This window comes from Zootoca vivipara, chromosome 2 (assembly GCF_963506605.1).
Source record: "Zootoca vivipara chromosome 2, rZooViv1.1, whole genome shotgun sequence".
NCBI classification, from domain to species: Eukaryota; Metazoa; Chordata; class Lepidosauria; order Squamata; family Lacertidae; genus Zootoca; species Zootoca vivipara.
In genome coordinates, this window is record NC_083277.1 from 26,805,497 (window position 1) to 27,093,854 (window position 288,358).

At 43.6% G+C, this 288,358-nt stretch overlaps 1 protein-coding gene across 1 annotated transcript; it reads right to left on the bottom strand.

Annotated features, from left to right (window-relative positions):
- Positions 1 to 17,175: 17,175 nt before the first annotated feature.
- On the bottom strand, positions 17,176 to 241,561 carry SUCLG2 (succinate-CoA ligase GDP-forming subunit beta). Its single transcript, XM_035106696.2, has 11 exons — positions 241,439 to 241,561; positions 184,878 to 185,019; positions 121,913 to 122,012; positions 121,725 to 121,815; positions 116,116 to 116,268; positions 112,251 to 112,340; positions 104,152 to 104,248; positions 97,732 to 97,893; positions 93,399 to 93,541; positions 32,019 to 32,139; positions 17,176 to 18,529 (listed from the first exon to the last, which is right to left on the bottom strand). Exons 1-11 carry the CDS (start codon positions 241,523 to 241,525, stop codon positions 18,414 to 18,416), a joined length of 1,302 nt encoding a protein of 433 aa, XP_034962587.1. The 5' UTR covers positions 241,526 to 241,561; the 3' UTR covers positions 17,176 to 18,413.
- Between the last annotated feature and the right edge of the window lie 46,797 nt (positions 241,562 to 288,358).

Genomic DNA, 288,358 nt, shown 5'->3' on the forward strand with positions numbered 1-288,358 from the left:
GCTTCATTTTACTCGAGTTTGAAACCTCAGTCAGTGCCGGAGACACTAGAACATGAGTAATGCTCTGTCTGAGGAACTGGAATGTTCCGGAGGCCCTAAGCCCCTTTGTCAAGTGTGTGCATTTTTAAAAAAATAATAATATAAAGAACAGAGGCGATGAGAAATAGGCCTGGTTTATTGTTGCATTCAGGGAATAGTTCCTTCTCCACACACACCCCTCTCTTTTTCTATATACAAGTCACCACCACAGAATGTCCACGGGTAATTTATTTCCAGGCTCCAGCCAATATTAAGTTTGGTTCTGCATCACAGAAGCGTGGAATTTGGAGGGCTTCTCTTAGGCCATCTGCTCAAATCTCCTCTGGACGTAGGGCAAAGTAACACAGTAAGACAAAGTTGTTAAATTGTTATACTGTGGAAAACTATATGCAGGTGCTGTCTGCAATCTTACTTATTTATTTCTATCAAGTATTTATGTGCTGCTCTCTCGTAAAGTGTACGATGATAGGTGCACAATAAAATACAAAACCCATTACTTTCTAGTTCTTCTTTGGCTAGTACCCTTAAAGTGATTATAAGAAGGTTATGAGAACTCAGGCTTTACATTTTTTTCAGCTCCATTTGCAGCCTTCTGCGTAAACATTTGCAAGACCGCATTGCACACAGTGTTATGCAGCTTTGAGTATTTGTCTAATTGGGCACATCCTACCCATTGTTTCAAAACAGATACAGTTGTGAGAATTTAGAAATTGCATTCCATTTGAACTGAAACGAAACACTGTGCTTAAATATGGGGAACGTTTAAGCATTATTAGGGTTCAGGGTATTTTACTGGAGCAGGCATGACACAAACACTGTTTTCTTAAAAAGAGAAAAAGAAAAAAAACTTGGCACTGGTGGGGTGGAAGGAATCTCTACAGCCCCTCAATGCAAATTTTGTATACTTGCATGTAATTATTTTTGCATGCTTTGTTCTGAATTCCCTATTGAGGGAATTTGAGGATTTTTTTTATAGAATTTGGAGAATTATTTCAGGGAATAATGTGGTAAGAGCAAATCGCAATAGGAATCCTGCATTTAAGAGAACTTGGCGGAAGAAGCTTGCAGTCACCGTCACCCAACCCACCCTTCTTTTGCAGGTCTTGCTCTTGGCTTGTCAGCCACCATAAGGACTAGAAACATGGTTATTATTATAGAACTGCTAGATATATTCAGTGGTGACAAGCAAGGGCCATCATATAAACATTTAAATGGTTACTTATTAGTGGCAGAAAGAATATTGATAGCTAGAAACTGGAAAGAAGTGAAGAGTTTAAATGTACAAAAATGGTATAACAAGGCAACCCCGTATCGAGAAGTTTTTCATATGTGATGGTCTGTTGTGTCTTTGTGTATTTGTTGGAAGCTGCCCAGAGTGGCTGGGGCAACACAGATGGATGGGTACACAAAACAAATTGTTGTAGTGGTTGTTAATGTAATTCAGGATCTGAAAACCAATGCAAAAACATGTGTAGCTAGCGGGCAACAAACCTGAGACTTTCAGGGCAGACTGTCGCCATTCATCCGGCACACAAGCATGGACAAAATGTACTTGCTTAAACTCCTTAATACATATGGCTGTATTCACTGTTTCCTTCATATTGATATTAGCAATTTCCAGTCTCTCGCCACTTCAGTGATTGTATGAACTTACTACTATTGTCTACATCTGAACCATGCCTTTGGGTTGGGGGAAAGGGGAAGGGAAAGTGAGGATATTCGGTTTGTAATTTTTTTCCTTTTCCTTTTTCCTAAGCTAGAAACACAGTTTTTTTAAAAAAAATGAGCATTTTTTTTTTAAAAAAACTGTGGTATTATGCCATTGCTGGTTGAACCCCAAAAATGTGGTCAGGTGACATCATTGTTTGGCTCCCACAGCTCCTGTACAGTGGAAGAAATGGCCCAGTCAATATGCAGCACATATGGTTAACGTATTTTAAGTGAATGATTGACCTGCCATTCTTGAGCATCAGAAGCAGAGATCCAGGTAACCCGCCAGTTCATAATAGGATGCGACATAATACAATTAGGTCTCATTCAATTCTATCTTTGAATACTCTCAGCATGCATTAAAGTTCATAGACATCAATGAAGAATATAGTTGAAAGATCCAGGAAAAACAGGGTTCTTGTCTGCCTTTTTATTAGCAACTAGAAGGAAGAATTCTGTTGACTGCAGCTTCTCCTATCAGAGCACTGGAGTAAATGAACCCTCCTTTATGTGACTTAAAGGAAAGTCCATTTATGTGTGGGAAACTGTTGAGCATATATCCCACATGTTGTCTCTGAACAGAGGGCACCAGAAGGCATGACCCATGGTCTAGGATGATGGGAACTGTAGCCCAACAACATCAGGCGGGTACCATATTGGCTACCCCTTCATTCACAATGTTCTTCTTAAAGCTAACAATGATGCCATGAATGGATGAGTAGCCAGTGTGTTGTCCTAGATTTTAGCTGATTCACATTTTTTCTTGCAAACTGCTGGGGAAACGGCATGATAAACACTTGTTCGCCTATGCTGCACCATTAGGTCACTTTGAAGATGCTCAAACTCAGGACAAAAGGGAGAAATGTGTTAAAAGGAAGGCACATTTGGCAAACCCTCACTGTGATCAACTCACACCCGGAAACCTATGTCCCCACTGTGGAAGGACGTGTGGATCCAAAATTGGCCTCCACAGTCATAGACTCACTGTTAAGACTGTGTTCATGGAAGACAATCTTATTTGGCTACAAGCGATTGCCGAAGAAGAAGAAGAAGAAGAAGAAGAAGAAGAAGAAGAAGAAGAAGAAGAAGAAGAAGAAGAAGAAGAGATCAGTTGGTTATTCCTCTACGTAAATGACTACAGATACAAATATTGCAATGTTTGCAAAATAATTGGAAATCAACACTAATGTGCACTGGCACAACTCAAAAGTTTGAGCTTATATAATTTATTGTGCCTGATGTCAAAAATGATCATGCAGTGGGCCCTTTTTGGATATTAAAGCTGAATCCAACAGCTTTACATATGAAGATCTGATTGGCGTTTATTATGGAGGAAAACTGGCTGGCTGAAAAGAATGATAAAACGATGGATGAAAATGGGGAAAGCAGTGGAATGGATCCCATTCTAAATATAGCTTCGGGCTGAACAGAAATCTTAAAGAGTCCAGTCAAGTAGAAATATGCAAGAAAGGAACCCCAACACTTCCCCTATAACAAATCAAGGGTGACTAAAACTTGCTTTACCCGAGCAGTCCATCTAGAGCTGCCAACTGACCAGAAAAAAAGGCCTGGCCTGCTCCTGTGCCTTTAACAGTAGCTTCATATGCCAAAATGAGCAGATGAAACCTAGTATGGTATGGATATGAGCATCATCACATGCAAAGGTATGTTGTTAAGGCTACAAAGGAGCAGGGGGCTCACACAGACCAACTACATCTACTGGGAGTGGTCTTCCCCAGAACTACTATCCTCTAGCTGGAGATGAAGGGAATTGAAAAGCATGTAGTCTTCCACTGGGCAGTCCCTTCATAGAATTGAAGAGTTGGAAGGGACCCAAAGGGTCGTCTAGTTCAATCACAGCTTCCTTCTAAGCTTTCTCCAACCAGCAACAGTTTTGTCTCTAGTTCTGCTAGTTGTGTGTTGAATGGACTTTTCCGTCTCAGCCAACAAGTCCATGCTACATTCAGACATCAGTAGCCCACTCCTGGAGGCTTGGCAATGCTAGACCAGTTGCACTTGATGTCTTGAGCATTCAAATGCAGTGAGAAAGTACCCTGGAGTTTCTGTTTACAAGGAAGAAAGTTTCTTTGAAGTTCATTTAATGGCGATCAATCAAGGCACAATATATTTTCAAAGGAAGCCTTCCTCATCATTCAGGGTATTTCCTCCCTAAAAAAAAAAAAGAGAGAGCAGTGGAATAATAAATGGCTATTTCCGACCCGGTTTCTATTTGAGGCATGCCTTGTTGAGCAGCATTGCTCCCCCTTCTCAGCAATTCTCGCTCCACAGCACCAGTTTTATTTGCTGGGCCCTCCGAACAATGCTCTATCCATCCATGTCATGCATATAATATCAAATTTATTACAGCAGCTCCTCAGCATATTTTCAGCCGAGGCTTCATTCTTCTCGCACTTTCTGCAAATGAACAACAGTTTTAGTTACAAATGTTTCCCGGCGAGATGGCGGACCTGACGGTAGAATGAAACGCAGTGCATTTCTTCCCGACGTCTGACCCCCGTACAACCAATCATTATGACACACTGCTGAGAAATGCCATTCCCGCCCTGCACCTGATGTATTTCCACTCTAAAGCGAACAGTCGTGGAAACTGAGAGCTGCTGAGCCCTTGATTAGCACTTGAGCAGAGCCAACGTATATATCTCTGCATCACTCTTAAGGACGGGAGAATTAAAGTCCCATGTGACCAGGAATCAAGGAGAGGCTGCAAGTGGAGCGGATGATGGATCAGGAATCATCTCCCACTTAGGGACATTGAAATGCCATCATTCACAGAGACTGGGCTGTCCTGAACATGCTTCGACTGTGTTCTTGGCACCACTAGATTCTGACTGTGATATACATTGGTACATTGAGCTAACCAATAGTCTGAAAAAAATCTCTTCCCTCCTGAGGGGGAGGAGATGTTGTGGGCCCACGAGGACTTCACGTGGGGGGGGGAATGGTTAGCATTCCCCCCAGCCCATTGGTCAGCTCCCCGCCGCGGCGCACCCTCGGCACATCCAATCTGGGTGCCCGGGGGGCGTGGCTCGCGCATTTAAGCAAGCGTGCAGCGGGGATCGGCCTCTTTCCCTGGACCCGGCTCGGGGTATCGCCACACAACTCTCCCTTGTGGAAGAAGCTCCTTCCATGCTTGATGAGGAACCTCTTCATGTCATCCATAGAAGTCCTGTGCATCACAACGGATTCTAGGGCATAGTCTGGGATGTGCACAATTTGCACAAGGTAACTGAACAAGCTGAGCCTCATGCCACACAGTGGGTACTGAAAGCATGGTCTAGAACATGCCCAACATGCATCTGAAGCTATGAATTTCACAGGCATATCAGGAAGCTCTTTATGATAGAAGGTTGTCAGGAAGCCACGCAGTCAGATGGGTGGCATATAAATAATAAAATCACCACTACTACTATCTTCTAACTCACAGATGGGGAACCTTTCTCCATTCTAGGGCCACATGGCTGTGGTGGGTGGGTGCAGAGGCAAAAATAGGTGGAGCAATGGATATATAAGTTACCTTTATATAGTACTATAGTGTCTACACACACTCACACATCCCTTTTGATACTCCATCCAGTCTAGTCAGAGGCATGATCAGCGTTCAAGGATAGATTCCAGCCAAGCAACAACAGCCCTAAGGGGTGTGCTAGGGAGGGGTGTAGCCTGGGGAGGGAGTTGTTTATTTTCATTGTATTGAGTTATTTGTACGCTGCTTAGGGATGGTTTAGCAGTATAAAAATTGTCGAAATAAAACAAAAATTAGAGTGGATTAAAGAGCAACATGTGGCACCCAGGCCCAAGGTTCCCATGTAGTGTAGTGGTTAAGAGCGGTAGACTCATAATCTGGGGAACCGGGTTCACGTCTCTGCTCCTCCACATGCAGCTGCTGGGTGACCTTGGGATAGTCACACTTCTCTGAAGTCTCTCAGCCCCACCCACCTCACAGAGTGTCTGTTGTGGGGGAGGAAGGGAAAGGAGAATGTTAGCTGCTTTGAGACTCCTTCGGGTAGTGATAAAGCGGGATATCAAATCCAAACTACTACTCTTCTTCTTCTTCTTCTTCTTCTTCTTCTTCTTCTTCTTCTTCTTCTTCTTCTTCTTCTTCTTCTTCTTCTTCTTCTTCTTCTTCTTCTTCTTCTTCTTCCTTAACAGTGCTGACAGACTTCCAAGCAGAGCTTTTTCCCCCCAACCGAACTCACCAGAACTCTGTTCTGGCACTTCTCAGGCGGGTACCATTGCCATTCTAAAAGAATGAGGTGAGTTCCGGCACTTCTTTTTCTTGAAAAATAGCACCTCTTCCAAGGATCCTCAAGCTGTCGCCAAAGCATGGTTTGGAAGCCACTTACATTAACTGGGCAATGCCACAATTTGTACACTTATACAGGGCAAAAAATGCTGCCCACATACAATATACAACTTAAGCTTAAGCTTGCCTTGCACCAGCACAACAAAAAAGACTCAATTTACTCAGTGAGCAATCTAACAAATACATACAAAAGGCCTTGTAACTTTTGTTAAGCTTCACTGCATTTCTTTCCCACACAAAACTATCACGCTAGGTCAAAAACAACAACACACCAATCTGGGATTTTTTTTTATTTTTTTTGCTGGCTTTATTATTCTTATTATTATTTTTTGCCAGTGTTACACTCATAAGATTTTATGCTTCGCTGCTCTAATCATTTGCTCCAAACCAGTATTTCTTATAAAGTGCCTCAGATTCAGAGAAAGACATTAAGGTGATTATTAGCCCTAAATGAACCGAGGAAAATATCTTTCTGACTAGCCTGCACGTTGACTTGCTTTGCGTTGCACTCCGAAACAGGATAATACCCAGAGGGTTGTTTTGTTTTTTTAACACTTTGCATTTCAAGAAACCAGGGACTGAACTTGGAATGGTGGAAGTCTGAAATACTTCAGCTTGAACAATGCCCAGTTTGAAAAAGTCTCAGTGGGCCAGGTCCCGACTTCTCCAAATTCAGGTCTAAGCTATTCTCTAAAGTACTTCTTCGCACAGCTCTTTGTTATGGAACTTGCTCCCACAGGAATCCTTTGAAGACAGAGGTCCTCTGGCTGAGTCGGGATGGCATGGGGATGAGGGACAAACTCCCTTCTCTTGCGGGGCCCCAATTAGTGTCATTGCCTTCCGTTAAGAGCTTGGGTGTAATCCTTGACACCTCCCTTTCTATGGAGGCGCAGGTTACTACAACAGCTAAGGCGACATTTTTTTACCTTCGCCGCATTAAGCAGCAGTTGGTCCCTTACCTTTCCCGCCCCGACCTAGCCACAGTGATCCATGCGACGGTCACCTCCAGGCTTGACTACTGTAATTCGCTCTACGCAGGGCTGCCCTTGAAGCTGTCCCAGAAACTCCAGCGGGTGCAGAATGCTGCAGCGAGGCTCCTCACGGGGTCCCTGCCATGGGAGCATATTCACCCAGTGCTTTTCCAGCTGCACTGGCTCCCGGTGGAGCACAGGGTCAGATTTAAGGTGCTGGTTTTGACCTTTAAAGCCCTTTATGGCCTAGGACCCTCGTACTTACGGGACCGTCTCTCCCGGTATGCCCCGCGGAGGACCTTAAGGTCCATAAACAGTAATACCTTAGAGATCCCGGGCCTGAAGGAAATCAGATTAGCCTCTACTAGAACCAGGGCCTTCTCAACACTGGCCCCGACCTGGTGGAACACTCTGTCTCCTGAGACCAGGGCCCTGCGGGACCTGATTTCCTTCCGCAGGGCCTGTAAGACAGAGTTGTTCCGCCTGGCATTTGGCCTGGAGCCAACTTGATTGCCTCCCCCATTTTCCCTTTCTTTTTCCCTTTTATATGAGGCTGCATTTTTAATTTTTAATTTAATTTCGATGTATGTAGTCTTGTTGAGTTGTATTTTAATCAGTTGTTTTATATTTGGTGCTCTGAGCCTGGCTTTGGCTGGGGAGGGCAGAGTATAAATAAAATAAAATAAAAATAAATAAAAATGTATTATTATTATTATTATTATTATAGGAGACAGTGATGGCTGCCAACCTGTATGGCTTTAAAAGAGGACTGGACAGATTCATGGAGGAGAAGGCTACCAATGCCTACTAGCCATGATGGGTATGCTGGAGGAGGGGAGAGTGCTGGTGTGCTTGGTTCCTGCTTGAATGTTTCCCATAGGCATTTGGTTGGCCACTACGAGAACAGGATATTGGACTAGATCAGGCTTCCTCAACCTTGGCCCTCCAGATGTTTTTGGCCTACAACTCCCATCATCCCTAGCTGGCAGTACCAGTGGTCAGGGATGATGGGAACTGTAGTCTCAAAACATCTGGAGGGCCAAGGTTGAGGAAGCCTGGACTAGGTGCTCTCCTTATGCCTTTGGACTCCAACTTCCATGAACCCTAGCCAGAATGGTCATTGGTAAAGGATGATGAGACTTCTAGTCCCACAGTATCTGGAGGGAACCACACTGGCCGTCCTGCCCCATGGTTTCATTTGGACATAACCCCAATCCATGGTTTAGTTTAGGGACCATGATGGTCCATGGGAATCTCTACCACCTGGCAGTTGCCTAATTTTTGTTAATATTGGAGATGACACTTCGTTTTTGTTTTAAAAAGAAAGCACAGAGAGATGGTTTAAATGCAACCCTAGTTTTCAGGGGCATCTAAATTAGGTACTACACTTGGATCTTAGCCAAAAGGCCGAGAAGCGTGAAGCTGAGGCTCCAATACTTTGGCCACCTCATGAGAAGAGAAGACTCCCTGGAAAAGACCCTGATGTTGGGAAAGATTGATGGCACAAGGAGAAGGGGACGACAGAGGACGAGATGGTTGGACAGTGTTCTCGAAGCTACCAACATGAGTCTGACCAAACTGCGGGAGGCAGTGGAAGACAGGAGTGCTTGGCATGCTCTGGTCCATGGGGTCACGAAGAGTCAGACACGACTAAACGACTAAACAACAACAACAACAACAAATTAGGTAAGTTGCGGTTTACATCAAAAAGAGGACAAACCATTCTAGGAAGCTTTTAAAAGTGAGAACTACCACGAATATTTTAGCTCCTCCTGTGCTCATGCAATGACTGTGTGTGTTTGTTTTTAAAGAAAATTCTAAAATGTCTCCAAAATTACTGAGGCACATCGGAGATATGAAGCTAACCCCCCCCCCAAAAAAAATGGATGAAAAAGAATATGTTCTTAGTGAACACTGAATATTTGAGAGCATCCAGGATTCATATCAAGTTACCACCTTTCCTTCCAGGGAACTTAAAAGATCCTGTAAAAAATTCATTGCTTCCTCAAAATGCTTATGCAGCTAATGCACAAGCTCCTCTTGCCTGTTCTTTCCATTCCCTGGCCCAGTCAGCCCACGTTTCCTGCCCTATATTCCCCTGGGATGTTGCAACAACACTCAACATTTTTTTTAATGAGTTGCAATCCTGCTTTACAAGTCCCATCCTATTACAATGACTGGCCCAAGAAACAAATGTCACAGAACACAGAGCTGCATTTTCTGTGGAGAGAAGCAGTCCAAACAAAGAGGTTCTAACCACAGGTCATCGAAATCGAAACAAAATATGCAAGCTACGTTCTTTTATATACATTTACCCTCTGCTTGGCAGGTTTCCTCCTCAGAGAGTGAAGAAACAGAGAAGAGTTACGGAGATGCCTGTCTCTTCTCTCCAGGGATCCTGTGGGCCTGTATGGCTGAAAATACCATCTCTCTGGATGGCTGAAAATACCATCTCTCTGGTTCCCACGGGGTAATTTACGAGGCTGTAAATGGGAGTATGCAGCCTCCCGAAGTCTTCCCGGGGGTGGGGGGTGGGTATGGGAAGATGCAGTCTCATCCGCAGATGCCCACCACCAGCTTCGACTTTGGAAGGAAGGAGGGGCTGGGGGCACTGGATGGAAAGCCCCCATGGGAGCCTGGATCTCCCAGGACGCCAATTCTACGAGCGAAAACAGGCTCCATGACAAGAGAAAGAATGGATATAAGTCGTGGACATGCTTCAGACAAGGAAAGAAGATTTATTCTGCTAAGCTCAGCCACTGAGAAAACAAAAGATAACAGAGGAATGTACCCAGGAGCAAGAAATGGTATGTGACGAACCTGAAGGGGGGAGCGAGAACTTTATAACTCTGCTTTACTGTGCCTTAAAATTTACTTAACAAAACTCCCCCCTGAAGAACCGTAAACAACATTTATAAAGCAAGCGAGATCGGAGAGTGGGAAATTTATTGAATTAATATGGTTTCTTAAATATATAAACTGTGTGACTTGAAAATATAAATAATCAAAGTATGTATTCTTGGATTCACTTGGAATGTGTTTAAAGATTCCTTAAAACATGGACATCAAAGAGAAGCAATCTCATTAGCGGCTGGAAACTTGTCAAGAAACTTCTGAGTTATGACGCAGTTATAATTTAGATTCCGCCATACTGGAGATAAAGCCGGCTACAAAATTAGTCAAAGGGGGAGAGAGCCATAAATAAGACATTAGATGTGTGTTTATAGTTCTGACCTGACAAAATCTCCCCTGAAAAGGCTATATTGAGTAGTGATTGGGATCGATCTGGAGAAATCATCACAGAGGCTTAAAGATTTGATTTATGGGGACTGCTCGAAGATGGCGGCTGCTGGCTGTGAGAAGGATCTTTGGATTTCTGGACGGACTTGGCAAGATACCAGCATGCGAAGAGACAGTGCTAATTTGCAGAGGAATCATAGGCATAAATTCACACAGAAACATAAACAGTTTGGTCAAACTTGCTTGCTCAAATAACTCAGGGGCTTGAAAGAAGATAGAAGGATTTTAATAGATTATTGGATAAGATCTGGACTATATTGATTAGAAAGGCAGTGACTATAAGAGGACTAGGCTTTCTGAGTCTGAAGCATGGGAAGTCAAATTTAAATTTGTATAATTTGGCAGAAGATTTGGATTGTTTAATTGATATTTGTATAATTTGAAAATGGATTAGATATTTAAATTGGAAAATCTAATAAAAATGTTTATATATAAAAAAAGAGAGACCAACTAAGTTTGTTCTTCGTATAAGCTTTTGTGTGCATGCACAGTTCTTCAGATACCTTCAGATACCTTGCGGTCCTGCAGTCCCATTAGCCCAAGCCAGCTTGGCCAATAGCCAGGGATGATGGACGTTGTAGTCCGGCAACATCTGGAAGAATGCAGGTCCCCAGTCTTTGAGATAGCAGCATGCTCTTACCATGAACATATAAAGCTGCCTTAAACTGAATAAGACCTTTGGTCTATCCAGCTCAGTATTGTCTAGACTAGCCTTGGGTCCTAAGGTGTTGCTGGACTACAGTTCCCATCATCCCTAGCTAGCAGGACCAGTGGTCAGGGATGATGAGAGTTATAGTCCAACAACAGCAGGGACCCAAGGTTGAGAAAGACCGGTCTAGACTCACAGCAGCCTTCCAAGTTTCAGATGGGGATGACATGGATTAAATCTGAGGTCCTCTGCATGCCAAAGTGATGCTCTATCACTGAGCCACGGCCCTTCTCTACAGAATTCAATTTTATTTTTATTATTTATATGCCTCCCATCTGACTGGGTTGTCCCAGCTACTCTGGGCGGCTTCCAGCAAAATATAAAAACACAATAACATCGAAAAATTCCCTATTCAGGGAAGCACTCTTTGCAGAAGCTGATGCTTTTGCGTGAGTGTATGTGGCTGGGGCAACCTAGCCATTTGGGCAGGATATAAGTAATAAAATTATTATTATATAACAAAATTGTTATGTGGAGCCACTGAGCGCTGCATCTCAAAGAAACCAACTGGCCACCTTTCCCCATCACAGACACCTTAGGGGAACAACACTGTAGAAATATAGCTGTTGGTTCACAAAAAGAGCAGACCCGTACAAGAGTGGCCCGGACAGAAGTTTAATGAAGACCTGGTACAGACCGTGGGCAATTGCATGAAGACTGACATCATCATCATCATCATCATCATCATCATCATCATCATCATCATCTATTATTTATACCCCGCCCATCTGGCTGGGTTTCCCCAGCCACTCTGGGTGGCTTCCAGCAGAATATTAAAATACAATGATTCATCAAATGTTAAGAGCTTCCCTAAACAGGGTTTGCCTTCAGATGTCTTCTAAAAGTCAGATAGTTGTTTATTTCCTTGACACCACTACTGAGAACCCCCCCCCCCCAGACCATCCAGATTGGATGGCCTAAGAATGACGTGGCCGAGGACCATCCAATGGCGCAGGGGCTATCCCGCCCCGTGCGCATGGGATGGTTTGCTCCTAGCCAGCAACATCATCTCCCCGGGAACAGGAAATGGCTTTGTAACCAGGTTTTTGTTTTTGTTTTTTTGTTTAAACCCGATGCGAAAGCAGTAGCTTGGGGAAACAATGGCTGTTTAATAGGTGCAAAAGTGCAAGAAAGAGTGTCGGGCAGAGGTTCCTTGTGATCCCACCCACTCATACTGCAAAAATCCAGCACAGCATTAACAGAGGCATCTTCCACCAAAGTTGCACTTTTACCGCGCATTCATGGGCTACTGGTCGGAGGTCCCACAGAACTAGTCATTGCAATAAATATTTGCAGAGGTCAGCTGCATCACCCCACTGTTAGGATTCATTCCCCGTCTGCAGTCATAGGGTTATTGTGTATCATATGACTGTATGTGTTTTCATTCCCACAGAGTGGAAGTGACGTAGACAGGATGTTTACGTGGGACTGTTGTTCCTTTGCTCTTTCTCTTTACTGTCATGTGATGCCAGAGAGAGGGAGCCATGATGTAGAGCTCCCAGTTTGTTTATATGTAAATAAAGCAGTTTAGCCTTATTTACTGACTTGTGTGTTGTTCATCACGTTTGTGAGAGCAATCGCATATTTGGCCTGTGGGACCAGTCTAACAGCTGGCCCCCGGGACGGCCGAATTATTGACACCCACCCTCTGCCCAACCTTTTCCCCATAATGATGTATCGTAACTCCTTGGTTTCTTTTTTAAAAAATGTTCTTATTTATTGTTGCTCGATTCCTAACAGAATTTGTTCCATGAAACCAGTCTGGTTTCTATTCCTTTTTCTTTTTACAAGAGATAATTTGTTACCAGTTTCAAGCAGCCTAATTTGTATGTCATAATAAACTCCAGAAGCTTCACTCTATTAGCTAGAGAGAGTAATACTGAAATATATTGCTTGAGAAAAAGGAGACCCAATGCTTCTTGGCTAGAATTTATCAGAGCAGATGCATCCCTTCTATTGGGCACAATTTGCTTCAATTATTCTTAATGCTTAACGGCAGAATAATTGGGACAAATATTGATGTATATTCTAATAAAAACACTTCCATCAAATGCTTTAATTGCTGGATCCCGTAACTACGGCATTTCGCTTTACCTATTGACATTTGACAAGACTGAAATATGAACCCATCACGTTCATATAAATCTCCAAGCTTGGTTTCGACAGGCATAAACACTTATGCCAACGGAAACACATCTCCAGCTGAAAATAGGCTGCAGGACTAGAGCCATAGCCCTTGGTGGGAGAACTGTAGCTCACTGGGACAGCTCCTGCTTAGCATGCAAAAGGACCAGCTTCAATCCCTGGCATCTCCAGGGAAAGACTGAGGGCCTGTTTGGATGTAACAGTCCTGAGTTCCTAAACCAGGTGTAGAAACTGAATGGGTCTCTTTATCCAGACCTTGGAATATCCCATAGGTCGCATCATTAACTGAACATCCTTAGCTTCCTCAGCTGTTTTGCCTGGCTAGCATGTGATCTTGAATTGTGATTATGGTGTGTGTGAGAGAGAGAGGCCTCTGAATTTTGGAATTTCACATTCATTACCTACCCCACTTTTGTCTCTAGTCATGCCCACCACCAGCAGGTGACTCCAAGAAGGTCCTCGAGCTGAAAGTGTTTCCTCAACCCTGCCCTAGAGGCTTGCTAGTTTAGGAAGCCAGAATGGATTGTCAAGCTCAGGGGTCAGCAAACTTTTTCATCAGGGGGCCGGTCCACTGTCCCTCAGACCTTGTGGGGGGCCGGACTATATTTTGAAAAATATATATGAATGAATTCCTATGCCCCACAAATAACCCAGAGATGCATTTTAAATAAAAGGACACATTCTACTCATGTAAAAACATGCTGATTCCCAGACCATCCGTGGGCAGGATTTAGAAAGCGATTGGGCCGCATCCGGCCCCCGGGCCTTAGTTTGGGAACCCCTGGTCAAGCTGATGTACTCCTCTTAATTCTATTGAAATACACACACACACACACACACACACACACACACACTGCTTCCTTGCAATGATAAGCTGAAAGGCCCACATGCACAGAACAGCTAAAGAAATTCGAACGTGCTCCGAGAAAAAGGCAGCAAAATGGAAGCCTTTTTCACAGGCGAAGGAATTGGACAGATTTCAGAAAAGCACTGGCCATGAGCATGTGATGTCCCTCCTTAAATACAGAGAGCTCCTTGTTTGCTCCCAGATTTTGCACAAACTTATGATTATCTTCCACGCCCCTGTCCCTAGCAGCTTGCAAGCTGAAATTTGACACAGGGTGACAAATGGAAGGGAGGGTAAACAGGGGAATGTGCATTCAGCTCAGGATGATGTGTTTCAGTAGGAAACGTATTCTGAAGCCTCAGCAGAAGACCTGAGATTTGAGAGGACACCTGGAAGGTTTTCAGGGAGCTTGTTCCAGGAATAAGGGGGAGCAAGGGAAAAAGAATGGAGCTAAGCAGCAGGAGACCCAAGCACTCTGCCTTCAAACTACCATGCTGAAGGATGCAAGACTGGCGCCAACATTGTACTCTTTCCAGCACCAGATTAAGGCATTTTCATTCGCTTTTCAGATTTGCTGTATCGTTTTAGCTTGATGAATAGCTTCCGGTCCTTACTTTTCAGACGTTGCTATATTTTGATTTTTGTTCATTAATATTGTGTTGGTGTTTTTATGTTTATGTACCCTGGCCATGTTTGGATTCTTGAAATATTACTGTATTTTGTAATTAAACTATAGGAGTTTACTATAGTAATCATTAAAATAATTTAAAATAATTTGAAAAAAGGTTGGTGTTGATGGAAGAGGTAAGAGGCGTTTGGGGGTGTCAGGAGCTGCCGGAGCTTGGATTGGGGCCCTTCATGTGTGGCTGCCCCATGTGGCGAGTCCTTGAACTGCATGCTGTAGCTGCTACCAAGGAAGCTTCGTCTCTTCAGAGCCAGGATTGTCCATCCGGTCAGAACAGGGAGACTTCCTGTTAAGCAACAAGGTTTTCCGAACCCCTGGTGTGCTCCTGTGTCCTTTGGCCCTGAATTCTGGCCGACTCCTTGATCGTGTATTGCCACAGGGAAACAGTGAAGAGTCTTAGAAGTATCCAAAATTGGCTGGTTTGGTTGTATTGGCCAACAACTCATTGTGTCCATTAAAACAGAAGATCTGTTGTCATCCTGGTTTCCTCCAGATGTTTTGGACCATAACTCCCATTAGCCTCAATCAGCATGACTGTGCTGGCTGCAACTGAAGGGAGTTATGCTCCAAAACATCTGGAGGGAACCAGGTTGGCCAAGGCTGTGATGGAAAGATCACATCTCTTTTTCCTGCTTGTGGAATTTGCAGGAGGAAGTCTGTCTTAACATGGAGCATCCGCCGAGCCTTGCTGTCCCAGAAGTGTTTACAGATGCTTTGTCACTGTCAGCCTTCCTCGCCATGACCTGCTTTTTTTCTGGAAGCGTCAGTTTACAAAATGTAAAGAGGTCTGCCTCAAACTCCCATCATGTCATCTCCCTCAACAGCAGCTCATTCGCAGAGTAACCTACTTCTGTCACCGACTGGCCCCATTAGTTTTCAGAACAAATTAGTCTTGATTTCAATAGGAATTTAGTGTCAGATTATCAGTCTACTTTCCGACACTGTTCCTCTACATCTGCCCTAGGGGGAAACGTTGGCTCCACTCCCTCCCTCCCTCCCTCCCCGTAAAATCTGGAGGAACAAACTGGCTATAGTCCAACAGAGTCAAGCGCGCTATTAATGGCAGGTACACTTTTTAGCTATGCAGGTAATGCATCCTGCAGCAGGGCATTGGTCCAGGACTAGAGAACCAGTTAAGGTAACAGGGCTGCTCTGCATTTGCAATTTTAAAGGGAATCCTTTAATGCTTGGCGGAAATGAAGAAGGATTGGAAGCTGCCTTATGCCGAGTCAGATCACATGTCAGGGTTGGAGTCAGGCATAGGTCAGCAACAAAAACAATAGATCACCTGCAGTTAAATCTTTATTTGAAGGAACCAGCCATAGCTCAGGCCTAGTGTTCTCAGCAATTCTTTCCAGGTCTTGCCCCGATGAAGCAGTTGCGAGGACTGAAGGTCGCCGCCTTCCCAGTGTCCCAGTGTGGTGTAGTGGTTAAGAGCGGTAGACTTGTAATCTGGTGAACCGGGTTCGCTTCCCCGCTCCTCCACATGCAGCTGCTTGGGTGACCTTGGGCTAGTCACACTTCTCTGAAGTCTCTCAGCCTCACTCACCTCACAGAGTGTTTGTTGTGGGGGAGGAAGGGAAAGGAGAATGTTAGCCACTTTGAGACTCCTTTGGGTAGTGATAAAGCGGGATATCAAATCCAAACTCCTCCTCCTTCCTTCCTCCTCCTTCCTTCCTTCCTTCCTTCCTTCCTTCCTTCCTTCCTTCCTTCCTTCCTTCCTTCCTTCCTTCCTTCCTTCCTTCCTTCCTCCCTCCCTCCTCCTCCTCCTCCTCCTCCTCCTCCTCCTCCTCCTCCTCCTCCTCCTCCTCCTCCTCCTCCTCCTCCTCCTCCTCCTCCTCCTCCTCCTCCTCCTCCTCCTCCTCCTCCTTCTTCTTCTTCTTCTTCTTCTTCTTCTTCTTCTTCTTCTTCTTCTTCTTCTTCTTCTTCTTCTTCTTCTTCTTCTTCTTCCACCTGGAGTCCTCCTCTCCAGGGTCCTTCCCATGCAGTCTCATGCTATGTCTGTGCATCTTGTTAGTATGGGCCCAACACAGCTTTGGAATTGGCAGTTTGCCTACTACTTCATGAGAATCTTGTACAAAATACCAAAACAAACCCACAGCATTAATTGGAACTAATGAGATATTAACAATGAAAAATTTATTAGATAATTTTCATTTAAATTAGTTTCAACAGTCTTTCCTGAATATTAAACAAAAAATTCAGCACATGAATTTCTGGTTTAAGTTAGTTAGACAATGTGGCGTTTCCTGATTGTAGAGCTTGTGTAAATTACCAGCATCGAAAACAAAGTAGATTTCAACAGTGAACATTCCAGTTTTGTTTTGTTTTTTTAAAAACAAATCTTTCCATTGTGAAATAAGCATAATGGTTATTGAAGCAGTTCAACAGCTTCTGCACCTTTTTTGCATACATACTTTCCACAAATCAAAGGCACGATAAAGCCAATGTTAAGTACTTAAAAGTCCAATTTATTGCAAAATGAAAATGAAGCACATGATTAATACCTTCTTTGCAATTAACAGAACTGGAAAGTTCTTATCTCAAGCCAGATTATGCCCTAATAATTCTCATTACGGTTTATATATTTTTTCACATTCTTTTTAATGACGGCAGGTTCCCTGACAGCTCATACTAGGCAGGTTTGACTAATCTCAGTGGGATAACAGTATAAATGTTTGAAGAAATGTCACCCCCACCCCACAAAAAGATCTTCAGCACGCTATGTCGATTCTCCAACAACAATGCACATTGATTAGGAAGGTCACAGTCAGTATTAAGTGGACACACAGTTATCAATATAACATGGCACTATGCTTTGCAGTCACCCTTCACTGCTTAAAAGTATTCACACGAGAAACTCATCCATTCACGGTATGATATATCAGTATGATTTCACACAGCTACATTTTTGAGTTTTCTTCTGATGTGAGGTATACAGTGGATTTCAAAGCACAAACATTCAATTTTAAGGCATGTGTGAAACAGGTACACATCTTCTAAGTGAAAAATCCAATTCCTGTTATTTTGGCTCAAATGACATAATATAAGCGTAACCATTTCTCTACCTTTTCCCTAATCAGAAAAGCTATTTTTTTTAAAAAATGGCCAAGATTCAGAAAGCTTACACCCTGAAGGCTACTGGGCATATCCCAATTTGGAGTCTTTTTTTTGTCTTTTAAAAATTCAATTGGCAAGTCTTATCACAAATGGCATTTGTGAAACTTTCAAAAGTGTCTTGCCATGATGGAAGGCTGCTATTTTTGAGAAACAAAATTCCCATTGTGTGCTTCCTTGGATCCTGGCCATGATGACCAATAAAGACCGAACCAATCTCTACTATCCCTCCAGGACATTAAAGATGTACCAAAATACCTTACAAAAATTACAAGTCACTAACAATGGCATATTATATGAGGAAGAAACCAGAGTGGAAATAGATAGTGGTTACTCATCATATGTGCTCACGGACCATTGTGAAATATCACTGAACAACAGGAGCTCTGTGTGAAGTTCCAAACTAATTTTTTTTACACACCAAAAAAACTCGTAATTTATTATGGATAGGTTAGGCTGACCAAATAGAGTTTTACTCCTGGCTGGTTAAAAGAATCCTAAATATACATTTGAGACAACCTGGGGAATGTTGTGTGTTATATAAAGTCCTTTGCTGGAAGTGTCTTCTATTTCTTCGTCACACTGGCCACTGCCTTCTTGGCAGCATCTTCAAGGTCACTTGCGGCGGTGATTGGGAGCCCACTTTCAGTCAGGATGCGCTTGGCTTCATGAACATTTGTCCCTGGTGGGAGAAAGAGGAGGGGAAAAGTTAACTTCCGGTTTTTGCCTTCTAGGTTTCGCAAGTCCAGAAGAAGGAGACCGAATGGAGATCCTATTTTACATCTAATGAACATTTTGATGTGAAATCACAACACACAGACACACAGACACACACACACACACACACACACACACACACACCTCAGCAGGTTTCCACTAGTATTCATGACTGCACAGATAATCTCAAAACACAAAGACAGGGTCTGTTAAGGCTTCAAGAGTCACAGAATACAACTTCAAGGACACTCTTCTGAAACTTGGAAAGTCCCTGCCAGTGTATACAATACTGAGTGAGGGGTAGAATAATAGAATCATAGAGTTGGAAGCGACCCGAAGAGTCATCTAGTCCTACCCCCTGCAATGCAGGAAACTCAGCTAAAGCATCCATGACAGATGGCCATCCAAGATCCGCTTAAAAGCCTTCAAGGAAGGAGAGTCCACAACCTCCTGAGGGAGACTATCAAACAGTTCATACTGCCAGAAAGTTTCTCCTGCTGTTTAGCTGGAATCTCCAATGGCCTGATTTGGTATAAGGTAGTTTTCTATGTTCTCGTAGAACCTTTTTGATTGGAGATGCCAAAGGTTGAACCTTGGACCTTTGGTATGCAAAGTATATGTTCTACTGCTGAGTAAAAGGTCCTCCTGGAAGCCTGCTGTATCTTCAGAACAGGCCAATAGGTGCTCAGCAGTAAATTGTTTAGGTTAGGGGCAGGGAACTTTTGACCCTTTAGACATTGCTAAGCTATTACTCCCATCAGCCCTAGCAAGCATGGTCAATGAGCAGAGATGTTGGGAGTTGTAGTCAACAACATATGGAGGGCTAAATTTTTCCCTACATCTGATTTAGATTAAGGTCGCTGCAATGCAATGCATGTTCCTTGGAAAAACGGAACACTCTTTTGAGCCTAAGGTTGCAATCCTGTGCACATTTACCTGGGAGTAAGCTTCATTTAGCAGACAGTGGGACTTAATTCTGAGTAAATATGCACAGGACGGAATAGTAAGAGCCACATTAGCTGATGCACACTTCATGTTCAGTCAACAGCAGCCCTGCATCCCCTTTGAAAAAGAAAATGCCATAAATTAAGAGAGACATTTCAGGGAAGTGTGCGTTACACTCTGTCAAGCTCCTATAAAAGGCACATGCATAACTAAATGAGAGTAGATTAATTAAAAGAGATGACTGATTGCTGCTCACATCCTGTAGCTCTTTGCTCATTAATGCTGAAAAAAAGATAGGCGCAGTTGAAATGTTCTGGCAGAGCGATCACACAAATCCCAGCTTTCCCAGAAGCCTCCTATGCGCTCTGGGCACCTCCTGACAATGATGGCACCTTTCACAGGGTAGGAGAAAGGGCAATGCACAAGACAAAAAGGTCTGTCAGAAATTGAGACAGGCGCTCCCCACCTCCAAGCTCTGGAGGCTTTAATAAGCACAGGCACTGAATGTCAATAAGGAAGATCAATACAAAAATGACAAGTGCCGTCTCAGAACCATCCTGCGAGTGGAGACCTCATTTGGGCCTTGGGTGAAATATCCACATGTATATGTTGGGACTAAAGCTAGAAAGAGGACAGTCACCTTTATGTTTCATTCCTGGAGCAGTAAAGCATTGCAATAAATCAACGGGAAGGCGATCAGTGTCTGGCAGTATAACGTGGAACAGATATATTTCCCCCATGTAAGTCAGGATGGCAGGAACATAGAAAGCTGTTTTAGGCAAGCCTATCGTCTGCATTGATTGGAAGAGGCTCTCCAGGGTTTTGGACTGGGGACATTCCCAGCCATTCCTGGAGATGCCAGAGGTAGAACCAGGGAATTGAACTTCTGAATGCTCTACCAGTGATCGACAGCTCTTCTAGTTAAGTAGGGCTGGCTGGTTAAGTCTTATGCAACAAGTGCAAAAAGTGTGGTCCATTTTTAAAAAAGCTTCAAAGCGGCTCAATAAATATGCACCAATGAAGTGTTATGCCCTACAGGAGCTTGTCTACTACTATGCATTTATATTAGAGATGGGGAATGTGATCTTCCAGAAGCTGATGGACCACAATTCCCATCATCCCTGCTGGATAGGGCTGGTGGGAGTTGGAGTCAAACTGTCAGCATGGTCAATGGTTAGAGATGATGTAGTACAGAATATCTGGGGGGGGGGTATCATGTTAGGGGAAGGCTGGTTGGCTTATTTTTATTCAGAGCGGATTCTCAAGAAGTTCAATTCTCTGTGAGACTTCAATTTCTACACTGGAACACAAAATAAGCAGAGGCTTATGCCCGTTTGTTAAGTAACTACATTTCAATTGGATGAAATGAGTTTCACATACCAGGAATATTAGTAGGTGGCTTAAATCACCATTAACCAGAGAGCTGCAGAATTATCTTAATTGTGGCGGATGGAAAAAATTCTTGCAAAATCTTTCCCTCAAATTGCATGTGAGTGAGAACATCGATCTTTAGGTTTAAGAGCCAATGGTTTCACAGTCCCAACAGCAGGTAAAATCTCTCCATCTCAATTGCAGGAAGGCCAGTTCAATAGCGTTTACTAAGCTTCGAACTGTAAGTAACAAAACCACCGAAGACCACTTACACTAGTCATTTACCACCCACTGTGATAGGTTTAGCCTGTTTCTTTGTTCAAAGTATCACCAAACTTGCAATACTTCTTGTTATAGTAATGTACTAAATGCACCTTTGCACTGAATATACCCATGAAAAGATTATCTTGATTCAACTCATTTACCTCTAATCAAAACTGCTTGATTGTGATGCAGGGAGGGAAACTGAAAAAGCAATGCCAGTAGGACAAAGCCACTTTTCCCTTAGAGTCAAAGTGGCGAATGTGGAGTCGGCATACTTTTTCCAAGAACAGGACGGAGCAGAGGAACTTCCTATCATACAGTAGTCATGGCTTGACTCTACCTGGCAAAAATTTGTCATCAGAGAACAAAACCGGGGTCCATCTGTATAATTCAGCTGATTTCACTGCTGTGCTCTTCTGTCTTGTTGAATGGTTAAGCCATTAAATGACCCGTGAATGACCCGTGGCCCTCCAGATTCTAACTCAACACATACCTCTTTGGCAAAGCATCATTTCCCTTCCTAGGGTCAGATAGGTCTAGAAGGCTATGCAATGTTTACACAGCATAGGAAGAAAGCATGGAGGTTACAAAATGCAGGCACACAAAGACCAAGGCTAATGCATTCTATCTAAAAGATATTGGGACAGTTAGTGCAGAATCTAAACCTATATCTATTTTTCTATCAAATATCACAATGTTTGCATCATTGTTGAACTCTTAACTGCCATCAGCCTCGGCCAGCATGACCAATGAGAAGAGATGATGGGCCAGTGCTGTCAACTGTCCCCCTTTTTTGCGGGAAATTCCCTTATTCAGCGCCCTTACTTTCATATCCGGGAGTTGACAGCCCCATAGGATTCCTTATCTTCAAATCCGGGGGTTGAGAGCTATGTGATGGGCACTGTTGTGCAAAAAGCAACTGGAAGACCACAGGTTCCCAATCACGATGTTTAAATAGTCTAGCACAATGTGCATAAGCCTGCCCTCTCCTTGAGGACGGCATGCTCCGCCCACCCTTTCTTCCTATGTGACTGCTTTTAGTTAACAGAAACTTCCCATGCTGCCCAAACTGAGAATTGTGGTTAATAATAACTATGGTTTGTTTAAAGAAGCCAGTTTTCATAAACAGCGTTTCAAAATGACATGTTTGAGACTAACCGGTTAGTGTTAACCGCAGTTTGTTACACCTGGTGGCAAGATAAACCATGGGCAAGGAAAGAGGAAAGCTTCTGAATTTCTCCTCTGGAGGAGAGGCTGAGAGGGAGTATGCAAGCCCAGAGGAGGCCATTTGGGACTGTGCATGAGCAGGGAATTATCCTTATGATTAATTGCTGCAAAACACTCAAGAGTTATTAATGGACTTATCTGACATTTAAAAGAGTGGGACAGCTCCAGCTTGAACAAAACTCTTGAATGTGTAGTGAGGCCCCGTGGAGTCTTAAAATGCAATCAGACGACTTCAGGCCAGCTCTAGTTAAAAGGGACTTCCAATGCAACATTTTAAAGGAAAAGTGAACTTTGGCACGCAGTGCCAGCAATCTGGAGAGGTATACATAAAAACCTTACGGTAAGTTTTACTTTGATTATGCACCAAGTGTGCTGAAAAACACAGGAATAAGGTCACAGAAACTTCTTCCAAGGAAGAGCTTATCTGGGCCGCTTTTTGTTGATAATTGGCAATCTCTGAAAAACTATCACTTGGCAGTGCTCGGAGCTTCCTTCTGCCCTGTTTTCTTTCTGCACACATAATGTAGTCCCAATGCAGCTTCCAAAAGACAAACACAGTTTTGACCTTAACTCCCTCTTCCTTTGCCACTAGAATGTAATTAATGTCATCTCAATATTTAACAATTTGTGCTGCTTCAGCCCTTTTAATCGGAGATAATCCTAAATGAGAGCAGAAGGATGTTAGTCATTCTGGGGACTACTGCTTATGCTCATGAATATGCCAGGACGTTTCCACAGAATGTGAAGATAAATTATAATCAGGTCACATCAGGACGAGAATAGGGAATTTTTAAACGGGATAAGAGGCTGAACCAATTTAAGCTTCCAAATTGCATCAAGATCATTTTAATTTGTGTGTGTGTGTGCCAAATTCTTTTTATACTTTCATAGAGGGGTTTTAAGATTTTATTTTCCTGCTCTTGATATCCCCTTTGCCAACTTTTGTATCAACGATACAGAATCCCTAAAATGGCAGTCACCCTAAAATGGTAAAGAAAGAATAAGAATTTGTAAAGATAGTTTTTTTTGTTGTATTTGCATTGTTTTTGTGTGTAGAGGTATTTTTTTGTTTGTTATATTATATGGTGCTGGAGGAGACTCTTGAGAGTCCCATGGACTGCAAGAAGATCAAACCTATCCATTCTTAAGGAAATCAGCCCTGAGTGCTCACTGGAAGGACAGATCCTGAAGTTGAGGCTCCAATACTTTGGCCACCTCATGAGAAGAGAAGAATCCTTGGAAAAGACCCTGATGTTGGGAAAGATTGAGGCCACAAGGAGAAGGGGACGACAGAGGACAAGATGGTTGGACAGTGTTCTCAAAGCTACCAACATGAGTCTGACCAAACTGCGGGAGGCAGTGGAAGACAGGAGTGCCTGGTGTGTTATGGTCCTTGGGGTCACGAAGAGTCGGGCACGATGAAACGACTAAACAACAACAACAACAACAACAACAACAACAAGTGCTTAGAAATTCAACAAAAAAATTGGGGGGGGGGGGGGAGAGAAACAATACAGAATCCCTCCTGCAGTATATTGACTTTCAGTGTCTTCAGTTCACATAAAATCTTAGGTGAACTTTTCATTCACCAGGTAAAGTGGTTTATTTGCGCAAAGGAGCCATGAACGAGTAGCTTTTAGGTCTCCGGTACACTAATTTCTCTAACTTCTCATGTATGAGTAGTACTCAGAACACTGAAAATCGCAGAGGCCATTGCAGCTGAGAATTATTAAACTCCCCTGCTCCTTTTAGGGAATGAACGATATGCTCTGAGAGAAAAAGATTCCGCAAATACATTCAACGTATTGTGTGAAATGTCCTCCCGCATTCCACCAAGATATTGAAGCACGTTTTGAAATGAAATTGTTGAAAAACCTGGAGTATCACAGATCAGAGTTGGAAAGCGGCTCAAAAGCCAAATTGTCCAACCCCCTATCAAAGCAGGAAATACAGCTTCCCCGACAGGTGACCACCCAGCCTCTGCCAATAAACCTCTAAGAGCCTATCACCTTCTGAGGCAACTTGTTCCGTTGCTAAATAGCTTTCCCCATCAGTTTCCCCTAATGCTTAGTCAAAATCTCCCTTCTTCTAAATTGAACCCATCCTTTTAAGGTTCTGATAGCACTGGGTTTGTCTCATGACATGTGGCGGTGTTGTGCTAAAATAGTGGTCAGCACACTCCACCTTGAGCAATTATTTGCTGATGCTAAGCAGGCCTCAAAACTGAGGTGCATGGCTGCAGATGGTTGCTGGAGCTGTCTTCAGGGAAATGTCACTGAGAGATCACTCTGAGGTTATCACTCTGGTGTATTACAGGCTTGGCACTTTTGAAACATCGAGCCGGGACATCTAAAGCCGTACTGCTCCCTCTTTACTTGTCAGCCTTCCCTAAACCAAATTCCTTGTTCATTTTGCCACATCAAAATGCTTAAGGGAATGTTAATGAGATCGTCCTAAAAGAAAGCTAATTATACTAGCAGCTTTCTTCTAATGACACCCCTTAGCTGTTAACCATAAAGGATTATTTCTGCTACACAGATGAGATATTTCTAAAACATGTGGGAGAGCAATATGAGCAGGGCAAGAGACACCCGGGCTTGTATCCAACTAAATCATTGCATGAGCGAAACAGCATTGTGCAATGGAAAACCACCTGCACCCACCCCAAATCTGCTCCGAGATTTTACTTAACCTTTTTTCCATAGCAGATTTGAGTGCGGGACAGGGTGCCTGCAGGAGAAATAAAGGGAGGGGAGTTCTGTTTTGTTATCCAACTACTTAGTTGGCTAAATGGCAGTTGTGACCCAGGCATGCAAGTATATCTCAAAAGTTGCCAAGGGACAGCAAACTCATGTCCAAATGGCTCAGTCGATACAGCATGAGACTCTTAATCACAGAGTCAGGGGTTTGTGCCCCACACTGGGCGAAAGATTCCTGCATTGCAGGGGGTTGGACTAGATGACCCTCATGGCCCCTTCCAACTCTACAATTCTATGATTCCTTTGCCCTTCGTTCTTTGGAACAGGATTATACATGTCTTTCCCAATGGGGAATCTGGTTGGCCACTGTGAGAACAGAGTGCTGAACTAGCAGGGCTCTTTAGTATGTCTTGTTCTAGCTGTATGCGGAAATCATTTGCAAAATGCACAGTGACTTCAATAGTGGTCTCCTAGTGCAGGCGAAACTCTTGGAAGTTCTGCATCTACAGAGCAGGCAAGGAGGCCAATATGGATAGTATCTCAATAGAAGCAGAAGGGATATTTACTGGAGCTGAAATTCATGACGACACAAAACTGGCAGGGTAAGTAGGTGCAGTAGTAGTTAAAGTATTAGAACTTGGGCCACAAGGCTTCTTCAGAAAACATTTAGATTTCCATAAAGCCATTCAAAAATGAGTGAAAAGGGAAAGTAGTAAAGATTCTCACTAATGGCAAGGAATAATCAGCAGTTTGTTTTATCCGAACCATTATTATTATTTTTAAAAAATATCCTCTCTGGTGTTTTGGTTTTCATTTTTTTTTTAAACTCAAAAGTTACATGCAGCTCTACAAAGGACGGTAAACAGAATTGATGTGAGTAAAAGTTTCCATGCAAAAATAATAATAATAAAAAATAGACAAAGTCGGGTGTTCTCATGACGAATATAAACGGGTATGAGTAGTTCATACGGTATCAGTCGCACAAAGCAAACACTTGAATTAAACTGTCTTGTGGAAAAGAAAGGAAACAGGCAAATGATGTACAGGCAATAGATATACTATGAGCAAAATTAACTATGCACAGCACGGTGAGGTTTATTTAAAATCAGAGGAGACATTTCAAGGATGTCAATAAACAGAAACGTAAGCTAAAAGCGTTCCATGACCTAAAACGGGTGGAAGCAACCAATTGTTTGCGCCCCCTTTCCTGCCACAAAGCACGGGAATTTGATAAACCTTGCTTATTTTGAGAAATGAATGAGAATATCACCAGAAAGCGCAGCAAATACTGAAATATTTAAAACCTAGAAAGCTCAAGAAATAGGCTTTTTCGGGGGGGGGAGCTTCCCCCTCTAAACTAAACCAGCATTAACCTCCTGCCACTGGATGGTGTTAGAGAACTGTAAACAGGTTTCCAACGCAAAGCTATCAAAATAATCTGCACTTCGCTTGCACGAAAGCAAGTTTGAAAGAGAAAAGGCATGGGATTGGAAGAGAGATTTATACTGCCTTACTCCAGTCACACCAGATAATAGGGAAGATTTTAGCTCTTGCAAAATGATGAACCATTTTATTAAATACACTGAGGAGCTGGGCACCAAACAAATTTGGGCCACTGATGGCCTGAAAAATATACATCTGTTTCCCCACATTATTTATTTATTATTTTTATTTATTAATTTTACTTTTAGAAGGCACAGTAGTGTTACTTTTAGATGCATACTTGCATCTGAAGATGAACAATATGGCAAGTTTCAGATAAGTGTCCTGAATTATAAGTACAGGTAGGTAGCCGTGTTGGTCTGAGTCGAAGCAAAATAAAAAAATTCCTTCAGTAGCACCTTAAAGACCAACTAAGTTTATATTTTGGTATGAGCTTACGTGTGCATGCACACTTCTTCAGATACACACTTCTTCAGGTATCTGAAGAAGTGTGCATGCACACGTAAGCTCATACCAAAATATAAACTTAGTTGGTCTTTAAGGTGCTACTGAAGGAATTTTACTGAATTATAAGAATAGGTTGCCAAACATTTATTGCAGATCCATGGAGAGATAAAAGAAAGAAAGAAAATAAAAACATGTCAAATTTTCATGCAAGATGCTGCACAGGGTAAAACAGTTATACAAAAAGAGGGGGAGAAGCACAAGATCGGCAGTGCAGATCCATATACACTTAGGTTCCGCTATGCAAACCTAATTCGTTCCTGAGAAATGGTTCGTAGGGCAAGCATTTGCATAGCGAGTCGAGCATTTCCATTATTTCCTATGGGGAAAATTCTAATGCGTTCCCAACCAAGGAAGTTTAATTCCCAAATGATTTTAAAAAGCCCAGCAAAACCATAAACAGCAGCATTATTATAAGGAGAGACCACACTCACATTCCTGCTCAGAGAATTGTTCAGGATGCTGAAGAATTGCTTCCTGATTTGTATGAATGCAGGTCCCATCGTTTAGACCAGGGGTGGTCAACCTTTTTTGTACCTACTGCCCACTAATGCATCTTTCTTGATGGTAAAATTTCCTGACCGCCCACCAGTGCTTGTGCCGGCTTGTGCCGTAGAACCCCCTACCGCCCACCTAGAACCCTGCAACGCCCAATAGTGGGAGATAGGGACCAGGTTAACAACCCCTGGTTTAGACATTTGTACAAATCCTTAAGTTCTTAACTCGAGGTACTATTTCTGGGTTAGTGGAGTCTGTAACCCGAAGTGTCTGAAACCCGAGGTACCACTGTACTGTTTTGAGCACTGTGGCATTGGGAAGTAGTCAAGAGTCTTACATAGGCATTCACACAATTAGTATCGTATACGGAAGTGGGCATGCATTGTTTAGCTCCGCCCCCTCCACTGCATCCGCATTACATAGCCCTGCGGTGGGAATCCCATTCAGTGCCTAGAGACAGGCAGCCAAGTCACGTACCGTATTTTTCCGTGTATACCACGCCCCCATGTATAACACGAGCCCTATTTTGGGGGACTCAAACTGAAGAAAATGGGGAGAGATTGCTCAGAGCTGTTCAGCTTTTTTTTTTTTGGCGAAGGATTGACCAGAGTTGTTCAGCTTTTTGGGGGGAGGGGGGGTTGGACCAGATTTGTTGAGCTTTTTTTGGGGGGGGGGGTATTGCCGAAAATTGCTCGCCCGTCTGAGCAGCGCTGCCACCCATTCTCCACAAAAAACTGCCTATCAGCTGTTCCTTCCCCGCCAAAAATCAGAAAACGCCACCAGCCCTATTACCGTGGCAAAAGCTAATAGACGCCAGACCTTGTCGTAGTCACCAAAGACACCACAGACCAACCAATCCCACATCAACCAAGTATAAGACAAATTGCTAAACGTGATTTTTTTTTGGGGGGGGGAACCTTGTCCAAATAACAGAAAATAACGGTATCCATAGTAGTGACCACAGGAGGAATGACTGCTGGGAGGAGTGTAGAGAGAAGAAACGCCATGGCGCGTCTGCAGCAGCACAACCAGATGCCTTCATCTGCCCCAGCTGCAACAAAACATGTCTCTCCTGTATCGGTCTCTACAGCCACAGCAGGCACTGCAACCTTCCAATGGTTTGACTTCACACTCCTCCACTGACAGACAGATGCCCATAACAAAAAACATAGCCCTGCTACCCTCCGTGTACTGGGAGGGGAAGTGTCTGCAGCAGGGCTCTGGCTGTACTTGTGGTGGATCCCCAAGGGATTCAGGAAACCTCCCTCTCAAGATCCTAAATTGTGCAAGGAACCTCTGTAAGCACAACAGGCTCCCCACCTCACATGTTTGTCTTTGCAAGGCGGGGAAAGTGGCAGGGCTAGGCAGGGGCGTGCGATGGGGCTTGATCCTCATTACGCCTCGTGGTGTGCGCTGCACACCTGAACAGGGCTAAAGAGCTGCTTGCCTAGCAATTACTCCTGGGATTCGCCATCTCTATATCCGGCTGCCATGAAGCCACATACAAATCTATGCCTTACTTGATGCAGTGGGACAGTTAGTAATGTCCCTCGGCTTGTTTTCACTAGAGCTCCCCTACTCGTACGCCACGCTCCATCTTTTGTAGCATGTATCCGAGTCCAAAAGGTATACCTTCACCGTTAAGCATTATTACTCAAAAAGGTGCCTCTTAAATCAGGCTTCCTCAACCTCGGCCCTCCAGATGTTTTGAGACTACAATTCCCATCACCCCTGACCACTGGTCCTGCTAGCTAGGGATCATGGGAGTTGTAGGCCAAAAACATCTGGAGGGCCGAGGTTGAGGAAGCCTGTCTTAAATCAATAACAAAATTTTGATGTGGAACAGCAGGGAAACGCGGTCAAAGGCATTTTCACCATGCTTGATTCAACCATTTATTCTGGAGCTGAACATCTGTGTTTGTCGGATGTCGAATTTTAACTGCCTTGTAGTGTGTTCTGTGGGAATCTGGTATCTACGTACTGTAATAGGTGGATGTTCATCTTCTGCATATGTTACACCAATGCATGATGTAAGTGAGGCAGAAATGGAGGTGGGATGACAATGATCCTGGTGTGCCATATGCACTGAGTTTATGTGAATTGGTCCCTAATCATCATCATCATTTATTATTTACACCCCGCCCATCTGGCTGGGTTTCCCCAGCCACTCTGGGTGGCTTCCAACAAAACATTAAAATACAATAACCCCTTCCTCTGCACCTATAGTTATGTCTGTCAAAAATCCCAATAACTAAAGAGATTGTGGTTTGTTTATTCATTCAGTGGTGTGTTGAAGAGATGGGAGCCCTGATGTCTCCCTCGCTATGTTGAGTTTCCTATTCATTTAATCCAAGGGAACAGGTGTGTCCCTGCATAAAAGTACACCTGCAATCAGAACTACTCCTCCCACTAAAACGAATGAAGATATATGAATTTTGTGTGTTGTGTGTGTGTACACAAGTATGGAACCCCAGCCTGGAGACCAGACTTACAGAAAGCTGGTAACAGTGGGTTGTATCCAGTGCCAGTCCTACTCAGGGTGGACCCACCAAAGTTAATGGATATGGCTAACTTAGGCTCATTAATTTCAATGGGTCTACTCTGTGTAGAACTTAAGTCAGATACAACCGAGAGCAGGCACCCCCAAACTGCGGCCCTCCAGATGATCCCTAGCCAACAGGACCAGTGGTCGGGGAAGATGGGAATTGTAGTCCAAAACATCTGGAGGGCTGAAGTTTGGGGATGCCTGACCCAGAGCGTCTTGACTGAGGAAAAATCCTGTATCATTTTGCAATTGTGTCTACTTTGTGTGAGCAGTGCCTCTCTGGCTTTAATCCTGCACTTTTAACTATTTGCTATAAAAACCCTGTTAACAAAAAATTGCTAACAAGGAGCTGCTCTTTCCCAGCACAAATGACTACTTCAAGTTAAAATGCAAAATACACGGTTCTTCCAGGCACCCTGGCTCCTAAAAAAAGAAAGAAATGGCTTTTCTGCTGGAAAATTCATATTCTCTCTCTCTCTCTCTCTCTCTCTGCAAGAAAATACATTTAATTATAAAGTTACCATTTTCAAACAGGAGAATAATCCTTTCTTTATCCACTGGTAAAACAGCTGGTAATTATTATATAGCTGGGAACAAAGATTTGTCCATAAAATCCAGCTAAATCAAGACAGATCTGACTGATTAAAACTTTACTCATCCAGACATTTGTAATACATTGCATGTGGGCAAATAGTCTTTAAAGTCCAGGGCACAAATCTGTAAAGATTTATGGGAATAATCATGAACCTCCAGTTAGGGGGAAATGTGCCTAATGGAAAACGCAAAACATACTAGGTCCCTCTTCACCATCTTATGAAGCTGTATTTTATTGTATCTGTGGACTCCAGTCTCCCCATAAAAAAATAAGGAATTAATAATTTTAATTAATTTTAATCTCATTCCAAGCGGTGGGAAGTTCAAAGAAGAGCAGATAATACGATTAAGGGTCCGTGATGGAGGATCAGCTACAAGGGAAGATTAAAGAAACTAGATCTACATGCATCTCAGCCAATGATTACGAAACTTGAGGGTGGATGTTTTGTGTCACACGATTTTGGCCTACAAGTATAGTGCTGTTAAAATGCAGATTGTAACAAAACTCTGCTTCCAGTGATCCAAAAACCCCAAAATAAAAATGAAATATAGAAGGAGTAAAACATCGGAGATCTTTAAATGTGGGACATCTTTGCTCAATGAAAGGGATGTTCTGGAAGACACCGAGGACCTTTTTCACAAGTTGTAGCGATGGCCACCAAGATGGCTTTAAAAGAAGATTAGTCAAATGAATGAAGGATAAGGTTATCAATGGCTAAAAGGCTATGATGGCTGCGCTCCACCTCTACTGTCAGAGGTGCTGTTAGCCAGAGGACAGAGCCCTGAATGCCATTTGCTGGGAATCACAAGTGGGGGAGAGGGCTGCTGCACTCTGGTCCTGCTTGTGGGCTTTCCATAGGCATCTGGTTGGCCACTGTGAGAACAGGATGCTGGACTAGACAGGGTTTTTGTCTGATGCAACAGGACTCCTCTTAAATTTCTCACCCACATCTGCTCTAGGATGCACTCTACAGGACGAACACAAAATTGAACAGGTTATGTACTGTTCTCTCTCTCTCTCTCTCTCTCTCTCTCTCTCTCTCTCTGTGTGTGTGTGTGTGTGTGTGTGTGTGTGTGTGTCTTTTCTTCTGAATCAAACTGAGACCCTGAGGTTTCTGAATGTTGCTCCTTTCTGAACCACTGAATTAGAGTCAGAACTGAATGTGTGGTATAATACTAATAATAATAATAATAATAATAATAATAATAATAATAATAATAATAATAATACCCAGCCCATCTGGCTGGGTTTCCCCAGCCACTCTGGGTGGCTTCCAACAGAACATTAAAATACAATAATCTATAAAATAATAATAATAAAAAGGTCAACGGATGCAAAGGAATGTTATAGATTTCAAACTTACCTTCAAGTCTGACCACTAGAGGCACTTTCAGTTCAAGCTCTCGGCAGGCTTTGGTGATGCCGTTGGCTATAATGGCACAGTTGACAATCCCACCAAAAATATTGACCAGAATTGCTTCAACCTGGGGGAAGAAAAAGAAACATACTGTCAAATTTGTTAAAACATGTGCCTTTTAAAATGGAGGCATAAGGCAGTAGCAGTAGATGCAGCTACTACTAGAAGTGGATGGATATGACCTGAGCCAGTGGAAGCCTGTGAGATTCAACATATAGTCTGCTGGAAAAGTTAATGTAGATTCCTCAATATTATGCAGTAATGGGTGAACTCCCCACAGTCTGAATTGGATTGGCTTAGACAGAAGTTCGATTGCTTTCTCAAAAGTCAGAAGCTTATTTTTTGAGCCAATTTAGACTTCAGAAGTTGTCCTCACCCTTTGTCCTATTTGCCACCAAACTGGCCTTGGGAAAAACTACAGTTCTCAAAAGCTACTTTTGCTTTTGGAGAAAAAAGATAGATCACTTCCTCTTCTCTTCTCTTTCCCTATTGCAGGGATGGGGAACCTATGTCCCTCCAGATGTTGCTGGACTACAAATTCCATTATCCCTGACCACTGGCCATTTTGGCTGGGACTGATGGGATTTGGAGTCCAACATTACTGCAGGGGACATAGGTTAGCCACTCCTGCTTGAAGGAATGTAAACAGAACACAGCTCTATAAAAAAATTCCTTCAGTAGCACCTTAAAGACCAACTAAGTTTATATTTTGGTATGAGCTTTCGTGTGCATGCACACTTCTTCAGATACACTAGAAACAGAAGTGTCAGACCCTATATATATACAGAGGGTGGTGGGGGTGGGTGGGAATGGGAGATGGGCTGATGGGAGTGGTAAACCTGTAGATGGGTGTTAATGGCTGCTGATGGCTGCAATTAGTCCTGGGCTGAGGTGCTAAAGAAAGCTTGATCATGCATAATGAGATAAGAATCCGATATCTCTATTCATCCCAGGTGCTTCCATGGTTTTAAGCTTGGTAATGATTTCCAATTCAGCAACTTCCCTTTCCAGTCTGTTCCTGAAATTTCTCTGTAATAAAACAGCTGCTTTGAGATCTTGTATAGAATGTCCTGGGAGATTGAAGTGTTCTCCTACTGGTTTTTCAGTCTTATGGTTCCTGATGTCAGATTTATGTCCATTTATCCTTTGGCGTAGGGTTTGGCCTGTTTGTCCAATATAGAGAGCTGAAGGGCACCGTTGGCATTTGATGGCATACACAATGTTAGAAGATGAGCAATTAAATAGTCCTGAGATGGTATGTTGGATGTTGTTGGGGCCAGTAATGATGTTGTCCGGGTGTATGTGGCAGCAAAGTTGGCATCTGGGTTTATTGCAGGCTCTGGTACCAGTGTCCATGTTAAGTCTGGTGGTTGTATTATTGTGGGTGAGGAGTTGTTTAAGATTGGGTGGCTGTCTGTAGGCAATGAAAGGTCTTCCTCCCAGAGCTTGAGAAAGGGAGCTGTCATTGTCCAGGAGAGGCTGTAGATCTCTGATGATGCGTTGTACTGTTTTAACTTGGGAGCTGTATGTGATGACTAGTGGTGTTCTGTTATTTTCTTTTTTGGGTCTGTCTTGCAGCAGGTTCTCCCTAGGTATCAGTCTGGCTCTGTTGATCTGTTGTTTAACTTCATCAGGTGGATATTTTAGTTCTAAAAAGGTTTGCTGTAGATCTCTTAGGTGAGATTCTCTGTCTGTAGAGTTGGAACAGATACGGTTGTAACGTAGGGCCTGGCTGTATACGATGGATTGTTTGGTATGTTTGGGATGGTAGCTAGAAGCATGTAGATATGTTTGTCGGTCAGTTGGTTTTCTGTATAAGGTGGTGTCTATACGTCCATCCTGTATTTTTATAGTAGTGTCCAAAAAATGTATTTCTTGCATAGATTGGTTCATTGTTAGGTTGATGGTGGGGTGAAAGTCATTGAATGTCTGGTGGAAGGTTTCCAGGGTCTGTTGTCCATGTGTCCAGATAATAAAAATATCGTCAATGTATCGTAGGTACAAGAGAGGTTTGAGTGGGTAGGAGTCTAGGAAACGATGTTCTAAATCTGCCATGAAGATGTTGGCATACTGTGGGGCCATGCGGGTGCCCATGGCTGTGCCGCTGATCTGGAGGAACAGGTCATCACCAAATTTGAAGTGGTTGTGGGTAAGGACAAAGTGGCAGAGTTTGGTAGCAAAGTCCGCTGTGGTTTTATCTGAAATGGTGTTCCTTATGGCTTGTAAACCATCATTGTGTGGGATGTTGGTGTATAGAGATTCCACATCCATAGTGGCTAGTATAGTATTGTTAGGAAGATTGTTCAAAGATTGTATTTTCCTCAGAAAATCTGTGGTGTCACGTACGTAGCTGGGAGCACTGATAGCATATGGTTTCAGAACAGAGTCCATATAGCCGGAAACACCCACTGTAATGGTGCTCTGTTACACTGTTACAGCTCTGTTACACTGCATAGGGGAAGGCAGCGATTACTTTCCAGGTCCTATTGAGAGGCAAGCTTTAACAAGCACCTGACTTTTTTTTTCTGAGTGTGGCTTGTAAGAACTGGTCTGGCATCTCTAACTGGAAGGGAAGTGGGGAGGGCTATTGAGAGTTGGGCAGGCAAGCCAGGAATTCTTTTTTGCGAAAATGCAAAACTTTCCCAAAGGTTTTGCCATCTACTGCTTATTGTGATTGCTTTGTGGAATGAGATTGCGCAAGTGTCATGGACAACTGCTGGATAATGTATGCCACGATTAGTGAGCAGCAGCGATGTCCCCTGCAATGGCTCTATTTTGTAAACTCCCCCCCCCTTTAAAAATGCTTATTCTTCTTCAATTCTTTTGAGGTGTTAACACTATAATTTTAATGCGGAAGATCACGTCCAGTTGTTAGACGGGGGATTCAGGAAGATAAGCTTTCAAAACAAATACCCACAGTTATATGAACTTTTTGCTTGTTAATCATATTAATATAATGATGTTAATAATATTATTATTGAATAGAAGTCATCTACGCTGCCTGCTCCATGCACATTGAGTCAGGTTTCAGAGATGTGGTTATGCCAATCCAAGAAAGCTATCCTTTCTCACTCTATAATGTGCGACAAAATATACCATGATAGCCAGAAAATGGGAAATTGCAATGGTATTCTGCAAAGTGTAACATGTGACCAGGGCATGCTCTGAGTGCTTCTGATGAAAGGGCCATCAACAGACAAGCTAGTTCCTACTCCTTAAAAGCGACAGGAAAATGTCCACAAAGGAACTCAACAGCAGGAGAGCTCTTGCTATTTATGGGATACCTCTCCAACATTGCATGGGGCTTATCAACAATTCAGGCCAGAAATTCCACATCAGCCATTCATGAAGGCACAGCATGTTTCTTAAAAATAAACTTTGCTTTTGGTTGGCCTGGCTCATACTTTTTAAACCTTGTGATCTGTAACAGCTCCAGGTGTGGACACTGATATGACTAAATAAACATGTGAGATCTGGGTAGCTGATAAGCAATGTTTGTGGCAAAAAGATTTAAAAAAACCCAGTACAGTGGGACCTCGGTTTTCGAACATGATCTGTTCCGGAAGATCGATCCGACTTCTGAAACGTTCGAAAACTGAAAACTGAAAGCGGAAGCCTCAATACAATAGGGAAACTCAAAACGGAAGCCGTGTAGCATTAGGCTTCCGAAAATTGTTCGAAAACCAGAGCAGGCAGTTCTGGGTTTTCGGCGTTTGGGAGCTGAAACATACGGTAACAGAGGCGTTTGACAACTGAGGTTCCACTTTACATTACTTGAATGTACCAGACTTTTTCTTCTCTTTAGTCAATTGCCTGAATAATCTGAACCACAGTATTTAGCAAGTGGATTTTTGCTGAAATCACTGGGGCATATTCCATATTCAAAACAGAGGAGGCTCAGAGAGGTAAAGTACTTGTTCTGACATGATAAACAGGGCAAGAAAATCCTTTACAACCAACAAGGAGAGGTAAGTAATAGGGAGTTCATCACAACAGATTAATAGTTAAGTCCCACCGGGAAATGGGCTGTCCATCAACTCGGAGGAATCAAAATTTCTGGCATGTAACTTACAATCAAATTGCCCTATGGAAATTCCCTTCCCATTTGACTTCAGGTCATTATTTTACTTGGACACATGCGCATAAAAACTTTCCTTGCAACCTATCTGCACATCTCTATGGAACCTGCCTTAATTAACTCCACACATTCAATTTTACAGCAAAGTTTATGTGCACCTGGGAACTATGTAGATCAAGTGAGTTCAGCATGGCACCACAAGTTCCTTGCTGTGACATAAGTCAGTGTTTCTCAACCTTTTTTGGGCCAAGGCACACCTGTTCCATGAAAAAAAATCACGCGGCACACCACCATTAAAAGACGGGGCAAATCCTGGGGGTTGGGAATGGGTGGGGGACTGAGGAATAGGGAAGGTGGGGAGACAGGGGGGAAAGGAAGTAGGTCGACCCACTGGCACCCCCCCCCAAAAAAAATGAGACTGAGAGAGGTCATTCCCACAACATTTACCTGCTTTGCCAGCCCTGGATGAGGTTGGTGTACTTGCTGAGAGAGCCCTCAAGCACTGCCTCCATAGTCCTGCCTGCCGCCAGCCCCCCGCTCCCTCCTGGGCTGGCCGCGGCTGAGTTGGGGCTGCTGCTGCTGCTGCCACCACCGCCGCCTCCCTCCGGCCTCCCCGCTGGTGTAGCCGCCTCCGCCGCTGCTCCTTGGCGGCCCGAGAGCCCTCCCCGGTTGGCGGAGGACGGCGAGGAGCCCGCCGAGGTGGGGCGGCTGCTGCTGTGGCTGCTGCTGTTACTGCCGCCGCTGGACGGGGCTGCTGCTGCTCCGGAGTCCCCGCCGCCCTGCCGCCGCTGCCTTCTCCATGGAGCGCGCGGGGAGAGCGCAAGGAGGCGGCCTCGGCTGCCGACGGCGGGCTGGGAAATAACTGACTCATACGCAAGGAGGGAGAGAGGAAGGGCCGGAGAGAGAGACCCGAGGGGCAGCCTCCGCCTCCTCCTCCTTCTCCCGGGATTGCGGAAAGCAGCGGCGTCGGCGGCGCTTTGTGTCCGGCGGTGGAGAGATCCGCCCCGCCCCTGGATGTTCCCGTTTCCAAGCCCGGCCCCTCAGCCCAGGCGCACGGCCATGAAGCACTGCCTCGCTCAGGGAGCGAGCGCGAGGAGATTCCCACCCAAGATGGGCGATGCGAGGAGGAGGAGGGGACAGAGAAACACCCTTCGTGCCCCCGCGCCCTCCAGACTGACCCGGCCGGCTTCCTTTCCGGCGGGTGAGTGTTGACCATTGGCGGCCGCCAGGCACCTGACAATGCAAATCGCCCTTCTCGCCGCGGCACACCAGCCAGCGTCTCGTGGCACACTAGTGTGCCGCGGAACAGCGGTTGAGAAACGCTGACATAAGTGAAAATTACCCAGTGTGCTTGGCGGCGCAAATAGCGTACTGCATGAGAGATGAAGAAATAGGCCCCTAGCTAATGTGATGGTGCACTTCTTATGTGGAATGTCTTTTAAGAAACACTTAAAATGACTGTAGCTCAGGGGTCAGCAAACTTTTCCAGCAGGGGGCCGGTCCACTGTTCCTCAGACCTTGTGGGGGGCCAGACTATATTCTTTGGGGGAAAATGAATGAATACCTGTGCCCCACAAATAACCCAGAGATGCATTTTAAATGAAAGCACACATTCTACTCATATAAAAACACACTGATTCCCGGGCGGGATTTAGAAGGTGATTGAGCCGGATCTGGCCCTTAATTTGCCTACCCATACTGTAGCTCCCATGAGGAAAACAGGAAGCTGAGGAGCCATTAGCAGGAGAAGAGCTACAGGCAGGAGCTTAGCTGCCAATATCCTGTTTTTCACGGGAACCCCCCCCAGATTTTAATCCGTTTCCTGCTGTTCTACTAAATGGAGAAAAATCCCGGAAATCCCCCTGATTTCCTACCTCCCAGGGAGACTTCATTTTGGGTGCTGCTCTGCCCATGTGTGGGCACTGGAAATAGGGCAGAGCGGCACCGGAAGTTGCTTCTACGCAAGCCCGGCGACCATCTTGGTGGTGGCTGCTGGTCCCGCATTTTTCAGCGGGAGACTTGGCAGGTATGGGCAGGAGAAGCCATGGGCTGCTGGGAACTGTGAATTGGTTTTCCTAGTGGAAAACAGGTGATTAGGGAAGACAAAGTTTTGTGGACCCAGGACCCATAAGGGAAGCGAAGCAAACCAAACCAATACACGTACAGGACGAGGATGGAGATGATTTTCACATATAAATAACAAGCCTAAAACCCCATGGCTATAGGTGTTCAGTAATGTATAATTGAAAGTTTAGGGCAGAGTATAATTATTTAAAGCATTTAGATGCCGCCCTTTGGCACGAATCCTGTGAGCAGAATTTCGCTCATAGGATACTCCTGCTGCCCGGACATGGGAGGCTCTTTTGTCAATTTACCTCACACAGTTCCCCTGTGCCCTGCAAAATCTGCTTTGAACAGTTATGGCACACAAGCTCTTCTACAAACAGGATGCAGCTCAGTCAGTCAGGAGAGCATGAGACTCTTAATCTCAGGGTCATGGGTTCAAGCTCCACATTGCAGGGGGTTGGACTAGATGATCCTCGTGGTCCCTACCAACTCTACAGTTCTATGATTCTTGATCAGGGTATATTACTGGGCAGTTTACAAAAATGAGAGCTGTAACATCAAGAATAAAAAAATAATGTGAAAAACTAATAAACAGTAAACCATTCATTCATAAACTTTACTGTGCTAGCCAAAGGCCATGGCATCGTTCACAGGGGGAACAAAAGGAAAAACGGCAATAACTATAAAAACATTTAAAAAACATTTAGCACTACCAGTGCAATAAACAACGGTCGAGTCTCCTAGAGATTATTTGTTGCATAAATAGCAGGGAAATCTCAGGTAAAATATGGCAGCTTAAATGTCCAAATCCCCTTTGCAGTTGACCGCTATTTTATCTAGCTTTTTTCTCCTGATCTTCTTAGCTGCCAACACATAAAAGGCTAATTTAGAAGTTACAAAGTCATAAGTATCGCTCAGCAGCCATTTCAACCCTTTTCACCCTGTTAATAGTGTATTCCATCCGTAAGCAGGGGTTTTGTAAATCGGTCTCTTGGATATATGTATAGAGGGCATTGCAATAAATAATGGTACAGATCTTCTACACAAGGTTGGCCACATATACAAAGTCTCTCCTCGTACTGTAATTTGCCGTACCGACCATCCAACATCATCGAGGGCATCAATTGGAATCGTAATAATAAACAGTAAACAGAAGACTAAACAAAGTATAATGGGTGGTATTCAGTGACGTTTGGCTCAAGGCTAGACCCACTGAAAAAGAATCAACCTAACTTAGTCATGTTCATTGATTTCAATGGGTCTACTCTGAGTAAAACGGAATACCCTTCAATGTAAATTTGCCTGGCAGCAGTAAAACAGAAGCTTCCCAGCATTAGAATGTTCATCTCAGTATTATATCTGTAAAACAATCCTTCCATGCCAGAAATGGATTCACTAAAACTCTTCAGTGCTCTCTCAGATCAGGACCATTGTTTAGGACAGGGGTCAGCAAACTTTTTCAGCAGGGGGCCGGTCCACTGAGCCTCAGACCTTGTGGGGGGCCGGACTAAATGAACAAATTCCTATGCCCCACAAATAACCCAGAGATGCCTTTTTAAATACAGTGGTACCTCGCAAGACAAATGCCCTGCAAGACGAATGCATCTTGCAATCTGATGGTGACTCGCAAGACGAATTTGTTTTGCAAAAAATTCGTCTTGCAAATCGCGGTTTCCCATAGGAATGCATTGAAATTTAATTAACGCGTTCCTATGGGCAAAATAAATAAATTTCAATGCATTCCTATGGGAAACCGCGATTTGCAAGACAATTTTTTCCCAAAACAAATTGACTCGCGGAACGAATTAAATTCGTCTTGCGAGGCACCACTGTAAAAGGACACATTCTACTCATGTAGAAACACCAGGCAGGCCCCACAAATAACCCTGAGATGCATTTTAAATAAAAGGACACATTCTACTCATGTAAAAACATGCTTATTTCCGGACCGTCCGTGGGCCAGATTTAGAAGGCGATTGGGCCGCATCCGGCCCTGGGGCCTTAGTTTGGGACCCCTGGTTTAGGATAAGCACATGCAGAATTAAGAGCACAAGGGAATGATAAACTTAGTGTCATTTTAATATGATCAGGATGGCACTGGTATCTTCTCATTAACTTCCTTTTCAGCTAATTTTTACTATATTCTTTTTGTGCTTCCCTTGCAGTCTAGAATAGTTTACATCTTGCTTTTACATTTCCCTGCTAAATACTGCATTGAATACCACACTTGATGGCATAGAAGGATTACCACAGCGAAGCTCCCCTAGTCAAGAAATAAGTGATTGGAGCCACATAAGACAAAAATGTGTGTGATGGGATTCATTAAGGATAAGAATGCACTATGAATAGCTGTCTCTGCTGATTTTGACCTTTCATTTAAAGGGAAGAAAAGACTTGCTTCTTAATCTCACATTTGAGATGGAAAAACCTGAAAACCTTTTATATAGCTTCTTCAGAAAATGAAAACAAATAATCCAGAGATAGATGGAGCTGAAGCTACCACTGTTGGGAACCACTTTAATTAGAAAAGATTCAATTCCTGGACCTTCGGCAACATAAACTAATCCCACCTTCCCATTTCTCCTCAGATAACATATTTCGCCTTGGAGTCGGACCATAATCCCTTTTACTCTGGCACAGTTGGAAGCAAAGAGACTTCACCAAGTCCATGGAAGAGCAATGAACAAAGGCGCAGGCTTTGCATATAGGCTTTCAAATATATAGAAGTTAAGAGGGCCTTCTTGGTGGCTGCTCCCAGACTTTGGAACTCCCCTAGAGAAACTAGACTGGCTCTCTCCTTGTTGTCCTTTCGTCGGCAGGTGAAGAATTTGTTGTTCCAACAGGCTTTTGGGAATTGACTGCTTTAATGGCTGGTGCCATGCTGCTTTTATTGTATTCATTGCTACCGTGTTTCTCCCAAAATAAGACACCGTCTTATATTTATTTTTCCTCAAAAAACACACGGTGGCTTATTTTCAGGGGATGTCTTTTTATTATTAAGTATGGTACAGTTCAACCTACAAGGTTAAACTGCCTATCACTATGGCTTATTTTTGGGGTATGGCTTATTTTTGGGGTATGGCTTATTTTTGGGGTATGGCTTATTTTCGGAGATTAAAACAGATTTTATAAATTCAGATAGTTTTAATTCTATCAATGTTTAATTGTTTCAAATGATTGTGTTTTTTTCTATATTTGTAGCAGCTCATATTTAATCTGCAAGCTGCCTTGCGTCAGGGGAAAAGGCAGGGTATAAATTAAAATAAAATAATAGTAATATTCTGAATGAGAAACTGTAATAGGCACACAGTTGCAGTTTTCAGCTATGTGTTTAACTTCTCTTTGTAAGAACCAGCAGAGCTTGCCAGGCATTGTGATGTCACAATGCTCTGCATTTCTCCATCTCCACTGCCCACGTCTCTGGTTGTGAGGGGCAACCAATGTGGACAAGTAAACTTCTATCATACACTACAGACAAAAGAGAGGAATGAAACGTGATTTCCAGCAGCAAATGCATGTTCAAAACCTTCTGGTTTAACTAACACGCCAGCAGAGATGTATTCAAACATCACATTATCTGATCATCCAAACCAGGCATCCCCAAACTTCGGCCCTCCAGATGTTTTGGGACTACAATTCCCATCATCCCTGACCACTGGTCCTGTTAGCTAGGGATCATGGGAGTTGTAGTCCCAAAACATCTGGAGGGCTGAGTTTGGGGATGCCTAATCCAAACCATGACTTGGAAGAGTGAGAGTAAGCTGTGCGCACACATGCTTTATCCTTCCCTTTCCTCCTCCCATTAACAGAAATCTTCCTGGTTTGTCAAAGTTTGCTACGATATCTGAACTGGCGAATTGGTTGGAGCAAATCTTCCAAGCCAACTCTCATGATGAACCAGGAAGTGTTCTATTGAGCTTGAGGAAAGGAGGGGGGGGGGAGAAGTGTGTGTGCGCACATAACTCAGTCGTGATACCGTGTTTCTCATATTATAAGACACGTCTTATATTTATTTTTTCCTCAAAAAAACACACTATGGCTTATTTTCAAGGGATGTCTTATTTTTTTCCTCCTCCTCCTGCCGCGGCCGGCATTACTGCTGCGCCTATCACTATGTCTTATTTTCGGGGTATGGCTTATATTCCTTGAATGCTTAAAAATCCTGCTATGGCTTATTTTATGGGGATGCCTTAAAATATGAGAAACAGGGTATTCTAAAATGCATCCACCGAACATGAGCTCTGTTGCTAACACAACTGAAAACCTCCTAACTTTTTCCCTCTAACGTGTTCCTAACATTGGGGGACTGGACCAGCTACATGACAGATCCACTTAAGAAAGCATGTTTACATCATTAAAGATAAGGAAGAGGATTTTATGCCCAATATAGACACTTAAATTCCTAATGCAGGCACTCTCATTTAAAAATCTGCCTTTTCAGTTATCAAGCTGAATTCTAATCAGCTCCATTGCCAGCCACATGAAGAAGAAGAAGAAGAAAAGTATTTAGGAAGAAAATTAAATTCAGCACTGGATAACCAATGTTATGTGTGCCTGGCTTTAATAATGACAACAATAATATAAATAAAATCAGCTAAATTAGAGAGGAGCCTGAATGAGTTCAATCAGTAGGAAACTGTATCAGGTGGAGAATTTAATCATGGGCTTTATTATAGTTTTATAAAAAAGCCAAAAGACCGGTTTAGACAGCCAAGAGATTCTGTTACAAACTCTGCTGAAAATTGGTGGACATTGTTTATAATTTCTTTGCTGCCCTAAATGGATTTTGCAGTTTTTAACATTCTGGCAATGCATTCTGATGAAGGGGCTCGTTCTGGTATTTTTGTGTTCACAGAAGAAGGAAGGAGACTGAAAATGTGCTCAGTGGGGGAAAAGAAAAAACCACCCACTGCATATTGCAAACAAGTCTTCATTAACATACCCAGCATCTGAGGACACAGAACATAAAATGTGCACAGAGAACAGAGTACCCTGCCTGCAGAAGAGAGCGATTTCCTCGAATGGCATATTAATGATTAACATTTCCACCTTGCTTCATGCCTTGCAAGGCAGAGCTTTATCTCTCAGGTAGCCTTTTAGTAGGAAGTATAGATGCAAGCATCTTTGTCCGGTAACTGTTTGCTTTTACTGACTCAGCAGACATGAAATATCCATCAAAGGGAAGCCACGGCCGATGGCAACAGCTAATGCTAATATGTAAAGACATCCACTGCTATGGCCAATGCGCAGCTCATCAATACGAAGGATTAATGTTGGGAAATAGGTGCTTCATGAGGACTGTCAGCATTTTACAACAGCCTCTCACAAGCTGCTCACAGAATCCTGTGCATCTCTGGTATCTGCAAGTCGAGAATGACGTTTAGCAGCCAGAACCCTAGGGGGTTAAGAGGATCAACTGTCACAGAGAGAAACACAACTACATTCAGATGTTTTGCCACCTGTTTGATTGTGAATGTACCGTTATTGGTCCCCTCAAGAAAGATATTCAGAATGGTCTCTGAAGGTCAACTAGGACAGTGTTTCCCAACCAGTGTGCCTCCAGATGTTTTGGGACTACAACTCCCATCATCCCTAGCTAGCAAGACCAGTGGTCAGGAATGATGGGAGTTGTAGTCCCAAAACATCTGGAAGCACACTGGTTGAGAAACACTGAACTAGGAAACCATCTCATAAGAGAATATATTATATATTCCGTTACCCCCTGATAAACAGCAAAATAAAATGAAAGGCCATTTCAACCTGTGAGCGGTTGAACAGGCAGCATATTATTATTCTAAAATAATAATATTTATTATTATTATTATTATTATTATTATTATTATTATTATTATTATTGATGCTATCCATAGGTAAACCTATAATAAAGTTCACCGGTGGCTCAAAACAAGAAAAAAATCAAGGGATAGCAGGGCCTTGCATCTGGTACAGGAGGAAAACCCTAGATTTGGAACCCGAATTAAAACTCACAGATTTTCTCAAAGCAGATGTCTACACCTAATGCTAGGTTCATATATGTATTAGGGGCTAAGTTCTGCTTGGATACACGAATGGTTTTAAACAACAACAACAGAAAAAGTAGTTTACTTATTTACAAATGATGTGCAGTCGGGGTTAACCAGCAAAAGAAGCAAATCTATGGATGACAACTCCAAATGATGGCAATATAGGTGATGGTGGTACCAGTTGTGTTTGTTTGTCCATGGGTCTTTCACGTGGGTGGGCTACAATTTCATCCTAAGGGGTGTGTGGGTGAAGGGAGCCAAACCTCTGCCTATCATCATCATATTAGTTAATTTGGTTCGTTAATTATCCACCCTTCACCCTAGGTTTCCATGCGACAGTAAAAACAGTATAAAACTAATTGCAATCATAACAAGAATAGATCCTAAAAACCTACATCCCAAGCGTCAAAGGCCAGGGTAAAGAGGTGTGTCTTCAGCATTGGCCAGAAGCTGTATAATGAAGGTGCCAGACACACCTCTGTGGGGAGTTCTACAACTTAGGGGCTGCCACAGAGAATGCCCTTTCCCAGGCCACCCCACTACCTCCTCTTGTTTCTGGGGGGCGATGGAACTAAGAAGAGAACCACCCACTCTGCTGATCTTAACAAGTATGAAGCTCTGTAGGGAAGGAGGCCGTCTTTCAGATAATTGAGGCACAAGTCATTTAGGGCTTTAAACACTAATGTAAGCACCTTGAATTGGGCCTGAAAACAAACTGGCAACCAATGCAGAGCTGTTTTTTTATAATTTGGTTGCTGCATTTTGGAACAGTAAAAGCTCTGAGACAGCCCCATTGCAATAATCCAGTCTGGAAGTTATCAGAGCATGGAATACAGTGGCCAAGTAATTTCTGTCCCAAAGGGACCATAGCTGGTGAGCCAGCCAACACTGGGCAAAGGTGTTCCTAGCTGGAAAAGGGTACTGGGGCCATCTGAGCTTCTAGGGGCAGGGCTAGATCCAGGAGCAACCTCAGGCCTGCTCCTTCTATGACAGGCCATCTCTCACCACCCAGACTTGAGAACTTGGGGCACATAAAACCTCTGTCTTTTCAGGATTCAGCTGCAATTTCTTGGCCTACATTTAGTCCACCACACCCCTTAAATACCCGTCTAACACCTCAACTGCCTCCCTCAACTCTTGGAACAGAGAGATGGAGCTGGGAGCAATAGCCCAAGTTTAAAGAGTCCATGGTCAGGGAAAGGAGCAATGGAGTAGTTCCATGGATTGCTACCCCACCAAGACAAGACAACACATGCTTATTTTCAACGCATTTGTGCCTTGTAAGAAAGAAAGGAGTACGGCAAGGTTGTATATTGTCTCCCTGCTTATTTAACTTATATGCAGAATTCATCATGCGAAAGGCTGGACTAGATGAATCCCAAGCCGGAATTAAGATTGCCGGAAAAAATATCAACAACCTCAGATATGCAGATGACACAACCTTGATAGCAGAAAGTGAGGAGGAATTAAAGAACCTTTTAATGAGGGTGAAAGAGGAGAGCGCAAAATATGGTCTGAAGCTCAACATCAAAAAAACCAAGATCATGGCCACTGGTCCCATCACCTCCTGGGAAATAGAAGGGGAAGAAATGGAGGCAGTGAGAGATTTTACTTTCTTTCGCTCCTTGATCACTGCAGATGGTGACAGCAGTCACGAAATTAAAAGACGCCTGCTTCTTGGGAGAAAAGCAATGACAAACCTAGACAGCATCTTAAAAAGCAGAGACATCACCTTGCCGACAAAGGTCTGTATAGTTAAAGCTATGGTTTTCCCAGTAGTGATGTATGTAAGTGAGAGCTGGACCACAAAGAAGGCTGATCGCCGAAGAATTGATGCTTTTGAATTATGGTGCTGGAGGAGACTCATGGACTGCAAGGAGATCAAACCTCATTGCCTATCTCAGTCTACCACTCCATTGCTGAGCCTGGGCATGGCTCTGGACATGTCAGGGAGCAAATGATGTCCAATGAGCAGTTGGAAGTCAGGAAGAGGGGAGAATACATCTCTGCTCACCCAAAGCTCCCTTTTAATATTAGAATCAGAGGCTCCCACCTCCTGCTTTAGACATTCACATGAGGCAAGGTGAACAACAAACATGGCTGCTGTTGCCATGTCTACAATGGCCCCTATACACACAGTCACTCTGAACTAGGCAAAATCTACTAAAGTATCTATGTGTTTCAAAAGGAAAACAAACAAACGAAAAGCCTTACCACACGCGAAGAACACATCTATAAATCTATATGCAGTCTAGCTGTTTGACGCAAGAATCTCACCTATCACAGGTATCCTTTGAATCCTACATCAGCAAAATGAATATTGCACACAGTGGCTAAAAGTATTTGTGCATGCCAGTATAGGAGTTTTCAAAATGGCTTCTCAAATATGGATCCTCTTAGAAAGCACTGGACAATACAATGGTGTGCATATTACACCTTCATAGCCTCGGCATACATTTATTATTAGCAGCACAGGACGAAGAGCAGAAATTGGTATCGCCGTGAGAAAAACAACCCCAGCTGCTTCTGGACCAGAATGCCAGAAACACTTATCAATTCATAAGGCAGCACAAATGTTGACTTAAAATGAGAGATTGCAAATGTACTTTCTGATACTTTTATAGGCACATGTTAATTCAAAATAAAGACCTCTCCAAAACACAATGGGTCTTTTCAATATAAAGTGGGGAAATAATTTTAAAAACAAGTCCCAGTCTCCCTTTCTCTCTCTCTCATACACACACCGAGTATGTAATTGAGGGGGCTAATTAACAGGAGTCCTTAGATCCCAAGAATCAAAGCTGCTGCTAATGTTCTCTTTATGAGATGCTTCTATTGAAGACAAATTAAATGTTATCTAATCTTGCAGCAGTAGGAAAACCTAATCTTCTGGGTTAGTTTTTCATCTGCTGCTGGTGTCAGATGTCTCCATCAGAAAACACCAGCACAGGGAGAGAGAGAGGAAAAATCTGTTATAAACAATATTCTAAAATTACTGATATCGCTGTCTGACCTTGCTGTAATCTGTTGCTCTGTAGCTTGATCCATTTATTTTAGCTGAAACAAGCAGCTCAGTAACTGTCAGTAAAGCCGTGTCTGCAGTGAATTAAAAGCTACATATTGGCAGAGAGCTTGCCTCAAGCCTGATGTGATTGAAATCTGACAAAACCTTTTTACACCTGCAGGTAGCTCAATGCATTTGTTGAACACTCCTCCTTCCCAAGGCAAACAAGCTCCGCTTAACCCTTTCACTGGCTGCAGTGGTACCCAAAATCCTGTTGTTAAAGAGAGCATTTCCCTTCCGATTATTTCACAAAGATGTTACTGTCACAGTTCTCCCAGGCACAGGAGAAGCCAATTTAACACGGGAACTAAGGAACGTTTTTGAGTATCTGGTTGTTGTTGCCATGACCTTTTGCATCAGCCATAGAAGGGCTAAAATCTGTGCGGAGGTCTCTTCGGCGACTCTGTTAGAAATAAGTCCCAGCGTCTCTTTGGGATGAACATGGAGAGATTTTAAGATAATGTAACTATAACAATTGCTTCAGACTTCCACTAGAGGACAGTAGAAATTCAGAATGGGAAGGGAAAATAAAAATGCAAGAAAGCAAAAGACCCAAAACCAGTAGTTTGTTTCAATACTTTGGGGTGTGGGTTTTTTCAAAATCCAAGGAAAGTAAACATGCAAGGTAATTTAATATGACCACCTCTCCCGTCAGCCTAAGGAGGAGAGTCAAATTTAACTAGCTAACTGGTGCGACTCTTTTAAGAACACAGGAAGTTGTCTTACACTGAATAGGACAATTGGTTCATCTAGTCTAGTATTGTCAACACTGATTGACAATGCCTCTCCATGGTTTCGGGCAAGGGTCTCTCCTGGCCCTTCCTGGAGTTGCCAGGGGTTGAAACATGGACCTTTTTCTGATGCTGAGCATGTGCTCTACCGCACAGCTGTGACCTTTCCCTCGTTCCCTTGTGATGCCTTCGATGAAGTATCCCTTTGAACTGGTTCTGTGGGCTGGGGGATGTTCTGCTCTTAGTTGCAGGACCATCAACAGGAGGCAGGACTAGGGGACTACTGCTAGGCCCCATCTCTACAAAATTAAGGAGTTCCACCCTGTTCTATTTGCTTTGTCATATCTATGTGAAACCGCTGGGCAAGATCATCGGGGGACTTGGGGCCAACAATAAGCAGGCGATATTCACATATTTCTCCTTGTCATCAGAATCAGGTGATGAGATGGATGTATTTAATCCAGCACCTGGTTTCAATAATGGGTTCAATGATGGCTAGTAAACTAAAGCTTAATTCTAGCAAAATGGGAGGTTCTGTGGGTGGATGGTTCCTGTGCCCGGGGAAATGGGGATCAATTTGTTTTGTAAGGGGGTGCACTCCATGTGAAAGTTCAGGTCTGTAGTGTGGATGTGCTCAGAACAACTGTGTGAGCTGGTTAGGTTGAGACAGTGACTGACCTAAAGTCATCCAGTGAACTTCGTGGCTGAGTGGGGAGTTGAACACTGACCTCCCAGGTTCAAAGCTAAGGGGCTGAGTGACTTCAATGTGTGGTGTAGTGGGAGAATCTGGGGAACCGGGTTCGCGTGTCCGCTCCTCCACATGCAGCTGCTGGGTGACCTTAGGCTAGTCACACTTCTTTGATGTCTCTCAGCCCCACTCACTTCACAGAGTGTTTGTTGTGGGGGAGGAAGGGAAAAGGAGATTGTTAGCCGCTTTGAGACTCCTAGGGTAGTGATAAAGCGGGATATCAAATCAAAACTCTTCTTCTTCGACCACTACACTAGAGTGGATTTCATAGGGTGCTGCCTTATGCCAAGTCAAACTATTGGCCTATTGAGCTGACTACTGTGCACCCTACACAGACTGGCGGCATCTCTGCATAGTTGCAAGCAGGGGACCTTCCAAGCCGTACTTGGGAGATTTCAGGAATAAAATCTGGGAATTTCTGGAAGTATGTGCTCTATCACTCGGCTGCAGCCATTCCTCTACAGGTGAGATTCATAAGGGAGATGGTTGTGTTTTAACTGATTTAAATAAAAAATAAAAAATCTTAAAGACGGCAGCAAGGAAAGAGAGTGGTGATGGGGAGATGTCTGAATACTAAGTTGGGTCTCGTTAGAAACCTGTAAGTCTCTCAACTCTCTCTGCCCTTATGATTGAAAATTTAACAACAAATACAGGAATGAAATGGCAAGGAGCCCCATTTTATCACGCTTGCCCCTACCGAAGTCATCATAATTCATTGTTTTCCCATTTCATGACTTTTTGAGGGGCTGGCTCAGTTTTCTTTTTCTTAGCTGAATTTAAACAATTCCAGGACGTTGCCAGGGCAGGGCAAATGAAAACCCATCTCTGTTATGTCTTGGCATCCACCGTCCAGGCAAATGAAGTGGAAAGATAACGCAAGCGAGTTGCTTCTGTCAAACGCGCCGCTTATTTCCAGGGTGGCTTGAAGAGAACCCATCAGATCCCATAGCAGGGATTAGCTGGCTTGGGCACTATGACTGCCTAGATTGGCTCTCAATCGGAATCAACTTGAAACGTTTTCTTCTTCCTTCCAGTTTGCCCTCCCTGTGCCCAAAGTGGTCATGTTATGTGGAGAGGCTCAGGAATTAATAGCTTGTTTTCCTACTTGGCCACAGTATCAGGGAAAAACCTCGTAATGAACTGACTAGCATGTGAGCCACAGTCCCCGCTCAGTGTGGTATAATCAGTATCCTACCGTATAATTGGTATAATCAGTGCAGTGATTAGAATGCTCAATATAATTGTGGCTGCTGGGACGCTGGTTGCAGGACTTCCAGCGATAGCAGCTGAAGGAGAGTTTCCTTCAGCCAAATTGCCCGAGGCTTCAGCTACTGTAGGGGGGGGGGAGGCTAAAGGGCTATCCTTCCTTGCCATCATAAAGTCCAGGACAGACATGGTGTGCGGCCAAGTGACACCTGTCAGCGCTGCTCATCACGTCAGCTTCAATCTCTGTTTTCTAGTAAGACACCCCAGGTACTGGCAGGGCTTAACGTGGTGCCTTGTTTACAGGACAGCTTTGGCTTGCATCATCGGAAAATAGATGGTAAATAAGATGCAGCAGCGCTAAATTCATTCCTGCACAGGGTGAATACCTAATGCCGTTTTATCGAGCGGACACCACTTCACATCTCAGGAAGCTATCTCAATTTGTGTTTATTTTTATGATGTATGAAAAATGGGAATTTCTTTTTTTCAAAAGGAAAAATAATAACAATAATGAAGCAGGACTCAAATTATTTATTATTTAAGCCAATGCAGCAACAACACGCTGCATGTTCCTCTGCAATTAGTCCGTGGCACTTTTAAAAATGAACCGAAAGCTCCAGTGACATATAACAAAACAAGAATTATGCAGTGATCTGAGAAGTAAAGCGGGTGGTGTGGAGGAGAAAGCAAGCGTAGGATTAATAATTTAAGCAATGTGACACAACAGGTTGTGTATTTCTCCGGCGTTTTACCAATGCGCTGTGACAGAGAGCGCGTTTCTGTACAACCTCATCATGTTCTACGTGGCGTTGCAAAGCTAAGGGGCTCAGCAACTTTAACCACTCGATAATCTTCTGAAATGACACAATCCCATGTATGTGTGAATGTTCTGAAGGCAAGAGAATGCCCAACGAAAACTGAACTAGAGGAGTTCTTCTGCCAAAAAAAGAATCTTATATAAGAAATAAGATCTATTTTAATCAACCGCAACCTTCCAAATTAGCAAGAGTTATGTATCACCATGACACAGAATGTAAATTTCTTCCAAGGAACTGAAAATTGCAGCTGCTTCTCTGAAGATGGCTCTGTGAGTTAGGTTCAGGAAAGCGTAAATCTAGGCCTCAGTGACTGGCTCTCTCAGCGGAAGGTTTTGGCCTACTCAGCTTGGATTTTGGCTGAAGGGCTTCAGCAACTCTGTGAGGGTTATAGTCCAAAGTGTGGCCAATGCTGCCTGTACTTATGCCACATACTAAAGCAATAAAACACCACTTTAAACAGTCATGGCTTCCCCAAAAGAATCCTGGGAGCTGTCAATTGCTATGGGTGTTAAAGAGTCATTAGGAGACCCCAGTTTCCCCTCACAGAGCAACCATTCTCAGGAACTGAGCGTTAAGCCATTCAGGGAACTGTAGCTCTGTGAGGGGACTAAGATAGGCACCCCCAAACTCGGCCCTCCAGCTGTTTTGGGACTACAGTTTCCATCATCCCTGATCACTGGTGCTGTTAGCTAGGGATGGTGGGAGCTGTAGTCCCAAAACGGCTGGAGGGCCGAGTTCGGGGATGCCTGGGCTGGCGTGGGGGGTCTCCTAACAATTCTCAGCACCTTTAACAAACTACAGCTCAATAATATAGAGGTGGGGAGAGCCATACCTATTTAAAGTGGTGTTATAACAGTATATTATGTTATGCAGTAGGACCGAGAGGCTTGTGTGAAGGATTGAGGGCCGGTGGCTGGAAGGGGGAGGCAACTATGGTAATTATGATTAATCTTCACCCAAGTCGACCCTCACATCAAGGACTGCATGGATATTATTCTACAGAGTACTAGAGTCTGGTGTTGTCTATCTGTATAGTCTTGCTTCTCCCGAAACTGTGTGGGCTGAAAGTGGGGAGAGGTGTACAAGTAAGCCCCACCCACTGCATGCTAGCTCCAGTTCAGACCTTCCTGCATTGATGGGGGAAGGTTGGAAGGGAAATTCTGACTTGCAATCCTCTTTGTGGAAAAGACCCCTGTCTTACCAGGGTTCCCGATCTCAAGGTATCAAAGTGCAGGACACCCAAACTGAAGAGGGCTAATGTATAGGTTGGAAAGCAAAACCTGTTCTCTCCATACTCCTGCTGCGACCTTCTGAAAACCACACAGAATGTTGAATTTTTCTCCGTCTCTTTTGGGCTGACATTTATTGCTGTCTCTTATTATAGGCAGAGTTCCATATTTTCCTTAGGGCGCAGGGCAAGTGCTATACTTTAAAAGGACATACAACATACAACAAGGGAACAGCAAAATCTCACCCTGTAGTAACATCATGCCCTGCTAAACAGCATTCCCCAAATATATGCTGCCTTCACTTGCTGCACCTGTCAAAACATTTCCTTTTGATACCCACCCACCAGAATAAAAACAGACGAAGAAACTGTTAGTCACCAGCTAGGAGAGATTTGGGAATTTTCAGCATTTTGTCACCTGAGAAACATCTTTGGCATTTATTCCCTGTGCAGGAGGGGGGGGCGGGAAAGCAGCTTCTCAGTAATTCCTATCTAGGTCAAGTCACTTTTTAATTGATAGGCAGACGCTTCTGGAAATAAGGATTCTTAATAATAAGAGTAATAAACATATAAAAACACAGTGTCAGGAGTGGTGAATTGCATCTGTTATGTCAAATATTTACACCTGGCAAATAATTTAAAAAGGGTCTTTTGAGAACATAGTAATCAAAAAGGGTACTTTAATTGTGGCAATTTTTAAAAACGTATTTTGGATTTTGTTGGCTGAGGGTGCAATCCTAATGGTGGCAGTGGGAAAATTGAAGATGGACTAACCACAACATTTTCTCCTGCCCTGGAGGGTAGACTTGAACCCAATAGCTTCAAGTTACAAGAAAGGAGATTCCGACTAAACATATGGAGAAACTTTCTGACAGTTAGAGCTCTGTTTGACCGTGGAAGGGAGGTTGCGGACTCTCCTTCCTTGGAAGTTTGAAAGCAGAGGCTGGATGGCCATCTGTCATGGATGCTTTAGCTGAGATTTCTGCATTGCAGGGGGTTGGACTAGATGACTCTTGGGTCCCTTCCAACTCTATGATTTTGTGATTCAGCGGTCTGTTGGGCTCCCACAGAAGTGAAGTGCTATTACTTGTGCATAGCCACTGGGGAAGTTGTCTTTGGGGTGGGTTAGGGAGGTGAGCAGTTCTAACAGACTTGTCAGGGTTAATAGCTGTTCAAAATGGAGATCTGGGATGCAGATGCCATTTGGTGAATTAATTTTGCCTTTTGAATGCTAAATTGCAGTGAATGGGTCTTCTGGTTGCTTTTTGTTGGGATTCTAGCGCACGTGGGAGTATAGCGGGATCAGGAGACTCAGAAGGCATTGGGACAGGACACTAACTTTGTGTTGCAATTGTCCTCTTTGCAAGTTAAAAGTGGGGTTAAGGGGAAAGTGATGGGTGAGTAGCAAAGACAGTGCAAATTTCCGACAAGAGCATGTGCAAATAATTAAAGTACACACACTCCTAAGAAAAGCAGACAAAATGTTACTTCAGAGTAGGATAATAATGAAGCATCTTAGTATACCCAGTAAATATGGTCCCTTGCTCACTTCCACTTAGACTTAAAAGGTCTTAGGGAAGAACGTTTGTCCTTAATGTTATCTTCAGGGACTGCCAGGTTACTTGCTGAGTATATTAAAGGCCATCCATTGTGAGCAAAGTTTTGGGAAGATGAATGTTCATTTTTATCTTCTGCAGGATTATATAAAACTAATTTGATTTTTTTTAAAAAAAAAACCCTGAGTAACTGTGACAGTTTAAAAATTAATGATCAGTAATAACGCTCATACAACTGAAGTGCTAACTTCGGAATTCAGATTATAGGATGAACTAGATGGCTCACAGGCTCGGTAATGAGTTTGAAGTCCTTTTATCACTGCCAATTTGAAGCTATAATATTTGTAAATTTGCTGGGCAGCTTTAAAACAAATCACATTTCAGATTTAATGCTCTAGTCCGAATCTGAAGCAAGCATAAAAATGAAGGTGTCCGCATTTACATGTGCTATGTACCTGGTATATTAGCCCAAACAAAGCGGGCATGCAACAAAGGAACATGGATCCAGAGATCAGATGTGGGTAAGGTATGCCCATCTGCATAGCAAGAAGGACTGAGACACATATCCTAACCTGCAATGCATGGCTCCAATAAAGATGCACATTACCATCATTATGTACTTGTGCCCCCCCATCAGTGCTTCTTTCCATGCATATCACTCAGCTTGTATGATTACAGAGGTTTCAAGAGCTGGATGCACATGACATGCAGATCTCTGGATATACATCTGAGACTTGCTCCATCCAACTCAGCAGACTTCTTTGCATGTACACAAAAGATAGCCTACTATAGTGTGCATCTCTCTTATACAGGACATTGCTCCAGAGAAGCAATGGATTCAAACTACAAGAAAGAAGATTCCACCTAAACATTAGGAAGAACTTCCTGACAGTAAGAGCTGTTCGACAGTGGAATTTGCTGCCAAGAAGTGTGGTGGAGTCTCCTTCTTTGGAGGGCTTTAAGCAGAGGCTTGACAGGCATATGTCAAGAATGCTTTGATGGTGTTTCCTGCTTGGCAGGGGGTTGGACTGGATGGCCCTTGTGGTCTCTTCCAACTCTATGATTCTATGATTTTATGCACTTTTGAGGGGTGAGAGCATTGCTTAATTGCATATTCTCCTATATACTACTAGCCAAGTTCAAGGCTTTTGTGGTAATACACAAAGCACTAAACAACTTGGTCCCCTTGATACATCAAGGTTGCCAAAGGGTGTGGTACACCACATGGATGTGGCAGAAGCGGATGGCAAGCCATGGTAGGAAGATTCAAGGACAATCTGAGAAACGTTTAAACATTTCAGTGTAGTGTAGTGTAGTACAGTACACACACACACACAACCAGAAATAGTATCCGTACCTCTCTTTAAGAGCACTGCCTATTCTTTTACAGTTCCCCACAACATACTGTTGTGAGCAGGGATTTTCAACTGGCAAATATGAAAGATCAGAGAAGAGAAAGGCTTATTTGCGCTGATGAGACGAGAGCTTGTTTGTCTTAAATTACTGTAGACCTAGTATAAAGGAGATAACCTGGCAAAAGCAAGCTCACACCTCTCGCCGAGTTTGTATGCATACTTAAGGTACATATTCAAGAGGCTCACTTATCATTATATTTTGGGAATGGTTCATATTCTTATATAGCTGCATTGTTTTCTACTTTCTGGACGTCCTATGATCATATTGAAGGGACCCAGGTGGCACTGTGGTTAAACCACTGAGCCTAGGGCTTGCTGATCAGAAGGTCGGCGGTTCGAATCCCTGTGACGGGGTGAGCTCCCGTTGCTTGGTCCCAGCTCCTGCCAACCTAGCAGTTCGAAAGCACGTCAAAATGCAAGTAGATAAATAGGAACCGCTACAGCGGGAAGGTAAACGGCGTTTCCATGTGCTGCTCTGGTTTGCCAGAAGCGGTTTTGTCATGCTGGCCACATGACCTGGAAGCTATACGCTGGAAGCTATAATACGAGATGAGCGCGCAACCCCAGAGTCGGTCACGACTGGACCTAATGGTCAGGGGTCCCTTTACCTTTTATGATCATATTATAAAGTAGCTGTGTTCTATGTTATAAATCAAGCAACGCTAGGAGTTGTTTCTTCTTGTTTTCCAACGTATTTCTTATCAATTAAAAATGCGGTGTGAGCAAATTTATCTTCTGAAATTTTAACCTAGAGAAAAAAGTTTAAGAACTATTGCCTTAACACTGCTGGTTGTTCCCTGTGTTACAGAGGCCCAACCAGGAGTCTTGCTGTTGGTTTCGCGCTGTGGAACACTCTTCCACCGGAGATTTGCTGCTCACTTCCAGGAATCTCTTAAAGACCGTTTTATACAGGCAGCCCTATTTGGTTGTTCATATTTTCCTCAGGATTAGTCAGCCATTGTAACAATTATTTTGCATTGCTTTCACAGCCTTTTGTGTTTTATTGCATTTGTATATATTGATGTGCAGTGCCTTGATATTTTATATGAGTTGGCAGTATAGAAATATGTATTTTTATACAAATAAATGAAACAGTTGACAAAACAAGCTTGCTTTTTTCTCAAGCAGCAAGTGGCGTTATCACAGTTTTGTTGCAGTTGTATAATCTGCCCAAAGCGTTTTGGGATCACTTGGATATAGAAAAACTAAGGGGCAGGTGACATGAAGACCAAGCTGGGAAAGATGAGAGGTTGCGACAACAACCTAAATTTCCCCAATGGTATAGTCTCTTCTTTGAAAAAAGAACAACAAAAGATCTAGATACCTAAAAGAACTGATAGTTTCCATCCTACATAGGGCTTTTCTAGAATTATGCCTACAGATTTGCCTTTTGCTACATTGGACGGTAGCTACAAAGAGATACCTGTCTCCTAACATATTTGCATCTGTAATTTGAAGCAGGCAGAGAATACAATCCTGTTGAGGTTTTTTCACTGTGTGAGTACGTGCATCTGGTCACATAGCAATTAAGAGCTGGCAACATGCCCAGAAGAGTGATTCAGCAATCTCCAGGGCTGGATAATTTGCCTAGTGATAGAGCCTTAGCAACAGCTTGGTGATTGGTGCAGTAACCCTATTAGACTAAGGGTGAATTTGTGGGGTTTTGTGGAGAGTTGGTGATGTGTTTCTGATGTGGTTATTGTGTTGTAGAGAGATAGAGAGAAGTACTGATCTATGTACTCTTTGTTGTTTTGTTCTTGTAAATAAAGCTGTATATAGTTACACAGTACCAGTGGAAGTGAGTTCCTGTGTTCCTGCAACTTGCTTTCATCTTGCAACCAAGAAGTTTCCGCTGTGCCTGCGCTACTCTGCTGAGTTCAACTGGTATAGTTGGCATTTACGCCAGGTTCAGCCTTGCCGGTCCTTAACAAATCCTTGGTGTCCTGGAATTCCCTTTATCTGATGGTCCAAAGGAACTATTCTTGAGAAATATTGGGTCTCGTTTCACAACCTGTTCTAATAAAGAAATTATCTGTTTTCTGTTAGAATATATTTACCAATTTGTGACATACAGCACTACATGCTTTAGCTGCAAGGAAGTGTCAGAAGATGGAAAGAACCAGTTAAGGAACCAGCTGTTTTCCTGAGAGTTTAAGGATTTATTCTCCTCAGTTATTTCAGAGTGGTTTTGTTCTTTTTATTATGCCGAGTAATGGTTTTTAGTGTAATTATACCATATTTTCACTTTTATCTTATTTTACCTTCAGTTCAATGCTTATGTGTCAAAACCATATTAGAAATTTATTTTTAAAGTGGCCAAGATCACTTCAAGGCTAGCACAATAAATGTGTCGATTTAAGCAAGCCTAGTGTCACTATTCTGCTCCCCCCCCCAAAAAAAAACTTCCAAGTAGTCAGGCCAACTGTGTGGCTGCAGGAAACCTGTTGAGAGGATGGCCCTGCTGCAACACAAACCACCAGAAGTGTCTCGCCAGGTAAGGTGGAACTGCTATGTTGGCTTCCCAGCAGATAGGTTGCTACTGTTTTGCTGCCGGATGAAGGGCGAGGGGGTTGGCAGGGTGTCCTGAGGTCCAGCCCCGAGGGCCTTCTGGCGGTTCCCTCGTTGCGAGAAGCCAAGTTGCAGGGAACTAGGCAGAGGGCCTTCTCGGTGGTGGCGCCCGCCCTGTGGAACGCCCTCCCAACAGATGTCAAAGAGGAAAACAACTACCAGACTTTTAGAAGACATCTGAAGGCAGCCCTGTTTAGGGAGGCTTTTAATGTTTAATCCATTATTGTATTTTATTTTTCTGTTGGAAGCCGCCCAGAGTGGCTGGGGAAGCCCAGCCAGATGGGCGGGGTATAAGTAATAAATTATTATTATTATTATTATTATTATTATTATTATTATTATTATTATTATTGCACCAGTACAGTCATACCTCGGTTTAAGTACGCCTCGGTTTGAGTATTTTCAGTTTAAGTACTCCGTGGACCCGTCTGGAAAGGATTAATCCACTTTCCATTACTTTCAATGGGAAAGTTCGCTTCAGGTTAAGTACGCTTCAGGTTGAGTACTCCATGGACCACCTGGAACGGATTAATCCACTTTCCATTACTTTCCATGGGAAAGTTGGCTTCAGATTAAGTACGCTTCAGGTTAAGTACAAACTTCCGGAACCAATTGTGTTTGTAAACCGAGGTACCACTGTAGTAGCACTGGATTACTATTATTCATAATAATGATAATACAATCTTATTACCTGCCCTTCACCTTAAGGTCCTGGGGGTGGGTTGTTGTTGTTGTTGTTATCATTATTTTGTATACTACCCTATACTCGCACATCTCAGGGCGGTTCAAAACAACATCAGTCTAAAGTTCAGTATTGACACCAATTTAAAACAAATTGCAAACACAGGAATAGAGCCTGTCCTGAAAATATATACAGTGGTACCTCGGGTTAAGAACTTAATTCGTTCTGGAGGTCCATTCTTAACCTGAAACTGTTCTTTACCTGAGATACCACTTTAGCTAATGGGGCCTCCCAGTGCCACCGCCGCACGATTTCTGTTCTCATCCTGTTCTTAACCTGAGGTACTCTTTCTGGGTTAGCGGACTCTCTAACCTGAAGCGTCTGTAACCTGAAGCACCTGTAATCCGAGGTACCACTGTGCAGCCAACTCAGTTTACACCAGGGTAATGTGTATGGTCAAAACACACTCTCTTTGCTCTCCCAAGGCCACGTGTACTCTCCCTGCACTTCCGAACGCTCGCCCAAGTCGAGTGCAATGGTGGGTGGGATAGCCGATGTTTTTAGGCCGCAAACCCAACCCCTTTATTTTCCTCCCCGCCCCCCCTCCAGCCAAGTGCATAAATCTGAATTCGCAGTCAAAGGCCAGGGTAAGGAGGCGTGTCACGATGCGACGGGAACCATGCCAACCTCCCTCCAACACCCCCCCCAACGGTGAGGCACATCTGCAAACCGCTCTCTGCTCGGTGGCGCCCTGAGAGAGCGCTCACACAGAAAGTGCAGACTTCCCTGCTACCCTTCGGTCTAATTAAAATGTTTAAGAACCATTTAATTACAACGTGCCAAACTATACAAATGCAAAGATCTTTTCTACAGAGACTAGTGAGATGAATTGAACGTTGGGTTGTTGTTGTTTTTTTAAAAAAAACAATTTTTTAATCAAATCTTTAGCGAGTACGCGACTTCCTTGTTTGTAAACAGCTATACTAATGCTAAACATATTTATTCATGACTTGACAAGAAATATAGCTCTGTAATTAATCATTTCCCTATCTAATTCAGACCGCATAGAGAAAAGCACAAGCAGAACTTGTAGCCCCTCTCCCATTGTGAAAGTCAGCTATATACAAATGAATAATTATCTGCATTATCAACTATCTACACATGTGTGCCTCTTTTCAGCAGGAACAATACCATACCCTTGATGCATGTTGCTAATCTCACCCGCATTCGCTCAGCCTTTGTTTTGTTTTAAACTAAGAAAATCCCCTCACATATTAAACGCTCTCTATCATGGGCTATTAAAATTATTGTTTTAGGTTATCTATTAATTGCAGGCTTCTCCATCTGTATTCACCGCTAAGAAGCTAACCCTTTATTAATTGAAAACTCTTTCAAATATCTGGCGGGGCAGAAATGTTAAAGGTCAAGGGTTAAGATGAATTCTTTGAGAGAGCTGCCGTAACTCCTTTAGCTTCTGAGGAAATTAACTTGCTTTGAAAATAATTTTTAAAAATGACTTGAGTTCTTACCGCACAGGCAAAAAGAAAAGAAAAAAATAGAAAAAAATAGCTGGGAATAAACAGAACAAATATTTAGTAGATTAGAGGACGTTATTAAAAGAAGAGTTTGATACTCAGTTTCAAAGTTCTTATGCGCTTTGAGATATTATCACTGGATGCTATATTGACAACATCCAATCCAAGAGGAGGAAGGAGTGGGGAGGTTGGAGGCACCAATTCTTCTTCCAAGTGCGAACTGGGAAGGCCCAACAGAGACTCCATTTCCTCAGGGTCATGTGAAAGAACATTGTTAAACAACAATTGATGACCTTCTTCTATGAGTGTCCTCTCATATTGTGTCACAGTGTGGTACGTTGGCTTGACAGCCACAGACAGAAAGTCTTTACAGAAAGTGAGGTTCAAAATCATCATCATCCTCACCATCATCATCCAGATTACGCCTCCCCCCATCCCCACACTATACAAGGAACGGAATTTTAAAAGGGAGTTTTCCTTACATCATAGAAACAATCCTTTACCAGCCAAAATGCTGGACTACGCCAAAATGGCAAAACTAACTGGGAGACTCAGGAACCAAGAAGACAAGAACTTTAAAAAAGAATGGGGAGATACACACACACACACACACACACACACACACACACACACACAACCTAGGAGACCTTTGTAAGCAAATCAAAACCTTAGCTGGACTCTAAAGAATCACTTGTAAAGTAACAAAGATAAGGGATAACTTGGAGATATGAAAATTGTGGAGAACGTACTGATATGTAGTTTTAAATACAGTGATGTCTCGCTAGACGAATGCCTCACACAGCGAAAATCTCGCAAGATGAAAGGGGTTTGCGATTTTTTTGGTGACTCGCAAGACAATTTTTTCTATGGCCGTGCTTCGCAAGACGACCTTTTTTAATTTTTTTTGTTTTGTTTTGGTTTCCTATGGGAAAACGTGCTCCGCAAGACAAAATTTTCGCAATACGAAGCGACTCGCGGAACGAATTAATTTTGTCTTGCGAGGCATCACTGTATTGTAATAAGGACCCATGTAGGGGATGGGGGGAGTCTTGAGATTCAGAGAATCTCACAAAATGATTACATAAACTGTTTGATTGCAAATTTGTATTGATAAAAGGAAATAAAAAAGATTTATTAAAAATAAAATAAACAATTCTCTCTCTGCTAAACAGCCATAAAATACTCAGGTTCAGAGCTGCAAGGAAGCCCACAACCAGCCCCCTAACATTATAAAGAACAGAAAGGGAAGGGTGCCAATTCTTTTCATTCCACTTCCTGAAAATCTCCAGTGTGGTGTAGTGGTTAAGAGAGGTAGACTCGTAATCTGGTGAACTGGGTTCAGTCCCCGCTCCTCCACATGCAGCTGCTGGGTGACCTTGGGCTAGTCACACTTCTCTGAAGTCTCTCAGCCCCACTCACCTCACAGAGTGTTTGTTGTGGGGGAGGAAGGGGAAAGCATTCCTCTTCAGGTGTGTGTGGGGGGGGCATGCTGCATTGTATTGCAGGCCTTACCTGCCATGTACAACACAGACAGCAACTGATTAATGGGCATCCGAATGCCACACAATTGCACAATCACGTATGGCACCGAACCTGGAAGTGACCCGAAAATGTCACTAAACAAGTCATTAAAAGGGTGGAATGGCGGTGGGACAGACCAGGGCATAACACACTTATGCATGCTCCTCCGATGTGCACGGGGGCCGGGAATGGAACCTCTGTGCAAAATGATTGTCGACTGTACACATCAATACCAACGAGTCCACACAATATTTGCTATTTGTGGTGGAAAATTCACATGCAGCCCTGAACACCCTGCATGCCGATACTCATCCCGGGGCGAAACAGCCCTAATCTCACCCAATGGCCATTTTTCTGACAAACAAGCAGGCTAAATAATAATATGTGAAAAGCAAGAAGTGTATTTGTGTCATAGAGGAGGCGGGGGGGGGGAGAGAAGAGCATCAGTTTAATTTTAGAGCTCCGTTGAATTCTGCAAAGGACGACAAAATTATTCTGGAATAACTGCAGATGATAATACATTCATTATCATTGTTTCACATTGTCATTTGTCTAAGTGTCTGCAACCGACAGATAGACCCATTTATAATCCCTTGCCCGTCAGAGACAGGAAAATTCTTTTGAATTAGCTCCTAAACTTGAGCTACCCAATCCAATTCTCTCCGCGAATGACTGGGCAACGGTTCAAAACTTTGCTTGGTGCTGGTGTGCATTATTCAGCCTCTTCAAAACAAACAAACAAACCAACAATCCCCAAATTAGTAAACAGAGACAAACTGATGGGATTTTTCCAAAACGTTTGCCCGACTACTAGCTTCAGTTTTGTTCTGAAGGAAACAAAACAAAAGAATATGCAAAAACACACACAAAATATAAAAGCCCCGATATAGCAGACCCCAGCAACACCTGCTTCTCCACCCCCTGGACTGTAGAGACCCGATACGGACACTCTAGACAAAACATCAACACGTTGCTGCCTGTCACGTTATTCTCCCCCTCTCTTTAAAGTAGGGATAGAATTATATTGGCATCCTAGTCTTGGTGGAAGGTGTGTGCCATTTCCCTGCTACTATTACTACTATGCCAGTGTGGCGTAATGGTTAGAGTGTTGGTCTAGGACCTGGGAGAGCAGGGTTTGAATCCTCACTCAGCCATCAAGCTCGCTGGGTAACCATGGAGCAGTCAAAAACTCTTAGCCTCACCTACCTCACAGGGTTGTTGTGAGGATGAAATGGGGAGAAGAACCTTGTATACCTAATAATAATAATAATAATAATAATAATAATAATAATATTTGTACCCTGCCCATCTGACTGGGTTGCCCCAGATAAAGGTGGTATATGAATGTACAGTGGTGCCTCGCTAGACGAATTTAATTCGTTCCACGGGTCAATTCCTATAACAAAAAATTCGTCTAGCGAATCCCATAGGAATGCATTGAATTTATTTATTTCTTTATTTTTTGCCCATAGGAACACATTAATTGAATTTCAATGCATTCCTATGGGAAACCATGATTCGCTAGACAAATTTTTCGTAAAACGAATTCGTCTAGCGAGGCAACCTCCGCTAGAAAAATCCTTTCGTTAAGCGAAAATTCCGTCTTACAGGGCGTTTGTTAAGCGAGGCACCACTGTAATAAACAAATAATAACAATAAATCTTTAGCAGACAGCTAAATCTCGCACGATCTGAATCTCGCACCTTCCAGCTGTCATGTAATTGCTATTTCATATTTTTTATAATCAGGACAGTTAGTGTGACATGTTTAACATCACATCGAGTTTGGACGTGAATGTGGTACTCCTTCGGACAATACACTACCCATTACACAGATTTCTACCGTGTTTCTCATATTTTAAGGCATCCCCAAAAAATAAGCCATGACAGGATTTCAAAGGGTTGGTGAAAAATAAGACATACCCCGAAAAAAAGCACTATCGCAAAGCCCCGACCGAGCGAGAGGCGAAGCCGCGGGACCCAGCAGGAGCTCCCTGCCTGCTTCTCCGAGCCGTAGCGCATCGGGGGACAGAGCCGAAGAACGGCGGGCGCTCCTTGCTGGGCTTGACAAGCCCGGGAAACAGCGCCCGCCGATCTTCGGCCCTGTGCTGTGTGACGGGCGGGGGTGGGGGGGAAGCGGAGATCGTTCTCCGCTCTCCCCCCACCCCCGCCTGTCACCGAAGATCGGCGGGCGCTGTTTGCTGGGCTTGACAAGCCCGGCAAACAGCGCCCGCCGATCTTCGGCCCTGTGCTGTGTGACGGGCGGGGTGGGGGGGGAAGCGGAGATCGTTCTCTGCTCTCCCCCCACCCCCGCCTGTCACCGAAGATCGGCGGGCGCTGTTTGCTGGGCTTGACAAGCCCGGCAAACAGTGCCCGCCGATCTTCGGCCCTGTGCTGTGTGACGGGCGGGGGGGGGGAAAGCGGAGATCGTTCTCCGCTCTCCCCCCACCCCCGCCTGTCACCGAAGATCGGCGGGCGCTGTTTGCTGGGCTTGACAAGCCCGGCAAACAGCGCCCGCCGATCTTCGGCCCTGTGCTGTGTGACGGGCGGGGTGGGGGGGGAAGCGGAGATCGTTCTCTGCTCTCCCCCCACCCCCGCCTGTCACCGAAGATCGGCGGGCGCTCCTTGCTGGGCTTGACAAGCCCGGCAAACAGCGCCCTCCGATCTTCGGACCTGTGCTGTGTGACAGGCGGGGTGGGGGGGAAGCGGAGATCGTTCTCTGCTCTCCCCCCACCCCCGCCTGTCACCGAAGATCGGCGGGCGCTCCTTGCTGGGCTTGAGAAGCCCGGCAAACAGCGCCCGCCGATCTTCGGCCCTGTGCTGTGTGACGGGCGGGGGGGGGAAGCGGAGATCGTTCTCCGCTCTCCCCCCACCCCCGCCTGTCACCGAAGATCGGCGGGCGCTGTTTGCTGGGCTTGACAAGCCCGGCAAACAGCGCCCGCCGATCTTCGGCCCTGTGCTGTGTGACGGGCGGGGGGGGAAAGCGGAGATCGTTCTCCGCTCTCCCCCCACCTCCGCCTGTCACCGAAGATCGGCGGGCGCTGTTTGCTGGGCTTGACAAGCCCGGCAAACAGCGCCCGCATGCACTTTATTAAAAAATAAGACATCCCTCGAAAATAAGCCATGTCGTGTTTTTTTGAGGAAAAAATTAATATAAGACATGTCTTATAATATGAGAAACACGGTAGTCCTTTCACCACGGCAGGATTACAGAATGTACTAATGGATTACTTAATCAGTTCCAACCTCAGCAGTGCAAGAGTGAACTTTATGTTTGACAGGTATGCGGGGCTGGCGCAGGAGGCCAGAAATGAGGACGCTGTATAGAAAGAGAGGGAATAGAAAACCATGAATGAATGCATTAACTAAGCGGGAGCCATGTTGTTTTGTGGAAATAGCAGCAAATGGAAGTGGACCGCCTGAAAATGTATTAACGACAGGCAGACGTTCTACAATTTGCCAGGTATACAAAAATGGCTTGTGATAAAGTTGCATAGTGAAAACTGCAGGTATGCTAAGTGGACCTGGTGAGCTAAACAGAAAACCTGGTCTAGACCTTTGTTTGCAGTTCTTTACAAATGCATTAGTAATGTCTTCAGCAAGACACAGAGGCAGAGAGGATAAGACTGTGAAGAGTAGAGCGGAGCAGGAAGCTTCTTAGGCATTTTTAGAAGGAAAGTCCACCCCATTTTAAAATGTTGGATGTTCCACCTCAGAGTGCGTAATACATGGCAACCTTAGGGCACCATGCCAATCACTGCAGTAATAAACAGAATGGCAGGTTTGGACCTAGAAAGATGAGTGCTATTGATAGGGATTTCGGCTCAGAAACCCAGAAGACAAAAGTCAGAGATTGATGTGCATTATAATGAGTGAAATAAGTATTTGATCCCTTTGCAAAAGATGACTTAGTACTTTGTGGCAATACCCTTGTTGGCAATTACAGAGGTCTGATGTTTCTTGTAGGTGGCCACCAGGTTTGCACACATCTCAGGAGGTATTTTGTCCCACTCCTCTTTGCAGATCCTCTCCAAGTCAGTAAGATTTCGAGGCTGATGATGTGTAGCTACTCAAACCTTCAGCTCCCTCCACAGATTTTTGATTGGATTACAGTCTGGAGACTGGCTAGGCCACTCCAGGACCTTAATGTGCTTCTTCTTGAGCCACTCCTTTGTTGCCTTGGCTGTGTGTTTTGGGTCATGCTGGAATACCCATCCTTGACTCATTTTCAATGCCCTAGCTGAGAGAAGGGGGTGCTCACCCAAGATTTGATGATACATGGTTCCGTCCATTGTCCCTTCGATGCGGTGAAGGTGTCCTGTCCCCTTAGCAGAAAAACACCCCCAAAGCATAATATGTCCCCCTCCATGTTTGACGATGGGGATGGTGTTCTGGGGTCGTAGACAGCATTCCTCCTCCTCCAAACACGGCGAGTTGAGTTGATGCCAAAGAGCTCAATTTTGGTCTCATCTGACCACAACACTTTCACCCACTTCTCCTCTGGGTCATTCAGATGTGCATTGGCAAACTGCAGATGGGCCTGTACATGTGCTGTCTTGAGCAAGGGGACCTTGCAGGCTCTGCAAGATCTCAGTCCTTCACGGCGTAGTGTGTTACCAACTGTTTTCATGGTGACTATGGTCCCAGCTGCCCTGAGATAATTGACAAGTTCCCCCCGTGTAGTTCTGGGCTGCTTCATCACCATTCTCATGATCATTGCAACTCCACGAGATGAGATTTTGCATAGAGCCCCAGACTGAGGGAGGTTGACAGTTATTTTGTGTTTCTTCCATTTGCGAATAATTGCACCAACTTTTGCCACCTTCTTACCAAGCTTCTTGGCAATAGTCTTGTAGCCCAGTCCAGCCTTGTGCAGGTCTACAATCTTGTCCCTGACGTACTTGGACAGCTCTTTGGTCTTGGCCATGGTGGCTACTTTGGAATCTGCTGGATTGATTGCTTCTGTCGACAGGTGTCTTTTGTACAGGTACTGTAATGAGCTGGGATTACAGGTACGACTTCTCCCTTACAGCAGGTGCTTCTAATCTCAGCTCATTACATACAGTGAAGATACCAGGTAGCCCGACATTTGGCTGGTTGATAGGGGATCAAATACTTATTTCACTCATTATAATGCACATCAATCTCTGACTTTTGTCTTCTGGGTTTCTGGGGTTTTTCCTGGTCATTTCTTTGTCAGAGGGCAAACGGGCAAATTTAGCTGGGGATCAAATACTTTTTTCCCTTCACTGTATGCTTTCTGTGAAGAGTTAATCTCTGACACAGCCCCATTTCTCTGGCTTCTCCACCTGATGTAATTGCCATAGTACCAATATTTTGAATGCTGATGCTTTTCATTTGGTAAGGGGGGGGTTGTCTTCAGAAATCCCGTGGTGTTATGCAGAAAACACACAGTTTCCCAAACGGGAGTGAAGAATTGAAGCCAGATTTAGCTGAACAGCAGCCTCTCCATAAGATGAACCAAGAATGCACACTCTAGCCTGGTGGGGACATCTGCGTTGGAGCATCATTTTTGGACATATTGTGTGGGCAGGGACTGTTAGGGTTTTGCTATTATAGTCAGGTCATGAAACGTATTCATGAAATGGTTGCTGTAACCATGTTGTCCCATCTGTGCTGAAATCTATTTCAGAGCACACAACATCTTAACCATGCCAGACACCCAAGAGCACGCTGTGAAATCTTACATTTGCAGGCAAAACCTGAAAGGAAGAGACGTAATTCTTCTGATTTGTTGGATAACTGTGTGGGACTTGCCATTACTGAAAGGCTCAGCTGCCTTGTTGCTCATTTCCCCTGTAATTCTACTCACCGAATCTAAAATCTTCTTTAGGAAGCATTATAGGAAATGTTTAAACACAGCATCTTTTGTGATGCTGTTCATTGTTCTCTCTCCCCCCCACCCCTGTTTTCAATTCCATTATGTGGTTGTCTGTGGAACTTTGCACAATCAGCTGCGACAGGAGAGTGTTTTGCACACACAAAAAATGTGTAACTGGCATATACCTGGGGCACTGTGGTAAGAAACAAGTCTTTCCAAAAGAGACGAGCTCTTAGAGATGCTCCTAACCCTGACAAAACAAACACAGCAGAATCCAAGGAATGTCCAGGCTTGACCTTGCCTGTGATGCTAATCTGGCCCATGGTGAGGAAATGTGTGGTTAAATGCTTCTCTCATTTGGGGATGGGAGGAACCTGCTGAATTCATGACATGCTAGCTCTCTCTATATGAAGGGAGCATTTTTCCTGATGGAGCAAACATGCCTGAACTAAACACCTCTAGCCTAAAGAGCTCTAGTCTAGATTCACCACAAAACACAGTTCATTATGTGAACTGGCGTGAACCGAGCCTGCCATACGGTTCAGAATAGGAGTCACCACTTCCACTAACAGCGAAGAGGGCGTGTGTCTAACCAATTAAACTTGACGGATGGATTACTTCAATTGAGGAGACATTTGCCTAATTGGTTCCATTTCAGTCTGTTTGCCGTGAACCTATAAAATGTCACTTTTACTTTGGATTTCCCCCCTCCTCCCTGCCCTACAATAAAGGTGAGGGGTTGCTTGAGGATAAAGTTGCAATTGGATTCCCCACAAATTAACGAGACACAATGGCAGATGTTCTGCCGTGGAAATCATCTTAGCTCCAGCAATTTCTCCTGAGTTATGCTAATCTCCATCAGCTGTGGAGCTAGTCCATGGTGTTTATTTCTTTTGTTGACTGAAACGCACCACTTTTTCATGTAATTCAGAAACTATGCACACACACGCAAACACACACACAGAGAAAGATAGAAAAGGAAGGGAAAACGCTGAAAAGAATGGCAGAACTTTAATCCGACAGATGAAGACAGCATATCCTGAAAATCAAAGCGGGTAGACGATTCCTTAGAATACACAGATGCCTGCATGGAACTGCTGATCTAGTCCGAGACACTGTTTGCCAAACTAAGAGACAATTAGGAGAGCTACGGCAACACAGGCAATGATGGTGCACTGAGAAGGAAACTGAAAAGGACATGGTAATTTCAAGGTCCATTAGAGACACGGAGGGTGGGAAGGAAATCAATGTTTGCCAAATAGAACGGGGCAAAATCGGTAGGAAAAGGAATTTTAATTTCAAGCTACTAAGCAGGTATTATGAATAATGCAATGCGAAAATAACCCATATATCTATATATATGTGTAATATTTGCATTTTAAGAACTGGGGGAAAGGTAGAGGGGCTTAAAATCCTCAGAAAATGAAAAGACAGGGCCAGGAGCACCAAAGCTAGTTGCTGCGCTCAAGCCTGGACTACTGTACCATTAAGAAAAGCCCTGCTGGATCTCACCGAAGGTCAATCCAGTTCTGTGAAGATTACGCGTTGATCAGCGTGCACTGATCTCCCATATGTAAAACTAATTCACACACAGGCTTCTTCCAAAACCCATCCTGTTTCTTACAGTGGCCAACCAAGTGCCTATGGGAAGCCCACAAGCAGGGCATAAGCTTAATAGCCCTCTCCTGCTGCTGTTCCTCAACGACTGGTATTCAGAAGCCGGCATGGTGCCTCTGATCCCGGAGGCCATCAAGACCAGGAGTGATTGACAGCCTTATTCCCCCAAGAATTCATTTAAGCAGTTTTGAAAGCCATCCAAGTTGCTGGCCATCACAGTGTCTTATGGTAGCAAATTCCACAGTTTTACGATGCACTGGGCGAATAAGTATTTCCTTTTGTTTGTCCTGAATCTCCTAACATTGAGTGGTACCATTGGATGACCACGGGTTCTAATATGAGACATGTAGGGAAACTTCCTCCAACAGCAGTCTCTCCTGGAAATCTTCAGGCCAGTTAACAAAGAAAGTACCAAAAGGAAGTACCCAGAACATTTGTGTACTTTTTTGTGTGTCCAGGGATGGAGGAGATCAGAATGTGGATTCTGGAGTTCCAGTTGAAGTCTCACCCCAAAAATAATCATTATTATGTGTGTATGCGCACGTGTCTTTTGGGGGAAGGCATAGCTGCCAAGTCTCCCGTATTCCCCGGGAAATCCCCGTTTTTCCAGCTCTTCCTAGCTTAAAAAAACCGATTTTTTTTCCTGGTTTATTCTGGCGTGGCAGCCATTTTGGAACTGGGGAAAGCAGCATCAAAAGTCACTTCTGAGCATGCTCCGCCCAGTTCCAAAATGGCGGCAGCGCTACTTCCGGTCTGCTACTTCCGGCCGGTCCCTTATTTCTCCGACAGCAACTTGGCAGGTATGGGGGAAGGTGTGCTATGGTATGCCCTATACTTTACTTGCAACAATGAAAGAACCTACGCAGAAGAAAACCATGACTAATGGTCTATAAACGAGAATATGAGAAACTATGGGGCGGCTATGGAGGAGTTGTGGTATGAAAACCAGTAAGGAGCTCAGTGTAGTTAGTTCAATTGCAAAGTAAAAATGGCTGCCTGGGTGGCTGCAGCATGCCCATCCCCCCTTAAAGGTCCATGAGTGGCACACAGCAGAGTGCTCAGCTACCACCCTGATATTTATTTTGCAATAACGAAGGTGAGCTGAATGCAAGCCACTCCTTGGAGACTGGTGATCAGTTGACTTTAATTGCCCTTAATTATACTTGAGCCATCAGCTCCTCCACGCTAGTCATTAATCCCTAAGAAATGTCTTAATGCCTGAATTGTTACTGCTTAGGCATCACACTTGTTTATTTCCCAGGCCTTAAATCTTAAAAAGTAATTTTTCCTCCTACTTTATAAGACTGCATTTCACTGCAGTTGACAAGCTGGGTAAGACCAAAGCGACTTGACCAAACCGCGGCCCCTACCTGCCTCTCAGCTTTCTCCTCCTTAGTCTCAGTGCTTCCCTTGTAGGCGGAGGATGGGGCCAAAAATAGAATTAGCTTGGCTCTAGCTGGCTCTCAGTCTTCTCCCCTCCTAGTCCAAATGAGCACAAGCCACCACTGACCATCGTATCTGGTTTGCTCATCAAAATGCCTACTGTTTTGTTGTGGTGGTTGCATGTAAGATGAGGCTAACCCACACACATACTGTACACACACACACACACACACACCTTTTCTGAAAAAGGAAAAACAAAATCACGCTACGTAGAATTAAACACGTATGTAATCACATTAATGGTCCTCCTACAAGCTGTGACAAGAGACCAAAAATAAAGGATATAGGCAGTTGGGGAGGAAGGAGAACCATAAGGTATTAGGCCAAATTCAATATTCAAGAAGTGGCCAAAAGAGGAGTACTGAATGAGACGCGGAAGGTCAATATCTGGTTCTGTTACTCACTTGACATGTGTCTGTAGAGAAATCATTAGGGTTTACATTTTCCAATTTAGCCTTTGATATTGAGTGACCTCCTTGGGCCTGATATTTCAGAGGGGAAAAGGAATGGAAGTGCCCATCGATTTCAGATAAAAATGGTGGGTGCCGAAATGCTTTTTTTTGGGGGGGGGGGAACCAAATGCACACAAAGATGCACAAGGGGCACAGACAGAGTAGGCAGCAATAGGCGCCCATCTCATGCGAGCGCAGCAGGCTGAGGTCAATAATGACAAGGAGGACTTGCTTCAGAGTCCCAAATCATCACTCCTACACAAAGGACTCTTGCAATAGGGTATGTAAGCAGCCCCTTGAGAAAAGTATAACACTGTTCCTAGACAAAAAGCATTGCTGTTAAGAGAAAGAGCAAGAATCTTTATAAGGCTAAGTAGGATGCCTCTTTGTGAATATGGCTCAGCTTGAGCTTGAGCTTAGCAGATTCAGGCAGGTTCATTTTGTTACCTGAAGGAGCGTCTCCACCCCCATCATTCTGCCTGAACACTGAGGTCCAGCGCCGAGGGCCTTCTGGCGGTTCCCTCGCTACGAGAAGCCAAGTTACAGGGAACCAGGCAGAGGGCCTTCTCGGTAGTGGCACCCACCCTGTGGAACGCCCTCCCATCAGAGGTCAAAGAGAACAACAATTACCAGACCTTTAGAAGGCATCTCAAGGCAGCCCTGTTTAGGGAAGCTTTAATGTTTGACGGATTTCTGTATTTTAATATTTTGTTGGAAGCCGCCCAGAGTGGCTGGGGGAACCCGGGCAGATGGGCGGGGTATAAATAAATTATTATTATTATTATTATTATTATTATTATTATTATTATTATTATTATTATTATTTCCATTGCTTTGACCCTTCCTCTTTCAAAGGCACACCTTCTCATCTACCCACACTGAGGGAAGTGGCCTTTTGGAGCAGGGATGGAGAAAGTCTTGTCTTCCAGGTGTTGCTGGACTCCAACTCCCATCAGCCATAGCAAGCGTGGCGTATCATAGGACGAACGGGAGTTGTAGTCCAGTAAGTTCTGAAAGGCCACAGGTCACTTTGTTATGGCTTGGGCATTTGCAATTTCTTCAAGCTTTCATGTAAAACAAAAGAAAGTTCCTAAACACCAGAGTCGAGAATAAAACGTTCAACAAGAAACCAGATACTGATCTCGAATATAACTTCTACTAGGAAAGTCAGGAACGGAGAGCTTGATCCTTGCAGTGGGTCAGATCCAGTGGGCCCAAGTTTGACAGATGGACAGGGTTGCCCACCTGACATCACAATGACATCAAAAGGAACAATCTGCAAAGCACAAGAAACAGCTGGCAGCCAGAGCTTGTCGAGAGCTGTGCTCTAGGCTTTGCAAGACCTGACAGTCAGTGTAGCTCCACCACAACACCCATTTCTTATGCACGAAGATGTCCATATTTGTTCATAAGGATAAATAGGTGCAACCTCTACAACCCTTCCCCCTCCCAATGTTTATGCAAGGAAGTTTTACTATTTGTCAAGACAATTCTGGGCAACACTTTGGAAGCTGAAAAGCAACTTGCGTGCACAGTAAAGTTTAATGGCAAATATCAAATTCACCCTGACCTTTAAAAATATTTACAAGAGGGAAAAATGGATTTATTTTTTAAGCCTAAGAGAGAGTAGCACTGTGATATAATTCGGGGAGGAAAGGGACACACACACACACACACACACACACACACACACACACACACACCCAACAAATCATCTGAACTGGATAATAGCTTCAAGGTAAAGTTTGCTTACACTTGTTGTGATAAAAATACGCGTATAAAACATGTGTGGAAAATTGGTTATGTGGCAGAGGGAAAATTATGGGAGAAGTATGAAGTGGAACAGCACAAGGCCCTAAAGAGATTTTATGAACAGAGCTCTTGGTATGACTTCTAAGCCCAAGGGTGTCCATACAGATGAAAACTATGTAGATTTTCTCTGCACAAGTAGCAACAATTTTATGCTTTCCTACATCTTCAAAATATTTTACAGATACTGTTTCTTCTGTGTCATTTTTCCTGCTGCGGCGGCTCCCCCCCTTTTTTTTACTCTCAGGGTTCCTTCCTCCCTTGCCATCTGAGACAAAGGTTTCCCTTCCTGAAAATATCTTATCTATGCTACAGTAAGTGTTCAAACCGCCAGATTGCTGGCAGCCATGAAAGAATGCTACTAGCCCTCATACACCTGGTGAATGCCCTGGAACGTCAAAGGGCAAACACGGCCAGGTGCAAAACTGGTACATGAAAGTGCATCACGGAAAGGACATTTCTGTCTGATGCTGGGGGTGGGTGGGTCTAATGCCCCCTGACTTTACCACCTGCAAGTGAAGGGCATGACTGGAGAATGGATTCAGGACACTTTTTTTAAAATTCCATAGCCCACTACAGAATTTCAGTGCCCATCCCTAATCCTCATGTTGCCTGCTTCTAATCAGTGGCGGAGCTCCAAGAACTTAGCTAGAGGTCCTCCGCTGGATAGAAGATATATAAACACGCAAGCATTTAAATGATTGTTTGCAATATGCAAACAATGCCACGCAGCACCCATATTATTTCACATCTTATCTAAGTCGGAGCTGATCCAGGAATCCCTTTGATACCGGGACATGATCTCAAAGCAGGTAAGTTCAATAAGCTGTGCGGTTATATTTTTTTTACTTCTTTTTGAGAGGGGTGGGGGCATCACTTTCACCGCATGTTTGAAGCAATTTCCTCGAGTGACAGGCTGTGTTTTGTCTTACTGAACATTTAACCTCTAGATTTGGACAGCACACATTTGGCTTAGCCACATTTCTTTAGGGAACACTGGAGTGGTTACTTCAAGTGACAGTTTTCTAATTATTCTGTCAAGCATCAATCTGTGAAGTTCTACATTCCTCAGAGCACTGACTGACTGGGCAATCAGCACCTTACTTATAGCCTAAGTATCATCTCCCCTGGAGTGCCTGCCCTGCCAAAGGCTTTGGGGGGGGGCCCTCCGAGCATACACACGGCAAAAGCTGAAAGTATCATAACATGCTGCTAGTGCATATTCGCACCCTAAAATCAGTAGCTTAAGATAGGCTGTTTTGCATCATGGCCCCTGGATGCAGACTGATGCGAGATTAACAGCAGCAAATGGACATCGCTAGCCAGGGGCTCCAGATGGATGCTCTTGGACACCACAGAAGACAGAATGCTGAAATAGATGGACCATAGTGTGTCTCAGCATAGCAAGTATGATTGATTATTTAATTTCTATACCACTTATTTAATACAGTGGTACCTCGGTTTATGAACACAATTGGTTCCGGAAGTCTGTTCATAAACTGAAGCGTTCATAAACTGAAGCGAACTTTCCCATTGAAAGTAATGGAAAGTGAATTAATCCGTTCCAGACGGTCTGCGGAGTAAGCGTTCATAAACTGAAGCAAACTTTCCCATTGAAAGTAATGGAAAGTGGATTAATCCGTTCCAGACGGGTCCGCGGAGTACTTAAACTGAAGCGTTCATAAACTGAAGCATGGGTGTAATTGGTTCCGGAAGTCTGTTCATAAACTGAAGCGTTCATAAACTGAAGCAAATTTTCCCATTGAAAGTAATGGAAAATGAATTAATCCGTTCCAGATGGGTCCGCGGCGTTCATAAACTGAAAATTCATAAACCGAGGTGTTCATAAACCGAGGTTCCACTGTAATAATAATAATAATAATAATAATAATAATAATAATTTCTTTATACCCCGCCCATCTGGCTGGGTTTCCCCAGCCACTCTGGGCAGCTTCCAACAAAACACAGTGGTACCTCGACTTACGAACGACTCGACAACCGAATTTTTCAACTTACGAATGGGGGTAATGGCCGCGCGCTTACGAATGTCTCAACATCCCCCCCAAAAAACCCGCGGCGGTTTTAGATTTTAGATAGGGTTGCTTCAACTTACGATTTTTTCCGTTTCCAATGCATTCCTATGGGAAATCGCGTTTCCAATGGCGTTTTTCGACTTACGAATTTTTTGACTTACGAAGGAACGGATTAAATTCGTAAACGGATTAAATTCGTAAGTCGTAAGTTTGGAACGGATTAAATTCGTAAGTCGAGGCACCACTGTATTAATATACAATCGTCCATCAAACATTAAAAGGTTCCCTAAACTGGGCTGCTTTCAGATGTCTTCTAAAAGTCTGATAGTTTTTGTTCTCTTTGACATCTGGTGGGAGGGCGGGTGCCACTACCAAGAAGGCCCTCTACCTGGTTCCCTGTAACTTGGCTTCTCGCAGTGAGGGAACTGCCAGAAGGCCCTCGGCGCTGGACCTCAGTGTCCGGGCAGAACGATGGGTGTGGAGACGCTCCTTCGGGTGTATGGGACAAAGGCCATTTAGGGCTTTAAAGGTCAGCACCAACACTTTGAATTGTGCTCGGAAACGTACTGGGAGTCAATGTAGGTCTTTCAAGACCAGTGTTATGTGGTCTTGGTGGCCACTCCCAGTCACCAGTCTAGCTGCTGCATTCTGGATTAGTTGTAGTTTCCGGGTCACCTTCAAAGGTAGCCCCACATAGAGCGCATTGCAGTAGTCCAAGCGAGAGATAACCAGAGCATGCACCACTCTGGCAAGACAGTCCGCGGGCAGATAGGGTCTCAGCCTGCGTACCAGATGGAGCTGGTAAACAGCTGCCCTGGACACAGAATTGACCTGCGCCTCCATGGACAGCTGTGAGTCCAAAATGACTCCCAGGCTGCGCACCTGGTCCTTCAGGAGCACAGTTACGCCATTCAGGACCAAGGAGTCCTCCACACCTGCCTGCCTCCTGTCCCCCAAAAACAGGACTTCTGTCTTGTCAGGATTCAACCTCAATCTGTTAGCTGCCATCCATCCTACAACTGCCTCCAGACACTCACACAGGACCTTCACCACCTTCACTGGTTCAGATTTGAAAGAGAGGTAGATATATTTAGCCTGCGTACAAAAAACTGAAGCAACAACAGACAACTTGAACAAAATATTATGAAAATACACAGCAACATATAAAAATGTTATACTAATACAAAGTTACACACACACACACACACACACACACACACACACACACACACAAGTTCACTTTCCTTCTGACACATTAATTTTCCTTCCTCTCTCTTAGCTTACAGGTTCTCACCCACAAACTCCCTGCTCACCCACAAAAGTCTCACAATGAGAAGAGTTTCTAGAAACCGCGGACATCACCCTAGTGTCTCATTCTAGCCTTGTTTTTTTATGGGCAGGCCCAAGGTGGATGGTACTTCCTCAGGCTATGCTAGAAGATGTTGCTTGGCTACTTTAATAGTCTTTAACTACTGACTATTCTGGCTGTAGCTGGTGGGAGTTGGGAGTCCAAGAAAGTGTGGGGAGCCACAGGTTCTCCCATCTTAGCTTACACAGAATGTACATAGTTACTGCTTTCTATATAATTTTGTACATCTGCTTATCTATAATTCTACTTTCGTCTCTCATGAGATCCTGGGCCTGCTTTTGTAACAGCAATCTTTCTATAGTGATAACTCATTTTGCAAAGTATGAGGTGAGTATTGACTGTGGCTCATCTGTGTAGAGCAGGGAAAATTTGGCTCATGGGTCTAATCAGGCCTGACAGGCCATTTTAGACAAGCCACCGTGCTTTTAGGTCCTGACAAGCAGCTGAGAGGGCTTTAAAATGCATCAGGAGTAGGAATGGGGAGATCCCTACTCGGCCATGAAGCCCACTGGGTAACCTTGGACCACTCACCAACGAGCAATCCACCCTCACGGCATTGTTGTGAGGATGAAATGGTGGCAAAAGGAGACGACATACACTGCCTTGAACCCATTGAAGGAAAGGCAGGATACAAAATGAAATCAACCAACCAAATCAATCAATCATAGGCTGTAGGTTTGAGGAGACCCACATCAGTCGCTTCTTCCAGAGCATCTAGTTAAAAATGGGGACAGTCAGAGCATCTTGTTGCTTGATGTGCCTGAGGCCTAAATCACAGTTAGGACAAGATGTATATTGGGAAGTATATTGGTTTGAAAACAAAATGGGTAATCAGTTGTAAACTGAGAGCAATCGTTTCATGGAAAAAATTATTCCGGAGATCCGCTTTATACTAGGAAATCAGGCTCTTCTCCTGATCTGGTGGTTTTGGTGCCAATATATATGGAGCCCTGCTCAACTGAGTACTTCTCCATCCCCCATTGTGTGGCAAACAATGCCTTTCTTCATAAGCATGTGTTAATTATTATTTTTTGTAAATAATTTTATTGAAAATTTTCACCCAATTTTAACATACAGTATTCAGAAAATTACATTTTACATTTTCAGTTTAAACCCCCCCCCCCACGACTTCCCCCAACTTCCCTTTCTGGTTTAGAGTATATTATTTCTGTTCTGCATATAATTTTATGTACCTTCCATGGTAAAATAAATTTATTTCCTAATGTATTCTTAACCTCTTATTCCCTATTTGTATTTACCATTTGTATTTGTTCATTGTAAGCGTATTACTCAAATCCTGCAAGTGAGTTCATTTCAATGAATTGCCATATATATCTTAAATCCTTTTAAAAGTCGTTATTGTTAATTATGTTATTAATTATTTGTTAACCACCTACAAAGAAGGGTTATATACAGGTGAAACTTACAGTGTAGATGGTTCGGGTTTAGTAATTTTTAAAAACTGTCATTAGTTCAAAGGACTTCTGTGACTCATGATAAAAACAAAATAGCCCGCTGCCAAATAAGGTTTTCTTCTAAGTAACACACAATACGAAAAAAGTATATAAGGCTATATGAAAGTTTTGATTAAAGGCAAATCTTTCACAATCCACAGAGCACATACTCAATCAGGGGCTGAAGAGGAAAACCTCTAGAGAGCTGGAGGAACTAAACAATCCTGGTAAGGTTTCTGTGACTTTCCAGCAAATAGTAATTTGCTCTTTTATATTTCTTCAATGAAAAGTCATGCATTGCAGTCCCAAAACCTTTAAATCAAATGATTTTCTGGGCATCAGGCATTCAAGTTTCATCACCTACTATAAAATATTGACTCTGCACATTTGTTCCCCTCCCTATACCCTCTCCACGACTTACTCTTAACAGTAATTGATTTCTTTTTTTCAAAGACTTGCCTCTGAAGAGGGCTGCAATAGCATCCAGAAGGCATAGCTTAATCGGGACTTAGTTTCAACAAAATTAACTTTGCTTAATAAAAATGTTATCAGTAAATAATAATAATACTCTCAAAACAAACAAACTTAGAAAACCCAATTAGTTAACAAGCTCCCTTTTTTTGGTTCAGAGAAATGATTATTTTAAGAAATCTATCATTGTTACATGTTTTCTGTCTTAATGTGCTTGCTTTAATGACGTACAATTGACATTACCTTGTCAACAAGAATAAAGCTTCACAAACTCTCATGCTTAATAAAACTCTCAGCTGGAGTTCATTTCTGAGCACAACTCAATCTGGCATGTGCTTGCAAACCAAATTAAAAGATTTTTCTTCTCCCCCTTTCAGCAACTATTTTACTTTTCTGTAAAACGACCTTTGGCTCGGTCCAATATGTTCGCAACATCGTGCAAATGCAAACGCCGTCCTTGGGACAAACGTGACCCGGTAGCCTTGCTGGTAAACTTATCAGGCTTGTTGATGCCATTTTTGTAACGGAGGTGGGAAGACACGGCACGGCCCATCTCCGCCACCGCACTCCCAAAGTCAGGCAGGGACGCTCTGTGTGGGTGGCCCGCAGCTCAATTCTAATTGAGGGGAAAGAATTGCACAATCAAGCCTTCACGCACACAGGCCTCAGCATGGATCGCGGAAAGGAGGGCTGTGTGCCTGCTTGGCCACCACTTCAATTGCTCTGCCACCCAAGTAATTGTCTGAAATGGCTTCTGCAGAGCCACCACCTTCCTCTCAGATAATGTGCCTTCCCTTTCCTGCGCAACAGGGATTTTGAAAATGCTCCGTAAATGTCTCCCGAACATCCGTTATCAAAATGCATAGGACCTGCATACAGTCATGCTTTTTACACAGTGACTATTCAGTTACCAAGGGGGGCGCAGGGAAGAAATGTGTTTTTACTCTCTTCTAAATGGTTATACCCCTGCCTTTCCTCAGCACGGTCTCACCGCACAGCAAAGGCTAATATATAAACTACAATTCAGATTAACAACAACACAGAGAAAATAAATAAATTCACACAAACATTGCCTGGTGGATTTGAGACCCGCCATGTCGCTCTTTTGTACATTAGCTTGCGTTTTTGTTACATTGCCAATTTCTGCTGGCCAATGCTCAGGGATGATGGGAATTATAGTTCAGCCACATCTGGAGAGCCACAGGCCCCCCCATCCCTGCTTTATATCTACAAGCCAGCCCCCCCCCCCAAAAAAAATCTCCAACTCCTGGCAGTAAGTCAGAACTTAAATGTGAAATTCCCTAAAAAAACATTCACCTATGTTTTCCTGCCACAGAAAATAAAGCTTCATCTCCCCCCCCCCCCCGGTTCGGTATTTACAGTGCAACCTATGCTTGGCTGTGCCATTTGATTCCAATATGTCTTTCTCAGACGTGTTTCTCTAGGGTTGTATCCTTAATCACTCTGAGCACCCTTCCCCAACCCGCTACCCTCCTAACAGCCACTTCTTACCACTTCTCTTGCTAGACAGGGCTGATGGTAGTTGAAGTCCAAAATCTCTAGAGGGCACCAGGCTGGGGAAGACTGACTTAGAGGCACACGGAATCTAATTTGATGCCACGACTTCATAGAGCACTTTTTAAATTTAATAAACAGAGAGATCTTTTGTTTGTTGGAGAACAGAGCACACAGCCTAACAAGTTTTCTTTTCTTTTCCCACAGAGTGAATAACAACTAATACAATGCTGTAATTAAAGCATCGTCCCTGAGTTGCTTCAGATGTCTTGGAAAGATGCATCCTATTGCCCGGGTTTCCCCTGACCCATAAAATTGGACTCTGCTATTGCTGAATTTCTCTTTTCGTAAAATACTGCTTTACTGGCTTTCATGTTGTATCTCTGTTTTTATGAAACTTCCTTCCTTCCTTTTATGCTTGTATCTCTGGATATGGGCTTAGAGATTTTTAAATAGAAAACGTTGCAGAAATGCTTTTAAACAGACAAACAAACAAGCTTTGTTAGAACAAAACTGTTGCCAGTACTGATATCCTTATGAAAAATGTAGAAAAGGGAAATGGATTTTCAAGTTACTACACAGTTCATATAACATGGCTCTGAAACGTTCCCCTAAATCAAATGCTCTCACTTCCCCTATGTAAGGCGAATGCGGTTCTCATCTTTCTCAACCCCCCCCCCCTTGCTCCTCTGTCATCCCCTTGCCATAAACATGTTTTGCTGTTCCTCAGTGGCAACCTTGCTGTGCACACTGCCACATACCGCAAGGGACGTTGGCTAAGGGCAAAATCAAATACATAAGAAGACCCCCATTGGATCAGGCCAAGGGACCCACCTAGTCCAGCATCCTGTTCTCACAGTGGCCAGCCAGTTGTTCATGGGAAACCCACAAGTAGGACCTGAGTGCAACAGCACTCTCCCTACTTCCCCTCCCCATTGCCCTTGGTGCCTAACACACGGGTGGCGCCGTGGTCTAAACCACTGAGCCTCTTGGGCTTGCTGATCAGAAGGTCGGCGGTTCGAATCCACGCAAATGAGTGAGCTCCTGTTGCTCTGTCCCAGCTTCTGCCAACCTAGCATTTCGAAAGCACACCTGTGCAAGTAGATAAATAGGTACTGCTGCGGCAGGAAGGTATACAGCATTTCCATGCACTCTGGTTTCCATCACAGTGTTCCGCTGTGCCATAAGCGGTTTAGTCATGCTGGCCACATGACCCTGAAAGCCGTCTGTGGACAAACACCAGCTCCCTCGGCCTGAAGCGAGACGAGTGTCGCAACCCCATAGTTGCCTTTGACTGGACTTAACCTTTCAGGGATCCTTTACCTTTAAAGGTAAAGGGACCCCTGACCATTAGGTCCAGTCATGACCGACTCTGGGGTTGCGACGCTCATTTCGCCTTATTGGCCGAGGGAGCCGGCATACAGCTTCCAGGTCATGTGGCCAGCATGACAAAGCCGCTTCTGGCGAACCAGAGCAGCGCACTGAAACGCCGTTTACCTTCCCACTGTAGGGGTACCTATTTATCTACTTGCACTTTGAGGTGCTTTCGAACTGCTAGGTTGGGTAGGAGCTGGGACCGAGCAACGGGAGCTCACCCCGTCGTGGGGATTCGAACCGCCGACCTTCTGATTGGCAAGCCCTGGGCTCTGTGGTTTAACCCACAGCGCCACCCTTTACCTTATAACAAAATACACACAGATTAAGGGAACTTCATTAATACAATTCCCGTTTTCACTGATGGTTTTTGTTCTATTTTTCTGCTGGAAAAATTGGGATTATTCATTCAATGGGAGCAACTGCCCATACTCCTCTCGCCTCACCGCCCATGGATGCCCTTGCCTGAAGATCATGTGCTACTGCTCCAAATTTTGTTAATTCAGAAAAGGACAGATTTCCTTCAGTCTAAGTAAAGACTAAAGAAAGTGGAAGAGGACGAAGACTGGATGATGATGATGATGATATTAAGTATTCGCACACAGAAAGTGTGTGAATGCAGAACAGCAATTCCACACTAAATTCCTTGTCTGGAAGCAAACCAAATTGTTTTAGAAGCCGAATCAGGCCCACAGGCCTGTATCCATGCTCTGTGGTTAAGCTGTTCATACCTATTTCAAAATGAAAGGGATTCAGCACCTGTAAAGAATTTTAATGGTTAATTAAGCCTTGCTGGCATCAAGCCTCATGTTAGCATGCTTCTGCTAGCGTAGGACTTTGTGGCTAAGTTTGACAATGCCTCCATTAACACACACACACACACCCACTCTAAGCAAACCATTACATCTCCATTCATCAAATAAAAAGGTATTAAATCACTTCTCCTTCCAATGGCTTGAAAAATGCCCACACAGCAAATGAAGGTTCTACCTTGTAATAAGGAAGGACAGTGCACTAAATCATGGCAGAAAACGTCTGCTCCCCAAAAAGGAGGGAGGGGTTGGGAAAGGAAAACACTGGAAAATTAAATGCACAAAATGCAACGATACAAAATGAAAACCGCTTGCCTGAACACCCAGTTAGTTGCCGGTAAAACAACCAATCGCAGACTAAGTGTTTTCTATTGTATATTAGTATTTTTATTGAGTGCCATCCGAATTAGGTGAGCAGAGTGCAGCTGAATGTAGCTATGGGCAGCCTGAGGAACGACCATCCACCTTGGGCCTCCTATAAAAAGCAAGGCTAGAGTGAGAGACTAGGGTGATGTTCGCTGTTTCCAGGAATTCTTCTCATTGAGAGACTTTTGTGGGCAAGAGTTTGTGGGGGAGTTTGTTTGGACCCTGGGTATTCAGATATGCCTTTGATGATTATGCTTAAAGCCTTGTGTGTGTGGGTGGGGGGCTGCAATCTATGGCACCTGAGAAAGGTCTTAGTAAATATTGCCTCAAAAATCCATAATGCACAAAAGACTGTTTCCTCTTCCTGCTCAGTTCCTGGCTCAATCTGTCTTAGAGTGAACCTGCACCCTTAAACATGGCTGTATTTCATTGTATTCCAGGGCTGAACAACCTCTTCCTCATACAGAAAGGAGGTACAAAAAGCTCACCTCACACCATTTTGTGTGATTCTATCCTTTTTCTGTCCTTTTGGATGTCGTAGCCATTTTGTGCTATGCCACATGTCCTTACCTTCCAAGTTCCGGACTGCAGAATCCGGGACCGGCAGCCATTTTACACCGGAAGTTGCGTCGATGTAACTTCCGGTGTTGCTTTGCCCTTCTATGGGCACCCAAAATGGCCGCCACCGGCTTCAAAAGTCGCTTGTACACATGTCAGGAAGTGTGCCGACGCAACTTCCGGTGTCGCTTCGCCCATCTATGGGCACCAAAATGGCCGCCGCCAACACCGGAAGTCACGTCTATGCACTTCCGGACATGCGTAGATGCGACTTTTGAAGCTGGCGGCGGCCATTTTTGGTGCCCATAGAAGGGCAAATCGGAAAGAAAAAAAATGGCCGCCGGCAGGAGAAAATAATGGAGAAAAACGGGAGACGAAGTGATACGGGGGACCACCGGGAAAAGGTAAGAAAAAATGGGTTTTCCCGGGGGAAACAGGAGACTTGGCAGCTATGCATGTCCACAGCAGCCACTTTGTGATATGCCACCCATCCCATGCCAGCCATTTTGTTACTGGCACCCACAACCCTTTCTCAAAATTTCCAGTGTGTCCACTGTCCTCAAAAGGTTGCCAATCCCTCATCTGTATCATCTCCATTTGAATTTATGAACCCTAGAACTATGTGGAATCACCCAGCCCAGGGATGGATGCTCTCTTGCATCTTAGACAGTGGAGATGCTAAGGGCTGCATGCAAGACATTATGCTCTACCCAGGGTGACCTCATGCCTAAGCACAAGTCCCTCCGCAGGCCAGGTGATGTGGGTCATAGTTTAATCTTATTAGCTCTATGCCCATGGGTAGGCAAACTAAGGCCCGGGGGCAAGATCCAGCCCAATCGCCTTCTCAATCCAGCCCTCGAACGGTCCGGGAACCAGTGTGTTTTTACAGGAGTACTGTAGAATGTGTGCTTTTATTTAAAATGCACCTCTGGGTTATTTGTGGGGCGTGCCTGGTATTTTTGCATGAGTAGAATGTGTGCTTTTATTTAAAATGCACCTCTGGGTTATTTGTGGGGCATAGGAATTTGTTCATCCCCCCCACCCCCCCCCAAAAATAGTCCGGCTCCCCACAAGGTCTGAGGGACAGTGGACCAGCACACTGTTGAAAAAGTTTGCTGACCCCTGCCTATGCCTTTTGAGCAATAAACTTTCTTTTCTTGGCCCCAACTCTCCTCTAGCTTCCCAGCAACTTCATACTGCATTCCTTGCATGGGGTGGGGGTGGGGTGGGGGTGGGGGAAGCAAGTCACAAATGAAAGACGTTTTCATGCTGCGCAGAGGAGAACTGGGCAATGAGGCGTGTAAAAGATGCATGGTTATTTGAATCGGAATGCAAAAGGCTTGTTAATGACCACAGAAAAATATGGTTGCTTCTCTATTACCTAATGACATGCAATCTGACATGTCATGGAGCTGTCGTCATCATGAACAAAACTGATTACATCCAAGAGGCCCACAGACAACTTTCCAATACTGCCTTTTACATGAAATTGGACTCAGACCCCACACAAGCATACAAAAAAGAACTGAACAAGATTATTAAGGAGCTACCCCTACACATCCAAGAACAGATCCTCACAAACACACCAGCGGAACCTCGGCCAGGAACTTTCTATCTTCTACCCAAAATACACAAACCAGGAAACCCAGGACGCCCCATCATCTCAGGTATTGGCACCATTACAGTGGGTGTTTCCGGCTATATGGACTCTGTTCTGAAACCATATGCTATCAGTGCTCCCAGCTACGTACGTGACACCACAGATTTTCTGAGGAAAATACAATATTTGAACAATCTTCCTAACAATACTATACTAGCCACTATGGATGTGGAATCTCTATATACCAACATCCCACACAATGATGGTTTACAAGCCATAAGGAACACCATTTCAGATAAAACCACAGCGGACTTTGCTACCAAACTCTGCCACTTTGTCCTTACCCACAACCACTTCAAATTTGGTGATGACCTGTTCCTCCAGATCAGCGGCACAGCCATGGGCACCCGCATGGCCCCACAGTATGCCAACATCTTCATGGCAGATTTAGAACAACGTTTCCTTAACTCCTACCCACTCAAACCTCTCCTGTACCTGCGATACATTGACGATATTTTTATTATCTGGACACATGGACAACAGACCCTGGAAACCTTCCACCAGACATTCAATGACTTTCACCCCACCATCAACCTAACAATGAACCAATCTATGCAAGAAATACATTTTTTGGACACTACTATAAAAATACAGGATGGACGTATAGACACCACCTTATACAGAAAACCAACTGACCGACAAACATATCTACATGCTTCTAGCTACCATCCCAAACATACCAAACAATCCATCGTATACAGCCAGGCCTTACGTTACAACCGCATCTGTTCCAACTCTACAGACAGAGAATCTCACCTAAGAGATCTACAGCAAACCTTTTTAGAACTAAAATATCCACCTGATGAAGTTAAACAACAGATCAACAGAGCCAGACAGATACCTAGAGAGAACCTGCTGCAAGACAGACCCAAAAAAGAAAATAACAGAACACCACTAGTCATCACATACAGCTCCCAAGCTAAAACAGTACAACGCATCATCAGAGATCTACAGCCTCTCCTGGACAATGACCGCTCCCTTTCTCAAGCTCTGGGAGGAAGACCTTTCATTGCCTACAGACAGCCACCCAATCTTAAACAACTCCTCACCCACAATAATACAACCACCAGACTTAACATGGACACTGGTACCAGAGCCTGCAATAAACCCAGATGCCAACTTTGCTGCCACATACACCCAGACAACACCATTACTGGCCCCAACAACATCCAACATACCATCTCAGGACTATTTAATTGCTCATCCTCTAACATTGTGTATGCCATCAAATGCCAACAGTGCCCTTCAGCTCTCTATATTGGACAAACAGGCCAAACCCTACGCCAAAGGATAAATGGACATAAATCTGACATCAGGAACCAGAAGACAGAAAAACCAGTAGGAGAACACTTCAATCTCCCAGGACATTCTATACAAGATCTCAAAGTAGCTGTCTTACTACAAAAGAATTTCAGAAATAGACTGGAAAGAGAAGTTGCTGAATTGCAACTTATCACCAAGCTCAAAACCATGGAGGGACCTGGTTTGAACAGAGATATCGGGTTCTTATCTCATTATACATGATAAGCGATCTTCAGCCATCTCAACCCTTGCTTTTTCATGCAAAACCATTTGCAGTCGTTTGCGGTCATCAACAGCTATCAGTCAGTCAATCACCCATTTCCACCACCCTTCTGAGTGATCCCCCCTCCCCATCCCCACCCCTCCCCACCCCTTCTCTACATAAGTGCCTGGAAACTTCCATTTCACTGTATCTGAAGAAGTGTGCATGCACACGAAAGCTCATACCAAAATAAAAACTTAGTTGGTCTTTAAGGTGCTACTGAAGGAATTTTTTTATGCAATCTGACAATTCAAATAAATCCACTCCTGACATTCTGCGTTACATTTAGAAGGGAAGGCCGTTGACATTTTGCTTCGTTCATTACCGTCTGCCAGCAATGGTATACTGGACAGCGGTGTGTGTGTGTGTGTGTGTGTGTGTGTGTGTGTGTGTGTGTGTTGCATCCACTTAAAACAAACAAATAATAGAAGCCTTTACAGAGTCATTGGGTGCCAGGAAGCATAATCCATAAAAAAGGCAAAGGCATTCTTCAGCCCAGCTACATTCAATGCAGCTCAAGTGCCTCAATGTGGACTGAAGTCTCATTGATTTGAATGGCACTCAGGCACTTTTATCTTATCTGGACTACGCCCAAGAAATGCAAAAGTCTTTTATGAGAGACTGATTTAAACGCAGCAGTAATGAAGGACCCTCTTTAAGGCTGCCTCGAATTGCCTTGAGCCAAGCAACTTGCTTGGCGCTGGCGGAAAAGGAACAGTAGTTGGAACTGCCATGAAGATTCACCCACACTGGGGAGGGGAGGAAAATATACTTTGGGACGAAGCTCTTTCTACTGCAGACGGTGCCAGAATGAGCTTCAGTCAGGAATTGGTACCGTTAATGTACATGCGAGATGCAGAGTCCATGGTTGGATCTATTTTTAACAGAGACTGGATTGGAATAGCAGCGCTAAAAGAGGTGGCGTTTAACCCTTCTTCAAATGCAATTCTCTTTACCACCCCACAAAACTGAGTGTCCAAAGTCATCATTGCAAGCAGCTTAATGTATTTTAATGGAAGCCAGAGGTTTTCTAAATGGGGTGGGGGCAGGTTCTTCCACCTCCTACATCAATTGCAACAGCATACTTATTTGTGGTGCTTAATAATGATAATAATAATAATAATAATATATTATTATTATTATTATTATTATTATTATTATTATTATTATTATTATTATTTGTACTCCATCCATCAGGCTGGATTTCCCCAGCCACTCTGGGCGGCTTCCAACAATGATTAAAATACATTAAAATTAATGTAATTAATTAATTAAGGAGGAAGAAAGTATATTTCTCCCTCCTCTATCTCCACTTTCTGTTTTTTTTGTTTCAATATTCATCTTAAATATAATTTATTTCCTCTTCCACCATTTGACCTCTGTTATGCTTGATAATCAGAAAAGCTGCCCGTTATGCTGCAGAACAGGCTGCAATTTTAGGGAAGGAAATCCAGAAGAATTGTTGCTTCAAAAGGAAAACAGCAGTGGTAAGAAAGCATTTTTTAAAAGGACAACTGGTATTATCTTTATAGCCGCGGCAGCTTCGAAAATAAGCAAATAGCAGAAATATTTAATGATACCTTCTTTTCAGGATTCTGATCACTGCCTGAGATGTTGAGAAAATGGAAAGCCAAAAGATCTCCAATTCACACACACACACACACACACACACACACACACACACACACACCATAATGGCATTGATGTTCCCCTGCCATTATTTTACCTTCGCTGCCTTAGACAGAAGTGATTCGTTGGACAGGAGTAAACAAGCTTAAGAAAAGTGACATGAATAAGAAATGCTTATTCCATATTCAGAAAACAACAGTCTGTGTTTGGACTGAGGCATGGCTGCAGAAGAAAACAAATTAAGCTTGTCATCAATTATTCCATTTATGGAAGCTAACAGCTGCCAATAGCCAACATTTTACAGTGTTGGAGAAATGTCAGTCAATATAATCTCCTCTGAATACGACAAGTAAAGAGTTATTAATAATCAGCTGGTTTGATTAAAGGTCTAATGTTATTATTGACCATATTCTAAATATTATAAGTAGAAGCTTCTGTTCCGTTAGCAAGAGATACCGCGCTATTCCTGCCTTTTCAAACCTACTTTCAAAATAACATTACCTCGTTTTAAAAAGAGACAATTTCAGAACCCACCTAGTCCTCATTTCTGTGGCCATATGATGCCATGGCAGTTTGGCTACCTATACTTTTCTACTGCTATCTATCTACTTATTTAACTCCCTACGCTGCTATGGTTTTTTTTTTAAGCACCACTTTAAATTTATTAATGTCATGTTTTAATTAATTTTTGTTTTGGTGGTTATTTTGTTAGCTGCCTTGGGTATTTTATACAGAAATGATTGATTTTCTTTTTTAAGCAAATAAAGAAGGAATAATCTAAAGCAGATTTTGGTCCAAGGGCAAAATTCTAACAATTAAGAATGCACAATTGACCACAGCCAAGCATTAGACACACTCAACATAACCTGAGTCAATCACTTGTCTCTAGCAGGTACTCCACTGATATATGAGTGTGAGTGTAGAAGAACAGCCCTTCTGGATCAGGTCAAAGGTCGCAGCTTGTCCAGTGTTTTGTTCTCACCATGGCCAACAAGATTCTGGGAAAGCCGGGAAGCAGGACCCGAGCTTACACCATGCCTACAGCGAGTGTGTTGCAGTCACATGCAAAGGTTTGTGTGATCCTTCTGCCTTATGGAAAGGAAACAAGTGTTCACACAGGTCAGTCCTAAGCAGAGCGGACAGCCTCCCCTGCTATGCTTACAGAGGAGTTGTGTGAGATCTGCATCTGAACTTGACCACAGAAGCATTAGTGACCTCGAATAAACTTCTTTTATTACTCAGTTTCTTGTTTATAGAAAACCATGCCCCTGAAACAGTAAGGGTTTGTTTCAACACGGTGGGCTTTCTGTATACTGATACCATTGCTCAAATAATCAGTCGGAAAGAGGAGAGCAACTTACAGAACCTAATTACAATGCAAGACATGCCTAGAAATACAGTGGTACCTCGCAAGACGAATGCCCTGCAAGACGCATTTGTCTTGCAAAAAATTCGTCTTGAGAATCGCGGTTTCCCATAGGAACGCATTGAAATTTAATTAATGCGTTGAAATTTAATTAATGCATTCCTATGGGCAAGAAAAGAAATTTCAATGCATTCCTATGGGAAACCGCGATTCGCAAGATGAATTTTTTGCAAAACAAATTGACTCGCGGAACGAATTAAATTCGTCTTGCAAGGCATCACTGTAACTGGATTCTGAAGTCTGATTGTCACAACAATGGCGGGGTATTATTTCCCCACCCCCACCATACCAGATATATAAAGATTTCAATTCTTGGATGCAATTAGCCACTCCCATTCAGTAATGGCCACTGAACATTTTATCATGGCAATGTCAACAATGCTTCCCAGAAGGGAATGCCTGAAAGTCTAATGGCAGCCCGTCTTGAACCTTGAAGGATAGGGGGAAGGATGAGAGAGGCGTGGCATCAGTGCTCCAATTGTGGCGAAGAACGTTTAGCCCAGGCACCCCAAACTGTGGCCCTCCAGATGTTTTGGGCTACAACTCCCATGATCCCTAGCTAACAGGACCAGTGGTCAGGGATGATGGGAATTGTAGTCCAAAACATCTGCAGGGCCGAAGTTTGGGGATGCCTGGTTTAGCCAAACCATGCTCTTCCTCTAGCTTTCTAAAAACAGCATCTAAGGAAGTCGTTACAAGTAAACTTCCCCACCCACACCTGCCCGTCTTGTAATCTGGACGCTGCACTATAAAGGTGAGGAGAGGTCTTGCGGCAACTGTGTTTTGAGACCTGAAGCAACTGGTGTCTGGAATGGTGCTCTGCTGCTGCCCTAATGACAGCAGCATCACTGTGGACTGGGACGGTGTGGGGCAGAGGCAAGATCAGGGTTGTGCAGGCATGCTGGCAGGGCTGATCGGGTGCTCCCACTGCTGCACAGCTCTGATCTTGCCTTCACCATGCCCCTGCCCCCATCCTAGTAAGTCATAGCAATTCTGCCATCAAGCAGAGCAGCAGCACCCCTCTGTGCTGTCCACTGCTGCCTTTAGGGGTGGAAAAGGCAGGTGCAAATATAAGAATAAGAATAGTTTTCACTGCACCATCAGTGTACATGGATGTGCATTATAGAGTGGAATAGTCCAGGTCCCTGCTGTGAAGAGCTTACAATCTAGAATTTCACAGAGGAGAAACAACAGAAGGAGGGAGGTTGGTAGAGACAAGGCTGAACAGGGAAGCAACATGCAGTTGTTTCAGTAACATGTGCCTAGGCTTAGTTGCACACTGAGTCACCGGAGGGCATGGGAGGCGCTAAAGGATAGTACCAAAGGCTTCATGGAAAAGGTGGACTTCGAGGAGGGATCTGAAAACAGGAAGAGGTGGCATCACACAGGTCTACGAGGAAGGAGGGGACCTTCAGGTGTTGGTGGAGCTGGAAAAGTGAAGACAGGGATGTAATAAAAGAGCAAAGGAAGTAGGGGAGGGCAAGTCCATGGAGGGTTCTGAAGGTAAGGACAGGGAGCTTGTGCTGGATCTGAGAGCAGATAGTATAGTGATTTGAGGAGTAGCTTGGCTACAGCATCTCAAGGCTACAGCATCTCAGGGAATGAATGTCCTGATGCTGTCTGTCCCAGTCTTGGCCAGCGGTGGAAGGCCAAACAGTTCTTTTCAGCAACATAAACACAATGTGATTTGAGGCAGATGAATGGGAAGCAATGCCGAAGAGACAAGAGGAAATGTAAGTGGAGCAGGCGGATTTTTAGAAAGGCTTTGCAAAAAAGCGTTCCTGTCTGTTACATTCCAACAAACAGTGCCCTGAAAACTTCCCCACACTATAGGAGTACTGATTATGAAAAAGAGGCAATCTGTAATTCTTCTTCTGAAACCATGCATAGCTGATGCATGTCTGCATTGAACAGGAGACAGATCGCTTGAAATATTTCGATGGAAATCCCAATTCGGCTCCGCCTGCAATATTCCTCATAACTTGCTGTGGAAAGGAAAAGGTGACGTGATCTCTCTGGTGTGCACAACTAAAGCAGTGGCACGAGGGGCAACGCTTAAGATCAGCCTCACTCTGCAGGGCTAAAGGGACAGGCAGCTTAGATGCGTTTGATTTAAAGGGAACTGCAGCATGAATATATTTTAAAAGCAACAACTCAGGAAGCAATAGCAATGGTATACAGAGGCATACAGTCAAAGCCAATGGGGTTAATATTTTTCCCTTTTTTGTTTTTTTTAAAAAAAGGATGGCAATAATTTCAGTCTGATTTGAAATCTACAGTGGACAAAGCCACAGGCTCCAATTGTACCTACCTGTCAAGGCCTGACATTCCTATTAGCAAGGCGCCCAAGGGCAGACACCGCTTTTAGCAGGGCACTTATTTTACAAAGGAAGGCAAAAGCCCATCTGTTCAGTGGGATGCTTTATATATATATATATATAAAATGAAAGTGAAAACTAAAAAGACATATTCTGAAAAGCAGCAGGACGCAAGCTGGAGGAAGAACCGAGAAAGTAAAAGTGGAAAGAGTGAAAGAGAACAAACATGGCGAGGGAGGGAGGGAGAGAAGCAAGCTCGAGGTGGCCAAATTCCCTCCGACTTACAGAACAGGAAGCATTTCTATCAGAGAGCCAAGTGGATAATATTAATTAAAAGAGATAACATGAAACAGAAAAAAACAAAAGGAGCAGATGAAAGGAAATCAGAATTATTAAACAAAATTGCGACGGATTAAAAAGAAAGAAAAAACACCAAATGGAATAGACACTATGATCAAATGCACCAGGCCCTTTGATTCATTTGCCATAGAAAATCTCTAGCAAAGCCAGGAATTGAAACTCGATGTTTCTGAGATGGTGATAATAGAATAATAGAATTGTAGAGCTGGAAGGGACCACGAGGGCCATCTAGTCCAACCCCCTGCAGTGGAGGAATCTTTTGCCCAACGTCGGGCTCAAACCCACAACCCTCATGTTCTACCAACCGAGCTGTTGTTTGGCGAACAGCGTACAAAAATCCAGTTGTGGTGTTGTTTCTTTGCCGCCACTCACATTTACCCCTTGAATCATGGCACGATGCCAGTCACTGCTACAGCAATGTGAATATGGGGGGAAATGTAGGCAGGGGTAATTATACTAGTCTTTCCTGCCCAACTGACTCAGTTCATGCCCCTTTTTACATACTCAGCTAAGAACAATGGAACTGCTTCTCACTGCACTGTGATTCCAGGCTGTTGGGAAATTTATAAATACCCCATCAAGACTCCTGTGCTTCTCTCCTTCACACCATTAGAATATCCACATAAGCGACCCAATAAAATGGCATTACACGACTGGCATGGTGAGCAAGTGTGAAAGCGGTCTGCATATATTCTGTATTCAGGTGCTCATTGTATCACAGTGGTGCAGGAACTCAGAATAATAGAATGGATGGGGCCCCAAGCTACATCTGGTACAACTCCCTGCAATGCAGGAATTGCAGCTAAATTCCTGGCAGATGGCCATCCAACCTCCAATGAAGGAGAGCCCACCACCTTCTGAGACAGCCCCACAGAAATGGCTCCCACACAACTAGGAATGCATAAAAGTGTGGCATTGGGAGATAAGACTTACTGGGCTTGCTAGCTTCAAAATGCAATGGCTGTGGTGGAAACGGCCAAATGCCTGCTAAGTTTTATGACATGATTTCCTCCTTACACTTTGCATACATACAATCAACATCCATCTATCTCAAAAGACAATGGAGTGCGCCTTCAGGGGTGAAGTCAAAGCACAGCGTTAGCAGCACTGAAGTGACCTCTCCAGGGCGCAAGCCTGGACAATGTCTAGGGAGGTTCCTGGGCTGCCCAGATGACAAGACCCTCCTCCCAGCCTGTGGTCGAAAGGAAAACAGAGCAATACGTTTGGCATCAGTTTGGCTGTAGGAGTTGCCGGAAGGAGGTGTACAAGGCACCACCCAACTATCTTAGGGACTTCACTCTGGATTTATGTAGGGTTTACTCCTTGGCCCTTTCTTCTCAAAAGATATCCTGCAAAGCAGTGGAGGGTGAGGATCAGAGCTGTCCTCCTCCTACATGGGCTACCTTCTCAGGTTGAAGAGCCCCATCTGCCCCTGATACAATCAATATATTTAAATATTTCAAATACAATAAAATTGTGGCTGGGTGAAAAAGGTGCTTGGTGTTACTTCCAAAGGAATCAGAACAACGGGACCACAGAAAGATTTTGTGCTAGACTGTGAACCTGAGCTGAAGGTTTACAGAAGGTGGTGAACCCACTCCCGGGATCAAGCTGTAGTTGTGAGCGGCCCAAGCACACATAACAACCGGGGGCCAGGAATGCAGATGCATGTCTCCAAAATCAAAAGGGGGTGTTGAGACAGATCAGCAGGGCTGGGAATAACTTTGTGCTAGGGGTGGGGCTGTACATCTGCATGCACAAACGGGAGATGCCTGCATGTGAAGCTACCAGCCCATGGAGCTATGGCATTTCCTCTCTGCCAGTTTGGAGCTCTGCCACTGAGCCATTAAGGCCCTTCTCTTGTAGCTGAACGGGACTGAGCCAAGGAGACTCGAACTGTCACAACTTCAGAGAATTGCTGCATTCGATGCTGCTCAGTGCATACCTTTTGGCTTTATGAAGACAAACATACGAGTGCATCGAGAAAGCGTCTGTGCGGAGTCAACAGGTTTTACCTTGGGATCAGCAGTGAGCAGTTTGAATGCTTGATATACTTGTGCTTCTTTCACGCCTCCACCAAGGTCCAGGAAGTTGGCAGGCTTTCCGCCATTGAGGGAAATGATATCGCATGTTGCCATAGCAAGCCCAGCGCCATTGACTGCAATTAAGAGAATCAGAGTTGCTCATTTTAAAATGACGAGATGCAGACTCCTATGGATGTCGTTTAAAAAGTGCCACTACCACTACCACTACCCAGAGAAGTTAGCATTTAAGAGCGGTAGAAAAACGCTGTAACTAATAATACAATAAATAGAGAAAGAGAGAGAGAGCAGGGAACAGTGTAAAAAAGATGGACCCTCAGGTTTAATGCACATGGACACAAAGAAGACATCAGCAATATTTGGTGCCTGGCATTCTTAGGCTGCTATTTATTGATTCAACCCCCCCCCCCCAGTGATTATGCAGAACCAAATGGACTAAGACACGTTTCACTATTGGGGGGGGGGCGTGTCAGAAAGAAAGGCCACACAGCAGCTTCCTGCTCTTTGCTGCAATTGCCATTTATCTCTGGAAATAGAGCAGCGCTATTTGCAAGTGTACTTGGTGCTTGCTCATTCACACGCACACACTCCTTAAAATATATGCATTCTTTAAGAAGAGTTAGGGAGCACTGTGGTACATGGAGTGTTGAAAAAGAGGAGCACGAAATGGGAGGTGCCTTAAAATGCTAGCTGAAGTTTATTTGTTTGTTTATTTTATTTTATTTATGTCCTCTCTTTCCCCCCAAGGAGCTCAAGGCGGCATATGTGGTTCTCCACCTCTTCATTTATTCCCCACAAACAACCCTGTGAGGTAGGCTAGGCTGAGAGGCAGCGGCCAGCCCAAGTTCACCCAGTGAGCTCCGTGGCTGAGCGAGGAATTGAACCCTGGTCTCCCAGGTCATAGTCCAAAGCTCTAACCACCACACCACACTGACTCTCTGGGATGTGATTTAAATCATACAGATCATCACCAAGCCTTAAATTCAAGTGGTTCAGGTGCCTATCAGTTTGAAAGCAAAATGGAACAACCCAAATTAAAGAAGTGGTTTCAACATACTTGAAGGACTCCTTACCATATCTTAAGTAAATACATTTGTAAATTAAAGGGTGCTTCCCCCCCTTTTTTTCTTTTTAAAGTGGGCCTTCCAGGACAGCAACACAACGAGAAAATAAATGCAAGATTGCACTGTCTGAAAAGGGAAGTTCTGGGTTTGCTAGGAATTCTATAAACGAAGTCCTTTCTATCTTGCTACCATTTGATTGTGGAGGGCAGGACAAACCTCTGCCACGATCACAGCTTTGCTAAAATACAGGATTTCTTCATTTTATGTCTGCGAAGGTCGCCATGTATGTGTCTGGCCATGCACCCCTGACTATAAATCTGATTATTATTATTGCTTGGAAATTAAACAAAGGGTCTGCTGGTTTCTCTTTAAGGTTTCCAGACTCAAAAGAGAGCAGGGCAATTAAAGGCACAGAAGTCCTGTCCTCTATTGAGTCTGGCAACCCTACCAGTGGGCCTGTTTGCTGTTGACTCTCCAACTACCATTCTCTGAGTGGTGATTTGCAGAGTCCTGGACTTTGGCTTCATGGTTGAACTCCAGCTGCACCACTAGGTTCAAGGCCCAAAGTAGTATGGTGGGGTGGGGGGGGGAAATGGGGTGCTAAGAAGTCCAAAACAGTGGCACAAGGTTCCTTTTCCAGGCTGGCTGAAGAGGAACAGTCCCTTCTAGAGTCAGGAGATATACTGCAACGTTTTGTTGCAGGCTCCCCACTGGTTTTGTATAAAGAGAGGAACCCTGACAGATGCTAGGAAGAAAACAGAAAGCAAACCTTGCTTGGGGACTGCATGTGACTTGCAGGCTAAAGTATGCCCATTCATAGGGTAATTTTAATAGATTAGTACTTAATAAATGAGGCATAATTTTAATTGTGCATAATACAATGATGTTTTCACAGTTTTATGTTCTGAACTTGCATATACTTTCCCAGGGAATTAGGAGCAAAAACCATGTTCTGAAACCAGCAGAAACCCCACGAAACGTCTCCTTCACTTACCACTGATCCCTTAATTCCCCTGGCAGTTTTATGGACCATGTCTAATTTCATTAACCTTGGCATAAAGCTAACATCCTGTTGGAAAATATTTAAAAACTCAGTTCTTCTTTTAACCAAACTCCCACTGGATATTCTTTTGATGACAATGCTTTAGATTTTATCTTCTTTTTTAATGGTTGACACCTCTGCTATGTTAAATGTTGCCTGTGTTGCAAATACATTAACTCATCTGGGTAAGAGAGAAGAAAATGCTTTGGCACGTTAAAATGATTGCTTCTTTACAAAGTAAGCTTTTTTTTAAAAAAAAATCCTTGAACAGGAGCCTACAATCCGGATGGGATGTTTTAGGCATATAGTTTGATTGTGCTATTGGTTTAATGAGCTACAAATCCTTTTAAAAATGTTAATTCCAGTTAGATTAAGACCTCAGTACCAAAGCTACAAATTTGTTCTACCACAATCTCTGAATCTCGCAATTGAGCATGGAGAGAAATCAATGTGCCATAAACTGTGAGGAGCAAAAAGCTACTTCTCTACATTTTTTTTAAAAAATTCCCATGAAGGCTTTAAAAAGTGTAAATTGGTACAGTGGTGCCTCGACTTACAAATTTAATCCGTTCCGAAGGCACCTTCGTAGGTCGAAAAAATTGTAAGTCGAAAAGCGCCATTGGAAACACGATTTCCCATAGGAATGCATTGGAAAGGGAAAAATGCGTAAGTTGAAGCAACCCCATCTAAAAATTCGCAAATCGAAAAAACCCTATCTAAAACCGCCGCGGTTTCCGTTCGGATGTCGAGAAATTCGTAAGCGTGCGGCCATTTGCCCCATTCCTAAGTCGAAAATTTTGGTTGCCGAGTCGTTCGTAAGTCGAGGTACCGCTGTATATCTATGGTAGCTTTTGTTACGTAAATGGCGCCACGGACCCCCTGGGTGAACAGACCACCAATTTGGGAACCACAGATCTAGAGGCTTATCTACCCCCACCACCAAATTGCTAATAGCAGCTTGGGGGAGAGAGGCAATTTAGATTGGGGAAAATGCATGGGAGGAGCCAGCTAAAGTCCACTCCCCATTCCCCTGATCCATTAATAGTCCCATATGGCTATTTCAATGTTTTGAAATACTGAAAGATTCTGATCACGGATTGCTTGAGTGACATCTAGTTGAGGTCTCAGCTATTCTAAAATCTTGCCCGGGTGGTGGGTGCGGAGCCTGGACTGGCATCCACCAGAACATAATGACTTGCTCCAGTGGATAGGTCTATGCATGTGCAGAAGAGCATGAACCATTAAAAAGGCCCCATTCATTGTCTGTAGCACATTTTCTTCTATGGCTTTCCATACCGGAAGCAATACAGAAAACACCGAATCTAAATTCAAATGATAGTTCTGGGTATGCAGTCAAAACATTCTGCCCAGATTCCTTGGGGCAGCAATTACTTTTTCTTCCGTTATTTAGAGTTCATTTCTATTCAAATGTTGACAACTTTTTGGATACATGGCTGACAATTCCAGTACTGTAATGCAGTTGTGGAGTAAGTAAAACACCCACCCACCATCATTTGGCATCTTTGATGTTCACAGAGTGCGCATATGCCAAGGATAATGACTGCATACAGCTTAAATGTGAAGAACAGCTCTGCTGCACATTTTTAATGTTACTAAATGGCCGCGTTTGGACGATCATATCGCAGCTTAATTAGCCAATCTATGAATGAGCCGTTGAATTCAACCTTTGAGCTGGCAAACAAACCAGGAAGTCTTCAGTTAACTATAGTTTCCTGTTTCGTCCAACCTGGGAGACTACGGTGAACAGCTTCAGAACAAGCCAGGATATTAAGTCAACTTCAACATCTGAAGCTCTTAACCATAGTTTCCTGGGAAAGCCAAGTTCACTGCAAACTTTCTATTTTGTTCTGAACCATGGGATGTAGATGCAGCCGTGAGGCTCATTCATACCATGGCTCATTAAGCTGAGATACGATTATTTGAATGCAGCCTCCATGGTTGTTAATGGTTATGTCAAACACATGGCTGGGAATCCAAAAGACAACTTTAGTTATCATCAAAGACCTGCATGCATGGCAGAACTGTTGACCGGTTTTCATTGGACTGCATACCTCCATGTCCTATTGCATGCTGGTTTTGAAACTCCCCCGGTTTCCAAATTATCCCCCCCCAATCTTTTAACACATAAGGTTTTTGAATTGAAGCGAGAAACTTATAGTATGAATGCATTTTTGCTTACCGAAACAGGCAATGTTTCCATCCAGGCCTATGTACTTCAAGTCATATTGGGCAGCTTCGTTTTCTATAGGCTCATTCTCAGATTTGTCATCCATGGCAAATATCTCTTTTTGCCTGAACTCAGCATTGTCATCAAAGTTTATCTTGGCATCAAAGCACACGACTGAATGAAAGGGAAAATGAAATCAATACATCAGAGCTATTGAGTGGTTAGTTCTAAATCTAAAATGGAGTTGCATAATTTTCAAGCACCACACTTTTCAGTATTGAGAGTGCACAGTCCTGATCTCTGCAAAATCAATGCCCCCCCCCCCTTGAAGGAATAATACAGAAGCAGGCCTCAGGGACTTAGAACAGCAGACATCAAAACTCAATTTGCCATAGGCCTACCAGGTGTCAAGAGTCTTAAACTAAGATGTGGAACGCCAGCATGGCGAAAACACACAATGAAAGTGAGGGCAGAAAATGGACACTCAACAGAGCAGTCTCCCATAAATGTTCTCAACAGACTGACGTAACAAAGTTCAGCAGCATGCGTTTAATTACAAATCTGTAACTGCTGTAGCTCTTACGCGTTATGTTAATAAAGCCTTTAAGCGATTGTTTTAATATATCCTGCACAGACAGGCAAATAAACACAGTCAGAGAAAAACAGGAGGATAAATTAGGGAGGAGGAGAACCACATATGCCTTCAGCTTTTTTTGGAGGAAAGGTGGGATATAAACAGATCTAAAAAAAGAGAGGAAATGCAACCTAAAATCAAACAGAAGTAATCAAACAAAAAAGCAGCTAAATATAAACAAGTTGCAATTTTAGAAGCAGATCACGCACACAAAGAGCCATGCGATTGCACTCTCCTTCCCGCTTCCGGCTCCAACCTTAACCAGGGTTTGCTCCTAACCGAGCTATGAAACCCTGATCCATGCCTGCACCGCCAGCAGGACTTTCCTGGCACACCTTTCTAACGTCACCATGGAAATCTCATTTCTGCAGAACTTTCACCATTAACAAGAGCAACATTGCAAAAACAGCAGGGAAACAAGCCCACCTATTAATATTTATAAAACATTTTCTGCCGTCAAAAGAATATTGTTACATACATGATAGATTATACAAATGCACTTTTTCCTTCTTCTGAACAAATTTCATAGAGAGCCCCGACACTTATATACTTGGAGTGCTTCCCCTCTGCTTTTGCTATTGACATGAAGCTGTCAGAGATGCGTGAATTCAACAAGGGGCAAGGAGAATGCTGGCAGTCCTTGGGGCCAGCTAGGACAGACATTTTAATCTCCGATTTAAGCAAGAACTGCAACAACACTTGCAGAGTTCTTCACAGTTCCTGTTCACCTACTCTAGAATGTACCTGCTTATACCCTGGTCCACCTGCAATATATATTTAAAGCAGCAGGGTTAGTGTCGGGAGACTCCTTACAGGGACCCTCCCCCAGTTATCCTGACCAGCACTTCGCCCAGGGACAGCGCTAGCAGAGGGTCAGGAGAAGGGAATTAGGAATGGAGCTGAGTGAAGTGGAGAGGAGAGGGGGCTCTCAGACGTGTCAGAGCCTAGGCACCGACACAGCTGGCCAGAGGAGGAAGGACAGCGCAGCGAGGTGTCGGAGCCTCTGCAACGCTCCAGCCAAAGGACGGGAGAAGGAATGCAGCCCCTTCTTGCACCCGAATTGAGGCATGCGCCCACACGCAGGGCTAGGGGGAGGCGCTTTGGGGTGCCCAGGCTTTTATGCTGGTCCAAGATGCGACGTAAGCCATTGCCGGGTTCTGAATCGGACTACGCAGTCATGTTTTCTGATATCTCTGCACTGTAAATAATATGCACAATAAAGCTCTTAAAGACAGAGCGGACTGCAGCATCTTTACTCGAGAGTAGCCACAACAATCCCCTGACAGTTAGGGTTATGGCTTCGCCCAAAGAATCCAGGGGGTGAGGGGATACATGTGGGCAGTGGCCACATTTATAGTACCATGACACCACTTTAAATAGGCATGGCTCCCCTGCCACAATATTATGGGAGTTGTAGATTGTTAAGGGTGCTAATATTTGTTAAAGGGTAAAGGGGCCCCTGACCACCAGGTCCAGTCGTGTCCGATTCTGGGGTTGCGGCGCTCATCTCGCTCTATAGGCCGAGGGAGCCGGCGTTTGTCCACAGACAGCTTCCGGGTGCTCACCTCATTGCAGGGATTCGAACCGCTGACCTTCTGATCAGCAAGCCCTAGACTCTGTGGTTTAACCCACAGCGCCACCTGCATCCCTTCGCTAAGATTTGTTAGGATTTGTTAGATTTGTCTCAGGGAACTCTGGCAACTGTTGCTCTGTGAAGGGAGAAGGGGTCTCTTAATAGGTCTTGGCACTCTTAACAAACTACTATTCCCAAGAGTCTTTGGAGGAAGTGACCGTTGTTTAAAGTGGTATGATACTGCCTTAAATACATAGTGCAGATGGGGCCTAAGGTGAAGTTCTCCTATTTCACCAACAGTTATTTTTGCATTCTTTGAAGACTACCAATTTCTTTTCAATGGAAAATATATATTAATTTAATCCAGGTTTTCATAAGGGGGGGGGCAGGAGGAGATACAAGAGGTAAACAAATTGCCTACTTGCTCCAAAGCAGCAGAACATTCTAATCCTATTCGTAACCACACTCATAGATTGAACGTGGATATACATTTGGATGCAAAACACCCAATGCCATTCCCAATATTAAAGCAGGATATTTATATGGGCTTCTGTCATCAGTCTTGAAATCACAGAACCGTAGAATTGGAAAGGACCCAAGGGTCATCTTGTCCAACCCTCTGCAATGCAGGAATCTCAGCTAAAGCATCCATGACAGATGGCCATCCAACCTCTGCTTAAAAACCTCCAAGGAAGGAGAGTCCACAACTGTTCCACTGTTGAACAGCTCTTGCTGCCAGGAAGTTTTCCCGTATGTTCAGTCAGAATCTCCTTTCTTGTAACTAATGTAAACGAAGATCACTATCCTAGGTTCCTGGTGACATGTTACATAACAATTGCAAACTACTGTATCCAGATTGAGGCCAGGATCACGGCATACAATAAACCCACCACTATCTACTGCATCGGCTTCCATTGAAAGGAATGGGAAATGTCTAGTAGTGTAAGCATGGGACTGAAATCTCACTTGGTTGTATGGCTGATAATTTCCATAGATGTCGATGGGGCTGCTCACATTTAACTGATGGGGATCCGCTCTCAGACATGGGGAGAATTTCCTGATTATAACGCTGGCACTTCTGTTCTGTTGTCTAATGTTCCTCTCACACTGCAGTACCTGTTGTGTTACGGAGATGTGACTTTTCATGCCAGTGATTAAAATGTCACTTAACAACATGGCTTCTCCCCCACCCTTTGTGCACATTCATGATTCTGTCCCCCAGTGAAAATGGTAGGAAAGTATAGTGTGCTGTGCTGGGATCCTGCCCCAAATGTTGTCATTTTACTCCCATAATTTCCTGGGTTAAGGGAGCTGCAAATGGATTTTTTTTCTGAAATCAGGTTGCATGGAAATGAGTGCTAAACGTGTGGCATATTCCATTAGTTTTCCAGAAGTGTCTTTTACATTACGTGTAAGCTCAAATACAATGCAGAAATCAACAGTGAGGAAAACATCAGGGAAATGGAATAAACTGCTGTGTGGCTGCAGCCCTAATCTGCATGCAGTTTGGATAGCTCAAAACACCTAGAATCCAGCTAGAAAGTGTAATACAATAATTTACAAATAATACATCTTTCTTTTCCATTTTTTTTAAAATCTGGTTTCTTTTACTGTTCTGTTCGTAGTGCCACAAATCTATTCAAAATGCCGCAGGGAATTTCTTAGAGGCGAGGGGGAGAGCAGCAGCTCCTGCCACAGAGGCAGCATTTGTAAATTCTGATCATTAATCATCTCCCCCAATAATTCAGTTTAATTTGACTATTGTGTGTTACGGTCATAAAACAAACACACACTTGATCATGACTGTAATTCAATCTCTGAATTATTGCCATGTGTTACTATAAATGAATTATTTTTATGATGTTTCGCCATTTTTATATAAAAAAGTCACTTTACTATATTTCATTTTGTGTGTCCAAAGGAACACGATCTTGAGGCAAAGGGAAAATGTATCTTTCCTGCATCACCGAAGATCTGTGGCTTGTAAGAGAGCCATTAAGTAACCAGATATTTTCACTCTAGGACTCAAAACATTCTGTTTTATTCACTAATGTGGCAAGTCCCTTACTGGGTTTATCTGTTAGATACAAATTACAGCACAAGATTATGCTATTTGCTTATAACAGTGTGGACTAAAACTGATGGCAACTTGCTGCATTTTTATAACCAAGACGTAGGAAAAAATATGTCAAATCAACGGGTTTCTCGTTTATTTGGGTTTCTTTATGCACAGTTATATTTCTTTCTCCATTAGTGGATCGGATCTATGGTTCACATCCACCAGGAAGAAAGGGTTCAGGCTTTGTGGGCCTGATTCTGTGGAACTCCCATTTGCAGTCAGATACGCCCTTCCCTGCTGAATTTCAGGTGTTGGGCAAAGATCTTTCCATTTCAGCAGGCATTTTATGAAATTCCATGAGCAGGCATAATACAACTTATGTTTTTTACTTGTGGGTTTTGTTTTAAACGCTGAATTATTTTGATTGGTGGGTATCTTTATTGAGGGTGGTATACACTGCTTTTGTGACTATCTATGGTGCAAATCTTTCCCAGAAATATTAGAAGTAAAATAGAATAAAAACAAGGTTGTTCACCCTAAAAGCACCGCACTATTTAGACTTCAATCTAGTCCACATGTTTCTTGGGATTTGGACAGTCTTGGGATACTGTCTGTCTGCCAAGAAATAAATAAACTACTGCAATTTTGCATTGCCTCTCATCCCTGAACATTCCTTATGACACAAATGAATCAATACAAGTTTCACTCACATATTGTATCAGAAATGGGGAAAATAATCAAATAAAGCAACAACAGGGTGGAAAATCCATGGAAAATGAGATTTTGACTGCTTGAAATGTGACAGTAGCTATGCTGGAAGCTGTTACGAGAAGAGTTGTATATATAAGCCTCCCATAAATAAACATCTGTTAAGGGAGATAAAGATCCTGTCGAGAGTCTAATTGGTCTTTAACTCAATGCTGTGTTAGCCAGGCGAGGTGCAGGCCTAAAGTGAGTTTCAAGCTATGGCTATGAAGGCAATTCTGTTTATAATTAGCCACTGCCCTAGCCACGAGCGTGCATGTATTTAGGGTGCTCACATGCAGCAAGAGAAGAAAGGACGTGCTCAGGGTGGTCCTGTCAGGATCGGGCATGCTCAAACTCATGAGGCAGAAGCAGAACTCAGGGTGGTAGTGGGGGTTTATGATAACCAAGGATGGAGGCTCTCCCCCTTTTGCCTCTCCCAGGGAGTGTAGAGCTTCATTTAGGGTCAAGGAGGGTATTGAACTGGAAGGACAGATCCTGAAGCTTAGGCTCCAATACTTTGGCCACCTCATGAGAAGAGAAGACTCCCTGGAAAAGACCCTGATGTTGGGAAAGATGGAGGGCACAAGGAGAAGGGGGCGACAGAGGACGAGATGGTTGGACAGTGTTCTCGAAGCTACCAACATGATTCTGACCAAACTGCGGGAGGCAGTGGAAGACAGGAGTGCCATGCGTGCTCTGGTCCATGGGGTCACGAAGAGTCGGACACGACTAAACGACTAAACAACAACAGGGTATTGAACATCTGCTGAGCTGGAGGCAGCAGAGGCTGAGCAACAGTCAAAAGGGAAGGACAGAGAATTGTTGTCAAGGACCAGGTGACACTCTCCATAGATGGGAACAGACTCCCTCTCCCAGAGTGTGCATTTATAACCTCAGCGGTCTTGCACGGCAAGAGAGCCATGCAAATAAGCACACCGGACCTGGCTTTTAAAGGCTTAGTGGGATGGGTGTGGAAATTTGTTGGGGCATCTTGGTTGCCCCTGCTCAGTTCCGAACTTCTTTGCCTGGTTCTTGAACTCCTGACACCTACTGCCAAGTCGGCTGCTTCATTACTTATGTGAATGAAGATCTCTGTAAGAGCCCCTGTCGTCGTGTTTTGGGCAGGCGTCAGGACTTGCTCATGCAAAGAAACATGCAAACAGGACTAGAGTTTAGCATTGGTGAGGGCAGAATCATACATCACAGTCAAACCTTGGGAAGAAGGTGGGGATTTTGAATGTGACAGTGGTGGAAAAGAGGCAGATGGTGTGCCCATGGCACATTTCTTAGAAAATTAGGAAGGTTATGTTGGCACAGGGATGTAGTACTGAACTCCCATGCATGTGAGTTCATCTAGAAATTCCTATTTCTCTGTTAGATCAATGTGCTTTTTAAAATCTTTCTTCTTCTCTTCCGTACCTTGTCCTTCTGGAGTTTCGCCAAAGGGATTCACTTCAACTTGAGTGGCATCAATTTTCAGGAAAAGGTTGTACAGCTTCTTAATTTGATCGGCAGCCTAAAGTTGAAAAAGTGGTGCATAATTACACAAAAGGAAACCAGCGGAGGCAGGCAGAGAATTATCCTGAATTAAGACGCTAAAGATGTTTGTATTTTCTGCATCAGTGTAAAAGCAGCTACAAAAACGTTAATGACATAATAGCATTCCTTTATGAAACACTAATGCTATCTATTGCTTTTAAATCAGTGGCCGATTATTTTAGCCAGGGGGAAATGGAATGCTGATTTGAAACATTGTCAAACATTAGAGGCTCACTCTTCGCAGGGCACTAAATAGAACTTTGTAGTTAAAAAAAGAAGAAGAGTGGTGTCATTAATTCAAACAAACTTAATTTAAGCAAAATGAACCAAGTTTGAGAGTTGATAATGAATACATTATGCTGATATTGAAGTTAAAGTGATTACCTTAATGAGGCTAAATTCAGAAACTGTGAAGCAATATGCAGCTGACAAATGCAGATTAGTTGCTGAATTTGTTTGGAAAATGTATAAACCCTCCCTTCCAGCATCAAAATGCAACTCTGACAGAAGAAACAATTGTTGAAAAATTGGCTTATTTGCTCTCTAAACTCAGCTCTTATCTGTTTTCTTGTAAGCAGCATTGGCACATGATCAGAACTAACTAAATAACTGCTGCATATTCCTTAAATGTAATTGTAAAAAAGCAAATAGGGAAGCCACTATTTGGAAACAGCACTAACTTTATGATCTGCTGAGCCTTTTATAACTCCCCCCCCCCCCGCAACCTTCCTTGCAATGAACTACAATTCATTCAGTGTTCTACTTTGATAACTATATTAGAGGAGGGCAGCTCAACTGTTTGTGCCCACGTTTTGTTCTCTGGGAACTTTATCCTCCAATATCTCCCCACCCCATCATCATATCCTAATATTTTCAAATCCTTTGAGTATCTCAGGGATGTGGACCTTCTACGCGTTGTTCAGCTCCCATAATCTCCAGGCAACGTGTCCAATTGTCAGGGTTGATGGTAGCTGTAGTCCAGGGGTCCCCAGACTTACCGGGCTTTGGGCCGGTTCCCACCGCGCCGATCTTACTGGCGCGGCAGCGCGCTTCCAAGTCGGAAAAAGCGCCGGAAATCGTTTGTGTGCATGCGTATGGGCCTCCCCCGACCCGGAAGTGCACCAGAAATGACCTCTTCTGGGTCGGGAGAGGCCCATACGCATGTGCACAAAGGATTTTTGGCGCTTTTTTCCAACCTGGAAGAGCGCCGCCACGCTGCACGCTGTAAGAGCGGGCGGTGGCGGCGAGGGTCGCCGCGGGCCGGATTGTGAGGCCAATTGGGACGCATCCGGCCCCCGGGCCGTAGTTTGGGGCCCCTGCTGTAGTCCAACAACATTTGGAGAACCACAAGTTCCTTGTTCTTGGAGAAAGTGATCTGGCTACCCCAGTGATCCTCAAACTTTCTGCTTTCAGGAAAAAAAACCCTTGCACAGTCCCTTCCCTGCTCAGGAACTCCCATGCATATTAGAAGATTCTGGGGAAAGTTTTGTGTTGCTGATTCAGTATTATTTCACATGTGTGACCTAGAGGATGCCACACGATCTCCTGTGGCTGTGTGAAGGGGGAACAGGGGGAACATTAAAAGCCTCCCTGAACAGGGCTGCCTTCAGATGTCTTCTAAAAGTCTGGTAGTTGTTTTCTTCTTTGACATCTGTTGGGAGGGCGTTCCACAGGGCAGGCGCCACCACCGAGAAGGCCCTCTGCCTAGTTCCCTGCAACTTGGCTTCTCACAATGAGGGAACCGCCAGAAGGCCCTTGGTGCTGGACCTCAGTGTCCGGGCAGAATGATGGAGGTGGAGACGCTCCTTCAGGTATACTGGACCGAGGCCATTTAGGGCTTTAAAGGTCAGCACCAACACTTTGAATTGTGCTTGGAAACGTACTGTTTCCAAAAAGTTTTGGAACCATTGGTTTAGCCTGCAATCTCTGAAGTGAGAACCTTTGTTCTGCTTTATGCATTCTGAAAAGCTCCAGAAGGACACAATATGCAAACCACTAAGTTTGTTAATTTTTTTAAATAAAAAAAATCAAAATTAAAAGATAAACATCCCACAAGAAGTTGGACTGATACAGTCCTCACTCAACAGCAATTGATTATCTCTCCCCCCCCCCCCATTGAACAAAGGGATACGATCAAACATCTCCTAGAAGAACAAAAACCCAAAATAGGATGGAAGCAGAAATAGCAACACTCTTGCCACAGATGACTGAAATAATTTAGTAAGGTCTACCTTGGCTTTCTAGCACTAAGGCACTATGGTGAGGACAAGCTAGCGCTGGAACTCTGAGCATTAGTTAGATGGATTCCAGCACTCATTTATAACGTGTTGTTGTTTAGTTGTTTAGTTGTGTCCAACTCTTCGCGACCCCATGGACCAGAGCACACCAGGCACTCCTGTCTCGCACTGCCTCCCGCAGTTTGGTCACACTCATGTTGGTAGCATCGAGAACACTGCCAGTCATCTCGTCCTCTGTTGTCCCCTTCTCCTAGTGCCCCCAATCTTTCCCAACATCAGGGTCTTTTCCAGGGAGCCTTCTCTTCTCATGAGGTGGCCAAAGTCTTGGAGCCTCAGCTTCACGATCTGTCCTTCCAGTGAACACTCAATGTTGATTTCCTTAAGAATGGAAAGGTTTGATCTTCTTGCAGTCCATGGGACTCTCAAGAGTTTCCTCCAACACCATTCTTCAGCGATCAGCCTTCTTTATGTTTCAGCTCTCACTTCCATACATCACTACAGTGATACCTCACAAGACGAATGCCTCACGCAACGAAAAACTCGCAAGACGAAAGCGTTTTGCGATCTTTTTGTTGACTCGCAAGACGAAGTTTTCTATGGCCGTGCTTCGCAAGACAATTTTTTTGCCTTATTTTTTATTTTATTTTGCTTTGCTTTGCTTACATTGGAAAAGCGCGAGACGAAATTTTCGTAATACAAAACGACTTGCGGAACGAATTAATTTCGTCTTGCGAGGCACCACTGTACTGGGGAAACCATAGCTTTAACTATATGGACCTTTATCGGCAAGGTGATGTCTCTGCACTAGACACATGCAAATAGGGCAGGCAGATGCAACTGAGTGCTTGGATCCTGTAGCTAGACAGGACATGTTTGCAAGCCTTAACAATTCACACATAATGTGACCAGGTACAAAGGAAAGGTGACAATAGGTGCACCTGCATGACTGTGAAGAAGTACAGGTCGCCTTCTATTCAGACTGCCTACATTTCCAAAAAAGACTAGGCATACTCAGATGGCATTGGAACAACTTAACCTTCAATATTGTGGTCTACAACCCGGAGCAACGAAACAGAGGCTGGTTTATCTAGCAGTTTGTTCCTCTGTATCATTATATTGGGGAATCAACAACCACAGATCAACAACCGCAAGCCTCTAAAAGAATCAGCTAGCCTCTGGTTGCCAACTCTGAGGCAAAACAGAAGTACGGACAGACTGAAGTCTGTGGCTGTCTTGGGGAAGAAAGGGGGTGTGCCCCCCATATGCCACAGCATCCCTCCAATGGTCCTACCTTGAAACAAACTGCTGACCTGGTAACAACATAGAGGAATTTGTTCATAAAATAACTGCATGGGTGCTATGAGGAATCTTAGCCCTTGGATGCTTGTCTCTAAAGCAGAGCTGGGGAATAGGTGGCCCTCCAGATGTTGCTGATCTCCTATCAGCTTGGCATGCAGAAGGTGCCAGGTTCAATCCCTAACCATTTCCAGGTAAGGCTGGAAACATGCTGCATCAATCTCTGGAAAGCCACTGCCAGTCTGAGCTAGATGAATCAGGGTCTGTCGCAGGACAAGGCAGCTTTCTAGGTTGAGAGTACTCTCTGGTAGGCCTCGTCCTCTGTTGGTGGAGCTGCTCGTTCAAAATTTATTTGATTGACTGATGGATTTCTATACCGCCCTTCATCAAAAGATCTCAGGGCGGTTCCCAAGATAAAAGCACAGATAAATATTTAAAACAGAAACAACAAAACAATAACCCCCGCTTCCCACAGACACATTTAAAAGGCCATGGAATCAGCCCAAGGCCTGGTTGAAGAGGAACATTTTCGTCTGGTGCCTAAAGATATATACTAAAGGTGCGAGATGAATCTCCCTGGTGAGAGCATTCCACAAACAGAGAGACGCTGCAGAAAAGGCTTGTTCTCGTGTTGCCACCTTCCAGACCTCAAGTGGATGGAGGAGGCAATGAGAACCGTTCTTTAAAGGCCTTCACTGATGTTCTGTGCACAAAAAGTGGCTTACATAAGTGGGAACCAGTGGCCTAGGGAGTTCTGAGGAGAGCAGAAGTTGCTGGAGACAGCACTAGATGGCTGAATGTGAATTTCCCACAGTGCCCCAGAGCAACCGTGCGATGATCAGGGGCATTTAGGGGGAATTAAAATGGCAGCTGGGTTTAGCCATGTGGTGCTGCTCAAAGCATGGAGCTGGGAGGAGAGCAGGCATCAGCAGTGGGTTCTCCCGGCTGCCCAAGGATTCCACGTGCTGAGGCCATAAGTGATTTAGTGACTACTTGTAGCTGTTCATAGTTTACTTCGTCCCAACGGTGCTTATGGTTCTCACTGACATAAGACACTTTTCTGCACAGAACACCAGTCAAGGCCTTTAAAGAATGGGTCAAATTGTAATTTGAATGAATCGCTCCACACGACCAGTACTATAAACCCCAAATGTTTTTAATCTGAAGAACAAAGAGCAGTTCCCTAACCACACATTTTATCAAATCAAATATTTACCATGTTTACAGTAAAGTTGTCCACAATAATGTTTGAAATAATTTGGATACTGTGAGGGGGAAAGGGTACAGAGAGGGCCCCCCCCATCCTGAGGAGCAGCTCCTCCACCAGCAGTAGCGTCAGCGGGGAGGGGGAAGAGTCCAGTGAGGAAAGAGGAAGGAGGAGACGGGGCTCTAGCAGCATAGGAGAGCCCCTGCTGCACGTGGGAGAGGAAGAGAGAGAGGGGGAAGAGGGGGAGAAGGAAAACATGGAAAGGAGACCCTTTCCCCCTCCGGTTCCGGAATTACGCAGGAGGAAACGCGGGAGGAGATTTGGGGTGCCCAGACTCTTATGATGGAAGAGGACGCGGAACGCGCCATTCCAGGGTTCTGGGTCAGACTGAGCGGATGTATCCTGTACAGCTCTAGCACTGTAAATAGCCTGCACTTAATAAAAGCATGAAAAGGCAAAGGTCTGGAGAGTCGTTACTCTAGAGTAGTTGCAACGCATCGCCTGTGACAGATACTAATGGAAAATGTTAGTATAAACTGAAATTTAACCCACCCTCCAAAAACAACAACAAAACAAAACACCCCACAAGGCAGTTGTCAAGCAGTATTAAGATTTGTCACAAGGACTCCACAGTATGTTAAACGGAAGAATTTCACTGTCGTACTAACTAGAATTCTTCCGGCATCTACCTACTGGGGAATATAAACGATTATGATAAGACCAAATTAAATAGACCTTTGATTGTACTGATGTAGACATTATGTTTCTATGCTCCAGTAAATCACACAGCAAAGGTTATAGCACATGGGAAGAAATGTATTAGCTGTTGTTTAGTTAAGCAGTTCATGCATTGTGCTAATAATTAAGTGCTAGAACATGCAAAGCTAGAAAGATTTAATAATAATTCTCTCTCATTAAAGATACTGCTAAATCTTCAAATGGGTGTTAATCATCTTAATGATTATGCATTTGTTAATTGCACAGTTGGGATAGAAATTAATTAGAAGTGGTGTATTAAAAATTCAAAGGTTTTACAAAAGTGGCATTTTGATGATAGGGGAAATTCTGTGCAAAACCCCTCACAAAAAAACAATTTATCATCCTTCTCTTCCCAGAGCAGTAAAATAAAGATTAAGCTAGTTGCAAAACAGGCCTGGTGGCTTGCATTTTCATGCTCCCATTTTGGAACATTAATGATAAATTTTAAGAGGGAAATGCATGCTGAGAATCTACCATCTACAAAATGGCAAGCTTTTGCTTTTCAATAATAAGCTGAAAAAATTGCAGGAAAAAAATTCTGTAGAAAAATTGCAGAAGAGAGCTGTGTTGGATGGTAGTCGCAAAAAGATCAACACTGCATTCCAGAGCCATTTCAATCAACAGGCATTTTCACATTTTTCAGGATTGGCTACCCTGGAAGGGATGGCTGGGGACATTTCTCTTAAGCATCTAGTGAAAGAATTAAGTGCTACCTGTTTATATTTGCATTGTATTTGTTATTTTATGGTTTGCTGCACTGGGCTCCTTAGGGAGGAAGGGCAGAGTAGAATTGAAATTAAAATAATTAATTAATATACAGTCGTACCTCAGAAGTCGAACGGAATCCGTTCTGGAAGTCCGTTCCACTTCCAACGTTCGGAAACCAAAGCGCAGCTTCTGATTGGCTGCAGGAAGCTCCTGCAGCCAATCGGAAGCCGTGTAAGCCGCATCAGATGTTCTGGTTCCAAAGAACGTTCACAAAGCAGAACAATCACTTCCAGGTCTGCGGCGTTCCGGGGCCAAAATGTTTGACTCGCAAGGCTTCAGGATCCAAGGTACAACTGTATTTGATATAATATAAGTCTCTATTGTTATGCAGAGTAAGAAATGGACAGTTTGTATACCATGGATGCATGTAATCTTGTACACTCTACATACAGCCATTGGGGTACCTCTTGGCATTGTCCTCATCACAAAACTGCACCCAGGAGCAGGGATTTGCAAACAATTACAAATTGTGGACATTCCTGTGTACTGGAGAAAGTACAGCACCATCCCTCCAGCTACATATGGGCCACTGATGCTGTTTCTTAGTCATGGGACGTGATGGAATTCTGGGAATGAGCTTCTGGAAAGACGGATGGGGAAGCACAATTCAAGGTAATGGCTGAAGAAAGTAGGTCATCTCCAGTAAGCAGTGAAAGGCTTATTGGGTTGGATTCAAACTTAGTCCAGCTCAGAGTATATTCATTTATTTCAACGGCTCTATGCTCAGCAAATGGGACATGGGTGGCACTGTGGGTTAAACCACAGAGTCTAGGGCTTGCCTATCAGAAGGTCGCCGGTTTGAATCCCCACAATGGAGTGAGCTCCCGTTGCTCGGTCCCAGCTCTTGCCACCCTAGCAGTTCGAAAGCATGTCAAAGTGCAAGTAGATAAATAGGTACCGCTACAGCGGGAAGGTAAACAGCGTTTCCGTGTGCTGCTCTGGTTCGTCAGAAGCGGCTTTGTCATGCTGGCCACATGATCTGGAAGCTGTACACCGGCTCCCTCGGCCAATAATGCGAGATAAGCGCTGCAACCCCAGAGTCGGTCACGACTGGACCTAATGGTCAGGGGTCCCTTTACCTTTATGCTCAGCAAGCCTACACCTAGATCCTACCTATTTGTTATCCCAAACCAAGTTGGCATGCTCTGAGAATAGATTCTTGGGATGAAGCCAACCAAGTTACACTCAAGAGCTGACCCACTGAAATCAATTATTGCAACCAACTTACAGTAAGTCCATGGATTTCAAAGGACCTGCTCCGAGTATGATTTAGTTCGAACCCGTATTTTGAACACTGATTGTCTGCCATAACTCCTAAATGAGAAAGGAAACCAGAGGCAGTGGTATCTCATGGGCTCTGACGCCACCAAGGTCACTGGCACACTGGGTGCAATCCTACCTACAGTGGTACCTCTACTTACGAATAACTCTACTTACGAATGTTTCTACTTACGAATGGCGCTCCGTCCGCCATCTTGGATGCGGTTTAATAGGATTTTTTCTACTTACGATTTTTTTCTCCCAATGCATTCCTATGGGATTCGACTCACAATTTTTTTCGACTTACGAATGTGCATTCGGAACGCATTAAATTTGTAAGCAGAGGTACCACTGTATATATGAAAAGTCCCTGGAATTTCAGAGAACTACTGAGTAGAAAAGGGTCCCAGACACCTGAACGCAGTCATGGTTTTGTTCCTGGGAAAATTTACCTGCTGTTGCAGAAGTCCCTTGAATCCCAGATTTTCTGCCAGCCGTTGGGCTTGAAGATCCTTCACACCTTCAAAAATATCTATTTCCTCCTGTTGCAATAAAGTGCACAAAACAGAACTAAGATATTCAGTTTGAAAACAGATCCATAACTTCAAAAGTACCCCCCAAAATGCTTAATATATATTTGCAAGTTATTAATTAAAATGTGGCAAGTTGCCAAAAGTCTGAGACTGAGGCTATAGCAGCTGCCTATAGGGTATGTTATAATTACCATGCCAGCCAGGAAAGAGAGTCCCTCCCCAAAACTATGTAATTCTTCAGTGTGGCATGCTGACAAGACAATCTGACACCAGTTTTCACTTTTAATTACTGTACAGATGGCATCGATGAATACTTAGTCTGTTAATTTTTGTGACTGGTCCTGGCAAGGAACCACAACACTGGTGTCATTGCCCGGTAATGTTTCTCCATTTGTGTACATTTCAAATGTGCATTATGGAACTCTACGTGCATGTGCCGTTAGCTCACCAAATGTATAAAAGGGATCCTTGTTGCTAAGTGACTGTCTCATGATAAATACTTTTAAGACAGTTCTAGTTACAGGTAAGTAGCCGTGTTGGTCTGCCGTAGTCAAAACAAAATAAAAAAAGCACCTGAGAGACCAACTAGGTTTGTCATTGGTATGAGCTTTCGTGTGCATGCACACATCTTCAGATACACTGAAACAGAAGTCACCAGACCCTTATGTATAGTCAGAGGGTGGGGAGGGGTATTACTCAGAAGGGTGGTGGGAATGGGTGATTGGCTGATAGGTGTGGTAAACCTGTTGAGGACTGTTAACGATTGCAAGAGTCCCATGGACTGCAAGAAGATCAAACCTATCCATTCTTAAGGAAATCAGCCCTGAGTGCTCCCTGGAAGGACAGATCGTGAAGCTGAGGCTCCAATACTTTGGCCACCTCATGAGAAGAGAAGAATCCTTGGAAAAGACCCTGATGTTGGGAAAGATTGAGGGCACTAGGAGAAGGGGACGACAGAGGACAAGATGGTTGGACAGTGTTCTTGAAGCTACGAACATGAGTTTGACCAAACTGCGGGAGGCAGTGCAAGACAGGAGTGCCTGGCATGCTATGGTCCATGGGGTCACGAAGAGTCAGACATGACTAAACGACTAAACAACAACAACAACAACAACTGCAATTGGTCTTACAGGAAAATTACCAAACTTAAAACCATGGAGACCTGGTTTGAATAGAGACATTGGATTCTTATATCATTATACACGTTAAAGCTATTTTTAGCCATCTCACCCCTTGCTTTTTCCTGTAAGACCTATTGCAGTCGTTAACAGTCATCAACAGGTTTACCACACCTATCACTGCGAGAAGCAAAGCTACAGGGAACCAGACAGAGGGCCTTCTCGGTAGTGGCACCCGCCCTGTGGAACGCCCCCCCCACCAGAGGTCAGAGAGATAAACAACTACCTGACATTTAGAAAACACCTAAAGGCAGCCCTGTTTAGGGAAGTTTTTAGTCTGTGATATTTTAATGTATTTTGATGTGTGTTGGAAGCCGCCCAGAGTGGCGGGGGAGACCCGGCCAGATGGGCGGGGTATAAATAATAAATTATTATTATTATTATTATTAGCCAATCACCCATTCCCACCACCTTTCTACGTAATACCCCCTCCCCACCCTCTCACTATATATAATGGTCTGGTGACTTCTGTTTCAGTGTACTATATCTGAAGAAGTGTGCATGCACACGAAAGCTCATACCGATGACAAACTTAGTTGGTCTCTAAGGTGCTACTGGAAGGATTTTTTTAAAAATTTTAAGACAGTAACCACTATTAGAAGGTCATAATACAACCAAGCATTCCAGTAAAGTAACATGAAATAACAACTAGCTCTAATGTGGTGGTGGTGGTGAAACGGCATTTCACAACAGCGAGTAAACCATTTGTATTGCTAAGGAGTGATAACTAGAGACACAGCGAAAGAGCATTTTTTTGCTGAGGGAGCAATAGAGGCTAATTTATAGAGGAGCAGAACCAGATAGATAGCCACTGCTGGACAATACACTTCAGACTGTAAGAGAACAATGCATGTTTGTTTGGATGCTCCCCTCATGAAATCGCCTCTATGATTGTGGAAGCCTTGACACTCCAATTTTCTTTTTCCTCAGAGGTAAGTCCCCTTGTGTTCAACCTAAGTGACCTTTCTCTTTAGGGCCAGTTTGGAATACCAGCAGAATCTGGTGGCAAATATTCGCTTAGAATGTGCCCCTTTAGGCTGTAGGTGGGGTGTGGAATATTAAGAGCTTTGTTTTGGTCCAGGAGGAGATGGCTTAACTGTATCTTGGGTTCAGATGACATGCTAAGCCGGAAGTTGGTTTAGCTGTCATGCTGAGCTAAAGTAAAAGTACTGGGAAGAAGCAGAGTGAGTATTAAGCTCCTCTCAGGGAGCCATCAGTTTTGCAGTCCTGGTAAGCCATCTTTTGACTTGCTATGACACTCCTCTGCCAAGAGAAGTGTCTGTGAACAATTGCAGGTCTGCAATACTTTGTTCAGAACACCGGTCCTATCTATCTAGCCGCCCAGAGTGGCTGGGGAAACTCAGCCAGATGGGCGGGGTATAAATAATTTATTATTATTATTATTATTATTATTATTATTATTATTATTATTATTATTATTATTATATCCCAGAAGCTACTCTGAGTAGCCGAAACTCTTCAAAGTCTCTGCAAACTGTAATCCTTTCAACTGGAGATACCAGAATTTCAGCCTAGGGCCATCTCCACGTGAAGCACCCTGAGCTGCGACCCCCCCAATACAACATGTGTTTGGCACATGAACAGCCCATTCTGCAATGCGCCAAAGGCACATAACTTGTATGCATGGAGACTGCGAGCTATATAATTGCAAACTCTGAAATGGCAGGGTTCTGACTATGTGGGCCACTGTGTGCATGGTCTCTGCGAGCAGCGGGTGAAGCTGTCCCCTGCACACACATCGCTGTACACACAGAGGACCTGATCTAATACCGGCAAAGAGAAAATGGATCCATTCAATCTGCATTTGAGCACTGGTATTGTAATAGTCAGATGGATTCACAGTTGAAAGACTGCAAAAGAAGTGATAGTTGTCAGGGATGTTGTAACTTAGCAACAGGGAACTTCCAGACCAGGATCTGCGCTAGATGCTCCAGTCCTCCCTATTTGACCAGCAAGGTGATTTCATCCAAGGCAAGCCATGCCCACCTTCCCCACACATGACACCATCAGCTGTACTCATTGGTGGGGATTGCAAAGAACAATGTTTTTGCTTGCATGATTTGGGTCAGGGCTGCCCACCAGCCAAACTTGGTCCGCAGGGGAATGGGAGGTAATGATGCGGATCCAATCCAGAATGCCGGCCATAGCTGACAATCTCCAACAACAGTTTCCCATTTGTACTGTAAGCTGCCCTTTGCTGTTCCCAATGAAACCAAACCAAACCAAGTTAGACCCGTTATTGTGTGCTGTATGAACCTGGCTAAAGGAACTCAACACGCCGCCCAGTTTGCTTTTTCATGATATTGGAAGAAATTTTCAAGCTGGGGTCATGGGAAGCTCCAATTTCCCATGCAAGATTTGCTGGTGCAAACAACAACAACAACAACGATGATGATGTAAAGCAGGCATCCCCAAACTTCGGCCCTCCAGATGTTTTGGACTACAGTTCCCATCTTCCCCGACCACTGGTCCTGTTAGCTAGGGATCATGGGAGTTGTAGGCCAAAACATCTGGAGGGCTGCAGTTTGGGGATGCCTGATGTAAAGATTTTTAAAAACCCAAAGTCACCAAGCTTTGAAATGTACCTTGAAGATGAGTTCCGGGCTTTTAGCTGCCACTTCTTCTATATCAACCCCACCTTGTGGGCTACCAACCAGAACAGGTCCATTGCAAGCTCGATCCATTAATATTGCAAAGTAAGTTTCTCTTGAAATGTCTAGTGCTTCTGCCACCATGACCTGCAAAGTACAATTTGGCAATGTATTATTAGCACGTCTTTGCTGGCAATATCCAACGGAGACAGTATTTCGTTAGCTGCCTTGGAGATTCAGGCTTCCGAGTGAGGAAGTGGCCATTATTCAGAGAGAACACATTGTACTGTAATAAATGTGCACTGGAGTTCGACTCACATTCTTGAATCCATCATTGATTTCTCTCATCACGGAAGAAATCAATGACTTCATTAGGACATTGGTATCATACAGTTCCTTTCCATTTCATTTTCCTCGGGATTATGGAAATAACCCACAATGGAGATGAGAGAACACGAGAGGAGAAACTACCACAAACTAAGAAGGGACATTTCCACAAGTTATTTGAAACGAATGCAGTAACAGTATACTTACCTTGGTCCTATTAGCAAGCTCTTACATCAAAGGAAATAAAAATAAGAGACAAATTTAAAAGGGCAATTTTAACTATGTCCAAAGCTGAGAGTGATGGGAGAATTAATTTACATATTCTTCTTCTTCTAGAAACCTGAATGTTACCTGTGCAAGGTAGATTAGGTTGAGAAACAGTGACTGGTCCATGGTCTCCCAGTGAGGTATTTATGGCTAAGCAGGGCTATGAATGAACCCAAAAGGCAGTGTTTTGTTGATATCCCATATATTTGTTTTTGCTATTTTCCCATTTCTGAGCATAATCTCTCCCCCCCTTCCCCCCCCCACTTAACAAGGGCTTTTTCCCCAGCTGGAACTCACTGGAACTCAGTTCCAGCAATTCCCAGGTTGGCGCCATTATAAGAGAAACAAGGGAGGTGTTTGTGGTGAGTTCTGGCACTTCTTTTTCTTGAAAAATAGCACTGCATGTATCCCTCTTTTTATCTAGATTTTTTACCCCCTTCCTTCCTCCCTTCCAAAACCCAAAAAGCACACAACCATTTTGTTTAAAAAACCCCTTGGCATTTGAAGAAATGATTACTAATACAGTATGCTCTAATTTGTAGCAGTAATTCAACTACACATTTCTGAGTTACTTTGAACAGAATTCTGATTTTTTTAAAAAAGTATAATAACAACAATTATGATAATAATAATAGTGGTTTATCCATGACACTCCATATATTCTTTTGTCCCTTGCAATCTTCCTCTGCTGTGTTATCAGTGGCCACTTACGATGGCTCTGTTCTACTTCAGTATGCCTCTGAATGCTAGTTACTAGAAATCACAAGTGAGGAGAATGCTGTTGCGCTCAGTTCCTTCTTTTGGGCTTCCCATAAGTGACTGGTTGGCCACTGTGAGAAGAGGATGGTGGACAAGATGGGCAATTGGCCTGATCCAGAAGAGATCTCCTTAGGCTCTTATACAGGCTTGCGGTGGTCTCCTTCACCATACTATGCTGTTTCAATATAACTGGCCTGTGACATGCAATGCTCAGCCACCTCATAACCATCATTTCTGTATCGGTCCCTCTTACTCTGCGGTTGCGCACATTCAGGCCCTGCTCACGGGCTTCCTATACGCATCTGGTTGGCCAAGGTGAAAAACAGGAACCTGGACTTCAGAGGCCTTTGATCTGATCCATAATGCCCTTACGTTATTCTCCTAATGCTTTGAGAAGAGGTGGAAACTCGGCATTCTAATCTAAATGCCAACAGATCCCTTCCCCTCACTTGCTTTTGAAAATCAAACAGCCTTTGACTCAATATATACCGATTAAGGAATAAAGAGGGCATGAAAACGCATTTCTAGTGGCTGCCCTTCCACCTCTTAGAAATCTTGGCATCTTTCAGGAGCTCTACAAGATATATCCGTGTAGATTGGCTTTTGTGAATGCTCTTTTTACCTTGCACTATATTATTTCTGCTCCAAGCCTTCAAGATGAGGACCACTATGAATTTAAGTGAATGAATGAATGAATGAATGAATGAACGGGATCCTCTATTTAGAACCCATTACTGAGAGGTTGTGTAATATCTTCCAAGGATCAACCATGACATTGAAGTCTTTTTTTAATATAATAATCACCCAGATCTTTAATTCAAACTTTAATAAAGTTAATTCCCTTATTGCTCGGAGAAAAGGGACAGGTAGTGAGTTGTGATAAACGGAAACTGTCTTTGCAGATAACCAGGTTCTCCAAATGCCATGAGGCCGTAAGAGAATTTTATGTAAACCTATAAAATAGCTGCCAACTTCTGAAGGAGCCGAGGGGAGTGCTGTTTATTTAAGACAGATTGATCTTGCACCAACATATTAAGCATTACTTCAGGGAGAGGAAAGTCTTTACCTTCTAAAGCTCATTTGTTGATAAGGACATCATCTGTACTCAGGACACAAACCACAATGCTCCTAGTTCCTCCCTCCCAGCAAGCCTCAGAACTGTAGTTTCATTGGGTTGCTGAGAATTCTGCATTTGTGGTTCTTACTGCCACTTGCAGGATCACACCCCCAGGCTTCTAGGAGCAGGGGTGGGGTGGGTATAAAACAGAGGAAGCAGTAGAGGTGGAGAGGAAGTAAATCCAATATTTCACAATCCTCACTACACAGTGTTTGACATCTGCCAAATATGTCTAACATTTTAAAATAATTACTGCAGTGGGGGGACAATGGCCCCAAACACACACACACACATACACCCAATTCACGGGTTACAGCGGGTTCACGCAGGAGACTGTGTGCCATTTAGCACATGGCAGCCGGTGTGGCGTAATGGTTAGAGGACTGGACTATGACCTGGGAGACCGGAGTTCGAATTCCTACTCAGTCATGAAGTTCACTGGGTGACCTTGGCCCAGTCACCATCTCTTACGGGTTTTTCATGAGGATGAAGGGGAGGAGGAGAACCCATGTGTACCACCTTGAGCTCCTTGGAAGATAACGGTGGCATATAAATGTAATAAATGAACAAACAACTATGACATGCTTCTGTCCTTGTATGCTTCAAGGAAAGCTAGGAAGGTGAGATGAAAGGGAAGCTGTTTGTTGTGGATGAATCCACATGTGTTTGCAATGACTAGGGAGCGCGCAAAACGGACTTCAAATAGGAAATAGATTGTGCTCCATGTCTTTCAATAACAGGTCAAAGTAGTTGCTCTGATTCCTTCTTTCTGTACTGAAATGGCCATTCCAATGAAGGAAAGCAGAGATCTACTTGTATGGGAGCTGAAGAACTTGCAATTATCTGATTCGGGGCAATGAGTTTAATCTATTGCCATGTTCCATGAGGTGCCCTCAACAGACTTGTAACTTCTGCTCCTCATATTTATGATCATTTTAGCATGAGCAAATGGTTTTTTTTACAGCGACAGACCAAATCATTTTTAGCAGCAATTCACTTATAATGTTCCAGCTTGCATTCATCTTTCTTCAAGTATGGTTGAGAAATTAGACACAAAATTCAGGTGTGTCAGCAGGACAGAAACACCCTTCTATGCCATTCAATGGACCGAATTTGCCCTCTTTGAAACGGTACCACTTTGATGGCTCATAGTTGTTAACGAGCATGGCTTTGGAGCAAATCTATGTGCTTGATGTTGGTGATCATAGAATCATAGAGTTGGAAGAGACCACAAGGGCCATCCAGTCCAACCCCCTGCCAAGCAGGAAACACCATCAAAGCATTATTGACATATGGCTGTCAAGCCTCTGCTTAAAGACCTCCAAAGAAGGAGACTCCACCACACTCCTTGGTAGCAAATTCCACTGCCAAACAGCTCTTACTGTCAGGAAGTTCTTCCTAATGTTTAGGTGGAATCTTCTTTCTCGTAGTTTGAATCCATTGCTCCGTGTCCGCTTCTCTGGAGCAGCAGAAAACAACCTTTCTCCTTCCTCTATATGACATCCTTTTATATATTTGAACATGGCTATCATATCACCCCTTAACCTTCTCTTCTCCCACAAGCTGATCATCCCACAAGCTGTGGAATGGAAAGGGGGAAAGAACTATCTCATGAGAGAAATAGCCCTGATAGCCTGTATTGAGGGCAGAAATGTTGACAAGGCCTTAGCCAAGCTCATATAATACACCCATGTAAATAAGAATACATTCTATCTTTTCTAAATTGCAGTGTGTTCACTGGCCTTCTGAGGTTGTCATTAAAACAAATCTTCTCTAACAAATTTTGGCCTTGGGAGTCCTGTCTAGTCAATACTGTCTTGTCCACTGGGGCACTTAAAAAACCTCCTTTTCAGTAGCCATCTTGTGATCCACCAGTAAATACCGTTAGATTTCCCCCTCGCCGTTTCCCCCCAGCTGATTTGGTCTCATCTCACTGCAAAAATATCCAGCGTTGGTTCCCAAATTACTTGACATTGCCTCCTACCTTAATGCCATCTGCAAATTCCATCAACATGCTTCTCCATCCCTTTCTCTCACCCACACTAGTCATTAATAAAAACTGCCCACACAGTTGGGTCACTTAAACATTTTTTTCAGCTGTGCAGGAGCTCTTGACAGATAAGCAGCTTCCACGCGTTGGGAGAACATCAAAAGGGCACTTCAGTGCACATTCATTTGAATAATCTGTTCTAAACATACAAGGCTTTCATTTCATATCGATTTCAGAAGAAAAGCAGAAAGCCTAACCATCTAATAATGGATGTGCAATATTTCAATTGCAAGTGAAAGAGAAACATTTCCCTGTCGGTATACCAAAGGCAGTTTTTAAGCAGTAACTGGAGAGATATGGGCCCTTTTTTAGAGCACATGCATTTAGGAAAGATGGGTGTCGTTTTCATACACCTAAAACATCCTGGCAATGATCCTGCACACAATTATTACAGATCCAGTGAAATCAATGAGACTTCTGCACATAAAATGGAGCAGGCTGGAATAAACGATTTAAGTCAAGAATGCTATATTATTATCTGCTTATCACATTTAGCATTCATTGGGCATAATCTAGTTCCTGCTTTTTTTCTGCTAGATCAGGGGTGGCCAATTCCCAAGAGACTGCGATCTACTCACTGAGTTAAAACTGGCAGTGATCTACCCCCTTTTTTTCAGGGAGGAGGTAAAATGTTGAGCTTTCTTTAGGGGAGCCATAGTTGTTCAGCTTATTTGGGGGGAGCAAATGATCTACCAGTGATCTACCGGTAGATCACAATCTACCTGTTGGACATGCCTGTGCTAGATCATTGCTTGTTATTAACTTCTGTTTGCCAAGCCTCCCTTCAAACTCTCAAGCCCTCTTCCTGATAATCCCACCAGATCAAGTCCATATCAGCCCTGCATCCATCAGAAAGCTAGCTTTCCTGTGAAAAGGATGGCCAACTGTTTCATATTCCTAGAATCTCCAGCTAGGGCTGGGAAAGGCCTATCTGAGACCCTGGAGGACCGATGCTAGTCAGTGTCAACAGTACTGAGGCAGATGGACCAATTGCCTCACTCAGCACAAGACATATTGCAATGGGCCCACTAGCTTCACGCCTGACAACATTTATTATGATTTGCAGGTTGGGGACTCTCTTACCTTCTGAACTTTGACACCACCCTTCGGAGTTTGCTTTGTGGTGAGATTGTATCCAATCATCTGTTCAGCAAGCTTCCCTACCACTTTAGGGCTAGGAAAAGGGAGAGAGAAAGGCAAAAATCTACATTAAGATGGATGGCTTTTTTAAAAAATAATAATAATAATATTGCTGTAATTTCCCAACTTACTCCTTGGTTAGATGCACGCCTCCTTTCAGCCCGCTGCTGAAAACACCTTTTCCTCTTCCTCCGGCCAAGATTTGAGCCTTCAACACAATTTCTGTAGCATCTGTGAAACAAAACGCAAGGCACGTTGTGGTGCAATCCAAACCATGTTGCCGTGCAAGCTGCCACCACTGGGACAGCCCGGAAGAGAAATGTCCCCTTTGGGTCACTACTGGTCACTCTGTCAGACTGCAATGAGGGCAAGGGCACATCTCCCAGGAAACTGTTTGTGGATGGGCACGCAACCTAGATGACAAATGGGAGGACACTGGGAGAGGGGGTGGAGATATGAGTTAACCTGGCTTCTAAGTGCAATGCTTGGAAGCTGTGTCAGAGAATGAATATATATTCATTCAATGTACAAATGTGTACTCATTCAATGTACAAGTGTATATCCAGTGTGACGGGTGGGTGTTAGGTGACTTTGCTATTTTATGTTTCTTTGATTTGTTGTATTTTTTATTGTATTTCCCTTTTGGATTGTTCACTGCTTTGGGGCCATTTTGGTCAAAAAGTGGCATATAAATTGTAACGTAATACAATGTACTCTTCTACCCAGCTATTTGCTTCCCTTGTTCTTTACATTTTGCTGCTGTGCTTTGTCCTTGTTCTACTAACCGATGGTGATTTTATAGACAGGCTATTTAATGGTTTGAGGGATTTTAATATGAATGCATTTTGTGAACGAATTTATTGTCTGAGTGTGTTGAGCACCACTCCGAAAGGCATTTTGCCTGGTAAGTGGTCAACGATTTTTAATAAATAAATAAAATTTTAAAAAATTGTTTTTGCCTTTTTCCTAGACTGTCCTTCATCCAAAGTATAGCAGGGTAGTGCATGCAACCAATAAAGTAACATAAAATAAGAGCATCAGTTCAATAATTCAATAATTAAAACAATACAGTGGTTTTAAACTCATCTGAGTTACAGCCCTCACTCAAATGCCTGTCTGAAGAAAAGTGTTTTCAATTGACTTGTAAATACCATCAGTGAGGAGAACATTGTATTTCCAAAGGGATGGAGTTCAAAAATCAGGAAACTGTCGTGGAAAAGGCCCTCCCCCGGTCATATTGGGTCCTGCCCATCAATGGACCATGGGGAGAGGCTCCCCGACAGAACACAGAGTCCTAGGGCAGATATGAGAGAATGAGGTTCTTTTTATAGTGGGGGGCCTGCTTTGCGAAGTATGGGTTCGTACACTAACATTCGCATTGGGCCTAGCAGCGAATGGGCAGCACGTGCAGCTCCTACAAAATAGTGAATATGGGTTCACCAGGTAGCCCCACACAAAGCACATGACAGTAGTCCAATCCTGAATAATAATAATAATAATAATAATAATAATAATAATAATAATAATAATAATAATTTATTATTTATACCCCGCCCATCTGGCTGGGTTTCCCCAGCCACTCTGGGCAGCTTACAACAGAAAAATGAAATAAAATAATTAAACATTAAAAGCCTCCCTAAACAGGGCTGCCTTCAGATGTCTTCTAAAAATCTGGTAGCTGTTTTTCTCTTTGACATCTGATGGGAGGGCGTTCCACAGGGCAGGCGCCACCACCGAGAAGGCCCTCTGCCTGGTTCCCTGCAACTTGGCTTCTCGCAACGAGGGAACCGTCAGAAGGGCCTCGGTACTGGACCTCAGTGTCCGGGCAGAATGATGGGGGTGGAGACGCTCCTTCAGGTATACTGGACCGAGTCCATTTAGGGCTTTAAAGGTCAGCACCAACACTTTGAACTGTGCTCGGAAACGTACTGGGAGCCATGAAGTCGCATGAGCATGGATCGTTGTGGGCAAGCAACCCTAACTCAGAAGGGGCAACCAGTCTACGCTGGAAATAGGCACAGGTGGCCATTGAGGCCATCTGGACCACAAGCAACAAAGCTGGATCATAGAGTGGATCATAGAGTGAAGGTCCTGTGTGAGTGTCTGGAGGCGGTTGGAGGGTGGATGGCAGCTAACAGATTGAGGTTGAATCCTGACAAGACAGAAGTATTGTTTCTGGGGGACAGGGGGCGGGTGGTCCTGAATGGGATAACTGTGTCCTTGGTGCGCAGGTGCGCAGCCTGGGAGTCATTTTGGACTCACAGCTGTCCATGGAGGCACAGGTTAATTCTGTGTCCAGGGCGGCTGTCTATCAGCTCCATCTGTTATGCAGGCTGAGATCCTACCTGCCCGCAGACTGTCTCACCAGAGTGGTGCATGCTCTAGTTATCTCCTGCTTGGACTACTGCAATGCCCTCTACGTGGGGCTACCTTTGAAGGTGACCCAGAAACTTCAACTAACCCAGAATGCGGCAGCTAGACTGGTGACTGGGAGTGGCTGCCGAGACCACATAACACCGGTCCTAAGAGACCTACATTGGCTCCCAGTACGTTTCCGAGCACAATTCAAAGTGTTGGTGCTGACCTTTAAAGCCCTAAACGGCTCCTTCGGTCCTGTATACCTGAAGGAGCATCTCCACCCCCATCGTTTAGCCCGGACACTGAGATCCAGCGCCGAGGGCCTTCTGGCGGTTCCCTCACTGCGAGAAGCAAAGCTACAGGGAACCAGGCAGAGGGCCTTCTCGGTAGTGGCACCCGCCCTGTGGAACACCCTCCCATCGGAGGTCAAAGAGATAAACAACTACCTGACATTTAGAAAACACCTAAAGGCAGCCCTGTTTAGGGATGTTTTTAATCTGTGATATTTTAATGTATTTTGCTATTTGTTGGAAGCCGCCCAGAGTGGTGGGGGAAACCCAACCAGATGGGCGGGGTATAAATAAATAAATAAAAAAATAATAAATAGAGTGCCTCCTCATTATGCGACTCCATCCAAACGGAGATTCCCACTAACATCCCCACCCCACCCAAGCTCCTACTATAAAAGAAGTGGGTTGATCTAAGATTCGGCGTTCCTGCATCCTGTTACTGAGAATCCTAGGAGATCAATGCATACATGGGTAGAGCTTGCAACAGGATTGATGAGTTAAAGTGTGTGTGTGTGTGTGTGTGTGTGTGTGTGTGTGTGTGTGTGTGTTCCTATTACAAAAGCATAAAATTTAAGCCAGAAAAAAGAAATTACATTCTCCCGTCCACACAGCTTGTAGGAGGTGTGCACTAGAAAATATCTGCTTCCCAAGCACTTATTTTTGACACGTATCACTTTGAACCTTAAATCCTTCCCCTTGAAGATCTGCCGTGCATTCCAATACCCCCCCACCCCGCTTTCCCCATCCCCAGCTTTTCTATAATTCATGCCGCCCAAAAGCCACATAAGAAGGAAATCTAAATGCAACCAAAAAAATAAAATAAAAAACAAATCCCGTTTTATATCTGTGTTGTCTAAGCAAACAAATTATTAAGATGAATTTTTAAAAAATAAGCCACTTTCCAACTGACGATAGCAAGCCAGAAATTGCTCCGCCCGCTGTGATAAAACATCTATTTTGGCATTGTTAATAGACGCTACGAGCATTTAATTAGATTACTTTGAGTCGCTAACCATCCCGACAATGAAAGCCTTGTACGCACCATGATAAGTGCTGTCAATTATGACTGCGATCATTACCCTTTGTGCCACAGGCTCTTCAGGCCAAGTCAGTTACATTCATAGCCTGCATGCTGATTACTTTTTACTTGGCAACAACAAATAAGGAGAGAAGACAGACTGAGAGAGAGCGGGGTAAGGGGGGATGAAAGAGGTGGTTAAAGGGGGGGGGGACTTCGGTGAACCTGCCAAAAGAGCATCAAGGCAGTGAAAGAACTTTCATGGCAACTAGTATGAAAGCCATAAATAAGTGCATAAGAAAAGTAAGATAACTATGGAAAGGTTAGACCTCCAAGTACTAATCAATACAGCGACTTAGCGGAACACTTTACAAACAGGTTCCTGACACCCTTGGGGAAAGTGACACGGAGTAATTTAATTCCACAGCTATTTGCCCAAGCTCTGGAAAATGAAGTAAACCAGCCAAATCTTATTTTACAGTAACTAGGCCTGATGGTTTAGTATTTACCAAGCTGATTCGCTTCTCCAGTGTCGCCGTTTCCATTTTATTTAAAGACCCGACTCTCGCAAAGCGCACCACAACCAATTCCTATTTGCCGTTGCGCTTTCCGTGTCGTCTCCTGCCTGAATTCCCAGATTGCGTTAGGAAAGAGTACCTCGCACAGGAAATTTAATTGCATCCGAAATATATACATGGTTCGACTGTCCTCGCAGGATGATGCACAAAAGAAAGGCACAGCTTCTAACAGGCTTTGTATGGAAATGAAATAAGCCCATATTCAAGAAACAACATTAAAATGGATCTCTTCAGTTAACGTCTATCATTCAGCTCCAATAAAGCTACAAATAATTCCAAGAGAGAGAAATCTTTTTCTAATTACACACTAGATGCCTCTCTCTTTCCCTGCATGTATATGTATGTCTCTGTGTGAGAAAGTGGGGGAAATTCCAATACTGTAGCCTATTGCTATTTTTCTTTATTTAAAAAAACCAGGTGCCGGAACTCACAATTGAATGTCTCCCTTGTTTTCTTATAATGGCAATGGTGCCAACCTGAGAAGTCCCGGAACTGAATTCCAGTGAGCTCCAGCTGGGGGAAAAAGCCCTGATTTTATGTAATTTTAGAAAGTGGCTGGCACAATTAATAAAATGTCATGTCGATATTTACAACCAGGGGTGTGCTACAGTGCAATATAATGTAGCATTTTCAACACTCCTTCACTTTGCAATTAAGGCCTCTCAATCAATTGCTAGTCTCGTCTTCTGGCCGATAAGACTTACTGTGAAACACATTAGCGAGTTTTATAGAGCTCCAAAGTAAACACAACAACAACAACAAATTAGTAAGATAAGTCAAACGCTTGTTAGAAGTGCATTGCTTTTGTAACCAATTCAGTCATTAAGTATTGTACCAGCAAATCTTAAAAATGCATTATTAGCCACAAAAAAGCTTTCCTGAGAATTTATATTATATTATTACAACAGGATGATCCTGATATATATGTGGATCTCCACTGAACTGACAGGAGAAAACATCAAAATTTGTAGCCCTGCCTTAAGATGGGGTTGGCTGAACGGAATTCAGCAGATTCTACAGCTTATGGTTAGACTAGGGTTGCTATACATCCAAAATTTTCCGGATATACCCTGGTGGAAATGATGTCCGGGGAAATATGGACGTATGGCAAGCCATGTCAGCAGTGCTATTTTTGTTGATTTGCATGAATAATAGCTCAGAATAGGCAATTATTTCTGCTCAACAACTTTTTTGGGGGGAGGGGGGAAGCTCAACAACTTTTGTGTCTGGATTTTCACCTACGGTAGGTTAGAAAAGGATTTGGGTGACTGATTTGAAACTTGGTAGTGCACTGGGTAGGGGACCCAGGTGGCGCTGTGGGTTAAACCACTGAGCCTAGGGCTTGCTGATCAGAAGGTCAGAGGTTTGAATCCCTGTGACGGGGTGAGCTCCCGTTGCTTGGTCCCAGCTCCTGCCAACCTAGCAGTTCGAAAGCACATCAAAATGCAAGTAGATAAATAGGAACCGCTACAGCGGGAAGGTAAACAGCGTTTTCGTGTGCTGCTCTGGTTCGCCAGAAGTGGCTTTGTCATGCTGGCCACATGACCTGGAAGCTATACGCTGGCTCCCTCGGCCAATAATGCGAGATGAGCGCGCAACCCCAGAGTCGGTCATGACCAGGGTGGATAAAAATCAATGATTTTTTTTAAAAAAAATCAAAAAAATCGGATTTTTTTATTTAAATCAGATTTTTTTGATTTAAAAAGAATTTTTTTAAAATAAAATGCTTTTTGAGGGAAATATATTACCATCCAAAGGTTATTCCATCATGAAATAAAGATTAGTTTTTTAATTATGTAGAATAAGGTTGTATATGTTTAATTTTGGGGGTAAATAAATTCCATTAATCCATTCACAATGTCATGCTCTTCCAGAGGTTTTTGTAAGATTATTGAGCAGTTTCTCTGCCTACAAGATATTATCACAGATGCTTGGTTTACTTTTGCAGTTCTCAAAACTGAATTTGACTCAACAGAGATCACATGCCTCTTCTTCACAGCAAAAATGTTATAACATGAACAGAGTTGAGAAAAAGACCTTAATCCTATTGTTCTACAAACCTATGAATACAGAAACAACCCCTTCAGTGCTAAGTTTCAAGAAGTTCAGTGAATAGAATAGAAACAATATTTTTCTGATTGTTTGGAGTGGACAGTATTTAGGTTTTTCATGTGTAGGCTGGGCTGACAGTCTAAATTTCTTTAAATATATATATTTTGTTTTTGTTTAGCCAAATTAGTTAACAAGCATGGATGTTTGTTTAAGCAAATAACATATGCTGTAATGTTATTGTTTCAGTTGAATAAATCTATTTAAATAGTTATTATTAAGGTAATGATTATTTTTCTCCTTCCTAAGTACAACAGTAAAGTTGTCCAAATATAAATGATTAACCTATTAAACTGGGGATAAAAAACTAATATGAAAAGTTATTCTAAAAATCTTCATCTACTTGCATATTAAAGTTATACCAGCAAGAATTAGTCTTTACATAGAAAACTATGATTTAAATCAAGCCTTACTGACTAGTGATTTAAATCGTGATTTAAATCAGTTTGATTTAAATCAAATCCACCCTGGTCACGACTGGACCTAATGGTCAGGGGTCCCTTTACATTTACTTTACCTAGTGCACGAATTGAAGGTTTGAGGCCAAACCAGTAGGAAGGATAAGAAATTGCTTAATACAACATGGGGTACATGTTAGATATGAAAGGAAAAGGGGAGGAGAAATTACAGAAGATGAGTAAGAAGTCTGATGGATGGGCTGGGGCAGGAGAGATATAAAAGAAAAAAGCCCTCTCTAGAGTCTCTGGACCACCAGCAAATAAACACAGTGCCTGTACATTTGCCCGTCTTTTAGATTCTGCAATTGCTAGAAACTTACTCTTTTTAAAATGAAAGCTGGGAATCTAGATGTTATCGATCACCAGGCACGGGCAGCCAGGAATGCTCTATTACCCTCTCTGTGTATGTCCATGGGTCATACTCTACATATGGTCTCTGCTCCAAGGTGTGAGAGTGACCATCTAAAGCAGGAGTCAGCAAACTTTTTCAGTAGGGGGCCGGTCCACTGAGCCTCAGACCTTGTGGGGGGCCAGACTATATTTTTTGGGGGGAAATGAACAAATGCCTATGCCCCACAAATAACCCAGAGATGCATTTTTAAATACAGTGGTACCTCGCAAGACGAATGCCCTGCAAGACGAATTTTTCGCAAGACGAATGCATCTTGCAATCTGATGGTGACTCGCAAGACGAATTCGTTTTGCAAAAAAATTGTCTTGCGAATCGCGGTTTCCCATAGGAATGCATTGAAATTTAATTAATGCGTTCCTATGGGCAAAAAAAGAAATTTCAATGCATTCCTATGGGAAACCGCGATTTGCAAGACGAATTTTTCAAAAAACAAATTGACTCGCGGAACGAATTAAATTCGTCTTGCGAGGCACCACTGTAAAAGGACACATTCTACTCATGTAAAAACACCAGGCAGGCCCCACAAATAACCCAGAGATGCATTTTAAATAAAAGGACACATTCTACTCATGTAAAAACATGCTTATTTCCGGACCGTCCGTGGGCCGGATTTAGAAGGCGACTGGGCCGCATCCGGACCTGGAGCCTTAGTTTGGGGACCCTGTTCTAAAGATACAGGGTGGTAGAATAACACTATTGTCATGGTCAGACCAGTGAGGTCTTTTGGTAAGGATTCCCCACTTTTCAGAGGGATGGAAGCCAAATTAATATGGTTCACCCCCAGTGTCTTCTGAAATTCAATTGATTTGGGAGAAAGGCCAGGATATAAATTTAATAAAGAAATGAAAAGAATGCTGGTCAATTATTCCTGCAAAAAAAATCCTACAGGGTTGGAAAAATCCTACAGGTTGAAAAGAAACCTTATTAATATTCATGTGTAGGGAGTAAGATCTTTGGCTGCTGTGAGCAGAAAAATGCTCTTTCAGGTATGGTTCTGGGGAGCAGGGAGATTGCTTAACAGCAGCTACTGTCTAAACAACTGCACAACTAGTTGTTGGTCCTCAGCAAGGGCCGGACTCTAGGTAGTCCAGTTGTGGGATTCAAAGTGGGCTGCAAACATTACATGGTCCACAGCAGGCAGGTGGTGAGTCCTGAAGCAGCAAACGAAGACGAGAAGGAATTTCACAGTGAGCCCTGGATGCCATCGTTCTAAACCCACTTGCTTCCTAGCTCTAGTTCATTTCAATGTCAACTCGGTGAAAGGAGTGCCTGTTTGGAGGATTGTGTCCAATTCAAAAGACTTGTACTCAGTCTGGGCCGACCTGTCGCAGCAAATGAATTAAATCTATACAGAGCAATTCTTTCAAGGGACAAAACCTTTGGTATTAGATTTTACAATACATCTCCTTGCGTTTTAGTGTTGTGAATACAAATTGAAGTGCTGCACCTTGAAATTGCAACAGGACTCCATACTATAATGAAAGCTTATTGTGAATCAATAAAAATTGGACCTACTTTAGCAACTATGATTGCTCTGGTCCACTGGAAACGCCTGGAGCAGAAACGAGCAGCTTGTTTTCAGCCCACTGCTGTGTCTATTTAACTGCTGGATTCCTGATCACGAAACAATATGGCTGGGTGAGAACAGTGACTGAAGTTTTGATGTGGGATTGCTAATTTTACCTACCTACACATTGTTCTAATATTCCATTCACACTGATGGGAGTTTACAGTCTGCTGCAAGAATAGTAACAAAAATATTTTGCTCTCTACACATAAATAACACCCCATGATATGAATGTGTTATTGGGCTATTATTGGGGGGGGGGAGCCACTTGTACTAAAATAATCAAGCAACTACTAAAACTTTTAAATAACCTCCCATGCTCCCATGAATGCTTGATCCAGGTATTTATTTAGGGATTTATATTCCCCCTTTGGCCACCTCATGAGAGGAGAAGAATCCTTGGAAAAGACCCTGATGTTGGGAAAGATTGAGGGCACTAGGAGAAGGGGACGACAGAGGACAAGATGGTTGGACAGTGTTCTCAAAGCTATGAACATGAGTTTGACCAAACTGCAGGAGGCAGTGCAAGACAGGAGTGCCTGGCGTGCTCTGGTCCATGGGGTCACGAAGAGTCGGACACGACTAAACAACAACAATTCCCCCTTTTGTACAGACCATATGGTAGCTAACAAAACTGAAAAACATTTTTTTAAAGAGGGAGAGGGCAAACAAGTAGCTGGTCTATAACGGGAAGAAGAAGAAGAAGAAGAAGAAGAAGAAGAAGAAGAAGAAGAAGAAGAAGAAGAAGAAGAAGAAGAAGAAGGAGAAGAAGAAGAAGAAGAAGAGGAAGAAGAAGAAGAAGAAGAAGAAAAAGAAGAAGAAGAAGAAGGGAATATTACCCTGTTTCTCATATTTTAAGACATACCCATAAAATAAGCCATAGCAGGATTTTTAAGCATTCAAGGAATATAAGCCATACCCCGAAAATAAGACATAGTGATAGGCGCAGCAGCAATGCCGGCTGCGGCAGGAGGAGGAGGAAAAAAATAAGACATCCCTTGAAAATAAACCATAGTGTGTTTTTTTGAGGAAAAAATAAATATAAGACGTGTCTTATAATATGAGAAACACGGTATTAAAAGGTTGCTGGGTTCCATTAAAAGCTCAAGTGTGTAAGACGAACATTTGCCTAAACCTAAAAGATAAGTACTGGGTCCTCCATAATTTGGGCACTATCATCAAGGCAGCCCCTTACAGTGACACAAATAACCCCAACACTTCTAAAGGTCAAAACCAACATATTGAATTGGCCCAGAAACTAACTGGCAACAAGTAAATCTCTTTTAGCAGAATATGTTCACGGTGGTCAACTCCAGTTAACATCTGGTTGTCACCAGATGCTTCAGGAGTATATCCACATATACACAGTTACACAAATCCTGCCTGGATGTCACCAGAGTATAATGCACAACAAAATCAGTGGTCAAAGCCTGGCTGTAGGGCTTGACTTGCCCATTTGACTTCAGAGCAAACAAGAGGGGATTCATTACCTTCTCTTGCCTGTGTCTTCTACGGGTTGCCGGGCTCATCATTTGACACCTATAAGTTTCTTCCAATGAACACGCCCCTCACTTCCTGCTCCACACCCGTTCCATCTGATTTTTAGGGCTGCAAAAGCTGCACATGCTCTGTAAAGTTTCCCCAACACTCATTTCTGTGATAACCTATGTTACCACACAACCTGAATGCAGTGAGTCTTGTGATTATGGGTGCCTCACTGCTACTTGTGGTTAAAAACCCTTTTCTTTTTGTTGAGCCGATGTGGTACAGTGGTTTAAAGCATTAGACTAGGGCTCAGGAGAACCAGGTTCAAATCTCCACTCAGTCATGAAGCTCACTGGGTGACCGTAGGCCAGTCACAGCTTCTCTGCCTAACCTAAATCACAGGATTGTTGGGAGGGAAAAAAACGAGGACAGAGAAGGAGGAACCAAGTATAGTCATACCTTGGAAGTCGAAAGCAATCTGTTCCAGAAGCCCGTTCGACCTCCAAAACGTTTGGAAACCAAAGTGCGGCTTCTGATTGGCTGCAGGAAGCTCCTGCAGCCAATCGGAAGCCACGGAAGCCGCATCAGAAATTTGGCTTCCCCAAAAACATTCGAAAACCGGAACACTCACTTCTGGTTTTCGATCGTTTGGGAGCCGAAACATTCGGCAGTTAAGCCATTCAAGATCCAAGGTACAACTGTATGTCACTTTTGAGCTGCTTAGGAGAAAGGCAGGATATAAATGTATTTTTTAAAAAACTACGCCCCCTTTATACTCCTGGGCCTTTTATTTATATGGGCTATATTCCTAGCACAGAAACCTAGCAGGTGAACTTTTTTTTTTCTGGCATAGAGATCCAAGTGGCAGAAGAAAAGCCTCTTCCGCTGTTAAAGACAAGGGACTGGGGCCAGAATAAAGGACGACAACCTAACCTGGGAGCTGATGATCCTTCAAGCCACAGAGTGCTTGCATCACCAATAATATTTCGAGAGGAAGTGGCAATTCTTTTTCCCTCCCCTGCTCCCCTTCCGAGGAAGAAGATCCAGAATGGTGGGCAAGACAGCTGCATGCAAAAACCGGCCTCTGCTTTTATAAAGATAGCACTCCCACAAATAACAAGCGGATAAATGAAACTGAGGTGTGAAATGGAAGTTTCTCTACGAGACAGAGATCAGCCTCCCACCCACAAGCAGAAATCGGCAGTGTCATATTTATGTTAAATGCCTACGTAGCAACTTGCATGGTTCTTTATTTTTAAATCGATGCCACCCACATTCTAAGCAATCCCCCACTTACGTTTCATCCTCCACAGAGGCAGCCAGGCCTTTCCACACAGGTTTCCAGATCCTGCCCCATACATTCTCCCCTCCCTTGTTTCAGAACTAAAGACAGATAAATTATATATATATATATATATATATATATATATATATATATATATATAACTCCAAACTCTTTAAAATGTTGTCTATTTATTACAAGATCGTAGGCCTCATTAAAATCCATAATGATAAATTACCCAGTCTCTTGATCCCATCAGCCGATGTTATTAATTGTTTTCATATCAGTTATTACACACTTCACTAATATTAAAAACTGAGGAGGGGGGGAAGCTAGATAAACTCAACTATGGTGTACCTTGACTGCTGCAAAGTACCTCTTCTATGTGGCAAAAAGCTATGTTTGCGTGCCGAGGCACCAAGAGGACCCCCCAAAAAACTCACACAGACACCATAATTTTTGTTGTTTTTGGCATTAAAATTTGGCCACAACTTTTTTATTAAAATACGATCAATCAAATGTGAGTGGTTGCTTAGTCATTGGTTCCCAGCCATCTGTCTCCCGCCTGGGACAGATCTGACTCCCTCTAGCCAAGTAGGGGAGTCAGTAAGTAAGCACCCCCTGAGAGAGGACGGGGCAGGGGGCACAAGCCCTTCTTTGTCCTCTCCCCAGATGCTCCCCGAGGCTCATGCGTGGTCCTGACCCCTAGAGGGGATAAACAGACAAACATGTGGAGCCCAGGATTCCTTTAATGGAATACTTCTATATGGCAGCAGCAATCACATGAGGGTCAGGCCCAGCCAAAATCCGTACCCCTCGACCAATTATTTGAACCAATGACTAACCGCAACCTTACAAGTTGTGACTAATTGCAGTATGGTAGGCAAAAAACGCCTGACACCAGCCAATCAGTCAAGTGGAAAAATTCCTACCAGGCCCCTGAATACAGGCAACCCCTAGACAGGCACTGCAAGGTCAAGCAAAGGGGCCTAAATAAAGCGGAGGGCGGGCGGGAGATTCGAAGCGAGCAGCAAAGAGGCAGCACAAACTGCTCCTTCAGTTTAAACCAAGCAAGGGCTGTCAATCAACAAATTGCAACAGGGAAAAAAATCCCCAGCAACAATTAAACCACCAATCAAAGCCAAATATCAGACCCACCCCAAAGCCCTGGGTCGTCTTGTTAGCCCTGCCGCAACCCATGCTCTCTCCTATGGAGAGAACCTGCTGTATATGGCAACCTTCTGTGGTCATGGATTCTAGCACAGGAATGTGCTTAATTAGTTGTCTGGTATATGAAAGCCTTCCACAAGCTGGTGCCCTGACCTATAATTCCCAACAGCTCCAGCCAGTCTGGCCCCAGTAGGATATGATGTCACAACCTTGTATTAGTAATAGCTGTGGGTGAAACCAAAGAGGATATGTACAGGGAATCAGGCAGAGGGTCTTCTCGGTAGTGGCACCCGCGCTGTGAAACGCCTTCCCATCAGATGTCAAGGAGATGAAAAACCATAACTTTTAGAAGACGTCTGAAGGCAGCCCTGTATGGGGAAGCTTTTTAATGTGTAATGTTTTATGATGTTTTCATATATGTTGGAAGCTGCCCAGAGTGGTTGGGACAACCCAGTCAGTTGGTCGGGGTACAGGTATTAAAGTTGCTGTTGCTGTACTCTAACAATGCTAATGCTTTCCTGAATTAGTTCAGCTATCACGGATGTGGCACCAATGATGTAAGGAACACAGGAATAAGGCAAACCTTACCGGAAGGCTCACACTGCCATCTTGAATCTTGCAGAGAGGGACTCAGCAGCCATGCTGGTGAATACTGAAGATACCAATATCTCATTTTGGGGCAAGGTACTGGAGAGTGTGGTAGCCTCTAAGCTCCAGGGGTTTCTGGAGGAGACTGATTTTCTAGATCCATTTCAATCTGGTTTCATGTCAACCCATGACTTGGGTTGCCTTGGAGGATGACTGCCAATGAACTGGGCAGCAGGAGTGTGTGCCTATTCGTTCAGCTGGACTTCTCAGAGGCTTTCAATACCATCAGCCACGGTATCCTTCAGGCCAACTTGCTGGGATAGGACTTGAAGGCATTGTTTTAAAGTGGTTCTGTTCCTTCCTGGAGCGGTTAACCCAGAAGGTGGTCCTGGCGGACCCTGTTTGATGTCTTGGCCATTAGCCTGCGGGGTCCCTCAAGGTTCCCCATTTAACATTCACATGCAACTGCTTGGAGAGGTTGTCCAGAACGTTGGGACTTTGGGACTATTTCTCCTTTCCACCTAAATCCAAGGACGCTGTTTTGGTTCTAAACCAGTGTCCGTTCTCAGTAACGGACTGGAAGAGGGTGAACAAATTGAAACTTAATCCAGACAAGTCAGATGTGCTCTTGGTCAGTCAGAAGGCAAAACGGGGAATCAAGATTCAGCCTACACTGGATGGGATAACACTAAAGCTGAAGACACAGCAGTTTGCATGTACTCCTGGACTCAGACCTGAGCATGGTGATGGCCATGGTTTCTGTGGTGGCCAGGAGGACATTTGCACAGTTAAAGCTTGTGCACCACTGCACCCGCTCCTTGAGATGTCTGATTTAGCAACAGTGACACATGCCTTAGTTACATCCCGTTTGGATTACTGTAATGTGGTCTACATGGGGCCACATTTGAAAAGTGCTCAGACACTCAGGTCTGTCTTAAGCATATGCGGTGTGGGGTGCAAAGATCCGCCCGGTGCGCCCCTGGTTGCCCAGTCCCAGGCGCGCAGGATGACAGGGCCGGCCGGCCGCCCCAGTGTCTTGCTGGCTCGGTCGCCCCCAAACTCGCAGCGCAGAGCTGTCCACAGCAGAAGAGCCCGTCGTGGTGCTCCGACCAATGGGTGGGCTCTTCCCCGGACTCAACTCTTAGGCCACAGGCACTCTGTGTGTGTGTGTGTGTGTGTGTGTGTGCGCGCGCGCGCACGTAGTTTTAATTCTATTAAGTTGTAATTGTTTTTTAATGATTCCCCCCTATCTTTTTAGTGATTCTTCTTTTTAGCTATTGGCTGCCTTGAGTGCCATCTGGGAAAAAGGTGGGGTATAAATAAATATATTATGAAATATAATGATAATAATAATAATAATAATAATAATAATAATAATAATAATTTCAACAACCAACAAAACAAATTGGTACTGTTGTTTTGAGGTTTGGGATAATACTCATTGATCTGTGTCAAGCCACACCCCAGTGCTTGCGGTACAGATTCCCGTCAATGCAAGAAATTTTGCCCTCCCTCCCCCCTAAATATGTTCTCGGGATTCTCCCAACCTTCCAGAGCAGGTGTGGGGAGGACGTGGGGTAAGTGCAGGGGGGAGAGAGGGGAAGAAAGTCCTGTTGCAGAAGCAGAAATCCTTGCCCTAATGAGAGGCATTAGCCGAATGCCCTCCCCTGCCTCCAACCTTAGCTATGCCAGCTTAGTACTGCTACTAAACTAAACATGACGGTGGTCACCATGATATCATTGTCACATTGAAACTCACCAGCAAATAAAGAATTTAGGTTCCGGCAAGAGATTAGGGATGCAGGTGGCGCTGTGAGTTAAACCTAGGGCTTGCTGATCAGAAGGTCGGCGGTTTGAATCCCCACGACGGGGTGAGCTCCCGTTGCTTGGTCCCTGCTCCTGCCAACCTAGCAGTTCGAAAGCGCATCAAAGTGCAAGTAGATAAATAGGTACCACTCCGGCGGGAAGATAAACAGTGTTTCCGTGTGCTGCCCTGGTTCGCCAGAAGCGGCTTTGTCATGCTGGTCACATGACCTGGAAGCTGTACGCCGGCTCCCTTGGCCAATAACGCGAAATGAGCGCCGCAACCCCAGAGTCGCTCACGACTGGACCTAATGGACAGGGGTCCCTTTACCTTTAAGAGATGTGATAAACAGGTAGAGGTGCTATAATCAGCTACCATTGGAGGCTATGATGGACCCAATTCAGCACAGAAATCGTGCTTGAGAAAACGTGTAAGCCTATGTCTACCCATAACAGCTACATGAGCAGACAAAGGGAAGTCACACAGGAGGTACGGTATTCCCCGCCTTCCTTCCTTCCTTTTTTTTTTTAAATATTATTGTTATTAATGCAGGTAAACGTTAGCAGCGAAAGATTGCTCAGCTGTGTCTTCAGATTCATAATAGCATTTATTATAATGCAGCTTGGAGGATAACTTTTTTTTATGCATCATGAAGTAGGCAGTGTTGAAATCAAGTAGTCATTAAGAACGAAATACACAGCTCTTGCCCCCAGCAGCAACAATATGCACACCTGTGCTTCCCTCTTCTTTTGTAATGATGGCAGAACAGAGCTGGGAGGTGGGAGGGAGAGAGGGAACCTTTGCTTTTTAGCCTGCTTCTTTATGCATGGCTGAACTGCGGAATTCACGGTGGGAATTTTTATTCATCTCCAACTCCAGAAAATGAAGAATTAGAATAGCTTTGTGAATATATATTCCTCTCTCTCTCTCTCTCTCTCTCTCTCTCTCTCTCTCTCTCTCTCTCTCTCTCTCTCTCTCTCTCTCTGAAATAGAAATAAGTTTTCCTTAAGAAAGTATATGTCTGAGACAGCACTTGGGCCCTACTGTGAGAATGGCAAAGCGTAACAGAGGCTATAATCCAACACACAGTGAGTCCCATTGATGACAATGGGGTTAGCTTCCGAGGAGACATGCATTGGATTGCAATGGGAACCTCTTATCCATGGCAGACAAGCTTGGGAGCTCTGGTGGCCAGGAGCCTCTCACCACAGTCCAAGCGAGCAGAATAGACCACATTGCAAAAGCTACTGCTATGTAATAAATCAACACACTCCGATAGATTGGGGCACTTTATAAAGTCCAAGCAGACAAGACCCTGCACCCAGAGTCTTACAATCAAAAACCTGACATAGGAACATAGTGGTGAGGGGCAAACAATTTTTTTTAGTGCTTTTTTTCCCTACATCTACAAAACAAACTAAACACAGCCGTTTCATAAGTTCATTAGTAACAGCACATGGAAGTAGTTACAGGTAGGGGTAGCTGTGTTGGTCTGACGTAGTTGAAACAAAAAATAAATAAAAAATTCATTCCAGTAGCACCTTAGAGACCAACTAAGTTTGTCATTGGTATGAGCTTTCGTGTGCATACATGTATCTGAAGAAGTGTGCATGCACACGAAAGCTCATACCAATGACAAACTTAGTTGGTCTCTAAGGTGCTACTGGAAGGAATTTTTTGTTGGTTGTTTCAACACATGGAAGTCAACTGAAAATAATAATAATAATAATAATAATAATAATAATAATAATAATTAAATATTATTTAAATATTACAGAAGCTTGGCAGTTTCTAATATTTTAACTTTGTTTACCAAATACAATAATATAAACATGCTGAATTAATCACTCCTTCGAGCCCCAGAAAATACCCCCGTGCAAACTGGAAATATTCCAATGCAAATTACGCCCGTTTAAATGCAATTCTAGATTTTCTAGAAAAACTCCTATCACTGCATAGAAAGACAACAAAGGAAGGAAAGGGAGATGCGGGCAAGCATAGCACACACATTTGTTTCAGCTACCGTTATCTAGGATTGTAGGGTATGGAGACTAAGGAATTGTGCCAAAGGTATCGTGGAAAATGTGAGTTCTGAGAAGGGATGTGAAAGGTGCCATTGTGAAGGTGCTCTGGAGGACAGTCCAAACTGCAGAGGCCAGGAAAGAAGGAAAGAAGGGGTTAGTGAGGAGGAGGAGGAGGAGGAGGAGGAGGAGGAGGAGGAGATTACACTGTTTTTAGACTTGAATTCCAAACCTGGACAGAGTAGTTTGCCCACCAGCAGGAGAGAAAAAAAAAACTACATTGAATCCAACAAGCAAATGTTCTATGGAGAAAGCTGCTTATATGAACAGCACAGGAGGAGGTAGAAGACAGGTAAAGTAAAGATGTTGTCATCACCTGCCCGGCTCTTTCACACAGGGCAGGTGACGACCCCCCCCCCAAAAAAAATCACCTGTGGAGTCTTGGCACCCATTTGATAGATGTGAACAGTCAAATATGAGACACAGGAAGGACGGAACCCATCTCTGTGCAAAGAGATTTGTGTACTATTCAAGTCTTCTTTGGATGATCTAAACAGAACTAAATTGGCTCGCTGTCCTTGTGCTGACCTTCCTGCTTAGGGGCAAAATTTCACACACAGACATGCGGAGAGCAAAAAAATAAATAAAAGGAATAAAAATGAAAGGGATGGGCGGGGAGTGGAAATCTGACGGGAATTCGTTATGATGTTTCTTTTTTGTGCAGTGAAGGCTGAGTAATTGGAAATTGCTGGTCAAAAGCTTGTTTTCATGTCTAACGCCATCGAGAATCGAGGGAACACAGTTCACCCAAGCTATAGAGGGACACCACTTATAGATGCCACTGCTTATAGATGCATGGGCTATACTCAAAAGGAGGAAAAGAAAACAAAGAGGGGGTGGGGAACTGCAGACTAATTATATACAGTACAGAAACACCGCAGAAGGAAAGTGAGGCATGTATTTATTTTTGAACGCGTCTTATTGCCCTGTTTATTGAAGGATGTGAGGTATATCTGCAAAGAGTTTTTATTTGCTAGCATTAACAGCATTGAGCTCCCTCACTTCACCATTGAAAAGTGACTGCATTAAACAGTATGAGAGAGAGAGAGAGAGAGAGAGAGAGAGAGAGAGAGAGAGAGAGAGAGAGAGAGAAATATTATGGCCCCGAGGCAACTGGTACATATTAACTACTGCAAAGAGATGAAGTCTCTCAGAAGCAGGCACCACCATTTTATAATTTAATATACACCAGAACAAATAATAAACTGAGCACTGGTAGTTCTGCAACATACAAATTTTGAGCCCATCTCCAAAAACTGTTTTAAAATAAAAGACAGCTTTGAGGAGAGCATTCGGGTGGACGTCATGGGTACATGACAGGTATTTATTATTGTTTACCTCTAACATAAATGCCTAGTTCTATTTATTTATTTATTTATTTATTTATTTATTTATTTATTTATTTTTAAAAAAGAGTTTCATGCACACAGATCATTAGGTATGTTAAGAAGAAGGCTAGGTTAGAACTCTTCTCCTTTATATCCAGGCTGGGTTCAAACATAAAACAAAACCACGGTTTGCATCTGAAATTGGTTAAGCCCACAAATTGTGGTTTGGTTTGGTGCTGTTTGGGAATCTGATGCTGCAGTTTGAAACTGGTTTGACACTACAGTCTGTGATAACTATGTTTTGCTGCTATTTCAGAGTTCAGATTTCACTGACAAACCATGGTTACACAAACTGCTCCATCTCAACAGGCTGCTTCACCATAGAGATGGGAGCAAACTGACAGTGCTAAGCACTGAGCAGATGGGGAAAACCAGGAAAACAACTCAAAACTATGGTTTTTCTTGTTTTACAAAAGGAAGCTCAAGTAAGGTGTAAGTTCTTAATCGAGGTTGGCAAAAGCCATGGTTTTCTGTTACACCTGAACTCAAGTGTGGTGGAGTCTCCTTCTTTGGAGGTCTTTAAGCAGAGGCTTGACAGGCATATGTCAGGAATGCTTTGATGGTGTTTCCTGCTTGGCAGGGGGTTGGACTGGATGGCCCTTGTGGTCTCTTCCAACTCTATGATTCTATGATTGTCTCCCAAGACAGACGGATGCCAGCAATAGCTGATGAGCCCCTAAGCTAATGAACAGAAGGGATCCCCACAACCTTCAGGCTTTTATCCTAGGAATTGGGAACCTGCCATCAGACTCTCTTCAGTCGCATCCGTCTGCGAGAGTCGGCCTATCCTCTCACAAATGTGTTTGCACAGACCTTGGAACATGTTCCCGAGCAGTGTGACTTGTGGAAGATAAACAGTAGTGGTTGAAAACTACCAGTCAATCTCCGGGATCCCAAATGATAAGGGGCTTATTTTAGGAAACTAATGATTGAGGGTATGGGGAGAGAGATAAGCAGGACGCAACATAAAAAAGGAATATAAATTCAACATCTAGCAAGCCTAACAGTTTGAGTAAGCTGCCAAGTTCCACTTATATGCCGGACGTATTAAAACGGCAAACAAAATGATTACCTCATCTATACCCTGTTTGACACTGAGGTGGACAGGCAGAAGCCGAACCAATGGGGAATCTGGATCAACATGAGGTAGAGCACATAAGTCAGGCATCCCCAAACTGCGGCCCTCCAGATGTTTTGGCCTACAACTCCCATGAACCCTAGCTAACAGGACCAGTGGTCAGGGATGATGGGAATTGTAGTCCAAAACATCTGGAGGGCCGAAGTTTGGGGATGCCTGACATAAGTCTTCAGAGATGGGCATTTGAGGGTGATTATCACTGCCCAGAGTAGGAAAGAGGTACAAACTGGAAGGATCTCTGTAAGTTCCTGTCAGACATATTAAACTGAAGAGAAAACGTTTGGCAGCCTTGACTGGGACTGAAGGGAATTGTCGTCTGAAAAATCTGGAGGGCACTAGTTTTGAGACTGGCTGTGCTATTGTGTATTAGAAGTGTAGATGGTTGAGATGAATCTATTCCATATTTGAGCAAAGGAATCTTTGCTCTAAGGCAGTGGGTCTCCAAGTATTCCTCCCCATGGACACACTTGACAATTGCTGAGGGTCCAGGCAGACCACTTCATGATAATTTCCTGACTGCTGTAGCAACTATTAGATGCTGCATGGATTCTAGTTATATGTTTATTGCTTCTTTGTTTTCTTATGATGTATTTTATTGCATTATAATTTGAATTCCACAGAATTCTTTAGAATTGAAATTGTAAGTGTTCTTTACAAACATGCCACAGGCGACCTGAAGGGAGCTGTGGTTTGTGACGACACGTTGAGAACCCTTGTTCAAAGGAAATCAGCAACCGCGAAAAAAGATTTCTCACAGCTTGAGTCAGCTAAGGGACCCTGTAATGCATTCACAATTTTCTGCAAGGTTCAAGGGAATGGAGGGAGAGAAAAAAATATACAACATTCAATGGCAGCCAGCATACAAATTAAAATAAATAATCAACAAAGTATTAATTGCAAAAGAATGCTGAAGTCTTGCTAGCTCTTTAACAATACTACATCTTGTATTTCTTTTTCTTAAAAAAAAATGCCACATTTTTATAGCGCAGATGTCAGCCTTAAAACACTCATATGTTGTTGAATTTATTCTAGAACTACACAGCTACAGAATGCTAAATAAAGATGAGAGATAGGAACACCTTATGGACTCCAGTTATAAGAGCTGCTTAAATATTTGTAAGCATTTAGCATAAAACAATAAGAGACTTCAAATGATCTTGCACACAAGCCCACTGAATCCTAGTGATATTTAAGCATCAAACCTATATATATATAGGTTTGGCCACCGACTTCCAAATACAGTCGTACCTTTGATCCTGATCGCCCTGGAAGTCAGACGTTTTGGCTCCCGAACGCTGCAACCCCGGAAGTGATTGTTCCGGTATGCAAACGTTCTTTTGGAACCTGAACGTCCAACTGATTGGCTGAAGGAGCTTCCTGCAGCCAACTAGAAGCAGCAATTTAGTTTTTGAATGTTTGGGAAGTTGAACGACCTCTGGAACGGATTCCGTTCCAACTTCCAAGGTATGACTGTAGCTGAAAAAATGCTAGCACAGGGAAACAAACCTCGGTCTGATTGAACAGGGCAAACATAATAATAATAATAATAATAATAATAATAATTTATTTATACCTCGCCCTTCTGGCTGGGTTTCCCCAGCCACTCTGGGCAGCTTCCAACAGAATATTAATATAACAATAATCTATTAAACATTGAAAGTTTCCCTATACAGGGCTGCCTTCAGATGTCTTCTAAAAGTCTGGTAGTTGTTTTTCTCTTTGACATATAGTGAGAGGGCGTTCCACAGGGCGGGTACCACCACCGAGAAGGAGGTGCCAGAAGGCCCTCGGCAGGGAACTGCCAGGAGGCCCTCGGCGCTGGACCTCAGTGTCCGGGCAGAACAATGGGGTAGAGATGCTCCTTCAGGTATACTGGACCGAGGCCGTTAAGGGCTTTAAAGGTCAGCACTAACACTTTGAACTGTGCTCGGAAACGTACTGGGAGCCAATGTAGGTCTTTCAAGACCGGTGTTATGTGGTCTCGGCGGCCGCTCCCAGTCACCAATCTAGCTGCCGCATTCTGGATTAGTTGTAGTTTCCGGGTCACCTTCAAAGGTAGCCCCACGTAGAGCGCATTGCAGTAGTCCAAGCGGGAGATAACCAGTCACCAGCCTAGCTGCCGCAAACCCAATATTTGTTTATGCTGAGTGCCTTCTCAAGATCACTTGACCAGTTTATTTATGCCTTAAATGCAAAGAGTCCCCGAGCCTGCACTTCATAAACTTCATAAAGCTAAACACATATTGATTATTCAAGGGGATTCTAGTGAGGGAAACACAAAGCAGTCTGCATGATAGAAGGCAGCCCAATTATCCCTGCACACCAGCCTTCCTTATTCGTGGTGCCTTCCAGATCTTTTGGACCATGATTCCCATCAGCCCTAGCCATTGTATCCAGTGGTCAGGGATGATGGGGAGTTGTAGGCCAGAACCTTTATAGGGCACCAGGTTGGGGAAGCTGATATACAGGACCTAATGGGCTAGCATCTCAGACTTTGCAGACTGCACACCACTGTGTTTTCAGTCCTCAGCTTCATAGCAAATACTGCTGAATTTAGTCAAAGCTGCTGAAAGGGGTTTTTGTGTGTGGTGTGTGCACAGTTAATTGCAAAGCACTACTTTGGATAGAAATGATATCTACCTTGCAGACTCTCTTTCTTGACCTTTACCCCCCGTGTGTGTCAGATTTCCTATGCGGCTTTATAAATAGTGGCTTGTTATCATAAACAATTACATCACACAGTGTACGAAGGCACCCTACAAGCTGCCAGCTTTATTAAGTTAATAATAGATTTCAAAGTGTGAATCCTAATTAATTTCATTTTCCATACGCACACAAGGCTCCATGGGAAGCCAAAATTATAGAGTAGCCATATGGTGCCTCATAAGTAATAATTAAAACTAATTTCCTAATCTTCACTCGGTAAAAGGGAAAAAAAATACAAATAGTTTTCAGACAATGGAGAAAATGAAACTTTGGTGGTCATAACTTCAGTCATCTTGCGGAGAGGGAATCTTGTCCCCCCCCCCCATTTGTTTATTTATTTACTTGTGCCACGAGCCAACTTCGAAAGTTGATGAAATTAAAATAAACAGCTGCTCTGATTCTGACAATGTGAGCTGGTGATCTAAGAGAACTTAAAAGATCAAAGGTATTAGGCACAATTCAGAGAACAAGGTCATAAAAACATGGGAAGAACATAAAGAAGAGCCTGCTGGAACAGACCACCGGCCTATCTAGTCCCATCATCCTGTTCCCACAGTGGCCAACCAGATGGGCGTGGAAAACTAGCAAGCAGGATTCTCCCCTCCTGTGGTTTCCGCCAACTGGTATTCAGAAGCATTACTGTCTCCAACTGTGGCTAGCAGCCATTGATCACCCTCTCCCCCATGAATTTGTCTAATCATCTTTTAAAGCCATCTAGGTTGGTAGCAACTGGAATGATAGGGTTCCAGTGGAATCACCAGGACTTCAGTGCTTATCCGGAGGGTGTTCATATGAATAACCCTCACTTGTTGCTAAGGGAGCAGGGTTGTGCCCAGCTTCCACCCCTACAGCACAAGAGCAGCCATGCCACCCACTAGTTGCACATACATTGGAAGAGTGTACCGATATACATGCATAGACATGCTCCATGTGGGAGAGATCCTCACTGGGTCTTCTGAATGTGTAGATCAGTGTTTCCCAAACTTGGGTCTCCAGCTGTTTTGGACTACAATTCACATCATCACTGACCACTGGTCCTGCTATCTAGTGAAGATGGGAGTTGCAGTCCAAAAGCAGCTGGAGACCCAAGTTTGGGAAACGCAGATGTAGATGTTGATAGAGTGGCCGCCACTCCCCACATCAAAGCTTGAAGAACAATCTTTATATGTCATAAAACATGCACCATTCTTGCATTTTGCCCAAGGAAAACAAGGGTGCTCCTGTCATGAAACACAGTAAGTCAGATATTAGTTTGTACAGTAAGTGTGAAATATAGTAAAGGTAAAGGTACCCCTGACCGTTAGGTCCAGCTGCGGATGACTCCGGGGTTGTGGCGCTCATCTTGCTCTATAGGCCAAGGGAGCTGGCGTTTGTCTGCAGACAGCTTCCGGGTCATGTGGCCAGCATGACTAAGCCACTTCTGGTGAACCAGAGTAGCGCACGGAAACGCCGTTTACCTTCCCGCCACAGCAGTACCTATTTATCTACTTGCACTTTGACGTGCTTTTGACGTGAAATATACTCATGAGTTAATGGCACTACACTTCTATTATTACAGTTTTTAATGTAATCAATAATGATCTGGATGAGCGAGTGAATGTTGGAATGAATATTATCTCTGCTTAAACTGTTGGATGCTGTAAATGGCTATCTCAAATAAACCGGCTTTTGCCACAGAAAAACCAAGATGTGAGCTACCTTCCTTGGAAGTTACGAATTAGCATAGTATAAATTGGGTGAAATCACGCACTCAGGGAAGTGGTCTTCCAGAAAGGGCAACAGCATCCTGTTAAGGCCAGAGATCCCTGTACTCATGTCAACAAGCTTGTCATTAACTTTCAGAAGAGGAAAAAGAGAAAGGTCTGAGCAATTTCTCAGAGGGCTGAACAACTAGATGCAAAAAATTACAAGAGCTTTGGCGACAAAGATGTCTTGAGGCAAAAACCTCTGCAACATCCTAAGAAGCAGTCCATCAGCATCCCGTTCCACTATTCCTCTGCACTACTAGAATGGCCATCTAGTTAGTCAGAAGCCCAATCTTCGGAAACTCTCCTTTGATTTTTTTTTAAAAAAACTTTAGCTGCAAATTGCATTACAAAACATAAAAAAACATACTTGTACACCAGAGTTCCTTACGAAAACACTTAAGGATGTTGGCATAAAGCTTAACAGAGTCATGCATTTTCTTAACGGGCCCCACAAAAAATATAGATAGAATCTTTCATCATCCTTGCGAGATATTACTGGGTGAGGAGGCCTAAGTACATTTCTAGTTACAAACATTTGTCATGTTCAGTCTTTATTTAGACATTATTCCAAAGGTGTGTATATAGAAGATGTTGCATTGTATTATGACCCAAAGCTTCCAGGCTTTCTGTTACACTTTCTAAGCTTATGGGTTTATTCGGCCCTTCACTATGCTATTGTACACTCTAGTTCTTGCTATGTCTCAAAAATAATGAAAAAAATAAGCCTTGGCCTCTCTGGGAATCTCATGTGGGGCAGTGAATTTGCTGGTTGCATATCTTGCTCTCCTCTTCCATCACGTTTCCCTTTCTTTATCTGATACAGAAAATGAATGAATCTCTCCTGGCTTCTGTCAGGGGACAAACAGGGGAGCACCGTTGCCTTTGTGCCCTAATTTAACCTGTGGAGAAGAAGATGGACCAGATGAGGAATGAAAGAAGACTCTCCATCTGGGTATAAATAATAGGTTGTTGTTGTTGTTTTGCAAACCAGCGTTACCTAGTTGACACATTTTTTTACAAAGCAATTTTGCTTGCATAATGGTTCTTGGTTCACTAACGCAGACTTGTTTTCGGTCCGATACAGCCTGTATTAGACTAGACCAGTGGTTCCCAACATTTTTTTGGCCATGCCTCATCCAAACCATCTCTAAAATCCTGATGCCCCCCTCCCCGTGACATATAATTCTTACTATTCAAAAAATGAACTCCTATTCACATGGAGGAAGCCTAAAAGGCCATTCACTGTTAATAATGCATTCTCTAATTGCCCCCCCCAAAAAAATCAAACTGCCCCCCTGTGGGGCGTGTGCCTCATGTTGGGAACCACGGGACTAGACAATCTTCAGCCCTAATTTATATCCTGCCTTTCACAACATGGTCCCAGGGAAGGGCACAACATCTCAAAATGCATTCAACAAAGTATCAATAAATTACTGTAATAAAACTCGATTTAAATCAAAGCAGTACAAATTAAGCATATGCATCCCTTACTTACAGAGGGATGTGGGTGGCGCTGTGGTCTAAACCACTCAGCCTAGGGCTTGCCGATCAGAAGGTCGGCGGTTCGAATCCCCGTGATGGGGTGAGCTCCCTTTGCTCAGTCGCTGCTCCTGCCCACCTAGCAGTTCGAAAGCACATCAAAGTGCAAGTAGATAAATAGGGACCGCTCCAGCGAGAAGGTAAACGGTGTTTCTGTGTGGTGCTCTGGTTTGCCACATGACCTCATGTATGCTGGCTCCCTCGGCCAGTAAAGCGAGATGAGCGCTGCAACCCCAGAGTCGTCTGCGACTGGACCTAACTGTCAGTGGTACCTTTACCTTTGTCCCTTACTTGGGAACAACTGAAGGCTTCTTCACATACCTTATGCATGTAGGCGCTCCATGAACAGAAGGGGAGTGGCCCAATTTCAAAGTCATGTATTTTCCCTTCTCCTAAACGCTCACAAAGAACTACTATTAAAACAGCTGCTCTCTTATGGCTTTGAATCCACTCAATTGCCCCCCCCCCAAGCTACGGTTACACCAGATTAATAAAGGACAATATTGTGGTTGGGGAGATATGAAAAGCGTCTTGGCGAGTTCTCGCTAGATTGCTCTTCAAAGCAAATTCGACACACAGCCTTCAGGACTGGTGTTTTAAAGCCAATTTTACTGGGTAAATGAGAAATGAAATGAGATAATGTGTGCAATAATTGTCTTCTAGTTCATTACCGCTCTTCAGAAACCCAAACGTGTACAATCAAGTCGTTTTCTTGAGCCAGTGAGATTGCAACGTTAAATGCCTATGTGTTTCTCTCCACCCCCACCCCCCTCCCGCCGCCACCTAATATTAATTCAGTAGACACTTACAGGACCTGGTACATCTGCCTATGAAACATATAAGCAGCGGGAATTAAATTGGGGTTAGCTTCTTAGTTACAGCCTGAAGCTATGTTGGAGTATCAACACAGTCCTGGTTTATTTTTTTGTTTTGTTTTTTTCTACAAAGGGAATTGTATTAAAAAGAGAAATGGATTACTCCTCTCCTAAAATCCAGCCCCCTGAGCATCGAGGATTAATGGTCCATGTACAGTGAGAAACTCCACCCTCTGAGAAAGAAGCTGCAGGTCTCTTATAAAGGCCAGATCTGAAATAGAGGGAAGCAAAGTGCAAGAACTGCCATCCTCAGAGAAACAGCACTGGCTGCGGACTTGGAACATGGAAAATTGGGGGGGGGGTAAAATGCGCACGCGAGCGTAGGAAAATCAGAACATGTGTGAGGTTGAGCAATCATCTCTCCTAGAATAACACAGCTCTCCTAGCCCTCTCCAACGAAGCGCTAGATAAAAGCTTTAGCCAACCGTAAAGAAGTAGTGAAACATTGGCTGGCAGAAGCATAGCCAGTGACAGAGGTCGCTGTCAGCTGCATCCACGAACAGTGGTCCCTCGACTTACGAACGATTCGACAACCGAATTTTTCGACTTGCGAGTGGGGCAAATGGCCGCACTCTTACGAATTTCTCGACATCCGAACGGAAACCGCGGTGGTTTTAGATAGGGTTTTTCCGACTTACAAATTTTTAGATGGGGTTGCTTCGAGTTAATAATTTTTCCGTTTCCAATGCATTCCTATAGGGAATCGCGTTTCCAATGGCGCTTTTCGACTTACGAATTTTTCGACCTACGAAGGTGCCTTCGGAACGGATTAAATTCGTAAGTCGAGGCACCACTGTACGATCATTTCTTCCTGCACTTGTGCATGCGTCACATGGAGGACATAAGTGGGGCTTGCATTGGAAGCTCTAAGCCTCCCATGACCTAAGCATTTAACTGTGCAGTTTAATCCCACTTACGGTAGTGGGACTTAGTCATAACTGACTTTCATTGTGCACAATGAGCCTAAGCCAGTGTGACCCTAGCAAAAGATTGCGGGCATCAAGCCAAGATGTCTCTGTGTATCTTAGCTCAGACACGGACAGGGCAAACAGCTATCCCCTTGCTACCTGTACTAACTTCTCACCTGCAGCCACCTGTACTTTCCCAAACACCTCTCCAGAGTATCGGAGGTACATACTAAATATTGTAGTCTGCGCCGTATGGGTTCATACTTGGAGAGGCTAATAGCCTCACAACAGGTACAATACAGGTAGGTAGCCGTGTTGGTCTGAGTCGAAGCAAAATAAAAAAATTCCTTCAGTAGCACCTTAAAGACCAACTAAGTTTATATTTTGGTATGAGCTTTCGTGTGCATGCACACTTCTTCAGATACAATAGTTTTGCACAAACAGAGCACATGATTTCATCTACCTGATTTGGGGTGATCATTCCCTCCTACTGCAGCCCCATATGATTCACAACATTTGACAAGCCTTCAATTATCATGAGAAGCTTTCCAAGAGGTACAGGGGGCTGCAGCTGTTGGTGGAGGAAGAAGGTCAACCTGTTACGTTGCATGACCTGGCCTTTTCCTAGTGCAACACCTGGGAAGGCGAAATTACAAAAGCAACAGAGCATATTATTCCCAACACATTTTGAGTGAAGGGAGATTTACGGATCTGCTTTCTCTTCCCATGCTGCCTTGAAGGATGAGGCAGGATATAAAAAAATTAAATGAATCAATAAATGAAAAGGGCCATTCATGAGCAGAAATAGAAGCGCAGACACAAAACATGATAATAAGCCTAAACTTTGATTAAGACTTGTAAGCTTACCGCTGTATGATTAAACATAGATACCCTGGCTCATAAATAATCAACATTTCAGACTGCAATAAAATAATTCATTCAAATCTCAATAATTCAATATCTATCCTAACACGTTTCTATATATAACAATCAAGATCAGAAACATGCCTACCACTTTAATGCATCAGAAATCAAATGAAGCTCTCTCTCTCTCTCTCTCTCTCTCACACACGCACACACACACATTCCCTCTGGGAGTGGGGGGGTGTAGCTGTTGATATAACTAATACATTTGTAGGGTGCTTTCTAGAGCCTACTCTGGTTCGACACAAAAAGTTGCCCTCATCCTTCTCTTCCTTCTCAAAGACTGGCTTTTCAGCTGGCCCCCAGGTCTCCTCTCAACAAGCATTCAGGAGAGGGTGAAATAAAGTGAGGGTTCCTTTAAACCGAAAGAAATGCTAACATACTTTTGCTGGTGACATAAAGCAATGAAATATTACAATGTCACTTCCTTGACACCGCAGACCAAGGGGGCACAGTTGGCAATTTTCTGCTGACATCTCCAAGGATGCTATCGAGGGATCGAGTCGCCTGAAACTACTCAAACAAGTCCAAAAGCTATTCTCCTCTTCCAAACAATTCCCCGAGCCAGAATGATGTTGTTTTCTTAGACCAGGATCCAAAGTAGAAAGTTGACCCAATGAAATTTTCATTAAAAGAAACAAGGAGACACAATAACTGATGCTCTGAAGAGGTTGGATACTAAAGCTGGGGTTCAAAGAGTGGTTTTAGGTACCCACACCCCAAAAATAAGCTTATCTCTATTCAGTTACATTCGAGGCCATGGGTAGCCAAAGTGCATCCTTCAAGTGTTGTTGGACTACAACTCCCATACTGTCTGGCCACTGGCTATGCTGACTGGGGCTGATGGAAACTGGAGTCCAGCAACATCTGGAGTGTACCATGTTGGCAACATCTATGTTAGAGAATTTTTAAAATATATATTTTAGTATTTAAAAGCAGGCTACATACCTCACTCCAAACACACATCGTGTCTATAACCAGCTCTTGAATTTTATCAGTATTTGCTACACAATGCCGTGTGTGTTTGCTGCTCAAGAAACAATTCCGAAGCCTTCAAGAACAAATGATAGGCATTTTGGATTCTGGAAGTCAATTTTGGCCCAATATCTCCTCCCTTCCTCGTGTGGAGAACCTTGACACCAGTGTTTCCCAAACTTGGGTCTCTAAATGTTCTTGGACAACAATTCCTATCATCCCTGACTGCTGGTCATGCTGGCTAGGAAGGATGGAAGTTATAGTCCAACAACATCCTGGAACCCAAGGTTGAGAAAGGCTGCTCTAGATGTTCAGGTCTACAATTTTTATCAAGCTGGCTGAGTCTGTTGGGACTCATAGCTCAAATAGTACGGCAGAACAGTTATGTAGGGCTACCCCAAAGTTCCTTGTGCTTTCTATGGTAGAAGTAGTCATATTCGTTGTGAAACAGGGAATGGGGGGGAGCATCCTTCTTTTTGCAATTTTTGCATAAAGAAAAAAATCTTTACTTTAACTCTTCTCTGTACAGTCTAAGTAGCATTGTCCTCAGTGAGGTATGTAGGATACACTGGCCCAGTTCACACATGACACTAATCCAATCCAAACCATGGTTTAACATGAATCAGGAAATGTGTGGGTTCCCAGAATGAAGACCATGGCTGCTGCACTCAGCCCTTGGTGCTGCTTCTTCACCAACTGGGTTTGAACACAAACCATGGCTTAGCTGAATCGTAGCCACTGTTCTGCTCCTCTAGTCATGCCATGGTTTGGCTTAGCATTATGTCTGAACCCAGGCTCATGGCTTGTCTCACTCCAGATAACCCACAAGCTATAACCAATATTTGTTCATGGTTTACTGTTTATGGTTTGCCTGGGGGATACAAACCATGACCCTCAGTTTGGACATACAATGGTACCTCGGAAGTTGAACGGAATCCGTTCTGAAAGTCTGTTTGACTTCCAAAACATTTGGGAACCAAGGCGCGGCTTCTGATTGGTTGCAGGAAGTTCCGAGGTACGACTGTAATGCTAAGCCAAATTCTAAACCACAGCTTAGTCTCAGGTAGTGTGGCAACATCAGGACCAAGAGTGGAGAGCTGTGGCTATGAGCTTCACTTCAAGAACCTAAAAATTTGCTCATTTGTGCTAAGTTATGGTTTCGCTTAGTACTGCATGTTAACTTGGCCATGCACCTGAAAACTATTTGAATAAGTCTCTGTATATCATTTTTCCAGTAGCAAGAAACCTAGAAATGCCATAAAAATTAATCTAGCACTTGATATTTTGAAGCTCTTTTCCATTTAAAATTCTATAACTCATAACATTATTGATTTATGGGAGGGTGTGTGGCATAAACTTTATTTTCAGCAAGTGCATTCCGCTTAGAGAAATGCCTAGATAAAGCTCACCAGGGAATAGGAGAGCAAGCAGCGCTTCACACCTTGCCCTTTGTTTAGATTGTCAGTTCTTCCTTTTGATCTCTCTTCTACACTTGAAAAACCCAAAAATTGATTTTCCCAGATGAGCGAAAAGTAGAAAAGGGACGATGTTTTATTAAAAGATTCTTCATTCTCCCCACAAACTCTTATTTCCTTATTTATACACAAAGAATACCAATAATCTTTGTTGTTTCGGGAAACTCGATTACAGGAAAGAGATACTCTCAGAAATTCATTCATTGCAGAATAATTCACAGAACAGCTGTTTCTAATCACTCTAAGTTGCCTCAATGTGGAGATTTTTTTAATCTCAAAAAATGCACAAAATGAGCCCTGTAATGGCATACAAAACAGAATCTCCAAAAAAAGAAAGAAAGAAGAAAAAGAGGAAAATTCTGCACTGTAAGACCATATAAAAATGTCTTTGGAGGTACTCAGTGTGAACGGTTTAGCTGAAGAATGGAGCCATGTTTTGGAGTGGTGATGAATTTGAGCATAGGAACCTTGCTGACTCTGTGTTCATCTTGTTACTTGAGGTCCATCTAGGTCTTTACTGCCTACCCCTGTTCTCCACAACCACATGCAGGACTCTTTCCCAGTCCTGCTACTTGAGACCACCTGAAAAAGAATATTGGACCTGGGACTTCCTACTGAAAGAAGCATTATCGGTCTGGTTCCCACGTGCTGAGCCAAAACATGGCTTAGTCAGAACTTAGTCAGCTGCTGCACTAAGTGAACTAAGTCAAAGTTTGCCTCAGCATGTACCGGTAGTCTGAACCCAGGCTCATTGTTTAGCTCTCCCAGACAAACCACAAGCTGAAAACCACTGAAAACCCCTTGGTTATAGCTCATGACTTTTGTGGAGCAACCACAATCTACTCTCCAAGGGGTCGTATTTTTGTGCAGGGCCATGATTTGCCTCGGTGTGACACAAAAACCAGGCTCCTATATCACGGAGATGTGCCTCCTTCCCATTTTTCTCAGGAAAAGAGATGGAACCACAGAAATGATCTCTGACACTGTCGTAACTGCATGTCTTTGGGTAGTGGTCTTTTGACAAATTTCGACGTCTGGCTGGGTTTCCCCAGCCACTCTGGGCGGCTTCCAACAGAAGAATAAAATAATTGATTAAAGATTACCCCTTAACCTTCTCTTCTCCAGGCTAAACATACCCAGCTCCCTAAGCCGTTCCTCATAAGGCATCGTTTCCAGGCCTTTGACCATTTTGGTTGCCCTCTTCTGGACACGTTCCAGCTTGTCAGTATCCTTCTTGAACTGTGGTGCCCAGAACTGGACACAGTACTCCAGGTGAGGTCTGACCAGAGGAGAATACAGTGGTACTATTACTTCCCTTGATCTAGATGCTATACTCCTATTGATGCAGCCCAGAATTGCATTGGATTTTTTAGCTGCTGCATCACACTGCTGACTCATGCCAAGTTTGTGGTCTACCAAGACTCCTAGATCCTTTTCACATGTACTGCTCTCAAGCCAGGTGTCTCCCATCCTGCATTTGTGCCTTTCAATTTTCTTTGCCCAGGTGTAGTACTTTACATTTCTCCTTGTTAAAATTCATCTTGTTTGCTTTGGCCCAGTTGTCTAATCTGTTAAGGTCATTTTGAAGTGTGATCCTGTCCTCTGGGGTTTTAGCCACCCCTCCCAATTTGGTGTCATCTGCAAACTTGCTCAGGATGCCCTCAAGCCCATCATCGAAGTCATTGCTAAAGATGTTGAATAAGACTGGGCCCAAGACAGAACCATGTGGCACCCCACTAGTCACTACTCTCCAGGATGAGAAGGAGCCATTGATGAGCACCCTTTGGGTTCGGTCAGCCAGCCAGTTACAAATCCACTGAATGGTAGCATTGTCTAGCCCGCTTTTCTCTTTGAGAAAAAAAATCTGGGGTTTTTTTTTTGGGGGGGGAGAGAATGAGTGAACACTGTCCACATTCAGGAATCCCCTCCAAGTTATGTTAAACATATGAAGAAGGGAAGCTCCCAACATCCGTGCCTTCGATGGGACATCCGACAAGGGAATCCAATGAGTGGGACTCCCAATTTGTTCCACAACTGAATTGTTTGCTTCTGTTTGCTGCACAGTTTCTTCAATGCCAGGAAAATGGGGGTTGTCAGTTGCGACCTGTCATTTCCTCACACCAATGCGGCCTGGGGAAAGAGCAGAAGACCCTACCCTGGAGAGGACACTGGTTCACTTCACTCTCCAGTGACCAGGCTTTCATCAGTACAGTGGTACCTCGGGCTACAGACGCTTCAGGTTACGGACGCTTCAGGTTACAGACTCCGCTAACCCAGAAATAGTACCTTGGGTTAAGAGCTTTACTTCAGGATGAGAACAGAAATCGCGCGGCGGTGGCAGGAGGCCCCATTACCTAAAGTGGTGCCTCAGGTTAAGAACAGTTTCAGGTTAAGAACGGACCTCCAGAACAAATTAAGTTCATAACCAGAGGTACCACTGTAGTTCCTAACATAACTTGCAAGTCAGCAAAAGGAAAAGGGAAATGACAACTATTTATATCTGACTGTGCTCATAACAAGTGGGTGAAGGATGAAAATGTATCACCATTTTGGTTTGCTACCTGAGAGGGAAGAATCCATGACCAGACAGGAGAGAGAAAAGCACAAGGATGTTACCTAGATTAGTTATTTGCGAGCTATCACAACCCTAGCAAGATATTGTAATCAAGTGCATAGTGCCTATTTCTTTTAGGAGTATGGAAAGAGAACTCCGATCCTGTGTTCAAACTTTGAACCAAAGGAGTTTCTGACTTGTAAGTTGACAGGTAGATCTTTTATGGTTATGGTCTGTTTAGGAATTGCTAAGTTCAGCTGTGTTGTAGGTAAATGACAGATGTTATGAACAAGCAAACCTTTAGACTGTCCTGTCACCTCAACAAACAGTGGCTGATTAGGAAGTGGCTGATTAGGATTTTATTAGAAATGTGTTTTTTGTTCTTACTTTCACATCAGGTTTCAGCTCTCATATACCAAAGAACTCCAGAATGTGGAATATTAGGTAATTAGTAATGATAATGGGTTGCATCCTACAATAGGAGTAGCCCCATTGGGGGGAAAATGGGCATTTCAGTAACTTATCCACAGGGAACTTAAATTGCCGCCCTTGTCCTTACAGAGACTGTGGAATACTGTGCTGTACACAGATAAAGAAACAGACAGTGGGAGATGATCCTTTACTCTCTCTCTCCATCATTACAATTAAGTTAATGAACTAAATGTTCCTGCCAGAGTGTTCTTTATACCGGTACCCAGCATTTCCAATATCTCCCTTGATATTCAAGAGTAACATGCAGTCACGATTTTGCATTCCTCCATTTGTCTAGGGTGCCTTAAAATCCTTAATTTGCTGTGTAATGCTGTTTCTTCTAACTACATGTTGAATACTAAAATCTTAAGTAAAAATTCAGATTTAAAAGGTGAATGGCGATTAAATCTTTGTCCGCACCTAACAGGAGCAATGAGAAACTGTGAAACAAGAGGAAAAAACACAGAGAGTGAAAAAACTCCAGAAGGACAGCACTTTGGAGATACACTACATAGGCACCCCTCTCTTTGTACACACACAAACTCACAATATTATTAAAGTAGTACTTTATATCCTCAAAGGAGCCAAAGGGCAGCAAATATGCCAATACTGTGGAAGCTCGGGTTGCGAACGTGATCCGTGCAGGATGCATGTTCGCAACCCGCAGCGTTCACAACCCACATCTGCGCACGCGGGGTTTGTGATTAGCGCTTCTGCGCATGCGCCGAACCCGGAAGTAACCTCTTCTGGTACTTCCGGGTTCGGCGCGGAGCGCAACCCGAAAAAACGTAACCCACAGCGGACGTAACATGAGGTATGACTGTACTAAAACAACCCTATAAGAACCGTTCAAAACTTATTAAAGCAGGCACCTACTGTCACACCAACAATTCCAGAGTTGCCACAGAGAGGACTTTTGTCATCAAATGCTTCAGAAAACAGATTTATTTTATTTTATTTTTTTAAAAAACTACTAAAAGTTTAATCATGCATGCACAAACACACAAGGCAGAAGTTTTATTCTGCCTGTTTATTTTATTTATACTCTCTTTCATAGCACTCTGGAAGGAACACTTGGCGTTGTTTTTCATTTGCCAAAAATAGAAGCCGGCCATTGTTTTATAGATTTAGATAAAAGCTAAATTACGAGGATAAATATGTAACATTTGCTTTCTTAGCAGCAAAATTTAGACAGGCTTTTCTGGATAAAAATGTAGGAGAACGTTAATTGCTAATTTTATTTTGTGCTTTTGTACCAGCTCTTAATAATACTCAGTGGCTCTCATGGCTGTTATTATTCATTTTGAATACTGTACTAATATAGCTATATACCTAAAGTCTCATTTAGAAGTAAAAAAGAAAAGAAAGAAATGTAGGAGGAGATTGCAGAAGCGATAATCTAGATACCTAAACCGTGTCTGTCTCCCCTTTTCATCCCTCTATTTTTTCAATTCAGTGCATTATTTTTTGTGGAAATTGTTCTGCTTTGTGAGTGCATTAGTAACAATGAATGGATGCTAATGGCAAATACAATATTAGGCAAGCTTGGCAGTTTCATAGTTGCAATTAACGTTTTTCAGGTGATTAGCCCAAGAAAGTATGTGAGTCAGCATACAGTACACAATTCTTTGGGTTGCTAAAAATTTGTTGGCGTGTCAACAGTTTTCAGTACATTTGTGTTTTTTATTGAGATTTAAACAATGAAATGGTTGTCTGAAATGCTGTTGTCTTTAAGTAGTATTCCAATTACAATTTCTGTCCAATATAATATTTATAATCACATAAAGTATGTTTTAGTCCCTCTCCCCCCGCAATATTCATGATGAAATACTTGTGGTATGCTGGGACAAAAATTAACATGAGTGTCTTTTTTTCTAGCTTTGTTTACTAAATACAAGTAAATACGCTAGATTTTCTAATGCAAATTACCCTATGCAGATTTTTAGGAAAACCCACATATCATTGTTGACGTACCTAAAGGCTTCCATAGGATCAGGCAATTTACCTCAAGCAGAGGTCAACTTGAGCCTTGCATAGGAAGGTCCAGAATCCCACCAGATCCCCAGATCCTGTGCATTGCCCAACTGATGGATAAATATGCTTCCAGAATTTCCTAAAATCCAACCAGATCCACATCTCTAGGGGCAAATCAATGTAAACCCACTAGTATCTAGGACAACTCCTTCCAGTGGCTTCCAAACTTCTGCTGAAACTGGCTACCTTAAAAAAAGTGCCACCTCTTCCTCTGTCATGGAACCATTGCAAGGAAGTCTTGGACGTTCAGGAAACATGACCCATGCCCAACACTGTCAATTCCTCCACCAACCATTCCCTCTCATCTGCTGGCTGCATACTTGGCAAGTACATTCTGCTTCTTTATATGAGGGGAGATCCTGAATAGCGCAAGGGCCACCCCTCCACGTGGTGGTGTCTGTGGTATGTGCATTGACACATGAACACAACAACCCTTTCCCACAACTCAATGAAGTAGTCGAGTTGGCAGCAGCAGGGCAGAGCTGAATCCCCCCCCCCCCCGCTCCCTCTTGTGTGCTTTAAATGCGTGAGGGGGTAGATCTGAACGTCCCCGAAGAGACCAGCTTTTGCCTGGTTCCCCTTTTCACTATGCTGACAAACGAGTATAGAGCAATAACTGGGGAGCATCCCTCAGAGTATAAACACAGGCTGGTGTGGGTGGGTTGGTGGGAGAGCAAATGTTGTTCTGGGCAACTGTCTGTTTCCAGGTGAACAAAAACAGACATTTCTTTCGTGAGCACTTTAGGTATGATTTAAAACATGATATGTGAAAATCAAAACCGAATTGTGTGCATGAGGAGAAGCACACAATTAACACTGAAACTATCACTGGAAAGTGCAATTAAACTCCATTACCTCTATGTGCTGTGCTTTTTTCCCTAGCTAATCTCTACCTAAATTGGGAAAGCTTTTCGTACAGCTGAAGATGTTCTGGCATTTGCTTAATCTTCTGCTTCAGATTTGAGAAGTTGTTATGACTTTCAAATCTCTTTATTACTTCCAAAATTTGCAGATTTTATTTATTTATTTTTTTAAAAAAGTATTTAAACACGTCTAAGATTGTATCTCTTTATAGAAATGCAGTCATACCTTGGTTGCTGAACAGCTTAGTTCTCAAACATTTTGGTTCCTGAACGCTGTAAACCTGGAAGTGACTGTTCCGGTTTGCGAACTATTTTTGGAAGCCGAATGTCCGATGGGGTTCCATGGCTTCCGATTGGCTGCAGGAGCTTCCTGAAGCCAATCAGAAGCCAACTGTTGGTTTCCGAACGTTTCAGAAGTCAAACGGACTTCCAGAACGGATTCCATTCGACTTCCAAGGTACGACTGTATTGGATTCAGTTGGAAGAATCTAGCTTTTGCTACATTTACTGATTATTTTTAAGAGATGGTCTTAAAAAGTATCTCCAACATTGTTGTTGTTTAGTCGTTTAGTCGTGTCCGACTCTTCGTGACCCCATGGACCATAGCACGCCAGGCACTCCTGTCTTGCACTGCCTCCCGCAGTTTGGTCAAACTCATGTTCGTAGCTTCGAGAACACTGTCCAACCATCTCGTCCTCTGTCGTCCCCTTCTCCTTGTGCCCTCCATCTTTCCCAACATCAGGGTCTTTTCCAAGGATTCTTCTCTTCTCATGAGGTGGCCAAAGTATTGGAGCCTCAGCTTCACGATCTGTCCTTCCAGGGAGCACTCAGGGCTGATTTCCTTAAGAATGGATAGGTTTGATCTTCTAGCAGTCCATGGGACTCTCAAGAGTCTCCTCCAGCACCATAATTCAAAAGCATCAATTCTTCGACGATCAGCCTTCTTTATGGTCCAGCTCTCACTTCCATACATCACTACTGGGAAAACCATAGCTTTAACTATACGGACCTTTGTCGGCAAAGTGATGTCTCTGCTTTTTAAGATGCTGTCTAGGTTTGTCATTGCTTTTCTCCCAAGAAGCAGGCGTCTTTTAATTTCGTGACTGCTGTCACCATCTGCAGTGATCAAGGAGCCCAAGAAAGTAAAATCTCTCACTGCCTCCATTTCTTCCCCTTCTATTTGCCAGGAGGTGATGGGACCAGTGGCCATGATCTTGGTTTTTTTGATGTTGAGCTTCAGACCATATTTTGCGCTCTCCTCTTTCACCCTCATTAAAAGGTTCTTTAATTCCTCCTCGCTTTCTGCCATCAAGGTTGTGTCATCTGCATATCTGAGGTTGTTGATATTTCTTCCGGCAATCTTAATTCCGGCTTGGGATTCATCTAGTCCAGCCTTTCGCATGATGAATTCTGCATATAAGTTAAATAAGCAGGGAGACAATATACAACCTTGTCGTACTCCTTTCCCAATTTTGAACCAATCAGTTGTTCCATATCCAGTTCTAACTGTAGCTTCTTGTCCCACATAGAGATTTCTCAGGAGACAGATGAGGTGATCAGGCACTCCCATTTCTTTAAGAACTTGCCATAGTTTGCTGTGGTCGACACAGTCAAAGGCTTTTGCATAGTCAATGAAGCAGAAGTAGACGTTTTTCTGGAACTCTCTAGCTTTCTCCATAATCCAGCGCATGTTTGCTATTTGGTCTCTGGTTCCTCTGCCCCTTCGAAATCCAGCTTGCACTTCTGGGAGTTCTCGGTCCACATACTGCCTAAGCCTGCCTTGTAGAATTTTAAGCATAACCTTGCTAGCGTGTGAAATGAGCGCAATTGTGCGGTAGTTGGAGCATTCTTTGGCACTGCCCTTCTTTGGAATTGGGATGTAGACTGATCTTCTCCAATCCTCTGGCCATTGCTGAGTTTTCCAAACTTGCTGGCATATTGGGTGTAGCACCTTAACAGCATCATCTTTTAAAATTTTAAATAGTTCAGCTGGAATATCATCACTTCCACTGGCCTTGTTATTAGCAGCGCTTTCTAAGGCCCATTTGACTTCACTCTCCAAGATGTCTGGCTCAAGGTCAGCAACCAACATGTTTGCTATTTGGATCTCCAACATAGTGGCCATCAAAATATTCAAGAATATTGAACAAATGTGCTCTTCACATGCGTTCACCAAGCGACCAGCAGTAACTCCAGGTGTCTTTCTGGTGACCATGTTGCCCATCACAAAGCGAGATGCCGTTCCAGTCTAACTCTCTGTGCCTCACAAATCTGAGAAGATCTGAGAAGAGGCTGGTGGGTGGGTGAGTGACAGACCCTGCCCTCTCTTGAGCCATCTGTCATGTGCTCAGAACATAGAAGAGAGCGTCGGACTCAAACTTTACACTTGGGCTTCACAGACACCCTGAAACAGAGCAGAGATTCTCACTTCTCATAAATGTCTTAAACGTCTGGAACGAAGTGAGAAGCTAAATTGTCTCAGCATGACAGGAAACATGGGGGAAGGACTAGAGTCTGTGGTGACCACAAATAATTGCTGGCATCGAGATCAGTCAAAATCTATTGAGCAAAAACAAAAGAACAGTTCTGCTGGATCAGGCCAAATGTCCATCCATCCTATCAGACCAAAGCACCCTGCTTCCAACAGTGCCCAACCAGGGCAAAAGCAATACGCCTCTCCAAGGGTGTCTCGCCAGCAATGGGCATTTGTGTATGTGTCTATATTCACATAGGTTTAAGGAGAATTAGTGTAAGGAACATTCTCTATAAATGCCAAACGCACAATATGCTTCTTGTATACTATAAATATATACACTAGGACAGCATTCCCCATAGAACAAATGGGAAAATTGAGGCTAAGAGATTGGCTTGCCTAAGGCATGACAGTTAGCTTAGAAGGCCAAGGTGAATTTCCTAGTTCATCCCGGTCCACAGCTCACTCTTTTAAATCACTAGGCAGCACTAGCTTATTATGTAATTTCTGTCTTCATGCTGCAGATTTTGGCTTAAAAAATGAAGACTGTTCTTGCTATGCATATCAATATGAGGTAGGCAGATCATATAAATGACAGTGGGGGGGATGGCTTCTCCTATGAATTTACATGGCCCAGTGCATTGCAGCAAGATCATATTTGCAGAACAACAGAAATAAATTTCTGGTTCAGAGGAAATGAAATAGCTAAGGTAACTACAAAACTGGTACATTCCAGTTAATATCAGAATGTAAGAAGTGTTTGGAGTCCGATTGCACATTTTATGATGAAGGAATTACTTGCTGTAATGCCTTGATATTTTATAGTTATCTAAAATCCTTACTAAATTTTAAAAGGGGGGGACCAAATACAGTGGTACCTCCAGTTACAAATGGGATCTGTTCCGGAAGGCCAGCCATATCCTGAAAATTCTGTAACAGGAGGATTGATTCTGCGCATTCACGAGCGGCAAATCCATTTCCAGGTTTGTTGCGGCAATAACCCGAAGATTCTGTAACCTGGAGAAAATTGGATCTCGAACACCTTGGCTCCTAAACAAATAGGCTCCCCAACGATAAAAACCCGGAAATGAGTGTTCCGGTTTCTGAACTTTCTTTTGGAAGCTGAACGTCCAATGGGACTTACGCGGCTTCCAATTGGCGGCAGGATTCTGTTTGACTTCCAAGGTACGACGGTATATGTAAAGCATTGGTTCAGGTTTAGGAGACAATTATATGCTGAACTTACAAGTGGATCTCCAAGTCAGCAGAGAACTTATTTTCCATCATATTCCAGGTTACTTGAGTAACTTTCAGATGTAGGTAAACAAAAAGGAAACTTCCTTTTGTTACACATCACATGGTGGCAGTGGACATCTCTAAAGTCATGGGAAAAGTTAAAATACTAGCAGTATACCCAGCACAAGGAACTATAAATAAGACCATATTCTTTCCCACTGCAAATCCTCCCAGCTATCTGTGTCCCTCGGGGCTTGTTAGTTTCATTTCTAGATCCGGGGGACAAAGCACTTGCTGCAACTACCTGGAAAGAGACGGCTGGAGACACATTCCTTCTTTGTGACTGGGAAGAATTAAAAGCCTATTAAGAGAAAACAATGAAAATGATGTATAAATGGTATCTTACACCAGTAAAATTAGCAAAGATATATCACAACAATGATAACAAATGTTGGAGATGTAAAAAAGAAGAAGGCTCTTTTTACCACATGTGGTGGACATGTCCAATAGTAAGTGACTTCTGGAATAAGATTTATAATGAACTCAAGAAAGTGTTGAAAAACACATTTGTTAAGAAACCAGAAGCATTTCTATTGGGCATTGTCGGGAAGGAGATCCCAAAGAAAAAGGTATCTTTCTTTCTGTATGCTACAACGGCTGCTAGATTACTGATTGCTAAGAACTGGAAACTACAAACACTACCAACGATTGATGACTGGCAGATGAAGATGATCGAATTCATGGAGCTGGCGGAGATGACCGGAAGAATCCACAACCAGGGAGAGGAAGTGATGGAGGAAGAATGGAAAGACTTTAAATTGTATTTAAAAAAATATGCTAAAGTAATTTTTTAGATCAGAAAATAAGTTGCAAACAAACTGTGGAATATGTGAACATGATATTTTAGAGGGAAAGAAGTTTTTACAAGGTGAATAATCTGATATAGAATTTGCTAATTATAATTGTATTTAAGAACCACAGGGAGGGGAACCCGAGGAGGTCCCAATATACACTGTGAGGTGAGATAAGATTCAATGCCTTATATGTATTTGTCTTTTTGTTGTTGTTGTTGTTGTTTTTGCCATTTTTACTTTTTTCTATTTTTTGTCTTTAGTGTTTTGTATACTTTTTTTCTGGAAAATTAATAAAATATTATTATATATATATAAAAAGCTGACACACAAGTTTAACTGCATCCACGACCTTCCTTTAACAATAGAGATTAAAATCCAGCAGGAAAACAAACGAGGAAAATGTGTCAATTTCAGCAACACACATGAAACACGGCAAAGATTGTGTGTGGCAGTGGCAGGTTATTCCCATTAATAATATCATTTGGGGCACAATCAAACGAAAGTTTAGTAATCTTAATGACGGAAATTAAGGAGAACCCTGTCTGATGAGACCAAAGGCTTGATCCAACGGCCGCATCTGAGCAGGAGAGCAGATGCTTCGCAGGCCAAAGATCCCTGGTTCAATCCCTGACATCTCCTGGTAGGGTGGAGAACCAGGGAGGACCATGTGGTGTTCTCCAAATGTTGTTGGACTCTCATCAGCATAGTCTAGGCATCCCCAAACTGCGGCCCTCCAGATGTTTTGGCCTACAACTCCCATGATCCCTAGCTAACAGGACCAGTGGTCAGGGATGATGGGAACTGTAGTCCAAAACATGTGGAGGGCCGAAGTTTGGGGGTGCCTGGCATAGTCAGTGGGTCAGGGATGATGGGAGTCATTGTCCAACAACATCTGAAAGATGCAATGTTTGCTACACCTGGAATAGTGAATAGATAGCTAGATGTGTCCCACCCATACCTGCCAAGTTCCAGCCTGAGAAATAAGGGACTGGACCGGAAGTAGCAGGCCGGAAGTAGCAGTGCCATTTTGGAACTGGGCGGAGCATGCTCAGAAGCGACTTTTGATGCTGCTCTGCCCTGTTCCAAAATGGCCGCCGCACCAGAAGTCGCGCTGCAGCCATTTTGGAACTGGGCAAAGCAGCATCAAAAGTCGCTTCTGAGCATGCTCCGCCCAGTTCCAAAATGGCCGCCGTGCCAGAATAAACCGGGGAAAAACAAAAAAATCCATTTTTCGGCTGGGGACAGCCGGAAAAACGGGGGTTTCCTGGGGAATACGGGAGACTTGGCAGCTATGGTCCCACCTGATTTGTGTGCCCCATCCAGAGCAGAATCCCTGTTTCTCCCCCAACCTCCACTTATTTCCCCAATGATGTTCCTCTGCTGTTGGCCTCTCTCCCAGCTGCCCTTCAATGCAGCCCAAAGGCAAGTACAAGGATAAGTCTCTAACTAATCAGCTTCTGACAGCTTGTTTCCCCAGAACCCTTTTTTTTGGGGGGGGGGAGTAAAACTTGTAAGTTTGTGAAGAACTGAGAAGCTGGGCAGAAGGGAGGTGGGCAGAAGAACCTGGAGCATGCTGCTTTTCTTGAGGGAAGAATGACATACACCATGCTTATAGTCCCGCTAAAGAAAACAGATTTCAGGCTCCTGCTGGGATGAGACTTGGAGCATTCAGTAGGAGGACCAGAACAGAACAAAGAGCTTTCTGATGGCAGAAGCAGGAGGTGGGGAGATGTGAAGAATAGGAGTGTTTTTTTGTGCAGGGCTGCTGGAAAGGAGGTGGGGGGACGACCCAGAGTAGCATTTTGAGAGGGAAAGGGACCAAGCTCTCTTGTTACGTACAGCAAGCTGACAAGTCCACCAGGCCACTGACTAGCTTTGAGAAACTCCTCCTAACAACAGAGGGGTGGTCTCTACAATATATAAAATATTACTCCAAGACACTGCAACCCCCCCCCTTATCACGATTAAAAAGCTGACAAAGAAGCTGGAGGCAGTGTTTAAGTTTGTGGACCATGATTTAATCAGGAATAACTGGTCCGTGTGAATGGTACTGTCAGGGGGACTCCCTACAGGGACCCTCCCCCAGTCATCCTGACCAGCACTTCGCCCAGTGACAGCGCGAGCAGCAAGTCAGGAGGAGGAAATGAGGAATGGAGCGGAGTGGAGAGGGGGCTCTCAGACGTATCAGAGCCTTGACCCAGCTGGCCAGAGGAGGAAGGGCAGCACAGGTGTTGGAACCTCTGCAAGGCTCCAGCCAAGGGACAGGAGAAGGAACGCAGCCCCTTCCGGCGCCCAGTTCCAGACGCAGGGCAAGGGGGCGGCGTTTTGGGGTTCCCATACTATTATGCTGGCGCAAAAACATACAAGCGCCATTGCCGGGTTCTGAATCGGACTAGGCAGTCATGTTTTCTGATAGCTCTGCACTGTAAATAATATGCACAATAAAGCTCTTAAAGACAGAGCGGACTGGAGCGTCTTTACTCGAGAGTAGCCGCAACAATCCCGACAGGTACCAAAAGTGAACTGGAGGTTGAAGGAAGCGTGAATTCTGCGATTAAAAGGTTTGTGGGAAGACACACTTAAGTATGTAACAGCTCAATGCAGAAGGCAGTTAAAGTGATGTTGCTGCTTAAGATGAGTACCTTGGGTGGTATCCAACTAGTGTTTTGGGCTAGTCCAAATATTGTCACTTGTGCAATGTGCACAACAAAACCAACAAAAACTGTTCTCCATCTCTTCTCTATACGTTCTCACTGTCCAGTAGAGCTTCCTACAACCTTGCAATTTTACTTTCTCATTCCTTGCTCCTACGTCCACACCATTTTTCATTTGCAAGCCAAGATTCAGAAAAATTGGTTACTCTGCATTCCAACACTTAGGGCTGTATCTGTTAGTCATGCTGAGAGTATACTCAATAAAATTGTTGTTGTTGTTTAGTCGTGTAGTCGTTTAGTCGTGTCCGACTCTTCGTGACCCCATGAACCAGAGCACGCCAGGCACTCCTGTCTTCCACTGCCTCCCACAGTTTGGTCAAACTCATGTTCGTAGCTTCGAGAACACTGTCCAACCATCTCGTCCTCTGTCGTCCCCTTCTCCTAGTGCCCTCAATCTTTCCCAACATCAGGGTCTTTTCCAGGGAGTCTTCTCTTCTCCTGAGGTGGCCAAAGTATTGGAGCCTCAGCTTCAGGATCTGTCCTTCCAGTGAGCGCTCAGGGCTGATTTCCTTCAGAATGGATAGGTTTGATCTTCTTGCAGTCCATGGGACTCTCAAGAGTCTCCTCCAGCACCATAATTCAAAAGCATCAATTCTTCGGCGATCAGCCTTCTTTATAGTCCAGTTCTCACTTCCATACATCACTACTGGGAAAACCACAGCTTTAACTATACGGACCTTTGTAGGCAAGGTGATGTAATGGACATTAATACGAACAAGATAACATTCATTGCATTGCGACCTACACAATCTCTGTCTTTTGCAAAAAGCCTAACAATACAATTCCCACCAGTAAAATCCATTCCTTTACACTTTACTCAACATAAAAACTACCCCTCTGAATCAGATAAGAAGTCAACCTAGCCTAGCACTCTAGCTTGGCTCTCATGGGCAGCTGCCAGCAGGGACAGGATACAGATTAAAAGCCCCCTACTGATCTTCACATCTGACAGAAGAATCAATGCCTTTTAATTGTCACGTCTAATAGGCATTGACAGACTCGACCTCAGGGATTTATCCAACCTTTTCGAAAGCCACCCAAACCAATGGCCACACCTTATGATACAGTTACCATGACACAAATTCTATTAATTATGTGTTGTGTGAATTGAGGCCTTCTATTTTTATTGTTTACTGTTTGCAATTTCAATTTCATTGCACGTCATTAAATTCTATCATGCTTAACTCTTCTTTCTCCTTCTCCTTCCAGAGCTGAGGATCCCCAACCTATTTAGGCTTTCCTAAACGGCCCAATCCTTTTTATCAGTTTAGTTGAAATATGCCACAAAACAACACCTAGGGTGTGGCCTTTCAGCCCTGCTTGTGTGATTCCCAGAAGCCTCGGGTTGGCCACCATAGGAAGCAAAGATACCAGACTACATGGACTTTTGCTCTGATCCATGATGAATCTTCTTATGCCCTTATACTGTATCCGCCCGCATTCTTTTGATATGGAGCCTAAAGGTAAAGGCACCCCTGACTGTTAGGTCCAGTTGCGGACTACTCTGGGGTTGCGCGCTCATCTCGCTTTATTGGCTGAGGGAGCCAGCGTACAGCTTCCGGGTCATGTGGCCAGCATGATTAAGTCGCTTCTGGCAAACCAGAGCAGCGCATGGAAACGCTGTTTACCTTCCCACCAGAGCGGTACCTATTTATCTACTTGCTATTTGATGTGCTTTCGAACTGCTAAGTTGGCAGGAGCAGGGACCAAACAACGGGAGCTCACCCTGTCACGGGGATTCGAACCGCCGACCTTCCGATCAGCAGGCCCTAGGCTCACTGGTTTAGACCACAGCGCCACCTGCATCCCTTGATATAGACCCTAGTACATGCTAAACAGGGGCGTGCCACGGGAATGACATTGCGACCCTCTAACACTGCTGTTTTTAGTTCCTTTCCTGATAACACCATAGCATTCGCTTCCCCCACCCTGTCACCCTCAAAAATTATAAGTTAAATGAAGTACCATAGAAAGCATAGTATTCCTTAGAACGTACAAGAGACAGATGGTTCAAGAAATGTGAGCAGGCGTATGCACTCAACGTCCTACAGAACAGACACCAGAGTCAGTCTACGCTGACCTACTTTCAGAGTTGGATGCTGCAGTTCCAAACATTTGCTTGCCAAAAAGAATATTTCACTTGATAAATTAATCTCTTTTCCAACTGTTAGCCACCCAGTTCTGTTCACAGAGATTGGGGGGTGGGGATTAGAGCTCACAATATAGCACCCCATCTTTCCCAACCTGGGGTCCTTGCATTTTGTCTCCCATCAGTTCCATTCAACATGGCCAATGGTCAGGGACTATAGGAGTAGCAGTCAAAGCATCTGGAGAGCTCCAGGTTGGGGAAAGCTGTAGCAATGTGTTTTGCTTCTTTGTCAACCCAGATCTCATCTATACAAGCAACTCATCTGCATGACCGCTATTTGGAAGTAACAGACATCTGCTGCAAGCCACAATGGCAATTTTAGGCCAGGCGGACCTCTAGTTGCAATATGGCATCTACCTTTACCTACCTCGGGTTAAGAACTTAATTCATTTTTGAGGTCTGCTCTTAACCTGAAACTGTTCTTAACCTGAGGTACCACTTTAGCTAATGGGGCCTCCCGCTGCCGCCGCACCACTGCCGCACGATTTCTGTTCTCATCCTGAAGCAAATTTCTTAACCCGAGGTACTATTTCTGAGTTAGCAGAGTCTGTAACCTGAAGCGCTGTATACCGAAGTACCACTATAAATGCAGTCATTTTTTCTGCGGGTACACATACCCCTAAACATTTTGTGAATATTTGTATTTTTGTCCATTTCCCCCGAGTTAAACTATAAAATGGTGATTTTCTTGAGTCAAAATGAGAGTACCCCTAAACATTTTTAAAGGAAAAAAAGCACTGCATACGTGAATGCATGAATACATAGCTAGATAGCTGTTTTCATACTATTCAGCATATTATAGCGACATATCAGAAGTAAAAAAAAAAAAAAAGTCTGGAGACATGCAGAGGACTAGAAACATGGATGTCCCTTCTCTGCTACAAAGCAGCAGAAGGGGAACATGGTTCAGCAATGGACATGGCATGTGCAGGGGAGGAGTGGCTTATCCCTACACTGATGGGGGACAGCCGGGGACTGAAGAAGCAGCGGTCCACATTCTGAGATCCATTTTCACCACCAACCGTCTACAGCCTGTCCCTCAGGAAAAACCTGCCAGTTCCACCCCTCCAGCTTATGGAGGAGTGCTCACAGGAAGCTGTACTGGATCCAACTGAATATTACTAAACCAATCTGTGCTAATGAATGTAGCAATATTAACAGGTAATTTTTGGGGAAGCCTTTGTGATGCCAGTGGTCAACATCAGGATAACACTGTTTCTGGAAGAAAGACAAAAGTTATGGCAATCACATGCTATCTGGTTTTTCAACCGTGACTATTATTTTACATCTTGTCTGAGTATTTCAGGAACATGAAAGTGACAGCGAAATTAATGTCAAAACAAACTGACAGCCCTCGCTGTACTAATGCATTCCATGCTATTGGGAAATTCTGATTCAATCATACCTAGCCTGCTCTGACAGCAAGAAAAACAACTAGAGGAAACAACGTTCTTGAACTTTTTAAGCCGAGAAACAAGAATGCCACACCATTCCTCTATCCTCAGAAAATCAACTGAATAGCAGATTAAGAGGAATGGATACAGGCCACTCTCCCTTCTCCCATTTCCCTTTAAAGTGGGCCTTTCCAAATATCTGATGGATCCCCCTTTCAGGTTCTTCTATAAGGGACATTCATAGAAAGATCCAGCAGTCATGGGGAGACCCACCCCAACCTTTTAACTATGGATATTTCCTTGGTCAAATGGACTTACAGCAAGGGAACCTTCTGTTTTCCAGTTCTATGGAGTTGGCTTGTAGTAACAAGTAGAGGTCACTACTGGCAGTCTGAGTCTTCCACGATTTTCCCAGGCCCAACAGCTTGGAAGCAGTGAATATTCTCTCTACAACGGCAACTCGCAGAGGAACTTAGTGTTAGCAATTTCACTCCTCCGATGCTGCATTTGTGATTGGTGTAAATCACATGCCTGTCTGAGAAGAGTCTGGGAAACGGAAGACATTCTTGTCTCTTCCGCCGTATGTACTTTGTAATGTACTTTCACTTTTACTTTTTCTTCTCTCGGAGCTGGAGAGAACGGACGCCATTATGCTTTTGTCTGTACATAAAGGTAAAGGGACCCCTGACCATTAGGTCCAGTCATGACCGACTCTGGGGTTGCGCACTCATCTCGCATTATTGGCCGAGGGAGCCGGCGTATAGCTTCCAGGTCATGTGGCCAGCATGACAAAGCCGCTTCTGGCAAACCAGAGCAGCACATGGAAACACCGTTTACCTTTCCTATTTATCTACTTGCATTTTGACGTGCTTTCGAACTGCTAGGTTGGCAGGAGCTGGGACCAAGCAACGGGAGCTCACCCCATCACAGGGATTCGAACCGCCGACCTTCTGATCAGCAAGCCCTAGGCTCAGTGGTTTAACCACAGCGCCACCTGGGTCCCTAAAAAACACACTTCCTTGTCTGTACATAGTGTGTAAATAAATAGTAGATTAGCTCTACAATGTCTCAAGCTTCTTGCTTTGTTCTGGCAGAAGGTTGTGTGCATATATCATCTCGTATATGTCGCTAGAAGTGCACTGGAAGAGAAGGGAGATGCCTTTGAGAACCACTGCTTTATACTCAATACACAACACCCTTTGAGAACCAATGCATTATATATTCCACACCTCCCTCCTTCCTTTTTAATACCTCTCTCCAAATCAAGTTGCTACTTTACCCATGCCTCAGCCATATTCTTGTAAAACATTTCAGACATGAGGCACTGTCAAGGTTTAGAACAGTGACAAGATCTATGAAGCTCCCTGGGCAACCTTGGCTCTCTCTCTCTCTCTCTCTCTCTCTCTCTCTCTCTCTCTCTCTCTCTCTCTCTCTCTTTCCCTAACCTACTTCATGGAGGTGTTGTGGAGAAAAAATTGGGGCGAAGAGAACATGTGTAGCGTTCTGAGCTTCTCATTGAAAATGTGGGATAAAAATTAAACCAACAACAAAACCTCTATGGACAACTTGTGGCTCTCCAGATGTTACTGGAAGACAACTCCCATCGAGCTCCAACATGCCAGTCTTGTTGGCTAAGGCCAACAGAGTCGGAGCCAAACAACATCTGGAGACAACAAGTTGCCCAGCCCTGTCGCAGAGGTTAAGCAGTGTCTTAAGTAGGCTATCCTGTCTTCACCGGAAACTGCTGTTGACATGGAATAGGAATAGGAATAGGAATAATTTTATTGGCCAAGTACCAAAATACTTGGAATTTTGCTTCAACTACACTGCAATGTAAACATACCTTATACAAACACTGTTCCACTCACAATACAATAGCACAGCAAAGGAACTCCACCCACAACTGGCCTCCCCTTTCGCTACACAACTATGAATTTAACAATTTGATGGCACAAGGGGGGAAACTGTTCCTGTGCCTAGCCGTTTTTGTGTAGAGTCCTGTAGCGATGTCCAGATGGAAGTAAATCAAACAGATGATGACTGGGATACAAAGATCTGCCACAATTCCATCTGCTAGCTCGGATAGCATAAAGTGTCTCTACTGAAGGCAAACTAGCACCAATTACCCTTTCTGCAATTCTTACTGCTCGTTGGAGCCTTTTCTTGTCCATCTTGGAGGCTGTGCCATACCAGGCAGTAACAGAATTACAGAGAACACCACATGATTGTATATCTTGCGTCAGAGAATAAAAAATTCAACCTGGGAAAGTGGTTGGGTGGACATGGGTAGACTCATGTCTATGTGGTTTCCTCAAGTGAGAACATTGGAGGACTTGAAGCCCATAAAGCATGTGTCAAACTGCCGTACATGGAAACACAGCCCATGTTAAGCATGCAATAGTTCTGTATTTTACACATCAGGAAGGTGGAGTTACTCAAAACACATCCTCGCTTGCACGCCTAGTTATTTTCACAGTTGAAGAGTAACAGTATACATCATGATAAATTAGAAATAAAGAACCCAAATTATCCTTGTGCTCGTGTTATTTGTAATACAGTCTGGCTTTTTATCACATTTATATATTACGAATCGTGCCTTCTGCGGAAAAAGTCACCAATCAAACTCCCTTAAAACAAACAAACAAACAAACCACACAACATAGCCAGGATTAAAAAGAATGGTTTCTATGGCATATGCTAACTATGAAATTCAGTACTCAATTTATAACAATATTTTGTTTGTATTTTTGTCTCCATTCCCACTTCCAAGTGGCAATTTTAGTAATTTGATCAGAAATCCAACACGGAGAACAGTAACTCAGCACAACATTAGTGTCAAACAGCTGAAATGAGATTTTGATTTGCTGGCCCCCTATCCATTACTCACATTACTATAAATCTATTTGATTCAAAGACGTTTGGTGGCAGAGAAGGGTTATAAAATAACTAAAGGTATGCTGCAGCTTGCACTCACTTACGTCCTTAGTGAAAGTTTCTAAAAGTATAAATGGATATTTCTAAGTGCTGGAGGGCAGGGGAATAAGAGAGGGAGGGAGAGTAATTTTCTTATTCAAGAATTTCCCTATCAACACTGCTTTATTAATTACGCTTGATTTGTTTGGAGACCACATGTTACTTTGAGCTGAGGTTAGGGAATCCTGTGGCCCTCCATATGCTGTTCGACTCCAGCTCCCATCAGTATAACCAATGGTCAGGGACAGTAGGAATCTAGCAAATTCTGTAGGCCATGGGTTCCCTACCTGCTGACTTAAAATATTATGATGAAGAGAGGTCCTTGTTGACTGACAGCCAAGCTGGAGGCTTACATACAAAATCTCTGCTCAGGTATTTATTTTCTTGGTGGTGTTGGGCAAATGGCTTACTCCCTTTTGTCTGTGTCTGTAAAATCAGCCAACATGAATAAATCCACCCCTTAATTTCAGAGATTCTTGAGTACATTAAAGGTCTTAAGGGGCAAAATTTGGGTACCCCTCCCCAAAGTCTAGACTGCCATTTTATGCACCTTGGAATGGTGAATGAAAAGAATGCTGTATGGGCATGGCAAATGGAAAATTCAGAAGATCTCGCTAGACTGGGAGTTCAACACCATATTAATTTCCAGCAACAAAACTGCCCTCCGGCTCAGGTGCAAAAAAAGATAGGTGGTAAATAATAATAATAATAATAATAATAATAATAATAATAATAATAGTTGTTGTTGTTGTTGTTTAGTCGTTTAGTCGTGTCCGACTCTAATAATAATTATATCCCGCCCATCTGGCTGGGTTTCCCCAGTCACTCTGGGCAGCTTCCAACAGAAAAATAAAATAATTGATTAAACATTAAAAGCCTCCCTAAACAGGGCTGCCTTCAGATGTCTTCTAAAAATCTGGTAGCTGTTTTTCTCTTTGACATCTGATGGGAGGGCAAAACATATTAAGGACTGATGGAGAAGTGATGATAATTAGCTAGCATGGAGATTAATTTCTTAGTTAGAAGAGAAGGTGTCAAGGCAGCCTTTGTTCGTTTACCTTAAGCCAACACCAGTTCTTACCTACAGTACATACTCAGCTTCTTTGTTTGCAGCTCAGCTTCAGGTTTCCCAGTTGGTATAAAGGGAGGGATGAGGAACCTTTTACGATCTAGAGATGCCATTCGCTTTGGGGCAATCTTTAGTGGGCATGGACAGAGGCAAAAGTGGCTGGAGAAAATTTTACCTCTGCACAGAAAGCTGTTTTCTATAGACACACTCCTCTCTATTCTCCATCCAGATAAAAAAAGAGGCATCATCAGGGTACAGGGACACAATTACAAGGAGACAGGGTACAGGGGCATGGAGCTGCGGGACTTCTTCCAGCAGGTAGAAGGCATCAAGATCTGCATGTCCTCTGATGACGAGGAAGTGACTGTAAAGATCGGCGGAGACCAGGTAGTCACATTCCCTGATTGGCTTGGGGTGAATTCTGCAAAATTATGCTCAGTGGAGGGGAGACATCGCGATAAGATCTGTCAAGTTTGACTGACGTTCAGCTGTTCCTTGTTTGTGTGTCAACAGAAGAAAAAAACAGAAAATAAAACATGTTACTTGACCTTGTCTGCCTTGCCAGCTTCTTGGGGATTCCTATTGACCCTGGGAGTGAGAATTATTAAGTTGGTTTTTGTTCTTAGTTTTACTATGTATTTTGTGTTTTTTTTATATTGTAATTTTATGTTATGAAGCGCCCTAAGATCTATGGATGAAGGGCGGTATATAAATTTAATATATAAGAATAACCGGGCAAAAACATTCTGGGGTAGTGAAGCAGGGCCTGTGAAAGCTGCAGCAACAGTAAGTCCGGTCCAGGAGCAATGGCCAAGGTTCAGGAGTCCAGGATTAGCAACAAGAGTTCCAAGAATGCGTGACATTTGCAAAGTTGTCTTTAAGGTGCTACTGAAGGAATTTTTTTATTTTGCTTCGACTCAGACCAACACGGCTACCTACCTGTAACTTGTTCCAATGAGTTTCCCTCTTTTTTCTTGATGCGCCACCTCTTCTTGAGGTTTATGTAAATTATGTAAAACTATGTGTGTGCAAATGCGCTTCGACGAACTCACAGAAAAACTTTTAAATGTATGGTTACAGGTAGGTAGCCGTGTTGGTCTGGGTCGAAGTAAAATAAAAAAAATTCCTTCAGTAGCACCTTAAAGACCAACTAAGTTTTTATTTTGGTATGAGCTTTCGTGTGCATGCACACTTCTTCAGATACAGTGAAATGGAAGTTTTTTTTAAATGTATGTACTTTAAGTGCAATTTTTTTGTTCAGTGCACACAAAATGCGTACAATGGGATGGATTGGAGGATTAATTGAGTGTTGAGGAGATCAAAATTAGCTGCTTAGCACATCCCCCACCCACAAGGGAATGCAGCTTTTTCAGCAAAAAAATGCCTGCTCGCAGAAACGTCTATTTGAACCCAAAGAACTACGCAACCCCGCACAGAGCTGTCCTCTTCTTGACAGTGAATGGAAAAGTTTTCTCACACAGCAGAACCTTCACTCACCCCACCAAATGAAATTCTTGATCAGAGATAGGTGGAGGTGGGAATCCAAAATACACAACAATTATAAGCAGGGCTCACATCCTAGTATTAAATCCCTTCGTCACAAAGAACTAACTGAAGGCAGCCCCCCCCCCTCCAGAGAAACCTTCCCTCAGCAAGTCGAAGCCATAAAGGGAAATCTGATCTTACTCTTTTCATGCAGCAAAACCAAAATCTAGCAACTTCAAATGTATCTGCAGCTCACAAATGAGGTTGTTTATTCACGTTCATTAGAAGTCAATACCAATGCTGATATTTTTAGGTTGCTACCTTAATCCCATCTGACTCCTCTCTCTAAAGAAGTTCAGCCTCATACCTGACAACGATCAAAAGCCCCGTGCACATACTAACAATACATTATGATCGTTCTCTCACAGAAAATTTTGGAAGCAAGCTCTCAAATCTCTTGGCTTGCTATGCCATGTTAATTACAGATATAAAAAGACAAAATTGTTTATTTTGAACTTCTATCATAAGTGAGATTGGGCATAACAGAGTACTTTCATGATTATACAGAATGTGTTATTTCCTTATTTGTCGGTTACTTGCAGGCTCTTGACCTGGAGCATAAAATGACTTAATGCTGACTTATAAGCAGTGCTTCTTATGAAGTCGTTTCAACTAAGAATTGCTTAGCAATGTGCAAAGCCAAAAATCCTTTGGGTTCTGTCTTTTACTAGACAGAATCCCCTTTGCAGGCACGGATTAATGCCATGACTTAAATTTTCTAGTCATCCGCTATGCTTGGGGTGGGGAGAGTCTACCAACTCCATTAAGCATGTTTACAAATCCTTTTATGTTCTTTCCCCCTTTTTCACTAGCAACTTCCAGCAGTTTCTGACATATTTTCAGGGAAACCGTTAATCAAGAAATGTATTAAATACATAGGGCGTTCTAACATTGCCACCGACTTTAGTATTGCAGAGGTTTGTATCTGAAGGGACTGTATTCACCACTAAAAATTTCATTTGCAAACAGAAATTTTTGGAAGCTGTTTATTAACTGCAAGAACTGGCAGTCAGGCAAACTATTCCAAGGCTGTCTCTCCCTGGCTCAACGCAGATGCAACACTTCCCAATCTCTGGATCATGGTGAATGAGAGATCGTGAGCACCCCACAAGCTCACACACCATCCACGCCCCTCAAGCTGAGATGCTATGGTCAGCTGAAACAATAATCAGAATCGGGTTTCAAATGCTGATTTACATCGAACTACAGTTAGGGACCCAGGTGGCGCTGTGGTTAAACCACTGAGCCTAGGGCTTGCTGATCAGAAGGTTGGCGGTTCGGGCTTCCGGTCCGTCGCGCCGGTGGAATAGGACGCAGGGACTTCGCGCTACGAAGTCCCTGGCTTCGTGGAGGGGGGGGAAGTCCGCAGAGCGAGCGGACTCCCCGAAAAAACACCGGGTAGAGAGTCCCGGTGACATAGCCGCCCAGCTGTTTGCTCCAGATGCGATTCCTCCGCTGCCCGAGAGCTCCGTAGATCGAGAGCCAGCGGAGTGGAGTCGCGGGAGCCATTTTTTGGGTATCATCTTACCTCCTTGAAGTGAAGCTCCGAGTCCTTAGCCTGCAAGCGGCGGATTCTTCCAAGAAAACAAAAGATTTCTATAAAGTAAGTCAAATCTTTATTTGGACTTTAAAAATATCAATTTTGAAGATAGGAAGAGATTCCAAAATAACGGAAGCCAATCTCTTCCAAATGGCTAATCGGGAGGAGCATTAAATATCCTCAAGCCGAAAGGGGAAAAGTTTTCCAGATTGTGGACCCGAGAGAAAGAAAGACTTTTTCAAACCTTCCCAGCCCCCGGTGTCGGTACCCCTTGAGGTTCAGCATTAATAAGGGAGAAAGTGCCTTGACAGCTGTCAAAAGCTGTCAAACTGCTAAAAGACTAAGAAAATCAATTTTATTGTTGTGGATTGTAAAAACTGGTTGAAGATGATTCAGAAGTAATTTAATTGGAATTCAAATTTGATTTGTGATGAAGTTAAAGACAAAGGAGAAGATCAGCCAAGATGGAGCCGAAAACGTGGTAGAGAGGAATTTTCCAGTACCCTTTGGCCCTTATCTCCTGCCTGCCTGTGGTTAAGTGAAGTATGAAAACAAAGTTTTCTCGAGCCTTCCAGGAGGCTGTGTTGAACTATCTACAAATATGGGAAGACATTTACAAGGAACGGCAATATTTGAATCCAACAGTAACGGAGATTGAGGTGCAAGACCAAGATTTAGCGGACAATTTGGATTCTGAGAATGTGTGTGAGGAGCAACAATTTCATGATAATTTGGAGACTGATTTGGACCAAACAAAATATGTGTTGGATGATGAAAAACAAAGATTTGAACAAGGAGACGAGGCCGACAAGGAGAAGCAAAGTGAAATAAAGATTGATGGAAATGAGGACCCTGGAGGGACTGAAATGTGGAGTGGTGTTAGCGAGGGGAGGGAAAGGCAGAGAGAGGGGGGAATAAAGGCCTGGAATTGGAAGTGGGAAAGAATTGGTGTGGGGTGAAAACTTTAGTTAAAGGTTTCTTTTTTCTGGCTGGTGAATAACGGTTTCTGAAATCTTGGCTAGCTAAAGGAAATGCTGATCCAATTGGGGGAAAAGACATTGGGAGGGGGGAAGGAGAGTCTCGTATAAGTTTAGGGTTAGGAGTTTTCTGGAGGGATTAGAAGAATGGTTGAGGAAATATTTTAGAGTTTTGTTTTTAATATTTTTTGTGTTAAGAGAGGTGTTTGGGTAGAGAGCTGCCTGTCTCCCTCTCTTTACTCTTTGCACCCAGTGGCAGGGGGTGCTCTGAGGGGAGAGGGAGGGGTAGAAGGAAACCCAGACACAAAAATGGAACCTTTAGAGTGCTGAGCCCCTCGGGTTATCCTCGTGGCAGGAGGGGACTCGGGGGGGGGAGCAGCATGAAGAAGGAGGAGGATTAAGTTATTATGATAGGAATAAGATTTTGAATTAGAATAGAAAACCCGCCATAATCAATCAAAGAAGTCAGGGAATCCAGGAGGAAGAGAATCGAGGAAGCCACAAACATATTGTTAAGAAAATAAGATTTGAGAACTTATATTTTTTTCTTTTTCTTTTTTCTTGTTTTTTCTTTCTTTTTTCTTTCGTTGTTTTATTGTTAAGTAGATTGTTATGTTGAAGAATTAGCTGGGGGGGAAAACCAAACCTCAGAGAACCTCCGCCTCTGTCCTCTCAGTGGCAGGGGGGGTGGGGGTGGAGGAGGGAGGGGGAGGTCAAACCCAGCTTAAAATGGACCCCTTTGTTTCTCAATGCCCATGGGTACCACTGGTGGCAGAAGTGGTATTGGGGGTGGAGGGAAAATGAAGGGACAGAGTTTATTTTGTATGTTTTGTCTGTCTTGTTTCTATAAAAACTAATAAAAATTATTATAAAAAAGAAGAAGAAGAAGAAGGTTGGTGGTTCGAATCCCTGTGATGGGGTGAGCTCCCGTTGCTTGGTCCCAGCTCCTGCCAACCTAGCAGTTCGAAAGCATGTCAAAATGCAAGTAGATAAATAGGAACCGCTACAGCGGGAAGGTAAACGGTGTTTCCGTGTGCTGCTCTGGTTCGCCAGAAGTGGCTTTGTCATGCTGGCCACATGACCTGGAAGCTATACGCTGGCTCCCTCGGCCAATAATGCGAGATGAGCGCGCAACCCCAGAGTCGGTCACGACTGGACCTAATGGTCAGGGGTCCCTTTACCCTTACAGTTAGCATTCAGGACGCAGGTGGTCTAAACCACTGAGTCTAGGGCTTGCCCATCAGAAGGTCGATGGTTTGAATCCCCACAACGGGGTGAGCTCCCGTTGCTCTGCACCAGCTCCTGCCTACCTAGCAGTTTGAAAGCACGTCAAAGTGCAAGTAGATAAATAGGTACCGCTCCGGCGGGAAGGTAAACGGAGTTTCCATGCACTACTCTGGTTTGCCAGAAGCAGCTTAGTCATGCTGGCCACATGACCAGCGGACAAACGCTGGCTCCCTCAGCCTATAGAGCGAGATGAGCGTGCAACCCCAGAGTCGTCTGCGACTTTGCCTATCTTGTGGGCATGGAGAAAGAGAAGACACCCAGCTAAGATGATCTTTCTAGGGAATGCCAGGGTTTCTCAACCCCAGAGTACAGCAGAGAAGCACATGGCTCTGTATACCAACTGGAAAACCTGCAGAAGTGCAATGGTGGTTTCTGTTTATGTAACTATCATGGCATCATATCCTGCAATGGCCCAAATGACGTTCTAGATAGCTAAATGAAACATAAGTTGGTTTGTAGGGATAAGTAGACGAACAACATATCAATTTTGAAATGCATTATTCAGACTGAATTCTAACTAAACACAACAAAATGATGCCCCAACAAGCAAGTTAACTACAAGGACTCTGTTAATTAACGGCTTAGTGGAGCATGGCAGTAATTTCATAGCTCTTGCAATTCCCTTTACACAAAAATTCAAAGATGTCTTAAATAATCCAGTTAATTCACTGCACACTTGATACACTTAAATAAAATGGAACATTATCGCTGCGAATGATGGAAACATGCTTTCAAAGATGAAAGATGCAAGACAGTTCAATGAATGAATCATAAACGTTTTTCCACTGCCATGTGCTTTACTGACATAGTGCTGAAACACTGGCAGTAGATAAATAAATTTATATATTGCTTAATGTTGAAATGGGCCCCTAAGTGATTTACAAAGTGCAAAAAGCCACAAATATTTAAATATAAAGGTAAAGGTAAATGTAAAGGTACCCTCACTGTTAGGTCCAGTCGTGGATGACTCTGGGGTTGCGGCACTCATCTCGCTCTACAGGCCGAGGGAGCCGGCATTTGTCTGCAGACAGCTTTCGGGTCATGTGGCCAGCATGACTAAGCCCCTTCTGGTGAACCAGAGCAGCGCACGGAAACACCGTTTACCTTCCTGCTGGAGCGGTACCTATTTATCTACTTGCACTTTGACGTGCTTTCAAACTGCTAGGTGGGCAGCATAGCTGCCAAGTTTTCGCTTTTCTCGCGAGGAAGCCTATTCAGCATAAGGGAAAATCCCTGTAAAAAAGGGATAACTTGGCAGCTATGGTGGGCAGGAGCTGGGATCGAGCAACAGGAGCTCACCCCGTCGCAGGGATTCAAACTGCCAACCTCCTGATCGGCAAGCCCTAGGCTGAGTGGTTTAGACCACAGCGCCACCCACATTTAAATATAAGCACCCTTAAATAAAACAGGCAATGAAACAATACAATTAAACAGAGAAATTTAAAAGGTCGGGAGATCAAGGGAATGCCTGTGTAAACTGGTCCATTTACAAAAGCCAACAGAATGCCGGTACAGATGGGGCTATCATACTTCAGCAGAGACACTTTCCTCCATCGTTCTGTATCATGCTTGTTTTCAGAACTGTTCAAGCCCACATTGGCTAGGCTCTGAAACTATGCGTTCCCACTATGCATTCCAGTTTCGTACAACACTGTTCAGTCACAGCCGGGCTCCTGACTTGCTCCAGTCCATGGACCAACCATGGCCTGCCCAATGCATTAGACGTGAACCCCCACTTCAGATCCCAGTTTGGGTTGGGTGACTCTCAGGAATGGGGACCTGCAGAGAGGTAGGGGAGCTGGCAGAAACTTGTGCAAGCAGAAACGCATTTCAGACTTGACAATGCCGCTCCCTTTGTTATTGTTGTTTGCTCCATGTTCGAAAAACACAATATGCCCCCCCTTCTGATATTAATATCCCTGTAATCATACACTGCAATCAATGGCAATATCATTAATAAACCATGGAAATGCCAAACAGTGAGAACATTACTCAGTCTAGAGATCCGTCTCTTTTTATTATGACAGGCATACAACTAGTTTTCTTTTCAGTCCTATTTATAAAAGCCCTTATCTTATTAAGTAGTATCACATCTCAAGTTAAAAGCAGCGAGTAAAGGTATGCTACAATGTCTTTTTCTGGGCTCAGCAGTCCTTAAAGTGAGCTGATGAGAGAATGAAAAGGGAGAGATTAAAAATGATGAGTTCAGAGCCTCACAGGAGATAATTTTCATTTAATCTGCTGAAGTGGCACACACCGCTTTCTCCTGCCTTATTGTCATTGTAATCTGAAGGACTATTACCGAAACAACTTTCACCTATGGAAGAGCAAGGCTGCATATGTAGAGCTTAGTTCTTTAATTTGGAGCGTAGCACTTACCGGCACTAAGCACACAGTTACGAATTGACTTTGAAGTCCCATTAAAGCAGGCATAGGCAAACTCCGGCCCCCCAGATGTTTGGGGCTACAATTCCCATCATCCCTGACCACTGGTCCTGTTAGCTAGGGATGATGGGAGTTGTAGTCCCAAACATTTGGCGGGCCGGAGTTTGCCTATGCCTGCATTAAAGCCTATAGGTTTCCAACCGAGGTGCGGGACCCATACAGCTCCTGGGTAGCTCTGCCACTTTTCCAGAATGTTGTACGTGGCTTGAATGGCATGGAGCCAGACCGGTTCCTGGCTCAGTTCTTAACTATGAGTGCCCCTGGGTCTTCCCAATTGACCTGAATTAATCGTATGACAAGAGCACAAAGTAGCCAAGACAGATGGCACTTGCCCAATCTCCACATGTGTGACAGGGTGGGCAGAAATCATGTTGCCCTTCATAAAACAGGGAAAGGAAAGGTGAGACTTCACCACAAGACTTCACTCCGCCCCACTCCTTTGCCCCAGAGGTGCTCAGTATAAGTTGCTGCCCAGTATGTGGTGGACGAAAGAACATATAAGGGAAAACACATTATACTACGAGAATCTTTAGTAAGTCACTTTGGGGCTATAAAGCAGGATAAAAGTGCTCAATGAAATATGTTAGGATTCCAAACCAACTACCTGACTGATTTCAGAAGGTTCCCCCATGACATTATGGTACTGGATTCTGCACGTTTGTTGGTTTGTTTTGATTTCCATTCTGTTTTGTGTCTACGTGACACATGCAGCTATTCGGGGATTTGGAGTGAAGCATCGGACATCAAGATCTGTTTCCCTTTTTCACCGAACGCAGGTGAGACTGTGGACATTCTAAACAGGTATCAGGAGTCAGAATCGAGATGGCTGAAATTGAATTACAGTGGTACCTTGGGTTACAAACTTAATTTGTTCCAGAGGTCCGTTATTAACCCGAAACTGTTCTTAACCTGAGGTGCGCTTTCGCTAATGGGGCCTCCCACTGCAGCCGCCGCCGCTGCCGCGCGATTTCCGTTCTCATCCCGGGGCAAAGTTCTCAACCCAAGGTACTACTTCTGGGTTAGCAGAGTTTGTAACCCGAAGTGTTTGTAACCTGAAATGTTTGTAGCCCGAGGTACCACTGCACTCGATCAATATATTTACAGATGGTGATAGAGTTGACCCCGAAATAGTCAACTCTGGTTTGGATGACATTGCACTATTCCTAAAACTGGGTTCACAGCAACAGAGTGCTGTTAGGTCCCCATCTGTGGGTGTTCATACAAGTGTGATCTGCTGGCAATATCTAGGTTAGATCCCTGCTACATGGGCTCAGTTATGCAGACTTAAGATGATGTTTTTAAGCACCAGGTAAAAGCAGCTTTGATTTCCTAGCTTTTAATTGCCTTTGGTGGTTCCCCTGTTGATTTTGATGGTTTTACTGTGGGGACATTTTTTATTGCTATTGTTTGACAGTTTATTTACCTGGTGATCCAAGGAACCTTGGGAATTTGACGCAGAAATGTAATGAACAAAAATAATCTACTTAGAGATGGCTTGGAGCACAGTCCTATGCAGTTTTTTTTTTTTTTTGCAGAAATAAGCCCCAGAGTCTGAGGAAACTTGCTACTTAATAATAGTAATAATATTTAGATGTATTAGTCACTTATTACCAAGGTTTCCAAGTGACTTACATAAAGATAAACACATTATACCATTAAAAATTCATACAAACCATTAACATTGATACTGCAAACACCTACAATTCACACATACACAGGGAGACCACCCCCACCCCCTGGCATAACAGCCACAGGGAGTTTTGGCAGCGCACTAACAACATAACAAAATCAGCTCAGTAAATAAGCATGCACAGAGCTGTAGACTTGCATACATATCTAGTAACCAACTAATGGCATCTGGCAGCTTGGTCACCATGCAGACTAAGCAACAATTCCTCCCGCCAGCCACACTTTCTTTTCTTTTCTTTCTTTCTTTCTTTCTTTCTTTCTTTCTTTCTTTCTTTCTTTCTTTCTTTCTTTCTTTCTTTTTTAAAAAAGTAGATATGGGACCTGGCAACACAAGATTGCAGTACCCTCATTATCTAACAGCAAGTTTCTTGCTTAGGGGCCTAGGCAGCCCCATTCTGGAATGCCATTCCAGTCTTTCCCACACACCACTTTCCTTTTCCAACTGATAGTCAACATTTCAGAATTAGTGAGCATGCTAAATTAATAATAATAATAATAATAATAATAATAATAATAATAATAATAATAATTTATTATTTATACCTCGCCCATCTGGCTGGGTTTCCCCAGCCACTCTGGGCGGCTTCCAACAGAAATATTAGAATACACTAATTTCTTAAAGATTAAAAGCTTCCCTAAACAGGGCTGCCTTCAGATGTCCTCTAAAAGTCTGGTAGTTATTTTTCTTTTTGACATCTGGTGGGAGGGCGTTCCACAGGGCGGGTGCCACTACCGGGAAGGCCCTCTGCCTGGTTTCCTGTAACTTGGCTTCTCACAGCGAGGGAACCACCAGAAGGCCCTCGGCACTGGACCTCATTGTCTGGGCAGAGCGATGGAGGTGGAGACGCTCTTTCAGGTATACTGGACCGAGGCCGTTTAGGGCTTTAAAGGTCAGCACCAACACTTTGAATTGTGCTCGGAAACGTGCTGGGAGCCAATGCAGGTCTTTCAAGACCGGTATTATGTGGTCTCGGCGGCTGCTCCCAGTCACCAGTCTATCTGCCGCATTCTGGATTAATTGTAGTTTCCGGGTCACCTTCAAAGCTAGCCCCATGTAGAGCGCACTGCAGTAGTCCAAGCGGGAGATAACTAGAGCATGCACCACTCTGGCGAGACAGTCCACGGGCAGGTAGGGTCTCAGCCTGCGTACCAGATGGAGTTGATAAACAGCTGCCCTGGATGCAGAATTAACCTGTGCCTCCATCAGGGCCGTCTCAAGCAGGTCGGGCGCCCTGGCGCTGAGGCGCGGAGATCGCTCCGGCGCCCCCACCCTCGCAGCGCGCAGCACAGCTTCCGCACGGCTTCGTTGTGCAGCGCCCCCCCCCCTGGCGCCCCGCGCCACCGGGACTGCACCTAGAGCCGGGCCTGGCCTCCATGGACAACTGTGAGTCCAAAATGACTCCCAGGCTGCGCACCTGGTCCTTCAGGGGCACAGTTACCTCATTCCACATTGGGGGTTTTTTTGGGGGGGGTTGCCCCCTTTGGTGGATTTTGTTTTTTTAAAAAATTAAGATTCTGCAATACTAGGGTCCCCAGCCCTACCCCAAGTACAGGAATATCCCTCCTGTTTATCAGTGGTCTCAGTCTACAACCCTGTCAGCGCTCACTATCCAAGTTTGCTGTTTCGCAGGACTGATAGCAAGAAAGGGAAATGAAATTCTGGAAAAGTCATATTGAGCAACAGCATCCGCTGTTCTGTTCTGCACTACACTACACGTTCCGTTATATATGTATATATGCTGACACTCAGAGCCTCTGGGACTAAATGGAATAAAGATTGCATATGAAACCATGTTCGTTATCTTTATATATTTCCGATCCCTAGAATAAAAATGTGTCTTCGCTTCAAAGACTGTATGCAACATGTATGCAACGATATATTTGCAGCACAACATAATTTTCCAGGCCGGTTTACAGCCTCTGCAGGTTTCACTTCATTACTAGTCAACTTACTTAGTCTCTTAGCAGCCTCAAGAGCATCATTTGCAGTGTCAGCCACGAAGAATCTCTGAACTGTGACCCCGTGATCAGCCATCAGTTTCTTGCTCTGGTATTCCTGCAGGTTTAGCCATCGTCTAGGGGCCAACTGAACAGCCTACAGAAATGAGATGGGGAGGAGATCACAATGTTGATTATGAGCAGTTCATGCAGCAGTCAACAGAGCTATTAAGCAGCATAGTTGTGGTCACCTGCAACCCGCAATAAACAAGGCTAGGAAATAACTCTTTAAGGTTTTTGCATAGAGCACACTGTATGCATGTTTATGAGCAAAATAGTCCACATCCTTAGAAGGCGGCATTTAGATGGCACCAGTGTATGGTACTGTACAGTACTTCTTAATTTTATCCAGGTGTGCTCCAGCTTCTGTGAAATAAATTGCATCTTGGTGGTTTCCCTTTCCCAAGCTCCCAAAGTACAAAACATCGTTATCAGCTTTATTAGATTAGGTTGTTCACGCTTCCTTCCAGACAAGTCCCAGTCACAATATTGGGGTTTATTCTTGTGTAACTGTGTGATTTTCAGTCTTAATTTCAGTGCGGTTCTCACCTGAATTTCAGACTTTCCAAGCATCCCCAAATGAACAAGAAACGTACATTAAAAAAAAAGGCATCAGGGACAAACAGGTTCTAAATAAAATCTATATTAAAAAAAATGAGAACCACTATGATCTAGCAGATATTTCATCCATCTCTACTGATGGATATCTAGTGGAGTACTGGTTAGGGAGCCCTGTGCTGCAACCAGCCATGAATTTGTTATGTGCTCCAAATCTGGCTACTTCTCTCCTCGGCTATGCCCCTAACTCCTTCCAATTGTCACTGAATTGTGCAGAGAGAGAGAAAGAAGATTGCGCGGGGGGGGGGGGGGGAGAAACCTTTGCATGGAACTGAAGAGGGTTAAATTGGCTGTTAAATTTCTATTTCCTATACAACTGAAGATCTGCAAACCTAAGAAACGGGGCAAGTTGGCCCTCAGTGCCGAACACAATGAACGCTTAAGACCTAGCCTACTATTACAGTCCTGTAACAGCATGGATTCTTCTAGCACCACAACTATTTCAGATTTTGCTGCTATAATCACTTTCAAGTTGACCTAAAATTAGAACCTGATCAGCTTAATAGCTTCTTCAAGCCCTATGATCCTGTGCATACTTACTTTTTTTTAAAAAAAATGCTATTTAAATATTTGTGAGCATGGCTACATTTTACACTAGTTCAAACCAAAATGCCAAGATTAAAAGGTGCCATAGATCTTGAACCATGGTCCCTGGGCCTCATCCCCTTTGCCAATCAGGCATCAGTCAGGCCATATAACCACAACACATTATAATGCTGGGATAGCTCAGTCGGTAGAGCCTGAGACTCTTAATCTCAGGGTTGTGGGTTCGAGTATCATGTTAAGCAAAAGATTCCTGCATTGCAGGGGGCTGGACTAGATGACCCTCATGGTCCCTTCCATTTCTATGAGGGGCTCTGTGGCGCAATAGATTAGTATGTCTGTCTGTTAACTAGAAGATTGGTGGTTCGAGCCCTCTCAGGGATAGCTGTGGGCAAGATTCCTGCATTGTAGGCGGCTGGAAAGGATGACCCTTGGGTTCCCTTCCAACTCCACAAACCTATGCCCCAGAGGCCAAAATTGTGAACTATACAAAATCAAAACTCCATCCAACCACTGTCTGCTCCACCTGGAAAACCAAACTTCAAGCTACGCCGCATGCAGCCCAGTGTTCAACATCTACTATGTAAGGAATGGGGATCCTGTGGCTCTCCAGATGTTGATCAACTCCAGTTTCCGTCAGCGCCAACCAGCATGGTCACTGGTCACCAAAAGTGGGAGGAGGAGGAGGAGGAGGAGGAGGAGGAGGAGTTTGGATTTGATATCCCGCTTTATCACTACCCGAAGGAGTCTCAAAGCGGCTAACATTCTCCTTTCCCTTCCTCCCCCACAACAAACACTCTGTGAGGTGAGTGGGGCTGAGAGACTTCAGAGAAGTGTGACAAGCCCAAGGTCACCCAGCAGCTGCATGTGGAGGAGCGGATACACGAACCCGGTTCCCCAGATTACAAGTCTACCGCTCTTAACCACTACACCACACTGGCTCTCAAGAGCTGTAGTTCCAACAACACTTGGAGAGCCACAGGTTCTCTGGCCCTGCACTATATGAAACTGTCTAAGTGGCTAGCTGTCTGAGCAACTCAGAGGTCCTGGTCAAGCCTGCCACCAATTCTCACTTGCTTATCCATCTTGAAACCTTGCTAACTCAACATGCAAGGCTAACTCGCCTTTTCGCCCCAAACGCTGAGTGTGCCAGTTCTTCCCTTGTACTCTTCCACGTGCTTGCATTATCCAGCATATGGGTGCAACCCTGCAAAGGACTGGCCCCATAATGAGTTACTGACAATCATATTCCAAGTCAAAGTAAGGGCATAAGGAGAGCCGTAGTGGATCAGGCCAGAGGCCCATCGTGTTAATCATCCTCTCTTCACAGAGGCCTATGGGAAGCCTACAAGAAGGACCCAAGTACAACAGAGCTCTCTAAATTTGTGATCCTCAGTAACTGGTATTCAGAGGCGTGCTGCCTCCAACCATAACCAGTCCTCCATCCATTTGTCCATTCCTCTTTTAAACCCATACAAGTTGGCGACCATCATTGCCTCCCATGGGAGCGAGCGTCATGAGAGTGTCATATGACCACGTAAAAGTATTTCCTTTGGACTGCCCCACATCTTTCAGCAATCAACTTCATTGGCTGCCCCTAAGTTCTAGTACAGTGGTACCTCGACTTACGAATGACTCGACAACCGAATTTTTCAACTTACGAATGGGGGTAATGGCTGCGCGCTTACGAATGTCTCGACATCTGGAAAAAAAGCGGTGGTTTTAGATAGGGATTTTTTGACTTACGAATATTTAGATGGGGTTGCTTCAACTCATGAATTTTTCCGTTTTCAATGCATTCCTATGGGAAATCGTGTTTCCAATGGCGTTTTTTGACTTACAAATTTTTCGACTTGCGAAGGTGCCTTCGGAACGGATTAAATTCGTAAGTCGAGGCACCACTGTATTATGAGAGAGGGAGGGAAAACTCTCTGTCAATAGCAATGTCAACCTAAACAACTGTAGTACTACCCAGCCGTGCTGTAATTACATTCTATGTCCTGTGGAAGACATCCTCCTTATGGAGAGATGAACTGTGCCCCTCTGGCAGCTAACCTGCTAGAATCAAACAGCTGTTCATCTAGCAAAAGCTACTATCGGTCCACCAGCTGAGACAAAACAGACACATAGGAATTATTGATTAGATTAATACTGCAATGTTATATATATATATATATATATATATATATATATATATATATATATATATAATCTCCACACACACAGTGGAAAAGTGGGTTCTTCCTCGACAGCTTTGCATTACAAAAAAAATAAAGTAATTATCTCACAGCTATATACGTATATGGCTTGCATGCAATATTAAAGCCTTATATCAAAAGGAGCCGTCCATATGCTGCTGCCTCTACTTTACGACTGTACATCATGGACCACAACTATCAAAACATGCAAGGATGTATTGCATCCTATTTGTAGGATGCAATAAATAGGCAGCGCCACAAAAAAAGTGAATAACACAAAACAGTAAGAACACGTTGACTTTCCTTGCAATAAACTGGCTTTTTAAAAGTATATTTGGAGATTTATTTATTTATTCAATCTACACAGGAGGGCTGGAGCTGGAACGAAAAGCTTTGGTATGTGCAAGGAACACTGTAAGAGAAAGAGAGAGTGTGTTCTGCGGGCTCTCAAATGCCTGGGAATGCTACACAGAGTGAATCTTCCATGGAAGGAGCACTTTATGGCCCAGTTGGTATGTACACAGCTCAGCTTATTCAAGCAAGCGATGAACAAGCCTCGGACCTGCCTTTTGTGTCCTCAGCGCACAATTCAACATTTCCAAAAATGTTCCTATTTAACCAGGACTTTGGTTGACTGACATTCAATGCCCTTTAAAAATATGTCCTGGGGTTGCTCTTGTTTTTAATTTTGATTATGTATTTTGTGCTTTTATATTGTGGTTTTATCCTGTGAACCACCCTGAGACCTGTGGGTATAGAGTGGTATACAAATTATTATTATTATTATTAATTAATTTATTATTATTATTATTATTATTATTATTTATTTCTCAGGCTAGTTGACCATCGTTTCTTATGCCCCAATCAGGAAACTTCTGGTTACCAGGTTCAGAGTATGCCAGGATCTTAAGCCAACTTCAAACCATGGTTTATGATCTTGGCTCATTCTGGCCTTACTAGCTGTAGTCTCCCTAGCTTGGACGTAAATGGAACTATGGTTCATTAAATCAAGAAACACTGAACCACAATACAGAAGGTTTCCAGCAACTGATACCCAAGAAGCATTGCTCCCTCCAACTGTGGAGGCAGAGTAGAGCCATCATGGCTAGTAGCTAATCCTAGCCCTCTGCTCCATGAATTTCCCTAACCCTCTTTTAAAGCCATCAGAGTTTGTGGCCGTCTCCTGTAGGTGCAGATTCCATGGTTAAACTATGTGCTGTGTGACAAAGTATTTCATTTCTCTGTCCTGAATCTTCCAACATTCAGCTTCACTGGAGGTACAAGAGTTCTAGCACTATGAGACAGTGTAAAAACAACAACTTTTCTCTATCCAACATCTCCATGCCCTGCATTATAGTCACCCCCAACTTTTCTCTAAGCTAAAAAGTCCCAAATGAGATGCCTCAATTGGCTCTTGGTTGCAGAACCTGACAAAGACAGACTGTGATGTTAACTTCAAAATGACCGAGAGATATACAGACTTTGGCTTGCCTTGGGCTGCCCAAAAATCATAATGAGCTTCCAAGGCTCAGAACCATTCTGAGATGCACTCCTCCCAACAGGAAGAGGTCTGGACCTTTTCCATATCCTGCTATTCTTACAAGATGTCTCTGTTGCCCATAGCTGCCAAGTTTTCCCTTTTCTCGCGAGGAAGCCTATTCAGCATAAGGGAAAATCCCTTTAAAAAAGGGATAACTTGGCAGCTATGCTGTTGCCTCCACAGCACAGTTCAAACTAGCCCCAGTCCAATGCCGAAGCTCGAAGCTAAGGAAGAAAGTGAGGGAAACTGACCCTGGCTTTGGGTTTTTAATTTCAAAGACAGCTTCAGAGGGCCAATGCATCTTAGAACAGGCTACATACTGATTCCCAAGACTGAGGCTGGAAAGATACATCTTCGTCTATGAAGTTGACATGCGCTTGCAAGGTGCTCGTAGGGCTTCCTGGGTGCAGTTCCTCACAGACAAGCTCTCCTTCAGCCTTGAGGGCTTTGAGATGCAAAGCTGGGAATCAACACTCAGAAAAAAATGAACCTCAGGCACTTCCCCAGAGGCAGGCAACCCACCTCTCAATGGAAGAGGAAGCATGGAAGGCATGTGGCTTAAATGACAGTACAGTGGTACCTCGACATCCGAATGCCTCGACTTCCGAAGGTTTCGACTTCCGAAGCCGGCAAACCCAGAAGTCTTTCTGCCACACATGCGTCGCATGTGCAGAAGCGCAAAATCGCACTTCGCGCATGCACAAAACGGACGCTTCGACAACCAAAGGATTCGACTTACGAAGAGCGTTGCGGAACGGATCGCCTTCGTAAGTCGAGGTGCCACTGTAATAGGCAGTTGCTGTCTACTCAACAGAGAGCCCTTGTTGATGGGTTGGGGAAAGCACCTCAAACCCTCCAACAGCAATTTGCAAACCTGGTGAGAGGCATAAACCTGCTTATTTAGGTTTAGAAACTCCCGGCTGCCATCTTAAAGGCAAGAATAAAATGTGTAAGACCGAAAAAAGAAAAAAGAAAAAGCAATGCACATTTTTACTATGATTTTCCTTTCTTTTCTATTTTTGCCCTTTAGACGATGGCTCAGCATGCACAGTATTTGCCGACTACAGGCTGAAAATGACATTTGCTGAAGCTCTCGCAAACTAAGTTATTTCCTTTCCGCCCCATTCTGGGTAAAGAAACGCAGCTTGGCTTTGTGCATGGGCCTGTGCATGGGAGCCTGCCAACGCCCCCCCCCCCCTGCATACAACCGCTTTGAGCGAAAGCCAGGCTCCGCGCTGCAGTAGGGGAATGGAGTTGCACAGATGCTTAGAGCTGTCAGAGGTGACCTTGAGGCACACAGCCAAGTTTGCTGCACAGTTAGCTGGGGTTTGTGACAGGCTCTTTGTTTGCCTCTGCAACTAAGGAGCAGCAGGAACGAGGACCTCTGGGGGCAAGTAACAAATGGGGCTGGAGGAGCAAGATGCATTTGAGGCGGAGGTAGAAGAGAGCACATCGCTTAACCTCAAGTCACTCAAGGTCTTGTGCACTGGGGTGGGGGTGGGGGACAAAGGAAGCAAAAAAGAAAGGTCCGTTTTGGAAATCCCGCCTCCCTCTCTATAAAAACTGCAACACTAATTGAACATGATGGGATTGCAATAAAATGGGAGGGAATGAAGGAAACAGATAATCATCTTTTTATCCTTTCACTACAATCCTACGGGTCAGTTTTGGCATTCTGCTCGCTCGGGTTTCTGCAGGTGCCTGGAGTCCTTTCCACGCCTGTATTTGTCTTGTTTTGTACCCTTTTTAAGATCATAACTGCTGCCCAATTATTGTTCATTTAGAAATATTCGTGAGTCCTGGAAAACGCTTTCTAAAACAAAGACCAGCTTTTCCCAACCTGGTGCACTCCAGATGTTTTGGACTACAGCTCCCACTGACTGTGTTGGCTGGGGCTGTTGGGAGCTATAGTCCAAAAACATCTGGACGGCACCAGGCTGAAGGTTGACACTGGCCATTACGATTAATGTCACAAATGTAAAAGCACCATGCACATCTTCATTGTCATTAAAACACCACGGGAATATATTTAAATTATTCTTGCATTGCAGTGGGTTGGACTAGATGAGGCTTGAGGTCCCTTCCAACTCTACAATTCAATGAAAACATCTTGCAAAATATTAAACTATGAAACCTTAAAATGAGCTATGGAGAACCTGTGGCCTTAATTAGGTGACCAGGTCTCCTCATTTGGGTCCTAATGTGGCTTGCGATAAACCACACCAACCTGACATCGCAACACTTCAGGCTCAGGGTATGGAAAGTTAAATTCAAAAGGAAGAACCAGAAGAGTGTCTCCAAATTCTTTTCAGCTACTAGAATCAAGAACTTTTTTCACTTTTTGACATTTTTCTTGGCACCAAAGCTGTCAAAGTGGCCCACAGAGGGTAGGATATTCCGGATCCGGCCTCTGGAAGGATTCCGTATCTCGGCCCTGCCTTAAAAGCATCTCAAACAAGAAGTTAGCAACTATTTCTGCATGGTGAATGTCGCTTTTGATGTTTTTATTGGTTAGTTGGCTGTAGCTGGCTCTAATGTTTATACTGTGTTGCAAATGACTTTGAGACGCTTTTGTGAGTAAAGCTATTGATAAATATAAATGACCATAGGTCCTTTAAAGATTTTAGATTCTAATTCAATAAACAAGAAAACTTTTCAGTTGATAAGAAGTTGTGCAAAGGGCTTTCCATGTTCACTCAGTGTTGGGAAATTAAAGCTGCAAAAGAGCATGCCCTTAACATATGCATTTTTTAGACAGTATTTCTACGACATCTAATCCTGTGGTTAGTTCCACTACCTCGGTGCTGGGTGGTTTACAGGGTGGCGATCCCAGATTTGTCTGCTCTCTGAATCAGACAAACAAGAGTTTATGCAAATGACATTCCCATCCCAGATTCGGTGCCGAACGGAAAAGCGATACCGTCCATGGCAAAACATCATAAGGCATCTTCTCTATGAGCCAATTAAAGGTGAGAATGAACAGAATGGAGACTAACATTGTGCTAGCGCCAGAACGATGTCACCCATGCAGTGTGAGCTGTTGTGATTCCCCAACCCCAGCCCACCCTAGGATACCGGTGAGGAGAAAAACAAGCAGTGCTGCTTGGGGCAGAGGGTCCCTCAGTACCTTCCACAGAATTGGGCACACTCCAATAACAGACACATTCCCTTTTCACGATAGAAGAAAACACTTGCGGAATCGGACAAGGGCCTTTTAAGACAGAACTTCTTCCAAGATGCAGGACCAAGTACAATATAATCCTAACCGGTCTATATAAGACTTCAGATGGCCTCAACTCTCCACTGAGAGAACGTCTATCCATAGCAGAGGTAGGGGAGGCTCACTGGGAGCTGTCCAGGGTCCTGATTTCTTTCACCTCCACTTAAAGAGACCTGACCAGCTATGCCTCTGATGTTACCTGCTTCATTCTACAGCTACTGAAATATCAGGACAACTAAAAAATATATTTAAAAAATGCATTGCATCATATAGGCAATAAGTCCTTGTTTCATCACTAAATAGGACATGGGATAAATCAGAATAGCTGGTTAGAAGACAACAGGTGAAAGCTATTTTGGAAGGTAAAATATTATGTACAAATCTGGATGCAAGCCATTTTGCCGTTACATTCGAGAAATATGCCTTCTTTGTCAAAGCCCACAGCTATAGTACTTTCTCCCTTCACGGATTTTCATTTAGTCATTGGCCAAGTTCTTAACATATGCTCAGAACAGACAAGTGCACACTCACGTTCACAATGAACAAACTTTGCAGATTAGTTGCTAGGCATAAGATTCTGGGAGAGAATAAATCCAAAAGGCAAGTACAATGGAGGGTACCATTGGTACTCCTGCTGGTATTCCTACCCACCCCCCTGCCAGGCAAAGGATGAGAGAAACCGGGGGGGGGGGTGTAAAGAAGCAAGGTATTTTAGGTGTTTGCCATTTTTCTAATCCTGATTATTTGTTCAGCTAAGTTACCACAGTTCCTCATATATTCTCTGCCTACCTACCTGCCCCCCCCAATAAAGAATTGGGATTATTTCTTAATCCGATGCAAACTTTGGAGAGGACCCCTATCACTGAACACGGAATAATATTTGAAGAATTCTTAAGGTCCTCTTTTGTAATGCACATGCTGAGCTTGTACAGGATCGCAAAATAAACTAGCTTTCCTTTTATTACTTTACAGTAAAACAATTATATCAGCTTTCTGCATAGAGCTCCCAAGCCCATTTACAATTGAATCTTACAGCAAGTTTAGCAAGTTGAAACATTTACTTGGAAGTAAGGCAGGCAACTAATCTTGAGAATGACAGTATAAAGAAATCATCAGAAGTCTTAGCACATTGTCAATTGAAAGACAGAAACGCACACGCCAGGCATTCTTATTTATCAACATTTCCCTTTGTGGACCACAAAAAAAACATTCCAATCGTCAAGCAAACACTTTCCATCCTGAATTTCAACCGAGACAGGATTTCAATCAGGATTTTTCACAATACACAAACTCCTTGTGATAAATGAACTACCGGTGAAGATGAATGAATGCAGCCTACCCCTGCATACAACAGTCATTGATTATCTGTACACTTTGGAAATCGCTGGAAATTGACTGTGTATTAAAAGCTCTGCAGAGCTAAAGAAAACATGTTTAAAAGTTACATTACAAGGTTCAGAGAAATAGAACCTCTCTCTAAAGAGAAGAAAAATATCCCTCCTATGAAGAACAGCTATCCAAATGGTTTACATTGGGGTTTTCACATCTCATCAGAGGAAGTAATATTAAAGGATTTTTTTATTTTAAAATAAGTGGGTGAGATACTTAGGAAAGCACAAAAATGATTTACCATACAGTGGTACCTCGACTTATGAACGACTTGACAACCGATTTTTTCAACTTACGAATGGGGGTAATGTCTCGACATCCGAAAGAAAACCACGGTGGTTTTAGATAGGGATTTTCTGACTTACGAATTTTTAGATAGGGTTGCTTTGACTTACAATTTTTTCCGTTTCCAATGCATTCCTATGGTAAATCGCGTTTCCAATGGAGTTTTTTGACTTACAATTTTTTCAACCTACGAAGGTGCCTTAGGAACAGATTAAATCCGTAAGTCAAGGCACCACTGTACCTTGAATGTGAGGGAGAAAGCTCATTATTTTGTCACCAGGCAGTTTCAGATGGGCACTGCAAATCTGATTTTCTTTCTTTTCCAGAATTCCTGGACATTATTAAATGTCCAGAAATTTCACATATACATTCCAATACATAATACATTTTTTTTTCCGTTTTGACAAATTCCCACCCCATTTCCATGGTGTTTCCTTATTTCTGCGCTTTGATGCACCCTAACTTCTCTCTCTTATATCAAACAATAATACACTAATGCAAACCTGACCTTCTTGGCGCTCAAAATACTACCATAGACATCTGTTTGGTCATTGCAGGACGAGAATGTAGGACTAGATGGGCCACTGGCCTAATCTAGCAGGTTCTTCTTATGATCTTATAAGCCAGTGTGGCCAAAGCATCTTGCCATCCCCTCCAAAAAATAAACCTTTTAAAAGATATTGATGGTCCCTCATAATCAAAGGATCAACCAATCATCATCTAAGGGCACATTCCAGCATGGTAAAAAGCATGTGAGAAGGTTGTGGAGCAGAACTGGTGAGAGGGTGTGGCTTGGGGAGAATGGGTGTGGCCTAGCAATGGGTGTGGCCTGAGAAGAAGCCCTAGGGTTGGGTACAGGGTTCTGGACCACCAAATACAGTGCCTGAGGACTCAGCACACCTGATTCAGGCAAAGAGTTTTCCTCTTCTTTATATTGATTAATCCAGGCAGAGGCAAACTCCGGCCTTCCAGATGTTTTAGAACTACAATCCCCATCATCCCTAAGGTAACAGGACCAGTGGTCAGGGATTATAGTAATTGTAGTCTCGAAACATCTGGAGGGCAGGAGTTTGCCTATGCCTGGATTAATCCCACGGCAGTATGTTTGTGCAAATCAGTGTGCAGGAAACATACAAAGCTAAGCATGGGCCACACTACAAACATGCCAGATATTTGCAAAGACCACGAACCAGCCTTCCTCGCATGTTGCACGCACGAGAGCTGTAAAATAACTTTCACGTTTGGAAAGAAGCCCTACATTTCTCGGACCATCCCTCTGGCAGCGTAGCCCCCTGGAGACTTACTAAACAGGCTGCTTTCATTTGGCAGGGAATCAAAGCAGCATGTGAATCCAGCTTCTGCATCAGGTACCTGCCAGCTGTACTACTCATTCTGACAATCCCTTCCTGCCACTGTGTGCTGCTGTCAAGAACCTCTAGGTCCTTGGCAGCATTATGCCAGAGGTAGCCATGCAGTCTGGCCTGGCCATGACAGATGGACAGCAGGGGGAACCAGGGTTCGAACAAGGTTCATTGGATGTCACCTGAGATTTACTTACAAGAGAGCAATGTGTGTCTGCCTGTGATATAGATTTAAAAAAATAAATTATGCATTTCCATTTCATTCAAAACAGAGGACACAATCTTCTCACAGTGTGTTTTTATTTTAAAAACGTTACGCTGAGAATGGATCTTTTGCTTCTAAGTAGAAAATTCTAATAATAATAATGTACAGTGGTACCTCGGGTTAAGAACTTAATTCATTCTGGAGGTCTGTTCTTAACCTGAAACTGTTCTTAACCTGAGGTATCGCTTTAGCTAATGGGGCCTCCCACTGCCGCCGCAAAATTTCTGTTCTCATCCTGAAGCAAAGTTCTTAACATGAGGTACTATTTCTGGGTTAGCGGAGTCTGTAACCTGAAGCGTCTGTAACCCGAGGCACCACTGTACATAATAATGTACATAAATATTTAAAGGTCTATGTGTTGTATTTGGTTTTTTTGCACATAGATGTGGTGATTTTTATTTTGTTTTTGCCGCTTTACTGCTTAGTTAGAACTGTGTGATTCATAGAAAGGCAGGATATAAATATTTAAAATGAGATAAATGTTAGGAAAGTCACTTAAATAACACAGATGGGAGTCCAGAGAGAAAAGTCCCAGTAACACTTTACTGAGCAAACTGAGCCAAAAAAAAGGGTATAATTCAAAGAGAAAGGAATAGAGAGGTTTTGTCTCAGGCCTTGTACACGAGCAAGGAGATGTTCAACCAAACATATAGGGGAAAGATCCCTGGTTGTTAAGCAACATATCTACCTATCTCCCTCTTGGCTAGTTAACTGTAACACTAACAAAATTAACTCTTAGGTCATGCAAAGAATGATCCCTGTTGTTGTACTTCCAACAATTAATAAAAAGAGCTTTGCTGGATCACCACAAAGGCATATCTAAGCCAGAATCATGTTTATTACAGTTGTCAAACAGATGCCATTATCCAAGAGGCTGGGTTCTACAGATTCTCTCTGTAAAGATTGAAATGAAAAAGGTCGGCAATAAACTTTTCCTAGGCTTTTCTCCTGGGTAACCAGTTGGGAGCCGCCGACAGCATCCTGACATTCATACACGTATCCTCCATGAATTTGTTCGACACACATGGCCCCTTTGGCAGCTGTAAGCATCCTTCTCAGAGGATCAAGGCTGAATTTCTGAAATATTTACATTCAAGCCTTCATGTGCATTTGTTAAGAAGATAAACCTGGGGTGGAGATTTTGGCCCTTCAGATGTTGGACTCCCATCAGCCCCGGACAGAATGGCCAATGGTCCTAGGCCAGTGACGGCCAAACTTGGCCCTCCAGCTGTTTTTGAGACTAAAACTCCCATCATCCCTAGCTAATAGGACCAGTGGTCAGGGGTGATGGGAATGGTAGTCCCAAAACAGCGGGAGGGCTAAGTTTGGCCATCACTGTCCTAGGCAATGACAGCATTTGGGTTTCCCAGCCTTGATATAAACCATGAGGGTCAAATCCATAAATTGACACACACACTGCAATGAGGAATGTTATACTGCCTGGTAAAGCATCAACATTGGGGAGAGGATTTTTGTAATTTTTGTTTGATTCTCTCAAAGACCATTTAAAACTTGCGTTCAGGAGGGGAAACCCTGCACTTTCTGCACAATTGCCTTTTTCTTTTTTTAACTGTGTTTCTTTATATGCAGCGTAAGAAAAAGAAGTATACATTATGCCTGAAATGGTCTTTAATAAACAGAAACTGTTTTATCGACATTCATCTGGTACCTATTATTCCAATATAAATAAAGGCTATCCATCTTTGAGCCAAGCCATTAGATTTTTTTTTTGTCTTCTATCCTGAAGATGAACATAATTTGTTGATTTCGACAAGGCTGCCATTTCCCATAATTTGTTTATCCACCGACTTTCCAATAAAAACAGTCTCGCTATGACCATTATTACAAACACCAATTCCCGGCTCTGTCTTTTTATTAGCCCATTTATATAAGATGGCAAAAGCATTTATGGATTCCTAGGAACAGGGCAGCCATACATTTCTGCCATTGGAGCTGGCATAAGCTACCTCTGCCTGATTCCTTGATTCCTTCCAGCCCACAATCTAAGCCTTTTCCAAGGTTCCACAAAACCTTTCCAAGGGCACAGGGCATTGCAGCAAGGAAGAAGGTTGAGGAACTTCCCCTTGCATGAACACACTGCATAAGCACTGCAGTGGATCTGACTCTATCTAACTGCTGTGGCTAATAGGAGATTTAAGCTGTATTTGAGATGATTTAGACCCACTCCCGATAATGTGCAGTTTCATTTTATCCAGTCACTCAAGAGCCTTTCATTGAAATTCTCTCATCACTGCACACACAGGGAAGGGGTAGCATAATGGAGAGCAGCTGATACTACCCTCTAAGGGGAATACAGTATTTACTAAGCGACTTTCAGATCCCAGTTTTTCTTCCAGCAAACTCAAAGTACTGTGTATGGGTGGGGACTGATGCGCAAGGGCCTCAAAGCTCATGCTATGCTACTTCCCCACTGATTCTTAGCAACTGAGCAGGATTCCCATACATTAAAAAGCAGGAATGATGGGAGGTAGAAGCCAACAACATCTGAAGAGCCACAGGTCCGCTCCCCACCAATCCATTTTTTGTGGAAACCAGAGAGGAGGGATAGCCAGTCCTTATGAGTCATGTTGATGGTTGGCATCCATCTGTCTCTGGAGACAATGGGAGAGTGTGCCTTCAAATGCAAAGTCAAACCATTGGAGAGCCTGCCGAGGCTATAAGGACCAATACAGGAGAGACATGTTTTGTTGCAGCTGGGGCAGATGAAAGCACCTGGCTCTGCTGCTACAGGTGCAACACCGAATCTCTCTATACACCTCACTGCAGTCATGCCTCCTCTAGTCACTGATGTGGATACACAACCTGACTCTCCTCCAGGCACTGTTAGCGTCTGTAATGGATTCCCACCCAGCAAGGTTGATGTTGCCTGTCTTCATGTCACATTTCCAGACAACTTTATAACACAGAGTTAGTACTTTCTCGCTGAACCATCATTTAATCTGTTTTCACAACCTACTTTAAATGTTTCTGCTTCACACTCTAAATCAGCTTGAGGGTTCTTCTTCTTCTTTTTAATGCAGGCTCCAAGCTAGCAAGCATGTTTTTGACTGGTACATAGTTGACCACCCCGAGTGGCCAAGTCAGCTTCCAGCTGTCCACCTGCCCACGACACAATAAAAACTCTGCCAGCTCAATGGGCAGGGAGTGTGCTGCTGCTGCTGCTGCATAGCTGGAGACGCTTCAAAAACTATTTCAGGAGGCCAAAGGAGATCATGTCATACACACTCTCAGCCACTTTCCATCCCAGTTTACAAGACAAAAGAACTTTAAATCTTTAAACACTATGTGTATTCTTTAAATATTGATAGCGCAGAGGTTGTTTCCGTGGTCTGTAAAACAAATACGAAGCATGGATGCAATGCAAATTGCTGCAGAGAGAAGTACACTAGGAAGGATGGATCTGATAAACATCTGAAATCTTAGACGTATGCCTGCACCAAATACTATTAAGTTTTGTCCGTGCTTTGTTCAAACATTAATTCTGTTTGGTTAGGGGTATTGGAGGAACTAAAGGAGAGAATGTGCCAAAGGAGAGGGATGAAAGAAATCTCAAGGGTGCAGAAAAACAAATGTTTTACTGGGGAAATGCACCAACAACCTGAATATTCGCTTTGGTTCTTCTAGAAGCTGAGAGAGAGAGAGAGAGAGAGAGAGAGAGAGAGAGAGAGAGAGAGAGAGAGAGAGAGAGAGAGAGAGATACTGCTAGTTTTTTTCCTTCTGTATTAGGCACATGGGAATCAGAGAACACAGCAAATGGGACGGCGTCACAGTGCTACAACACTGAAGTGTTCGATAAGATGAAAGGTCTACCAATGGCTGCACAAGTAAACAGCAATATGTGAACACAAAGAAGTAAGCTTCAAAAATAAACTCGGTAGATGCAGCAGCCACAGGTCCTGCAGAAGAAGAAAGCACTAGTTTCATGACACACAGTATGTAAAGGAAATGGGAGGGAAATGAAGTCTCCCTCTCGTTATGCTGCCTCACTCAACTGACATTGTTTGCAACCCGGGATCACAGATTTCCTGCTGGTGTTGGAACAGCTCTAGCATTGCAAATGACCAGGCAATTATCTACCAATTACTTAGACTTTGGATGGGGTGGTAGAAATGTGAAATATCTTTTTTTAAAAGGTATTATGTTAGCAAAAGTCAACTTGATGTGGGTGGATGGGAGAGAAGCATTTAGAAAACAGTCTTTAACAGGAAAAGGCAGATGAATTGGGAATCCATTGCTGGGGGAAAGAAGAGAGTAAACATATGTACTGCCTTTCTTGCTGTTCAACATTTTATTCGATTTGCTTGTGTGCTATGACCTGTAATACAAAGCACTCTTTGCAATTTCAAGGCTTCGTGAAAGGAAATACGCCAAGTTGTCTATAATGAAAAAGGGTACAATTCATCAATAAAATGAGCAGAGCTTTTCTATTGCAGACTTTGAATTATTCAATAAACATAACTGACAACACCTTTGCTGCAGCAGTTCATAGCCAAAGGAGCATTAGGAAAGTTAACTTGAGCCAATACAATTTTCAGATGAGACCAACGTAATGCACATTAGGTCACAGACTATAAACTAGTGCCTGGGCCTTGGGCAACCCAGGAACAGCTTCTCCTCTGTGCCCCCATCATGAGGTTTTGTTACCCCAAGCGAGAACGCAACTAAAAGAAGCAGATAACCTAGTCACATTTAACAAAGACCTACCATCAATGTCCCTTAGCACTGAAGATGGCAAGATAAATATTGCTTCAGCAGCAGGGGGCACATAGTATGACAAAATATCAATTATCAACTGGCCCATGTTTTAATTCCGGGGGGGGGGGCGCATCTTGCCGCCCCATCACTAGGCAAAACACTTATGTGCTGGGATATAGGACAAGGCCTTCTTGGTGTCGGTGCCCTGATTTTCAAACACCCTCCCCTTCAGTGATAGTGCTCCGACTTTGTACACCTTCCCACTGAGGTGAGGGGGGCACAGAAGCTGCTGGCATTTTGGCACCGGTCAAAGAGGTACCTCTTCACCCAGGCTTTTCACCCAGGAAGCTGCTTTGCACAGTGTCAGACCGTTGGCTCATCCAGGTCAGCCCTGTCTACAATGACCGGCAGTGGTTCAACAGACAGTGGTCTTCTCCAGCCTTACCTTGTGATGCTGGCGACGGAACCTCAGACATTCTGCATGCATAGCCAGTATTCTACTACTGAGCTATGAACTTCCCAATAGTCAATTTGCTGCTCTGCAGACAAGTGAATTGAAGTGCTAGCTATTATATTTTAATCTCTGCGAATTTTATTGTAGTTTGATTCTGTTTTGTAGTGTCCCTTGGAATCATGACCTGATGCAGGCAGGGACAGTTCCAGAACAAATATTAAAGTTAAGAACTTTAAACAAATATTAAAGTTCAACTCCAAGACCTCTGAGAATTACAGGCAAGTTTACAGAAGCATTGTTTTGTTTGTTTGTTTGTTTGTTTACTATTAGAAGGGTGAGAGGCAGTATTTGGGGGCAGGCTGGTAGTCATGGAGGCTTATAATTAGTAAAAAAAAAAAATTAAAAAAACCTATGTACTATCACTCTTTGTGAACAAACAGGAGCACCTGATGGTCTGATCCAAATGTTTCTGCTGTATTTGACAAACTTCCAGGTATGTCACATTCCTTTTACCAGATTTGTTCATTCCGATTGTATACAGGCCTAAATTCATGGCAAATACCAACATCCCGCCTCTGTCTTTTAAAGGGATACTTGCGGTCCCTTTGAAGACACGCGTGACTCTAATAGGGAGTCTATTTATTTAAAATATTTTTGTACTGCTTACTCTCAAGGAAAATCTCAAAACGGTTCACAACATTAAAAACATGACATTAAACCACTTCAAAAAGATTTTTTAAAAAACAGGACTGTAGAACCCACTGTTAATAATCAGAAAACATCAGAGCAAAAGGCGAGTGTTTCAGATAATGGTTGGAAACACACTACGGTTTATGTTTCCTAAATAATATGGGAGGGGAGCATTCCAGAGAACAGGCCCCACTACAGAGAAGGCCCATTTCCACATCACTAGATCACAGAATCATAGGCCAGTGTTTCTCAACCAGTGTGCCTCCAGATGTTTTGGGACTACAACTCCCATCATTCCTGACCACTGGTCTTGCTAGCTAGGGATGATGGGAGTTGTAGTCCCAAAACATCTGGAGGCACACTGGTTGAGAAACACTGTCATAGGCCCATAGAGTTGCACGAACCTTTTGTCCAACATGGGGCTCGAACCCATGACCCTGAGATTAACAGTCTCATGCTCTATTGAGATATCCAACATTTGACACGGTCTGTAGGTCCACTGGTGAGTTTCTGGATCTGGATGACTCTGTGGAGCCAGTTCTCCCACCCAAAAACCTTAATCTCTTCAAAACAGTATCTGACTAACCCGAGCTCCTCCAAAGGTGAGGCAGATGTGGTAATTGGTTTTCCGTACGTGTGGAAAGAATGACTAGGAGCGATATCTTTATTATTCTTTCAATTAAATTTTTATCATGTATTCACAGGCAATTTCTTCAAGAGGGATAAAACATTATTTTCTCATTTAAATTTCAATGGTCTGTTCGTCCTGCACAGATGCAAAATCGGGCATTTCTGCTGCAATGCTCTGAAGGCATAATGATTAGACCTAGCACCAAAATATTCAGATATGAACATCCATACACTTACGTAGAAAACTAAGAGATGGTTAAAGGGTTCTCGTTTATCTGATTAACTGAATTTCAATTAGTTGATCAAAATGTAAAGATTTCAGCATAGAAAACCACAGAATGACAATAGGTTGATCCAACCCCAAAGGTTCAATATCCAAATTTATTTTTATGAGATTTTTGAAAAAAAAAAAACACTGGCAAGTGCTGGCAACATCGGGACCAGTGTGCTAAAGTTCCTGCAGGTTCAGGGCCTACAATAAATAGACAAAGGTGACAAGCATCAGTAAGTGACAATGTAAACTCCTTGTCATTTGGTACTCCTCAAAAGTGTATTGAAGGACATGAAAGAAGGATAGCAGATGGTAAATGAGGGCAAATGAATGATTATGGGAGGTGCAGACAGGCTGGGAAAGATTGATACGTGGTTACGCAAGGCAGGAAGGCTAAGACTAAATAAGGAAGATAACTGTCAAAGCAGATGTCTTGCCTACAAGTCCCCACACAGAAACTATAGAAAAGGATCACCAGGGCAGCGCTCTCTCGAGCTGGAGAATAATAAGGTGACCCAAAGGGGGTCTGTCGTAGTATGCATGCAGCTCTCCAAGCAAGACAGCGACTCTAAATATGCAGACAATCCCAGTTCAAGACCTTTCCCCTCTTGTTTGCGTAACAGATTAGGTGCAGTTTCATGTTTCCATCCATTCTTTTGAAACATTACCTTTAAAAAAGATAATTACTCATTTTGGCAAACGTCTAGATCCAGGATGGAAGAGCAGGCACCAAGAACAGCTGCGGCATATGTTTTAAGTCTTTAGCAAGGAGGAAAAACTCCTTTCAAGATTCCAGAATCATAGCATGGGAACTCGACCACAACTCTGCAAGACGGTCCATTCATAAAAACAGCAACAATCCACTGCCCTAGACTTCCCCATTCCAAACATCTTACGAAGATCCACCGGGGGGGGGGGCGGGGAGAGGGAGAGGGGGAGAGGGGGAGAGAGAGAGAGAGCTTGGAAAAACCAATGCAAACCACATGCACATCTCTCCTAAGCAACCTAATCCAATTCCTGCTTTCATATGTTCTAGTATTCACATACCCCACAAATTCCTTTATTGGCTATAACAAAAGAGGACATCAACTTTATTCTGATGACTTATGAAAGAGATCCTCCCTTCTTTACCTTAATTTACGTTCGTGCCAGAGACCTGTACTGAGAACTCATAACCAAAGTACAGTGGTACCTTGGTTTACAAACAGCCCAGTTCATGAAAAACTCTGAACCCAAACACTTTGTGAACTTTGCCCCGGAAGCCGAGCGTGCTTCTGCCGTTGAGCAACTCGTTTGCGTCCTCCTATTTTAATTTAAGCCTTTTCCTTCCTGCTTCTGCCCTTGCCCCCCTTGAGTCGCCCCCTCCCAATGATAATTAAAGTCTTCTGTTTCTGATTGCTGTGTTCTTAAGTGATATTTGGTGCTTTTGTTTTTGCTATTTTTGTGTTTTTGTTTGTGTGTGTGGCTTTTTCATTTTTGTGACTGTGGCTTGCTTTTCATTTTGTGACTATCATCAGTGCAAGTAAGAAAAAAAAGTAATTTTAATTTTCATCATCTACAATACTGTCTTATTTATTTTATAGTACAGAACATTGATTATTGCTTTCATTTTATGGATCAATGGTCTTGTAAAATTCATGTTAAATTTCTGTTTTAGGGGTTGTTTTTCATCATCTGGAACGAATTAATTCATTTTCCATTACTTTCTATGGGAAAGCACGCCTTGGTTTAAGAACGCTTTGGTTTAAGAACAGGCTTCCGGAATGGATTAAGTTCGTCAAGGTACCACTGTAAAGGATTCTCCCCATTTCTCTCACCGGGGTGGGTTGGGGGGTGGCCCACTGTTCTCCATCCAAACTAGATCTAAGGCAGGCATCCCCAAACTTCGGCCCTCCAGATGTTTTGGACTACAATTCCCATCATCCCTGACCACTGGTCCTGTTAGCTAGGGATCATGGGAGTTGTAGGCTAAAACATCTGGAGGGCCACAGTTTGGGGATGCCTGATCTAAGGGATCACTCTTCATACAACCTTCCTTTCTGCAACACCATTGTCCATATCAGAACTCTCTGGAGCCAGGTTGATCACAACTAGTCCGTGACACAGCAGAGAGTGCACAATTTGAGTGTGTATCAGTGAACCCACTCCCAGGCAGATGCCCAAAGTTTAAAGGCTCCCAAGGGAGGTGCAAATGACTTCCTGGGAATACTTTCTGGTCTGACTTGAGATAGGTAGGGTTTTTTCTTTCCCCTGACCTAGTTGCTGCACAGCAGACTACTGTGTGTTCCCTATTGCAATCTGCAGTGCCCTGGGAGAAAGCCTCTTTTCCCCTGCGAGTTAATTCTGGCTATTCTAGAGATCCTCCCCGGAAACCTGAGAGCACACTGGGGAATCCAGAAGAGAAAGAGAGTTGAAATTGATCGGAAAGTCTTCATGAGATAAGACTGAAGTCAAGGGAAACGAGAACCCCACAATTGCTATTTACTCGATGTCCGGCAAGGGGGGGGGGGTAGGATCAGGCGGGAATGAAGCAACTTGACGCAAAGGTTAACAAGAAGCCGGGACAACACAGCAAAAGTGAAATTCATCACGAAAACTTTCCCCCACCCTCTCTCGCCCTCTAGCTCAGCCCTTCCGGAGAGCTTAATGGTAAGGTTCTAAATATACAACCCGTTAACTTTCCCTGTAAATAATCAGATTGAAATGATAAAAGGTCAGAAAGTGAGTAAAATCAGGAGCTTAAAGGTAAAGGGACCCCTGACCAATAGGTCCAGTCGTGACCGACTCTGGGGTTGCGCGCTCATCTCGCATTATTGGCCGAGGGAGCCGGCGTATAGCTTCCAGGTCATGTGGCCAGCATGACAAAGCCGCTTCTGGCAAACCAGAGCAGCACATGGAAACGCCGTTTACCTTCCCGCTGTAGCGGTTCCTATTTATCTACTTGCATTTTGATGTGCTTTCGAACTGCTAGGTTGGCAGGAGCTGGGACCAAGCAATGGGAGCTCACCCCGTCACAGGGATTCGAACCGCCGACCTTCTGGTCAGCAAGCCCTAGGCTCAGTGGTTTAACCACTGCGCCACCTGGGTCAAATGCTTAAATGAGCTTTGAAAAATTGAACTGGCTCCCAGCTTGCCCTTCAAAAAGCCCCTTCGTTTTGGTAAGAACATTTAATACTTTTGTGCCATTTATCCTGTGTGAGTAGTTACTATGTCGTATTACAGAGAAGGCAAATCATACAAAGAGTCAGGGCATATGAGAAACTTGAACTTAGGGTCAATAAGCTGAGAGACACTCCAACAGCAGAGCAAGACTGGGACTTTCTTACTTTTGCCCCTCATGGTATGAGCTCAGATACAGGCTGCCATTTTCCTTCCATGCTTACCATATGCTTAATTTTACTCACTGTCTTTGAACAGCAAAAGCTAGAAAACCAGGCAGCGTGCTCCTAACACATTCCATGCACCAGAAATTGAGGAGAGTGGTTTTGCGCCGGGTGTGTGTGTGTGTGTGTGTGTCCTCAAATAGAGAAACAACAAACAGAGAAAAACCACTTGGCTTCACTGTTAACACTTAATCTTTGCAACCAGGGAAGAGCGGTGGAACAATAAATTGGTTCATTAGAATAAGGACACTGAAAGCTATTTCAATCCATAGGAAATGGGATAATCAGCATGGAATATTACAGAAACCCTTAATAGCCTCTGACCAAAACAAAAGCTAAGTGTCAAGCTACACAAAGCTCATCTCCCAATAAGCCCACTAACTAGCAAAAAGCTAAAACACTGGAGGGGAATCCATAGAACTGAAACTGTATTCACTAATCCACCAGAATCGCTGGATTATCTACTTAGCATACCAAAATGGGAGGGGAAGGGAGGGCCCCCATTTAATTTCTCTGCTTAATTACAAGTCAAGTTTTGCAGGACATTCAAAACGTTATAAACGAAACAAAACCCTTTAAACAGCTTACTTAACGCTGAGCTGTGAACCACTTCCCTCCCCTCCGCCAAAAAATTAATTTAAACGCATCTCCAAGTATTTATTCTGCTTTTCTTCAGTCTGTCTTCATTTGTTCAGCCTTCAGCATTAACTCACCAAAACATTTTGACTCAAAAGAAATCTATCCTCTCATTAGCGCTGAGAAGTTGAACAACTCCATTTAAGCTTGATAGAAGTTACAAAACCTTAAGGGAAGTTTTGCAGCAAATGAAACAAACAGATTTGGTTTAAGAAAGGGAAAGGAAGATTTGGAGGTTCAATTACAGCCAATGGAAGGCGGCATATCTGAAAACTCGCCCGCTGCACCAATCCAGAAAACGAGTACAATTTCCCCTTTCTCTGCAAGCCCCTTCGCGGCCACCCCATGCTGTTTGAAAGGTCCCCTCCAATTTGTAGCAGATTTGGGAGGTCCAAGGAGCAGCTCGAAGGAAGGGAAATCGCTGAAAAATCACCTCTCGCCATTCTACTGACTGAAGCTTCTACGTGAACTCCATCAATGGAGGGACAGAACCCTATACATTTTGAGTGGTGAGTGATATAGTTCATAAAGTTTGTTTAAGAACAAAAATGCAAAATCATCAATCTGGAAGCCTTCACAATAGAAGGCGCAGGTTTAAAAGAAGGTTTAGGAAAAAATACAATATATCTATGATAAATAATGCACGAATGAGGAGTATACATGAATAGCTAACAGTTGCAGGGAGAAGATCAAGTGGGTCAACGCTCAGAATGAGCACAGGCTTGCAAGAGAGGTTAAATATAATAAAAAGGGTTTCTTCAGCTATGTGAGGAGTAAGAGGAAGAACAAGCAAGCGGTAGGTGCACTGCATGGAGAAGATGGAGAAATACTATTGGGTGGCAGAAAGAAGGCCGAACATCTCAACACCACCCTATCTTCACTGAAAAGGAAAGCAGTGACCAACCTGGTGATAACAGAATAAATGATGCAAGCAGGGAGCTACAGCCAAAGATAAGGAAAAAGTTGGTAAGGGAACACCACAGTTCAAGAAGGATACTGACAAGCTGGAACGTGTCCAGAAGAGGGCAACCAAAATGGTCAAAGGCCTGGAAGCGATGCCTTATGAGGAACGGCTTAGGGAGCTGGGCATGTTTAGCCTGGAGAAGAGAAGGTTAAGGGGTGATATGATAGCCATGTTCAAATATATAAAAGGATGTCATATAGAGGAGGGAGAAAGGTTGTTTTCTGCTGCTCCAGAGAAGCGGACAAGGAGCAATGGATTCAAACTATAAGAAAGAAGATTCCACCTAAACATTAGGAAGAACTTCCTGACAGTAAGAGCTGTTCGGCAGCGGAATTTTCTACCAAGGAGTGTGGTGGAGTCTCCTTCTTTGGAGGTCTTTAAGGGGAGGCTTGGCAGGCATATGTCAAGAATGCTTTGATGGTGTTTCCTGCTTGGCAGGGGGTTGGACTGGATGGCTCTTGTGGTCTCTTCCAACTCTATGATTCTATGATTCTACTTTAAATGAATTCAAATATACAGTGTCTGATGAGCAGCACCTAAGGGCACTCAAGGAGCTAGCAGGTGTAACCTCAGAGGCTCTGTCTATAATCCTTGAGAATTTTTGGAGAACAGGTGAGGCTCCTGCAGACTGGAGGTGGGCAAATGTTGCCCCCATGTTCAAAAAGGGGGAAAGGAAGACCTAAGTAACTACCGACCCCTGAGCTTGACATCAATACCAGCAAAGGTCCTAGAACAGATAATTAAACGGTTGGTCTGGGAGCACGTAGAAAAGGATGCTGTGATTACTACGACTCAGGATGGGTTTCTCAAACACAAGTCATACCAGACACATCTTTCTCTCTTTTTTAATAAACGTTTGGTAGATCAGAGGGATGCTGTGGATATAGTGTACCTTGATTTCAGTAAGGCTTTTGACAAAGTCCTACATAAAATTCTTGCAGAGAAGCCGGTGAAACGTGGGTTAGACAAGGTAACTGTTAGGTGGATTTGCAGCTGGTTGACTGACCGAACCCAGAGAGTGCTCACTAATGCGTCATCATTATCCTGGGAAAAAGTAGGGTGCTACACGGTTCTGTCCTGGGCCCATTGCTGTTCAATGTCTTTATATTCCTTAGATCAGGCACGTCCAACTGTGATCTACTCCCACTATTAAAAAAACTGGCAGTTGAGCTTTTTTTTGGGAAAGCTTCATCAAAGTTGTTGAGCTTTTTGGGGGAGGATGAGCCAAAGTTGTTGAGCCTTTGGGGGGGGATCAGGATCCAGCGATCGACCAGAATCAACAAGGGACATCCCGCGATCAACCTCATAGACAGCCCTGAATTTAGAGGGTACTCATCAAATTTCCAGATGGCACTTTACCTCAGGAGGTGGTGGACTCTCCTTCATTGGAAGTGTCTAAGCAGAGGTTGGGACCCAGGTGGCGCTGTGGGTTAAACCACAGAGTCTAGGGCTTGCTGATCTGAAGGTCGGCGGTTCGAATCCCTGCAACGGGGTGAGCTCCCGTTGCTCGGTCCCAGCTCCTGCCCACCTAGCAGTTCGAAAGCACATCAAAGTGCAAGTAGATAAATAGGGACCGCTCCGGCGGGAAGGTAAACAGCGTTTCCGCGCTCTGCTCTGGTTCGCCAGAAGCAGCTTTGTCATGCTGGCCACATGACCCGGAAGCTGTCTGCGTACAAACGCCGGCTCCCTCGGCCTATAGAGCGAGATGAGTGCCGCAACCCCAGAGTCGGGACCTGGTGGTCAGGGGCCCCTTTTAAGCAGAGGTTAGATGGCCATCTGTCATGGATGCTTTAGTTGAGCTTTCTGCATTCCAAATGGGTTGGACTAGGTAGTCCTTGGGGTCCCTTTCAACTCTACAATTCTATGATTCTATGATTCTGTGACTCAGTTCCAATGTGCCAGCTATCAACAGAAATTATATTGCATATGTAATTAACTCAAGTCAATTTATGACTATTTTGCTTAATGAAAACTTCAAAGCTCTGGGATAGGCATGCTTTCCTGACCTAAAAAATAAGCACTTTGAAGTTCCGGATGAAAATAGATTCACACTGCAATATACAACTGTATAATCAATTGCATAAAATACTGTAATACATTCACTGCATTTGCAAATGAAATAAGATTGCATGTGATATGCATTAGCAACCCCAAAGTTAAATGAAATTATTTTCTCTCTATGCATTGAAAATGTTCTTTTTTTATTTTAAGTACCTTAAGGGAAAGTTTAATGTTTTTGCTCTGATCTTATAAAATGCCTAACTTCATCATTTTACTACATTAAAATTATATTTATGCAAAACACAGAAGTGTTTTGCGTATTTAATACAGCCAAGAAAAAAGTAGATTTTATAGTGCACAAAAAACCCCTATTTTACTATCTTCAGTGTGTGTTTTCCTGTAGTTTTGCTACACACAAAGCTGCTCTACCTTCTCTGAGAGCTTAGTGAAGCCAACTTATGATCAATGATCTTGTCAAGAAGAACTTTTAAAAATTCTGGGAGCTGACATAAATGTCATTTCTACTGCACGAGGAATCCTGACCCCAGCCACAACTGAAGTATCTTTAGGAATATCGAACACAATACAAAATATAACTTGGGAGTTAACTTTACCTATTTTTTCCTCTTGTTTAGCGGTAACAAATTAAACAGAAGCCAGCCGCTTAAAAAATATTCTTACTACTTATGACTAAAATTAGTTTCTAACAATCTCTGTGCCACCTAATTATGTTTTGAACAGTTGTGATTTCCAAGAGGAGGCAGTCTAAGTTCTCTGATAAATAATAATGTAGCCTTATCCATCAAGAATTTGTCCCCATCTTCTTTATAAGCCATCCAAGTTGACGGCTTTCACTTTCTCATGCTCCAGTGAGTTCCACAGTTTAGCTATGAGCTGTGCGAAGCTGTCCGGAATCTTCCAACATTCAGACTTGTGTATGTGTGTGTATGTGTGTGTGTGTGTGTGTGTGTGTGGCATTAGCATATCATTTGCCCTTAATTCCAACACCTATGTTTCTTGTCTGCCTATGAGATTTACTGCTGAACCGATTTGTATCAAATCCTTCTTCCAAAGAGCATGGGGATGGATGCATGAGTTTTCTCCTATATTGTCATGGGCAGTTTGAATGCAGAGGAATGGTGGGAGGAACCAGCCGGGGAACCGCCAAGGGAAGAAGGCTCAGAGCCCAGGGAGCGGCTGGGGGCCAACGATGAGTGGTCAAAGGGAGAAGAGGGAAAAGACCGGGGAGAACCCCCATCGTTCTGCCCGGACACTGAGGTCCAGCACCGAGGGCCTTCTGGCAGTTCCCTCGTTGTGAGAAGCCAAGTTGCAGGGAACCAGGCAGAGGGCCTTCTCGGTGGTGGCGCCCGCCCTGTGGAACGCCCTCCCATCAGATGTCAAAGAAAAAAACAGCTACCAGATTTTTAGAAGACATCTGAAGGCAGCCCTGTTTAGGGAGGCTTTTAATGTTTAATAGATTATTTTATTTCATTTTTCTGATGTAAGCCGCCCAGAGTGGCTGGGGAAACCCAGCCAGATGGGCAGGGTATAAATTATTATTATTATTATTATTATTATTATTATTATTATTATTATTATTATTAGTTGAGGAGGTAACATGGATTGGTGAGCTAAGAGAGTCTGGGGCAGAGAGTAGTCTCAGAGAGAAGCTTAGGCAGGAGAGGAGGGAGGCCAAGAGGCAGAGATGGGTCCTGGTTAAGAGGTGTCTCCCCCTCCTCCTGAAAAGGGCAGAAGAAGCAAGAAAATGGTGGAGGAGAGAATGGCGACGCCAGACACAGCCTCCAATTCCTTGGAAAAAACCCAGGAGAGGAGGGGACTTAGGCAGGTATGGGGAGGCAGTCTCAGCAACTGCTTCACGGCGCCAAGACCTACTGGGTATGAGTCGCTGTGCTCATTAGGTCTGACACTCCTGGGCAGATTGTGTCTCTGCTAATAAAGAGTTAACTCCAATTTGCTCAATGTCATTTAATGCTGGCATGCTCCTGACACATTATATTCTCACACACAAAAAGTCTATGAGGTAGGTTTGGGCTGAGAAATAGTGAGTAACTTAGCTTTCTGGCAGAATATTGATCCAAACCCAGTTCTCTCCAGTCCAAGTACAATAGTGCGCTCGCTACGACCACAGCGGTTCATTACAGAAGGTGTTCCACAAAGAAAAGCAAGTGCTGTGTTCAGTCTGCAATATGAGAATGACTATCCCACTAGTAGGGATGGTTAATGAGTCACATATTTCTACTGTTCTTGTACATTTCTATAACACCCAGCCACTGCCACGAATGTACACAGTTTCCCTTAGTCTTTAGGTCATTGTCTATTTTAATAGCATACTAAGAACTGCCAGAGGGTGGAATGGAAGAGGGGGAGGACAGAGAGGAACAGAACAAGAATGACAGATCGTTTCAGCCTAAGAAGAAAATCTAAAGAAAAAGGGGAAGAAATGTTTTTTGCAGCCCATTAGGTTTGCTCAGCGTATCAGCAAAATGCTCTAATGGTAGGAATGGTTGAGCAATGCAGCAAGTTGGAGAGGTGATGAAGAATTACCTTTGCTTGAAGAGGAACAGATCCCAGTTGAGAAAATGATCAGAGAGGCTTCCGGTTGACCGCGCCATCTTTGCTCAGACGGGGGTCCGATCAGCGGAGCGGACCTCGGCGCTTCAGAGGTGGAGGGAATTGCTCCAGCGAAGCAAAACCTCCTTAAAAGCCCCAAATCGAGCTTTTTGGGGACGGATTTTGCCTGGCGGCGCCAAAAGCGGGCTCTCTCCTCCCCAGATCGGCTTTGTTTAAGCCCCCGAGAGCGAGGAGGTGAACCGTGGCGGACAGGCTGACACTGCTGCTCTGAGAGCGCGAAGCTGCGAGTCTGGGAAGTGGAGGCGGCCAATTCTTCCAAGAATAATTAGCAAATGAATAGACTGTGAGTAATTTGGATTGTTTGGAATTTAAATTAAGGCAATTTGGATTTGGGAGAGAGGGGGAAAAGAGGAAGCCACCCCCCCCCACGGTAACATAAGAGACAGTAAACAGAAACCCGAAGCCGTAAACAGAAGATCTTAACTTAAAAGGATCCCTCAAAGGCATCAAAGAGAATCTCCCCTAAATGCAGGGTGAAAGGGGAGAGAGACTGTGGTTGTGAGTGCTCTGCAGCAAGAGGTAAAGACTAAGAAAAACCTTTCAGGATTTATAAGTCAATTTTTATTTCATTGTATTTCTGAACTTTGTGGAAATTCTTTTTTGGTTTAAATGTTTGTGAAATGTGAGTTCGAACTTTATTGTCAATAAGACTTGAAGAATGCAGCCAGCTTGTTAAAATGGAGTCGAGAAAATAAACTGTGATCATATTCCACCCCACGTGACAAGTTTTGACCTTGGCAGGATTGAACTATGTCAACAAAAAAGTGTTCCCCTGAGTTCCAGCGGTCTGTTTCGACCTTAATGTGGGAAACAAGAATAGAACTATGTCAAGAGGAGACAAAACGGCAAGAGTTACAGCAACAATTTCAGATGGTGATGGCAGAATATGATTTTCTAGAAGATGAAGCTTTTGAAACTGAAAAAGATGAATGTGAGAATGACAATGATGGTGACTGTGATTTGGAAGAAAAAGATGAAGATGAGGGCTGTGATGATTCAACACAAAATGAAGCACACCACGAAAAAAATGATGACTTTACTCTACAAAAAGTTGGATGGAGTGCCCTGCATTTGAGGGGGGCACGATTGGTATTACTGGAACTCCAGAACACCCACAGGGAAGAAGGAAAAAATATGCAGAGAAGAGAAGAAATTCAGGGGTCTTGTATGGTGGCCTGGATGGCAAAAGACTGTAAACAGGGGGTGGGGTGAAGGGAAAGTGATGTTGTGATTATAAGGATGGATTAACAGGTTTATAACTGGTCTGCTGATTATGGAATTTGCTGGATTGGGGGGGTGGAGCCGGTAATCGGGGATGTAAGGTTAAATTGAGAATAGTTATAGTTTTAAAAGTGAATGGATTTTGGAAAAATGTGAAAATATGGAGGCTTATAGAGGGAGTAAAAATTAGGCACGGGAAGATAAAATGGGAGTTTGATTTTTCAGTGATTTGAACATTAGGTGAAAATGATAATAATTGATTTATAAGTTGTATAAGATATAAAGGTGTATTTTTATAAAGTAAGAAACTGTTAAAGATGATAAAAAAGGGATGAAAACCGGGGAAGGGGGGGAGGGGAAGCCCACAAAATATGGTTTTACAATTATGAATGTAAGAAAAAAAAATTCTGTTTTGTACTGTTCTTTTTCTCTTTTTTTGCTTTTTCTTTTTTCTCTTTTTTCCTATTTCAATTTTTTTCTTTTTTTGGTATGACAATAGATGGTTGGATGGATGTCCTCCTGCGTACTGCCCTGGTTTGCTGGAGCTCCCTGGTGGCAGGGGGGGGGCTTTGGGGTCAGGGGAGGGGGAGGAGGACAGAAATCCAAGCATAAAATGGACCATCTCTGACTGTTCACCTACATGAGATACTTCTGTGGCAGGGGAGGATCCATGTGGGTGGGTGGGAAGGAGGTGGAAAAGGTGTTTATGTATGTACCGTTTTTTTTGCAGTTTGTAAAATTAATAAAAAGTATGTTTTAAAAAAAGAGAAAATGATCAGAGAGGCTTCAGTAGCACCAATGGTATAATCCAGGTGTAGGCATCCTAAGGCCCGTGGGCTGGATGCGGCCCAATCGCCTTCTCAATCCGGCCCACGGACAGTCCGGGAATCAGCTCATTTTTACATGAGTAGAATGTGTGCTTTTATTTAAAATCCATCTCTGGGTTATTTGTGGGGCATAGGAATTTGTTCACTCCCCCCCCCCCAAAAAAAAAATATAGTCCGGCCCACCACATGGTCTGAGGGACGGTGGACCAGCCTACAGCTGAAAAAGGTTGCTGTCCCTGGTATAATCCTACACCCAACTGTCTACGTAAATCAAGTCCCACTGAAATTCTCAATGCCGCTTACTTCTGAGTAGATATGTACAGGACTGAACTTTAAAAAATCATACCAAGGAATATATAGGTGACTAAATTCCGTCTCACAACCCGTAATTCTAAGGAATTCTTAATTCAGAAATAATAAGAGTGCACATTGGAGAATAAAAAATCAATCGCTTTTGCCAGCTACGATTTGTATGATCTTAAGGGATGCGGGTGGCGCTGTGGACTAACCACTGAGCCTTTTGGGCTTGCCGATCAGGAGGTCAGCGGTTTGAATCCCTGCGACAGGGTGAGCTCCCGTTGCTCGGGCCCAGCTCCTGCCAACCTAGCAGTTCGAAAGCATCCCAAAAAGTGCAAGTAGATAAATAGATACCGCTCCGGCAAGAAAGTAAACAGCGTTTCCATGCACTGCTCTGGTTCACCAGAAGGGACTTAGTCATGCTCGCCACATGACCCGGAAGCTGTCTGCGGACCAACGCTGGCTCCCTCAGCCAGAAAAGCAAGATGAGCGGCGCAACCCCAGAGGCATTCGCAACTGGACAAGGATTCTTTACCTTTTAATATGTATTTTAGAATCCCAATACGTTGGCATGCTGCAGTATGATGTGCCACCCTTATTTTCAGATAGACGTGTTTAGGATTTCACTTTTGGAGTGTTAAGATCTGTAGCAAATGTTGCAGTTACTTCTATTTGGAAGTTTTTAATATGTGACATGTTAATGTATTTTAAATCTTTGTTGGAAGCCACCCAGAGTGGCTGGGGAAACCCAGCCAGATGGGCGGGGTACAAATAATAAATTTATTATTATTCTTATCATTATTGTTACAGTGGCGGTGGTGGCTACTCTAGAGCAGGCATGTCAAACCTGCGGCCCTCCAGATGTTTTGGCCTACAACTCCCATGATCCCTAGCTAGCAGGACCAGTGGTTGGGGAAGATGGGAATTGTAGTCCAAAACATCTGGAGGGCCGCAGGTTTGACATGCCTGCTCTAGAGTAACGACTCCTCACAGCTCTGCATTTTTATCCTTTTATTAGTGCAGTCTATTTACAGTGCTTAAGCAGTGCTATATACATGTTGTCAGTACATGTTGTCAGTCCGGTGCAGAACCTCCGAATGGAGATTCCCGCGTCTTTCTCCAGCAAAGTAGCCTGGGGATACTAAATCTCCGCCCCCGGCGCTTCTTACGCAATTCCGGGGTCGCTGGGATCGGTCTTCGTCCCGCGGTTTCCCTGCTTCCCCCTTCCTTTCCCAAGCGGCGGCTCGGCTCGGCTACCCTGCCTGATCCCTGGCTTCTGCTTCCTGATTCCCCGCTCGAAACATCCCCCTCCCCACTCCCACTTGGCGAAGAGCTCGTGTTTAAGATGGGAGGGGGCTGTCTATAGCTTCTGTCCCTCACAATTATCATTATCATCATCATCATTTCCCCACACACTGTTCAAATCACCTTCAATTATCATATCTGCACAACTGACACGAGATGATTGGAAACCATGCTGGAGAGGAACAGAACTGAGAACAAGCGGATTTTGGAAGCACTGATAGCTTAAGTCACAATGGCAAGCAACATAATCACCTACTCGCAATGATCAAAGAGGCTGGCCCTAAAGATTTTTATTCCAAGCAAATGAAAGTCCGCTAAAAAAGCGTAGCCGTCAACCTTCCCCATTTTTTGCTGGAAATTCCCTTATTCCAGTGCCATTTCCCAATGCTATCCTGGATTGTTAGATATACCATAGACTGTCCTCGGGACAGGCGAGGCTGCTGATCCCTTATTTTCAAATCCGAAAGTTGACAGCTATGCAAAAGAAAAGGATGTCTGATTTCTTGCTTCCTGGAAATGCAAACATTGACTAGGCCTCTGGAACTTTTTCAGACATGCCCTAACGTTTACCACGTGGTAAGAGCAAGAGCAGGTAAGTGGAAGGCACGGTGAAGAGCAATTTTCCACCAAAACTCAGGAGGTCTTGAAGGAGACCCAGCTGCTGGCAATATCAAATCAGGCTGCAGTATTAGAGGTCATCGCCAAAGCAACTCATAAAAGTAGCCAGGCACTCATAAGAGGCAAGGCGGCAATGAAGAGCTTTTATAGGGACGTTCAGTGGATGATGGGAGCGCCCAGGTGTGCAAATCTTAATAATAATAAAAGGCGATAAAGTTAGGAAATGCGTCAGCATTTCACATTAAGTCCCCAAAAGGCACAAATGAAAGGTATAAACGTCTGAATTACACATGCATAAAGATACAGCAAAAGAAGCTGTTTCTATCTCAGAAACCACCTGTGAGTTTATCCATATGAGCATGCCTGACAACTTTGCTCCTTCTGCTTCTGGTGCCACACAACAAGTGCAAACCTGGGACACAGCCTTTTCAGTTGTGGCTCAACATCACTTGGGAGACCCTCCTGGCCCCACAGGCTTTACGATGGACCAAGAAGACAGTTCTGTTTCATAGAAAGCTTGCAAATTACTCCCATTGTATTGATCTCATGCTACAACAGTCTTTTCAGCCATTTTCGGTATGGTTTATTAGATTGTTTCAGTGTTTATTACGCATCATTCAATTGTTATTATATAGTAAACCCCACCTTGAATAGGATATAGGCAGCTGAAATATAGGTATGAGACGAAAAAACAACGAAAATACATTTTACTCTCCCCAGTTGAGAACAAACTCCCACCTCTGACAAGCTACTCCTGGGATTGTGTATCTGTGGCAGGGTTAGGCGAGCTGCAACCTCACAGAACTACCAATTCCCAGGAGTAAAAGTGACTGAACCATTTTTAGAACCAATGCAAAAGTTCAGTCCTCACACAAAAGCAACAGATCATCGCATGGATGATGTTTTACTCAAAAGATGAATAATGGCACAATCCTAATCATGTTCGCCCACAAGTTGTTGTTGTTGTTTAGTCGTTTAGTCGTGTCCGACTCTTCGTGACCCCATGGACCAGAGCATGCCAGGCACTCCTGTCTTCCACTGCCTCCTGCAGTTTGGTCAAACTCATGTTGGTAGCTGTCCAACCATCTCGTCCTCTGTCGTCCCCTTCTCGTTGTGCCCTCAATCTTTCCCTACATCAGGGTCTTTTCCAGGGAGTCTTCTCTTCTCATGAGGTGGCCAAAGTACAGTGGTACCTCTATTTACAAATAACTCTACTTACGAATAACTCTACTTACGAATAGAGCTCCGTCCGCCATCTTAGATGTGGTTTAGATAGGATTTTTCTACTTATGAATTTTTAGATAGGGTTGCTTCTACTTACGAATTTTTTCTCCCAATGCATTCCTATGCGATTCGACTTTCAAATTTTTTCGACTTACAAATGTGCGTTCGGAACGCATTAAATTCGTAAGTAGAGGTACTACTGTATTGGAGCCTCAGCTTCACGATCTGTCCTTCCAGTGAGCACTCAGGGCTCATTTCCTTAAGAATGGATTGGTTTGATCTTCTTGCAGTCCATGGGACTCTCAAGAGTCTCCTCCAGCACCATAATTCAAAAGCATCAATTCTTCGGCGATCAGCCTTCTTAATGGTCCAGCTCTCATTTCCATACATCACTACTGGGAAAACCATAGCTTTAACTATATGGACCTTTGTCGCCCACAAGTAAGACCTACTAAATCCAATAGGGCTTCTTCACAGATAAATAGGGCGAGGAGTGGCGCCTCAACTAATCTCCCTTATAAATAGCAAACTGCGGTGGTGGGTACCAACAAAATGGGTCCCCTGAGAAGCAAGAGGTAAGCATCAGCAGGTGGGGACCAATTCAGTAAACCCACAACTTACATGGGGGTTATGTTCCAGGGATCGTTCCTAAAGCCCATAGTCAAAACATATTGGGTGCAATAGTGGGCAGCATTGCCAAAGTCTTTTTTTTTCTTCAGATGCCCACCCCCTTACAAACATTTTGCCAAGCCCATAAAACTGTATGTGTGTAAGTTGCAGGTTTCCTGTATATATTTAAAAAGAAACTCTAATGTGGTTGAGAAGGGAAGAAAGACTAATGGGGACTGAGCATGCTGCCCAGTAGCCACAGAAAAACAGAAAAAGAAAAATGGGAAATTGGCAGTGGTAGAATGGGCTGGTTGGAGAAAATGGCTGACAGAAACATTGAGGAGAAGCTGCAACCTTTAGTTGCAGCCCTGCATTTCCTGTTAACGTGTCCCTAGCGATGATACCCGATTTTTAATAATAATAATAAAAGCTCATGCAGCAAAACAGGCTCCCGTGACATGACAGGTACCAACGCCTGCAAAGAAATATTTGCCATGTCAAACTGACCAGATTTTAAGAAAAAGAAATCTCTCTCCCTCTAGCTCTCTTTTATGAAAGAGAGAGATGTGGGAAATTGGATCCAAGTTTGCAATGCAGATGTAACTCACATTCTGAGCCGCTAAAGCAGAATGTGTCAGACGCCTTGCTTCAGGTAGCCTGTTGCACATCTCATCTGCATCTCCCCCCCCCCCTTGGAAACAGGTGCAGCGAATCACATGAATATTCAAGCTCCTTTCCTTTTTACTGCACTCTTCTCACAACAAAAGTCTTATCTGAATCGCCCCCCCCCAAAAAAAGCACACTAACTCCCAGAAAAGCCAATCCTGTTGACCTGCTTGTCTTGAATATGATGCAGTCCAAGCAGAAGAGGGAAGAGGAGGCCCCCAGGCACCACAGTTGCATGGATTAGCCCTGAGGGTGACACAAACCATAATCTCTTATCATTTTTCACCTTCCCCGGTTATTACCATCATCAGGCTTGCTTATCATTCCTGAATTACTCAGGGCACACAACATCCGAACGAGCGCTTTTATTTAAGCGGCTGAAAGTGATATGCCGAGAAGTAACCATTCATTTTCTGGCAAACATACTCTTTCATTTACAGTTCAGTCATAAAAGCCTAATTCAATTTAGGGCAAAGCGGGATATCATTTAAGGTCCATTGAATCCTGAAGGTCAGTATTCTTTCTACTACACACTCTTAAGATAAAGCCTAGTCTTCAGGAACTTAAAACTGCTTGGACATTTTAAAGTCGCATATTCATCCTGCAGAGCAAAAGGCTGGCGTTGCTTGGAGACAGGCCATGAGGAAGGCGCCCAGAATGCTGCCACCAAAAGTTAGACCTGTACAGACCCACCTAGCTGATAAGAATATACACAGAACCTTTGGTCCTTTCCCTTTGTTAGTCTTATTTATCTGCTACTGCTTCCCAGTGAGCTAGTTGAACCATACTAAACCACTGAGCCTCTTGGGCTTGCCGATCAGGTCGGCGGTTCTGTTGCTCTGTCCCAGCTCCTGCCAACCTAGCAGTTCGAAAGCACGCCAGTGCAAGTAGATAAATAGGTACTGCTGCGGTGGGAAGGTAAACGGTGTTTCCGCGCGCTCTGGCTTCCATCACGGTGTTCCGTTGCGCCAGAAGCAGTTTAGTCATGCTGGCCACATGACTCGGAAAGCTGACTGTGGACAAACACAGGCTCCCTCAGCCTGAAAGAGAGATGAGCGCCACAACCCCATAGTCACCTTTGACTGGACTTAACCATCCAGGGGTCTTTTACCTTTTTACCTTACCCGACCCATGGGATTTGGGGCTGCTGTTTTTCCATTCTGAGAAATAACATCCTAAAAAATAGATTTGTTACTGAGCTTTTCTAAAAGGTGCATGCAAACCCAACCCACCCACCCACCAAGACAAATTGTGCTTCTGTTCGTGATTTCCCCTCCCTACAGGGACAAATTCTGGATATTAATCATGAAAACTTTTCTTCAGGCAGATACTGTTACAATACGAAACACCTGCTGGCATTTATCAGTAAGTTATAAGAGTTAGGTTCAACATTATCAAAATCTATTGCGGGGAGGGAGAAATAAGAGGCTAAAGAACAATGAAACTTAAATATCCCTACAGGTAGCACCAGAAGCCTTCCAAAAGGAAGCCATAATCATAAGTGAAATCTTAGCACAGAGAACCGTAGGGTGCCTTCAGATGCCATCAAATCAGATTAAATAACAAGAGTAAGAAACAGGTCAGGTCTGTTATAGGTTTAAAGCAGGCATCCCCAAACTGCGGCCCTCCAGATGTTTTGGCCTACAACTCCCATGATCCCTAGCTAACAGGACCAGTGGCTGGGGAAGATGGGAATTGTAGTCCAAAACATCTGGAGGGCCGAAGTCTGGGGATGCCTGGTTTAAAGAAACACAATTAACCTTGACCTTCCCAAACAATTGTAGAATACAGGTGCGAGTGAATGGTTAGGACACCGAGGCTACAATCCCATGCATTTTCAGACAACTCCCACTGAATTTGGTAAAATTGTTTCAAAGTATGCATGCATAGGATTAAACTGCAAGGATGAAATCCTATGTACATTTATTTGGGGACCAGTCACTGGGATTTGCCAAATGTGAACATTTGACACCAAAGAATCAAGAATGACACTGAAGAATGTTAGAGAGAAGAAACCTCTGGTTTTTGATTGGCTGTACATCCCCCATTGGGACGCGGGTGGCGCTGTGGGTTAAACCACAGAGCTTAGGGCTTGCCGATCAGAAGGTCGGCGGTTCGAATCCCGCGAAGGGGGGAGCTCCCATTGATCGGTCCCAGCTCCTGCCAACCTAGCAGTTTGAAAGCATGTCAAAGTGCAAGTAGATAAATAGGTACCGCTACAGCGGGAAGGTAAACGACATATCCGTGTGCTGCTCTGGTTTGCCAGAAGCGGCTTTGTCATGCTGGCAACATGACCTGGACGCTGTACGCCGGCTCCTTCGGCCAATAATGCGAGATGAGCGCCGCAACCCCAGAGTCGGTCACGACTGGACCTAATGGTCAGGGGTCCCTTTACCTTTATACCCCCCCATTACTCCGCCCACTTGTCCCTGACCCCACCCACTGTTGACCTCCCACCCTGGCTTGGAATGTAGCCCCTAGGCTGAGACTAATTCCCCCACCCTTAATTCACAAATTAATTTACTGTTGCACCACTTTAAAAGGTTTCATTGTTGTCAGTCACTGTTTATAGTATTCTATTCATCTTTGTCTCGGTCCCATCTTCCCATGTTTTGATATTGTAGGGATTTTGTTTTACACCTTTCGTCTCGACTCGGGAGGGGAAAAAAGTGGGGAATCTTAAAATAATAATAATAATAATCTCCAGCCTTTTCAAGACTGCCCTTTTCTAAGCCGAGCATCTGCCTGTCTCTTTTCAATGACAGGCAGTCAACACTGTTAAACAAGACAGGAATAAAGCAGATGCAATGGAAAGTTGTTGAAGGGGGAGCGTTTTTTTCTCTCTCATTAAACTGTCTTGGAGACCTCCACGGACTTCAAGCAGGTGTCTGCCTAGGCAAAGATGTTCAACTGCTGGGTAGAACTTGCAAACGTGGGACTCATGGCTGGTTTTCCCAAGGATAAATAAGTAGGGCAAATGTGTTGTGTTTGTACTAATAAAAAATACTTGATGAGCATCTTCAGGTCTCCTTGTCACAATGCAGAGACACAGATTTAATCAAAGTGTCCGTCAAAGTGTCCAGGGAACTCAAAATTAGCAAAACCTTCAGATACCCTCCTTCCTTGCTTATTTGCCTGCACTGAACATTCTTAGAAGCCATCTTATGTGTATGGTGCCTGCAGGAAAGCTCCATGTACAGACCAGATAACCCTCGGGGTCCCTTCCAATTCTACAATACTATGAGAAGGAGGCCTGTTTCTGGAGTACTGTACAGCAAACGATGCTTGCTGCCGAGTGCCAGCAGATCAGGCCTCGCTGGGCACAGGTGACATGATCAGCTATGATCCAGTACAAAAGCCCACTGACCTCCACCACTAAGTGCCCATTCTGCCCAGCCTACCAGAACTTGTACCATGTTCATAGAAGCGAAGGAGTTTACAGGGAGTGTGGCTGCCTGGGACATTTTAAAATGTCACACGGCATTTTTCCCTCTGGGAGAGGTGACACCTACTTCTGGCCACACCCAGCTGTTCACAAATCATGGTGGGGGTTTATATAGGCCCCATGTCAACACAGTGGCTCAGTGAAATCAAGAGTGCAGAACTTTTGCTGGCCACTGGGACAGATCTTTATCCCCTGGTGTCAATATGCTGCCAGGCAATGCTGTGCTTTGAAGCCCAGGTTGTGGGGCCTTCCAAACAGGCTGTTTGAAAGCCCGCTTGCAAACAGCCGTGCACTGCTCCTTGATCCTTTGGTTTTCTGAGGTTCAAAGAGCAGCAGGGGGCCTGCTTGCAAAAGGGCTTTCAAACAGCCCAGCACACTGCTCTTTGAACCTCCAGTTTTCAGAGGTCCAGGAAGCAGCATGGGGACTGAGAAGTGGTTTCCCCAATGGATACTACTTCACCCTCCTGGTGCCGGGACGGAGCAGCGCTGGATTTTTTTTGGCGGGCTTTGCTGTTGTCTCCGAGAGCGAGTGAGGCGGCACTGGGGAGCCGCCGCCCGCCGCTTCCCTTCCTCTCCTCAGCTGCATCCGGGAGGTGGGTGAGCGAGCAGGCGAAAGGGACGCGGAGTGAGCCTGAGGGGGAAGTAGGTGAAGCGCAACAGCCGCTCTCTTGATGGAGCCGGGTTTCTCTTCCCTCTTCCCCCGTTTTCTCCTCATAGACACTCGGGAGGGTGCCTGGCTTTTGCTCTGCCCCCCACCCCACCCCCGAGCCGCCCTTTGGCTTCTCAGTTCCGGCGGAGCTGCTCCCCGGGGGGACATTTTGTGACATTTTGTTGCGATGGACAATTTTCCACCCATCAGTGTGCCTTGCTCCAGCAAAGGAACGATGGGAATCTCTCTTTAAGCTCCTGTTTGGTTTTGGGGGGGGGAGGTTTGAAGCCCTGCCCTCACCTGAAGTCATTATGACATCAGGTATAGGGCAGGTGGGTGTGGCTTACCCAAAGCAACATGGGGAGACCTGGAAGACCTAGCTTGGCCTGTGGGCAGAGCTCCCCCACTCTTGATATAGATCAGGCATAGGCAAACTACGGCCTGCCAGATGTTTAGGACTACAATTCCCATCATCCCTGACCACTGGTCCTGTTAGCTAGGGATGATGGCAAATTGTAGTCCCAAACACCTGGAGGGCCGGAGTTTGCCTATGCCTGATCTATGCCTGATACAGATGGTGTCATTTTCCCTACCTTGAGCTGCAAACTCACCACCAGCAAGTTTCACAGGCGATTGCATATATATATAGCTACAACGGTATTTTTTAAAAAATGCCTGCTTTACTGTCATTGGGCCAAATATGCAGCAATGGTTTTGAAAGCTGAAAATGCATTATGAGGTTGCTTTAAAAAAAGAACACACAGCCTCTGAACCACCTAATGCACAGCTTTACGGGGATTATGTTTGTGAAATTTTAATACGCAAAGTCCAGCAGCCTTCACTCAAATGAGTTAATTTTCTTAACCCAGAAGTACAATATATTGGGCTTCAGGCTTCAAAGCCTTTAACTGGCAATGAGCATTTCTTTCTTTCTTTTAATGTAACTCGTATAAAAGCACTGAAGATATAGGTGTGTCTGAATTTCAGAATAAAGACGCACATTGAAGGAGCACTAAATGGAAATACAGAATCATCTTTGACCTAGATGCAACTGAACAAAACTCTGTGTGTCCCTGGAGGAGTTATCGTGCAAAAGGGCCCTAAAAATTCTATTATGGTTATTCATTTACTTTCCCTGAATCCTAAACAAATTGGAGCAAAGGGGGCTCTGAGCCACACAGGTTTTACAAGGATGTGTTCCTAAGGTTGGTTCATATGGTGCCTTTAAGTTTGGGGGCTTTCTGGCAAGGTTATGAAAGTGCATTGCATGACTGGCCAACGTTGCCATATAAATGCTCTAAACCATGGGTAGGTAAACTAAGGCCCGGGGGCCGGATCTAGCCCAATCGCCTTCTAAATCTGACCCACGGACGGTCCAAGAATCAGTGTGTTTTTACATGAGTACAGGTGAAACTTGGAAAATTAGAATATCGTCGAAAAGTGCATTTATTTCAGTAATGCAACTTAAAAGGTGAAACCAATACTGTATATGAGATAGGTGCATGGCATGCAAAGCAAGATATGTCAAGACTTTATTTGTTGTAATTGTAATCATTTGTCGTTAGACGGGTCAATTATAAATGGAATGTAATTAATGAAATGTAATAGCAATGTTCATTTTTGTTTATTTTTGTAACTATTTATTTTATTACTCTGGAATTTCCAAAAGAAAGCATTTGTAAAAATTACAAGAAAAATAAAAAAATAATAAATTGCATTACTGTACTGAAATAAATGCACTTTTCGACAATATTCTAATTTCCGAGTTTCACCTGTAGAATGTGTCCTTTTATCTAAAATGCATCTCTGGGTTATTTGTGAGGCATAGGAATTCGTTCTCCTCCCCCCCCTCCAAAATATAGTCCAGCCCCCCACAAGGTCTGAGGGACAGCGGACCAGCCCCCTGCTGAAAAACTTTGCTGACCCCTGCTAGTAAACTTCACTACAGACACACATGCAAGGGTTCTTTTTATGCCACTCCATACCTGCCCTGCCACTTTTTATGCCACTCCATACCTGCCCTGCAGAGTTAATAACTTGCTCATAAATACAAAGAAAACAAAGGAGCTTGTGGTGGACTTTAGGAGACAGAGGAACAAGTTCCATCCACTTTTGATTGACGGAATCTGTGTGGAGAGGGTAACAACGTTTAGATTTCTAGGCATTGAGTTACAGGAGGATCTGTCCTGGAGTGTTAATACAAGGGGGCTTGTGAAGAAGGCGCAGCAGAGACTGTATTTTTTGAGAATTTTAAGGAAAAACCATCTTCCACAAAAGCTGCTGCTTGCCTTCTATCACTGTGCCATACAGAGCGTGCTCACATATGGTTTATGTGTGTGGTAGGAAGCTGTACTTCTCAGGATAGAGCAGGGCTGTGCAGAATTATTAAAACAGCAGAGAGCATTATTGGCTGCTCACTCTCCACCTTAGAACAAATCTACACCACCAGGTGCCATAGAAAAAAGCACTAGACATATCAAGAGATCCAACGCACCCTGGTCACCATTTGTTTCAGCTCCTGCCATCGGGACGGAGATATAGAACTATGCAGGCAAGAACGAGCCGTCTCAGGAACAGTTTCTTCTCTAGAGCGATTTTGGCCTTAAATGGAAAGCCTGGACTTTGAAGTCATCTTATTTTACTTGTTACTTTGTATTATATTTACTGTTTTTAATTAGGTTTTGTAATTTTGGATTATGCGGAATGCTTTATCTGAGTGGATGTAGCAACCGAGTAAGACAATAAATATATCTTATCTTATCTTGAGGTAGGAGACGATTTTGTCTACCTGGACTCCACCACAACCAGCAACCTCTCCATCGAAGCCAAGCTGTGTCAACATTTCTTGGCATGGCTATTGTTCCCCTGTTGTAATAAGAGAAAGAGCGACCACACTGTGTCCTAATGCAATCTCTGTGTTGGGAAACTCCCGGCAAACGGTGCCAGCGGCCAGACCAGGCTTCAATTTGCTGGATCTTCCTGGCAATCATTTGGCATAATGACCCATTCGCCGTCTTGATCACATGAGAACACTTACCAGATTCAGAGAGAGTAAAGCAAGGGGCCATTAGCAAGCCCTTCCCTTGAAATATGCCACCAGAGGAAAGCCTTTCGAGGCTTGATGCCAAAGAAACAGATCACCCAGGGACCCGAATGCGGTGCATGAATCATCGGTACATAACAGGGGACCAAGCATTCTTCTTCAGCAAACACGATTACTGAGTGAAGGATTTGACACCAAGGATAATGAATTGTGAGAGAGGTTCTGCTTTGTGTCTGAACATAATCAGCACAACACAAGCTACAGGGAAGTTCTGCCAATTTTTTCCCTCTCTCTCTCTCCTTCTCCAGTGAGGCACACAGAGAGAAGCATGCCTCCCTCCCAAGTCACTTAGAGGGCCTTCCGTGGTCCCAAATTCAAAACAAGGACAGGTTTCCAAACTGAAGACTGTGAAGGAGAGCTTGCAAAAAGCTGCAACGGTTTACTGGAGTCAAAGAAACAACATTTCTTGTACCCCACCCATCTGACTGGGTTGCCCCTAGCCACTCTGGGTGACTTCCAACAGATCTGAAAATATAAAACATCAAACATTAAGAGCTTCTCGATACAGGGCTGCCTTCAAATGTATTCTAAAAGTAAGATAGTTGCTTATTGCCTTGACATCTGATGGGAGGGCATTCCACAGAGTGGGCACTACTACTGAGAAGGCCCTGCGTCTGGTTCCCTGTAACTTCGCTTCTCACAGTGAGGGAATCGGAAGAAGGCCCTTGGAGCTAAATCTCAGTGTCTGGGCTGAATGATGCGGGTGGAGATTCAGGTATGCGATTCAGGTATACAGTGCCGAAGCCATTTAGGGCTTTAAAGGTCAACATACTAGGAACCAGGTTTTTTTCCAGGGGGTACTCAAGGATATGCACCTCTTTTAGTTGTTGTTAATAAGTGACGGTAACAACTTCATGGTAAGTACCAGCACCTATTTTTCTAGAAAAAAGGGGACCAATGTAGACCTTTTAGGGACAGTGTTTTGTGGAATTCCAGAGGCCACCATTTGTGCTTTCCAAGCTCTTCCAGCAAAAGCAAGGTTAATTTCCGCTTGGCAGTGCCAAGGTTTTGTATCAACCAAGAGGCCTTGTGGAGAGAGGGCTAACATGAGACGAGCCCTGCTCGATCAGATCTGAGGGTCAACCTGGCTTCCCACCAACCAGGTGATTCTAGGAAGCCCACAAGCAAGTCATGATGACAATCATTCTCCCACGGTGTGATGGCCCCTCAGCAACTGGTACTGAACACAGAGGCTCCATTTAACCACAATTGCACCTCCGTGGCATTCTACAATCCACTTCTAAACCCTCGGCCATCGCCGCGTCCTATGCTACCAAATTCCATCGCTTATACCAGTATTTATCAAACCTGGGTCTCCAGCTATCGTTGGACTACAACTCCCATCATCCTTGACCACTGGTACTTCTAGCTACGGATGATGGGAGGTGTAGTCCAACAACAGCTGGGGACCCAAGTTTGAGAAACACGGGCTTATCCGTTCCTTTGAAAAGTATTCCCCTTTCGCCTGCCCTTAATCAACAACCCATTAATTTCATTACATGGTGCAGAGGAAGAAAAGGGCCCCTTTATCCCTGGAAAAGACCCTGATGTTGGGAAAGATGGAGGGCACAAGGAGAAGGGGACGACAGAGGACGAGATGGTTGGACAGTGTTCTTGAAGCTACGAACATGAGTTTGACCAAACTGTGGGAGGCAGTGGAAGACAGGAGCGCCTGGCGTGCTCTGGTCCATGCGGTAACGAAGAGTCGGACACGACTAAACGACTAAACAACAACAACAAAATCCTCTTTCAAAACACCACAATTTTTTTGCAAACTTCTAGCACATCCTCCAAGCTGCATCCCCTAGCTCCACAACAATTTTATTTATTTATTAGATTCATATCACACCCTTCCTTCCCAAGGAGCCCACTCACCATCTTACATTAGAACCTGCGTAAACAATGCACCCACAACGGGATGTCGATAACAAGTGCTTTTGTGCACAGTTGTTGAAAGTTTCTTTGATTTTGTGGCAAAAGAACAAAACAACAACAAAAACAACCAACAAAACGACACTTGCAATTTAAATGTAGCATTCTCAGACAGGTTTTTAAGAGGTGGGGCCATGTGAGGGCAGGAGAGAAGGAATTATTTCTTGCCATAAGGCGCACCTGTTAATAAACTTTTTTTCCTGGTCATTGCAAATCCTGTATCTGTTTTTTCAGATACGTCAGAAACCCCAAAGCATTTTTAGTTTGTAAGAAACGATATAAAAGGAACAAGTAAAATTATGATTAACAACCTAGACAGTTTCACATGGTGTGACGCAGTTAACTGAAGAATGTTGCCTTTGAGAAAGTCTTTTCACTTGTATTTAGTAATTAGACACTGAATTAATTGAACATTTTTATCAACACATTTAATATTTCACATACTCTTTTGAAAAGGCTTTGGACTATATGAAGAACAAAGAACATGCATTTTAAAGCACTAGCTCTTACTTCTTTCAGCCTCTCCCCATCCAGGAACTTTTAAAAACTTAGTTACAATTGCAACATCCTTTTGCAAAATTGAAAGCTTGTGAGAGAATAGCCGGAGTATGCTTGGCTCCATAAAACAAACTATGTTTAAAGAAGAGAAAAGGCATTTTGAAGTTATGGCAGACAAATAAATACCAGAACTTGACAGCTTCTTTTACCCACAGCATTATTTACTGCTATTACTTTCAGCCTGACTTAACTGGTTTCATCATACATGAAAACAAGATCATATTTACATACTAAGCGTTAAAACCTACTGTAAAATCTGGCTATTATTTTTGCTCAGGAGCATGGAACTCCAATTAATTCCCCAAAATTATAGCAAATGAGCATTTTTATTTAAATCCACACTTCGCTTGCTCTAGCACTTTCCCCCAGGAAACAACAATTGAGTTTTCCAATCACAGAATCATAGAGTTGGAAGAGACCACAAGGGCCATCCAGTCCAACCCCCTGCCAAGCAGGAAACACCATCAAAGCATTCTTGACATACGCCTGTCAAGCCTCTGCTTAAAGACCTCCAAAAAAGGAGACTCCACCACACTCCTTGGTAGCAAATTCCACTGCCGAACAGCTCTTACTGTCAGGAAGTTCTTCCTAATGTTTAGGTGGAATCCTCTTTCTTGTAGTTTGAATCCATTGCTCCGTGTCCGCTTCTCTGGAGCAGCAGAAAACAACCTTTCTCCCTCCTCTATATGACATCCTTTTATATATTTGAACATGGCTATCATATCACCCCTTAACCTTCTCTTCTCCAGGATTGCCATTTGTTCCGATTTAGCACTAAAGAGTGGGTTTTCCAGGGCAAAGCAGTGGGGCAAAGGTAAAACTGCTTGGACTCATGCCTAGAAAGCACGGGACAAGTGGAAAAAAGCAGACGAGACCTAAGGCATGTAGGATCTGTGTTAGCAGCTTGTTGCCAAAGTCTGGGTCCAGATGAGCACCCTGTTATCATGGCCAGGACCTGCTGACCTTACATTGAAGACCACAGCTGGCCATTTTCCTTAATGCATTCACATTATCTGAAGAAGTGTGCATGCACACGAAAGCTCATACCAAAATATAAACTTAGTTGGTCTTTAAGGTGCTACTGAAGGAATTTTTTTATTTTGCATTCACAGAAGAATTTCTGACTGCCTTGGCTCTAGAGACAGAATTTATACATTACAGAAAGCACAGGTAAAGGACCCCTGGACAATTAAGTTCAATCGTATTCGACTATGGGGTGTGGCACTCATCTCCGCCTTCAGGCCGAAGAAGCCGGCGTTTGTCTGCAGACAGCTTTCCGGGTCATCTGGCCAGCATGACTTAACCGCTTCTGGAGCAACAGGACACTGTGATGGAAGCCAGGGTGCACGGAAATGCCATTTACCTTCCCGCCACAGTGGTACCTATCTATCTACTCACACCGGTATGCTTTCAAACTGCTAGGTTGGCAGGAGCTGGGACAGAGCAACGGGAGCTCCCCCTCAATGTTCAAAGTTAGCTAGGCGCTGGGAACATTTTGCACCCATCGCTCAGCCTGGACACTGAGGTCTTCCCCTGAGGGCCTTCTGGTGATTCCCTCACTGCGAGAAGTGAGGTTACAGGGAGCCAGACAGAGGGCCTTCTCAGTAGTGGCACCCTCCCCATGGAACACCCTCCCTTCAGATGTCAAGGAAACAAACTATTTGACTTTGGAAGACATCTGAAGGCAGCCCTGTTTAGGGAGGTTTTTAATGTTTTGTTGTTGTTTAGACGTTTAGTTGTGTCCGACTCTTTGTGACCCCATGGACCAGAGCACTCCAGGCACTCCTGTGTTCCACTGCCTCCCGCAGTTTGGTCAGACTCGTGTTCATAGCTTCGAGAACACTGTCCAACCATCTCGTCCTCTGTCGCCCCCTTCTCCTTGTGCCCTCAATCTTTCTCAGCATGAGGGTCTTTTCCAGGGAGTCTTCTCTTCTCATGAGGTAGCCAAAGTATTGGAGCCTCAGCTTCAGGATCTGTCCTTCCAGTGAGCACTCAGAGGTGATTTCCTTAAGAATGGATAGGTTTGATCTTCTTGCAGTCCATGGGACATTCAAGAGTCTCCTCCAGCACCATAATTCAAAAGCATCAATTCTTCGGATTTAAGTGTTTTATGTTTTGCTTTTACTATTCTGCAGGAAGCCACCCGGAGTGGCTGGGGAAACCCAGCCAGATGGGTGGGGTATAAATAATAAAATTATTATTATTCTGGTTGACCACCGTAAGAACAGGATGCAGGATTAGATGGGCCACTGGCCTGATCCAGCAGGCTCTTCTTAGCTTTTCCAATCCTTTAGCACCCACCAAGATTCCCATCTTACCTATTATTAGTAGTAATAATAGTTTAATTTCTTGGCCACCCTTCACTCTCACATGCTGGGTCTGAACCACAATTGCCTGTTCTCACTTCCAAATCCATCTATCGCTATTCACTCACACACAATACTGGGTTAACTTGGGGCTGATTTTAACCCAGAATAACATAGTAAGAATTGGTCTATACAAAAGCAGGAAAAAAGTATTTGCAAGGCCATAACATATTGATTCCCCTTGTATTATTTAAAGAACATACTGGTATATTACACAGAGATCATCTGTGTTCCATTAAAACAGCTAATGGCGGTTTTAATTGAAATAAAGCTCTCTCTACAGTGAAGTAGTCTAAGATTGAATTGCAAGGAGGAGGAATTGACCTCAGAGAGTAAACTTGCAGCTGAAATTCTGATCACAAATAAATGCTACCCTAAAACTATTAAAGACTAGTTTAAATCTCATTTGAAAACAATATTAGCATTATAGTTGATTCAGCATGAACATTCATTTTCTTCTCATTAATTAGTAGAGAAAACAGATAAGGGCTTTGCTCAAAGGCCCTTTTATAAATCTAAAAATCTAAAATAGATTTAAAAAACAAAACCCAACAACCTATGTTTATGAAAGATTTCAGAAACAATTAGTCCAAACTAAGCCAAATAACATTTTGGTAAGATGATATGAATAGGACTGCAGACAATTAATTAGTAGCTTACTCAATTCATATATTTGTTGGTTAATTGGTGTGAGCAAAGGCCAAATTTAAACAGTGAGGTAATCAATTAAGGGCATACACATGTTTAAAATATATTATTTAGTTCAGGTGTGTTACTTTTCAAGCAGTAGCCTGACTGAGGAAATATTAATTAATTGTGTAAGCAACTATAAAATGATCAGACTGTTTAATTAAATCTGCATGAAACTGAATTTAAATGTCTTTTTTTCTTAAGCGCAAAGTCTCTTTGTTTCACAGGAAGCATCAACTTTGAAGAGGCACTACCCACGGCCTCATACATAGGAGGGAATGCCTCCTATGAAAGCACTTGTCTGCAACACACTTGTATTAAAAAGCATTATTTCTAAAACCTGCTGACCAATTAATAGGAAAAGCTTCTTGATCAAAACATTGCAGCCCTATTTACTATGCTTATGAGCTATGTAGCCCTGTACTGGTGTTTTAATATATGCTGGAAGCCTCCCAGAATAGCTGGGAAAACCAAGACAGATGGGCGGAATAATAATAATAATAATAATAATAATAATAATAATAATAATAATAATATATTTATTATTTATACCCCACCCATCTGGCTGGGTTTCCCCAGCCACTCTGGGTGGCTTCCAACAGAAAAATAAAATACAATAATCTATTAAACATTAAAAGCTTCCCTAAACAGGGCTGCCTTCAGATGTCTCCTAAAAGTCTGGTAGTTGTTTATCTTTTTGACATCTGGTGGGAGGGCATTCCGCAGGGCGGGTGCCACTACCAAGAAGGCCCTCTGACTGGTTCCCTGTAGCTTTGCTTCTCATAGCGAGAGAACCGCCAGAAGGCCCCCGACGCTGGACCCCAGTGTCCGGGCAGAACAATGGAGGTAGAGACGCTCCTTCAGGTATACTGGACGGAGGCCATTTAGCGCTTTAAACGTCAACACCAACACTTTGAATTGTGCTCGGAAACGTACTAGGAGCCAATGTAGATCTTTCAAGACCGGTGTTATGTGGTCTCGGCGGCCACTCCCAGTCACCAGTCTAGCTGCCGCATTCTGGATTAATTGCAGTTTCCGGGTCACCTTCAAAGGTAGCCCCACGTAAAGCGCATTGCAGTAGTCTAATAATAATAATAATGTCATTGAAGTTTGAAAATATCCAGCTTACTCTGCCCAGCAGTTACCCAGCTCGCAATTCACAAACACAGGGCGAGTTCCTTTCCCACGGGTCTTCTCCTCACAATGAAGTTAAGACTTCCGTGAACATACTTTTCTCTTTTGCTCCTGTGGAGTCTGCATTCCAAAAACCAGGAACACACACACACACACACACACACACAAAAAAAAAACCAACACCACTGCTGCTGTGTTGTTAGTGGCATATTCAGCCATTGCACAAATTGATTTCGACTTCTATCAATGCGCGTGTCCAGCGTTCAAAATTTGCCAGGCGCATTTTGCACCTACAGTGGATAAAGAGGAAAGCAAACAGGTACCACTTCTAGGCAAAGCCATTGTGGGAGCATGACATCATAGTGGCCCCAACAAAACACATCGTGGCCCAAAGCAGGACTTGCTAAGAGAGAACCTATAGAGAACGAAAGCTTCAAAATACTGAAGTGAAAGATTCTGAAGCCATCTTTTTTAATAAAAAAACAACACCAAATTGCTTGAAGCGGAAACAAATACTCTTAGTTTAAACTCTCATTCAAGTTCACTACACAACTGGATCATGGCGTATGCTTGCTGCACATGCATAATGTATATAAGGCCTTTATGAGCAGGGGAAAAACACTATTTAGAAAAATGAAATGTGACCATTAGCGGGGGGGGGGGGAGGCTTCAGGATCGACGAACCAACTTAAAAAATTCACAAAACAAACCAATTAAGAAGCCAATCGTAATGCAAGCTACCATGATGCACAACATAGCTATGTGGAAAGGAAGGGGGTGTTATGCAATTGTCTAGACAACAATTCCCCCCCCCCACAGCATGCACAAAAGGAAAATGCTACCTGGTTTAGAACAACAATCTGTACGTCTTAAGCATTTGCAGAGGGCATTCATAATTGGTGACCTAATTATAATTTGGGGAGGGCAGCTCAAGCATCACTAGAGGATAGAAAGGAAAATATTTTAACTGGTCAGGTAAGAGACATGATTGAAAAGAAAAAAAGAAAAGCAAGATTTATTTATCGCTTCCATTTCAAAAATTTATATTCTACCCTTCAAGGGTCAATTGGGATTTCCAGGGCAATTTCAAGCAGTTGACAGCTCCAGACATTAATCATTTTTATAATACGTTTAAGATGCAAAGACCTTGGCAATATTTTGCTTCTTGTCTATTCTTATATGAGGTTGCAATGTTATGCGTATTTATTTAGAAGTCCCGGCGAACAAAATAAGACTTGCTCCCGGGTAATGATTCAGAGGCTTGCACTGTGAAAGTTCTACCTTTACAGACGAGAAAACAAGAACAAAAACTGGCACTGTAGAATCATGGCATCATAGAGTTAGAAGGGACCCCAAGGGTCATCTAGTTGAACCCCCCTGGCAATGCAGGACTCTCAGCTAAAGCATCCATGACAGACGGCCATCCAACCTCTACTTAAAAACCTCCAAGGAAGGAGAGTCCACCACCTCCCAAGGGAGTCTGCGCTAAAAACCACGCCGCCAGCAGCATTTCTTATATTATACAATTGATCCACCTAGCACAGTACTGTCTACTCTGACTGGCAGCAGCTCTCCAATCTTTCAGGCAGGGTTCTTTCCCAGTCAGGAAAAGACACCGGGGACTGAACCTGGGGCCTCCCGCCTACAAAGCAGATTGCTCTACAGCCCTTCACACCACTTGGGCACGAGAAGCTTCCATTCGTCTAGTAAGCATCCCTAATGCATCTTCCAAACAGGGTAGGCTAAAGTGTGAAATGCTAATGTGGGGACTGGAAACATGGGACCCATCCAATGGCAACCGGGGGGGGGGGCAGAGAGGAAGAAAGAAATGGGGTAGGAGAGGGGGGAGCGGATGCCCCACACAATTTTGGCTCCACCCTCACCCACTACCAGCATGTAGCCAACCCCCAAGGGAATGCAGACATCTCCAAAAGTTTCCCTTCCTCTGCTAAAAGCATAGGAAGCAATGAATTAGTAATTTGGAAAGGACGGGGAATGAATAATTGTGCTACCCCTCGTCCTCTTCAGACATTCGGCATGAATTCACCTAGGGGCAAATACCCAGCTGGTACGTAGCCTAATCGCCATTAGCCTACCTTCCTTGCATGTAAGGCTACCAACCCATTCCCACTCTGCCCCTGTGCATGTTTACAGTGAATGTCTGAAATGGACTTCTGTGTTTTATCCTAAAAGGCAGCTGAGAAAATTAGCATGCAAATTCCAACATTATTATTATTCCACGTTTGGAAATCCACTGTTGCTGGATGCTCTAATTGCGGAGCGCTAGACTCTGTATAAGTTAACAACAGCTCCAAGTTTCGATAACTCATAAACTGGACATCAAAACTAGACAGGGGAACAGGGGACTTCTGGCCAACAATCTCTCTTTTTATTTAAAAACAACAACAACCACCACACACATACGCAGTAAAATAATTTCATGTGAAACAATATCGGCCTCTTTAAATAGGAAATGATCAACAGAGAGCAGAAGGCTATATATTCTGGAGTGCCAGTGAGGGCACGCTCTGTATAATACCATGGTCTTATGGCAGAATATAATGCAGAGTAATAAGGTCTGTAATCATTTGGTACCAGCTGCTTTCAGGGACAACCTTGGCTCAGGAGACGGACCTTCTCAATTAGCAAAAGGAGAGGCCCGATGCCACAGCTCACCTATGTATGCAATGATCCAACCATGATGCTTCTTGTTTCCTGACGAAATGCAATGCTAAGAGCACACATGTCCTTAGGATTTAATGTACACCTGGGCTAGGAAGTTTGTTAGACCTATAAGTCAATGAAGACCAATTAACAGCATTTGTGCCACTCCAGGTGGTGCAGTTTTCAGCATCCTTTCATCCCGCTAAATGTTTTTACTTTACCATATGCCATCAGTTATGCATAAAAAACAACAGCTAAGTATCAGCTTTTTACCTTCAGCAGAACTGAAGTTATGTAGGGAAGGGAGGGTGACGTGATTTAAGAAATCCAGCAGACAACTGCCAAGAGAAAATATGGAGCAAACACATCTACAGACCATTATGTACCCTTGGGGCAGGCATCTTTGAGATATTGTAGTGCAGTAGCACCTAGGCCATTGTTGCAAGCATATACCAGACTAGTGACTAGATAACGTTGCAAGCATATTCTGGGAGTGGGGTGGATCTGGTCAGCCGCTCCTATGAAAACCATCTTCCACAATGGAAGATCCACCATTAATTCACTAGATACAGTCATGGGGAAAAGAAAGTTGAATTATGTGGTTTTACATATGAAGTCATAATAACAATCACCTGTTCCTTAGCAGGTCTTAAAATTAGCTAAATACAACCTCAGATGAAAAGCAGCACATGACATACCGTGTTTCTCATATTATAAGACATGTCTTATATTTATTTTTTCCTCAAAAAAACACACTATGGCTTATTTTCAAGGGATGTCTTATTTTTTTCCTCCTCCTCCTGCCGCGGCCGGCATTGCTGCTGCGCCTATCACTATGTCTTATTTTCGGGGTATGGCTTATATTCCTTGAATGCTTAAAATCCTGCTATGGCTTATTTTATGGGTATGTCTTAAAATATGAGAAACAGGGTATTACATCATGTCATGATTTATTTAACAGAAATAAAGCCAAAACGGAAAAGCCATGTGTGAAAAACTAAGTACACCTTAGAATTCAATAGCTTGTAGCTTAAGCAGTAATAACTTGAAGTAATCGTTTTCTGTAGGACTCATCATCAGTCTCTCACATTGCTATGGAGGAATCTTGGCCCATTCTTCTTCATGTTGCGTCAGTTCATTGAGGTTTGCTGGCATTTGCTTGTGCACAGCTCTCTTAAGCTCCCGCACAGCATTTCAATTGCATTGAGCTCTGGACTTTGACTGGGCCATTGCAACACCTTGATTCTTTTTCAGCCATTCTGTTGCAGATTTGCTGGTGTGCTTGGGATCCTGGTGCATGACCCAATTTCAGCCAAGCTTCAGCTGTCGGGCAGATGGCCTCACATTTGACACTAAAATACTTTGGCATACAGAGGAGTTTATGGCTGGCTCAACGACTGCAAGGTTCCCAGGTCCTGTGGCTGCAAAACAAGCCCAAATCATCACCCTTCCACCACTGTACTTGTGCTGATATGCTGTTTGGTTTTCACCAAACGTGGCGCTGTGCATTATGGCCAAACATCTCCACTTTGGTCTCATCTGTCCAAAGGACATTGTTCCAGAAGTCTTGTGGTTAGCTCAGATGAAACTTTGCAAACCTAAGCAGTGCTGCCAAGTTCTTTTTAGAGAGAAGAGGCTTTCTCCTGGCAAGCCTTTCAAACAAACCATACTTGTTATCTTTTTCTAACTGTATGTACTGTCATAAACGTTAACATTTAACATGCCGATGCCTGTAGAGACTGAGATGTAACTCTTGGTGTATGTGGGGTTGTTTGTTTGTTTTGTTTTTTGTTTGTTTTGCAATTTCTCTGAGCATTGCACGGTCTGACCTTGGGATGAATTGCTGAGACGTCCACTCCTGGGAAGATTGGCAACTGTCTTGAATGTTTTCCACTTTTGAATAATCTTCCTCAGTGCAGAATGATAGACTTTACATTGTAAAAAAATTCCTTCCAGTAGCACCTTAGAGACCAACTAAGTTTGGCATTGGTATGAGCTTCCGTGTGCATGCACACTTCTTCAGATACCAATGACAAACTTAGTTGGTCTCTAAGGTGCTACTGGAAGGAATTTTTTTATTTCGTTTCGACTACGGCAGACCAACACGGCTACCTACCTGTAACTAGACTTTACATTGGTTGGGGGTGGCCTTATAACCCTTCCCAGTTTCATAGGCAGCTGCAATTGCTTCTCTAAGAGCATTGTGTCGTCTTTCCTCCTTGGCACTGTGTTAAAACACACCTGAATGCTCCACACCAGCAAACTGTTGAAACTTCAGCTTTTATAGAGATGGGCACTCTTGCTGATGATCAATTAAGCAAGAGCATTTGATTAGCAGCACCTGCCTGCTTACTTAGCCTCTTAATTCCTGTGGAAGCAGTAAGGGTGTGCTTAGTTTTTCACATGTGATTTCTCAATTTTGGCTTTATTTCTGTTAAATAAATCATGGCACTATGTAATATGTCATGTGTCATCATTAACCTTGAGGTTGTATTTACCTAATTTTAAAACCTGCTAAGGAACAGATGATTTTTTATTACGTATTCATATAGAATAATAATAATTATGTTTTTTATTATTTATTTATACCCCACCCATCTGGCTGGGCTTCCCCTGCCACTCTGGGCGGCTTCCAACAAACATTAAAAAACATCAAATATCACAGATTAAAAACTTCCCTAAACAAGGCTGCCTTTAGGTATTTTCTAAATGTCAGGTAGTTGTTTATCTCTCTGACCCCTGATGGGAGGGTGTTCCACAGGGCGGGTGCCACTACCGAGAAGGCCCTCTGCCTGGTTCCCTGTAGCTTTGCTTCTCGCAGTGAGGGAACCGCCAGAAGGCCCTCGGCACTGGACCTCAGTGTCCGGGCAGAACAATGGCGGTGGAGACGCTCCTTCAGATATACTGGACCGAGGCCGTTTAGGGCTTTAAAGGTCAGCACCAACACTTTGAATTGTGCTCGGAAACGTACTGGGAGCCAATGTAGGTCTTTCAAGACCGGTGTTATGTGGTCCCGGCGGCCGCTCCCAGTCACCAGTCTAGCTGCCGCATTCTGGATTAGTTGTAGTTTCCGGGTCACCTTCAAAGGTAGCCCCACGTAGAGCGCATTGCAGTAGTCCAAGCGGGAGATAACCAGAGCATGCATCACTCTGGCGAGGCAGTCCGCAGGCAGGTAGGGACTCATCCTGCGTACCAGATGGAGCTGATATGTAAAACCACAGAATTCAAAGAGGGTGCACTTTCTTTTTCCCATGACATTTGACAAACTCTCTCACATATCCTCACACTTATGCAATATAGGCTAGACCTGCACTGCCCCATCCTACAGGGTTACAGTTAGCATTACTGAGCTTATGCATGCAAGTGCTTTAAGCTGCATCACTGCTAGTGCTGCTGTTATTCTGCTATGAAGTGTCAATCTAGGCGCAGAGCCGGAGCTCACCAGGCCTCAGTCACAGAGTTTTTATCTGTGATGTCACGGCACACCCTTAGAATATCAGAACTAATGACCTGAGGGTACAAACTCCACGCAGCCACATTTATTCTGTTAAACGAAAATGCAAGAGGTCAGTGGGCGTGTGCCAAGGCCACAGTTTAGAGGGCCACCCATTGTCAGGCACCCACTGGCAACCCACAGCCAGGCAGAGGGTCAATCACTGACCTGAGGGCCCTAGGCCAGTTCCCCTATTTCTTGAAGGTGAAAGTGGCTGGCGGCAGGACCACCGTCACAGCCACGGCCCAAGGGAAATCACATTCCACGAGCTGCTCCAAAATACTATCAGGAAGAAAAATTAAAAACAAAAGGGAGCCCTGAAGTGGAAAAAAGCATTAAGAGAGATCCAAAGGGAGTGGGGGGGTGGGGGAAGTACAAATGAAGATCATAGCGACGGAAGACAGGAAGAGAGCTGTAATGTGGGGATTGGGAAATAAGAGAAAAATAAATAAAAGTCCAGAACTCTGGGGCCAAGGACAGGAGTTGTTTGCATGAGCTGCAATGGCAGAAGAGGATTAAAAAAAAGGAAAGATTTATTGTGGGGCCTGTGGGGCTCTGTTGCCTCCTAGAAACATTGGAAAATGCCTCATTCCCAAAATCAGAAACCAAAATTGAGTTCAGCATCATCTACCCTGACTGGCAGTCAGGATTCCCGCTAGCCTCTCTCCCAGCTCTACCATAAGAGGTTGAGGCTTGAATCACAGACCTTCTGCATGCAAAGCAGATTCCCCAGGACTGAGCTACGGCCCTCCTCAGAATAGTCCACCAGTACCAACCGCTGCCTAACCTGTGACACAGAAACAGTAGCTGCCACCACCACAGATAAGAAGGCCTCCTTCTTTGTGCAGTGAAGTTGGCAGGGTGGTCAGAAGTTCTGTCTTCTATTCACACACTTATTAAACATGCAGAAGAGGGGCCGTTCTCTTTTCTAGCTACCATGCAGTGACAGCTGAAACACTTCCTCCTCTTCATTTCCTTCAGCAAGCAAGCAAGCGTTGAGTTCAAGGAAGCCACCAGCTCCGCTTGCTCTGGGTGGATTAGATCCTGCTGGGGCAAGCAAGCGGTTTCTCCTCCATCCACCACCTGCCCTCTGGGCTGCGCAGCGGAAAGGGCCAGCCCCACAGCATCTTAACGAAGCCCAAACCAACCTGATGGCAAGCTTATTAGCTGCAGCCTCCTGCACCGGATGAGCAAAAGGTAACAGAAGGGAGCTACAGGGAGCTCCACTGCCTTATTTTTCCCATGGGAGAGCATGGCCACACTCAAGCACCAGAGAAGGTGCAAAGCGGTCAGTCAGTACAGTATTCCTTAAACCACTTAAACCAGGGCTCAGCTGAGATTGCCTGTTATGAGCAAGGCAAAGGAAACTGCACCCACTGGGTGGCAGGATGAGGCTCCTTTACGGGAGTCAGGGGATGGACACGTTGCCAATAATCTTTCAAAGTCTAGCCCTGGTTGGTGTGGTGTGGTTTGAAAGGCGAGGCATACAGTAAACTGCCATTCAAATCAATGGGACTTGCCTCCGAGTATACACGCCTAGGATTGTGTATCAGAGCAAAAGCTTGTTATGCGCTTCGAGTGTTTTGAGCATGAACAGAGTGCCTTTCAGTTATCACGGCGAACGGGTCCAGTAAATATGTACTGTATATATAAATCAGCACAGGCTAAATAAGGTATTTAAACACGCTCCTAGAAGAAAAGGCCGAGAGGAAAGCCGAGCTCGCAGAACTGCCACCGGGACCCCTTGCCTAAGAAAAGCAGCAACAGCACCCAAAGGAGACCCAGGGCAGTGAGGGAAAGCTCCGCCTAAGCCTGGCCAGCCGCTCCAACCCTCCGCCGGGACGCTGCGGCGCCCGGGCAGGAAAGCCGGAGACGCCGGGAGAGGCCGGGCGCACTCACCGGGCTGCGCCTCGCCAGCAGGGAAGCTCTGAGCAAAGCCAAGTCCCGCAGCGCTGTCCCAGCCTGGCTTGCCATGGGAGACGCCATCTTAAGTCGGGCCACACGTGGGCAGCGAGGAGGGGCGGCTGCCTGAGCGGAGACAGCCCAGGGGGCGGCCCCGGCGAGGAGGCGGAGGCGGCGGCGGCGAAAGGAAGGCGCCGGCGCTACCCCCGCGCCGTGGCGGAGGCGTCTGCTTGATGGGAAACGCGCCCTTGCGGAGCTTGGAGACCGCTGCTTGGGGACGGAATAGTGCAGCTCTTTCCGAGAGGAGTAAGAAGCGGGAGCGGCTTGCCTTCGCCCGCTTCCAGCCGCTGGCCCGCGGCGACCTTTGAGCCACTCCAGTGGCCCCGAAAAGCGCCTAATGCCAGGGCGACCGGCTACACCGCCTCGCCATGCTTCCCGAGCGCGCAAAAACGCACCCGCGCGCCATGCCCAGATTCAGGCGCCAGGGCAACTCTTATACTGCTTTGAAAGAAGGTGATCTGCACAGAATACCTTGCTGCAGCCGGGGAGTGGTGCTCCCGTGCCCCCATTTATGTGGGAGCGAGTCCCAATGAAATCGAGCTGATTTCAGGATGAGCGTTCATTTCTATACCGCTTTATATTTTGAAGGTAAAAACTCCAAAGCGGTTTACAACACATTAAAACATCCAACAAGACAATCCATAATAAAAGAAATTCAAGCTTCAGGGAAAATATTTCAGATCCTCCTCTTCCCCATATTATGATGATGAAGATGATGAGGATTTCTTCAGTTTGTCATCCGAACATCACAGAGCGATTCAGAGGACACAAATACAAAATGAGAACACAAAATACATGATACAAGAAAGTCAGACCAATAACCTCCCTCCCACAAGTACGTTTAAAAGCCCAGTTTAAAAGCCCATGGAGTGTTCCAAAGCCGGGTTAGAGAGAAACATTTTTGCCTGGTGCCTAAAAGAGATGCAATGAAGGAGTCAGATGAAGAAAAAGAAGAGTTTGGACTTGATATCACGCTTTATCACTACCTTAAGGGGTCTCAAAGCAGCTAACAATCTCCTTTCCCTTCCTCCCCCGCAACAAACACTCCAGGGTCACCCAGCAGCTGCATGTGGAGGAGCAGAGACGCAAACACGGTTCACCGGTCCACCGCTCTTAACCATTACACCATGCTGGCTCCTATGAACATTCATAGGGACAGCATTCCACAAGACTTTGTAAGAAGAGGGCAGTGGACAGCTTTGGGCAGCAAGGATGACTTTTCCTATTTCAAACATAGAGCCACTTTGTGCATGACGTTTTCCTGATTATCTGTGACAAATCTCCCATGTGAATTTGCTGTGGCTTGTGAAGTGCCCCAGAGCATGGGGGTCAATGCATGGACTTCATATGTGTAGTGACCCTTGTATAACGCTTTTATTACAAGCATCTCAGGCCCCTTAAAATTAATCACCCATGAAGACTTTTTAACCAGGATGGCTATTAAAAAAGAGTAATGAGCAGGTGCGTGTTCTACCCTTTCAATACGTACTTATTGATGCAATGGGAATTCCAGCCTGTGCTCACTATTGTAATAACAACAACTCATAGAATCATAGAGTTGGAAGAGACCACAAGGGCCATCCAGTCCAACCCCCTGCCGAGCAGGAAACACCATCAAAGCATTCTTGACATATGCCTGTCAAGCCTCTGCTTAAAGACCTCCAAAGAAGGAGACTCCACCACACTCCTTGGTAGCAAATTCCACTGCCGAACAGCTCTTACTGTCAGGAAGTTCTTCCTAATGTTTAGGTGGAATCTTCTTTCTTGTAGTCTGAATCCATTGCTCCGTGTCCGCTTCTCTGGAGCAACAGAAAACAACCTTTCTCCCTCCACTATATAACATCCTTTTATATATTTGAACGTGACTATCATATCACCACCTAACCTTCTCTTCTCCAGGCTAAACATACCCAGCTCCCTAAGCCGTTCCTCATAAGGCATTGTTTCCAGGCCTTTGACCATTTTGGTTGCCCTCTTCTGGACACGTTCCAGCTTGTCAGTATCCTTCTTGAACTGTGGTGCCCAGAACTGGACACAGTACTCCAGGTGAGGTCTGACCAGAGCAGAATACAGTGGTACTATTACTTCCCTTGATCTAGATGCTATACTCCTATTGATGCAGCCCAGAATTGCATTGGCTTTTTTAGCTGCAACTCCCAAGAGGTTCTGCTTGCAAATTTCCCACGGGCATCTGGCTAACCACTAAAAGAACAAGATGCTGGACTAGATCAGCCTTTGGCCTGATCCAGCTGTGCTCGTCTTGGTGCATTCAAAAATTACCTTGAACCTTACTTCCTTCATTCCAAACATCTTGTTAAGATTCTTAATTTGCAAAGCCTTTCGGAACCGACATCGCATTTCCCCCTCATTTCCTTATACTAATGCTAATGCTAATATAGCCTGTTCATTTCCAATAACTTTTGTATAGGTCCTTTTCTGAACTCCTTATTTGTTCAAGATGAATGCCCAGTGCTTGGGTGGTGAGTGCCCAGCAGTTCAAGGAATGTTGTTTATCATTAACCTTTTATTTAAGCATTAAAAAAAACAAGCATTATTTAAGCATTGACAAATACAAACTCATTTTAACCACCAGGGCTGCATGGAGCTTTCAAAGGAAAGAAAGAAAGAAAGAAATGCCCTGAATACCATCTGAGCTCCTGCTGGTACATGTCAAGAATAAAACAGCTATTACAGCAGTGAAGAAGAAGAAACATTTATGGCTTGGTGTATGTGTGTGTGTTTTAATGGATAACAGATTCTAATTTAGAATGAAATAGACCAAGAGTAAATTCACCTTCACTCATTTCACAATGTTGTTGGTCCCCGTTGACTTAAGTGGGAATTCTTCAAGCAAAAAGGAAAAGGGGGGGGGGGGAGGCGAGGAATCACCTTTCAGATTTTTCTCACTGAGAAAAACAAATGACTGATTTGTTTTGACACTAATTTATTTTATTATTTGTACCTATAGCCTGCCCTTCACTGAATGGTCCTGACATATATAAACTGTTTAAACCCATAAGGTAGATTACCGTATTGGCCCGCATATAAGCTGCACCCGAATATAAGCAGCTTATATTTAAAATTCGGGGGGGGGATACCCGGATATAAGCCGCTCCCTTAAAATTCCGCAGGCACTCACACCCGTTCCGTTCTACCTTGTGTCTGTTTCAGCAGCAATATCGTTAAAGCCCATTTTTGTAAGGCCGCGAATTTAAGCCGCACCTTAACTTTTCACGGTCGGAATTGGGGGGGGGGAGTGTGTGAGGCTTATATTCATGCCAATGCGGTATGTTTAAACTTGGGGAATTCCCCCAAAAAAGTCTGAGGAAGTATCTGCATCAGAGCCAGTGTGATGTGGTGGTTAGAGTATAGAACTAAGACCTGCGAGAACAGGGTTCAAACTCCTCAGCCATGATGCTGACTGGATAACCTTGAGACAGGTACTGCCTCTCAGCCTAACCTACCTCACAGGGCTGTTTTGTGGAGTGGTGAGCAAAGGGAAAACCATGCTTACCCCCCCTGATCTGTTTGGAGAAAAAAGGTGGGATATAAATTCAACCAATCAATAAGTATAGGGTTACTTGCTGTTTTTTATTTAGCACTCAATGCCAAAATAGGCTTCTAAAGGGTTTGGCTAGTATAAAAAAACCCCAGTTACTCCAATGTTTAGGGATGGATAATGAGCTGGTTTGGAGCAGGGGATGAGGAGTGCAAATTCTTACCTGAATAATAATAATAATAATAATAATAATAATAATAATAATAAATTTTTATTTATACCCCGCCCTCCCCAGTCAAAAACCGGGCTCAGGGCGGCTGACACCAACAGAATTACAATAAAACATAAAAACAATTAATTAAAAATACAGATTAAAATACAGTATCAAAATTTAAAATGCAGCCTCATTTCAAGTAGTCCACAAATCCAAGCCATGAGGGAGGAAAACACAGGGGTCAGGCTGAGTCTAACCCAAAGGCCAGGCGGAACAGCTCTGTCTTGCAGGCCCTGCGGAAAGATGACAAATCCCGCAGGGCCCTGGTCTCCTGGGAAAGAGCGTTCCACCAGGTTGGGGGCAGTACTGAAAAGGCCCTGGCTCTAGTAGAGGCAGCTTGTATATACTGTATCCCAAGGGAATACATTTTTTTTGCATATCTTCAAGTGTACATAGATATACATGTCATTTTCAATGCTATACATGTCATGTTCAATGCTATACAGTGGTACCTCGGTTTATGAACACAATTGGTTCCGGAAGTCTGTTCATAAACTGAAGCGTTCATAAACTGAAGCGAACTTTCCCATTGAAAGTAATGGAAAGTGGATTAATCCGTTCCAGATGGGTCCGCGGCGTTCGTAAACCGAAAATTCGTAAAGCGAGGTGTTCATAAACCGAGGTTCCACTGTATAAGTCACTTACATTTATAATCATATTGTACTGCTTTGGCTATGTGTTTGATAAAATATTGAATTCTTGCATTGTGAAAAACGAAGATTGTGGTGAAAAGTGAAAAACATGAATTGCAAAAAGAACTAGAGCTTACAGAACAAAACCGACTCCAGATATGAAATCAGCACGTTGAAATTAGGTTAGAACAACTGCAGGTGTCAACGCAAAAAAAAAAAAAATTGTTCCCCAGTGAGAGGATTTGACGGGGTTACTCTCAAAATAGTTACACTACTTTCAAATAAGCAGCAGTGGTGGGGCAGTGGGGCAACTCACCTGAACTCTTGTCTGCTGGTCACGTTACCAGGAGGTAGAGGGGGCGGTGAGGGCGGGGTTGACAAATGCAAATGCACTAGCAAGAGCACGGGGTTGGCTTCACCTGCAACACACCAACCTCACTGACCAATATGTTGTCGGGCAGGTAAGGAAGGGGCTTCTCTTCCCCAAGCTATACAACTATGATTTTTTAAAAAATTGTTGTGTATTGAGTCAAAGGATTTTATATCTGCATTACTGTTGTCTGTATGTGCTTTAGGGTAAAGTAACTGCCTTTTGGTTCCAGAAGGTACAGCTACTATTGGTTCATTTAAGCTGCTGTATTTGGATCCTCTGTCTTATTGGTTTCCTCCAAAAGGCAGCACTGTGATTGCCTGATACTGTTCCCTCCAAAATTTATCCCTTTCTAACTAGTTCCCTGTCCCTATAAATGTAGCCTTTCTGCCCTCAGAGTCAGTCCTGTTTTGCCCTGAATAAAGAACTGTTCTCTTGAAGATGCGTATCTGGACTTCTTAAGCCACGACACAACAAAAATAATAATACATTATTTAATTTTTTATCAAATCATAGAATTGTAGAGTTGGAAGGTTCGCCCAGTCAATCCAGAAATCACAGCTAACACTGGCCTTTCCAGTTGCTCTGAAGCAATGTAAAAACCAAAAAACAAACACTGTAAAAACCCAGAAGAGGAGGAAATAAGGAGGAAATGAATAGGAAGGAAGACTTCCGGTGGCGGTGCGCTAAGCAGCGGGTCGTTAAGGAGAGCTCTGGCGAAACCGGAGCCTTTTAGCAGCGGATAGAACAACTTTTTAGGAGGGGTTGGCGCCCAAAACCCTTCTAAAGAAAGGTGAGGGTACGGGTCCCTCATCGAGTGAAAAAAAAAGCGGCGAAAACCGGCAGAACTTCTGTAGCAGCACCCTGAAGTGGTGAAAGCTGCAGGAGAGGAGCCGAGCGCAGAAGGCAACACAGTATCTGCTGCAGCGGCGCCCGAAAACCCGCCTAGCGAGCACCAAAGCTCTTCGGCTAAGAGATTGGAAAAATACACCGACCGTGAGTGTTACAAACTTGCTTTTAAAAAGATTTTAAAATCGGACCACGGGCGGGAGGTTAAGTCGGAGGATTCACAGACCACATCGCTGTTTTATTGCGAAGAGACTCCCCAGACACTAAAGGGAAAGTAGCTGTCAAAGACGATCCCCACATAATTGCGCCAGGGGAAGGACAGAGAACTAGGCGCAGCAATAAAACATTAAAATCATCTAATTAAAATAATATGGACTCTCGTTCCAAGATGGAGACTGCAAAAGCTGCAAAGTCATTTTGAGGACTTCTTTCCCGGTGGCTAAAGAAGCGGCAGAGGGGGTGAGAGGGGGAGGAGACGAAGGCGAGAAGGAACAGAGATTAAAGAACTGGAGATAACAGCAACAGCTGCTGTCTCAGTGTTACAGAGAGTGGAAAGTTACAAAGTTACAAAGCTGCAAAGTGGCAGGCTGCCAAGACTTTGAGCACTTACGATACAGACAGAGGAAAGATATAGATTGGCAAGCTGCCAGGACACTTAACTTGTATTAAAACTTAAACTCAAGCAATTAATCTTCTCTGACGCCAGTGTACTATAGCAAAAAAGATGTTTTGATTCAGTCGGAAAAGGGTACTCCCAAAGGAAAAAGAGAAATTAAGGCTCTGTTTACCTAAATAAAGGGAAAGTGAAGTATACAATGCCCTTAAGAAAATACAAAGAGAATTCAACAAACCCCACTGCAATGGCAGGGAATAATGCAAGAAGACAGTCAGGGTCAAACCCAAACCCAAACGAAAATGAAGCCCTAGCAGACATCAGAGAGCTAATAATTGAAATGAACAAAACCTTAAATGAGAAGCTAGATTCAGTGGAGAGTAAAGTGGAAGGAAACTCAAAAATGATAGCAGAGTTGACAGGCCAGATGAACGAACTACATAGCAAAAACAAAGAATTGGATAAAGCAGTGAAGGATTTAAATGCGAAAGTAGGAAAACAAGAAGAAGAGATTAAGAAAATAGCAGCAGAAAGCAAAGATATGTTGACAACAAAAGAGAAAGAAGATGAAGCAATGCAGAAGCTGAGGAAAAGACAGGAAGATCTAGAGGATCAGATAGCGCTACTCGAAATGAAACAGAGGGCGCTGGTTCTGAGAGCAAGGGGCGTTCCGGAAACAACAAACGAACAAATAGAAGAAAAAATGATTAAAGGTTTGGCAGAATGGCTGCAAGTTAGTGAAGAAGATCTAACATTAGACATAGACAAGATCTACAGAGTAAGAGTGGATAGAGCAAAGAACTTTAAAGGGCCAGGAGATGTGATGCTATTCCTGAATTCAATGCTTCTTAAGGACAAAATCCTACAGAAGAAAAAACAAGAAAGTTTGAAGATAGAAGGAAAAGTGGTGGCTTTGTTCAAAGAAATTCCGAAAAGACTGAGACTTAAGAGAGAGGGATACAAAATGGTGACAGATACCTTAAGAAAACAAGGGATATGGTTTACATGGGAGTATCCTGAAGGACTATCTTTTACTTTCAAGGGCAGGAGAAAGACTTTTAGATCGGTGGGAGAGGCAGAAAGATTCTGCAACAGAAACAAGAAAGAACTACTTAAAGACCCTGAAGAAGACAACGACGGAAATTAACGAATTGGCTAATATATATATATCCTCTCCCCTTTCCCCCCTCTCCCTTCTCTCCCCCTAGTTCCTCCTTTAATTAATCTATTTTATAAAAGGCCAAAATTATAGATAATTTAAAGTATCCTCAGCTTCTTGGCAAAGTTTGAATTGAATAGAAAATAAGTACAGACGCGCCCTTTACAACTCTTTCCTTATATTTACATTCAAAAATTGAGGAAGATTTTGGTGTGGAAGTTTTGAAATTTTAAACTTTGAAATTTTCTTTTTCCCCCCCCATTATTATCTTTTTTCCCTCCCTCCTTTTCCTTTTTCACCCTTTCTTTCCCTTCTTTCCCTTTGCTTCTTCCCCCCTCCCCGTTTCCTCCTCCTTTTTTTTTTCTTTTTTCTTTTTTTTCTTTTTTTCCCCAAGTTTTTTAAAGGAATTCAAATAAAGATATGGATCTCAACATCACCTCTTGGAATGTCAATGGTTTGAATAACAAATTGAAAAGAAATAAGATTGAATATATAATTAAGAAGGGAAATTGGGATATAGTATGTCTCCAAGAGACTCACGTGTCCCTGAAGCATGAAAGAGTATTGATAAATAAGAGAATTGGAGATGAATTTATATCATCAAATATAAAGAAAAAGAGAGGTGTAATCATATATGTCAAACAAAATATTAAAGCAGAAAAGCTATTTCATGATGATGAAGGGAGGATGGTTGGGGTGCGTCTGTGCTTGCCAAAAGGAAATGTGTGTATAGTGAATATTTATGCGCCGAACGGATGCAAAAGGGAGTTCTTTAAAAAATTAGGAAGAAAATTGGGAAACCATATAACAGATGAAGAAGTAATTCTTTTGGGAGATTTTAATGGGGTTATCCAAAGTGAATTAGATAGAACAGGGAGGGGGAAGAGGGACAGAGGGAGATTACCGGAAACCTTCTTGAGTTTAGTAGATAATTATAATCTAGAAGATATCTGGAGAAAGGAAAACCCAAATGGCAAAAAGTTTACTTATTATTCAGGAGCGAAAAAGACGGCCTCCAGAATAGACATGATATGGATTTCAAAAGGATTAGTACCAAAAGTGGTTAAAAATGAAATATTGGCCAAATCAATAACTGATCACAACCCAACAATGGTAAAATTAAGGGAGAAAGAAACGAAAATTAGAAGGTGGAGAATGGATGAAAGAATTTTAAATGATGAAGAATTTACAAAAAAAGTTAAAAATCTATTAAAGGAATTTTTTGAAAAAAATATACAACGAGAAGTGGAATTAACGACAACATGGGACGCAGGTAAAGCCTTTGTAAGGGGATTATACATCCAACAAAAAAGTAGGATTAGAAAAGAAAGGGAGAGAAATATGGAGAAAATTAAGGAAGAAATTAAGGAAAAAGAAAAAGATTTGGCAAAGAATCCAAAAAATGAAAATTTGATAATGAGATTAAAAGTATTGCAAAAAGAATTATCTATATTGATAGGTCAAGAAATTGAGAATAAGATAAGATGGATCAAACAGAGAACCTTTGAATGGGGAGATAAGGTAGGGAAATTATTGGCTTGGAGAATAAGGGAAAAACAAAAAGAGAGGCTGGTCACGGAAATATTACACAAAGGGAGAAAATTGAGGAAAATAGAGGAAATACAAAAATGTCTTACCCAATATTATAAAAAATTCTATAGGAAAAAGGGAATAAATGAAAAGAAATTGGATAAATATTTTTCAAAAAAAAGGAAGGAGAACCAGGTCACAGAAGAGGAAAGAGAAAGGTTGAATAAACCTGTGACGAAACAAGAAATATATGATGCCATCCAAAAATTAAAAATAGGGAAATCGCCAGGCACAGACGGTCTGTCGAGTAGACATTATAAACTATTTAAAGAAGAAATAGGCGAGACCCTTCAGAAAATAATAAATAGTGTCATGGAAGGAGGCTCTATACCTAAATCTTGGGAAGAAGCCTATGTGACACTTATTCCGAAAGGTGAGGAGAAGGATAGGCAAGTAGGAGATTTTAGACCAATCTCATTATTGAATGTAGATTATAAAATTTTCACGGATATTTTAGCAAATAGATTAAAAAAGATTTTAAGTAGGATTATAGGACAGGACCAACAAGGGTTTCTCCCGGGAAGAAAATTGGCAAGGAATATAAGAATATTATTAGACGTTTTAGAATATCTGGATTGGTCACCGGGGAAAAAAGCAGCCTTTATCTTTTTAGACATAGAAAAAGCTTTTGATTCTTTGTCCTGGGATTTCATGAAGAGATCGTTAAAAGAAATTGGAATAGGAGATAATTTCATGAAGGCAATTGATTCAATTTATGAAAAGCAATCAGCTAGTCTAATCTTAAACGGGGAGGTGATGGAGAAGTTTGAGATAGAGCGAGGAACAAGACAGGGGTGCCCTTTATCCCCCCTATTATTTATATTATCTATAGAGTTTCTATTAGATGATATCCAAAAAGAAGAGAAAATTGGAGGAATCAGGGTGAAGGATAAAAATTTTAAGATAAAGGCTTTTGCGGACGATATGATGGTGATGTTAGAAGACCCAGGGGATTCAATTGAATGTCTAAAAAAAGTATTAAAAGTTTTTGAAGAAGTATCAGGATTAAAAATAAATGAAAAAAAGACAAAAGTGATGTTAAAAAATATAGGGCAACCGGATAAAGATAAATTGGAACAATTGATGAGCTGGGAAGTTGTTAAAAAATTCAAATATTTAGGAATTGCAATTAGCATGAATAATATTGATCTTTACGAGAACAATTACGGAAAATTATGGAAGGAGGTTAAGAAAGATCTAGAGAGATGGAAAGATTTAAATCTATCCTTTTCAGGCAGGATTGCAACAATTAAGATGACGGTTCTACCTAGATTCCTTTTCTTATTTCAAACATTACCCATATTGGGAAAAAAAGATATATTTGAGGGTTGGAGAAAAGAATTGAGCAAGTTTATTTGGTTGGATAAAAAACCACGGATTCAATATAGATTGTTGACAGATGTGAAGGAGAGAGGGGGTTGGGGGGTCCCCGATCTGAGGCTCTACTATGCGTCCGCTTGTTTGGGATGGTTGAAAGATTGGATAATATTGGAAGATGATGAATTATTAAAATTGGAAGGATTCAGAAATCAAAGGGGGTGGCATGCATATCTATTACAAGAAGAAAAAGGAAAATCTACTCACTTTACAAACCATGTGATAAAAAAATCAATCCTTAAAATCTGGCAAGAGTTCAAACCCTTATTAGAACCCAAAATACCCTGGTGGGCCTCCCCCTTTGAGATAACTGCACTCGGGGGGAAGCGGGAAAATGGAAAGTGGTTAACGTACAAAGATATATTGGTAAAAGAAAATGAAGACTGGAAGCTAAAAACATACGAAGAAATCAAACCACACTGCAATAGTTGGTTACATTACCTCCAGATACAAAGCCTTTTTACGGAACATAAAAAAGTAGGTTTCTCAAAAGAGAAATCAAAATTGCAGGAAATTTTAATCGAAAACAGTACGAAACAATTAGCAAAAATGTATAAGTATCTCCTAGAATGGGATTTAAAAGATGAGGAAGTAAAAGGGGTAATGACGAAATGGGCCCAGGATTTGGGAAAACCAATATACGCAACACAATGGGAATCTTTATGGAAGGGGTCAATGAGATTTACAGCCAGCATGGGGATAAAAGAAAATATGCTAAAACTTGTTTATAGATGGCACCTAACCCCCGAGAAATTAGCGAAAATATATAAGAAAGAATCTGATAATTGTTGGAAATGTGACGAAAAAGGAGGTAACTACTTTCATTGTTGGTGGGGTTGCAGGAAAATTTTTAAATTCTGGGGAGAGATATATGAAGAGATAAAGAAAATGCTGAAAATTACTTTTGGAAAAAAACCAGAGTATTTCTTATTAAGCATAGTACCGGAAAATTTACCAGTAGGCAAGAGAAATATCTTCCTATATGCTTGCGCAGCAGCGAGATTATTGATTGGACAAAAATGGAGAAAAACTGAAATCCCCACAGTTCAAGATTGGCATATAAAATTAATAGAATTCATGAACATGGAGAGAATGACAGCCGCAATTAGGAATACATCTAAACAACGGTCCAAATTGGAATGGGGGTTGGTCGAAGACTATTTCAAAAAAAAGGTATAAAAACGGAATTGATGATTTGTTTAAATTAAGGGGTCATGGGGAAATAGACAGAAAGTTGAGTTAAATAGAAATAATTTAGATTGGAGACGTAATATTTAGAGATAGCAACGCAAATTAATGAGAATTTGTTAGCTAAGCGATGTGGAGGGATTGGGAAGTTTTGTTTGTTTGTCATCAAATCTTATTATGTTATTTGTTTATGTGATATATCTGTTTATGTATTATATTTTAATAATTTAAATAAAGATTATTTTAAATTTAAAAAAAAAAAAAAAAAGAATAGGAAGGAAGGAAGTCCCATGGGATGGGGAAATGAGGCAGCTTCAGGAAGCGTGGTGAGCCATATGAAATGAGGCCAGGAGCTGCATGAGGCAACGGGGGGCTGTGGGTTGCCCCGCTGTGGTCTGGGTGGTCTGTGGTTGTGCCTTTCATTCCAAGCGATCTGAAGAACCCTGCAGTGAAATCCTAGCTTCAAAGTACTCAGTGACCAACCTTTCCACCTACCTCAAGAGAGCTAAAAATTTTGTTCCAAGAAACATTTACTAACATTCAAGAGGGAATAGCAAGCTGAAGAGAAACAAGAGCAAAAGAATGTGTGTGTTTGTGTTCAAAGGAAATTTACAACTGGTGTGGACAGAATGTACTGTAATAATCCCTCATTCTTTTGGTATAGGTTGGTGTGAACTTCCACACACACACACACACACACACACACACACAGAGAGAGAGAGAGAGAGAGAGAGAGAGAGAGAGAGAGAAGTAATTATGATTGAAATGAATGGGTTGAAAACAAACAACACATCAATTTACGAAAGGCATGTTTCATCTTTATCGAAAAAGCTGCTATGTAGCGAAGAAGAGAGGGAGCCCCGGTCTATCGAGAGAGATTTGTTGCAAGACGCTCGGTTCCAGATAGGCAGAGCTGCTCTATATTGCAGGGGGAGAGAGGCAATTTTATTGAATTTCTGTCAGAGACAATGGAGGACCAAGGAGGTAAAAAGTGCTAAGATCTGAGCTGCGAGATCTAGTGGAGGAAAATGACTTCTCAAGAGGAAAGACCACCGATAAAAGATGACTGTGACCCCTTCAAAGACGGCTTAAGAAGCTGCTTGAAGGATATGATGAGACAAGGGTAGTGAATGTAATAAAGACAAAGCAAAGAATTGGCCAAAGTTCAGCATGGAAATCAAAGCGGCTGCATATGCTGATGTTAAAGGAATAAGTGATTTCAATGGTGGGTGCACTCGAAAGTCCTCTTGCAGCAGGGCTTCTGCTGAGGCCTAAATAAGGACCAGGCCACATACCTATGGTGCAGGGCTTCCTTTTCTTTTTCAAAAGCATTTTGCATCAATTGAGGAAAGGTGATAATGGGATCAGGATAATGGGATTCATGGGATCAGGGAAGTTATGGAGGGGGGGGCAATAGTATAATCTGTACAATGTCAACAGTTGTACAATGTCAACAGTTTCCAATGTGCTCATGTCTGTCTGTCTGTCTGTCTGTCTGTCTGTCTGTCTGTCTCTCTCTCTCTCTCTCTCTCTCTCTCTGTGTGTGTGTGTGTTTGAACTGAAAATTAAAGGTGGGAAAGCAGCAGAAGTGAATGATCAAAATTGCCTCCCCTTCTCCTCAGGAACCCACAAATTTGTTCGTACAAGGTGAAAACAGGTATGGCAGAACATGGATCACATATGCCTAGAGGAACGTTCCTTGGCATCCATAGTGTCTCCTCTCCCTGCTGAAATTAGGATGGCAAGAATGATTCTGTTGTGGCCAGTGGAACAGGTTATGATGCATGCTTTCTTGCAGTATGCATGCAGTGCTCGTGATTTATTTGCCCAGCGCGATTTTGAGCCGGCAAATGGCAGGAACAGAACAAAGCTGAATGTTGGAAGATTTAGGACAGATAAGATTTACGGCAGCACATAGTCAGACTATGGCACTCGCTCCCCCAGGAGGCGGTAATGGCCACCAACATGACTGGTTTTAGAAGAGGATTAAACAAATTCATGGAGGAGAGGGCTTTGGTTGGCTGCTAGCTATTGATGGCTGTGCTCTGCCTCCACAGTAATACTTCCAAATACTAATTGATGGGTGCTATATGGGAGTGAAGAGTGCTGGTGTGCTCATGTTCTGCTCCCTGGTTTCCCATAGGCATCTGGTTTGCCGCTGTGAGAACAGGATGCTGAACTCGATGGGCAATTGGCCTGATGCAGGCATGGGCGTAGGCAGGGGGCAGGAGGGGGCAATTGCCTCCCCCTAGAAGCAAAAGGCAGAGGGGCGCAGGCGTGGCAGCCCCAGGCTCCCGCTCCTGGCGCAAAGCTCCAGAGGTGCGCGGGGAGTGTAAGCGGAGGAGCGCTAAGCAGGAGTGGGGAGCGTAAGCAGAGGAGGCAGCCACAGGCTCGCGTTCCCCGCGCGCCTCTGGAGCTTCGCGCCGGGAGCAGGAGCCTGGGGCCGCCTCCTCGGAAGACCGGGGAGGCACGGAGGAGTCAGCCACAGGCTCGTGTTCCCCACGCGCCTCTGGAGCTTCGCGCCGGGAGCGGGAGCCTGGGGCCGCCTCCTCAGAAGACCTGGGAGGCGGAGGAGGCAGCCACAAGCTCGCGCTCCCCGCGCACCTCTGGAGCTTCATGCCAGAGCGGGGCCGCCTCCTCGGAAGAGCTGGGCGGCGCAGGCAACGTAGCCCCGCCCACATTCTCAGTGGCCCCTCCCCTCCCGCCCCTTCCCCCCGCCACTTGCCCCCCCCTAATTTTGATCCTGGGTACGCCCCTGGATCCAGGAGACTATTATTGCAGTATGTTCCTTAGGTATTGCTCAGCCTCTCTCTCCATTCTGGCTGGCTGATAGATTGGGAGGCATTTCATGTGTATCCCATGGTCAGTGAAAAACCATAGCTCAGTGGCAGAGCATCTGCTCTGAGTACAGAAGGTCCTAGGTTCAATCCCCAACAACTCCAGGTAGGGCTGGGAATGTCCCCTTGCCTGAAACCTTAGAGAGCCACTGCCACCCAGTGCAGACCCTACTGAGATAGAGGGACAACTGCTCTGACTCAGTGTAACACAGCTTCTTAGGTCTGATGTCTAGTTTGGCCGTGTGTTACAACTTGAAGGTGGATGTTGGCTCCTGTGTCTTGTAAAAAACTTTCTTTTTCTGAATCGGTAATGTACAATTACAGCTTTCAGAGTCAGACCTGTGAACTTCCAACCACTTCCAAGTGTTTTGAAGTTCAGCAGGTCTGGCTGGGAGCCACCTTGTGCATTATCCATTCAGCAAAACATTTGCACATCTTTTCAGACACGGGATTTACTCCAGAAAGCCATCCAGTCATCTTTAAAACATAAGGTGAGGTGCCTTTCTTAGAATGTAGCCAAAAGAGGTTAGAGAGAGGATGCAGTAATTCAGTCATAATGAACCCATGTGATGGAGGGAGGGAGAGAATTGAATAATAAAAGGACACAAATCAAGGCAAATTCATCGTATAATTAACTTAAAAACGAAACATTTTAAAGGCTGCGTAGTGACTATGCGGGTTTAAATTAGGGTTTTGCTGTAACTTTTATCAGGTTCAAATGTTCAGTGAAAATCAAGTTCATACACATTACACATTACACTATTGGATTGTTAAATTGGAAAATTTAAAAAGTATTATTTATGAAATACACACACACACACACACACACACACACACATTACACATGCCTGCTAGTTTAATATGAGAGGTGAGGCTATTTTATGTTGACTCAAACTGCAGAAAGCTGGGACGTTGGAAGCTAAGGCAAAAATACCTTAGCAGCCATCCTGAAGTTTAGCAATGTCACAAACTGTGCTTGTTTACAACTTACCCTTCCTACAGCCACAGATTTCATTAGCCTTTTCAGACCCAAATCTTGCTGGGAAGGAAAGAGTGCCTGGAACCAGCAGAGATGTCCCATGTCATCCTGGACCTGTACTGCCAATTGAAGTATCTGAGCTTTACAGGGGAAATTTCCAAGGGCTGTCACATGGATGATGGAGCAAGTTTGCTTTCTCCTGCTCTGTAGTTTAGGACTTGAACCAATGGCTTCAAGTCACAAGAAAGGAGATTCTGACTAAACAACAGAAAGGACTTTCTGGCAGTAAGACCTGTTTGACAGTGGAATGGGCTCCTTCAGAAGGTGGTGGACTCTCCTTCCTTGGAGGTTTTTAAGCAGAGATTGGATAGCCATCTGTCATGGTTGCTTTAGTTGAGATTCTGCATTGCATGGGATAGGACTAGGATCTGGAAGGATCTGGCCCCTTCCAGCTCCACAATTCTACGTTTGTATAAGGATTTTCCTATCTGGACTACAGCAATCAACTCAACCAGTTCTGTATGTCATAAAATAGATCAGTTGCTTAAACTGGAACTTACTAAATTTTCCCTGGACCCTGGGTTTAACATACAAAAAGGTAAAGATGTTTCAAATCACCGTATGCTTCTTTAACGGAGTGAAAGCATCTCAAGCCACTACTCTGACTGTAGTAAAAGCTCAGAAAATCCCATCCTGATATTCTGCATGAAATAGCACATTTAAGTTAAAATTGCTCCAGGCTGCCAGTGGTTCTGCTTTCAGTCTAAGTTAGTAAAGGATCAGAGCATCTGTGAGTTTAACCGTGTGTGTGTGTGTGTGTGTGTGTGTGTGTGTGTGTGTGTGTGTGTGGAGAGAGAGTTAGTTTTCCATGCAATCAGCATACAGTTTAGTTCTATTAAGCTTTAAATGTATAAAATGAAGTCTGTACTCAGAATTTTTCCCAATTGTATTTTTTATATCAATCTACTCTTGATGAAAGATTCTGTGTTTTATCTTCTTCAGTGAAAACCCAAGGAAGATTAAAAACAAATTCCACACAAGCAAGGTGATAAGAAACATATGACAGAAAATTCATATTGCCCTAAAAAAATTCCAAGGGGAGAATGGAAAGTATAAATGAGCAGCTCATTGAAGAGCCAGTGGAGATTTAATGTATAAAATTCAGGTAATGTGCACCCAGCAATACCCTACACTGTGGAAGCTACCCACTGCTTTATTCGCTTATTTTAAATGCTCCTTATTTTAGACCTTCCATTTACTTTGATTGAATTTCCATCTATTAAAGCTTCTCAGTGAAATCTGCTTATCACTAAGTGGGAACGGGCAGCTTTGATGAGTGGGGAGAGAATCCAGAGTTTTCAGGTGCTCTTAAGCAAACTTCTAATTATATGGGGGTTGGAGGCCTTTTGCAAAGACTAGAGGTTGGAGGCCTCTACAGAGAACCAGCAAGAGTAGCTGTGTTCCATTTCACAATCCCGAGTGCTTTCAAGAAGCTAATGGAACGCCTGTCATGAAGGGTGGAGCCTTTTGTGATGAGGAGGCCTGCAAAGACACACTTTGTCCCCTGCCCATGTGAGTTCCGTCAGCGAGGTTTTCAATTTTCGCTCCAGTTCTAGCACTTTATATCTCCTCATATGAATGAGTGGCACATATTCATTTATATGACAGAAAGTAAAGAACTTCAAAAAAAAAAAGTAAAGAACTTCTGTTCAAAGGCATCACTGAAATAGTTCTGGCATTTGAGGTAAGGGTCTAGACGTGTATTTTTTTTTATCTTTATCTCAGATGTTAGCCTTTTTACTAAAAAGGAAAAAAGGTATATTCTGTATGTATGACTCCACCCTTCTAACATGGTAGAATGTGTGAGCCTGTGGTATAATGTAGACTGCGTACACACTGTACATTTTAAAGCACATTTAAAACACATGACTTTCCCCAAAGAATCCTGGGAATTGTCACTCTGTGAGGGGCAAATTGTTGTTCCCAGGATTCTTCGGGAGAGGTTGTGTGTTTTAAATGTATGGTTTGAACACAACCTAGGTCAGGCATAGGCAACCTTGGCTCTCCAGATGTTTTGGAACTACAACTCCCATGATCCCTGACCACTGGCACTGTTAGCTGGGGATCATGGGAGTTGTAGTTCCAAAACACTTGGAGAGCCAAGGTTGCCTATGCCTGACCTAGGTCCATACCCCACTCGGCCATGAAGCTCACTGAATGACCATAGCCAGTCTCTCTCTCTCTCTCTCTCTCTCTCTCTCTCTCTCTCTCTCTCTCTCTCTCTCTCTCTCTCTCTGCCTCAGCCAAACCTCCTTCACAGGGCTGTTGTGAAGTAAATTGAGGGGAATAATTTATGTCACCTTGAGCTCTTTGTAGGAAAGATGTCCTGCTCTCGCCCAAGGACAATGACAGGTGCACTTTCTCATAAGAACCCAAGCTTTATTCTAACAGACTGACAGTGCAAACTCAGTAACAGAAGAAGAGCAGAAATCAGCCCAGACTCCCTTAGGCAGCAGAAATGTGGCAAGGATCAAGCCAATACAGGAGAGGAGCTTCGAAGTCCCTCAGTTCAGGGAAAAGGCCTGGGATCAGGATTCCAGGATCAAGAGGTGCAATATGAGACTGCACAGGAGTGTTGTGTTGTTCCAAGAACCAGCCCCACCTACCCACCACACTTTTAAATAGCTTCTCTTGGGAATGCCTATTTTCCCCACCCCACCCTGAGAAATATTTGGCTGAAGCTGAGTGCTCATCTTGTGGGGTCTGAGGCTGGTCCTGCCTCTTGATGTGCCATTGTTGCCTCCGAGACAAAAGGCTGCCTTTCCTCAGTGTAGTTCGTTTTGCCATCTTGATTCAAAATGGCATCCAGTTGTATCCAAGCACAGGCAAAAATATTGATCTTGGGGACAACCTTGTAAAATGTGGTTATGATATCTTAAGAGGTGCCCAAATGCAGGCAACTTGCCAGACCTTTAGAAGGCATCTTAAGGCAGCCCTGTTTAGGGAAGCTTTTAATGTTTGATGGATTTCTGTATTTTAATATTTTGTTGGAAGCCGCCCAGAGTGGCTGGGGGAACCCGGCCAGATGGGCGGGGTATAAATAATAATTTATTATTATTATTATTATTATTATTATTATTATTATTATTATTGCCAAAATAGATAGTAGATTAAAAAATAATAATGGAGGAGCAGGCACAGAGCAATCCTAAGCCTGCTTACTTTAATGTAAGTCCTGCAGAGTTCAATGAATTCACTCTCCAATAAGTGCATTTAGGACTGTAGCTCACAGGTAGGGAATCTGCTCGGTATTCAGAAGGTCCCTGATGTCTCCAGGTGGGGCTGGAGAAAAGTCTTGGCTGAAACCTGGAGAAAACCTGCCAGTCCACGAACGCAATACCAAACCAGATGGAACAATGCTCTGGCATATTGCAAGGGCGCTTCCTATATGCCTAGAATGGCAGCCTGATTCCAACGTGGAAATCTCAACGAATCCCCTCCTATGGGGCTGCTGAGAACTGTCTTAAGGTTTTGAAAACGCACCCCTTCAAATCCTGCTGTATAAGAAATCGTTTAGAGGGACGTACACAGCAGGCAGGCAGGTGTTCCAGGAAACTTTGTAAGGCCTATTATTCATTGTGAGCTACTCTTGCGCTCCTTGTCACCTGACGGTAGGCCACATATGCAGACTCTGATTAATAAACACTGACAATGAACAGTCGGAGCTGCTGAGATGCGAGCAGTTTCAGTCTGGGGTATTTTTCAAGGTAGGAATACATTTTGCTCTTCAGCATCTTCCTTTTGAGTATAGCAAATATCTGGCAGGCATTGCCTTTCATGACAAGGCACAGTAACAATACGCTAATAATACCTCTCAGCACTCTCTTTTTCAGAAGTCTTTCTCTCACTGGACTGAAGAGAATGAGAGAAAAGAAGAGAGAGAAAGAGGAGTCATGGATCTTATAAAGATGAAGAGAGAACAGATGGCCTGCCCATTTAGGGGAAAAGCTGGTCTAAGGGTTGTCACCAGAGCTGGTCCTACTCTGAGTAGACCCAGTGACGCTACTAGGCCCGACTAAACAAGCACCATGAATTTCAGTTTGTCTACTCGGAGTAGGGATGAGCATTGGTTACAGCCCCACGATTCCGAATGCACATTTGAATTGGAGACTCTTAAAAAAACAAACAAACCTGTTTTTAAATTTGAACTTTCCAAGAAACCCTAAAGACAAGGGAAGTAATAGAAAAAGAAAAGAATACAGATTGTATGTGTTCACGGTACCATAGTATCCGAGTTTAGCTGAAATTTGTCTCTTTAGTTACAGGAAAGGATCACTAAAGTTCTGTGACATTACTGCCACAATGTCTGACTGAATAAATTCAAACAAATAATTAGTCCGGACCTCTACTGTCCATTTTCCTCTATCTTTCCAACCTAAAGCTATTGTTGCCTTTCCTGCTAGTATCATTGCTTTGAAGGTGTGCTGGTCACCTTTCTCTATGGCCGTGTTTCCTAGTATACCCATTGTCATAAGATTGAAGTCTATAGGTAGCTTCACTTTAAAAACTTCATTAATAACCTTAAGGATTTTATTCCAAAATCCCCCTACCTCTGGGCATTCCCAATACATATGGGAGAACCATCCCTTGGCTTGTTCACAGTGCCAGCAGTTAGGGTTCAATCCTGGTATCATATTAGCTAGCTGGGCCGGAGTTCTATACCATTTTAGAAAGAATTTTAGTTCGAGCTCCCTAAATTTGCTTACTTTAATCTCATCTATTCCTTTCATTATCCTTTCGACCTTTGATTCGCTAATTTGTTCTTCTTTACTCCATATCTTTTGAATAACTTGGGTTGTCAGTTCTTTATTTGTAATCATCCTCTTATATATTTTACCTATCATTCCTTGTTTAGTTTTTTTCCATTTGTTTATATAGTTCCTCTATTGGCTCTTCTAATCTCATATTTCCTATCTCTTGGGCTTTAAGAATTTTATTATATAACCCTCCAATTTTTAACCAGTATTGGTTACCTATGGAAGGCCAAATCTACTATGATAAGGACCAGATGGAACTCCTATCTTCAATGGATAACAACTACTGGACCAGAAGACATCCAGTGGAAATTAAAGACATTGTGCCCGTGGCTGAGGACAACTGTTTGAACCCTTCCAATGGATTATGGGTGGGGGAGGGGGTGGGAAGGGAAAGGAAAAATGGTACGGGAAATAAAAAATTGGAAGGAGAGAATATAATGTATGTAAAAATTCTTGTACTTCAATAAAAATCTTTTTTTTTTAAAAAAAAGGGATCACTAAAGTTCTGACATTGTCTTCCAGGTGATTTGGAGGGTGTTGCTGTCTTCTGTTCACCTCTATAAACTGCATCATATTTTATCAGTCTCTCCCCCCCCCTCAAGATCTGTAGGAACGGCTTGGGAAGGTTATGATGTGCTCATCTTTGATTTGTGCATGTTATAAAGTCACACCATGTCACAGCCGCCTGTGTGACCTCTTGCCAACCCTGCCATGTGCAAAAATTTCTCAGTCAGGGCTACGGTATACACCAAAGTTCTGCATATCTAAATAGACATTAAGAAAAAATGTTGGCTTTTCCAGCTTTTGTAGACACAGTTCTATGTATGTCTACATGCATAGTTCAATTGGACTATTCTGTGCTCCCAGATAAGCATGCACAGAATTGCAAATTCAGGATATGCATAGGCATGTGAAGAGGTACAGTTGTACCTTTGGTTAAGAACTTAATTCGTTCCGGAGGTCTGTTCTTAACCTGAAACACCACTTTAGCTAATGGGGCCTCCTGCTGCTGCCGCGCCACCGGAGAATGACTTCTGTTCTCATCCTGAAGCAAAGTTCTTAACCCGAGGTACTATTTCTGGGTTAGTGGAGTTTGTAACCTGAAGCGTTTGTAACCCGAGGTACCACTGTATTATAGACTTGTCATTAACTTTGGTACACATGTTTGTTTTTCTACAGATCCTGATAATATTAATGATGCCCCCAGCACTTAACCATCACTGTTCAAGCAGCATGTGTGCCTTTTATCAGAAGGAGTAAACATGCTTACAAACGTCATCCAGTTCTGCAAAATGAATGAATAAATTATAGACATTTTCTTTTTTAATTTGTTTTGAATCAAAATTTAAAGGTACTGTACCCGGTATGTCTCAACTAGACCAATTTTCTTGTAATATGGAAGACTTAATCCACTCAGGCAGGGCTCGTATGCCTGCAAATTTCAACCACTTCTATGAAAAGGAATAAAGTTATTGCAATTTTTCACACACACACACACACACACACACACATTCCATAGCTGCCAAGTCTCCCATTTTCCCCGGGAAAACACCTTTTTTACTTACCTTTTCCCGGTGGTCCCCCGTATCACTTCGTCTCCCGTTTTTCTCCATTATTTTCTCCTGCCGGCAGCCATTTTTTTCTTTCCAATTTGCCCTTCTATGGGCACCAAAAATGGCCGCCGCCAGCTTCAAAAGTCGCATCTACGCATGTCCGGAAGTGCATAGACGTGACTTCCGGTGTTGGCGGCGGCCATTTTTGGTGCCCATAGATGGGTGGAGCGACACCAGAAGTTGCGTCGGCGCACTTCCTGACATGCGTACAAGCGACTTTTGAAGCCGGCGGCGGCCATTTTTGGTGCCCATAGAAGGGGAAAGCGACACTGGAAGTTACATCGACGCAACTTCCGGTGTCAAATGGCTGCCAGTCCCGGATTTTGCAGTCCGGAACTTGGAAGGTAAGACACATTCTAATCTCTAAATTTTGCAAATGCATGGGATTCCTTGGAAGAGGATGTCATGATGACCACTAGTATAGAAGCTGATATGAGAAGGAAAATTAGATAAATACATAGAGTATAGGTCTTATATTGGCCACAATAATGTGATATAGAACCCACATTGTCAGAGGCAATACAGTATACTTTGTTGCCTGGTGCTGGGTACAAAATAGGAAAAAAAGAAACAGGGTCTGTCACATTCCTTTGCTTGTGATAGGTTTTATTTTGTTTTTGTTTTCTTGACAAGGCTGCTGTTAAAGATAAAGTGATAGAGCTCAGATCTGGTCCAACAATATAATTTTAATGTTGTTGTTGTTGTTGTTGTTGTTGTTGTTGTTGTTGTTGTTGTTGTTCCTCTTCTTCTTCTTCTTCTTCTTCTTCTTCTTCTTCTTCTTCTTCTTCTTCTTCTTCTTCTTCTTCTTCTTCTTCTTCTTCTTCTTTGAATTTATATACTACCCTATACCCAGAGATTTCAGGGCGGTTCACAGAATAAAAATCAAAACCACAAAATACATAATCAAAATCAAAGTAACCCAATAACACCCACCCACCCCCACTTAGATGCAGAGCATGTCTATATTTTGACACAGGGTACACATAGCCTCATGCTATGTGTCAGGTTATTTTACAGAGACAGAAAGGCTTCATGAATAATGTTTCCTCCCCCCACCCTACCCCACCTAAATGTAGCAGAGTTTGATTCTCTGTTCAACTTGGATCTTTCAAAGTGGGTGGACAGTACATCATTCTATTGAATTACCTGCTCAGTCACTCAAATGTCACGGTAAGATAGATAGATATAGGTTCTATGGGGAGGAGCTTTTTATCGATCAGCTAAGATGACATTTTTAGCAGGGGACTAATTTTCATTTGTAGAATGCCAGCCATTCCAATAATAATCCAGGAAGCCTCATTAAAATCTACAGTAAAAGAATAAAGTGAGTTGAAAGATGCTAAGCAGCTGGCGCAGTATAAACAGACAGAGTTTTTAATTGTAACCTTCATGGTAGGAAAGGCAAGAGTTAACGAGGGCAACTTAACTTCATTATAACACTTTTTATTTGGCTTTCAGCTTGAAGGTTTCAAAGTGTTCTGTTTTCCAAGAGGTAATTTTATTTATATTTGAAGTAAAGTTCGGAGCTGCACTGAACACCCTTCCGTTTTGGTTTGACTTTTGTGTAGAAACTAGCAATTATGATGGGACAGGTGCTTCCATATATGCTCCCAGGTAACAGTGTAATCCTAACTATGTCCACTCAGACTTTGAAGTCCTATTGCAGGCATCCCCAAACTTCGGTCCTCCAGATGTTTTGGACTACACTTCCCATCTTCCCTGACCACTGGTCCTGTTAGCTAGGGATCATGGGAGTTGTAGGCCAAAACATCTGGAGGGCCGCAGTTTGGGGATGCCTGTCCTATTGAATTCTGTGGGGCTTACTCCCAAGCAACTGAAGTTAGGACTGCAGCCTCAACCACCACTGCTGCAATGCCACAATGCCACTACCTATTCCAAGGTGTTATTCCTTCTTTTCTGGATCACTTGCATGAATGATCCTCCTCAAGCCAGGATCCCACCATGAATCAAAGGTACCAACTCCCAGGGGACTGGTTTGGTAATCGACAAATGTGTAAAGTAAAAAAGAAGGTCAAAGCATTTTCAATGGTTAGCGTCTACTATGTTCTACCTCGAGTGCCAGAGGCATGATGCCTCTGAATACCACGTGCTAGGAATCGCAGGTAGGTAGAGTGCTGTTGCATTCATGTCCAGCTTGCAAGCTTCCGAATGGCATCTGGTTGGCCACTGTGAGAACAGGGTGCTGGAATAGGTGGGTGTGGCGTTTTTACGCTGTTTGTTATAGCTTTATCAACCTGACCCATCAAGGGTTAACTCAGACTCCGTGTCGACTGACTGGACATTCCATGAGGGGAGGGGAATGGTTGAATGTTTAAAGAGAAGGGACAGCCTTTTGGTCAGTTGAGAGGGTGCTGGGGGAGCGGGAGTGTGAGGGTGGTTGTAAAGAAGATCTAGTTAGGTAGATTAGGTTATCTAGTACATGAGTAACAAGGTTATTACCATTGAAACTAAGTTTGTACAACAGGAATACCTTAAAGCAACCATTATGTTCTTGAGAAATAAAATTTCCAGTGTTAAAGTGCCAATCAGAAAATCGCCTGTGTTATTTTGCAGCCAAGGTACAGGAAACTCATTCATGAGGACACCCATTAAAAGGACAACATTTCCTTCAAGAGTGGAACTGTTAGTTTGCATCTTTGGGGTGCACCAAGAGGGCGAGCCAGGCAGACAGACCCAGGGTGTCATAAAGTTACCTCAGGGAAGGGGCAAACTTTTACAGAAAGGGGTTCTTAGAGGCAGAACTCCCTATACTGTGGACACTAGGGATAGTCTCAGATACAGGCCTGAACTTTAATAGGTACCTGGCCACGGTTTTGCTGGAAGAGGACTCTCTTTTGTATAAAAGAAGAGGAGATAGAATAAAACCCTCGAGGGCATGAGGGAATATAGATAAAGGCTAAGGGGAGCAATAGGGGGGAGGCTCGGTTTACCCCAGACCATCCTTGTTAGTTCTGTTAATAAGTGAGAGGTAGAATAAATAAGACGGAAGCAAGGGTCTTTCGTCGCAGTGAGCCATTGTCCCGATCCAGCAGGCTCTTCTTATGTTCTGAGTAGTTCAGTATTATGAGATTATGGGGGGAAATAACACACACCCACACACACCCACAATAAACAACATTTGAAACAACACTTGCTAGCTTAACCATGGGGGTTATGTCAGATTGGGTTGATGTTAGTAAAGCTGTGTTTTCAGTACGTGCTTGTTGAACACAGAGGAGTTTAGGAAGTAGTCTGAAGAACACCTTCTGAGCAGAAAATGCATAGAATCGTAGAAATGTAGAGCTGGAAGGGAGCCCAAGGGGCATCTAGTAGGACTCACAACTGAAGCATCCATGACAGATGGCCATCCAACCTCTGCTTAAAAACCTCCAAGGAAGGTCAGTTCTCCACCATCCAAGAGAGTCTGTTCCACTGTTGAACAGCTCTTACTGTCAGAACGTTCTTCCTGATGTTTAGTTGGAATCTCAATTATTGTAACTCGGATCCATTAGTTTGGGTCTCAGCCTCCAGAGCAAGAGAAAACAACCTTCCTTCGTCTTCCATGTGACAGCAATTTCGATATCTGAAGATGGCTGTCCTATCTCCTCTCAGTCTCTTCTTCTTCAGGCCAAACATACTCCCTCATAAGGCTTGGTTTCCAGACCCTTGATCACCTTGATCGCCTTCTGCACATGTTCCAGCTTTTCAATATATCCTCCTTAAATTGTGGTGCCCAGAACTGGACACAGGGTGGATCTAGACACAGGTCAAAAATGCTACAAATAAGTCAGAAAGTAAATTGTTACAACAAATGAAAAAAAAAACCTATGTAAAAATCCATATAAACTTCTTTGTGCTCTCTGGTGCCACCTGGTGTTGGATGTTTATAACACATTCAAAATGTATTGTGACGAATGTAGCTGAGTCCACAGTACTCTGCCATCCAGTAATGATCCCATGCTCACACTGGAAAGGGGAGGGACATAGCTCAGTAGTGGAGGGACCAAGGTCCCAGCTCCACTCCCTGATTATCTGGAAAAGCACCAGCATCCTGCAGACACAAGGCACTGAATCAAAATAGTTGTTGTTGTTTAGTCATTTAGTCGTGTCCGACTCTTCGTGACCCCATGGACCAGAGCACACCAGGCACTCCTGTCTTCCACTGCCTCCCACAGTTTGGTCAGACTCATGTTCGTAGCTTCAAGTACACTGTCCAACCATCTTGTCCTCTGTCGTTAGGGTTGCCAGACTCAATAGAGGACAGGACTTCTGTGCCTTTAATTGCACTGCTCTCTTTTGAGTCTGGAAACCTTAAAGAGAAACCAGCATACATTTTGTTTAATTTCCAACAAAGGGTCTGCTGGTTTCTCTTTAAGGTTTCCAGACTCAAAAGAGAGCAGGGCAATTAAAGGCACAGAAGTTCTGTCCTCTATTGAGTCTGGCAACCCTATCTGTCATCCCCTTCTCATTGTGCCCTCAATCTTTCCTAGCATCAGGGTCTTTTTCAGGGAGTCTTCTCAAAATAGTAGAACATATTATAAACCTGATTTGAATTCTTTATCTCTCTTTCTTAAAGCTACACTTCATGTCTCCATATATACTTATCCTGAATATTCTAATACATTGCGGGCAAACATTTTTGCTTTCATTGGATTTTTCTTCAGATGTGATTACCCTGTTTCTCCATTTAATGCAATAGACAGCTGCCTCTACTATGAACTCTTCCAAATACAAACTTTCCACACCAGTGATCAGGAACACATTATGGTTTAACTTGATTGTTAATGAAAATGTAAGATTCATAACCAATATGCTTATATGAAGACCAAGTATTCTGCTCATGGTCCACTAGGAAATTATGCAGAGTTTATTTTGAAGTTGCTAAAATAATAATAATAATAATAATAATAATAATAATAATAATAATAAACAATGATGATCAAAGTGGGATATATAAAACACACAAATACCTTCCAGCCCCTAACAAGCTAAGTTTTAAGAGTCGTTTGACTTGGATCCTAAAATAAGTTAGCTAAAAGAAGTTTATAGAAGGGTCATTTCCCCTCCCCTTCTACTCCTCCCTGAAGCCACCTTTAAACTTAAAAGCTTCCACAGAGGATGAGGTGGACTCCTGAACAATATGGCATGGGCAGACAGGATTGTCAGGGGGAAATAGCCCCAAACAAGGTGAATGCCCTGAAATCTACTTATATTAGGATCCAAACAATTGTTTCCAGAACTTTCTGTTGGAGTCATTAAAGGGTTTGGGATGTCACTTTGGAGCAGGGCTGGTGAACTTGTGCCTCTCCAGTAATCGGGCTCCAACCCCTTTCTGCCCTATGCAGCACAGGAAATCAGCAGGGATTATGGGAGTTGTAGTTCAACCACATCTGGAGTGCCACAGGTTCTCCATCCCTGATTCAGGAGAGCTGGGATGTGAATGATAAGCATGCCTGAATGGCATTCCAATCCATGGAGCCAAGATCCAAAGGACTGCCCAACTAGTTTTACATGCCCAAGTGCAGGCTTGAGTTATGGGGCATATGTTTCAAAAAAACAACAGCTCATCCAGGCTACATAGCAAATTCCTTTCCAAAAGCAGTTTGCCACATGGCATGCAGGCCTCCTGTTCAAAGGGGGAAAGTCATGAATCCAGTGGTGTTTCCTTATAGTAGATCTTTGGATCCCAGCTTGAATGTTTGCTGGAGTAGTTGGAATATGTAAATCCTAAACCTAAACAGTGATTTGGGAATAGTTGTGACCACAGTTATTAGGGGACAGAAGAAAGACCAACGGAAGTTGAATTAGTGTATCGTGGGTAAGGGTGAGTAATAAATGTAATAATAACAACAACAAAGGCGCTAACAAGGATCATCTCTCGCCATATGAACTGACAAGATTCAATCACCATCTGAGGTCTTTCTTCATGTGCCCCCTCCATAGGAGGCTTGGAGGGAAGCAACACGAGATAGGGCCTTTTCAGTGGTGGCTCCCACTTAGGGAATGCTCTTTTCAGGGAGGCACACTGGGCACCATCTTGATCGACTTTTAGGCACCAGGCAATGACTCTTTACCCCTGGCCTTTAATTTGAAGGGTGGTGTTGTGACCTCTTTTAGTGGGGTAGGATGTGCAAGCCCTGCCCTTTACCAGTGTGTTTAAAGATTTTTTTAAATTGGATATTGTTTTAATGAAAATTGCTTTGGGGCAGGCATTCTGTGGGGAAAGTGAGTAAACAATGTCGTCACCGTCATCAACAACAACTGCAACTATGAAAAGCAGCAAAGCAAGAAAATAAACTACCCGCTCACCACCCCAACAAAAACCCACAGAGAGGACAACATCTCAGTGCTACACCAAAAGAAACAAAACACCAATACTGATTTTGTCTCTTGCCAGAGGCCAAAAAACAAGACTTCCCATGAGGAAGTAAGAAAAGTTAGGTGCAACAACGGAAAACCCCCTATCCTGGTAAACATGCTGTTATTGAAACAGCAAGGGAGGCTGGAATAGGTACGGTACACATTGGAAGAGATTATCCTTGTGTCGCATGAAGAGAACATTGAGGTGACTATCATTCCCAGTGTGTTTCCAGGAAGCTCGTTATCTCAGGGAAATTTCTACAGAAACAAATCCAAAATGTTACCCTCAGAAAACGAACATGCAATATAACGGATTGTGTTGCCTTTATACTTAGATTGTGAACTTTTACAACAATGAGCACCTGCCTGAGTACAATGGCTCTTTGTCACCACTTGCGTACATCATTACACAGAAATCAAGCTTTTTCTTTCCTGTCCAGCTGGACCTCTGATAGCCTGGCAGCTTGATGCTCTCCACCCTTCTCATTAACATATGCAAGGAAAGGGAACCAGATCTCTGTACAACTATTATTTCCCTGTTTCCCTTGTTAACCTAAGCTGGCGAGTTAATCTTTCTGACAGTGCCACCTGGCACCTACATCCAAACCAGCACCACAAAGTCTTGCTTTCCAGTGCTTTGCCACTTCCGATCATGCCACCACCAATAGGCGCATGACCAAATCCTTATAAGGAATCTGAGAGCCCTCATGTATCAAAGGCAAAGTGAGTGTAGGATTTCGAAACATGACCTGCTGAACTAAAGAAGAGATTACTGCAAAAACCACCACACAAATAATCATGTGTGGCAGAGCAGTCCCGCCGTATATGCATAGGAAATGATTGGTGTACAATTTTGTATCTTTGCAGAGTGTATCATTTCTCACCTTGGGAATCATATTTACAGCTCTCTCCCTTTTTTTGATTCTGTCCTCCCCGCTCTATACATGTAATTGATTGCCTCTGTCCATGCACCCTTGTATCACACCTCCCCATGTGTTTGAGGTGACCCACAAAGCTACAAATCCCAAACACACAAGAATAGCTTTGTGTTTAAAAAGAATGATTTTAAAAGAAAAGGCATCTGAACGCCATGTCATCTTTCAGTTTTTTTGTTTTGTAGCAGAGGCCCAACTTATGCCTGTGAAAATGGATCTAGGCCTGCCAAATGCTGTCCGCTGATACTTCAGCATGGATCAGATTGCCTTTTTACAAGACGGGTGAAGGCAGTGGCTGCCAGACTTGGTTCTTTTCCCCCTTAACTGCCCAAAATAAACTCTGTGGATGACAAACTCCCAATGCTGATCATCTATTTCACACCTGCGGCAATGTGAACGTGGATGTAGAATTGTTGTTCTCCATGACAACCTTGATTGGAATGTGAAAGGACAGAAAGTATTATGTGTTCCCAGGAAGAGTAAATTCACAAACAGAAGCCCAATTCTGCTCGTAGCTTCTCCTTGTATCCTGTTCTTCTGGGGCTTGGGACCTGCGGGGGGAATGGTTGGGAATACCAGAGCCTCTTCAAGTCCAGGTCAGGTTGTGGTAGGGCAGGCATCCCCAAACTTCAGCCCACCAAATGTTTCGGACTACAATTCCCATCTTCCCCGACCACTGGTCCTGTTAGCTAGGGATCATGGGAGTTGTAGGCCAAAACATCTTGCAAGGCAAGGCAAGGCAAAACAAGGCAGGACCCTGGACAGCCCCTACTGGGCTTTGCTACTGAGTTTGAAAAGAAGAGAGACTTCGGGCTCATGACACTTCCAATTGTCCTGCCACTTTCTCCTGCTGTTTACCACCGAATCAGAGCAAATGTTAACCGGGTTTTCTCCAGATTGATACTTGCTCCAGTTTAGTGCTGAAGGGCGGGCTTTCTGGGGGAAAGTGGCAGAGCAAAGGCAAAACCGCTTGGACCTGTGTCTGGAAAGCATGGGTGAAGTGGGAAATTGCTCGGATTGATGCTTTCCAGGCATGGGTCAGGTGGGAGTGCTGACAAGCCCTTAGAGCAGCCATCACCAACTTGTGCTGATGGAAGCTTCAGTCCAAAACATCTGGAGAGCACGAGCTTAGCGAACGCTGGCTTAGAGTCATCTGAGGCCATAAAAAGGCTGTTAGGCTCAGTCTACCTGGGAGAGCTATTTCAAGGGTATGTAGACATAATTATTACAACCATTTCGCTGTTTCATTAATCTCATTCAGTGAAACTCTGCTTAAAGAATCATATAAAACAGATTTTCCCATCCTGGTATCATCCGGATGTTTGGGATTAAAGCTCCCATCACCCTTGACCATTGGCCACCCTGACTAAGGCTGATGGGAGATGTAGTTCAAAACATCTAGAGGGCACCAGGTTGGGGAAGCCTGATTTAATATACCCTTCCATGCTTGTGTACTCCTCTGCCCACACACATCTATTTATGCTGTTATTTTAAAGAAGGTCAAGAAGTCACATTTCGTTCTGAAAGGCTATTATTCTGCTTTAGTTTTCAGTGTAATTTATTTATCTTTTTGTTTGCTCAAATTGTATGAGTTTTTCTAGACACATCTCTGGGATTTATGTATTAATATCCAGCCCCAGATGAAGGAGCTTTTATCGGATAAACAATCTTGGTTGGGAGACATGAATGTTAACATTGTGGATGAAGAGTGGAACCCTATTCACCCTTTCACTAAATCCGATTCCATTTGGATGACATATTGGTTAGAATATTTTTATTTTATTCACTGGTTCTATTACTCCTTCAATAAACTACATAAATTCAGCGAAGGGGAGAAATGGTCTGTGATAGGTGGGGAATTCAATAACACCACACAGTAGGAACCAATGAACATATATTTCAGTTTAGCACTCTTTGGTGCTCAGATGGCTTATTGTCTTGTGTGTTCTTTCAGGAGCCTGGGATCAATATCTCACATGACTGTTAAAGCACAGCTGATATCTCTCCCATAAGTGCATCATGGAACAGAAATGGCTAATTCCCAGGGCATCTGTTGGGTTTCAATCATGGCTCGTATCTCAGAAGGAGATTAATGGAGATATTTGGGGGAAGTGCTTGGCTTCATACTGAGGATATATATGTTCACACACACCCTTGTGTTGATATTTCTAAGGTTTTTTTCAATTCACTGGATCAGGCTCAGCAATGCATCAACCTGGACCCAAATTGTGCCTCCTCTGTGACTATTCACACTTAAGATGTTTGCATGTGCACACAGTGGGTCTTTGTTTCCTAAAAGACAGGTTACTACAAAGCTTCACAAGTGGTTTTCCCCAACCTTTGGAGCATTCTTGAGACGGATTTATTTTGAAACAAAACTTAACATGGCCTCTGGTTTCAACTCTGTGCACTATCCTAAATTCACATAATGATTTTTGTGTGTGTGTGTGTGCAGGAGGGCATTCTGTTAAAGCACCTAAGACCCTAACCCTGCAAAAACCTATGCTTTTTACTTCAGCAGAGTAGGGTCAGGATTTATTGGGCTCAAGAGAGAGGGCCTTTTGAGTGGGGGCCCCTTGGTTATGGAGCTGCCTCCCAAGTACGGCACATACACAGGCCTTTAAATGAGCGTTATAGACCCATTAATTCCAACTGGCTTACTTTCAAAGATGCCGTGGTGTTGTTAACTGCAACAGTGCTGATTGCCATTGTATTGTGTGAGTCTGGTGTTACTTTTGCCATTGTTTCCTTTTGTTATTTTTCTTAAAAGTTGACTTTGAAGGTATTTTATGTTCAGAGATACACCATGTTTGTAATGCTTTTTTATGGCTATAGATGCTGTCTGGGAAGGCCTGTGCCCCCAACCTGACGATCTTTAAATAAATAAAAGCAAGAAACCAAACACATCCCCTCATGTGTGTCATTGCCCATTCGTTGAAGGGCATCAAGCTGCTTGCATGCTCCCCAGTGCCTGGCAGGGATGGGAAACCTGTGGTCCTCCAGATGTTGTTGGACTCCAACTCCCATCAGCCCCAGCTAGCATTGCCAATTATCAGGGGTGCCTGAAGTTGCGGTCTAGCAACAGATGAGGAGGAGCCATAAGTCACCCACCCACCACTACAGCTACAAATCAACCTGGTTGGGGGAGAAATAACTGCAGGCTGTTATTACCTGTGGTTTGGGCAGGGGGCAGTCATTTAAAGAGAATGAATGAATGAATGAATGAATGAATGAAATTAAAGCTTTTGATTGATAGAAGTGGTGTTTCCCAAGATGCATAGACCTAGTTTTTCTCTCTCTTTCTCAAAAGGGCAGGTTCTTGAAACGAGAACTCCTGCAGCACTTGCTGGAAGAGGGTTGAACGTACACGCCATGCACCACATTCTTCCATCCTTCCTCCCCCCCCCCAAAAAAAAAATCAAGACCTGCTTCTTTTACCAGGCTCAGTGTTCAGTACTTATGTCTTACCACCATCATGGCACAATGCAACGAAATGTTCAACATCGTTTTTCACTTTCTGGTTGCCACAGCACTTGGAAGACATTTCTGATACATTTTCTTTGCGAGGTGCCATGTTGTCAGAGTCATTTGTCACTGTCATAAGATGTACGGGCTGTAAACCTTCCTCTTTTGACTGCATGGGATGATTGCTGTTTCCAAACATGCTCCGACCAAGGCTGCTTCATCTCTTGATTTATTTTCATCTGGTTTCCATTTGACCTGCAAGCACACAGTCTGTTACTTGTTCAATAATGCTCTCATCTGTACAGATCTAAGCTGTCTTTTGCTGTTTGGTGTGATCTGGACTTTTATCCCAATCAAGATATCTTCCCGGCATGGATTTCATTACAGCTGAGAAGTTTCAGAATTCAATTTTCCTGAGTTCTGTTTGAATGAAATTTTTATTCTGTTGTGCAGGTAATTAGACAATGTCTGTCAAGAATGGCTCAGGAATGTATATTATTTTATCCTGAATTTCAATTCCCACCCCTCCAACAAAACAAAACAAAACAACAAAACAAAACAAGTTTGCTCTGCAATCCCATATGCTAACTCAAAACTTGAACTTCAAAGAAGATGTAAACTACAAAGAAGATGTAAATTGAACAGAATTGTACATTGACAATAAGCATATTAGTGTATGTTTATTTTATTTTTAGTTCAGTCTGACATTTCTGGACACAAAACTGCAGAAATCTACTGTATAATAGTGACTCACAGACTGATATTTTCATCAAGTTATGTTGCCAGTTGGATTCGATTCCTCCTAAAACTTATTGCACTGCATCAGCAGAGCACACTATTTTTCTGGCAAGAAAAGAAAAAGTTACGCAATACCCTGGTGCTGGTGGAAGTTTGAGGGCATCACCCTTAATGCCATCAGGAATCTGCAAATGCAAGGGAGTAAATTAGGCAGGATGATGGGCACATCAAGGAGGATCATAGTTTAGTTGAAATCCTATGTTCATTCAATGGTAGAGCCCATCTACTCCTAAGGGTGACACAACTTAAATCTGCAGAAAAGCTGCCATAATATTAAACACCCCCAAAGGAGAAAATGAAGCATCTTAGACTATTGTCCTCTAGTTACAGGTAGGTAGCCGTGTTGGTCTGACGTATATTCAGGTATCCGAAGAAGTGTGCATGCACACAAAAGCTCATACCTATGACAAACTTAGTTGGTCTCTAAGGTGCTACTGGAAGGATTTTTTTATTTTTATATTGTCCTCGAGCTCTTCCTGCTCTACCCTATAGCCATGCTGGATAATAAAGTTCAAACTTACTGTGTGGCCAAATCATAGCACAGCATCAGTGTTAACATATGTCCAAGCTGGATAAGACAGATATTATATTTCAAGGTGTGTGTGTGTGTGTGTCACTGGGCTACATTACTCTGGCTTCATGCTGTTCTTTTCTGATGGGGGGGGACCTCTGCTGGAAGGTGTTTTAGCATGCAAAATACATATTTAGATTCCAAGATGGGAAGCAAGGCACAGTGGAGCATTTTAAACTCAGCTTCAAGTAAGGCAAAGTCAAGCAAAACAAATACAGCTGGCCCACCACTCATGTGAAGGTTCAGCTTGGGGAGGAATGTGGACAACCTGTTTCTACTAGGTAATAAACTGAATCCTTTAAAATGGGAAGCAATGTAACTTTAGAAGCATCTTCCTCGTTGACCTTTGGAGATATTAAAAGACATGTCGGGGGAAGGAGAATGGAGCTCTGAAAGCTGGGAAGCTGAATGCTGCTCTTGTATGTAAAATCAAAGCTAAGATAATAAGCAACTCCTCACTTTTTAAGACTTCTTTGAAACACAATAATAAGGCTCTGGTCATGGCCCTCAGCACAGAGAAAGAAAATTCTAGGATGCTAAGAAATGAAAAGCTCTTGTTACATAAAGATGTGGATGAGCTGCATTTGCAGAATGTCTCACTGTGCCAATAAAATTGTGATAGAACTGAGAGCATTCTTGAATAATAACATTTTAACTGCAATTGAAATGAGCACTCTTTCAGAGCCTATTCAAAAACCCTTGGCGCTGGAAACAGGCCACTGCAACAGTTCTGGTCAACAGCCTGAGATTTCTGATCAACCAATTACAACTATCAGGCAACATGTGAGCACTCCTCAGACTGCAGAACATGATGGAAATCAGCAAGATTACATATCAGTCTGTGTAGCTGATAGTCTTGTTACACCAAAAGAAACTGCAGCAGATCAAATCAATGCATAGTTATTTGTGTCTGAGAAAAATATACCAAAATCAGGTGAAATAAATAAAATAGAAACAGTATTTGTCACAAATAAATTTAGAAATGGTTAAAAAATACAAAGCAAAAAAACCTCGATGACTCAACCTGCTCAGTAAACAAACTTTTCCGTCACATGTCCCACCCCTGAAAATAACTCCATAGGCGAGGTTGCATATACCAGCCTCGATGCAGCAATGGGCAGGAATTGTAAAAAGTATTTTGGGGTTCCTGTTTCAATATGCAAATATACGTGTATTGTACACACAATACCTTATATACTTTATAATACTATTAAGCTACAAACACTATAAGGTTCTAAACATAACTATATAGCATAACACTTACAGTAACTCTATATTCTTTTACATCTATATAGGCATTGCACTTTAAAAACACTGGATCAAAATACATTTTAACCACTTTTAAATTTGCATTTTACTAACTGCATTTCAAACAATCACATCTCATCAAATGAACATCAAATAAGCATGATTGCCCCTGTACTTATCTAAATGTTTCGTGACAGGGCATCTGCAATCACATTATCCCTTCCTCTGATGTGGGAGATCCCCAATGGAGTCTGAATCACAAGCAACAATGGGTTTTTCTTTTCGGAAAACACGCTGCAAACAAACTTTATTATAACAGATGTGAAAAAAGGAGTTTTGGTTCTTCTTCTTCCACAGAAATGCAACAAACAGTACTGTTGCTTTTTATTAAAATGTATACTGCCTCATGTTATAGGCTGTATCCTGTTCAGGCTTAAGGTTACTTTCTTTTGCACATCTTTCATAGACCAGACTTTTCCACACACACTTCAGGAACTTAGGATTTTAACTGGTCTGTTTCTTTACAGACCCCCAAATCCTCCTTGGCCTCAGAATGACTACTACCCTTTCCTTTCAGAGTATTCCCTCACAGGAACCTTTTTCCTGTAAACACCGTGTGGGACTGTGTCTTTTCTATTTTAACAGTGTTCTGCGATTCAAAACCTTAGAGCATATACTGAGAGTTCCCAGCTCTCCTCAGCTCTACCACCTGTCAGAACGAATTCTCCTGACAGAATCCTACTCACAGACCCCCTGAATCCCTCACACAGTCTCTCACTCCACTCCAACTGCCTCCCTTGGATCTCTGGCCAATCAGGAGCTATTGCTAGTTAACTGTTTGTGGGCAGGGAGAAAAACAACAACAACACTCAATGACTCAACCTGCTCAGGGAACAAACGTTTCCGTTACAGGGGCATGCAAACAAAGGAAAAATCATGCAAAGTCAAGATCCTATCGAATCGCACGCATGCCCCACTCATGAGATGGAGGGCTGCTTCCCAGAGACCTCCCACAACTTTCCTAGGCCCTGCTAAAAGGGATAGAGCTTTCCTTACCGGGCTCTGGAATCCCAGAGCCCTCACTCACACTTCCTTCCCAGACACTCTCTCTCTCTCTCTCTCTCTCTCTCTCTCTCTCTCTCTCTCTCTCTCTCTCTCTCTCCTTTCCCGTGCAAAGCTGCAATCATGTAAGTGAAAGCAGCACCCGTTGCAGGTTTAATGTACCATGTTCCAAAAAGGCAGAGGTGAGAAACCTGTGTGGTCCAGCAGTCTGGAACTCCTTTCATCCCGTCGACCAGTTTTGATGGGTGGGCAGGGCCACCCACCTGGCAATCCGATGTCATGAGCAGGCAAAGTCTAAACAAGTCAAAACAGAGGTCAGATTCCGATAAGACAAATTCAAGCAAAAGAAGAGGGAAGATGCCAGCCAATTGGGTAGCACCATGGAGAGCTCCTTGTGAAGCTCAGGGATAAGTGATAAAGGTAAAGGTAAAGGGACCCCTGACCATTAGGTCCAGTCGTGACCGACTCTGGGGTTGCGCGCTCATCTCGCATTATTGGCCGAGGGAGCCGGCGTATAGCTTCCAGGTCATGTGGCCAGCATGACAAAGCTGCTTCTGGCAAACCAGGGCAGCACATGGAAACGCCGTTTACCTTCCCGCTGTAGCGGTTCCTATTTATCTACTTGCATTTTGACGTGCTTTCGAACTGCTAGGTTGGCAGGAGCTGGGACCAAGCAACGGGAGCTGACCCCGTCACAGGGATTCGAACCGCCGACCTTCTGATCAGCAAGCCCTAGGCTCAGTGGTTTAACCACAGCGCCACCTGAGCTCAAATGTTGCTTCAGCAACCAGCAAACTCTCACTGAGGCTTAACCCACCTTGTGTAGCTTGCTCTGCCTTTGGTGAACAAAGCGTCCCCATGAAAAGGGACCATGTTAGCTCCCAGTTTCCAAATGCAGGAAAACTCCCAGCATGCAGAGGTGGAAAACATATGGAGTTCAGCCAGTTCATAGTTTTTGTCTGAGTGCATTCATTCTCTCTCTCTCTCTCTCTCTCTCTCTCTCTCTCTCTCTCTCTCTCTCTCTCTCTCTCTCTCTCTCTCTCTCTCTCTGATCTACCCCCTGATTAAACAGGGGACACCTTTTAATATCAATCTTCAAATTTATTATACTTCACTAATTGTTACAACAGGATTATAATAAACATTGTGTCTTACTTTGGTGTATAATGTATGTGCAGTGAACATTTTAACACACAGGTGTATTATAGAATTTTTTTTTGGGGGGGCTGATAGTACAAATATAGAATAGTTTATTTTCCCCACTTTCCCATCCCAGTTTCCACCTTTTGGACTGAATGTTGCTGCTGCTGCGCCCTTTGATAGTCTGGAGAGCTTAAAAGGTTACAGACTCTGCTTTAAGAGCTCAAAAAACTCACTGCTTCCCTAGTGAATACGCACAAGTAGCAGCTTGTGGGAGAAGGGCTGACAGATTGCCAGCCCCATGCTGTGGTCCTGTCATTTACAGCCAGGTATGTATGTATGACAATAGAAACCCTTTAGAATGTGAAAGGAGAAATTCTAAAGAAAACGGCTTTACCAGCTGCCAAGGCTTGTAAATACAAGTGGTGTTTGTTACAAGAAGAAAGTTTATTAAATTCTCCCTAGTGGAAGCTTCCTACCATGTTGAGGAGGAAACAGATTTACTGACTGCTACTGACCCTGAGTTGGACCTCACCTGGAGTACTGTGTCCAGTTCTGGGCACCACAGTTCAAGAAGGATACTGACAAGCTGGAACATGTCCAGAAGAGGGCAACCAAAATGGTCAAAGGCCTGGAAACGATGCCTTATGGGGAACGGCTTAGGGAGCTGGGTATGTTTAGCCTGGAGAAGAGAAGGTTAAGGGGTGATATGATAGCCATGTTCAAATATATAAAAGGATGTCATATAGAGGAGGGAGAAAGGTTGTTTTCTGCTTCTCCAGAGAAGCGGACACAGAGCAATGGATTCAAACTACAAGAAATAAGATTCCACCTAAACATTAGGAAGAACTTCCTGACAGTAAGAGCTGTTCGGCAGTGGAATTCGCTGCCAGGGAGTGTGATGGAGTCTCCTTCTTTGGAGGTCTTTAAGCAGAGGCTTGACCGGCATATGTCAAGAATGCTTTGATGGTGTTTCCTGCTTGGCAGGGGGTTGGACTGGATGGCCCTTGTGGTCTCTTCCAACTCTATGATTCTATATTTCTATGAAGAAGATCTGCAGAAGGCAATGCAGTCTTAGTCATGTCTACTCAAAAGTAGGTCCTGTTAAGATTGATGGGGCTTACTCCCAGGAAACTGGGAGCCTTGGTTCACTAATGATGAAGGAATGAAGTGGTGGTTTTATTCCTTCTGCTGTGAATCAAACTATCCAAGTAGGGCAGAAGTGTCAGTTGCAATTAGCCAGTTACGGTAATGTATTGAAAATCATTTGATTGATTAGAAGGCAGCCGGTTCTTTTTTCTTTCTGAAAAAAGAGACATGACCTCTTCTAAAATGGTGCACATTTGAGCACGTTTGTGCATTACCTAAACAAGGCATGTTTCTTTTCTTCAGAGTTATTGCTTTTTATTCATTTGCACATTTAAATGGTTGAAGATATTGTTTTTAATCTTCATATTGTAAGCCACCCTCGGAGTCCATGTGTGCTGAATGTCATAGCTGCCAAGTTTTCCCTTTTCTCACGAGGAAGCCTATTCAGCATAAGGGAATTTCCCTTAAAAAAAGGGATAACTTGGCAGCTATGCTGAATGTGCAGGATATAAACTGAACACGCAGATTTCACCAATATACATATTTCATCAATTCCATAAATTATAGCTCATACAGCCAGTTTACAAATGATGTCACTTCTGCCAACTGCTTTCATGCAAATTTCCCTCCCAAAAATCCATTGTGGCAATTCTTGTTTTCATTGGGGAAAAAACCTCAACCAAATACTGCTTAGACATCAGTCATGCTGTCCACACAATAACATCCACATGAAAAATTTGTGATCAAGAAGCTGAAATTCAATGACTAGGATGAATTAATCGGGGGAAGCAGTGTACTGTGAACCCACTGTATGGACTTGATTTCTTTTTCTGCATGATATATTTCTCTTGCAAGGGAGTGGATGACAAGCTGAGATGGGGATTGCCATGGGCCCTGTGGAAAACTCTTGCAGGACTGGTCAGAGAGGGAGGAGGCATGGAATGAGAACGCCAGGGAGTATTACTGAGAGTGTTGAGCCTGCCGTTGAGGAGTGCAGCAAAAAATGTCCCTGCCCTAACTGTGCCAGATATCCCAGCAGAGGAAAGAGAGTCACCTGAAACAGTCAGCCATCAAGTTAGCTTACAAGGCCAGACCTGACTGGTCTCGACAGAGGAGCTGAGTCAGGCACCCAGCTACACTGGGGAGTCCCTCCAGAGCAAGCTAGGAGAAAACCTGCCAAAGAGTTTATTGATTACTGGCTAATCAAGTTGGTCATGCTAGAAGGTAGTCCTGCTTCCAACTCGATGACAGACCTGAACTCAGATGGTGTTTCTACCAAAACCTTTAATGCAGGCATAGGCCAACTCGGCCCTCCAGATGTTTTGGGACTACAATTCCCATCATCCCTGTTAGCTAGGGATCATGGGAGTTGTAGTCCCAAAGCATCTGGAGGCCCGAGATGGCCTATGCCTGCTTTAATGCACAGAGCAGTGCAATACATATGGAAAACATTGTCCAAAGGCACTGCAGGTGATATGGCTACTCAAGCAAAGGCGTGATCCGACAATGACACACTCCCTGCAGCCCTATTATAAGGGAAAGAGGTGGGTACAACTTAGTGTAGCAAGTGGACCCAACCCTCAGGCTGGGCAAGCAACCTAGTACTTCCCTGAGAAGGCTGAGTCAGCCCTGTCTGTTGAAGCCTGTAACAGCATCTCCATGACCTGGGTGATGGAGGAGGCATCACTACCTGCTCAGAGTCAGATGGGACAGGCAGGGTAACAACCCTCCTTGTACTGGGCTGGCTTCTGACAACACCAGAGGTGGAGTTGGTGGCACAATAGTCAAAGTGGATGAGCCAAAACCAGCCTCCAACAGGTCTGGAGATGGAGGAACAACCTGATCCCAGTGCTGTGGGGAACAAACAGGGAGATGGGAGTGAGGTGAGGGAAATACTTCCTCAGGATGTTCTTCCTTGGGCTCTCCTGACCTGGGTGTAGAGATCTGCCCAGTCCACTGGATCCCTCCCTGGCATCATCTGTCAGCACCTCCTTTTCTCTGTACTTGCTGTACTGCCCCAGGGCCCATGATATGTTGGGACAAGGTCAGAGTGACCTTGGGGAGGTGGTAGGGATGGACAAATCAGCCAGTGTTCATTTCTCTCAATCGGGGTGCCAACTTGAATAAAATATTGGGGGCCCCAGGTAAGCCCTGCCCCACACAACTGATCGCATGATGTGATGTAAGCACACCATTTGGATGGCAATGCCCATCAACTGGGGGGGGCAGCCCCCTCAAAGATTTTATTGGATGGAGCTAAGACCCCTTGGCCCCTAGGAGTTGGTTCCTATGCACCCAATTCCTAATTTTTCCAACCTTAAATTCAGTTCTCCTAATTTCCACAGCAATTTGCAGATTGTTTTACAAAATGAGATCTGCATTAAAAATTGACAGCATTTTAGTGCAAATTTCTCCTAACATAGTTTGGTGTGCAGTTTTGATGAATGTGCACATTCTTGCAAGCAATTTCCCCAGGGAGAATGCAATTTGTCTGTTTTCACCCATGTATGCACTTTCATCCACACTTGCAACTAGTATGCAGTATGTATTTTTGTAAACATTGTTTTGTTGGAGAACTGCCCTGCAAAATCTGTGTGAATTTTGAAGGACAGATGTGTTTTGAGTATTGTTTCTAGAAGCGCAAATTAGATAGTTTCTCACTGAAATGAGCACCAAATAGAACATTTCCCTCATCCCTCACAGGTGATAAGAACAATGGAGGATATTTGCTTCATAAGAAACTATAAAATAAAGAAGAGCAGGTACATTCAGTTGTGTTTTGCTGGAGAAAGAAGGTTTAAGAGCTGCTCTCTGGGACAAAGAGAATGAAATGTATTTCCTGGAGCAGAACAGGGTGCTTGCACAGGGAGCTAGCAAGACTGACATGAAATTGCAAAAGTCAGTCGCAAAGACATGGTGAGTAGGAATGCAGTGTGGAAAGTGACAGTCGATTCCCTTCAGGATCAGTTAGCAGAAAAAGCTTATCCTGGGCTAGGAAATAGGAGCTGTGGAAATGGTGGACCTTTCAAGATAGAGGAGAAAATAGTTATTTGCTGCAAGTCCTGCTGTTGCAGATGAAGACAATGCCCTAATAGCTCCTTCTCTGATACTGAAGGAATGACAAGAGTTGAAGACAGAGATGTAAAAGGCAGGAAGGTAGAGGGAGATGTCATGAGTTGTGGAAATGCTGAACGTTCAGAGATGAGAGATGAGGTGAGGAGGGATACAGCTATCTCTCCTAGCAGGTTCTGAGGCTTTATCTCAAGATCATTTTGTAGAGATTGGTTTTCCTCATACTGATAAAAGGAGAGAATTGAGAACAGAGATAGGTGAGGTTGTCAAGAGCTTCGGAGGAACAGATTAGAGATGGGAAAGCTCTCCCAATCAAGCTCAGAACTTGGCTTGGGAAACCAAACAGTTTTCTCCCCAAAACATGGAAAGCAGCCCAATTTATTTCAAGCTCAATCAAACCTGCTTCCCTCATCCCACAATGACGTATGCCAGCAGAGCTGGGAAAGCCACACTTTCTCATCCTCCAGACTCACAGCCATAGAGGCATGACATAGGGGAGGAGAAGACACTTCCTGTCCCATTGCCACAACTAGAGCAGTGAGCTAGGTAACCAGGGGAAACTGAGTTTGAAAATGTGTAAGGCTGGAGGTCAGGCAGACGGTTGGATGTCAAAGGAGGACAAGTTCGCCTACAGCTTGGATTTAAGTCTGAGCCAGAGAAGAACATCTGGGAAGGCAATGCTCACCTTGTATTTCAGGTGACTGTAACAAACTGACAAATCCATGGAGGATAAGGATATCAAAATGGCCACTTGCCATGATGGCTGTGCGTTATCTTCAGCCAGTGAACCCCAGTTGCTGGGAACTGCAAGCGGAAAGAATGGTGTGGCACTCAGAGCCTACTTTGTGGGATTCCCATACGCTTCTCATTGGTTACTTACTGTGAGAGCAAGAGGCTGGACTAGCTGGGTGTTTGGCTTGAGCCAGCAGCACTCTTCTTACACTCTTATGTTTCTGAGCCAGCAAATGCAAAGTCCAATTATTGGTGGCCTCTTCATGTGGACCTTTCACACATGTCTCAGGGCAATGTACAGAATACAGAAAAACCAGCTAAAACAGATTGAAAAACAACAACCCCAAAGCAGGTAAACTTAAAAACTAGACACCCATGACGTTAGTATAACTGTGGCGTGGTGAATAACGATTCTGTGCAGAAGAATTTTAGAGATGTGGCTAAACATGATGTTGAGACCAAACTGAGTGTGGTTACCTAAACCCGGAAATCTAGGCTTGCAACTTTGTGGGTGTCCAGAAATCGGACTCTTCTGCACTTCAGTCAGAAGTTATTTTATTTCCATCACACAGACCAGGTTGCCCTTCACCTGACTCTATTATAGTGCTTATATTATTAGATTTGTATTCCATTTTTCATACAGAGCTCTTAAAGTGGTTCACGGCATCTATAACATCGAACAGATCCATTAACAAATGCCAGACAAGGTAAAAAAACAACAACAACTCCCCAAAAGTCAAGAATGCCTTGTCCCTCTGAAAGTTGAGAATGGGGGCAGCAGGAGAGGAAAGTCTGAGTTGAATCAGGAGCAGACACGTGATGGTCTCTGTGCTTCCTTCCCTCTTCTGTGTTTCTCTTTAGGAATATAGGAAGCAGCCTTCTACTGAGTCAGACCATTGAACCATCTCGCTCGGTACTGTCTGCAATGACGGGCAATGGCTGCCCAGGCAGGGATCTCTACCAACCCTACTCAGAGAAGCTGGGGATTGAACCCAAGATCTGCTGCGTGGAAAGCAGGTGCTCCAAAGGCCATGCACCTAACCTGGCCACTGCAACAGGGGAGGGGTGCAAGAGGTGGTGCATGGCAAGGCCTCCACTTCCCTCCCTCTTTACTAGACATTGTACATGCCTCTCTTTTTCTGTTTCCACAGTCTCCTTAGTCCCTTCTAGTCATGTAGCACTGTTTCCATGGGAATCTGACTGGCACAGGCTGGAAGGTGCTCAGGCTATACAGATGGGGAGTCTTGCCAACTGTGATTAGAGGATGGTGAGGCATAAACAAATATTAACAAAAGAAAGAAAAACCAAATACCTGCAAGAATGCCATCTCCCATATTGACCTGCCCATAAGACCAGCAGATGAAGCCCTCCTGGTGATTCCTATTGCAAGGTGAGGTGGGGACCCCAGGAAAGGGCTTTTTCAGTGGTGGCCCTTCACGTGGAATTCTACCCTTCCTGAGGTCTGTCTGGCCTCATCTCTTTATAATTTCAGGATGCATCATTTTGGATGGTGTTTGGGGGAGGAGAGACCTGACTGGTGCTGCCACCAGTAATTGGCATCCAGTGATTTGTTGTGCATTTTTCACGGTCTATTTTTTATGGATTTTATGTATTCTCAACTACTTTCTTTTATTGTAAACCATCCAATGATCTGTGAAAAGGCTGATATATAAGCCATCTAAACAAACTTACTTGCAACCACACATCTCTAAAGTAAATTAAAACAGCGCCTGTTCTGAAATTTTCAGTAATTTATCCCAAACCACCACAGTTGTTGGGGTGGGGGGCATTTTCCTTTCACCCCTCCTCTTGCAAATATTCGAAAGCAGCTGAGCTGAGAATATTATTCCAGGTTTAATCCAAACATCGGAAACATCTCTCAGATGTTAAAGCCTGACTTCTGACATCATGCCATGAACAGCTGAGAGGACAGGACAGTCAGGAAGGCTAGATAATAAATGTATAGTCTCTCTTAAACAAGAAAAACCAACCAACCAGCCCTATTCAGATACAACTAAGTCCAGTGCCACCTATTGACTGAACAATAGAATAACACTATCCACCCAAAACAATTCCTCCAGCTAATATTATTGCTAAAGTTCCTTCTGAAGAAGCTGAGAGTTAAAAATGTTTTAATTGCTCTGCTCTGCACCTTTAAAGGAAATCCAGCGGGTGATGCTCTTCTTGGCAAAGGAGAAATATTTTACTGCTATGGCATTCTTACGCTAAAGCTACACAAGCAAGGGTAATAAAAGGAAGCAGGAGTTGGCAACCCTAAAGGGAGCCCAGAAAACTCACTGTCTGGTTTCGGCTGAACCCATCCAGTAAATCTTTTCCTTTCTCCACTGAACCTCACTGGCTCTGAGAAGACTGGATTTGCTTCAGCCTTAGGGATGACACATGCTAAAAACCCTTCTGAGGGGAAGCTTGTTTCTTCCCCGCTGTGGAGAATGGGTTGAATGATTATTCATCATAAGCAAAACCTGGCATTTTTCACTCCACTGCTCAACCTACATTGGGGGAGTTTACAGCGGCGTGCAAAATTCCATGTTCTGATCACGGTGAATGAGCCAGACAACCTGTTTGCCAGAAGCAGGGAACTGCCGCTGGTGGTAAAAAAGAAAGAAAGAAAAGGGAAGGTAAAAAATAAGATACTCTGCAAGTGGGTTGGTTGTAGGCCCTGATTTCTAAGTCTCAAATGAATCTGTTTGAGCTACCTGCACTTTGAAAGTGTTGCTGCTGAAAGTTATTCCTGACGCATCACAGGCCACCATTTGCTGTTATGTTGTTAGGAAATGGAGAAATCTATTTTCATCTCCAGCACATTATGTGTGCCTATTTCATGCGGAGTTTCTGATTGACTAACAAGCCTCTCCAGTAACAAGGATCTCCCAATAGCACCTGAGGCAGCAATCCCCCCCCCCCCCAAATGCTGGCATTTTGCTCGTGAGCTCAAGTTAGGAGCTTCTGTCAAATAAAAAGTGTACTGTTGAAATTGCAAATCTTGCTGTGTTGTTTGAAGGTATCTAAAGGAGCCACTTCACATTAACATCAGCTATGAAGTCAACTGTTTGCTAGTATTTTAAAGTAAAGGAAGAATGTGTAGATTTCTTAGCAATTCTCTCTCTCTCTCTCTCTCTCTCTCTCTCTCTCTCTCTCTCTCTCTCTCTCTGTGTGTGTGTGTGTGTGTGTGTGTGTGTGTGTGTAGAGTAGTTTAACTACCTGCTTTTTCATGACAGACCAGGTGAATGTGTCTTCTCCAGTGTGTGGCAAGGAAGCTTGAGGAATTTATCCTGTGTGAATTCTGCTATGAGCCATGCAGAGCCACACACTCCAGACTAATGTAGTCATCTGTTGGATTTTGCATTTCTCTGAATTTTGCAGTAAGTACTCAGCCAAAAAAAAAAAGTATCAAAATACCTTTTAAAACATACATTTTTAGATAAATGTTTGTTTTGAGAGAATATATGTTTAGACATGTGCATTCAAAACTATTATTTAGCTCCGTATATAAATGCAAATGTCTGTGCAGATTTTTTGGGTTGTTTTTTTTAAGGCTCAGAAACAGATTCTGATTTTCGGCAATGCACATATTGTAAATGTTTCATCACAGCTTTTATCCCCCCCCCCTTCCACTTGTTTTCTTTGAGCACATAAGAAATAAATAACTAAAGCTGTGACTATATTAAGGAAGGTAAAAAATATTAATCCCAGCATACCTTCTGAAGAGAGAGTCACATACCTTCTGAAGAGAGAGTCACAGATTAGGGCCCTTCTGCTCCAGGAAATCTAAACCTTATCTGACATGCCCAGGTTGATCAAGTCAGACCTTGCTATTAATGGGATCCTAGTGCATGCTCCTGTTCCAGAATATTCTATGGTGAAATGCATCACCGTAGGCCACACCCACCAGACCCCTGAGAACCACTCTCATATGATTTTCAGGGTAGGCCGCTCAAAAGACCTCTGAGAATCGTCTCTTATGACTACCTCTGCAGGAGGTGACCTCATCCTGGTATCACAACAGCCACCTTCAAGTTTGGGCCACAGAAGGGTGAAGATGCCCTGCTTCTCCACCATCCCACACATAAGACGTCCCAGATTTAGTTCAAGTAGAGCTGGAAGCCATTTTCCAGTCAGCGTAGGCAACGGCGATTGACATCCGATACCCTTTTACATGTTTTGTGGGAGGGGGATTTACAGGTATTTGTTTGTTTTTGTTAGGTATTTTGTTTTCTTTTATGCTGTATTTTTATGTTGTGAGAAACCCTGAGAATTACAGATGAAAGGCAGTATACAGATTTTATAAATAATAAACCGATAACAAACAGAGAAGCCATCCCGGTTTCTGATTTGATCCTGGTATGTCCCTCTTTTCCTTAGAATGTCCCTATTTTCATTGGAGAAATGTTGGAGGGCATGGAGTTATCCAACCCCTGAGCCATCTGAAGGTAATCCCGTATAGGGAAGGTTTTTAAAAAAATGTTTAATGTTTTATTGTGTTTTTATATATGTTGGAAGCTTCCCAGAGTGGCTGGGGCAACCTAGGCTGGATCTATACGCATCCAAGAAGCGTTGTAAAATTAAA

Excerpts from the sequence above, each read along its gene's own strand:
- SUCLG2 (XM_035106696.2), bottom strand. The coding sequence starts at position 241,525 with ATGGCGTCTCCCATGGCAAGCCAGGCTGGGACAGCGCTGCGGGACTTG. Across the intron at positions 116,269-121,724 it reads GTGGTGTCAAAGTTCAGAAG|GTCATGGTGGCAGAAGCACT; the intron begins GTAAGAGAGTCC and ends TGTACTTTGCAG. Across the intron at positions 97,894-104,151 it reads CGAAACTCCAGAAGGACAAG|TCGTGTGCTTTGATGCCAAG; the intron begins GTACGGAAGAGA and ends CCTTTCATTCAG.